The sequence below is a fragment of the Equus asinus genome, chromosome 12 (genome assembly GCF_041296235.1).
Source record: "Equus asinus isolate D_3611 breed Donkey chromosome 12, EquAss-T2T_v2, whole genome shotgun sequence".
In the NCBI taxonomy this organism is placed as follows: Eukaryota; Metazoa; Chordata; class Mammalia; order Perissodactyla; family Equidae; genus Equus; species Equus asinus.
In genome coordinates this window covers 48,393,211-48,681,568 of record NC_091801.1, presented here as the reverse complement: position 1 = coordinate 48,681,568, position 288,358 = coordinate 48,393,211, and the positions used below count along the sequence as shown (strand labels likewise).

The 288,358-nt window shown below is 39.1% G+C and overlaps 4 protein-coding genes across 8 annotated transcripts; 1 reads left to right on the top strand and 3 right to left on the bottom strand.

The window, feature by feature from the left end:
* Positions 1–69,533: 69,533 nt before the first annotated feature.
* Positions 69,534–140,612, bottom strand: LOC139039806 (basic proline-rich protein-like). The gene is made up of 4 exons (XM_070480901.1): positions 140,574–140,612; positions 133,792–134,903; positions 75,803–75,970; positions 69,534–69,818 (listed from the first exon to the last, which is right to left on the bottom strand). Exons 1-3 carry the CDS (start codon positions 140,610–140,612, stop codon positions 75,928–75,930), a joined length of 1,194 nt encoding a protein of 397 aa, XP_070337002.1. The 3' UTR covers positions 69,534–69,818; positions 75,803–75,927.
* RNF19A (ring finger protein 19A, RBR E3 ubiquitin protein ligase) lies at positions 134,243–179,191 on the top strand. Of its 3 annotated transcripts, none has more exons than XM_014867361.3 (10): positions 134,243–134,381; positions 151,483–152,250; positions 162,633–162,841; positions 167,667–167,811; positions 168,490–168,652; positions 171,678–171,792; positions 172,304–172,465; positions 174,911–175,124; positions 176,199–176,342; positions 176,995–179,191. In XM_014867361.3, the coding sequence occupies exons 2-10, from the start codon at positions 151,655–151,657 to the stop codon at positions 177,683–177,685; spliced, it is 2,439 nt and encodes an 812-aa protein (XP_014722847.1). In that variant the 5' UTR covers positions 134,243–134,381; positions 151,483–151,654; the 3' UTR covers positions 177,686–179,191. The 3 variants fall into 3 exon arrangements, with proteins under 3 accessions (XP_014722847.1, XP_070337506.1, XP_014722848.1); XM_070481405.1 differs by lacking the exon at positions 134,243–134,381 and adding an exon at positions 134,542–135,009; XM_014867362.3 differs by lacking the exon at positions 134,243–134,381 and adding an exon at positions 134,542–135,086.
* Positions 178,128–269,611, bottom strand: SPAG1 (sperm associated antigen 1). Of its 3 annotated transcripts, XM_044743895.2 has the most exons (19): positions 269,302–269,611; positions 265,950–266,091; positions 263,912–264,071; positions 258,047–258,172; positions 255,184–255,248; positions 254,558–254,667; positions 253,842–253,947; positions 251,099–251,229; positions 247,842–247,948; positions 236,768–236,927; positions 219,354–219,734; positions 218,891–218,990; positions 213,549–213,701; positions 208,788–208,954; positions 205,929–206,061; positions 203,684–203,810; positions 195,306–195,470; positions 193,874–194,245; positions 178,128–193,769 (listed from the first exon to the last, which is right to left on the bottom strand). In XM_044743895.2, the coding sequence occupies exons 2-19, from the start codon at positions 266,087–266,089 to the stop codon at positions 193,638–193,640; spliced, it is 2,835 nt and encodes a 944-aa protein (XP_044599830.2). In that variant the 5' UTR covers positions 266,090–266,091; positions 269,302–269,611; the 3' UTR covers positions 178,128–193,637. The 3 variants fall into 3 exon arrangements, with proteins under 3 accessions (XP_044599830.2, XP_070337504.1, XP_070337505.1); XM_070481403.1 differs by lacking the exon at positions 265,950–266,091 and having other exon boundaries at positions 269,302–269,609; XM_070481404.1 differs by lacking the exons at positions 254,558–254,667; positions 263,912–264,071; positions 265,950–266,091; positions 269,302–269,611.
* A 4,619-nt stretch (positions 269,612–274,230) lies between these two features.
* POLR2K (RNA polymerase II, I and III subunit K) lies at positions 274,231–276,849 on the bottom strand. Its single transcript, XM_014867375.3, has 4 exons — positions 276,701–276,849; positions 276,051–276,120; positions 275,357–275,449; positions 274,231–274,435 (listed from the first exon to the last, which is right to left on the bottom strand). The coding sequence occupies exons 2-4, from the start codon at positions 276,109–276,111 to the stop codon at positions 274,413–274,415; spliced, it is 177 nt and encodes a 58-aa protein (XP_014722861.1). The 5' UTR covers positions 276,112–276,120; positions 276,701–276,849; the 3' UTR covers positions 274,231–274,412.
* Between the last annotated feature and the right edge of the window lie 11,509 nt (positions 276,850–288,358).

Sequence of the window (288,358 nt, the reverse complement as noted above, 5' to 3'; positions counted from 1 at the left end):
TAACATTTCCTGCAGGGTTGCTAAGTATTTGGAATTGTACTGAAAACTCAACTTGAATCTAATCCTTAAAAATAGTTTTATATGTTAGGTACCATCATGCTTCTCATTTACAGATTAGTGACAAAGGCTTTAAGAGGTTATGTGACTTGCCCAAGTTTACATTACTAGGCAGTATAGAATCAGAGGATGAAGTATAACATAATGTGAAGTCAGGTCTGTCCAACTCCAAAGAGCTTCAAGTTTCAGAGGATCCTACAACTATTTCCCTTTCCAGCAAATTAGTGAAAACAGTTTCCTAACCCTTAGCACAAGTACATTGAAAAGAATAAGGTGAAATGAGAAATAATGCCTCGGGCATTTCAAATTTTAAAGGAAGAATATAATATATGGATGATAATGAGTTTCACAATTGAGAAGCATTTTTAAGACAGAGCAATGAATAATTAAACTTTATTTGTTGATGTTCTTGGCATTGCTTTAGAAAACAGATGATGATTATCTATTTTGGAGAAAACCCCAGATCTCAAGAACACACTTTGTACTATGAAATTTGAACCTTACACAATGACAGGAACAAGAGCTAAGTTGAGGAGGTAAGAAACATCCATGTTTATTTCTCTCTACTTTAAATATAAAATCATGTAATTTTATTGATAGATTAGACCTTTCTCAAAATTATCTTGTCCAACTCTTTCATTATCCTTATCTATCTCAAGATTCCTATTTATTTAAAACAGTTTATCAATGATCCAACTGTGACACTTTTAACATAATATCTATTTTCCCTATTCTTTCCTCTCTGCCCTGCTACCTGACCCATCCTAGCTAGATATTAGCCAGCTAATCTTAACAGGAAATAGAATGAGTAACTATGATCCGAAATGATTCTTTAACTCAATATTTCAAACATTTCAGATAAACCTAAATTGGGCTTCCTCCAAAACGTTAAAAATACTCAGCAAATGTCACTGGTATTGAATTAACTAGTTAATGTTAGCTGTAGTTCTGGAATTAGCAGCAATGAATATGCCACTATCATTACAAAAAAAGTATGCATCCAGCATCTTCTGGACATGGTTTTGTCAAAGTTACTATAACAAGCAAGATGCAAAGATTTAGTTTGTGCCCTTAAAGAGGAATAGAGACAGTATTTTAAGATCAGTAATCTACTTTGTATATATTTTGGTTAAAGACCCAAACTGGCATAAATTGAAATTAACCTGCTAACCTTGGATTTATCCACAAAAAGTATCTAAAGACTGAAATAGGGAAAAAACACATAATTCCTAACGCAGGCTCCAATCTGATCTGAACATAAATCCATTTAACTTTGAGTTCCTGAATACATAATGCACAGGAGCTAATAAAAACATTTGATCTGGGGCCACCCCTGAGGCCTAATGGTTAAGTTTGGCGTGCTCTGCTTCAGTGGCTGGGCCTAGGCTCCCAGACGCAGACCTACACCACTCGTCAGACACCATGCTGTGGCAGTGACCCACAGAAACTAGAGGAAGAGGGCACAGATGTTAGCTCAGGCTGAATCTTCCTCAGCAAAAAAAATAAAATAGAATAAAAAATTTGATAGAAGGATTAAGTAACCAAAGTCAGTAGTGGCTACACTGAGACTTTAACTGCAACAAACCCTCTGAGGAAAAATAGTATCTTCATAATAAAATCAATGTTGCTTTTTAAAATCATAAACAATGCAAAGCAGGACCAATGTCAACAACAATTTTACCACAAAGATATACAGGCTTATAATTTTATACAACCACAATAGCATTCTATGCCCAGTTTGGTAGGCAGGGGTGTGTTGCAGTTGGCTCTCTTTTCAGGAGTACATAGGAGATGTCCCGCACATCCTGTCCTCACCCTCCAGCATGGAGAACCCACCTCCTCAACCACCGCTCATCTCCAGACCTTTTCTCCCGTCCTTCAACTTCTCCCTCTACACCCTACAGTTCCCAAACCCTCGTTATATTTTGCCCCACAACATTTGGGGTCACCTTATTATCTCCTTCTTGTCACTCTGTAAGCTCTAGGAAGGCAAGTGACAAATGTTTTGTTAATTTTTCTAGCTACAGAGTCTAGTGTAGTAGTCATTCCATAAATGTTTAACAAATGAATAAATTATAAATTAGTCTTTTTTTTATCATGTCCAATCCCTCCAATCTGTTGTTGGTAGAATACACCTTTATGTCAATACATGATTTCTTTCCATGGTAATAACATTTTTAATGATAAGTATATTTTAAAAATGCATTGTCTTTGTTGATAGAATGATCACTGTACACATTCAGCCTCTTTGCTGAATATTAAACTGGCTTGTCAGAATAAGACTCGAACTAAAATTAAATATTTTCAATAATCTAGAGTGACCAATTCTCTGTAGTACCTAAAGAAATATACTCAATGCACAAATATTCTTTTTAACTTTTCCCAGAAGAGAATTTTAGAGGACACTGAACAATTATTCTTGCATCTGGCTGTGTGACTCAGATTTTAGGAGCGATATGACAGAGTGAGAGCAAGACTCTGGAAATCCCCCAAAATGAATACTTGTGGTCCAGCCCATGTTGAAATTCTGCAGCATGGTGTAGACCTGTTGCTAGGCGCTCCTGATGCTGAGACCAGACTCTCTGCCTCAACAGAGCTGTGCTCCAGCCCAAGTAAACAACCCCACTGCTGTAAGCAGTCAGACAGCTGTCAACAAAATATTTTCACGCAGCTCTGAAAACCTACCATTTCCAAACTTGGAGGGTACGCAGTGCTCTCCTGCTAAGAGGAATCTGCTGCTTAATGTAAGAGGAGACATACTTAAAAACTAGGAGGTCACTACTATAATAGTTCCATAATAATTTCCATAATAGTTCACATGATTCTCAGGGCCAAATGTTTAGCAAACAGGATCACCATTTTGTGCTTGAGTAGTTGTTTTTCTGTTGAGCCCAAGTGAGGAATATTAAATGCAGGTGTCCACATTTGCATATGTACCTCCCACATTGCAGTTCTGTTTGCCAGTGGCATTGGCCTGTTGGGCTGTTTCTGTTAAGCAAGGGAAATCTTTGCATTGACTAGACCTAACTGGGATGCTGTGCTCAAATTGCCTGCTTTCGACTTAGAGTCTTCCCCACGACTTGAAATCCTAACCTTATGGCAGAACCTTCTGAGGGAAAGAGAGTGAAGGGAGCAAAACCAGACCCCTTTCATACCCTTCTCTCTCTGCCAATATCCCAGTAGATAGATTTTAGGTGTAGCATTCCTTGAGATGGTGAGTTAGAGTTCCCTTAAGCTGTTTTTGAGCAATTCTCCAAGAAACCAGGAAGCTCTCATTCTTCCTATCCTATCACACACACACACATGCACACACACACACGTACATGATACATATGTATTTTCTTTGACTATGCAGTTTTTATTAATGTTTTCTCCTAAAATAAGTTAGTACTTTATGTTGCTCAGATTGTGTTAGCATTCAGTGGGTATTCTGTAGTAACTGGAGGTCAGTAAACACCTAGCAGAGTGCTATGCTGTGGTTTTAAAATGTGTCCATAAATTCTTTGACATGCCTCCCTTCAAAAGGTAAAACCTAATTCCTCTCCTCTTGAGCATGGGCCAGATTTAGTGACTTGCTTTAGGGAATAGAATGTGGCAGAAATGATGCTATATGACTCTGAGTTAATAAAAATGATAGCTTCTGTCTGGCTTACTCTTGGATTGCTTTCTTTGGTGGAAACCAACCACAGGTTCAAAGACACTTAAGTGGCCCTATGGAGAGGCCCAGGAGGAGAGGGGCTGGACCTTGTCCCAGGAGCCAGCATCAACTGAGCTTCAATTCAAGCATCAGTTGAGTGAGCTTTCTTGGAAGTGGACCTTCCAGTCTGTCAAGCCTTCAGATGACTGCAATCCCAGCTGACATCATGACTGTAATCTCTTAGGATATCTTGAACCAAAACCACCCGATCAAACTAGTCTCATATTCCTGACCCACAGAAATTGTGAGAGACAGTAAATGTAAGTTTTGAGGTAACGTGTTACACAGCAATAGATACACATTGAGACTCCTCCCTCCTGTGCCCATGACAAACAGCACCAATTGATCATGGAACTCTTGTCCCCTGAGCCTGGACACGGCTTTGCAACCCTCCACACATTGCATTAGGCAGCCACTACCATAAGAGGTTAAACCCATTTGCCAACACACGTCTAGGGGACCAACTAGAACTGTTGAACATTCAAGCTAACACTTTAGAAAGTGTCATTTTACTATTAATTGTAAATGAAGACTCATTTTAGCAACCCTTCCATTGCAATGTAGATGCTGTTTACATAGTATTTACAACTGTGAACAGGTAAAAGTGTGGTCTATGGAGATTGATCTTTTGTTTGATTCTGGTCTGTTTCCTATGGCCTTTTCAACTTATTCTACAAAAAGCAGGTATTACCCACCAGCTCAAGATTTAGTCAAAGTGGATTTTGTGTGTGTAACCCAGTTCTCCAGGCCACAGTAGTACAGAGGTAAAAACAAGGTCACTCTCATAAGTATAGCTGAGTGATGTCAGCAAAAGGGAGGAGTACATAGCTGCAAACTCTTTTTTCTCCACAGAAACACCAAAAAAACAAGCTGAAACTGTCAGAACCAACCTTGTCAGAACTCTAAAAATTGCCAAAGGTTCACAGCAACCAAGTAAATGCTGAATCAAGAAAAAAGCAACTTGGAAATAGTAAGAAAGTTTTGTGGCATTTTTACTTTCCCTTACTTCACCTCCTCCCCAATATGAAGGCAGTTTTGAAGACATAGCAGCCTATATTCCCAGTATGGGACCCTGGTCCTGGGTTCCAGAAGGAGCAGAGCAGATCTTGTTCACACATTATTGTGTGTGTCTGTCCTAACCTGTCTGGGTTACCTGAAGATGCTTGTCTCAGTTTTGTCCAACTCAGACCTCAGGCCAGAAAAGCAGTCGGCATTGCTCAGAAATGTTGCTAGGTGAACTAACAACACACAGAAGTCTGGGGCAAAAGATTATGGTCCAGATATATAATAGATTGGCTAAGGCCCAGGAGGAAAAGCTGGGTCAAATCCTTTGGGAGATTAGGACTTTAAAAGTACCTGGATATACAGGGGAATTTAAAAAGCCATGCGCATGATCAAGACAAGACTCATGCTCACAAAAGACCTAAGAAGACACTAAGCTTTCATCTTGTGCCAATCCCTAGGCTCAGAGCAAGCCTGACTAAGTGTTGGAGTGCCCCAGCAGAGAGCTAAATTTGTGAAGATCAAGAGAGGTGTTTGCTTTTTGTGTTTTTCTTTTCCAATTTTTTTGTTTTGTTTTGTTTTACATTAACTTCTGGCATTGAAGGACATTTCTGTCAAACATTAGCTAAACATAAGCAAATGGAACAGAGACTTCAGTGACCACACATGACAAGGAATAATCTTTACGAAGATATTTGGAAAGTCACTAAACAATTATAGCCTTCAACAATCAGAAAAAACACAATAACAAAAAACAGTAAATCTTAGGGAAAGGGAAGATTCTGACTTTCAGATTTATGACATTATAATATTCATATGTCCAGTTTTCAACCAAAAAATCACAAGGCATACAAAGAAACAGGAAAGTTTGACTAATTCAAAGGAACAAATTAAATGGACAGAAACTACCCCTGATGATGTGTAGATATCAGACTTACTAGACAAAGACTTTAAAACAACTGTCTTAAAAATGCTCAAAGAATTAAAGGAAAATATGGACATAGAACTAAAGGAAATCAGGAAAACAATGTATGAAAAAAATGAGACTATTGTAAAAAGGAACCAAACAGATATTCAGTAGCTGAAAAATACAATAACTGAAATGAAAAATTCACTACAAGTGTTCAACATTAGATTTGAGGATGCAGAAGAAAGAGTCAGCAAACTTGAAGGTAAGACAGTTGAAAGCATTCAGTCTGAGGAGCAGAAAGAAAAAAAATGAAAAGTGAACAGAGCCTAAGGGAATTGTGGGATACCATAAAGTGAACCAACATGTGCTTTATGGGAGTCTCAGAAGGAGAACTGAGAGAGAAAGGAGCAGAAAGAATATTTATAGATTAATGATGAAAAACTTCCCGAATCTGATTAAAGGTATAAATCTACATACCTAAGAGAAAAAGAGAGAATCCTGAAAGTAGCAGGAGAGAAGTGACTCATCATATACAAGGGATCCTGAATAAGATTAATAGTTGATTTCTCATCAGAAAACATGGAGGCCAGAAGGCAGTGAGATGATGTATTTAAATTGTTGAAAGAAAAAAAAAACTGTCAACTGAGAATTCTATATTACTGATGCCCTTCAACATTGTACTAGAAGTTCTAGCTAGAGTTACTAGGCAAAAAAAGAAATAAAAGTCATCCAAATTGGAAAGGAAGAGGTAAAACTATCTCTATTTGCAGATGACGTGATCCTATACATAGAAAATCCCAAAGAATCCACAGAAAGAAAGCTACTCTAGAGCTAATAAACAAATTTAGCGAAGTTGCAGGGTACAAAATCAACACAAAAAAGTTGGACTCTTAAAATTAAAAATTAACTTAAAGAACTACACTTAGGAGCTAAAACTGTAAAACTCAGAAGAAAACATTGGGGAAAATCTTCATGACTTACTGCCACTGAATTGTACACTGAAAAGTGGTTAAAATGGCAAATTTTATCTTATTTATTTATATACATATTTTTTTAACCACAATTTTAAAAAAATGAATTTAAAAAAAGTATAGCTGAGATAGAGGAAGGGGATTTTTGCTCTCCCTCAGCACATTCCCCTAAAGCATTGCCTATTCAGCATTTTTTAAAAGGTAACTTGTTGACATAGCAATTGTTAAGGCCACAAGGAAAACCCAATAGAGGAAAACAGGACAGGTTCACTTGCTTACCCACCAACCAACAGGGCAGGCCTCACCCACTCAGGAGACCTCGCCCCACATGGCCCAGCCCCCAGATTACACCCCAGGTGACCATTCAGAAACACTCTGAGGTCTTCAACAAATTTTTTGTAAATAGGACTCACATCCCCAGAAAAATGTCCTCCATGTGCCTAGCTAATCCCCTCAGGTACCACATGGCTGCTGTTTTCCTCCTGTCCTTTCCCCCCACAATAAAGTCTGCCCTGTAGGCTACTACATGAAGACACCACCACTAAGACATCTTCTCAGTTCTGGGTGCCCAGTTCTTTAGACTCCAGCAGACACCTCTTCGGTGGTGGGGAAGGGAAAATCCCTTTTATTCCCCTTGTGTACAGGAGGTTAAAAGGTTACAAACTAGACTGCTTAAAGCTCTCAAAGTCTGCAGAGATTTTAGGAAATGGCTTTTTGGTCTTGTTACTCCCTTCGCTAGAATTCAGGCAGGAGTCCATGGGGCCTAGGACAGGGGACCCTGGGTAGAAGGGAGGGGCATCAGTCTATGTGACAGACAGGGCTGTGCTTGATAATACCTGTCCCCTCCAGCTTTGACCGACTGCCCTTGATCTGACTTGGGAACTTCAATTCTCTTTCTTTAGCACAAATTCTATCCCAGGAGTAGCCTCAGACCCTCATGCAAATATAGCCATAGTGGGCTGCACCTCCAGTTCCCACACTTGCTTGGACATGCCTGCCTCCTAGGGGGCACTCTGCTTATTATTAATCATTAAGGTTCATGTTAGTTTTCTGTGTGCCAGGCACAGGAGTGAAAGTTTTAGACATGCTAATCTCTTTACTTCTTTTTTAATTAAAAAAAATCTGATGATGTTTATGATATCTACGTTTCAGAAAATGTACAATGTACCAAAAATTATATATAAGATCATTAAAACTTGCCCTCAATCTTGTTGCTTAATATTTCATTTAATCCTCACAACAATTGCAGTGAGGAAGATGGATTTTTTTCTATTATCCAGGCAAGAAAACCTTGGCTCAGAGGACCTTGCCCGAGGTCACAGCTAGGAAATTGATTTGCACTGGGAGAGCCCGAGCTCCTTCCCATGGACCACACTGCCTCCTCGAGCTGAGACTCGAGCTGCATAAGTTAGTGCAGGGCTTCCCGCATGCTCAGAAGTTTCTTTTACAATATTCTATACTCAGTCCTTGCTGAACTGATGATCCCTAAAAGAAGGAAGGGGACCCCAACTGTTGATAGCCACAAAAACAGCTGCTAACAACTGTGGACCTGGGGCAAGATGATTTCCTAATCTCGCTTTTTTTTGTATTGCAAAATGATTACCTCCATAGTGTTAGCCAACACCTCCATAATGTCATATAATTACCATTTCTTTTTTGCGATAAGAACATTTAAGGTCTACTCTTTCAGCAGCTTTTAAGTATACAATACAGTGTTGTTAACAAGCACTTCCTAATCCTAACTGTGAGGGTTGGACTAGTCCCTGGACCAATAGAGATGACATGTAACAGGCCTAAAGAAATGCTTGGTACTAACATATTCTTTTTTTTTTTTTTTTTATTAATGTTATGATGGATTACAAGCTTGTGAAATTTCAGTTGTACATTTTTGTTAGTCATGTTGTGGGTACACCACTTCCCCCTCCGTACCCTCCCCCCACCCCCCCCTTTTCCCTGGTAACCACCGATCAGATCTCCTTCTCAATATACTAATTTCCACCTATGAGTGGAGTCATATAGAGTTCGTCTTTCTCTGACTGACTTATTTCGCTTAACATAATGCCCTCGAGGTCCATCCACATTGTTGTGAATGGGCCAATTTCGTCTTTTTTTATGGCTGAGTAGTATTCCATTGTGTATATATACCACATCTTCTTTATCCAATCATCAGTTTCTGGGCATGTAGGCTGGTTCCACGTCTTGGCTATTGTAAATAATGCTGCGATGAACATAGGGGTGCAACGGACTCTTGAGATATCTGATATCAGGTTCTTAGGATAGATACCCAGTAATGGGATGGCTGGGTCATAGGGTATTTCTATTTTTAACTTTTTGAGAAATCTCCATACTGTTTTCCATAGTGGCTGTACCAGTTTGCATTCCCACCAACAGTGTATGAGGGTTCCTCTTTCTCCACAACCTCTCCAACATTTGTCGTTCTTGGTTTTGGATGTTTTCAAATTCTTCTTCTCTCTCTTTTTTTTTTTTTGTTTTTTTTTTGAGGAAGATTGGCCCTGAGCTAACATCTGTGGCCATCTTTCTCTATGTCATCTGTGGCCATCTTTCTCTATTTTATACGTGGGACACCTTCCACAGAATGGCTTGATAAGCAGTGTCTAGGTCCACGCCCAGGATCTGAACCGGTGAACCCTGGGCTGCCAAAGCAGAGCACCTGAACTTAACCACTGCGCCACAGGGCTGGCCCCGGTACTAACATATTCTTGAAAATTTTGGTTGCACAAATAGAAGGATGTCCCTTGCAGGTCAAACATTCCATGACTGTTCTACCTTTTGGTGTTTGAATAGCAATTATACGTGGATCACTAATATTAGGATCAAACTGAAGTGGGAAGCATCCCATCCACATGGTCAGACACCCTGAAAATTATAGGGGAACACACCACCAGGGCTATCGTTAAGGTAGGAGTGTTAGCCCTGAGAGGGACAGTGATTTTGCTTCTTCTAAATTCTGCAATCATTTTTGTTTTTGCCATTTTGGTGTCTATCTCACCAAAGTCAGTTTTAGGTTTTTTCCAACTCTACTGTACTCAAGAGGCTTGGAAGTTCTCTCTGAATCACGGGTGTGATCTTCCTGCTCTGCCAGGAAGACTCTGAATTACCTTCATGATAAATTCCTTCCCCGACTAACTTTAAATCTTCTCCAGGTACACAATGGAGTGCTAGATTTCTTCTGCTAGTGAGACGTTCTGGCTTTGGGCATATCTGGTCAAGGATATCGTAAGTTCTCTAAAGTGTACTTTTCCTCCACAATCCTCAAAGTCACCTGCAAGCATTAGGGAAGATGTTTTTCACTTAAAAGTCACCCCCAAAAGTTGACTTGCCTTCCCTGGTTCACAATGTCAACATGAGAGAAAAAAATCCAGCCCTCACAGCTTCAGGTTGAGTATATACCCAGCCCACTACTTCCGTAACAATGCAGACAGCCTCTGACTAATCCTCCACCTACAAATGATTCATGCATATGAACAAGCTCAGTGCGTCCCTGCCACCTCCGCCACTGGAGTTCACCCCAACAACTCTCTACCACAGCCAGAAGTACCAGCGCCCTGTCCCTCATCCCACTTCCACGTCCCCACACTTCTCAGGGCTCAGAGGAGCTAAAGTGTTGGAGACAGCCTCCTCAGCCCCTCTCAGCAAGAGTCACTGATGCCAAAAGGCAGTAGGGGAAAGTTTTCAGAACAAAAGTTTTGGAATCAGGCAGGCCATGGATCAAGTTCGAGTTCCTTCACTTGTTGGCTGTATTACCTTAGATACGTTCATTTATTTCTCCAGTCCTTGTCTTCTTCATTTGTCACATGGGAAGATAACTGCACTAATACCTTAGGGGAGTTGTGAAAATTGAACGACATGAGGCATAGCAAGCATTGGCACATAGAAAGTGCTTTATATGAGGTAACTGTTATTATCATTACTATCATCATTATTAATACCTAAAGACTCAGCTCCACTTAGAGGCCTTGGTAGCCTAGGCCACTGTGAATAGCCCCAGACTTGTACCCAAAGATCTGCTCCTGCTATTTCACACCTCGTCCCATTGCTCACTCTCTCCAGCAAGTTTCTGGAACATGCCATCCTCCTCCCTGCCTTGATGACATGGCACTGGTGCTTACCTATGTCTAGAATACTCTTGCTCTTCTTATCCCCTTCTTCCTTTTTGCCTGGCTGACTTCTCATTCATCGGGTCTCAGCTTGGAAGCCACTTCCCAGGGAAGCCTTGCTGAGTGCTCCCCCTCCACCACCAGACTGATTAGATTCCTTCTTAATGCTGTTAAATGCTACACCTCTTTGGAACATGGTCCACAATTATAATTATATCATTATGAATTTAACCATTGTTATGTGTCTAGACCCCTCCCACCATAAACTTTAAGTTCTGTGAGGGTAGGAATTGTGTTCATCATGATGTCCTCACCACCTAGGAAATGGCTTGGCACACAGTGTGAATGAATGAAAGAAAGAGGGAAGGATGGGAGGAAGGAAGGAGGGAAGAAAGAGGGAAGAGGGAGAGAGAGGGAAAGAAAGGAAGAAAGGAAAGAAGGAAGGAACGTAGGAAGGAAGGAAAATTGATTCTTAGCTATGTATGAACCTCGCAAATCATACCATTTGAGATCCTGGCCATACTGGCTCAGCTCACAGCACTCGGCCCCTGTATCAATTTGCCTACACAGCTTGAGACCTGTTTCTGGATCTCAGCCAGTCTTGTGGAACCTGACACCAAACCAAGCTCTTCCAGACCCCTCTTTGGGGGATTAGATGCTGCTTCCAAATCTACCAGGCAGTTCCTTAGGTCCTGCTTGAAACATACCCCAGCCACCTGCCTACTTTTGCATATTTTCTCCCACCTAGATCTCACTGTGGTGCCCTAACCCCTGGTTGGCCACCTGGCCATGATGGCTGCCTGGATCTCAGCTAAGCTTCCATGCCCTAAAGACATTAGACACACCCCTAGACCTGTGGCAGTGAAGCCCCAAGTCTCTCCAGTGCTGTGTGGCTGAAGCCCCAACAGGCCTCATGCTTCTGGTCCTGGACTCTAGGGGGAGACGCGGCTCAGGGTCACCATTAGTTCTTCTAGGATAGTCCGGGAGCCTAACTCTCAGTGTAACGTCCTGGGACCATTTCTCATCAACTTCCAGTTAATGAATCCAGTTGATATCTTCCAGTTGAATATCATAGAAACACGACTTTCCTATGAATTTTTAAAATAACTTATTTGAAAAAATATTAATTTTTCATGAAGTTTCTTACTTGCTTAGGGTCCACCTACCACAACCATGTTAAAGTAATCCATGTACCACCCCTACCCCTGCTCAACACACACATATTTCAGTCTCACTACACCTACGCTAAGCACTATGTATAACTTGGTTTCCGTGGAAAATGCATGCCCAGATCCAATCAACCGACCTAGATAACAGTTCTTGGAAGCTCAGTCTTCAGTGAGTGGAGGACTGCCTGCCTGTCCACCAGACCATAGGCCTCCCTACAGTGGAGGATGGGAGAAGTTCCACGAGGTATATAGTTCAGGTTCAACCTAAAAGTAATGAGACAGGTTTAGGTATGTGCTTCAGGAAGTTGGTCACCCTCCAGGTGGCCCTTCCATCTGTCTCCCACCATGCTGCACCATCCGCCCCCAGTGTTTGTTCACACTGATTCTCCCGAACTTCTACCCTCCCCTCTACCTGGTTAGACTTGGCTCATCTGCTAAGCCCATCTTGAAGCTTCCTGAGACTGTACCTCTCTGACTCTTAGGGCACTTAGCACACATGTTGCTGTCTCAGCTTGCTCTAGAATTGTCCCATATACGTTTCTCCCAATCACATTATAAGTTCTCAAGGGCAGTGACTGTGTCTGCTGCATCTCCACAGGGGTGAGCTCATAGTGATTCTCATAAATCCTTGATCCTGTTATGGAATTGGGACTAAAGTCCTGGCTATCTCCTACCCACTCTCTACCACCCATTCTGTAACCTCACAGGAAATGGGGAGAATGAGATAGGACCAGCCCAGAACACTCTGGTATCATATATGTCAACAAAAGATGTGGTTGTTTGTATCCACCAAAGGTTTCTGTTTGTGAGGGGGAAACCACGTGCTTTCTAGGAAGAAAGGACATCTTATTAGTTTAGCGAGCTCAGCCATTGGGTTGTGTGGGATGACTGGTAGAGAGGACAATCAGAGAGGCCAAATTACTCTGTGTAAGAGAATTTGAGGGAGATACCCAGCTGAAGGAATTTTCTATTGCAGAAGAGTCTGGAGAAAGGAGGTCTTGGAAGGAGAGCCTATGTGGCTACAAGTTTGAAAAGAAAGAGGGGGAAGACCAGAAAGATGGAGATCAAGGAGGAGACATGGAGCAGCTATTGTAAAGGAGGAAACTTTGAGGAAAGACATGTTTAAAGACAATTGTAAAGAAGTTTGTGCTGTGTGATAGTATATAACCTCCTTGTCCCCTCCCTTAGAAACCTTCAGCAAAAATCAGTATTGCTCCTTGATGTTTTCAGAATCAGATGTGTGGAATTTTCAGTTCATTTTTTCAGTAAGGCAAACGGTGTGGCAGTTTTCATGGGGGGTGTGGGGTAAACACACAGACTTCCAAGGCAGCCCTGCTTGGGGACAAATGGGTTTATTCAGGCAAGGACTAAATAGGAAAAATACAATTTGTGAAAATGAAAAACCAAAAAGTTACCCTGAGTCCCACCAAGTTAATACTATTTTTACTTATTTTTTTCAAATCCTGGTTGAACCTTTGAGAAATGTGTTCTTAACCCCGGCCCCAGGGAGAACCCTGAGACAACAGAGAATCCCCATCTTTGGCAACCTATGTTGAACTCATAGACAGCTGATTGCTGCTTCTTGTGGCTCAGTTAACAGGAAAAACAAAAAAATCCAGCCATTCTGAAGAGTGCTTTCCTGTCTCTTCTCGGGGAAGACCACGGGTGAGAAGGAGCTCCCCACCTTCATGGGAGAGCATTTGTCTGACGAGCCGCACCCTGTGGGCTGCGTAGCATGCTCACACTTATCATTTAATTCGAGAAATGGGAGCAAGCCAAGAGCAACAGCTTGTGATTTGTGGGTGTCAAACACGCCAAAGGCAGTCAGCATGTAGGCGACAGACGGGAGGGGGAGGCATTCCTTAGCTACGTGGAGGGGAAGGCTGAGGGCCTCTTCCATTTTGGAATCTGTGGCTTTTCTCTGCTGAGGAGAGCTGGATACACTGGGGTGGCCCTTAAGAAAGTCTGAGTCTGCAGGCCTCTGAGCCTGAAGGTCAGGCGTGGTTACTTTAAAAATAAACTCTTGTGACTGTAACCCTGGCTGAGTGTGTGCGTTTGCGGCATTGGACTGAAGACACTGGCCACAACTATGATTTGCATTCACCAAAAATAGTCATTTCAGCATCTAAGAGTGAGATCGGGAAGGGAGAGCCAAGTTCAATTTCTCACTCTCTTGCTGCTGCTTTTCTTCCTGGGACCAAACAGATCACCTCAGTCCTTGTGCTTTCCTCTTGCTTCAGTCACATCTGCTCAGGCTTAGTTACCTTCACTCAACAAAAATTTATTCGGGACCGTTTATGCACCAGACACTGTGCTAGACACTGGGGATTCAACAGAGAACAAAACAGACATGGCTCCTGCCCTGAGGGGCCTTCGGGTCTTATTGGGTGTGTGTTAGTTTCCTGTGGCAGCTGTAAGAAAGTACCACGAACTGGATGGCTTAAAACAACAGAAATTTATCATCTTTTAGTTCTGGATGCCAGGAGTCCAAAATCAAGTTTTTGGCAAGGCCGTGCTCCTTCCAGTGGCTCTAGAGAAGAATCTTTCCTTGCCTCTTCCTAGTTTCTGGTGGTTGCTGGCAGTCCTTGGTGTTCCTTGGCTTGTAGATGCCTTACTCCATCCTTGCCTCTGTCTTCACGTGGCCTTCTCACCTGTGTGCCTGTGTCCAAATTTACTTCTTCTTATCAAGACATGAGTCATATTGGATTTAGAGCCCACCTTAATCCAATATGGCCTCATCTTAATGAATTACATCTGTCAAGACAAGGTTTCCCAAAAAAGGCCATATTTTGAGGTTCCAGGAGGATATAAATTTGGGGGTGACAATGTTCATCCCAGTACAGGGTGTCAAATAGTAAACCAATAAACACACAAATAAAAAATATGGGGCGGGATTATGTCAGGTATTAACTTGGTTGTTTTCTGTATGTTTCCATCTTCACCTTCCCTCTCATTGGTAGACCTAGTCAATATACACCAAAGCAGAAACAATAACGAAAGGAAACAGCACTGTTGGCACCACAGGAAGATTCTTGGATGCATGCAGCTTGCAGAGTCTGTTTTTTCTCCCCGAGATAAGAGCACAGATAAGCCAAGGCCTGGAGAAAGGAGAGTGAAAAGACAGCATGGCAACAAGAACAGGGGAGGCAGGGGAAAAGGAGAGGTTGGGGGTCCAGACTGAGAGAGGAAGGGACACCTTTTGTGGGGAGGACCAGGGGAAGGGAGCAGCTGGGCTGTTCTTGAGTGTGGGCCCCTCCCACACACAGACACAGACACAGACATACACACACGCAACTCCCCACCTTGTCAAGAGTCTCAGGCACTTGCAAGTCCCTCTAAACCAAGGGGAGGAGACTTGGACACCTCTGTGGAGATGGGGCAGTAGGAGGACTTGAATAGAACCAACTGGAATTTCTGTCTGAGCTGAGGCCATGGTGGACACAGCACCCTATCTATATAATTGCAGATGATGATAGGAATCACAGAAGAAGAGAGGGTGCTACCTTTTTTTTTTTTTTTTAAAGATTTTATTTTTTTTTTTCCTTTTTCTCCCCAAAGCCCCCCGGTACATAGTTGTGTATTCTTCGTTGTGGGTTCTTCTAGTTGTGGCATGTGGGATGCTGCCTCAGCGTGGTCCGATGAGCAGTGCCATGTCCGCGCCCAGGATTCGAACCAACGAAACACTGGGCCGCCTGCAGTGGAGCGCGCGAACTCAACCACTCGGCCACGGGGCCAGCCCCGAGAGGGTGCTACTTTTGACTGAGGGCCAGAGAGAAACTCTCTAAGAAGTCACTGCTAAGATGGGACATCAGGATGGGAAGAAGTTCACAGACAGAGGAGCAGGGGTGGGGACTTTTCCGGCAGAGAGAACGGCTTGTGTGCGGGTCCTGAGGGGGGAAAGAGCCGGGTACTCTCACTCTGCTGGACGAGGCCCTGAGCTGGAGGGAAGCGAGCAAGGGAGAGAGACACTAAGTGGGGTGAAGAGGGAGACAGGGGCTGGCAGGTCGCTGTCAGGAATCTGGTGGTAAATCAACAGGACTCTGTGATGGAATGATGGTGGGTGGGGAGTGGTTTGGGGGGTCTGGGAAGAAAGAGAAGAATCAGGAATGATTCAGCAGATAGAAGTAGGAGGAGCAAGTTTCGGACAGGGGGTATGGAGCATTCGAGTGGAGACAGGTGAAGTTTGAGATCTCTTCTAGATGGTCATGTGGAAATAAATCCCAAGAAGGCAGTTGAATAGCTGAGTCTGAGCTTGGAGAGAAATCACAGTGGGAGACAGAAAAGTGGAGTTATCTCAGGAGAGTCAATGAGGGTAAATCCATCTAAGTCAGCGGTGTGGCAGAAAGGAGAGAGCATGAGTTTTATTTGTAATAAAAAGTAAACATTTTTTTTCCTAATTACAAAAGCAAAACACATTTATTACAAAAATGTTGGAAATCCAGACCAGCAATAAGAGAGAAAAAAGGGGAACATTTGCACAAAACGATGTAATGTAAACATGTCTGCGTGTCAACACATATCCTACGACAGTGTTTCATAGCCGACAGGGTTTCCAGGGTCTGAACATTTAAGTTGTTCCCGATATTCTCATGAACAACCCTGAGATGAACAACCTTGAAGTTTTTGTGTATATCCTTTTATTACTGCTACAGGGTAAACGCCTGGAAGTCAAAAGAGGTTCATGTTTTCCATAGCTTTTGCTCATTGTCACCGCCTTGACCTCCAAAATGGTTGGGTCTATTTATGAAGCTATAGGTGTGATTTGACCATGAGGAACACTCAGATGGGGCAGGTGCCCCCTCTGCCCTGACCACTACACATGGGGATGGGCAAATCCATGGGGTGGGGCATGTAGCCTCAGGGAAACACTCCAATGCCCATATGTGCATGCGGAGCTTTCAGGCACCAGAATGTTCCTGAGAGGAGTGATTCTCCAGAGTGCCAGAGTGATGTCAGGATCAGAGCTGGCCCTCTCGGGGAGCTCAGGGCCACCAGCTGAGTGGAACCTACATGACTGCGGGTGAGCCTGTGCTGCTGGTGGCAACAGGGCTAAATCAGGTGTCCAGAGTCAGAGAGAGAGATCTGGGTTTAAAACGCTGCACTTAGGTCTCTCTTCTGAGTCTCTCGGCCTCAGCTCTCTCTTATTCCAGAGTCCCCTGGGAGGCTGGGGGCCTATCCCAAGTGGGCACCAAGCAGCTTCACCCAGGTGCAGCCTGACAGACCCTCACCTGGGGCTTCTGAAACCACACTGTGGGGAGAGCCCGGGAACCTGCTTGGTGCTCAGCACGTGCAACCTGGAACCTGGAGGTAGCACACCTGGGATGTTCCCCCTTCTCACCCTGTGGTCTCTCCTCAGGCGATGGCCAACTGGATAACGCATGTTTGAAACTCCCTTCTTCCCCACTTTGCTGTCCATGTCTCTCACTCACTGGGTCTCACTCCCAGTAGAGGACTTGCATTTAAGTCTCTGTTAGGCCCTGCTTTGGGGGGAACCCATGCTAAGACAGCCACTTCTAGTCGTGTGCCCTTGAGAAAATGTCTTCATCTCTTTAATCCAAATGTTCTCATTTCCCAAATAGGGGAAAATAGGGGTGCTTCCTGTGTAGGCAGATTAATGGTGCCTCAAAGATGCCTGCATCCTAGTCCCTGGAGCCTGTGACTGTTAGGTTACATGGCAAAGGGACGCTAAAGCTGCAGATGGAATTGAGGTTGTTAATCAGCTGACCTGAAAATAGGAAGAGTAGCCCGGAAAATCCAGGTGGGCCTGACGTAATCGAAGCATCCTTAAAAATGGAAGAGAGAGGCGGAAGAGAAATGTGACTACTGATGAAAGACACAGAGAGAAGCAATGTTGCTGTCTTTAAAGATGGAGGAAGGGGCCATGAACCAAGGAATGTGGGCAGTCTCCAGAAGCCAGGCAGGGCACAGAAACGGATTCTCCCCTAGAGCCTCCAGAAGGAACACAGCCCTGCGGACACTGATTTTTAACCCAGTGGGACCTGTGTCAGCCTTCTAACCTTCAAAACTGTAAGGTAATACATTTGTGTTGTTATTATTATTTTTTTTGAGGAAGATTAGCCCTGAGCTAATTGCAGCCAATCCTCCTCTTTTTGCTGAGGAAGACTGGCTCTGAGCTAACATCCGTGCCATCTTCCTCTACTTTATATGTGGGACGCCTGCCACAGCATGGCTTGACAAGCAGTGCTTAGGTCCACACACCCTGGATCCTAACCGGCGAACACTGGGCCACCGAAGCGGGACGTGTGAACTTTGCTGTGCCACGGGGCCGGCCCCTACATTTGTGTTATTTTAAACCACTAAGTTTGTGGTAATTTGTTATAACAGCAAATAGGAAACTAATACACTTAGCTCATGGGCTCTTGTGACAGTTTTATAAGATAGTTTATGTAAAGTGCTTAGCTCAAGGCCTGGTGGAGAAGAGCTGGCTGTTATCGCTGTTATGGTTGGTGGCAAATAACCCTCGAGTGGCTGTCTGACTGATACGTTGAGCAGCTCACCGAGTCTCACCCCTGGCAATTCAGGGGTCTGGGAGTGAGGAGGAGGCCTGGAGCCTTTACGAGTCACAGTCACGCTGAGTGCAGCCTCCTGGAACCATGCCTCTGAACCCTGAATTGTAACCTTGTGGCCGCCAGAGCCTCTCATCCCTTGGCCTCTCGTACCCCTGTACTTGGCCCACCTCAGGCTGCCCCAGCCACTTGAAAAGGAGCCTGGCCTGAAACAGTAATCATGTCCTTGGGCTTGAAAATGCTTTCCTGCCAATTTGATGTTTTTGTCACTGTGAATGCCTCATATTCTGCATTTAAAACTTGAACACGCTTATTCAGGCATCGTCAGTGCGTTAGACTGTGTTCTCAAGGTGGGGTCCCTGAACCAGCAGTTTTAGCATCAGCTGGAACTTGTTAGAAATGCAGACTCTCCATTCCATCCCAGACCTCCTGAATCGGAAACTCCGGTGGGGCCAGCGTCTGTTTAACAAGGTCTCCTGGTGATCCCGGGGCGGTAAGCTTTGGGAACCGCTGCTGCGCTGCTCTGGGCACTGTACTAGATGCCAAATGCAGGGTACCACCCGCTGGGAGGAATGCACATCTCAGAGGGACAGAGGTCTAGTGTCCTGTCTATTCCTACCACCTCTGGGGTCAGTCATATGGGATATAAGGCTTATTAATTCAACAAATATTGAGTGCCTACTATATGCCAGGTGCTGAGGCGAAAAGTAGGGTACAGTGGGGAACAAGCCAGCTTGGGTCCTGACCTCATGGAGCTAACAGAGGAGAAGACATTCACCAAGTCATTACCCAGTCATACCTTACAAGGTATGATTTGCAGAGTTTTGTTTTTTTTTTTAAATCAGTGCTTCTCAAACTTTAATCTGCATCCAAGTCACCTGGGCTCTTGTTAAAATGCAGATCCTGCTTCGGAGGATCAGGGGTGAGACCGGAGAGTCTGCATTTCTAGCAAGCTCTCAGGTGGTTCTGAGACTGCTGGTCTGAGGGCCGCACGTTGAGCAGCAAAGCTTTAAACCTCTTAAGGCAATTTCATATCCGTTATCCCATTCCACCCACAGTTCCGCTGATAGGAAAAAGTGGCAGGAATTATCCTCATTTTCAGGTGAGCAAACCGAGGTCCTGAGACTTTGTCACGTCAAGGCCTTGCTCCCTAGATCCCAGGTGCTCCTCAGGCCTCTGCCGAGTTATCTAGAGCTGCTGGCAGCCGAGGCAAAGGCGGCTCCCTGATTAACTCCTGCATCCGAGTTTTATCACAGAACCGCAGGGCTCTCCCTGCACCAGTCCTAACGTCTGGGGGAGACAGCTGCCGGGTCTCCCTCCTGCCCAAGACTTTGATAAGAAAACAGACATGAATTTGCGATGCCTTTGAGTCAAAATGAGCTTGGGCCGGCACCAAATGATAAGGAAGGCGCACTCCTCAGTTGCTGGAGGGGAAAGAATAACACTGAGCTTTGCAGCCCCTCCCACTCCCCCGCTTTTAAAAATAAAGGCATCTCAATCTCCTTCCTCCAGTGAAGGGAAAATGGGGTGCAGGCTTTTCTTGGCTGGTTTCCAGTCGGGGCAGCTGGAATCTATTGGACACATTCAAACACTGTCTCCTGAGATGGGCTGGCTGGGTAAACGCTGCATTTCATTCAAGAACCACCTCCTCTTGGGCCTCCACCCAGGGCCGAGGGGGCCCCCACCAGGGCCACTCTTTACCTCTGGCTGTTTCTTGCCTACACTGAGCTTTCTTAATGTTTGGGAAGGTGTATGATTCTAAGGGGCTTAACGGATTCTTCCTTTCGGAGGCTCCACCCCACATCATACCAAACATATGAGAAAGCACCTGCGTCTCATGTATTCAAAATTTGGCCAATTTGAACAAATTTTTATTTTGGCTGTAAAAAATATAACTTCTATAGTTCTGCTTTTGAAATGATTTGCCTACAAGGAATACATCCAATTTACTATTGGCCATGATTTCTCAACAATCATTATGCAAACTAGAAAATCTTTGCAAAGTAAGAAAAGCAAGGCTTATTGTTTCTAAGCATCATGAATATTTTATGAATTCCAAATTTAACTATTCATGAAGTTTAGCATGGTATTTTTGTAGGCATTTAATCAAACCTCATTAATTTCAATTTTGCAGTTTTCTTTTCCTACTTTGAAGTTCCCTTCAATTTTTTTTAGAAGAGTCTTAAACATTTCTGTAGGCTCTTGAGGGTACTTAATGGCTGACATGGCGTGAATGAGGGAGGGCGAAGCTGGTGAGAATTTGGGCAAAGGGTGGATGCCGCCTGAGGAATCCCTTTCCAGCACTTGGCTTGGGTCCTGCATTTCCTTAGCTCCAGGGATCCAGTTTTATCCAAGAATCTGGTTGCCATGGTGCCAGGGAATCTCAAATGGTGTGGAGAAAACTAGGGAGAATCATCAAGTCTGGGCGCTTTGTTCAAACTGACTAAATTTTAATTATAGAAAGTGTGGTGAGCAAGGGGCAAGAGGAGTGCAGCCCAGTCTCGACTGAAAAGGGGCCACCGAGGGAGAGGATGTGGGACAAGGTGGCAGTGTGATGGGGTCCTGAGTGCCTGGGCAGCTCTGTGAAGGCCCTATACGTAGGTGTTGGTCCCATGGGTCTGGGTAGCAGATGACCTTTCAATCCTGGCTCAGTTTCTCCTTTATCATGTGACCCTGGGCAAATAATTTCACTTCTCTGTGCTTAGTTTCACTTGTATAATAGGATAGTAGCTACAATGGCTGCCTCCTAGGGATTAAATGAGATACTGCATGTAGCGTGTTACCATAGTGCTTGGTATATACTAGATGCTCGAATATTATTGTACTCATATATATATATATATTTGTTTATTGAATTCTAGCAAAATAATAGCTATTTTATTTCCAGTCTATTTATATTATTTCTCTTTATTATTGTGGATGGGGTCACTCTCAGTGTCTCTGCCCTCATATAGTACATGACTCTGCTCCTAAGGAAGCAGAAAATGCTTTTTTTTTCTGATGGATCCGGGGCATGTTAGGACCCTCAGATCCCCACAGCCCTTATCTGCTCACAGGTAAATCCAAGAGCAAACACTGGCTGAGGGAGTGTTTTCTAAGAGAAAAATGAAAGAAGGAAAAGAACACTCTGCATTTTAGGCCCCCCAAGAAACGTCAAGCCAGGCGACCCAGCTGTAGCAAGGGGAACGAGGTGGCGATTAAAACAGATATATTGGGTTAACGATTCTTAAACCTACAAGTCACTTGGAATCCCCTCAGAGTCCTCCACTGCGTCCTGGGAGAGGGGAGGAAGGAAAGAGGATTTTGAGGGAGGTTTTATGGGCCAGACCTGGAGGTGGCTGGCATTGCTTCCACTTCCCATTCTGTCAGCCAGACTCAGGCACACACCACCATGAGTGTGAAGGGGTCTGAAAAAGGGGTCAGCCATGTGGCCAGGAGGAAAACCAGCCAGTTGCTCCCACAAGAGGTGATTTTAATACACACCTAAGTCAAAAAAAACTGCTCTTCTAAGGACAAAAGCCCAAGAAAAATGAAGTTTCAAAAACTGAAGAAAGAGACAGAAGGAAGCAAACAAAATAATATCTGACAGTGGAAGAGAGGCTTATGGTTTACAGCATTATCACGTACACCCACTTCAGCGTGCCAGATAAGGTAGCGCAGGTCCAACTTGTCCTTCAAAGTCCTACAGCCCCCTGTCCAGGCTTCCCCTTCCCCACACAGCACACTCCGCATTGTCATGTGTCTGCAGGTCTCCTCAGTTACACTGCAGGCAAGGGCTTCAAAGTTGTGACCCCAAATCCCAAGTGCCTGCCACAGCGCTCAGCATAGAGCAGCAAGTGCCTCTTGAATGTAGTTGCATAGGAGATGGATGGAAAAGAAGAAAAGGAGAGACAGGAGTAAAATCCCAGTGGTTGAGAGTACTAATTCTGCCTTTCAGTGGCTAGGTGGCCTTGGACAAGTTCCTTAACCTCTCAGTGCCTCAGTTTCCTTGTTTGTAAAATAGGATTCATCATTGCAACCACTTCAAATGCTTGCTGTGAGGGTTCAACGAGTTAGTATATTCAAATGTGCTTAGAGCGTCTGACTCATAGTAAGTCTTGGGCAAGTATTGTTGCTATTTTTGTTAGTAAGACAATAAGAAACCCCACAACTGAAAGGAGGGAAGGGCAGAAATGTGCAATCACAACAAGAAGGGCCTGTTTGCACACAGAACAGGGGGTGAGCAGGAGTCTGTTGGAGACAAAAGTTTCCCCACGTACCATGGCTAGGAAACTTCAAAGCAGGTAAACATCAGAGGGTGACATTTAACATCTTACAGGGCAGATAGAACATCACTGTTCTAGCCCCATGCAGGCTAGGGCAGGAAATGGGTCAGCCAGAGCTGAACGGTCGACCCAGGTGACTTAAGGAGTCCCACAGTGCCAAGTAGAGGCTGGTGTTTTGAAGGGGGAATGCGGAGTATGCGTGTGGGAGAGAAAGAGATACACCAGGGGTATCTGAAGTCTACCAGATAATATTTGACACTGTCTTCTGGCGATAAGTGATTGCTTTATGGCATTAAAATTTCTATAATTCAAAAGATATATTGCAGCAGCTGCATGATAAGATTTCAGAGATTTGGAGGAGACTTGAAGGTATATTAGGGGGAAAATCCCCACATGATAAGACTAAGAGGGAGATAATGCCATGAATTCCAGCTTAGTCATTCAAGGTTTAGGTTTATTTCTCATGAAAATGGAACACAGACCACTTCTAATGACATCAAGATGTGTCTAATTTGTGGATTTCCTGGACTCTACTGGCTCTTTCTCCATTCATTGGCCCCTCTCAGAAGGTGATGAAGAGATGGAAAATATGAGATGTCAATTATGCAAATATGATAAAAATGAAGGTGGTAGTTTTAGCCTACCCTCCAGAAGAGCCTGGGTGATGTGGGCTATGGCCCAGGGAAACTCCAAGATCCCTTCAGTTGTTAAGACCCTAGGATTGGAATCCTGCCCTCTATGTGGGGATGGGCGCTGTTGGTCCCCCAGCAGGAAAGAGAGTACCACGTGCTTACTTGGCTTCCTTTGAGACCAGTCTGACCCTTTGTGAGATGTGTGATCAGAGTTGGAAGAATAGTCCATGATTAAAGAATGTTCCACAATTCTCTCCTACCTCTGGCCAATGCTTACAATTCTGTAGCCAGACAATCAACCCTTGTCTTGAGGTGTTTGAATACCATTACAGTGCAAACTTCTGGAATGTCTTCTGGTATTTACCTCTTATGATTGAAAGTTACCTTAGAGATTGAAGGATCTGAGGAGAGGGGTTGAGAATATGGTGAGGGGTGAAGTGGGCACAGGGGAATGGACACCTTGGAGAGAAATGAAAGGCAAGCCAGAGTTGCCAAACCAACCTCCTGTCTCTATTTAAATTCCTTCTAGTGCTCCACTGCCCAGAGAATGAAATCCACACCATTCCCCATGGTTTATAATTCCCTCAGATCCCACCTCATCCTTTGCCACTTCCTGTTCACTGTGTGGGAGCTCCACTGGTCTTGTTTCAGTTCCTTGAACATACCAAACTCTTCGCCACCTTTCCCCATGTCATAGCCTCTGCCTGGAAAACCCTTCCCACCGCCCGTCACAGAACTGACTCCTCAGAGGTTTACTCTTTTGTTTGAGAGAAGGGGACATTTCCACGGCCAGAAGGGATCTTGCTGCCTTGGTAACCGATGTACCCTGGCACATCTACTATAGAGTCACCATTCAAGTGATTGTTGAAAGAATAAATTTGTTTCATGGTTTGGTTGGGCAAGCCCCAGAACTTGGTTCCCGGTAGGATCAGACTTGGTGAGTGGGCTGAGTTTCTATAAAAGTCTCCCGGCCAGGTTCCAGTTTTGGTGAAACTATCTTGTGGGCACCTGTGAGCGTGCTTGCCGTTCTTGATTCGTGTCTCCAGTTACCCAGCTGTGGACCATGGGGGCCAGGCCCACAGAAGACAGACTCACCCTGCATTCACTTTGTATTTCCTTTAGCCCTAGGAACAGCAGGGTGCCACCTAGTTAGAAACCCTAAGAAACAGGACTTGTGGAGACAGTCAGAATTTCAGTGTTATAGATGATTAAATATCCTTGACTAATGCCTGTTATTATATTGAGAGTTCTAAAGTCAAGATTCTCAGCATTAAGAGTAGAATGAGAATAAGAAGGCAACTAAACTTCTCACGTAGAAAATAGTTTTCCTCTCCTGGGACCCAGAAGGAAGCACTTTCCACCATGTGAAACCTCGAGGAAGAAAAATGGAGCTGCCATCCCCAGATAGAAAATGCTAGTAACCCTTATGTAAGATGTGTTACACCCAGGTAGGAGAGAGCCTCATTACGAGAATCTAAAAAGAGTGCTGCTCAACTGTTTTTGCCTGCTCTGGGTGCCAGAATTTTTATAATTTTTAAAATATTCACATATATATATAATTGCCATTAAATTCTGTTATATATTCTTATTCTTGGACAGTCATGTGCCACATAACAATGTTTCAGTCAATGGTGGACCACATGTACAATGGTGGCCCCATACGATCAGTATCACGTAGCCTAGATGTGTATAGGCTGTACCATCTAGGTTTGTGTAAGTGCACTCTAGGCTGTTCGCACAATGACGAAATCGCCAACGATGCATTTCTCAGGACTTGTCCCTGTTAAGCAATGCATGACTGTATATATATGAGTGTATGTATTTTTATATATATATATACAACAAGAATATGAATAAGTATACAAGAATAAGAATAGACAAGGGGATTTAATAGTGATTATTTCTGAGAGGTGAGGAGTATAGGAAGATTTTGTGGTTTTTTTCTTTTTCCTTAGCTGAATTTTCTGAAGTTTCTAAAATGAATATGCTTTACTTTTGGAATAAGAAAAGAACTGAAAATTTTTTAGAAAATAACATGCTCTTGTTAAAGAGAAAAATTGCAAAATATAGTAGAGTTACAAAAAGGAAAAATTACTCAAATCAACTACTAGCCGTATTTTGTGTTTTTAAAATTTAGTCTTTTTTAAAAAGTAAGATACTTGTTTAGCATAGTTATAATCATATTATAAGTAAAACATTTTTGCCTTGCGTTTTTTAACTTGTTTCATTATAAGAACTGTCCAAATTATCAGTCTTTACAACATTATTGTAACTTGTGAATAGCATTCTAACTATTGAGATATTATACTTTGACTTTTGTTTTCTCTTTAGGGGACATATATGTTGTTCCCAATGTTTTAGTTACAAGTTGCCCTTAGCATGTCATGCCACAGCATTTAGATTTCATTCTGAAGGCAATGGAAAGTCACTGACAGATTTTAAGCAACTGAATGACATAATCAAGTTTTCATTCCAGAAGGATTTTCTGGCTGGCTCACTTTCAGGTTGAGGCTGAAGGTAAGCAACAAGGAAGCCAGGGCTGCAATGGAAACTTCCCTAGTCTCCCACGTCACAGAAATCTATACCCATAGTTCCAGTTCTTGCTTTCAGTTTACATGGGGTTGTAAAATTTTTGAGCACCATGGAAATTTAGGAGTCTAATTTTCCCATTTTACAGATGGTCAAGTAAGGCTCGGAGAACTTAAATGACTTCTCTAAGGTCACATGGAGATCTAGTGGAGAACTGGGACTAGATAAGGCTTCTGATTTCAGTCTCATGTCCTTCACTACAGAAGACTGCAGCAAATAACATGACCTAAATATCCTTCGGATGCTCAGTACTGTGCTAAGCTGAAGAGAGTTTTATAATTATGTAGAGAAGACAGGGGTCCTTGATGATGGTGGTGGTGATGATTCTTTACAAAGGACAAAATACTTCCACAACTGTGACCTCATTTAACCTTCAGAATAACTCAAAATAATAGTGCCCATGACTTACTACCAAGTTGAGCATCATGTAAGATATTTTATATACATTATTTCATTTAATTGACACCACAGTCCTATAAAATTGGTACCATTATTGTTCCCATTTTACAGATGGGAAAATTGTGGCTCAGAAGTGAAATGACTTGCTCAAGTAAATGATGAAGCTGGAATTAGACCTCTAGTCTTCTGTGAGTTTTACCAGGGTTAACCATTCAGACAAGACTTTCTTCTGGCAGGCAATTTAATCACACTATTGAAGGGCATGGCTGAAAAGAAGGGAGGCAGCCTGGCCGGCCAGGTCAGGTACATGGCTATTGAGAATGGGCTGGACATACAAGGCACAGGTGGAGCTCCACACTGCAACATTCTCTACCAACAACTGTGGCTGTAGCCACAGATCACCAGACAGGCACGGGGCTGTTTTGTCAGAGCCACGCTCATGGACCCTCTCATTAAGGATTCCATCTCCAAACTCAAAGGGTGCGAGATGTGACAGGAGCATAAGCTGCTAGAAGACAGAACTGTTTTTCAATCTTGAAATCCTCTAAAAATTGATCACTTTTCACGGGCTCCTATCAGCCTAAATCTAAACACTTATTGCTACAGGCAGACAAGGTTGTGGGCTAACAACTGCCCAGTGTAGATATACTCTAGCAAGGGGATAGCAAACACTCCTTATTGGGTTATTTCAATGTGAACTTATTTGGAACAGCTGTACCTGGTTCAGGTACATAAAAGCAGCCCGCAATTAATTTACCATCCATGATTGATTTACTGGGAAAAATGCAGGGCACCAAGAGAATAAATGTCACATTTGTTTTTATTTCTTGCCATAAACGAACCATAAGTTTAATAGTCTGACACTACTGTGCTGGAGACATTTATCCTCCTATAGCTGAGTGAGATGGAAGGAAAAGTGTTATGATTGCCAAGAGGAAAAGTAGTTTCTTCTTTAAAAAGAAAAAATAAACTCATCCTTATTCATTGATGGAGAAAACCAGGGCCCACCTAGAGCACTAGTCCATGTTTCAATCCTATCATTCTTACAAGCTGGGGTTTCTCAGTGTCGTTGGTTTTGCCTGCCATGTGGTAGCGGGTTTTCTCTTTCCCATCCCACCCCTAGAAGTCTGCATAGCTCACCTTCCCCTCTCCAATTTTTACTGGAATGTCGCCTTCTCCAAAAGGTCCTCCCTAGTTCTCTACAATCTCACAAAACCTCTACCTCTAAAATCAAAATCTCTATCTAAAACCCCTCAACACCGTCTGTTCATCCCTCCTGCTTTTTAGCTTCTTGGCAGTGGTCACTGTTCCACATACTCTGTGTCTTATTTTGTGATTATTGTCTCCCCCTCTAAAATGTAAGCTCCATGAAAGCAGGAATCTTTGTCTTTTTTATTTTCTTTTTCCTCAAATGAGCACAGTGCCTAGCCTGAATTTGGCTCTCAATCCATATTTGTTGAAGAGATGAATGAATGAATCCATTTCCTCAAGAAAGTTACTGAGAAACTGCTAAGAGGTGTGACTAAGGAGTGATGGATAAAATATCACTTATTCAGCCTCTATTATCTACCGGGCACTGCTAAGTGCTTTCTGTGTCTGACGTAGAAAACCTAAAATGCTGTTTTAAAAGATGGCTGCAAGTTGTACCCGTTGCTGGAGGGGGCGGGAGCAGAATTCATCCTAGGACGCTCTGCTGATGAAGAAAACATTCAATGGCACTTTGGCTATGCAAAAATGGAGGAAGATGGACTGAGGCTGCTCTTTTATAAATGAATAAAATCAGGACTATGACTTGCTTGGAGAGCTTTTTTGTTTTTGCGAAAGGATTTTCAGTTTTCTCTGACAAGTGTGTGAGCTGAGTGGGGGAGGAATTCTAGACTTGAAAGTGAAAGCAGATTTGAGAAGTAATTTGGTTCTGAGGGAAGAGACCCCACAATCATGGTGGCCAGCTGGTTCCCAAGGGGAGAGACCACCAATGAGGGGCTCCTTCTAATGGGGATGACTGACAGACTTACAGCGATTGAGACCTAATTTTAAATTGCTCCAGCAATATGCCCAATCCTTCAGGAAATCTGTTGCACATGACTATTTTAGTGAGTACATACCATATAGCAATGCTTGGTGTTAAAATTTGAAAATATTTTATACAGGGAAATAGCCTCTGTCCTGAAGCTGCTTCTCCCAATTCCCACCACCCCTGCCTTGAACACCCTGGCCTCAGCCCCACGAGCCCTTAACCTCCCCAGACACTAAAGACACTAAAAGATTATGATGGACACAGTAGGGATCCTTTAGGATTGACGGGCCATTCCCTGGGCCAGAGCAGTTGTTAAATAGTTTGAGCCTCACTCCTGCCTCCACACACCCCAGCTCGGATTTGGAGTGAGTGGAGAATGGAGAGGGCTGTGTCCACACTTGGGATAAAGCAGAGCCAAGAGAGAGTAGTCATATGAAAAAGAGGGAGGAGACAGCCGGGGGCAGAAAAGCGTGGGAGGTGGGGGTAAGTGACAAATGACACCCAGGGCACGCAAACACTTGCCAAATATCTTCAGAAATATCCAGAGGGGACTGGTTTCCTGCAGTCAGAGCAAAGATTCAGGCTGTTAAATTTGGATATTAGAAGAAAATAAGCTTACAGAAGTCTGGGAAACTTGAGGATACTGAGATTACATATCAGAGCGAAAGAATGGCCCTTCCCATGCTAATTCTGATAGTTTCAATTTTATGTCAAAGAACAGTCTGCGTCACCAAAGATCAGGCTGACAGAAAACAGCATAATTCCCCTTGTATGTAATCAGATGTTCAGCTGCGCGGGGGTATGCGTGCCCACGGCTGGTTCCACAATGCCATTTTCAATCTAACCCATTTCAAATCTAACCACAAGCGTGCGCACCCTGGAAAAGGATCAAGGGTACCCGCTGTGCTTATTAGACTCTGCTCAGCTCCAGCAGTCTTTTCTTTTCTCTTAATATCAGGAAAATGAGTGGGAAACGATGAGGCAGAAATACAAGCAATCATTTTCAAGAGGCCCAAGCAAGCGTCATTTGGGAGGTAGGGGCAGGGATATTGTTCTTCCACCTTCATAGCTCCACACTTTCACAGGCCCTTTGTCCTGGAGTCTCTCTCCTCCGCCTCTCTCCTCCCTTTGTCCTTCCCTGCTGGATCTTTCCTTTTCTTCTCACACTTGCATCTTTACCTTATTGATAAGGCTCGCATCCTACTCACTGATAACAGGGTTGGCCCCATGCCAGGCACTGAGGACACACTCGGCATGGGACTTGCAGACAAATGGTTCCCATCTCACTGCAAAAAAGCCTGCTTGGGCCAGGGAAGCCAGAGAACAAAAACAGCAATTCACCCTGATAGATAGGACTCGAGAGAAAGAGCTGTCAAAAAGCCTGTGAGGAAACAGCGGGTGGTCCCCTCATCCCCCTTGCCCTACAGGACGGTAACACTTTCAGGGAAACATCTCACTTGAGCCCCAGGAGGTACATCTGCCTCGTCTTGCAATACTCACTTGGGATATTCCAGAGCAAAATATCTTCTCTGCTGCTTCTGGGACCTTCTTGCCTCTCACTTTCCCCTGCCTCCACTCTGGCTGTACAGACCTCCTGTGGTTCCTGGGATATGCCAAGCACGTTTCTGCCTCAGAGCTCTGCCCCTCCTGTTCTGTCTGGAACACTCCGGATGACTATGTGACGCCCTCCCTTGCTTTCCTTAGATCCCTGGTCAAATGTCACCTTCTCAGAGATCCTCCATGATGACTGGATCAAAAATAACACACATCTCTAGTCACTCCCTCCAGCCTTACCTAGCCTTATTTTTCTTTCTAGCACTTTCCCCACCAGACATATCTGACATTTGATTTCTCTCTTTCCCCATTAGTATGTAAGATCTAGCTATGAGGCACGTGTCTGTTTTGTTTGCAGCAGAGGCCTTAGTACCCAGGAAAGAACTTGGCGCAAAGAAGATGCTCAATAAATACTGCTGAATGACTGACTGAATGGTCCCCCCAACTCGTTCACCACCAAATATTCTTTTATTACTAATTTTCCACCCAGAAATCTTAGAAATTCTTATTATATCACCGAAAGCGTGTCTGAGCTTCTCAGAAGCAGAAACTGACAGCTCTCACTAACTCGTTGTAATTCCAACCACAGGAGTCTTTAGTAGACCTTGTAGGTTCAACCCAGGTGAAAGTAAAATTTACATTAGCCTTTCCAGCCCCCCGACCCAGGGGACAGGGGCGCCCAGGCGGGCAGTTGCTGCTTCCCACTTTCAGTAATGGCCACTTCTTCCCACTAAAGGAACATCTGTCCACACACAGTGTGTGTACACACCTGTTGACAAGACTGCACAAGTACTGGCCTAAAGAATATCCTATTTGACTGTACCATGTCAAACATATTTTTCTAGCACCTCCTGGATGCTGGCAATGCAGCAATAAACAACAGAGCTGTGGAGCTTATGTTGTAGAAATTAGACAGTGAGTATTTGTCAGCTTGAATTAAAAGTGAACAAAACACCTAGCATCTTCAAAGACATGAATCCATGTTAAAAATTTTCATTCTCAGGGCCGGCCCAGTAGTATAGTGTTTAAGTTCTTGGGCTCCTCTTCAGTGGCCCAGGGTGTGTGGGTTGGATTCTGGGCATGGACCTACACACCACTCAACAAACCATGCTGTGGCAGCATCCCCCATACAAAATAGCGGAAGATTGGCACAGATGTTAGCCCAGCAACCCTCTTCCTCAAGCAAATAGAGGAAGATTGGCAACCGATGTTAGTTCAGGGCCACTCTTCCTCACCAAAAAATAATTTCATTCTCAAAGTTCTAGAAATGAGTACTCGTGGTGGTTGCACAACATTACGAATGTACTTAATGCTACCAATTGTACACTTAAAAATGGTTAATATGATAAATTTTATGTTATTTATTTTACCACACAAAAATTTTTTTTTGTTCTCTGTCCAGGGATATGCCTTAAACATGTGATTTATGGCTCATGAACCTGCACAGCTTTCACTTAAATTTCTTTGATTAGGTGGAAAAGTAGTTTACATGAAGAGTGTGGGGTAGCTCACAGAATTATTGGAGGACTGGAGAAATAGTCACAGCCATGCTGCAGAACTGTGCTGTCACCGTGGCCACCAGGCACTAATGTTATAGTTTGCAATGTTGCTACTTAGACCAGGAACTTACTTTACTGCAACTATCAGTGCCGTCAGCACCAGTAGCACCTCTGCACCAAGAACTTCACCGTTCAGCCACTGCCACTGTCAAAATCCCCTCTATCATCTGAACCAGAAAATATGTTCTAGATGGTGCTGGCATTCTTACCTTGCCCACTTTCAAAGAGAAGTTTTGTGTGGGCGTGGTGTCTGATTGGTGGATCCCAGGTCGCATGCCTGTTCTTTAGCTGCAAGGGAGCCTGGGGAAATATTCCACCTTGAAGGGCAGGGCTTATAAGGCAGGACTTTCTCCAAACACAGGAAAGGTTTTCAGTAGGTGCCATGCAGCCAGGAAATGTGACAAATTTACCCTATAGGTAGGCTCTAATTTTGCTCTTCTTTTTACCTCCTAGTCACATTTTCACTTCTCCAAATCTTCACTTACACTCTGCTCCTTCAGACCCCTAGAGAGGAGACACTAGAACAGTTTGGTGCCTCCTCCAAACCTTCCACAGATGCGCTGAGGGTCTTGGGCTCACTGTAGGCTGGAAGAGAATCAGAAGATAGAGTGACTTCTCTGAAAGCCAAACACCCAAGATGCTTAGTCTCTGGGCAAAGTTCAGGAGTTTTGGACAGGCTGTAGGATGCGGTAGATAGACAAAGGTAGAGTGAGCTGGATGACACTTCTCATCCTGGAAAAATATTGCCAACCTAGGAGGTATTCATGAACTACTTCCAATTTATGTTCATTCATCAGTACCACACTTCACTTTTTTTTTGTTTTGAGGAAGATTAGCCCTGAGCTAACATCCATGCCCATCTTCCTCTACTTTATATGTGGGATGCCTACCACAGCATGGCTTGCCAAGCGGTGCCATGTCCACACCCGGGATCCGAACCTGCAAACCCTGGACCGCTGTAGCAGAACATGCAAACTTAACTGCTGCATGACCAGGCTGGCCCCAACTTTTCACATATTTTTATTAAGAATCTTCTTGCTTAATGGGCCAAGCCCAGGTACAGGTGCTTGTGATTTAGCAGTTGACAAAACAGATAATGTACCGTCCTCATGTACATCCTAGTGAGGAAAGATTGACAATAAGGAAATAAATATATAATGCATTAGATGGTGGTAATTGCTGTAAAGAAAACCAAGCAGGGAAGGGGGTGTTTTAATGTGCTGGGGCTGCCGTAACAAAGCACCACAGACTGGGGCTTAAACAACAACATTTATCTTCTCACGTTCTGGAGACTAGAAGTCTAAGATCAAGGTGTTGGCACGGTTGATTGCTTCTGAGGCTCCTCTCTTTGGCCTGTAGATATCCATCTTCCCCATATGTCTCCACGTGGTCTTCCCTCTGTGTGTGTCTGTATCCTAATCTCCCCTTGTTATAAGGATACCAGTCATATTGGATTAGGTTCCCACTCATGTGACCTCATTTTCCCTTAATTCCCTCTTTAAAGGCCCTGCCTACAAATACAGTCACATTCCAAGGTACTAGGGTTAGGACTTCAACATAGGAACAGTTCACCCCATTACAGGGAAAGAGGGAGTGCAAGAGGATTGGATGTTGTAATTCTGTTTAACTTTTGTTTTGATAATGTTTATTTTGGGATTTATCTTAAAATCTGTATTATGAAAATTTCCAAGCATACTCAAAAGTAGAAAGTACACACAAAGCCATGTGCCAATCACCAGCTTCAACAACCAACACATTTTGCCCTATTTATTTCATCTACCTTCTCCCCCTGCTTTCTTTCTTTTTTTGGTTGTTTTCTTTGTTGCTGGATTATTTTAAAGAGATTCCAGACATTTTAAAACGTCTACATGAATCTCCCAAAAAGGATATGTTCTTATACAACTATCATGCCATCATCTCATCTACCAAAATTGGCAATATTTCCTCAGCATCATCTAATACCAGGCCACATTTAAATTTTCTCAGTTATCAATATAACTTTTACAATTGTTTGCTCAAATCAGGATCCAAACTGTCCATTCTTTGTATTTGGTGGTTACATCTCTTTAGTGTTCTTTAAATCGCTTTTCATCTAGAAGAGTCATCCCTGCATTTTTCTGTACAAGTAATTGACTTGTTGAAGAAACAAGTCAGCTTGTCTAGAGTGTCTTACATCCTAGCTGTCACTGATTCCTTTTTCATGATGCCATTTAACACGTCCCTCTGCCCACTATATTTTCTATAGACTAGAAGGTGGAATTAATGGCTGGACTGAAGTTCAATTTTTTTTCCAAGTGTACTTCATCGGTGATACTGTTTACTTCATTTTTACCTTATATCTGGAGGTACATAATGTCTAGTCGCATTTTTAGTGGTGCCAAGATTGCTCAGTGATTTTTGGCTGATAATAGCCTGAGCTCTCCGTTGTAAATTTCCTCATTAACGTCTTTTATCCTCTATTAATGACCACCACCTATTTCAGTTTTTCATTAGGGGCTGCAAAATGGTAATTTTCTATGTCGTTTCCTCATAATTCAATTCCTCCATAATTTTGATATAGAAGAACTTTCCTTCATCCACTAGGGCCATTTGGTTACTCGAAAATTTGGTTGGTACTGAAAAGGCAGGACAAATTCTTGGGATATTCTGGAACATTCCATGCAATCAATGTTTTAGTTGTTACATTTAGAATGCACTAAAGGAGCTGGATTTTGAAAGGACGTCTACATCGAATCTTTGTAATAAGCAGATAATCCTTTGGAATTCACTTAAGCCCCAAATTATCAGCTTTGAAAACTGGATATACAGAATTGGTTTGCCATAAGTGAAGTACAGAGTTTTCAAACAAGAACGCCCTGGATAAATACTGACCAGTTTACTGATGGAATGTCCAATAGACAATCTAATATAGATTATCTACACTAAGAAGATGGTTCCCCATCTTCTTTTTACCAGTAGACACTTGACCAATGACACCCAACACCTCCAAAGTGGTGACAATATAGTAGCACTAATTACGTGCCAGGTACTGTGTGAAGTGCTCCACACACATCAACACATTTAATCCTCACCACAGCTGTCTAAGATAGATAGTCTTATTGTTCCCCATTCCGCAGATGAGGAAACTGAGGTCAAGAAGATAAAAGTAGTTGCCCTAAGTCACACAGCTAGTAACCAGAGGAGCTAGGAGCTAAACTCAGGAGTGTGGCTTCAGTGTGTGTGCTGATAACCACACTACACCATGGCACAGCTGACAAACACCGATGATGATGTGTAATTCCCAGAGAGTTGGCTAGAACTAACTTTCTCGATTATTCAAAGAGCAACTTCAAATCCATTCTAATTACATTTTTTTTAAAGATTGGCCCTGAGATAACATCTGTTGCCAATCTTCCTCTTTTTTTTTTCCTTCTCCCCAAAGCCGGCCAGTACGTAGTTGTATATTCTAGTTGTAGCTACCTTCTGGTTGTGCTAGGTGGGTCGCCGCCTCAGCATGGCTTGATGAGTGGTGCTAGGTCCATGCCCAGGATCTGAACTGGTGAAACCCTGGACCGCTGAAGGAGAGGGCATGAACTTAACCACTTGGCTACGGGGTCAGCCCCTAATTACTTTTTAAAAGACGTAAATCAGTGGAAAGTAGTTACTCTTTGATCAGTGATGGACTGGTAGAGACTCTGATTTAGGGATACTCAGGAAAGATGGTTACTTCTGGCCAGCAGATGCTGTTTAATTCGAGGTGGATTTGGGAGCACCTCCTGAGTGAATAGGATTGCCTAGTTATAAGAGCTATTTATATAAGGCTGGATGCTGATCTAAGCCCTTTAAGCATACTAACTCCTCCATCTACTTAAAGGGCCTTTTCCCTACCGCAGACCCCAAGCCAAACCTATACCCGTGAGAATGCCTCCAGGAGATCCTGGAGGGTCCAGGTAGGAAAGCTGTGTTTATCCAGTTTCTTGAAGGACTTGTCAGCCCAGCTCTGCCTCATAGAAGTCAATTCCAAGGTGAACAGCCTCAAAGAACTCTTAGTGAGCTGAGGTGGCCTCCAAAAGGATGTCATTACCCCTCCCTGAAGCAATTTGCCCACTCCCTTCCCAGTCCAAGCAGGCACTCTGATTAATGCAAAGATGCTTCTGAATAGCCATCTGTATACTGCTCCATCCTCCGTAGCATTAATCAAAGACCACAAAATCCTGGAGACAAAGCTGACAGGCGTGCTTTATTCTGACTTGACAGCTTTCATGTCTGTGTCAATCTGTCTTTCCCTATTTAGGAATCATCATGGCTCGAGCCTTGCTTCTAATAATATGTAAACATCCATCAGTGACTCAAGCCAGACATTGGTTGCTACCCAAACTGCACCTTATACACGCTCTCTTGTGATACCTGAGTCATCATCCACACCAAGCCTGGGAGCTGGCTCCACCTGACAAGGCCTCCCCTCCCATGGCTTCTTGCCAGGGTTCTTTCAGCCTGATCTAATTAGCACTCTGCACCCCCACTCCATCCTCTGCTCTCCCGCCCACCAACACGGGCGGGAATTGAGAGGGAGAATTCGAGAGCTGTGAAAATGAGCAAGGCTTGGAAGACAGGAGAAACTACAAACTGGAAGCCCTTCACACCAATTTTAGAGAAGCCCCTGTTATGAGAGCAATAAAGAAATAGCAATTTATGCAATTTAGAAGCAAATGGCCCTTTCATCTGGAGTGGCTGTTTAATGCAAAACACACTTCACCACGGAGGAGGAGCGGGCTTCAGTGAGCAGCGTATGCCTTGATGCAACAGAAAAAAGGCTGCCTTGCCGAGCTGCTGCTCATAAAGCAGCTGGAGGCGGAGTGATGAAGCAGAAAATCTCCTGGTGAATGCGAGATTTCATTTTATGATTTTGTGTCTCATGAAAGTTCTCTTCCAGGGGGCCTACTCTGGGCCCAGTCACGAGAGGCAAGAAGGAATGCTGGCCAGAGCATTAGCTATTGCCTGAATGTGACGGATAAATAGGGACATTAAGAGACATTGATAGCAGCACTCAGTCACTGGGCTCATTTCCAGGGATAAGATTGGAGATTTGCTGTCACCAGAAAAAAAACACCTTTATCAATATTATGGCCAGCTTTCCTCCCATCAGCATGGTGTGGTTCTGAATCAACTAGATCATTGCCATCCGTGTGGTTCAGCAACCATGTTAGCATTAGAATCGCCACGAGCTTATTAGAAATACAGACTGTTGGGTCCCACTCAGAGCTACTGAATCAGACTCTGTATTTGAACGAGGTCCCCTGGTGATTCTCCTGCACACACTAGCTGCGGTGCAGCTCTGGGCCTCCCTCTTTGTTGTGAGGAGAGAGAGGTGTGGGAGGAGCTGAAAGAGATGAGCTTTAAGGGCTTGGGCACTTTCCCTTGTGGGTCTGCAAATAGAAGAATAGACTCAGAGAGAAAGTGGCCTGTGAGTAATACAGCAGATCTTCCTGCCTGCGGGAAACTTGCTGAAATCATGACACTTCAGCAGTGACTCACCGTCACTCTCTTCCTTCTAAGTTCTATCAGGCTCCTCCTCTCTCTGGCTGGATAAAATACCAGAGCGCACTGACCTAAGACCTTTACTTATGCAAAACTGTTTATTCTCTTCTGCCTGTTGCAAACTATCTTCACAGAGCATTCGTGGGGCCTCTGACGGCCTCAAAGTGAAGGGGCTCAGCCCTCTCCCTGGAGGAGCTCTGCCAGTTCAAGACCCTCACCACCACCCTCTTTGTGGGTATGGGCTTTATCTTCAGCCATCGGAGACTAGCAGGCAGGTTGACCCTAACCCCTGAGGCTTCCGCCAAACTTCCATAGATGGACCCCCTTTAATGTTTCCCCCACTAAATGCCAGGAGCAAAGAAAAGTTATATTACAAAATTTATTTTAAAGAAAAGCCTCCCAAGCATTTTTTTTAATCTTGCAAATATTTCAAGAATGTCTGTGCTGTCAAGACTATGAAGAATGTCTGCTCCAGCATCCATCACCATCATTAAAAAAAAATCAATCTCTGATGCAGTGATTGTGAAAAGTAGACTCTATTAAGGAGAAGGAGGGCTTTTCTTTTTGTAATAAAAACTGTCGGATGCACATGCTCTTACCTTCTTACATTAGAGCGTGCTGCTGGCATGAGTCCCTCTGCCCCCATCCCGCCTTCTCTGCCTCACAGAGGCAGTCAAGGTGGGAATGTTCATTTATTTGAGCAGAGATGTGTCAAAGTTGGATTTTTAAAAAAAACATTGCTGATGAGAAAGTTATATTAGCACTATCTTTAAGCCAGATGATAGAACAGTAAGTGTGGTCATTTTCAAGCATTAGGTATTTGACAGAAAATGGGTGCTGGTGTCCTAGTAATGATGTCCAGGACCCAGTGCTGTATCGTCAAGCACAGCACAGTCCCTGCCACATGGTAGGCATTCAGGAAATGTCTGTGGCTGACGGGGTAAAGGAGTGAGAAGCAGAGAGCAGACACCAGGCAATGCATCTCAGAGTGCCTGGCCTGCTTTTCTGTGCAGAGCAATGTAAGACACCCAATGACTCTGAATAGTAAAGATAAATTGAGGATGAAAAGGGAACAATGAAGATTAGGGGGAGAGTGAGCCATAACAACTCTCAGTTGTGCTGGTCTGTAGAACCCCACTGAGGGAAATATCCTATCCTATTGCTTGGGGGCCTGTGTTAGGTCAGGTTCCCTAGAATAGCAGAACTTGAGACAGGGATTCTTGTGCAAATGATTTACAGAGAATGCTCCCAGGACAAGGCAGGGAGAGAAGTAGGCTAGGGCAGGGGGAAACTAGCAAGGATGTGGCCTCCCCAAGAGAGCTCAGGGAGCACAAATTATTCCACTAAGTTGATCCCACCTTGAGGCAAGGGGTCATCAATAATCAGTCACTGAGTTACTGATAGGGGATGGAATAGTGTCAGAGGGTAAGGAGGAGGGGGGTGGTGACGTGAGGTATACCAGCCCTAAAGGGGATTTGAGTGGGGCACCAACAATATCTACTGCATTCCCCAAGTCCACTTCAAGGTGCAGTTAGGCCCACCTGTCTGGCCTTTATAATAAATATATAAGTCAATTTTGTGGGTACATATAATTTAGGAGAAATTTTAACACCCTTCCATCCTGACCCTACTACCTTGTTCTATTTTTTTCCCACCACACTTATCACCATCTAACATACCGTATAATTCACCTATTTTTATATTTACTAACAGGTTATTATCTGTATTATCACACATTAGGATGTAAGCTCCATGAATACAGGCATTTGTTTCTCTTTTGACTGATGTGTCCCGAGAGCAGTCCCTGACACGTTAAAAGTGCCAGGTAAACACGTGTTAATGAAAGAGTATTCTGAAAGACATATTCTCCCCAGGGTTGCTCAGGAATTTTTGAGATGATTCTTTGGATCCAAAGCAACCAAATTCTGCCCTGCACGAATAAACAGCGAACTATAACATGCTGGAGGAGGATCATAGAGCCCAGTGGTTCTCAGATTTCAGTGTGTTTAGGAACCACCTGGGGATCTTGTTAACAGTGCGATTCTTGTTCCCCATACCCAGAGGTTCTGATTCAGTAGTTCAGGAAGGGGCCTAAGAATATGGACTTTAAACAAGCATAACCATTGATTTGGGTATAGGTGACCTGAGGCACATACTTTGAGAAACACTGATAGAGTCTGAAACACTGGCTCAGACAGTTATAAATAGCTTCCCCAGACCACCCAGCTTATCAGCTGCAGAATTGGGGTTAGACCTCGCTCTTCTGACTCAGTGCAGTGTGTTTTCCACTCTCAGCCTCTCTTAATATATGTTTATAGACTTTGCACGTACATTGGTTACCATGGGAACAGAAAAGCCTGATGAAATCCTACAACTGTAGCTGGGCTTTGAGGCATTGGTTGATAACTATCTTTAGAAAAATTTGGCTTCACAATTTATTGTGGTTGGTATTGCCCCTGTGTTCCTGTAATTCTTTTAAAATTGTAAATGTGCTTTTGTGATGTGCTGACGCCATAATCATTTGACAGGAGGGAACAGTGAGAGCTAGGAACTGGGGCTCTTGCTCAAACCGATTTGGGGAGTATACTGAAAATCCATGGGGAAGTTGTATTGAAAAACTGGAATGAAATGGTACGATTTAATGTATGGAGATGGGCTCCAGGGCAGCCCAAAAGGAGTATATTAACTCCTTACCGATCTTTAACTTATGATTAGAGTCAGTAAGCTAAAAAAAAATTTGTTGCAAAGAGGAGGAGTTTCTCTAAGCCTGAATGAATGAATGAATGAATGAGGGTTGGCTTAAAGGTATTTCAATGAAGAAAATTTCATTCACCATAAATCCTCTGGTTGAGACCATTGACCATCCTTAGAAAGAATGTGCTTCGGGTGGAGATTAGATCCCAGAGGGACAACTGTGGTTGATAAGCCATCTCCCAAGAGTAATCCTTAAAGTAAGAACTGTATTACCATGTATGCCAGTTACAGTGTGCCAGGTTCTGTTTTAAGTTTTGTATGTTACCTCATTTGATCCTCATAACAATGATCTGTGGTAGGTAATATTATCCCCATTTTATTGAAGAGGAAACAGAGAAGTTAAGTAAATTGCCTGAATTCACACATTTACAAAGTATCTGAGCTAGGATTTGATCTAGGCAATTTGGGTCCAGACCCATGCTTTTAACCAACCACTCCTCTTTGATGTATCTGAAATATAACAGGCAGGACTACTGTCTCCCAGAGCATTGCCCTGAGGGTTGGGGGAGTCGGGGTGTGTTGGGGAGATGGAGAGGAAGCGCTGAAAAAGGACTTGGAAGAACAGAAATATCCAGGGTGGATTTCAGGTGGTTTACTCTGGAGTGGTAGGCCCTAAATTATTTCCCTCTCATCGCTTTGACAAAAACAGAAAGTTTACCATGCTCACTGTTGCGTTCCTCACATGGATTCTTTCTGGGAGAGGAGCTCGAAGAAGAGAAAGAGGAGCCAGTTGACTTCTGGTTTCATAGAGGAGGGAAGGCACTGGGTTGAGAAACGCCGAGAATTTCTGTCGACCTTTATCTTACATGGTGCACCCTGACCAGGATGCACCAAGCAAGGGACCCACAGAGAGGAGAACACTAGGACTGGGGAGGGGCACAGTCTAGATCCCAAACCTCCCTGGGCTGTGGCTGGAAGGCTTCAGAAGGAATTGTGTTGTCTTGGCAATAGGGACTGCAGGGAGAAGGGACAGGGTGAGAGATTGGACGGGGGGAGGAGACAACTATGGGCCAGAAACCGAAACCAGAGCTGGTGACAAAACCTTAGACCAAACCTCAAACCAGAGAACAAAGAACATTATTTTCATATATTTTGCCGTCAGATAAAGGCCCTGTGAGTAGAGGTTTTTCCAGAGTTCATCCTAAATGGAGAGAGGCTAGAGGTGGAAGGGAAAGAGGACCCCTTGAAAGACAAATGGCTCTAACTCATGTTGGTGCAGAGCTCCTCCCCAGCCCTTGATTCTCTTTCCCTCCCCCTCTCCTCCCCTCCTCCTCCTCTACTTCCTTCTCTTCTCCCCAGCTCCTCTCCCACTCCTCCCCCCACTCCTCTTGTTCTGCCACTTTCTGTCCCTCCTCTGTGCTCAGCTATTTGAAGAAGGCAAATGACAGACCAGCCGATGGCCGAGTGGTTAAGTTCGTGTGCTCCGCTTCGGCGGCCCAGGGCTTTACCAGTTCGGGTCCTGCGCATGGATGTAGCACTGCTCATCAAGCCATGCTGAGGTGGCATCCCACATAGAAGAACTAGAATGACCTACAACTAGGATATACAACTATCTACTGGGGCTTTCCAGGAGATAAAAAAAAAAAAGGAAGATTGGTAACAGGTGTTAGCTCAGGTGCAAATCTTTAAAAAATAAAAAAGAAGAAGAAGGCAAATGAGATAAAGGTATGAAGAATGGTCTGTAGACTTAACCCTTAACCCAGGAAGCATTTACATCTGAAATAAAGTGCAATTTGTTAGCCTTAAGGAATTTCTAAAGGATGACTGTGGGTCTATGGGGTACGGGGGCAGTGGTAGTGGACATGTGTAGGTACGACACCTGCTGCTGCTCCTCACTTACTTAGGAAGCCCTATGCATCCCACAGACACTAACCTCTAGACATGCACACCAAAAATGCAGTCAGGACAACGCTTCAGGGGAGGCTGACTGAGTGGGCTCTCAAGGAGGAGTAGAGTTAGCCAGGTGAAGAAGGTGCTCCAGGAATAATGCCTTATGTCTATTAAAGCTACAAGAGGAGGAGGCCACCACTGCCGATGCCGTAACACCAGCATCTCGTAGTAACCCTATCGCGTCCTGCTATGTAAGCCCTTGCTAAGTCCTGGTACTTCAGTGTGGGCTGATATTAAAGTTCACTAACGTGCCAGTAGCAGTACATCCTTGGAAGACCAGATTAATGTAGCCAAGACCCTCTCACCTCCAGCACCCTCTCCGAGCCCAGTAATGTTCAAATTCTAAAGTTACTGTGGCCTCTTAGGTACCTGCAGGCTAGCGAGGTCTGGAGATATTTGGGTTATGCAGCAAAGATATAAAATCTTTTGCCTTATTATTTTACAATTCAAACCATGTTCCCTGATCTTTTTCAGTCTGTGCATCCCTAATACCTCAGTGAAACACTGCTTGGTGGAGTCACTTCACTGCCCCTCACTTGGGTTGGTGGATAGGACCCCTCTGCTCCGTGCGCCTCAGTGCCCAGCTGGCCACACTCGACAGGTCATCATGGCAGTTCGGTGCCTTCCAGCCTCTGCTGTTTAATGGTGAGCAGGCAGCTACAGATCTACAGTGGTTGTATTTTAGGCATAAATAACATGGTTTCTTGTTTGTTTGTTTTTTTCAAGTTCTCGGTTTATTTTTGAAGAGTGAGATTGATTTTTTTTCATGCAGCATAACATTGAGGTTTGGAAAGGTTTTTGGTCTGGGAAATCCACAACTGACATGAAAGAGTTTATCAAACCTGATGGTGAGTTTTGGCTGTTGAAGGGCTAGACTTCAAAGGGGAGGGGAGACCACCTGATGCCAGGTGAGAGCCAGAGGTCCCCAGGAATCAGAGCTGGGGCAGGGGACACTCAGGAGGGCAAGAGCAGTCAAGCAAATGGGAGGCCCCCAGATTCCCAGCAACTCCCTTACAGGGCGACACAGGGTGTGACAGGGAGGGGAACGTAGGGTGGGCACAGCATTGCGAAGCAGAGTCTGCTGGTCCAGCCCCTTGACATGCTTTATCTTGCACTTGGATGACTGACCTTCCCGCCCCTCTCTTGCCTCTGTGCCCTATAACCTCGGGTACTGTAGGGGCCTGGTTTCTGTTTGCTTGCCTCATTTCTCACTTTCTAAAATGGTGTGACCTCTTATGCACAAGTTAAGAGCTAAAATCAATGGTTCAAAGGAAAATTGCTCAAACTGAGCCCGAGGTGATGTTCAGCAGGTACACACCAGTCTCGCATACCAGTTAAACAATATAACGATCATCCCTGTCAGAGCAGTGACCCTTGACCCTTGAATTACACTCCATCCAAGGGGACGCTGGCACCGTGAGAGGCCAGCTGACTAGTCCTAAAGTGTCTTCAGGACCACCCTCTTCATCCATATTATTTCAACCGTTATTTTCTTTCTCTCTCTCTCTCTTCCTCTCTCTCCCCGTTCCTTGCCTATACTATTGAATACAAAGTGAATTAAATGTGGTTTGGACGTGTCTCAACTGCATTTCACCTCAATCTTTATTCCTGTGTGTGTCTAGGTCTGGGCTTTCCTGATAGTTGCTGATCCTTGGCTCAGCTCAGGCCACTGTCTTCTTGCCACTCACCCACCCACATCAGCAATGTGAACACCAACATGTGACACCCTGTTTTGGAAACAATGCTGGTAGCAACATCCTCAGGCTTTGTTGCTCTGTAACATCTAGGCCCAGCCAGGGACTCCTGCCTCTCATTCACCAAAACAGCTAACGTTTCAGATCCTCTCATGAACCCTGTGTTTTACCATCCATCACTAATACATTTTGGTTACAAGTAGGGTTGCCAGATTTAGCAAATGAAAATACAGGACATCGAGTTAAGTATCAATTTCAGATAAACAATAAATAATTTTTTTAGTATAAGTATGTCCCATGCCATATTTGGAAAATGCTAATAATAAAAAATTGGTTTTTGTTTATTTGAATTTCAGGTTTAAGTGGATGTCCTATGTTTTATCTGGCAACCCTAGTTACAAGTCACACAACAACAGCCATAGCAAACTGGGACTTACTGACTTGGCTAACTAGGAGTTCTAGAGGTGGTGCTGGGGCCTAAATGATGTCACCAAGAATGTGACTAGCTCTTTCTCCGCTGCCCAGGTCAGCCTCTCCTAGGTTGGCTGTGTTCTCAGATAAGAGTCTGTCCTTGTGGTGACAAGACAGTTGCAGTGTTCCAGCTTCATATTCTTGACTCAGAGTTGGTAAAAAGAGAAAGGGTTTTTTTTTCAAAAGGCCCCCACAAAACTTTTAAGATCTGTTCCAATTAGGTCAGCTTAGATCATATGTCCACTGCTAACTCAATCTTTGTGGCCCAGGAAATGAGATACACTGATTGGCTCAGGCTGGGGCTGGTTGCTCACCTCCAGTTGAAGTGGCACAGCCACCCAGACCCCATGGACTGGGAGAGGGCTAAGGGGGATGGACCTAAGGGCTGCTCCTGACGAAGAGGAAATGGATACTGGGAAGGCAACCAATACATATTCTCCACTCACGTCAATTAGAGTGTGCACTGGGCAGTGCTCTTCGACTTCTGCAGTAGCTCACGAAGGCCTAGAGAGAGGGGACGTGGGGGCAAGACTAGGGCAGCGTGGAGAGCAGGCCTCTCCTTTTCAAACAACCATGCCATCAGCCTGCTGTCGTCAACGCTACCTAGAGTTGTGCAGCTTCACTCTCTTGCCCCTCTTCCAGTTTCCTAGCTGTTTCCCAATTTGCTTGTCTGAGGCAACATGTGAGACAGTCTAAGAGTGTTAAGGACTGAATGTTTGTGTCCCCCCAAAATTCACAAGTGGAAGCCCTGACCCCCATGTGGTTGTATTCGGAGATGGGCCTCTAAAGAAATAATGAAAGTTAAATGAGGTCATAAGGATGCAGCCCTAATCTGATAGGATTAGTGTCCTTTTAAGAAGAGACACCAGAGAGCTGTGCCCACCTACACCCACACCCACCCCTGGCGCGCAGCAAGAAAGCAACTGTCTACAAGCCAGGAAGAGAGCTCTCACCAGGAACTGAATTTTCTGCCACTGTGATCATGGACTTCTAGCCTCTACAACTGTGAGAAAATAAATGTCTATTTAAGCCACCCGCCTGTGGTATTTTGTTATGGCAGCCTGAGCAGACGAATACAAAGAGTATGGCTGAATCTTCGAGGTGCAACTTCATTATCACATAACACTACTGATCGAAAAGATGTTCAGGATGTCGAATGGCCTGGAGCGACATGATCTACCGATGGCTTTTCTGTGTATCTGTTTGCAAGGGCAAATGGCTTAGAATGTTGTTAATGCTTCACCTGAGTTCTATTCACATTTTAAAGGATTGCCTCAGATTTGTCAAGTATTTTTTAATGATGCAGTTTAAAGGACTGCTTCTTTTAAAAGTCAAATATGGAAGACTAGGAATTGCTACAATAAAGATTCTAAGTGCAGAACTAAATGAAGAAATGAACCACCAATAAGTGTCTTAATCAGTGTTTTTCTTTAAACAAAAAAGTTTAAAGCCTAAAGGCCTAAGAAATAAAATAGTTTATTTCTCTTTCAAGATGTAAAAGAAGTCTGGAGGGAGGTTTGTCCAGACACTGATGAGGTGTCTTTACAAAGTCATCAGGGACCTAGCCTTCTCACTGCCATTCCATTCTTGGCATATTCTACTTCATGAATCCAAGATAGCTGCTTGAGCTTCATTCATCATATCTGCATCATAGCCAACAGGGAGAAGGAAAGGGCAAAGAGCATGTTCCTGCCCTTTAAGGACATTTCCTTAAATTTGTACATGACATCTTCACTTACATCCCATTGGCCAGAACTTAATCACATGTCCACATCTATCAGCAAAGCAGCAGGGAAATGCAGACTTTATTTCAGGTGGCCTTTTGCCCAGCTGAAAATTGGGGGTTCTATTATTGTGAAAGAAAGAGAAACCAGATACTAGGGACAAATAGAAATCTTGGAGCCACAGACAACTGGTAAACTTTTCATATTATAGCAATAGTGAAAGATTGGAATGCTTTTTTTTACAAGAGAGACTTAAAAAGGCTTTGAACAAAGATACAAAACATGAACTGAATAAGTATTAAACCCTGAACAATTTATAACATTCCACATTTTCTTCCTATCTTTTTTAAAGATATCTTTCTATATAGTTGTGATCAATGTCTTGTCACTTGAGTGGTTGTAATTAAATGTTACTTCATATAAACATTGCCATATTTGGTCATAATTCACATATTTGTAGTTTTTAATATCCATTTGATATTCTATCATGATAACTGAATATAGTTTTAAAACATGGGAGAGATGATATTTGTTGATAAACAAATGTTTGTAATTGTTGAATTTGGTTGATGGTACTGGATGTTCATTATTCCCTCAACTTCTATGCATGTTTGAAAATGTCCATGATAAAAAATTTTTATGTATCATAGTTTCCTTAGAGAAGGTAAATATTTAAAGAAGAGAATAGATTCCTAAATTTTCTTTTGGAGTCAAGATACATAGAGGATAGAGGGAAGATAGTGGAGAACTCTCCTGCAACTTCTCCCATCTCCCCTCAGCTTCAACAGATTTCATTCAGAAGATTGATCTCAATCTAAAGAAGTTAATTACAAGACTTTTATTCAAGAACAGCACTGCTGTATTGTACTTTAAGAGAATTGATTTCAACAGGGGACTGCAATTTTTCATAAAGTTTTTCTTATTAGAAAAAAATCTGTAGAGAGGCGTTGTACGTGATTCATACCCCACCTGAGCATTTATCAAGAACCTGTTCTGAGCCCTTCTGGGGATACAGAGATGAGTAAGACACAGCCGGGGCCCTCAAGCAGCTCATATTCTGCTAGGAGGAACAGACACATCAATAGACAGTTATAAAATAATGTGGTTAGTGTGCTCACTGAGCTATACACAGCATGTCTTGACTACACAAAGCATATTCGCGAAAAATGGTTCATTTTGCAAATGTTGCCTCCATTGAAAGAAGCTTAATACAGAGTGGTAATATATAGTTGAATATATGCCAACTCTGACCCCACTAACAAACTACAAAGATGCTTTTAAAATGAACAGAATTTTCAAATGTTAATATATTCACATATTTTAAATGGTAATATGTCTTTACCACAAATTCCTCAATGCAATCAAAAGAAATGTGATATTTAATGAGAAAAGGCCTTTAACTAAGTCACTGAAAGATAAGTTATGTAACCTGATGCTCAAATTCACAGAAAATAATTTTTAAATAGATATGATATTCAAATTGTTAAATATGGGTTTTCAGAATAACAATTAGTACAATGGCTGGGACAGGAAACACTTGAGAATGAATGAATGAATGATAGCTAGTAAGAACACTTGGGTTCTCATCTTGGCTTTGTCACAAAGTAACCAAGTGCCTTAGCTTAGTCAAGTAACCTCCCTGGGAATTTATTTCTTAACCAGTAAAATTAAGGAGTAGAATTTATTGGGGGTTTCAGACTTTGTTTAGCCAACTCACCCTTTGTTCAAATGAAGCATTACTTGGAAGATGGTGCTAAATGGAGGTGCCTGGTGGGGAGGGGGTGTGTGTGTTATGTGTGTGCTGTGTGTCAGGGGTGCGTTCCTTGTTCGTTCTCATGTTCCTCTCCCCTGGTGATCCCAGAGTCACCTCTTCCAAAGAGTAGATGATTCTATTCTTTGGCCACAGAATACTAGTTGAGGAAATGTCAGAGAAACTTAAGCCCATCTGTGGAGAGAAAAGGTGGAAAAGTGGGACATTTTGAACTGATCATACTTGGTAGTGTGTCTGAGAAGCCGGGAAGAAAAGACAGAGCAGCTCTTTATGCTGATTCGCTTTTAGTTTAGGTTCTTAAAAGGAGAAAATATACATTAGCTTACACCCACAGTCAGGCCTTCCAGAAGAATCCAAGGGGCAATATCACCAGCACAGAGAGTTGGCTTTTCTCAGCCTTTTCTGTTTAATGCTTTCAGCCAAAACATCACGGAGGAGAACTCCAGGCTTAAGAAAGTCATGCTATTAATACTAACACAGCCCGCCCTACTGATAACAGATGTGGTTATAATGGGAGCTGAGTGAACAAAAACACATTTCCCCAACTCCAAACCTCAGGCACATTTTCCATCATCTGTAACAGACTGAAACGCTGCCTCAGAGCACATGCCTTTCTTTGCTCATTTGTGGACATTACTTTGAGCCCTTTTTGGGAAAGGAGAATCTGAGGTCTCTACTGGCGAGTATCTGAAGGAGATGGCGAGACTGCAGAGAATCCCTCTCCCTTGCTTATAGGAGCTGCTTTGGGCTAGTGCTGTGAAGGCCTGTTTGTTTATACCAAGCACCCCTGAGGTAACACCGAGTACACATTTCTCAGAGAAAGGCTCCAGAAAGCTGAGCATTGCTGAGTTGAGCCTCAACAGTCTTATGACTTATGCCTTAGCCAAAACCACCTCCATAATGCTCAGCCATGACCTCCATCTTGCATTAGTGCAAAACCACATACCATCTGGAAATAGCCTTGAGGAACTCATGCAATAAGAGACTGAACCCCAAAACTTTACCCTTCCAATGCCAAGTCACCACAATTAATCACTTTGTCAACCCTGAAAGTTTTTCTGGAAAAGGGATTGAGGAATGACTACAATAGGACTGCATACGAAGTCAGCAGAAGAGGCCTGATTTGAGCTTATGGCTTCCAATCTTGCACTTAATAAACTCCTGCAGCCACTTATTTGTACAAATTTACTTCTGTAGACCGTGGCAAGAAACCATTGTCAACAGTGTGCATTTTATAGACAAGTTCCAAACCACATGACATTTAATTTTTCTCAACAGAGCCCTCTGTGCTGAAAGGCTAACTGCGGCTCTCTGAAGAGCATTTGTAGCCTTCATTTGAGCATCTGGCAGGAAGGAATCTGATTTTCCGATGGATCAGTATTAGCTAAAATGTTTGTCATTAAATATTCCCTGGAGTTCTCTATGCTTTGTTGGGTCAGCTCTTGTCCTTTCTGGCAGTAGCCTGAAATCATTGCTACAGAGCTTGAATTACACCATAGCAGTGAAGTCACCCAGGAAAGCTCTTGTTTAGACTGGAATTAAAGCCCTTGACTCAATACTTAAGCTTTCCCTTCCCTCTGTCCAAACTCCTAAGGATGGAGCTCCACAGCTAGTGCTGTGCTGCATCTGTATCACGTCTACTAAAGATGAGCTTTAGTCACCCAGAGCAGCATCTTTTAAATATTGTGTAGTCTGGCTGCAAGGCAATGTCTATGGTGTGATCTATATTTGGTTGTAATATACATGCTAAGTCTAGAAGGAATTCCCCAATTGATAACACTGTCTTTCTCAGGATGGTGAAAATCTGGATTTTTTTTTCCTTCCTTCATCTTCTGTATTTTCTAAAACTTCTACAATAAACAGACATTACTCTTATAGTAGGGGAAAAAGTATGTGTATATGTGTGTGTGTATGTATGAGTTGAGTGTGATGTGGCTATAATGCCATAACCAGCACAGATTTTACTCTCTAGAGAATTCAGGCTCCTAAACCCAAACTGTTTATTGAATTTCCTGGAAAACATTCTTAGCCTCTATCTTCCAGTTACTCAGAAAACTTTATCAACCTCTTCGCTTCAGTTGTGGAGACAACTTAGGAAACTTTGGCAAAATTTTCAAGCGCTCTTGTTAATTAGGATGGAACTAGCAGAAAATGATAGAAGCCCAAATCAATATCTTAATCTTTTTGAATTTTAGTTTTAGGAATGCTTATGCTTAATTGATTATGAAGAGTGCTTATTATCAAAGGGATGACCATCGCTGGTGCTTTGGTATATTTCTCTTCTTCCACTGAGCTGATGTTTCAAGTTGCCCAGAACTATGTCTCTGGAATGCAAGGCCTGGGAGATTTCTTTTCCAGGACCTTGAATGTCATTCTTTCTCAGCACATTGGGGGATAAGAATGGGGCTGCACAACTTTGTCTTCCTGCCTAATTCTTTTTAACTCAAAGGAAAAACGTTATTTGTATAAAGCTGTCCAAATAACTCAGATACTGGACCTAGATTCTGGTTGTACAAAGATCAATAAGATGGTTTTGAGACAAAATATGAACAAATGATAAAAATACAACATGCAAAGTACTTTGATAGATATAAGCTGAGATTGCAGCCAAGAGTTAGCAGAAGGAAAAGCTGGGGAAATCTTCATATGGTGCTTCTGGATTCCCCCAGGTGTTGAGTTCTTAATAGTGCTGACTCCTGGAATCAGCCAGTGCAGATGTGAGCCCAGTTCTGCCATTTACTTGCTATAAGACAGGGGAAAAAAAATTGCCAAAGCTTTCTGAGTCACAGGGTACTGACCCCACCTTCCTCACAGGGTTCTAAAGAGAATGGCTTGAGGGTGAACTGTGGGTTCAGGAACAGACCCCCAGCCCTGATCTGGCATTTGCCTCTGTTGCAAACTTGGCAAGAGCAGATAATACTGCTGTTGAATGGTACAGCAGATACTGGCATGGGCATTAATAATGCCAATTTGACCCTTTCGTTAACTGGCATCATTCCACCTGGACTCCACACACTCTAGCACTCCATTTGTTCGGATGGAAGAGCGTGGGGGGGAGAATTGACATTTTTTGTCCTTCTTCTAAACATTGGACACTGTGTAAGAGACTTTCACACAGGGTCTCATGGAACTGACACAACCATCCCGTGAGGTTTGTAGATACAATAACTTTACCCCCATCCTACAGAAGAGGACACTGAGATTGCTGACAGGAAGAAGCTTGCCCTGGCCCACACAGTTAGCAATGTCCAAAAGGGGGTTGAACCGTTAGCTAATTAGCACCAAAGACTATTTTCCTTACACAGCAGTTTGAATGATCCAGAGTAGAGCCAAGAAGTAGGAAGTCCTCTAAAAGGCAGTTAAAGCACACAGCATTGACTTTATGTACTAAAGAGAGTATATTTTATTCATAGGCAATCTCCCAGGGCCTTGTTCAGAAGATTTTTTTTTTCTGCGTGAAGCAGGAGAGATACTGAATTTCTTCCAAGGTGTGAGTAAATCTCATTGACTCCCAATGGATGCTTCTCAGTAGGAACAGTTCAGTTCAGACATGCCTGTCAGACCGCTTAGAACCTATTTTGTCTTGCTCTCCCCCACACCCCACCCTACCATGTCATTAAGGGTTAGGATCTTATACAAAGAGAGGATAGTTTTTGAGCTCCAGCTCTAAGGGTACAATAGCAAAGGTTTATTCTGATTCCCAGCTCTAAAAATGAAGGAATAGGTTTGTGAACTCAAGTGTTAGGATGACTAAGCCTAGCTCAAATTTACATTTGAATGGAGAATCCCCTTGTGAGTGAAATCTCTTAATAATTTACTGGAGAGAAGTTCTTTGAAATATCACAAACGATTTAAAAGTAAAAATGTATTTGTATTTTTATTCCTAAAAGAATTTATAGGAATTCATTTCGGGTATGAGATCAATGACACAGGAAGGATTTTTCAAAATTTAAAGCTGATGCTTACTTTATCTTTACTTTCCCAGAGCCCCGTGTTGTTCTTGTTCACCTCTTAGTTTTTGGCCACAATAAGACAAGATCATGAAGCGTTCTGTTGGATCCTGCAAAGGAAATTATTTTTAAAGTGTTCTGAAGCAATAGAATCGTTCCCAATAATATCCATTAGGGCATTTCAGAGAAGATAGGTTTTGGCACTTAGAAAATCCAGTCCCATCATAATGGTGAAGAGTACAGCATACCACAATCAGCTTAAAGAAAAATACAGCTACTTCACTCACAAAGGGGTTCTCCATTCAAATGTAAACAGTGAGTTAGGACAGTCCCTGCCACATAGCCTAGAAAACCAAGACTTGGAGAGTTAAAAGACCTTGAAAAGCAGCAATTGACAGTCAATGTTTTTAAAATGTCCTCATGAGTATAAATAGGAAAGAAAAAATTTTCAAAGCCAAAGGCTCATAGGTTAAGTTTAAGTTTTAAATAATTTAGGCAGTTGGCAATGGAAATTTATTAGGCTCAAAATTAACATTAATCGGAATTTTCCATTAGAATCACATACTTTTCTACACAACACTCAAAATGCTTAGACATTGACCAGTTGTTATGAGGACTGTGTGTTTGTTATTATTTTATACCATTAAATTTCAGGCTGTGGGACTACCTTCACATAAAATTTTAGAAGTTTATAGTTGCCTGGCAAAGATTCAGCCTTGCCAAATTCTGGCATCCCTTGCTTTAGCCTCCTCCTCAGAGTAGATCTTTATTGGAATAATTTGCTGTAATGACATTTTATGGGAGAGGGGGTTGTCACAAGGTGTAACTTTGGACTCAGGCAGGGATACTCAGATGTCATGCTGTCTTTTGAGTTCCTGAATCCTTTCCTGTTTTAACACCGCTTGATTCTAATAGCTATTAAGTAGCCCTGGAATACGCGGTAGAGTTTTCTTCAGCATTTCACAAATCATGCACACAAATGCCTCATCCCCTAAACGAAAGTTCTGATAGAAGGGCAGGTACAGAAACAAACAAACAAACAAACAAATAAAGAAACACAGGGAACCAGAGGATGATGTGGGTGGAGCAGATTTTTCTGAAGAGTTGGGGGTCAGGAAAGGGAGGCCAGTTTTTTCTATGATAACGGTATTCTTTGTCTGTAAAGATGTCTCTACCAGTGACGAGTCTGAATGCCTCCAGCCACACACTCCAATCCTGTATCTTTTGTCACTAAGAGAGATGTTTTTGCAAGATGGCTACCTGAAACAGAGATGGAGGAGGGGAAGGAGAAGGTACCTGAGCAGTCTGAAGCCCCAGAACAGGAAAACAAGAGGCACACAGCTTGATCTTGGTCGTTTGACTTAACAAGATACACACTGGCCAGGATAACCACTAGTCCTTAGTGCCCCTGCTCCAGCCAAGAGACATTGTGACCTGTTATTAGGTTTATAGATAATGTGAGAGGAAGGACATGCTCCCTGAGCAAACATCTGCTCTCTGTATCCTGAAAGTGCCTGAAAACTTGAATTTTGTAGTCATATGGTCATGACTTTGGTAGTCATGAAGGTTAGAAAGAAAACTTGTACTAGAAGAGGACTGTTATAAATGGTTAAAAGCAGGTCAGATGGCATGGGTTCAAGTTCTGCTACCACTTAGGGCTGTCTAGCTTTGGGTGAGCTTCTTTAACCTCTTTGTGCCTTACTTTCCTTATCTGTAAAATGCGGATCATAGTACCACCTACCTCACAGAGTCCTTGAGAAGATTAAATAAAGTGATACGTGTAAAGCGTGAAATCCACAGGTAGCGTCATGTGTGAGTTATTATTTATTGAATACCCAATAGGTGCCAGACCCTGTGTTAGGTGTTTTTATATAATGTTTTTATTTTATCTTTTTAACAAGCTTAAAAGGCAGTTAATACCATTTCTATTTTATAGATAAAGACATTGAGGCTCAGAAAGGTTCAGAAAATTGCTCAGGTATACACAGGTAAGAGGCCTGACTGGAAAGCATCAAATCCAGGTGTGTCTGCTCCAGCATTATATCAAACACCATTGATGCCCCCAGCTCACTTCAGCTGCTATTTGATAAACACCTACATTATAGTCTAGATTATTCCATTTCTAATCAATTTTATTGATCAGAAAATTATTCCTCTCTCTATCATCATTTGTCTAACTCATCAAAATTAATAGGTAGCATTAGATAAATGTGTTTGACACCTGAAACTGAGTCACTCTGGACCTTGAGAGAAAGCTCTGTGTGTCCTGGGTTTTGGTGCAGTTGGAAGGAAAGAGAACAGCTGCTCCTTCCTTCCTTCCTTCCCTCCCTCATCAGACAGCCAGGCCAGAAAACTTGCAGCTGCCTCTCAACAAAGCGACAAAGCCCAGGGCAGCCTTCTTTCCTGAGCTGGGGAGCACGTGCTAGTTCTCTAGTATGGGCTATCCTTTGGGAGCCCCAAAGCACTCAGGAATTCAGGTACAGGGCTTTACTCACCAAGAGCACTCAAGCAGGAAGCAGGCCTTCCTGAAAGGCTGCTCTGCTCAGTTTTCTGGTTACACAAGAGAGAGAGGGAAGAAAAGGCAACAGAAAAACACTAATTAGAAAAAAAAAAAAAATCCGGTAAGGGACAGTGTTGAAATAATGCAATAATTTAAAGTTTGAGTTTATAAGCGATATTACAGTCCTGGGTGACATTTGTCCTTTTCGTCTGCCAAATGTTGGCAAAGTCTTTTGGAAGCTTCTCTAGGGTCCTTATGATTTGGCAAGGGGACTGGGGGTGGGAGAAGAGGGTGGGTATTGTGGAGCTCAGAGAGGTAATACCTAGAAGAACCGGCAGACAGAGCACTATGACACCGCCATCAGAGAGGCTTGCAAGGGCTTGGTCTCTGTAGGGCACTTGGGCTGGACATGGCCAGAGAAACAGCATAGCTCATTGGTACATCCAAAGATGAACTTGTGACCTTGACGTCATAGGAATCTGTGACCTAACCAAGGATACTAAACTGAAGTGTTACTTTAACACATCGAAACTGGTGTTTAAGATGAAAATAATGGATAGGCAGAATGGGACAACTTACTTTGTTGAAAAAGTGCTCCTAGACAATTTCTTTACACATGTGCCCTCTCTGAAGGAAATATAGTGTGTACATATTTGGACGCATAGAACTGATGGCTAATTATTCATGTTACAAAGAGTTCTTCTCTTCACAAAAATGATCTTCCTGTCTTCTCTAAAATAGCAAGTTCTTTTTTTTTTAGGTCTAAATTTTTATTGATGTTGGAGTTTTTGTTTTTGTTTTCTTTTTGAGGAAGATTAGCCCTGAGCTAACATCTGCTGCCAATCCTCCTCTTTTTGCTGAGGAAGACTGGCCCTGAGCTAACATCCGTGCCCATCTCCCTCTACTTTATACATGGGACGCCTACCACAGCACGGCCTGCCAAGCGGTGCCATGTCCACACCCAGGATCTGAACCAGCGAACCTCGGCCTGCCAAAGCAGAATGTGTGCACTTAACTGCTGCGCCACCGGGCTGGCCCCAAATGGCAAGTTCTTTTAAAAAATATGTGCTTCTTGAGCCAGCCCTGATGGCCTAGTGGTTAAAGTTCGGCGTGCCCCACTTCTGTGGCCTGGGTTCAGTTCTTGGGCATGGAACCACACCACTCATCTGTCAGTAGCCATGCTGTGGTGGCCTCCCACACAGAAGAATCAGAAGGACTTACAACTAGAATATACGATTATGCACTGAGGCTTTAGGGAGGGGAAAAAAAAAGAAAGTGGAAGATTGGCAACAGATGTTAGCTCAGGGCTAATCTTTCCCAGAAAAACAAAAAACAACATAAAAAGCAGTTTACTAAAAAAAAAAAAAAAAAGTGCTTCTTTCTAGTACACAACTACCAACACTCCTTGTTTTGCCCTAGTGATTCCCAAATAAGAATCCTACATGGCTGCATCAGAGTCATCTGTGTGTTTATTAAAAATAGATTCCTGAGCCCTTCCCCAATCCTACTGAATCAGAATCTCTGAAGATGGAAATTTGTATTTTTAACAAGTGCTCCAGGTGATTATGATGTTTAGGTAGAGTTGAAAATCAACTCTCACACAACAGATTTCTAAAATGTTGCATAATCTGAGTTTGAGATTAAAAAGAAAAAGGCAAATAGATGAGGCTGTAGAGCACCTCTTCATTGTACTTTAATTTTTAACAATTTACCTAATCATGAAATATTTGAAATATATAGAAGAGTATAAAACATCGTAAGAAACCCTTGTGAATCCACTAACTCTATTCCTCATCCATTTCATTAGCTTGCTTCCCCACAAATGATGTATTGGTAAGTCAACTCTCTGTTCTTGGTTTATTTCCATCATAGCACTTAGATGTCTTGAGATTATTTTATGAATTTGTTTGCTTTATGTGATTTTTTTAGATAAGTGCACACTTCCCACTAGATTGATATTCCAAAAGGGTAGGTAATATATCCATCTTATTCTTTCACCATTATATTCTCAGCATCTTGCACAGTACCTGGCACATAGTAGGTACTCAGTAAATATCTATTAAATGAATGAATAAGAATATGTCCATCCCAAATGATGTATTTCATTGAGGACAGGAAATAAAATAAATTCATAAAATAATAACAATAGACAGCAGAGTTTTTTAATGTTCTTAGTTGGCAAAATTCAAAAGATTCCAGAGTTTAAAAGTAGTTACAAACTATTCCTAGTTTGTTGAGTGTTTTTATCATGAAAGAGTGTTGAATTTTGTCAAAAGATTTTTCTGCCTCAATTGAGATGATTATGTGGCTTTTTCCTTCATTTTGTTGCTGTGGCATATTACATTCATCAATTTTTGTATGTTGAACCATCCTTGCATTTCAACAAACTAGGAACACAAGGAAACTACTTCAACATAAAAAGCCACATATGAAAAACTCACAGTGAAGATCATACTCATTGATGAAAGACTGAAAGTTTTCCTCTAAGATCAGGAACAAGGCAAGGATGTCCCATTTCACGACTTCTATTCAACAGAATACTGGAAGTTCTAGCCAGAGCAATTAGGCAAGATAAAGTAATAAAAGGAATCCAAATTAGGAAGGAATAAGTAAAATTATCTGTGTTTGAAAGTGATATCATTAGAAAACCCTATAGAGATTCCACAAAAAAAAGCTGTTAGAACTAATAAGTGAACTTAGCAAAGAAGCAGGATACAAAGTTAACATACCAAAATTAGTTGCATTTCTATACACAAACCATGAATAATCTGAAAAGGAAATTACAAAAATCATTCCATTTGCACCAGCATCAGAAAGATTAAAATACTTAGGAATTAACTTAACCAAGCAGGTGAAAGAGGTGTACATTAAAAACTGCAAAATATTGCTAAAAGAAATTAAGATGTAAACAAATGGAAACACATCCCATGTTCATGGATTAGAAGACTTATTGTTAAAATGTCAATACTACCTAAAGCAATCTACAGATTCAATGCAATCCCTATCAAAATCTCAATGAAGATTTTTTGCAAAAATAGAAAAATCCATCCTAAAATTCACATAGAATCTCAAGGAACCCCATATAGCCAAAACAATCTTGAAAAGGAAGAGCACATCTAGAGGACTCACACTTCCTGATTTCAAAACTTACTTCAAAGCTACAGTAATCAAAACAGTGTGGTATCAGCATAAAGACAGACATATATATCAATGGAATAGAATAGAGAGCCTAGAAATAAATCCTCATGTATATGGTCAAGTGATTTTTTTCCAAGCACACCAAGACCATTCAATGGGGAAAAGACAATCTTTTCGACAAATGGTACTAGGAAAACTAGATATCCACATGCCAAATAATGAAGTTGTATCCTTACCTTATGCGATATGCAAAAATTAAGTCAAAATGGATCAGTGACCTAAATGTAAGATCTAAAACAATAAAACTCTTAGAAGAAAACATAAGACAAAAACTTCACCACACTGGATTTGGCAATGATTTATTGGCTATGACACCAAAGGCAGAGGCAACAACAACAAAAGGAGACAAATTGGACTTCATGAAAATTAAAAATTCTGTGCATCATAAGATGGTACCAACAGATTAAAAAGGCAACCCACAGAATGGGAGAAAATATTTGCAAATCATATACCTGATAAGGTGTTAGTATCTAGAATATATAGGAGAACTTCTAAAACTCAGCAACAAAACAACAAACAGCCCAATTCAGAAACGGGCAAAGGAATTGAAGAAATATTTCTCCAAAGAAGATACCTAAATGGCCAATAAGCACGTGAAAAGGTGTTCACTAATAATTAGGGAAACACAAATCAAAACTACAATGAGATATCACCTCACATCCATTAAGATGGCTACTATGAAAAAAACACCAAAACGACAAATGTTGGTGAGAATGTGGAGAAATTAGAGCCCTCGTGCACTGTTGGTGGGAAGGTAAAATTGTATAGACAATGTGGAAAACAGTAAGGTAGTTCCTTTTAGATTTAAAAATAGAATTACCATAGGATCCAGCAATTCCACCTCTGGGTATACAACCAACATAATTAAAAACAGGGTCGTGAAAAGATATTGGTATGCCCATGTTCATAGCAGCTTTATTCACATTAGCTAAAATGTGGAAGCAACCCAAGTGTCTATCAACAGATGAATGAATACGCAAAATGTGGTATATACATACAATGGAATATTATTCAACCTTAAAAAGCAGGGAAATTCTGCAATATGCTACAGTATGGATGAACCTTGAGGACATTATGTCAAGTGAAATAATCCAGTCACAAAAATACAAATACTGTACGATTCCATTTATATGAGGAACTTAGAGTAGTCAAAATTGTAAAGACAGAAAGTATAATGGTGGCTGCCAAGGGCTGGGGCTAGGGGAGAATAGTGAGTTATTGTTTAATGAGTATAGAGTTTCAGTTTTACAAGATGAAAAGAGTTATGAGAATGGATGGTTGTGATAGTTACGTAACAGTGTGAATGTATTTAATGCCGCTGAAATGTACATTAAAAATGGTTAAGATGGTAAATTTCATGTTATGTGTATTTTACCACAATAAAAAAATTTTTAATCAATTGACTATAAATGTGAGAGTTTATTTCTGGACTCTCAGTTCTATCCCAATGATCCGTATGTCCATCCTATGCCAGTACCACGCTGTCTTGAATACTATGGCTTTTTGTAAGCTTTAAAATCAGGAGGTGTGAATCCTCCAACTTTGTTTTTCTTTTCTAAGATTGTTTCAGATTTCTGTGTCCCTTGAATTTCCATATGAATTTTAGGATCAGCTTATCAATATCTGCAAAAGGGTGGCTGGGATTTTGAACAGGGATTGCAGTGAATCTGTCGATCAATTTGGGAGTATTGAAAATACACTTTTAAGTTGGCAAATGAAAAGGGTTAGTCCCCGCCTCCTCCACCTCAAGTTCTACCACTTGAAGTCAGCGTGGCTTTGGGCCTGTCTAAACCCAACTCTTATATCTACTAAAAACAGAGAAAAAAGTGCCTACGTCACAGGTTGCCAAATAATTAAGTGAAATAATCTACATGAAAGTACTGTGAGAACTACAAAGTATTGTCAAAATTAAAGGTTTCATTAAATCTATATTTTTCCTTGTTTAAAAAATTTTTATTGAGTTAATGATAGGTTGCAATCTTGTGAAATTTCAGTTGTACATTGTTGTTTGTCAGTCATGTTGTAGGTGCACCCCTTCACCCTTTGTACCCACTCCCCACCCCACATTTCCCCTGGTAGCCACTAATCTATTCTCGTTGTCTGCATTTTTTAATTCCTCACGAGTGGAGTCATGCAGAGATTGTCCTTTTCTCTCTGGCTTATTTCACTTAACATGATACCCTCAAGGTCCATCCATGTTGTTGCAAATGGGATGATTTTGTTCTTTTTATGGCTGAGTAGTATTCCAGTGTATATATATACCACATCTTCTTTATCCACTCATCTGTTGATGGGCACTTAGGTTCCTTCCACGTACGTCTTGGCTATTGTAAATAATGCTGCAATGAGCATTGGGGTGCATGGGACTTTTGGAATTGCTGACTTCAAGCTCTTTGGATAGATACCCAGTAGTGGGATAGTTGGGTTGTATGGTAGTTCTATTTTTAATTTTTTGAGGAATCTCCATACTGTTTTCCATAGTGGCTGCACCAGTTTGCATTCCCACCAGCAGTGTATGAGGGTTCCTTTTTCTCCACAACCTCTCAACATTTGTTATTATTAGTTTCACATATTTTTGTCGTTCTAATGGGTGTAAGGTGACACCTTAGTGTAGTTTTGATTTGCATTTCCCTGATGATCAGCGATGATGAATATCTTTTCATGTGCCTATTGGCCATCTGTATATCTCCTTTGGAGAAATGTCTGTTCATGTCTCCTGCCCATTTTTTTTTTTAAAGATTTTTTTTTATTTTTTTCCTTTTTCTCCCCAAAGTCCCCTGGTACGTAGTTGTATATTCTTCGTTGTGGGTCCTTCTAGTTGTGGCATGTGGGATGCTGCCTCAGTGTGGCTTGATGAGCAGTGCCATGTCTGCGCCCAGGATTTGAACCCACGAAACACTGGGCAGCCTGCAGCAGAGTGTGTGAACCTAACCACTCGGCCATGGGGCCAGCCCCTCTCCTGCCCATTTTTTGATTGGGTTGTTTGATTTTTTGTTGTTGAGTTGTGTGAGTTCTTTGTATATTATGGATATTAAGCCTTTGTCGGATGTATGACTTGCAAATATTTTTTCCCAGTTAGTGGGTTGTTTTTTTGTTTCAATCCTGTTTTCCTTTGCCTTGAAGAAGCTCTTTAGTCTGATGAAGTCCCATTTGTTTATTCTTTCTATTGTTTCACATTTCTGAGAAGACATGGTGTCTGAAAAAGATCCTTTTAATACTGATGTCAAAGAGTGTACTGCCTACATTTTCTTCTAGAAGCCTTATGGTTTCAGGTCTCACCTTTAGGTCTTTGATCCATTTTGAGTTTATTTTGGTGAATTGTGAGAAAGAATGGTCAATTTTCATTCTTTCACATGTGGCTTTCCAGTTTTCCCAGCACCATTTGTTGAAAAGACTTTCTTTTCTCCATTGTATGCCCTCAGCTCCTTTGTCAAAGATTAGCTGCCTGTAGAAGTGTGGTTTTATTTCTGGGCTTTCAATTCTGTTCCATTGATCTGTGCACCTGTTTTTGTACCAGTACCATGCTGTTTTGATTACTGTAGCTTTGTAGTAGGTTTTGAAGTCAGGGATTGTGATGTCTCCAGCTGTGTTCTTTTTTCTCAGGATTGCTTTAGCAATTCAGGGTCTTTTGTTGCCCCATATAAATTTTAGGATTCTTTGTTCCAATTCCGTAAAGAATGTCATTGGGATTCTGATTGGGATGGCGTTGAATCTGTAGATTGCTTTAGGTAGAATGGACATTTTAACTATGTTTATTCTTCCAATCCATGTGCGTGGAATGTCTTTCCATCTCCTATGTTGTCATCCATTCCTTTCAGAAAAGCCTTGTAATTTTCATTGTATAGGTCTTTCACTTCCTTAGTTAAATTCACCCCGAGGTATTTTATTCTTTTTGTTGAGATTGTGACTGGTATTGTGTTCTTGAGTTCTTTTTCTGTTAGTTTGTTATTAGAGTATAGAAATGTTACTAATTTATGCAAATTGATTTTATACCCTGCAACTTTGCTGTAGTTGTTGATTACTTCTAAAAGTTTTCCAATGGATTCTTTGGGGTTTTCTATATATAAGATCATGTCATCTGCAAACAGCGAGAGTTTCACTTCTTCCCTCCCTATTTGGATTCCTTTTATTCCTTTTTCTTGCCTAATTGCTCTGGCCAGGACCTCCAGTACTATGTTAAATAAGAGTGGTGATAGAGGGCATCCTTGTCTTGTTCCTGTTTTCAGGGGGATGGTGCTCAGTTTTTGCCCATTGAGTATGATGCTGGCTGTGGGTTTGTCATATACGGCCTTTATTATGTTGAGGTAGTTCCCTTCTATCCCCATTTTGTTCAGAGTTTTCATTAAATCTATTTTTGTAAGAGGTCATTAATTCGTTCTTTCTTTTTTGTTTTTTAAAGATTGGCACCTGGGCTAACAACTATTGCCAATCTTCCTTTTTTTTTTTTTTTTTAAGGATTGGCACCTGGGCTAACAACTGTTGCCAATCTTTTTTCGTTTTTTTCTGCTTTATCTCCCCAAACCCCCCCTGTACACAGTTGTATATCCTAGTTGCATGTCCCTCCAGTTGTGGGATGTGGGATGCCGCCTCAATGTGGCCTGACGAGCAGTGCCATGTCCACGCCCAGGATCCAAACCCTGGGCCACCACAGCGGAGGGTGTGAACTTAACCACTCGGCCACGGAGCCAGCCCAATTCATTATTTCAGTTGAATGTTTTATGGAATTTGGAAGCTGTGCTCATAAACTGACAGGTGAACAAAAACTTAAACGTTAAAACAAATATTTATTGTCCTCTCCAAGTTAGTCATCTTGAGAGATTATACATTCATTTTGATAACGCTACATTTTCTTGAAATATTTATTTCAGTTATAATTTCACATTTCTCCTTTTTTAATTTAATAATTCTTTTACTTAATTGAGCACAAATATTTTAAAACTAATCAATACATAAAACATAAGGATCAAATTCATACATCAAGATACACATGTGCTTATATACTTGTTTAGAAAACAAGAAACTTGGTGATTAAAAAATAAGAACTAGAAATAACTGTATAATTCTTGTCTTGTAATAAGCCAAATGCTTTCCTGATCTAACCAATCTCAGTAAACTAAAGTTATTATAATTTTACATCAGCTACTCATAATTAAAATCCTATTAAAATCGAAGATTTCCTTATAACATGAATCACATTACTTTGCATCTCCTCAGTGACAGCAAAGCACTGTTTTGGACAGCCAATTTGAATTTTTGAAATGATCAGAAGTCATTGGGAGCGAAGTATGATGGTTCCATGAAGGCGGTGATCAATCTGGGTAATTCTTTTCTTTTTTCAAGACTAAAGTGTTACTATTAAGTAATAATTAATTTTTTCTTCAATTAATACATCAAAATTTGTGTGTTTAAATGAGAGTTGTCCTACAAAGAAGTCCCTAGCCTGGGCAGCTATCCATCTGTGACATGATAAACTGATTGAGAAAATAATAGGTTCTTGTTTCCCAGCTATGACTGGGAAGCACTTTTTGCTCCTCCTCCTCCCTCACCCCTCACCCCTTATCTGGAACGCAGTTTTTCAACTTTGTCACTATTGACATTTCAGGCCAGGTAATGCTTTGTTGTTAAGGCTGTTTCCTGTGCATTGTAGGATGTTTTGCAGCATCCCTGGCTGCTACCCACTAGATGCCAGTCACAACCCCCGAGTCATGATCATCAAAAACACCCCCAGTCAGTGCCAAATGTACTCTAGAAGAAGAAATCACCCTTGGTTGAGTACCACTGCTCTCGAGGGCAGTCAGGTCTTCATATCTTGGAGGTTTGGGCTTCCCTTGTGCCAAGGGATAAGTTTTAACTATCAAAAGTCTAGGCCAAGGATCTCAAATGCAAATGCTTCCAGGGGTAGGCAGATCATTTACATTAGTGAGACAAACCAGATGTAAAATATTTTTTGATGTAAATATGAGTAAAAGAAACATTTCACTTTCCTCTTCCCTGTAAGACAAGGATTAGGGCAAGTGTGATTAATAACGCCCACGAATGGTCAACCCCAGTGATGAGGAGCAATAGGGATGAATGAAGACTGTGGTGAACTGTAGAGCTCATGCGCCATCTAAATGGAGGCAGCCACTGTTTACTTCTAGCCAGTCACTGTCATGTGGGCATGTGGCCTAGCATTGCAGAGCTTTCCATTTTGGAGGGAAACCCAGAAATTAAGATTTGTATTTGTTTGTGAAATCTCCCAATTTTTCACACATTGTCAACTAATTCAAAATGTTTAAAAACTTGCATGTGAATCTTGAGCCTGCCCACTGGCCTCAGATTTGTCAATCAGAGGCACAGAATTGGATTGTCCCAATGGAAGGCGGTGGAAGCTGTGAAAGAAGGAAGGAGATGGTCTGGCTCTCAGAAACATTTGATTCCAAAGAACTGGATTCTGGAAAGGTGGGTTAAGGCCCTCCCACTTTGAGTAGCACCTGAAAGGTAGTAGGATCTCTGCCAGGGCTGTCTGCACGATGCCTGGAGACCAGGAGCTTCTGTGAAGGTCTGTGTGACCAAGGTTGGCACAGATGTTATGGATGTCATAAGCACTAGCCTTCAAATGAGCAACATGGGCTTAGCTAATGAGCATCTTGATGTTGGTGATGACCAGGATGAACTCAAGACCAGAGACTTTAGTCAGATTTCCTGCGTACCATGAGCTCAGTGTTCTAGTAATATCTCAATGCCCTCCCCCAACCTCCACCACATGACTGAGATCTCACTTCCCATGTAACCTGCTGTCATATTGTCGGTAAGTTGCTTTAAAACAGTTCAGCATAGATAGTGTGTGTTACTTTTATTCTAAAAGGGGCAGTTAGCTGGCATTTGAAGTATCTGAACCAAAATACATACTCTAAGGTAGTTTGTTAGCATGTAAAAGACTCTAATTAGATATCCACATGCACACGGGCTTTGTCTCAGAACACCAGAGGCTTGTTAATTGGCTTGTAAAATAGACGTTGGAAGGGATTGTTCATTGGAGAAATGAATAGTGAACAAAACGTGTGGACCAGCTAGAAATCTTGTATAGACACACCCGCCTCTGCATGAACAAGGTCTGAGGATCAAGTGCAGTAGTCTGTTCCTATACCCTTCAATATGGCAGCCAGTTTAGAATTTTGCACTGGTCCTGTCATGCTTTATTGGAGACTCTGAGCAGAAGGTTAGCTGACTCTCGCCACAAAATACTGTTATATCCAGCTCTGGTGAAACTTGCAAACAAGATGCTTTCAAAGGTCTTAAAAGTCAGAAATCTGGGACTTCACCAAGCCTGCAAAACATGCTTATGACTGCTTTTGTACCTGCTTGATAATGAATGTCTGTGTGTGTGGCAGAATCCAGCCTGAAACTCACATTCATTTTAAGGAGAGTATCTGATTATGGCTGTCATTACCCTAATTATTGAAGACTATGATAGCTCCCAGTAGGAACCAGTAACTGTGAATATACAAATTGTCTTAGGTCAGTTTACCATACCTGCCAACCCTGGTAGACAGGGTATGAATCTGACTTCATTTGATTTTGAAAATTAAAAAAACATAACATTTCCTTCTACAGCACCAGGGAGCAAATGTATAACTATTACATGCTTGTTCCATCAATATTGCCAATGCCAACATTTAGAGGTTCTCTTTTAGAATCACTGTTAGTGAAAGTCAGTCTTTTAATGGTCACACCTTGCATGCTGGAGACACGTCTTGTTGGAAGAGTGGGTCTGTAATCTCAGCAAAACAGGCTGAGGTTCCTGCCTAGAAGATATGGGAAAGAAGTCTCTCAGATCTTCTGTGTTTCGTGTGATTCTCCATGTTTTGCCTTGAGATATTCACTCAGCCCTTCATTTCTATTCAACCGACAGATGTAAAGCACATACAACAGGCTAGCCCTGTATTAGGCCTTGTGAGGATTAGAAATATGAATTTGATGTAAATCCTGAAACCTGACTTTATAATCTAGTGAGAAAGAAATAAATCTGCAAACATTAGTCTATAATACAAACCAGAATATGACAATTTGAAAATAGAGGATAAATATCTTGCTGAGGGAGCTCTGGCTGTGGGGATGATCAGGCTTCAGAGAGAAGGATGAGGAGAGTCTTGAAGGATGAGAAGGAATTTGATAGGGAATGAGGAGCTTGTTCCATGTGTGAGGAAAGTCCCAGAGGTAGGAAAGTCCTATCATGTACAGGGAACAGTGGGTAGAAGGAAACAGCTGGAGGCAAGACCCAAAAGAGGGTTTGGAACCAAATCTTAACCATATCTAGTTGTTTAGTTTGTACCTGGCACTAAGGAATCCTGCCACATGGGCCGGTGGGGAATGAAATCCACTCCTCCATCGGCTCACCTGCAGTGCTGAGACAACCCAGAGGAAGGGTGTCTTTTCTTTTTTTTAATTTATGATTATTATTTTTACAGAGCATGAAGTATTTTATCATGCAAGTTGGTAAAAAAAAGAAAATGATGTTGGGCATACAAAAATCCTTTGATATCCCTAAGCTAGATAAAAGTAGAGCAAACAGTATTTCTAGAACCCAATATAGTGACAGGTAGCTAAAGTCTTTAAGTGGTTTTTAGGGACATCTTTTCCAGTTCGCACAAAGACATCATATGGGCTAGCGAGCCTTACTCTTGATAGTCTTGAAGGTCACCCCAAGGAGTTTGGGCTTTGTTCTGTAGGCAATGGGAAGCCATCGAGGATTTTTGAGACGGCTTGAAGGATCTTTAAAAAGTAACGTGAATCATGGGAATAATAACAAGATGGCTATTAAGTATACTTTTTGTTGCTGCTCATTCTGCTTCAGGTATATTCTTGTGTAGTCACAAAGGCTTCTGATAGGTAAATTTTTCTAACATTTGAGTGAATGAATCACATAACAGATGAATTTTTTAAGAGCCCATGTCAGGTGCAAATCTAAAGCCTGACTTTCCAGACACTCAGCCTAGAACTCTTATCTCCCTGGATTTTATTATGTTATGCCCCTATAAGGATCAGTAATGCAATATCTGATTGAGTGGTTCGATGAAAGGGCAAAATAAAATGGAAACCACACACACACACACACACACATATAATCTAAGAGTAAAAAAATAAACTCATGTTTCTCCTTGGATTTTTTTAGACACTCTTTATTTTTCCATTTAAAACTAAAAACTCTTTAGACCTTCTAATAAATTAAGCTGAAACTGTAAAACATTGGTAGGTAGTTTACCCAAATAAGTTCAAGATTATGAGCAAAAATGTCAACCAACTTACCCCCTTGCACATTCTGACATGTTGCATTTGTCTCTATGGTAAATAATTCATCGTAGATCCAATAGTCATTAAAGGCTGTACGCCCCCAAGGAGCAGCTGTGTCCTTTGCTTTCCTGGGTACAGACCAAATTCCCACTCCAGGGAATGTAGAAAGGAGAGCAAATTTCAACTCCGGACATTTTTCTGGAGGAGGCTCTCCCCACTCCTGGTGTGCTGTTTCCCCACCTTGTTTTTCAGGATTTCAGCACAAATGAAGGCAAGACTCCTAGGTGTGAGTCCAGCTGGTAGTGCATGGGGGGGGGGGGGGAGGGGGTGGGGAGCACTAAAAGGAAATATTGGAATCATCAAAAATAAGACATGGAAAAAAACAGAGTTTCTCTAACCTACACGCATCATACGTACAGAAAAGAAAATTGAGACCCAGAGAGGTGAAGTGATTTTTCAGGTTACGGGGTTCCTGATTTCCAGCCTGCTGCTTTTTCTACCACAATACTCAGCATCACTAAATCTGTACCATTCTGTCTTGTGTGGGCTTTAGTAGAGTCATTACTTATTTTTCAGTTATCATCCTCCTATATCTGGGCACCTTTTTTTTTTTAGCACTTTTAAAAATTGACATATATGTCACATACAATTCACCAGTTTAAAGTGTATGCTTCAGTGGTTTTTAGTATATTCAGTATTTTGTGCAGCTACCACCACTTTCTAATTCCAGAACATTTCCATCACCCCAAAAAGAAACCCTGTACGTATTAGCAATTACTCTCCATTACTTGCTCCAGGCCCTGACAACCACTAATCCACTTTCTGTCTCTGTAGATTTGCCTGTTCTGGACATTTCTTATAAATGGAATCATACAATATGTGGCCTTTCGTGTCTGGCTTGTTTCACTTAGCATAATGTTTTCAAGGTTTGTCCATGGTGCAACATGTATCAGTGCTTCATTCCTTCTTATGGCTACAGATATGGGCTTTTTAAAGTGGATTCTTGACTCAGAGATAAGTAAGAGTCTTTCCCTCCGAAGATTTTTTCTTGGAGGTAGAACTTTGGCGTATCTGAGCTGGGGAGAATGCAGTCCTTTTCTAGGATGCAATTTCATTGTACACAATTCGCCATATGGACCTAATTTTCTCCCTCTCTGTACACACTCTGCTTCCTCTGTTCAGCTTGAGAGAGGCCCCATAATAGGGAGCAAGCTTTCAAACTCAGCCGGGATATTATGACCACCTTGCCCAGTCACTAGCAGTAATGTAACTCAGAGGCGCAATCAGGCAAGTGGCTGCATTGTAATTAATTCTTTTGCTTAAGTATAATAAGATATCACAGAGGAGAAATTCTGCTAGACATTCTGCTAATTGTAACTGAATGTAGCCCAGGATTACCAAGCCCATTCTTCTCAAGCACAGTTCACTTTGCAGCATACCCTGCTGCATACGTAGCTTGGAATCAGAGGTAAGCCAGACCTATTTAAGCTACAGCTAAATATAATTCACTCTCTGTTTCAGAGCTTGGGGCAGGTTGCGGGTGGGGGGAGGTGGGAGGATGGGCTGCTCTTGCTCTTTTTCAAAAGAAAGTTGCTGTACTTTCCTTAAATTGTAAAATATCCTCCAAATGTGAAGGTTCTGCATCTGGGAAAGCAGTGGTACCATTGGATCCATTCTAGATGTATTTATTATCTATCACAGTATGAAAGGGGAAGATGGCTTTATTTTTTTAAAGCTCAAATATGTTGTAACAGGTTATACTGGACATTCAGAATTTTTGGATTTTATGATTTTTTCTTTGTTACTTTCTAGAAATTCCTTCGCTAGCTGATTTTCAAAGTTCTTCCTCAAAATAGATTAAATCTTCAGGAATCAGGAAGTTTTTCCTCATCCAAGTTGATGGATAATTTAGTGTGTTTTCTTGAAGAGCTTAAGTGGGATTACATTACGGGCATCTGAACGTGTGAGATAGGGAGGAAGGAGAGGAGTAGTCGCTGCGTGACGGCAGGACACAGTGGGAAAGTTCAGCATTATCTTTCTCTAAAACATGAAGTTCTACTCATGCTTCTTATAGGAACATGGCCTGAGAAGAGCATAATGTGTAGCATTATTTGGCTTCAAGAATTCATTGTGAGGAGCTCAACGAGGCCTAACTACTGCTACAAGCCATCCGCTCGTACGGCATATGTTGTCTGGCTGACACACCAGCGTGCCCTTCCCATTCTCTCTTGCCCATCTCTGATCATTAAATGCTCACTTTCTCTACCTCTTTGGAAGCAGGGGTTCTTACGGAAAGAAGTTTATTACATACCCATCCTTTGCTTTACTAACATTTACTCTGATACTTCTACCTGAATATCCATCACGTCCCTCTTTTTCTGTCTCCTGTGTATTTCAGTGCTAGCTAAAGTCTATTGTTATTGTTCCCACAGGTTCTTTTCTTAGAAACTTAATAGAGGTTTAAGTTTTCAATTTGGCTGGGGGAAGGGGGGGAGATTTACAAAACCCACTTTGAAAGAAATATAGTCCTGAGTAGTTTCATTTTCAAAGTCTACTGTTTATCGCTCTGTTTAGATAAAAATATTTCCTGGGGCAGTTGAACCCCCTACGTGGCAGAACAGGTGATGTGGGAGAAGGGGAAAGGGAAACTGACTGTATCTGTAAGTACAAAGCTGTCTGACTATAGGCCTGTTTGTGCATGAAGACAATACTTTTAGAAACCCATAACCTTTAGCAACCTCAAATGCCAAAAGCAGAGTGTGAAATAACCAGGGTAGAAAAAACTGAGGGCTTGTTATTGATCTTTGTTACTGTAATATGCCCTTAAAATTTTACAGAAATTTGTATTTTTTAGAAGAAAAAAGAATTCTCTACTTTTAATCATTTTCAAATTAATCCCTTGAGTATGTGCTTGTGGTCCATTTAAGAGAGTCTTGGTGCTGACATATTGTTTTGTCTGTTAAGGATATTGTCCATTGTATCATGTAGTTTCCTGTTTATTAGGACCCTTGGGGAAATTTTTCTGTCTGATCACAGAACTAAGAATATTTATAGCTGAGCAATAGGGTTATTTTTATCTCATGAATATTGTAGCTGACTTAATTGTCAATGGTCTGCTGAGTTTTGTTTTATTGGGTGCATTTTTAAAAAGTTATCTAAAAAGGTGCATAAGTCTCAGAGTGTTAGTTCCTATTTGAAGAGAATGAGTTAATTGGGTCATATTCTCATGTAACGGCAAAGAACAACTGGCCAGTAATACACCCAATGCCTCCACTTGATATTTTCCAGCATTGACTCAGGCTATGCAGTGTTAACTAGCATCATATGAATTTTCAAAGCTTTATTTATTGCTATCACCAACTTTAAGGATTTTCATCGTAATGACAATAAATACAGATCAGTGGGCATTTTAATTAAGAAAACAAACAATTTCAAAAATATATAATTGCTTTAACATCACAATACATGTTTATTTTTCACTCAGATCAAGTCTAAAATGGATGTTCCTGATCAGCATATAGCTCTCCTCCAACCCAGACTCCTTCTAACTTGTGTCTCCACCATCTTCAACATGAAGCTTCCAAGATTGCCCTGCTGCTCTGCATCAAGCCTGCAGAAGAGGAAAGGTCACAGAGGGAGCAGGGGGGAGGAAGGGTTTAATGGGCTAACTCACTCATATGTCACTGGTTAAAAGTCAGCCACATGGGGGGCTGGCCCAGTGGCATAGTGGTTAAGTTTGTGCACTAGGCTTTGGCGGCCCTGGGGTTGACGGGTTTGGATCCCCGGTGCAGACCTAGCACTGCTTGTCAAGCCATGCTGTGACAGCATCCCACATAAAATAGAAGAACAGCACAGATGTTTGCTCAGTGCAAATCTTCCTCATACAAAAAAAGTCAGCCACATGGCCACACCTAACTGCAAGGGAAGCTGCAAAATAAAGTCTACTTCTGTTTCCAGGAAGAGGAGGAAACAGGTTAGATGAAGACCCAGCCAGTCTCTGCCACAGTGAATCAGGTGATGGAGTAAAAGACACAGAGACTTTATAACCTGAAGAGGGATGGAAAATTCAATTAACTCTAATCGCTTGGTGAAAAGATAGGCTGCTCCCCAAGGGAGACTGCAGAACTCTATCTGCCCAAATCATGTGTTAAAAAGTGAAAGAGGCTATGATAAAAATAGGATAAGGGTGAGATTTGAAAGACACTCTGGAGATGCAAGGCCCACTCCTCCTCTGGTGACACAGCAGGCAAAACCAATCCAACTATAAAAAGCAGCTCAGTGTGTTAATCTGTTGCTCAGAAGGAATCATCCTGGAAAAATGTCTGGTTTTATATGTCTTCCTGATAATCTGTATTGCAGTTTCAAATAACTCCAGCCTGCCTGAAAGGCCTCCCTGCTCCCTCGGCTAGTTGAAGGGTCTTTGCTTCCACAGAAAAGATGTGGAGAAAGTGTGCAGATGGTGCAGCCAGTCAAACTCATAGTGTTACTTTTGTGTTAAGTCAGGAGTAACGTTTTATAACCATTGTGATGATCAGTTTGTGTTTGTTATTTAAGAAGTTTGAAATGTTTAAGAGAATAACAAATTAGCCTTGTAATTTTGTTTTGAAATGGTAAAGTGGTACTCGATTTGTGATTTTCATTTGACAGTTGTAAAATAATCAAATATATTTGTAAATAGTGTTTGAATATTTAAGAGAAACCAATTTCCTACATGTATACATTAGTTTTATTAGATTTATAAGAGTTAATTGCAATGTAGCAAGATTTGCTTGCTGGGTTTTTAAATGTTTCCCCATCAGGCATTTGAAATGTTTCAGAAAATCAAACAGATTGCATTTGCAAGGGTGGTAGAAAAAATTTTAGGAAATTTAATTACATGTGTAAATGTGGTCAATTGTTTGAGAAAATTTAATCTTTTAAGTCTGTAAGTCAACTGAACACTAATTAAATAACAAAAAAGCAATTGTTTTCAACTTTATATAAAAAATCACTATATGTACAAACCAAGTAACTAGATTTATAGGATAAATTTGAAGACAAAAAAAACTGAGATAAAATGCTCAACTTTAACAAACTGAAGATTAATTAAGTAAAGCAGATATAAGTAGTTCCATTTTGTTCACAAATCTCTCACAGTTAAATACTTAATTGATAGAAGTAAGAAATAAGAAAGAAACAGAGTGGTAGGCATTTAATAGAAAGTAGGACCAACAACACAAACAAATTAGTTTCTTTCGAAGTGTGGTATGAGGCTAGACATTGGCCCATGATATTTTCAGAAAAAAAATCTTTAGACATCACAATATCATAATTTGGATATCAAAATAGGTATAGCAGGTTGCTATATTATATACATACTAAATTCTCACAAAGTCTACTACCTGAGCTTGGTAATGACAAAAGAAGTTAATTTCGTCTCAGTCTCCTAAGGCCTCCTAAAGATTCAGGGAATTTTCAAAGGCAATGTTGCCTTATCGATTGACTTTTGACTGTAATGAGAAGTCAGGTATGACTCTGCCCAGGTCACCACCTGACCCGAGCTTCTGTGTTGCATTTTGCTCACAGAAGGTAGTTCAGTTCAGCTGATCCTGGTTCTAGAAGGCTGAGGGGCGCAGGAGTGGGAAAGAAGCTGAGAGTTCTGGAGAACTGAAGACTAAACTGTGGCCCCCCAGGGGAAGAGCCTTGCCTTAGAAGCCCACTTCCTCACAGAGGAGCAGACAGGGGGAGCCAGTGGGATTGACAGGCAGAAGCTAAGCCATTCTAAGAATTCTGTCCAGAGCACGACAAGAAAGAGCAAGGGCAAATCCTAGCCCCAGGAAATGGGTCTAACCAGGATTCAAGATGGGCACCAGAGCCCTGTGTTGACAGAGCAACTCTGGGAGCACATAAGAGGACAAGAGAAAGTCCTTTGGGAAGTGGCTACTGCCATAATGGAAATGTTTGACCATTTGCCGTTGAGATATACAGCAGAACAGAGACTAAATATAATCAGCATCCCCACCAGCTGAGGGGCAGGAGAAGAGACAGGAAAGGCCTGGGGAGAACTGCATGCTCTTTAAGAACAGATGGAATAGACAGTTGGTGTCCTACTGCCTTAACATCTGTGGTACTAATTACCATCACCTTAACTGTGAACCAGGTGAAGAAGCAAGGCAGCAGCATACGTGAGGTTCTGAGGGGTGAAGGTGAGACCATAGTGCTGTGCAAAACCGCAGGAGGTTGGTATGGGGTGTGGAAAAGGAAGAGGCAAGAAATGGGGCTGCATTAACAGCATCCTGGGCCTCCCTCTAGATGATGGTAATGCTGCCCTAAGTTGTGACAACCAAAAATGTCTCCGGACACTGCCAAATGCCCCCTTGGAAACAAAGTTGTCTGTGGTTAAGAATCATTGCTCTGAAGGTAAGCTCTATGAAAACTGAAATTTTTTCCTTCTATATCTCTAGGACCCATAAGCAGCACTGGATAAGTATTTGTTGAATGAATAAATGCGTGAATGGATGGATGGCTTATAGATAGTAACAGCAGTGGAAAAGTAGTGATAATATGACAGTAAAATTCAGAAAACTTCCTAGATTAAACAGGTGAAAATTGATTGATATAAGAGAGATTTATCCCAGTAAAGTTAAGAAAGAAATAATGGTTATACATACAATGGAATATTATTCAACCTTAAAAAAGAAAGAAATCCTGTCACATGTAACGTCATGGATGAATCTTGAAGACATTATGCTTAGTGAAATAAACCAGTCATAGGAAAAACAAATACTCCATGATTCTACTTTTATGAGGAATCTAAAATAGTCAAACTCGTAGAAGCAGAGAGTAGAATGGTGGTTGCCAGGGGCTAGAGGAGGAGGAAAAGGGGAGTTGCTATTCAACTGGTGTAAAATTTCAATTATACAAGATGAATAAGTTCTAGAGATCTGCTGTACAACATTGTGCCTATAGATAACAATACTGTATTTATTACACACTTAAAAATTTGTTAGGAGGGTAGCTCTCATATTAAGTTTTCTTACCACAATAAAAAAAAAAGAAAGAATGATTTGTTTACACGTAAATTTTAAAAATTATTCTTCTAGTTAGTACATTGGTCTATTTCCTCATGTTAGTAATGAATATATGCTTACCATATAAATATATTTTTAATACATTTAAACATAGGTTATATTACTTCTCTGGGGTTCTTAACATTCCCTTTGGAAAACTGCTTCTGTTTAAACCACAGAGCCCATTATACTACTTAAGTGATCAGACCACTGATCACCTAGTGATAGCAACAAGAGGCAAAGGGCATAGAATGAAGGAACAGAGTACAAAACACCTTTAACATTTCCCCCAAAACACCAGGATGCAATAGCAATATCTCAGAGGAAAATCTGGTTGAATTGGTAGGGTGAGTAAGATTTTGGTGGATCTGGGAGGCGAGGTGAAGGAGTTGTTTTAAGGGAGTGAGCACTGGAGACCTATGAGTTACATGTTGAACACTGTTTCACGTTGCCAGCAATGCCCTCAGAAGATTCTTCAGGCAGTGGTGGGCAGGGCAGACAGCGGAGGGAAAGAGATGCATTTGGATGGGTTATGATGGGAAGTGAACCAAGACAGTTGGTCACTGGAGCGCAGAGCCAAAGGAATAGAGTGTGGAAATTACTGTAAAGCTATACTTCTGTTGCGTGAGGACAGAATTTTCACAAGGCTCACATTGTTGGTTTACAATTCATTGAATTTAACAATGTAATGATGATAATGGATTTATTTTCTTTTTCAAAACAACTCTGAGAGAGGGTTGTTAAGGCAGGGTCCTGAAGACCTGGACAAACCAATGCTCTCAAGGCTTTAGATAGCCTTGACCACTGAGTCAAACCCAGCGTTATCTGAAGGTGAGGTAGTTATTTGTCTCAAAGGGTAATCAGCTTTAAGATAAGATTCTAGGATAGAATCTTCATTTTATAAATTCTTTTCACTAAGATCTGGAGAATAATTACGAGCTATAAGGTAATCAGATTTAAGATAAGATTCTAGGATAGAATCTTCATTTTATAAATTCTTTTCGCTAAGATCTGGAGAATAATTTTGGGCTACTATGAAATTATAACCTCGTGGCCTTGCTTTTTTAATTTTTATGAGATTGTGGCAGAGAAAGCCAGTGAATCCTCTATATCCATTCTTTTTATCTCCCTCAGTAACAGAATCCCTGGTTTTTCAGCTGGGAATATAGATATCCAGACAACACACCTTACTTCCTAGCTTACCTTGCTAGATGTGGCCCTGTTGCTAAGTTCTGACTAATGAGATGGGGGTAGAAGTATTATGTGGAAGCTTCTGGGAATTTTCATTAAAACTCACCCAGTGTCTGCTCTTTGCCCTCTCTTTTCTTCAACCCTCCCTCCATCATGCTGCTGGGCCCCAGATGCAGCCATCCTGGGCCATGAGGAGGCAAGCCACCCCTAGGGATGGCAGAGTGGGAGCCAAAGGACCCTTGAGGACTTTGCAGAGTTGTCACACCAGCTGCCCAACTGGACCTTCACACGAGACAGAAATAATCTCGTATTTTGTGTAAGCCTTTGTTTGGGGGGTTTTCTGTTACTAATAGTCACAACTAATCCTCAGGAATTCAAAATATTAAATTCCGTTCTCTTGTCTCTCACTCACCCTATTAAAAATATTTTTTTAACTTCTCCCCTCATTCATTCTGTCTTCTCCATAATTTGTCCCATATGTAGTTGATAAATGATCTCTTAAAGTCCTGGCTGAATCATATCACCTCCCATCCCTTGCAACTTGTGTTTGAGACTCTTCAGTGTCTTCCCATTTCCCTCTAACCCTGTTATGCTTCCTCAGCCTGGTATGTAAGGCCTTTGCAATCTGCATCCATCCTACCTTTCTAGTCTTCTCTTCCGCCACTCCCTCTGCATGGCTTGGACAGCCCCTTTTCTCCCGAACTGTCTATCTTCATCTCTGCCTGTCAAAGTTCTCCATCTCTTTCAAGACTCATCTGAAATATCACCTTTCCCATGTAGATTTTCCTCCTTTCTCTCAGCAGAATGAGGTCCCTCTCTCTATGCTATATCCGTAGCACTGTGTATCTCTCCCCTGACAATTGTACTGTGTGGTGCTCTTTAATTATTCTGTCCTTATTTTATCCCCATCCAGCAAGTTTTGTGAAAACAGAAACTATGTTTATTCATCTATGTCATCTCTGCCGCCCTTTGCATAATTCTTGCTTAGGATGGATGCTTAATAGCTATTTGTGGAATTGAATGGTCAAGGCTTCTTGGCATAGAAAGAAACCAATATGATTCATTGCTGATTGGTTTGCTTTAGATTTTACTGCTCAGTCTCTCTCATCTGTTCTACTTCTCCTGAAGCAGAGCCCTTTGCTGTGGTGAAGATAATAAGATACTGTCTTGTCTTATTTAATTGTCATCTTTTATTAAATTGTAGCCCCTTGATCAGGGACTATGTTTTAAACTTATTTTCTATTTCCTTCCCCATCATCTCTCCACCCCACCTCTAATAGTTCTTAGCTCAGTGCCACACTTACTGAATTATTTAAAATACTTGTTGAAGTGATGAATGAATGAAGTCAAGTACCTCTTCCTTGACATTTTCCACATTTTCTTTTCCCAAACGTTGTTTTTTTCTTTTCCACTTCCAGAACCTGCCACTCATTCTGATGCTCTCAGCTTCCTTTTGCTCAGTTGCCCAAGCATCATTCTTCAGGGATCATTCCCAACTCTTCCAAGAGTTCCCAGATGTGCACTAACCAAAGAGAAGAAATAATACAGTCTTTCTTTAGCCTCCATTAATGAAAAAATGGTCCAGGACCAAATAGCTCCAGGTGCCAAATCCTTTTTAAAGGCTTGATTGTAATGTAGGCAGGGCTTTTAGATATCTACATGGATATGTTTAAATCAAGAACTGCTATGAGTCCAACAAGTATGATGCTATGAGGTCAACACTCCAAGACAAATAATGTTTTTATAGGCAATCAAGATCTGTTCTTGTTTGGTTTTTGTGTGAATACATCTTACTACTTTCCAAATTGGAATTAAAATAGATTAAGATCTGTTCATTTTCTGATTTCAAGATTGCCAAGTATCCCCAGGAAACATGAGGTTGGGAATGCCACCCAGGACAGTACCCCCAACAAAAGGGTCTGTAGCCAGTAGACTTCCCATGGGTACTGCCAAGTAGAATAATTCATTTTCCAAAAACCACACTGTTTTCTAACACATCTTTCTCCCTCTACTCTCCCTGGTACCTTTCTTTGATGGTGTCTTGTCTGATTAAAACATACTCAGTGAGTGAGCATCCCCATAAGTACATAGTCTCATTACTTAAACTACTTTGATAGAGCTTTTTACAGTTCAAATTTTATAGCTGATACCAGATTTACTTCTTAATTCCATTCTTCTGCCCAGCCCAACTGACAGTCCTTTGCCTCATCTATTTCGTCACTGAGGAATAAAGTTCTACTACATGGGTCTGTGGGTCATGCCCAAACATTCAGGCCAGACTACACTCCATAAGGCCTTGAGTATTCGAAGTGGTGATCCTCCCCTAGTTTCCTGCTCATATAAATTTCCCAAAACTCACTTTCCCGTTTTGGGAACACACACCTCCAGTCAGCTCCCTAATCTATTCTTCCTTCTCTTCTATTTAGACAGTTCTTAAAGACCGTTCCCAGCAGTCATTCAACCTGTATCATATCACGGTGCTGTCAGCTCTCCTTATTTCCAAAGTTTTGTTCGGTTCAACAGACCTTTATTGACAGACTGTCTCATGCCAAGTCCTGTGCTAGTCTGTGGGGATGTAAAGAAGACTAAGACATGGTTCCTGCTCTAGATAGGAGGGGCTTATAGCTTCCCCTTCTCCTTTGAAGTACTTACCCCTCGTCCAATCATTGGTCCACATGGATAGAACATTTCCTAGGAATTGTTGTGTTTTTCAGGGTTGTGGGCTACACCATGTGACCCTACTATTCAAGCAGGCAAAACACATTCAGATGAATGTCCGTCAGCGGAAGGAAAGTCTCTCCCTCACTCCTGTTTCCTTACCCCAACAATTTTGTATCACAAATGGCCTCATTTGACTTTTGCCGTATGCTGCAGGAGAGATTTGGGAGAGAAAGGACTCTCTTGTTGCTTTGAAACAAAATGAAACTTGTGTCTAGGGCACTTGAACCAATTGGTCATCTCCTATTTTTTCCCTAACAAGATTACCCAGGTATCTTGCATGAAAATCTGATAAATAAAAGAAGGTCCACCATCAGGAATAAAAGAGTGATGGAGTAGGGGATACCAGCTATCCCAAGGAAATCTAGGAAGAGAGGATGGGAAGAAAGCTATGAAAATAGAAATCTGTGAGAAGTCGTATTGATTCCTCCCCTCCCCCACCCCTCTCAGGCTTGACTCCGTATCTTTGAACTAGAGGAAGTGTCTGTAGCTCTTCTCTGGGGAAGGGGAAGTCCACCAAGGAGTCAATGTTACTATTTCTCTAGCTAGGCCGTCTGCACATGTGGTCCCTTCTCCACTGGTCACTGTCTCTAAAAGTATCATCTTTCTGGTTAATCTTCTGCCATTAGCACCCACTAGGTCCATATGTCCTCTCTCATGTTAATCTAATCTTTGGACTTTGTTATACTTTAAAAATGTCTCTCTTCTTTCTGGTTTCGAGTTACATTACAAAGCCGCCTTCTGTGAACTTAGCCTTGGGTAGTCCACGCCCGATCCCTCTTCTTGGACTTCCCTCATCAACTGCATAAGCATGTGGGTGGGAGTGAGGCATCCAGGACAGTCCCCGCAAATGAGAACCGACAGGAAAGGGGGAAAGTCGGGGACAATTACTACTGGAGACTTTTGGGATTTCTTGAAGTTTTGTTACCTCTCTTGTGTTTGTCTTTGTGTGTGTGTGTGTGACTCTATTTCCACTGAGTGGTAAAAACTCTTAAAAAGGAGATTGTACGCTGGTCTCAGAAACAGTAGAGAGTGAAATTGAGGGGAGGGATGCAGAGTCTCTATGCTACTCTGAAAGTCAGTCTAGGCCAAGAGAGGGGATCAAAGTGAGGGGTCCCTGGGACCATGGGAAGGAGAACAAGCGAGAGAAATCCCTGGGACTTGTTTTATCAATTAGAATGGAAGGGCTGAGGAAAGACCTTGCCTGGGACTGAAAAGAGAGTTTTCACCTGAAGAAAGGCCCAGTTCCCAAAACTCCTGTGGCATTGTAGCTGGTCTTTGATATTTCTGTACATTTGTAGATTAAATGAATGAGAGTCCAGGCACTCTAAACCAAGATTTTGGGGACTTTTCCTGGACGCACCACTGTGTTTCAAGTAAGAAGGTCAAGATTCAAGTACTGGCTCCTGAGACCCCTGGCTGTGTGATCATGAGTCTGTCTCTTATACTCTCTGGGTTCTTGGTTTCTTTATCTGTGAGAGAAATAATATCTGCCTGCCTACATTTCAGTCAACGGATATCTGTACAGTGCCATTATCCTCCAGGTACCAAGCTAGATGCTGGGAGCTAGCAGTGAATGAGACCCACATGGTCTCTGCTCTCTCATAGGTTACATTCTAGTTTGAAATTGGACATGAACAAGTAACTACAAGTGTGACAATGTCACAATGGAAAAGCACCTGGACTTGGGGGAACTTTGACCAGGGCACCTAAACTAGGCTTGGAAGTCAGGGGAGGCTTCCTTGAGCAAGCAGTTTTGGGTGCGATGCAAAGGATGAGTAGAAGTCAGACAGACAAAGCAGGAGGTGAGAGCTGGTCATGGCAAATGAACATCTGTGAAAAGACTGAGTTGGGGAGGACATGGCATGTTGAACCAGGAGAAGGACAGAGTGATCGGGATGCAAAGCCACATAGGGAAGGTGGAACACTGTGCTCAGCTTCATAGCCTGTAATTGATGAATTCTAAGGGAGACAAAAATGAATAATAAAGTGTTCATATTTCTTGGGCCAGGTGCCATGGTCACCACTTTACACGTATCATCTCTTTTATCTCTCCCAATAGCCACAAGGTCACATAATTATCAAATGGTAGAGCCAGGCCTCAAACTCAGGTAGCCTGCCCAAGCCCCTTCACACTATAGTGTGCTTTGTATAAAAATTCTATGCAGACTCGAAGACAATATGCCAGTGTCACCTATGGACAGGTTAGACCCAGAAGGAATTGTTTCTCCCCAAATCTCTTTTGGATATTTCTATTTTGTAGGAGGTGTTTCCCAAGGCCACAGAGAATGTGAAAAATCAGCTTCTTTTTAGAGAAACTCATGAGGAACAAATGACTCTGGGTCAGCCTGTTCCTCTCTGGTCAACATCCTGGCAGGAAACTTCCAAACATGAGAGACTTGAGAAGGAAGGAGTGTTTTCCCTTGCCTGTAATTTGGCTTCCTGTTTTGCTTTCCAAAATTTGCATAGATTTTTTTTTTAAATGCTTTTAGGAAAAGCGGTTTTTTAAAATCTTTTCCATGAGCCAAGATTTATGTTGGTGAGTGATAAACCACAGGAATTGCATAGGATCAGCTTGAGTTCTTGGGTATAAACTCTGCTACCTCCTTTCTGAAGCCTAGTCTATGCCCCTTCACCTATTCACTTAGAAATATCCACTCCTCCTTTTTTGCTCTCACTCTGGCCCCACATATTCCTGTGGCACTTTGTCAGGCTTATATGCCTGTTAGTCTACTGGACTGTCAGCTCCTTGGAGGCAGGAGATGTTTGTCTCATCTATTTATCCCAGTGCTTACATGGTGCCCAGCACATGGCAGCCACTCAATAGATGCTTGTAGAATGAATGAGCAAACAATGCTTGCTTGAAGTATATCAGCATCGGTTGAGTACCTACTTTGTGACAAGCACTATGCCAGTGGCTTAAATCTATCATTTCATTAAATTCTTACAAGCCTGCTAGGCAGTTACTCTTATTCCCCATTTTTCAGGGAAGGGAACTGGGTCTCAGGGAATTAGGTGAATCACACAGGCAGTAAACAACTGAGCCAGGAGTCAAGCGCAGGTTTCTCTCCCTTTATACCTCTTTGCCTCCTGCATAAATTGGCAGATGGAGGAAGTCAGCAGTTCAGAGGGTTTGCTGATCCTTATAGGTACTGGTCAATTTTTAAAAGCTTAGCATGGTAAGGCTTGCTTTTGGGCAGCTCCAGCAGGATGAGGTTATGTGGACAATAATTGCCTTCATTGTCTGCAATCTTTCTTGGAAGAGGCAGCATGGAGTTGGGGAAGGAAGGAGACTGTGAGTCAGCCAGGCCAGGGTTCAAATACTGGTTCTGTTGCTTACTACTATGTGACTCTGGCAAGATGTTCAACAGCTCTGTATCTGCTATAGAGAGACAATCACACCCACTGCATAGGACAGTGAAGAGTACATCAGAAATTTCAAGTAAAGTGGCTGATACATGGTGAGTGCTTTATAAAGGGGAGCTGTCTTTAATATGAAAATGCCTGTGAGGTGCTGATGTCACTGCATCAGTGGCCCCAGCTGACCCTATCTTCTAGCTTTAGCAGGCAGAAGGCGTCAGGCATAGTTCGATCCTTCTGCCTGGAACACCTTCCCCCTTATCTACCAGGATCACAGGACACCTTCCGCTGTCTCCTGTACCCTGCTATGAGGTTTATTTGGTGCTTGGTTGGTTGGTTGATATACAGAGGATCTTGGAATCTTGGCATAAGCCAGGGGTTGACAAACTAGAACCTACAGGCCAAATTTATCACTCCCTCTGTTTTCTTATGGCCCACGAAATAACAATGGGTTTTACATTTTTTAAATAGTTGAAAAAATTTTTGTAAAGAGCACTGTTTTGTGACAAATGAAAATCACATAAAATTCAAGCTCAGTGTCTATAAATAAAGTTTTATTGGAATACAGCCATCCTCATCTGTTTACATATTCTCTACAGCTGCTTTCCTGTTACAACGGCAGAGCTGAGTAGTTGCAACAAAGACTGCAAGGCCCGTAAAGCCTAAAATATTTCCTATCTGGCCCTTTACGAAAAAGTTTGCCAATCCCTGGTATAAACAAATAACAGCGGAAGATTCCTCACTTATGAATACCCAGCTGAATGCCTTCCCCCCCCTCTCCTCACCCCATCCCCAAATATAGCCTCAGGTCAGAAATTCTTTTGAATTAACAAATGGCAAATACTCCCTGAGAACTTTAGAGTGCATATCATTCCTCACACTTTGATTTTCTTTGACTTAGTCCCACCTTAGCTCAGCACAGAGGAGACAGGAGAGGTAGAAGCAGATGAGTAAGAGAAAGAAAGAGCAAAAGAAGAGAAGGAGGGAGGCAGCCAGAAGGATAAGCAAAGTCATAAATAAATTTGTCCAAAACAGGCAAATCCATAAAAAACCAGGAAAGGGAAAAGTTTACCAGAAATTCGTAAATTCCCCTGCTTTCTCTGCAATTGATGCAATCATATCACCTCTTCTTCAAGAAAGCTTAACAGTTTTGACAAGACTGCAACAAGAGGCATTAACACCGGTTAGAGAAGATCGTTAATCAAGCAACTGTTGTTGAAACAATTTGGTATTTACCCAGCTGAGGAACTGACCAGTTGACAGAGATGAATTCAAAAGTCCTGGCAAAATTTGGCTGTCCTAGCAAATGAGCTGAGGAGTCAGAACTATCTAAAAGACGCCACCGAGTCCCTTAAAAAGAAAGCAGCAGAAATTTTAGCATTAAAATCTTAAAGTTGAAAGTCTATAATAATCAACAAGGAAAGCTCTAGGAGGAGAAAGACAAGGACATTATTTTAAAAACAAAAATTAAAAAGCTAGTGTATTTATTTGATAAGCATAAATCTTGCTTTATTGATAGAAAGAAAAGCCCCAGTGATGGTAATCCCAGAGAAGATCTGGTTTAATCCTTGGTGCCTCTGGACATCATAGCAAGATTTCTGAGCATAGGCAGAAGAATTGTTAAAATACCAGAATAATCCTAACAAAGTATTTTTCCATTTTAAGACAAAGACCAGAGATGGAGACCACAGGAGCACAATGTTTGCCAAAGTCAAGTCCCATTGGGCTTTGTTTTTTCTGAGTGTGCACTTGATACAGAAGAGAGATTTCATCTAAACAGGACTCACAGAGGGATGCAAAAAGCAGAAAAATCTCATTTACTCACCTCCAAGGCACTTGCTAAAGAAGATAAAGAAGAAAAGCAAAGTAGTACAAGCAAAAAAGAATAGTAAAACACTTGCAATGCTGCCTACACTCTGGATCATTTAGCATTCGTCTGTACTCCTGGCTGTCCCTATTCAGGTGTCCTACATTCCCCAATTTGGAGGAGTTACTTCACAAGTTTATGCTGAAGGGGAGTAGAATATGCCACCCCAAAATATGTCCTTTTGGCAAATTGATCATTTAAAATTCAAGTTATTTGAGAAACAGCTGATGCAAGAAGCACACCCTGATCTTTCTTTGTCCCCCTGAAAGCAGGAAATAAATCTCTCGTGTGAATCATCCTTCCTATACTAGGAGGGTAGAAGGCATCCTTATCACCAGAGATAGGGAACTCAAGGCCTAGAAGGCTATATAAACAAACCTCATTACTTCCTCGCTAATTTACTACCCCAAGCCCAAACTTCTTTGCCTTGTCAATTCTTCATAAATTTATTGTTTCTTTGTCTAAAAGGTATAAAATCTACCTACTTTGGTCACTTATTTGAGCCTCATGTCTTTGGGTCTCCTGTGTGTATGAAATTACATTTTTTTCTCCTGTTAATCTATCTTATTTCGATTTAATTTTTAGACCAGCTGAATAACCTAGAAGGGAAGAAAGGGAAAGTTTTCTTCCCCTACAATGCAAAACTGTAAAGGGTACCCCAATGGTTCATTGACACAAATTAGATAGCAAAAGGGAAAGGGGGAAAATGATAAAGAATCATTCTAATCAATACTCATCAAGGTCATGAAAAACAAAGCTAGCTTGAGAAACTGTCACAGCCAAAAGGAGCCTAAGGAGATACAACGGCTAAATGTAACATGATATCCTCGATGGGATCCTGGAACAGAAAAAGGATATTAGGTAAAAACTAAAGAAATCTGAATAAGGTATGCACTTGGTTAATAATAATGTATTAATATTGATGGGTTAATTGTGACAAATCCACCTCACTAATATAAGTTGCTAATGCAGGGGAAACTGTGTGCAGTACTCTACGTATTAGCTTCACAACTTTGCTATAAATTTAAAATTAATCTAAGCAATAAAGCTTATTTTTCAAAAGAAGGAGTCATTCATTCAGTGAACATTCACACGTCAGGCACTGTGCCACGGGTCTCACTAGAAGCCTGGAGTTCTGGTGAGTTTGCATCCCCCAAACTTCCCGATGGTCCTACTGCAGGAAGGGCTAAGGGAGGAAACTGTCCCCATGACTTTGCAATAGCCTAAGTCAGTGTTTTCCAGAGGAAAATTTGCTGTGAGATTTAATAGGTGTTATTTAAAAAGAGAGAGAGAGAGGTCTTTGGTTAAACAAATTTCAGAAAAATTAGATTAACAAACAAATTAAATACGTTTCTTTACTACAAGACCTCTCAGAACCTTTATTTCGCTTATGCACATTGCAACTATCCAAAAAGGAGCTATAGAATGCAGCATTTCCCAAATTTATTTGGTCATGAAACTCTTTTATTGCAGAACACCTCTTGGGACTAGCTTCCTTAAGAAGATACTTCAGGAAACACTAATGTGTGCAATCTTGAAAGAGGACTAAAATAGCTGAAAATTGCTAAAGGAACGGCCTGATACAGTAGAGTCACAAGAAACACAGTGAAAATGATCTTATTAACCATTACTGATTTTTTAACTGATTGCTTCAGGGATCTCAAAAACAAGAAATTCTGCCAAACTAATTGCTGAAAAATTCTCGTTTTATGTCCCTGGCCTTAAACAAAAGCCTAATAGACTGTGTATCTTCTTAAATGTAACTGGATGAGGAAACTTAACGTTAGGCTCACTTGATGTCCTCCATCACTAAACAAAAGGCATTTGTAACTCAGCCGTTTGAAAAGTTACACAAATTTGGGTAGACAATGAATATTTGATTGAGATTAGTTAATGCAGAGACGAACAAATCCTCCCTCTCCTGGGGAACAAAGACAATTCAGTTTGCAAATAACTGCAGACACTCAAATGTATCTTGGACAGCTGGAATATTTAAAGTTCAAATATGAGGAATTACACATTTTATTCCTTTGGACATGCAACATTGTCAAGTCTAAACTGCATTTTAACTTCTCAGTTTGGGCAATTATATCTCTTTAGCTGAGGATAAAATAATAATAGGTTCAGACCATGCAGGGTTTTCTTGCAAATTTGTTTCAAAATATAGCAGATGCTAAGGGATAAGACTTGCATCTTGACAACACGGCTTTGCTATGGGATACATCAGCAGCGTTTTTATCAACCTCTGACTCAGGAATTGAAAAAATCTTGTGATGCATTTAAAGCAGCAGAAAAACAATTATTGAGGAAACGGAAGCCCTGAGACAGCAGAAGAGAGTAAGGAATCAGAATTTAGCAGAAAGAGCACAGGCTTTGGGGAAGGTAACAGATGCAGGTTTGAACCCTTGATCCCATTCTTTCAAAGCCGAGTAACCTTGGGCAAGTGACTTTTGGAACCTTGGCTTCCTCATCAGTAAAATGGGAACAATAATATCACCTTTGCAAGATTGTTGTAAGTAACAGAGACAGTGTTTGCAAAGTGGCTTTTACAGTACTAGACACTTACTATAGCCTCAGAAAATGGTTATTCTAATAAGAAAACACCATCACCAATCTTAAATAGCGAAGAGTTTAGCAAAGATACAGACAAATGCTGGAATATCAACATAAAACAACGGGAAGCCAAGTTTATAGGAAACGAAGGAAGGAAAAAATTTTAGGCCAGCTAAAAGTGAGTGCCGTATGAAAAGAACAACTTTGTTTGCATCAGCAGAATTTTTTGGAAGGCAGGCAAGACTAATAAACTTTTAGCCTTTGCATAACGGAGTACAATTACAGTGGTTCTGCTCAAGTCGAGTTTGTAAAATGGGCTTTTCTGTACTCCTCAGTCAAAGCCTTCCTAGACTAGTACCTTCCTAGACTGAAACAAGGAAACTGTTGGATCCTCAAAAATGATATAATGAAAGTGAACCAAGGAAATGTTTCCCGAAGTACATTCTGGATGTTATTCAGGGGAAAAAAATTATGGAATTACATAATTTAGAAGCTGTTGAGTTAAACAAAGCTAAACCAGTTTCTAGGCTTTAAAAACAAGTAATGTATATATATGATAAAAATTCTAACAGTAGCAAAGAGCATAAAATGAAAACTATGATTTCTTCTCAATTCACCTTCTGTCCTCCAGTTCTTCACAGAATCAAGAATTGTTATCAGTTTCTTGTGTACCTTCCAGAGCCATTGTACACACTTATAAGCTTCTTATTTAATCAAGATAAAGACAGATATAGGTAAATAGCTTACACAAGTTGTAGCACACTAAACACACTTCTGCCTCTGTTCACTTAATGTGTCTTGGGGGAAATGTCAGTTCATTTAGATGAGTAGTTCTCAACTGGGGGTGATGTCTAGACACATTTTTGATTGTCACAACTTGGGAGGGTAGTGCAAATAGCGGGTAGAGTTCAGGGATACTGCTAAACATCCTACAGGGCACAGGACAACCTCCCACAACAGAGAATTATCTAGCCCAAATGGTGTGACTTTTGAGAAACCTCGATTTAGATCTATCTCATTTTTTATGATGGCCACATACTATTTCACCATGTGAATGGATCATAATTTATAAAACTAGTGCGATATGATTGTTATTTCAAGTCTTTTACTAGGAACAAAAAACCTTAAATGAATATCCTCACGCACATGCAGAAGCATATCTATATAAATACATTCTGTAAGTGGAATGGGCGGGTCAAAGTGTGTGTGCATTTTTATCATAAATATTATCAGTTGTCCTCCAAAGACGATATAGCAATTTACATTGCTTTCAACAATGCATGCAAATTCCTGTTTCCTCATATCCTTCCCAAAACACTGTAGTAACTTAATTTTTTGTATTTGCCAATCTAATTGGTTAAAATAGAATTGTTTAAATTTGTTTTACTTATAAGTGAAGTTGAACATTTTTTCATACATTTAAAATCCATTAATTATTTTTGTAAACTATCCAATCAGTTTTATTTAATGCAGGACTTCTTGGAGCTATATTCTGGCTCTCCAAGAAATAGCATTCAGCATTTCCCAGTATTTTATCCTTATAACCTTATTTTTTTAATGGATAATTTTGAGTAAATACGGTTATTTACAACAGTCTTTGAGGATTACCGAACACAAGACGCCAGGATAAGATTAGCTTGTGAAAGGATTTTGTAAAATTTCCAGGGAATGCATAACAGTGACTTCTCAATTATTTGGTGGCATTCTTAGCAGATAGAGAAACCCCTAATCTGTGGTGAGAGCAAGATCAATCAAATTTGAGTTTTACAGACACCTGTCACTCCTCTGCCAAGTATACTGATCAGGATTCTTTTCCTTGCAGACTAAACCCAACCAACTCAAAATAGGTTAGGCAAAAAACAAAACAAAACCTTGATTTGCTCATATAGATAAACCTTGGGAAGGTCTGTGATTCAGCTGTACCTCAAGTATAAGTGGCACCACAAGCTCAAACTCTGTGAGGTTTCTCTCTCTTGCCCACTCACTTTTCCCTGTTCCTCTCTTCAGTTTTAGTCTCTCAGGTGAGCTCCTCTCTGCTCCTATCCCTGGTATTTCACTGCCACCACCTGAGAGACTGAAACACTTGCTCTCGAGCCCAGGTTCAGAAGTACCAGGGAAGAGCTGGATTATTGCCCACCCCTGAGCCAAACAGTGGTGCCAGGGTCAGTAACCATGAGGAGACTGAGCACGCATTAGTAATGGCAGTAGGGGAAGGAGCTTTGCCCAGAAAAAGAACAAAGAGAGGTTCTCCTTCACCAATACATGATATGACGTCCTCCATGTTCCCAAAAGAGACCAAGAAACATCCCTGGAGAATATAAATATCATGAACTAAGTGACGCTTGGTAAATAAATCAAAAAGAACTTAACATTCAGTGTCTTTGTGAGGCTAATACAGATTTGCCAATGTCAAAAACCACATTGGGGGCTGACCCGGAGGTGCAGAGGTTAATTAAGTTCGTACACTCTGCTTCAGCAGTCTGGGGTTCGCCGGTTTGCATCCCGGGTGCAGACCTATACGCTGCTCATCAAGCCATGGCACAGATGAGCCAGTGACAACCTTCTTCAAGCAAAAAGAGGAAGATTGGCAGCAGATGTTTGCTCAGGGCCAATCTTCCTCCAAAAACACAACACACACACAAAAACTTCCCCAGCATTAGATGCTGGAAAAAAGGCTCTGAACTGACTGGATTTAGACACATGGAGAAACAAATATCAAAAGGATTGCCAGCTGTGGTCCTGGGACAGAATATAGAGTCATGAGCCTCGAAAGATATGGAAAACCAATTCTTTTCTTCACATTCAAATGGCTAAAACAGTATCTAGTGTGAAAAACTGGACTACTCAGTATGATAGTTTGAACATTTATAAATTGTATTAGTTTTCTGTGTAAACTAGTTACCCACAAACTTTGTAGCTTAAATAATACAAATGTGTTGTTTACAGTTCTGGAGGTCAGCAGTCCAAAATGGATCACAGTGGGCTAAAATCAAGGTCTTGGCAGGGCCACATTTCCTTCTGGACGCTCTGGGGGAGAATCCGTTTCCTTGCCTTGTCCAGTTTCCAGAGGCTGCCCACTCTCTTGTGTTCTGGTCCCCTTCCTCTATCTTCAAAGCCAGAAACAGCAGGTCCAGCCTTTCTCATATCACATCACTCTCTGATTCTGTCTCCTTTTCTGCTTCCTTCTTTCACATTTAAGGACTCTTGTGATTACATTGGGCCCACATGGAGAATCCAGGATAATTTCTCTCTGTTGAGGTTGGCTGATTAGCAACCTTAATTCCATCTGCAGTCTTAAGTCCCCTTTGCCAGGTACTGTACCGTGTTCAATGGTCCCAGGGATTAGCATGTGGACGTATTTGAGGAGGCATTATTCTGCCCACCACACAAATTAAGTACTTAAAGACAGTATCCCCATTTTCTTCTGACCCATCAAAAAGACAATTGGCATTTGAAATATTGATTATCAAGTCCACCAAATGTATAAGGCAAATGTCTCAAGTTTAAATGTTTCAAATGCTCAGGGGACAGTTTACATGCCCATGGAAAGGTAAGTCTTTCTGTAGGATAATCCCTAACTTAGAGGCAAGAAATTTAATGAAAAAAAAATCAGCTTATTTTATAAACTGGCTAGTTTTTCTTTTACTTTTTATTAAGATTATGATAGTTTACAACCTTGTGAAATTTCAGTTGTACATTATTGTTAGTCATGTTGTAGGTGCACCACTTCACCCTTTGTGCCCTCCCCCCACCCCCACCTTTCCCCTGGTAACCACCAATCTGTTCTCTTTGTCCACATGTTTAACTTCCACATATGAGTGGAGTCATACAGAGATTGTCTTTCTCTATCTGGCTTATTTCACTTAACATAATACCCTCAAGGTCCATCCACATTGCTGCGAATGGGACGATTTTATCCTTTTTTATGGCTGAGTAGTATTCCATCGTATATATATATATATATATATATATATATATATATATATGCCATATCTTCTTTATCCAATCATCAGTTGATGGGCACTTAGGTTGCTTCCACGTCTTGGCTATTGTAAATAATGCTGCAAGGAACATAGGGGTGCATGGGACTTTTGGAATTGCTGATTTCAAGTTCTTTTGATAGATACCCAGTAGTGGGATGGCTGGGTCATATGGCATTTCTATTTTTAACTGGCTACTTATTTTTTAATAATTCAGGAAAATTTTCACACTTCTTAATTTCCATTGAATCCTCCCAGCAACAGTACCAATTATATACAATATAACCATAGTATCCATTGAACCCAAATAGTAAATTTTGAAATGTAAAATACCCATAACATAAAACCAGGGGACAAAACTTCTTACAAAGCATATTAAAATTAGCAAAGCATTATCCTTTTCTTAGCCAACAGGGGAAGCTTCTTCACTGCTGAGATTATTCCCTCCTCCCCTGAAGGCAAAGCTTATGCTTAAAGCTGTCCACATATGTAAAGACAATGATGAAGAGAGTTTCCTGCAGATACATCATGAAACAAGAAAAAAGGGTGAATTTTATGGTCTGTGAATTATGGTATTGAATTATATCTCAATAAAGATGTTACAAAAAAAAATAGTTCAGAGAATCATAAATGGTGGATCTGCCACAATTAAGTAAAACGAAGCCCTTCAATAATAGTTTATATTTATTGAGTGCTTATTAAGGACCAGATTTTTTCTAAATATCCTATATGTATTAACTCATTTGATGCTTACAATAACCCTATATGGTAGTACTTTTATCCCCACAGATAAAGAAACTGACTTGCCCAAGATCACACAACACTAAGTGGCAGAATTAGGATCTGAACTCAGGCCATCTAACTTTGGCTATAACAGAGCCCATATTTCTTAACCAATTCACTACTCCTTCTCTTAACCACTACACTACACTATACTGCTTTCTTCAATATATGGAGTCCATTACTAGAATACGATTATTTGCAAACCCAAGTCAAACACCAATAGATAGTCTAGGTGGAACTATGGTGCAAAAGGAACTTAATATTTCACTCTCAATAGCTGTATATTTTGGCATAACTAAACAATATAATCAAAAAGAAGCAGCCTACAGTCAAAGCCTGGTTTGACAAAATATGGGAGGTTATAAAATAGAGCAAGTCATCATAGACTAACCACTTCCTGCCTAAGTCTAATAGACATTTGTTACTCTGTTTCACGCCCTTTTAAAATGTTATCAACATGAAAAACGATGCAATGAGAGGACCATGTATTGTATATCTCATAAACATTCCCTTTAGTAGTATAAACAAAGTGATTTGACATCAAGATAAAATATAAATATCTTCAATATCCACTTTGATGTATAACTGCCATTAAAATTCCTATGTCATGTTTTTAAAAATGTACCTTTTTCTTTTGTTACTATTTCCATTAAGCTAATCTGGTGGAGAAATTTGAAGTATATAAGTGAGATTAGGGAAGATTTCAAAGACTTTTTTTTTGTCTTCACAAAATAAAAGGCAACATATATCTGTTAAACAGGACACAAAAGGATAAGGTGGTGACAGTTCATGCTTTATAATAAAGTTGAAATTTCTTTGCTCTTTTGTTTTAAACCTAAGCTCCAGGGTACTGCTTGGCTAACATTCACAAACCTAATATTTTGTGCCTTATTAGCTGTACAAAGTACCATCTTTTTAGAAAATGATGGTGCTGTTTTCTCTAAAACTTTCCGACATACAAGGACATATTCTCCTCTCTCTCACCCTGTGCTGAGGTTTTTGTAGGACACTAGGACAGGGAAGTAGAGTAAAAACTGCATCAGAAGAGCCAGGCTAATTGGCTGGAGGGGTGCCTGAATTAGACTCCCCGCTGCAAACAACAGTACTCACAGTCTCAGCCTTGAACAAGGTGTGTGCCTGTGAGCTTCTCTCAAAGACGTGGAAAAGAAGAAAATGCGGCAACTAGCTAGTGACTGATGTTTCATTGCTCTCTTCCATATCTCACTTATCCAAAACCCCAGGTTCATCTCTACCAAACTGCCTTTCTGATGCCTTCCTACATTGTTCTACACTACACCACCTCTGAGTCTTGGGCCAAGCTGCCCAAATCCCTGGAAAAATCATCCTCTTTCTACTGAACCCCACCTCTCCATCACCATCCCCAACATAGATGCACAGACACATTCTATGCCTAACTCTCCATTGAACTCACTTAATTTCAGGAAATTTCACCAACCATGTTTTATTCATTCATTTGATAATTTTATTCAACTAACAGTCACTCATTTAGAACAAAAACTATATGCCAAACACTATCAAAACAACCTTTAAATGGCTATTTCTTCTAAGCAATTTTGCAATTATCCTAGTGATTGTGTATATTTATGTAAAAGTTCTGTCTCATTCTCTATTCTGTTACTTGAAGGGGACTTGCCTGATCTTTTTACCCTTAAGCACTCTGGACTCTGGCATACAATTGGTACTCAATAAATTCTAGTTAACCTACTGAGAGACTGATGCTGCCAAAAGGAGTTATTCTAGCTACCCTTCACAGTAAGAGGGTAAATGCACTTTGTCTCTCATTTCTGAGCCACACTAATCGAGCTGACTTTTAACCCATCCTCCTCCCTCCCGCATGCTCCTCACCAAAACAAAGATGCAATATCTATCCCCAACAAGTAACCACATATCCCATCAACTTTGGCCAAAAACAGGAACGCTGAGACACAGAATCCTAGAGCTTTGCCTAAAAGACTGCTCATTAACTTTGAATTGAAATGATGTCTTAGAACACAGCAGGCAAAGAGACAGGATTTGAGTCCCAGTGCTGCCACAAATCAGCTGTGACACCTTGGGCAAGCCACAATGTCTTGGATATTTAATGTCCTCATATGTAAGATGGAAATGCTGGTACCTGCCTTCAGAAGCTTCTTGGGAGGATGAAATAAGGGAATGTAAAAGAAAGTGTTTTGAAAACTACAAAGACTTACAAAAAATATTGACAAACCTCTTCTGCTTTTCTATGGTTCACCTATTACCTTTCAAAAGGCCCCACAGCACCTTCTAAACCTAATTCCACACTGATGACTCAGATCTTTAATCTTTGCCTTTTGGCACAAGAATTTAAAATTAAACTTCGCAGCAGAAAACTACCACTGACTTTCTTCACAATCAGTTGTGCCTCAACCCGCTGCAATCTGGCTTTTGTTCTCAGAAATCTGATGAAGCCGTACCCTTAAAGGTCATCTATGAACTTCAATTGCCAAGTCTTAGAACTTTTTCCCTCACCTGTCTACCAGTCACTTGATGCTATCAATCAAGTTTTCTTTCTCCTCTTCAGAGACATAGTAGCAATACGGTTTTTCTTTCACTTCTCAGACCCACCTTTCTCAATACTCTGTCTACGGTTATTTCTCCTTCCACCTCCTAATTGCAGCAGTCTCCAATGTTCTGACCATTCTCCTCTTTGACTCCCCACTCTCCCCACATGGACTCATCCACCCTCATGACTTCAGTGACCACTTTCTAAGCAAATGACCCTTATTTATAGCTTCAGTCCTGATCTCCCTCCCTATCTGCTGGATTCTCCCAGGTGTATGGCCTGCCATCAGCTTGACCATGTCATGTCTTAAACAGAACTTATCATTTCTCCCCTAAACTGGCTCTTCTTTCTGCTTTCTCTCCCCCTTATCCCCCATATGTAGTTAATCACTCAATTTGGTAGTTCTTTCAAAATACCTTGTCTAACTCCAGTTACTTCATGGAGAGCTATAGTAATAGGTCTGCGTCTATCTTGCATTCCTTGTGGGTTTTCCTTATTGACAAAAGGAAGGAGTACAAGTTTTGACTTGTGGTCTAATTACGCACTAGCTTTTAAATTTATGAAAATTTTTTCTAAGGAACAAATTCCTCCTAAGCATTTTTTATGCATTGTGTTAGGAGGAAGGTTTGAGTTTATTATTCTCATTTGGTAGTAAAAACATACAGTAAAAGATTATATAATGTTTCTCAGATCAACAGATTTGGGATAACATGAGTTTCCCCCAAAATATTAATGGCACAGGTTTTCCAACTTTGTAAACTTCTGCCCAATCCAAATTAAGCCCTGCCTCAAAGTGAGGCTTTAGACATCAGGTCTTAAAGATAGAGTTTGTTTCAGTCCCAGGTGTTTAGGGACCTGGTACCTCCCCTACAATTCATGCCTGGCTCCTTACTCTACCCCACTCACCCTAATGTCCCTGCCTAGTGAACACGTCAACTCCAGTGAAACATTTCTTTTTTTCTGCCATGCACAACCTGCTCATTTGCTCTGCTGCATTGCTGGAAACCCTACAGGTGTCACTTCTGCCTTCTGCCCCAGTGAGAATGAGCATGCCTGTAGTTCCACACAGGAACTAGAACCTAGAGTGGCCCCAAAGAGGTTTTGGGGCTGACCTGGTGGCATAGCAGTTGAGTTTGTGGGCTCCGCTTCCGTGGTCCAGTTCGCCAGTTTGGATCCCAGGCACAGACATCTGCACCGCTTATCAAGCCATGCTGAGGCAGGCGTCCCACATGCAAAGTAGAGGAAGATGGGTGCAGATGTTAGCTCAAGGCCAGTCTTCCTCAGCAAAAAGAGGAGGATTGGCGGTGGATGTTAACTCAGGGCTAATCTTCCTCAAAAAAAAAAAAAAAAAAAAAAACGAGTACATGAGGTTTTGAGACAATGATTTTGAATCTGTCTTTTTGTCTCATGTTTTAATGGTTGCCTCTATTTTATAACCCTAAAAGGTAAATCATATGACTTCTAGCCTCTTTTTATTACTAAATAATGTGTCCAATAGATGACATAATCCTGTCTCCGTGTCCCTCATCCCTGGCACCCCATCCCTGACACTTATCCCTCAGGATGCCATTCTTTATGGGAAGTCCATATCACTTGCCTGAAATGGGATGAGGCTTTTCACAGCCATGATATTTGGTCCTGTGCACCCCTCACTTGTCTTGAAGGGGGAAGTTTGGTGCCCCGAAATCAACCCCAAAACTCTGCCATCTACTGCTCCCTTCTCTTCTTTCAGTGGCATCCTCTGTTCCCCAAGAGGATCTTCTCATGATCAATGAACAATTTCAGCCCCATAACACTTACCCCCTCTCTTTTAGAGTCTCTCATTACAGTTGCATTTTGACTAAATTTACACAACAAAATCACAGCAAAAAATGTCATGATACTCCAATTCATTTGCTCCCAGGAGCTGACTCTGGGAGATGCCTGTCTTTCTGTGATATATACTCTTGGACTATTGGTCCATCATAGTCAACACCTTTGTGTTAGTTTTTTATTACAAATTGCAGGCGTAGCTGCCAAAAGACCAACAGCAACCTTGAAACATAATTTATCAACCAGCAACAAAGGGGCTCATAGGAAGGGAAGACAGACAGGCAGGAGAAAGAAAGGCCTGTGGATAGAACTGCTCCCACTTCAAGAACAGTCTGAGTCAGAACAGACAATCACAAGACTGCTAAGTGGGGCACCAACAGGACCAATCTCCTTCCACACCAATTCACAAAGATGTTTATGCCCCAGTTCCCATTTGAAACATTTACTTATTTCTTTGGGCTTTGAGGCCTATGACCTAGTTTTCAGTTTACCTTTTCTACTGGGCCTATAGCCTCCACATTCAAGAGGGCAGAGCAATTCCATTTTATTCAACCCAGGAGTGGTCCTGAAAGAGTCAGGAACAGTTGGAAGATTTCTTCTCTCTTCCTCTCTCATCTCCTCCCCAATCCTCTTCCCACAGCCTCCAGCCCCTATTCACTTGCTTAGAATTATACCAGCAGCTTTTCACCCTTGAACATAATCAAATGGGTTTTGCACTAAATTAAAATTGAAATATCATGAGAAGAGGTATACATTCTTATCGGTCATTTGCATTTTGATAAAAGTTACTTGATGCTATCTCTTTTCCACTTTCCACAGGGCAAGTTTTAAGAAAAGAAAAAGAGCAAATGGGTCAGGGAGACTGAGGAGATATAAAGGTCATGGAAGAATCCAGAGTCCAGATGCCTATATCAAAGTCTGGCCAAAAGCAGGGTCATGGGTATTCCTATTTCCAGTTCTGCCACACCCCTTCAGTCCCGTGTGGTATCTAAAGGACAAAAAGCTTGCTGTTCCCATCACTATCTAAGAAATAAGAGGAAGAAAGAGTAAATGGACTGCAAATAGGGAGACAACGTATGCCAAAAGAGATCAAGCCAACAGTCTGGGGTGAGGTGCTATTCCTTGAGTTTGACCTTATTTTATTATTAGTCAATGACCAGTGCAAGTTCATGTCCTCAACTGGTGTTTCTTGTCAGAGTTACAGGAACCAGTTGATGCACAATAAAAACACACTGTTTCCTGAAGCAAGATGAGGAAGGAGGAAGTAACCCTGTGGCCATCAACTTGGGACCTTGAGTTTGATTTTTGATGGAGACTTGGCCAAGAGATCACTGAAGTGTGGGTGGAAAAACAACCATTTCAAGACTGCAAGCAGTTTTCAGTCTTATAAGCAAGGAGACACAAAAGGCCAGTCAGGATCAATTACATAATTTGTAGGGCCCAGTGGAAAATGAAAATGCATGACCATTGTTCATAAATTCATAAGAATTCCAAAATGGTGACAGCAGAGCATTAAAACAAGCAGCCCTTCTAAGCATGGGGCCCTGTGGAACTGCAGAAGTTGCAGGCCCATGAAGATGGCCATGGGGCCATTTAGTTATTCAAATGTGGAACAGAAACCTTCTTCTAACATGGAGATTGTTGATGCATGACTCCAAGGAGCTAAACTGCTCTGTTGAAGAATATGACTTTCATGAAGGCAGGAATTTGGGCAGTTTGATTACCACCAAATCACCAGAGCCCCAAGCAGGTGCACGATAAACATTTGTTGGGGAAAAAATGAATAAACAGGCATAAAATGATTTGTATGCAATAGACAGCTGCATCATTACAGACTTTACTTATGTTTGCTTTCAGTTTTTCTATCTACGAAATTGACCTACAAGGGCAGGTAAATTGTTGCCTGTGCTTATGGAGACATGAATATTCCTTAGGAGGCATTTACTCGAGAAAACGAAGGAGTTGTTTGCACCGAGGGTTTGAGAGAATCTGAGCACAGACAGTGCCCTGGAGTTGAGAGGACTATGTGTAGCTTCAGTTGGGAGCAGGCCCTTCATATCACTCATGAAAAGAACCCAGAGGCATTCTTTCACCTCAACTGTTGGAAGCATTAGGAGAAGTTCAACTATTGGAAGTCTTGGAAAATTAGCAGTACAGCAGTGTGCTTAAGTTCATGGGCACTGAAGTCAGACTAGCTTCATTATTATCTGCTACTTGACCTTGGGAAAGTTACTTAAACTTTCTGTGTCTCAGTTTCCTCATCTATAAAATGGAAGGATAATATAGTATTTATCTCACTGGGCTGTTTAAAGGATCAAATGAATTATATGTGTCAAGCCCTTAGAACAGTGCCTGGAACATAGAAAGTGCTCTACAAGTATTTGCTGCTTATTACAACACCCTTTGGAAGGACACCATTGTCTGTGCAATCATGAGGTCTCTTCAAGCACCTTCACAGACAGTGAACATTGGTGAAGGGAACAGGAACAGAAAAGAAGGAACAGGCTGGACACTGCCAACAAGCAGGTGTGTGAGCACTGTTGTCCCCCCATCTCCTACCTTAGCAAATTGCCAGAAATAGCCAGGGAAGAAGGATTCTTTATTTGGTGGGGGGTGCAGGTGGTGGAGCATTAGCAGGCAGCAAGCACAGGAACTTCAGAGCACCAAAGCTTTCATGTGACTTGGCTCATATATTTAGACTGGAAGCAGAGTTGTACAATGGGAGTCAACACACCCTGATGTTAAGGGTTCTGGAGTCAGACTGTCTGGATTCAAGCCCTGGCTCTACCATGGGGTCAAAGCTAATCTAATGCTGTAACTAGAACGCAGCCCTGACTGATAATCCTTCTTCTAAAAACCTAAAGTTGAACTGGAATTGGTATACTAAGTTTTTCTAAGTTCCCACATAAGACCAAATCCATGTTTGCATAACCAAAAGGACTACTAGCCCAGTTGGCACTTATGTGTGAATCAGGAAAAGTCTTCATTTCCTGAGCCCGACAAGGCTCAGGCTGGACTTTACTCCCAATTCACCCCTTTGCCAGGAACCCTTGTTCAAGGCACAACCTTAACACATATACTCAGAGCACAGCTAATCAACTTAGTTACTATTTTAGTGTGAAAAAAAAACCAACATGGAAGAAAAATGTTATTTAATTAAAAAATAACAAATTCCATGGATTTTACATAAGTTTTTGCACTATTCAAGTCCAGGGAGACTGAATCCTGGAAGTTCTGGCCAGTCTTACTCTCTTAAGAGAATTATGATCCCAGCAGAAAACAAAATATATTATTGTTCTTAGAAAGAAGTTTTAATAAATGCTTTGCGAAACAGAGGTTGGAACTGAAAAATAGTAGTTACTTTCACCAATCATATATGAGGCTTAAAAGAATAATAATAAAACCATTCTCCCTGTGAATTCTTTAAGCAAAAAATCATGAGTAATTTGAGACAGTTGTACAGTAAATTATCTCTGTGATTGTAAAATAGGAAAAAAAATAGATACATTAAAATATCTTCCACCTGTAATTTAGATACAGCTGCAAGTTATCATTAAGTCAGTAGTAAAAGATGTGAAACCCTCGCCTAATGTATTAGGCGAGTAGAAAGGATTTAAAATTTTCACAGTTACCACCAATTGTGTATATTTTCCGCCATGTGTTCTCCAGTGATGTGAAACAGTCCTGTCAAGAATGCTTCCCAAGACCAGGGATTTCTTTCCCTGGCAATGTGGAAGGATGAGTGCTGGACTGAGTTAGGATACAGGGGTTTTAGTTTGTACTCAGCCACCAACCAGCTGGATTGCCTGGAATGACCTTCTTCCCATTCTGCATCTGGCAAACTCCTACTCATGTTTTAAGACTCAGCTCAAATGCCACCTCCTCTGGGAAGCCTTCAAGGACGCCCCCAGGGAATGTCTCTGGGTCCTCATACATTTTGCTCATATCTCCTTTATACTATTTTTTGGTGTCTCATAATTTTGGCTTTCCCTACATGGTTTTCTGACTGAAAAATAACTTTATTGAAGGCAGGTAAGGTGACCTGCTATGTTTATTTCTTTGGCACTTAGCACAGTACTTGACTAAATGAATGATTAAGTGAATGAACGAGTTGTGTGACCCTAGGCAACTTACGCAATCTCTCCATTACTACATTTTCTTCGTCTGTAAAGGAAGGCATTAGTCTATATTCTCAAGTTCCCTGCGAGTTCAAATGCTCCTTGAATGCATAATATTCAGTTACAGATATTCCATCCAGGCCTTTTCCAGGGCTAGGGCAGACAGAGTTACCTCTGGGATTTTGCCATCTCCCCTTTGTACCCTCTCCACTTGTCTGATTCCCCTACACATCCTGGACATGACTCTTTTCCACAGACCCTTGCACTCAGCTACTTGTCAATAGTGTCAAGGTTAAGAGCACGGAGATTGGAGACAGACTGTCTGAGTTCAAATATGTGCTCTAGCACTTATTAGCTATATGACCTTGGGAATGTTATTTAACCTGCCAATTACCTAATTTTAAAATAGGGATGATAATAATAATAATGACATCTACCTCATAGGATGTCTGAGACAGGCTCTGCACAATCAGAAATGATGCAGGCCTTAAACAACCAGCACCGCTATACTGGACATGGGACCCCTCCCTCCCCTCGTCCTCCAGCGCTGAGTCTATTGTAACCACTGACTGCTATTTTTGAGAATGGATAAAATAAGCCTTAATAAAAGATACCCCCTAGATATTTTCAATAAGACAAGGGGGCAGCAATTCAGGTGGTTAAAGCCCAGGCCCCAGAAGGCTCTCCTCAAGACAGGCTTCCAGGCTCAGTTGATTCACTTTGGCCATGAATAATGAGATCAGCTTTGGAACTTACTCTTCTTGGTTTGTGAACAGAATATCTGTTTACTTGTTATCAGAAAGTAATATTAAATGGTTTCCAAAGATTTATATTTCTCTCATTTTATCTGCAGCTTAAGAAATTGCTATTTTTAATAATAGTACTTAGTATTAGAATACCATTTGATACTTTTTTCAGTAGATTATTTCATAAGATTCTCACAAGCCTGTAAGGTGGGTAGAGCAGGTATTATCTGTCCTATAAGAAGAGTGATCACTAGTCTATTGTATTTTGGAGCATCTAACACATAAGATTTTTGGAAATTCTTTGAAAACTTATGTAGACATTGATAAACCAGTAGTATTCTCTGGGAAGATAAGAGGATGACACAGATTTCCTTCATCAATTTCCTGGAATCTAACTGTAAATCTTGGATGATTTTATAGTCTTAGTGTAATATCTTACATTAAATGGATCTGTAGCTTAGAAATTGCTGCTGTCACAAATAGTGAATTACTACACTTACTCCAAGAATACAAGGTAAGTGAATTTTGTAATTCACAGAGCAAAGCAGAAATAGAGCCATACCAAGTACACAGATTAGGTACAAAAGGACATATGGCATCCCTCTCAAATACAAAGCTGTCAGAAGCTCTATAGACCATCTCTCTGATATGGAAACGAGCATGGTGTTTGGTCACAAATTAGAATTCCACTTGACAGAATACATGGCGCAGAATGAATAATCTTTACTCAGGCAATTCACAATTACACTCTCAATTCTCTCTCACTGTTCATTATTTAATATAGCGTTGACTTTTAAGGGAATAGTCGACAATAGTTAAAGCTGATGCCTTAAAAATGTCAGTTTGGGTATAGATATGGATCTATGGAATAGATATTAATATACAAAGCTGGATCTTCTCTCTCCAATTGTAGACAAGTATTTGTTTCCTCATAATCTTATTTTATAAGTCCAAAGGAAAAGAATTGTATCAACTCATAACTGAATGCAATTCCTGTGAAGCTATCTTATTCCTGAGAGCAAGTGAGGTAAGCGATCTTTTTTATTTTATTACATCAATCTTGATAGAGTAAGGTTTTGGAAAGATTATAGGGAGTAAGCAGATGGGAAATGGGAGAAAAGCCACATGGGTAAGGAAAATCATGAGTTTCCACCACGTAACTATAAAATATAAGGGAAAATTCTCTTGGGAATCCCATGAGTCACTTGATTCAACAACAATGATTTATTTTCCATTCAGCAAGGGTTCTAAACTTTGGGAGCACAGGGAGTTTTAATGACATATGGCTCTCAGCACCAGCTGTGACAGAGAAAAAGCACTGTTGACAGAATAATTCTGACTAAGATAATGAGATCTGTAGCTGGCTGCATCTAATAGATTCACAGGAAATTTTAGGATGGAAGTCAGCCAACAAACCCATCTCCATTTGCCCTTTCCTTTGAGTTGGCACAAACACTAGACACTTATTTATTTCTCTGAAAAATTAATTCCTTTAAAAAATTTTAATGGAGTCATTTCACATGATAGTCCAGCCTGTATTTCAAACTAGGTAAAAGCTTTAAAATAACTCCCCGTCTTGCTGGCTTGTTCTATCCCAGTCTTGTCCTCATTATGTCATCCTGGGCATATGTCACGACTATTGACGGTGGAGGGACCAATCAATAGCTGGAACAACTTGAGATGGGAGTGCAGGCGGGAAATGACCCAGAAGGAACTCTGGATCCATGTAGAGAAGGGTCTCGTCCGGCAGACTAGAACTAGGCAATAGCAAGCTAGAGACAATTTCTAATTAGGAGCGCTATAGATTGAATCTTTGTGTCCATCTTCAAATTCACATGTTAAAATCCTAACCCCAAACATGATTGTATTAGGAGGTGGAGCCTTTGGGAGGTGATTAGGTCATGTGGTCTGAGTCCTCATGGATGGGATTATTGCCCTTATAAAAGAGGCCAAGAAAGCTCCTTTGCCCCTTCTTCCATGTGAGATTACAAGGAAAAGGCAGACACCAAATCTGCTGACACTATGATCTTGGACTTCCCAGCCTCCAGAACTGGGAGAAATGAATGTTTGTTGTTTATGAGCCGTTCAGTTCACGGTATTTTTGTTATAGCAACCCAAATGGACTAAGATAGGAAACATGACATAATGAGATTCGTGCTTCAAAAAATCACTCTGGTGAAAACATGGAGGACAGATTGGAAGGGAAAGACAATGGACTTTGTGATATCACTTGGAAGGTTCTAGAAATAGGCTGATGGGAGAAATGCTGAACTCCTAAACTAAGACAGCGGCTCTGGGGACAGAGAGAAGAAAACAGATTAAACACTTAGTCATCAAGTTTGTTCATTCTCTGTCTGAAATATCTCTACCAAGTTAGTCAAATGTCCCAATAATTTCCTTTATAGCATTTTGTTTTCTTCCAATATAGGATCCAGTCCAGAATCACATATTGCATTTGGTTGTTATGTCTCTTTAGTCTCCTTTAATCTGGAAAGTTCATCAACTTTTCATTATCTTTCATGACATTGACATTTTTTTTAGAGTACAGCTCAGTTCTTTTATAGACTGTTCCTTAATTTTGGTTTGTCTGATGTTTTCTTATGATTAGACTCAGGTTATGCATTTCCAGTTGGATTACCACATAAGCAATGTCATGTCCTTCACAGGGTCACATCTGGAGGCCACATGATGTCCGCCTACTCCTCGTTGGTTATATTAATCTCGATCACCCCATCAGGATGTTGTCTAGTTTCTCCATTATATAGTTACTATTTCCCCGATTGTGACCAATGAGCAATCTGTGGGGAAATACTTTAAGACTGTATAAATATTCTGCTCTTTGGCAAACTTCCCTCCCTGGATTGAACATTTCTAATGATTCTTGTCCAGATCAATCTTTACCACGATAGTTGCACAATGCTCAATTTTCAGAACCTCCATTTTTAACTGGACACATTACTACCTACAAAAAGGGACTATACATGCCAGTCTAGTTGTGGTTTTGTGACTAAATTCTCATGTGGGCCCCAAGAACTCTCCTTAAAAGCACAGAAGTGAGGGGCAGGTACTCATTTCCCTCCCTCCTCCTTCCTACTGCCCATAATGCAAACATGATAGCTGGAGGTCTGGCAGCAAAATTAAACCACCTTGGACCTTGCAAATAAAATCCTCAAACAGAGGATGCCAGAGAAGAAAAATAGAAACCTGGGTCCCTGTTGACATCATGAAGCTTCCACACCAGCCCAGGACTACCTATGTCCAGACATCTATCTTGTTTAAGCCAATATTTTAGGGGTCTCTGTTATAGATGAACAAAATTTCTAGCTAGATACATGCATAGTAGTTGACTCCTTGAGAAAGTTTGGGCAGCCTCCTAGGAAGAAGGTGGTGTAAGAAGAGAGAAGGGCTAAGGATTAGAGACCTGAAGAACACTGAAAATTACTGGGTAGAAGAGCAGCCAGTGTATAAATCTGTGAAAAATAAAACATCAAAACAGAAGGATGCCTCCAAAATCAAGGAAAGAAAGAGATTGAAGGGAGTGTGGAATGAATAGTTCAAATATCATAAGAAGGTCAAATGAAATAAGAACCGAAGAGCTCCATTGAATTTGGCCATTAGGAAGTCTTTGGTTACCTAACAAGAGAAATTTATTTAAATGGAGGGGACAACCTGGACTGCAGCAACTCAAGGACCAAACAGAAGATTAAATACGAGCATTAAGTTCAGATGACTCTTCCGTAAAGCTTGCCAGAAGAACAAAGGAATGAGATCAGGCTATAACAACCCTCAGGCTATATATTGAGGACAGAGGCAAATAGTCTTGTTCACCTTGGTTCTCCAGCAACTAACATGCACTTGGTACATAGTAAAGAATAAATATTAGCTGAATCCCTACACAGAAAAAGTCCCTTTCCTCAGAGATCTCCCACTCAAGCAAATAAATAAATGAAGAGAGTAGGATGTGTGTTTAGGGGTGTTTTTTCAGGATAAGAGATCTTTTCCCCCAGGTTTATTATATTAGGCATACAGCTCTATGAGTTTTGACAAACATATACAGTCACGTAGCGACCACAACAAATTATAGAGTATTTCCATTACCCCCAAAATTTCCCTTGTGTCTCCTTCCTCTATCCCCAGTCCTTGACAACCACTGATCTGATTTCTGTCCCCATAAACTTTGACTTTTTCAGAATGTCGTGTAAATGGAATTGAACAGGAGTCTTTTGTGTCTGGCTTATTTCATTTAGTATAATGTTTTCGAGATTCATCTACGTCATTGCATGTATGAGTAGTTCATCCTTTTCTATTGGTGAGTAGGATTGTCCATTGTATAGCTATATCACAATTTGTTCATCTGTTTCTCAGTTGATAGATATTTGGTTACTTCCAGTTTTTGGCAATTATAAATAAAAATGTGCAAACATTTGCATACAAGTCTTTGTGTGGACATACATTTTAATTTCTCTCAGTAAATTCTTGGGAGTAGGATTGCCGGGTATAAGTTTACCTTCATAAGAAACTGGCAAATTTTTTCTAAGTAGCTATACCATTTTGCATACCAACAATGTATAAGAGTTCCTGTTGTTTTGCATCTTCCCCAGCACTTGGTATTATCAGTTTTCAAAAGTTTAGCCATTCTGATACATGCATACTGATATCTCATTTTGGTTTTAGTTTACATTTCCCATTACGTTTGCATTCTGTTAATTATGTTGAGCGTCTTTACATATGTTTAGTTGTCATTTGCACCTCTTCTTTGGTGAAATGCCTGTTCAAATCATTTGCTAATTTTATTTTTTTCCAGGTTTATTGAGATATAATTGACATATAACATTGTGTAAGTTTAAGGTGTACAACATGTTGATTTGATACACTTATACATTGCAAAATGATTACCACTATAGTGTTAGCTAACACCTCCATCACCTCACATAATTACCATTTCTTTTTTGTGGTAATAATATTTAAACTACTCCCTTAGCTACTTTCAGGAATATAATACAATATCGTTAACTATAATCACCATGCTGCACATTAGATTCCCAAAACTTATTCATCTTATAACTGGAAGTTTGTACCCTTTGATAATGCCCTCAAAGTCCATCCATGTTATCACAAATGGCGAGATTTCCATCTTTCTCATAGGTGAATAACATTGATATAATATATATATATAATATATATCACATTTTCTTTATTCTTTCATCTTTCGACAAACACTTAGGTTGTTTCCATATCTTGGCTAGTGTGAATAATGCTGCAGTGAACATGGGAGTGCAGGTATCTCTTCAAGATCCTGATTTCATTTCCCTTGGATGTATACCCAGAAGTGGGATTGCTGGGATTTTATGGTAGTTCTATTTTTAATTTTTTGAAGACTCTCCATACTGTTTTCCATAGTCACTGCACCAATTTACATTCCCACCAGCAGTGCACAAGTGTTCCCTTTCCTGCATATCCTTGCCAATGCTTGTTGTCTGTTGTCTTTTTGATAATAGCCATTCTAACAGGTATGAGATGATATCTCATTGTGGTTTTGATTTGCATTTCCATGATGATTAGTGATGTTGAGCACATTTTCATGTACCCATTGGCTATTTGTATGTCTTCTTTGGAAAAATGTCTATTGGGTTCCTCTGCCCATTTTTTAATCAGATTGCTTACTTTTTTTGCTATTGAGTTGCATGAGATTTTTATATATTTTGGATATTAACCCCTATCAGATATACGATTTGCAAATATCTTCTCCCATTTGATAGGTTTCATTTTCTTGATTGTTTCTTTGGCTGTGCAGAAGCTTTGACATTATCCCATTTTTTAATTGTTGCTTTTGTTTGTACTTTTGGTGTCATATTCAAAAAATTGTTGCCAAGACCAGTGTCAAGGAGCTTTTTCCCCTTTGTTTTCTTCTAGTAGTTTTATGGTTTTGGGTCTTATGTTTAAATCTTTAATCTATTTTGAGTTAATTTTTGTGAGTGGTGTGAGGAAGGGGTCAATTTTTGTTCTTTTGAACAGGGTTATCCAGTTTTCCCAACATCATTTATTGAATAGACTATTCTTTCCCCATCAAATATTCTTGGCTCCCTTGTCAAATATTAGTTGCTTGTATATGCATGGGTTTGTTTCTGGGCTCCTGATTCTGTTCCACTGGTCGAAGTGTCTGTTTTATGTCAGTACTGTTTTGATTAGTATAGGTTTGTAATATAGTTTGAAGTCAGAAAGTGTGATGCCTCCAGCTTTGTTCTTCTTTCTCATGATTGCTTTGACTATTTGGGGTCTTTTATGGTTCCATATAAATTTTAGCATTTTTTTCTGTTTCTGTGAAAAAATGTCATTGGAACTATGATAAAGGTTGCATTGAATCTATAGATTGCTTTCGGTAGTATAAAATTTCCTTTTTTTTTTAAGGAAGATTAGCACTGAGCTAACTGCTTCCAATCCTCCTCTTTTTTATGAGGAAGACCTGCCCTGAGCTAACATCCGTGCCCATCTTCCTCTACTTTATATGTGGGACGCCTACCACAGCATGGCTTGCCAAGCAGTGCCATGTCCACACCCAGGATCCGAACCAGCAAACCCCGGGCCGCTAAAATGGAACGTGCGCACTTAACTGCTGTACCACTGGGCTGGCCCCTGAGTAGTATAACATTTTAACAATGTTAATTCTTCCAATCCATGAACACAAGCTATCTTTCCATTTGCTTGTGTCTTCTTCGATTTCTTTCATCAAAGTCTTATAGTTTTTAGTGTACAAATCTTTTACCTCTTCAGTTAAATTTACTTCCAAGTATTTTATTATTTTGATGTTATTGTAAATGGGGTTGTTTTCTTTATTTCTTTTTCAGCTATTTCATTGTTAGTGTATAGACATGCAACTGATTTCTGTATGTTGATTTTGTATCCTGCAACTTTACTGAATTCACTGATCAGTTCTAACAGTTGTTTGGTGGGGTTTTTTTTAGGATTTTCTATATATAAGATGATATAGACATCATTGACTGCAAAGACAATTTTACTTCTTCCTTTCTGATTTGGATGTCTTTTATATCTTTTCCTTATCTGATTACTCTTGCTAGGACTTCCAATACTATGTTGAATAGAAGTGGTGAGAATGGGTACCCCTGCCTTATTTCTGATTTTAGAGGAAAAGCTTTCAGCATTTTGCCTTTGAGTATGATGTTAGCTGTGGGCTTATCATATATGACCATTATTATGTTGAGGTATGTTCATTCTATACCCAATTTGTTGAGTTTTTATCATGAAAGGATGTTGTATTTTGTTGAATGCTTTTTCTGCAACTATTAAGGTGATCATACAATTTTTATATTTCATTCTATTAATTTTGTGTATCACATTTATTGATTTGCATATGTTGAACCCTCATTCATCCCAGGGATAAATCCTATTTGATTGTGGTGTACCATCCTTAAATGTGCTCTTGAGTTTGGTTTGCTAATGTTTTGTTGAGAATTTTTTCATCTATATTCTTCAGGTTTATTCACCTGTAGTTTTCTTGTGGTCTTTTGCTAATTTAAAAATTGGGTTGTTTGCTTTCTTATTATTGAGCCGTGAAAGTATGGATGTATGGAAAGTATGGATGTATGGAAAGTATGTTCTGGATTCAAATCCTTAACAGATATATGTTTTTCAAACATTTTCTCTGAGTCTATGGTTTGTCTTTCTACTTTCTTAATAGTATCTTTTGAAACACAGAAGTTTTAAATTCTTGATATGTCTAAATTTATTAATTTTTTACTTTTATGGTTCATACTTTTGTGTCCTACCTAAGAAATCTTTGCCTAATCCAAAGTTCTATGTTTTCTTCTAAAATATTTATGGTTTTAGATTTACATTTAGGTCTATGATCCATTTTGAGTTAGGTTTTGTTTATGGAGAGGATAGGAGATTTGAACATATTTATAGTTTGAGAGAGAGATAGAAGATATGTGATATAGCAAGATTGTAAAAGAGATAGAAGGAGATTGGAAAAGGAGTTTGTGATGATGGAAACGAATTCCTTCTCCCGCTAAAACAGAAAGGAAAGAAATTAAAGCAAAACTTGCAAGTGGGGAGTAGAAAGTTAAATGGTCTCACACCTCCTGGTCTCCATTTTCTCGAAGGAAACAAGATCATCTGATAAAAGGAGGGCGACAGGACTGGGAAATAGGTTGGAGAAGAATAGCTAAGATCCGAAGTAGACGCTATGGAGAATGGGAAAGAGAGGTAACCAGTAACACATAAAAGAGAAGTTAAATGATGTTAAGAGTCTGGAAACCTTACAACTGTAGTTGCTCCAATTGCATAGTTAGGCAATTTTTCTTAGTTGTATTGCTCAACATCGACAGTGTAGGAGTGATGAAGGCCAACACAAGGAGGGACTTGGCAGAGGAAAGGGTGCTAATTCATTGAGAAACTGATGAGAAATTGGAGTTCTGTTTAGACAAAGGAAATGAGTCCAGGAGGGACTGACAGGGTGAGACAAAAAGGAAGGGCTGCAGGAACTAGAGGTCTGGATGAGGTTGAAGAGCAAACTGCAAATCCAATGATTATTCTGTGCTTTTTGTTCAGTGGGTCAAATGATATATTCTGTATATCACTTAGGATGCATTTGGTTACAAGTAAAAGCCTACCAAATAAAAATGACTTAAATAACAGAGGTATGAAGGGTTTTCCCCCATTTTGTCACATAATAAGAAGCCCAGAGGTAGGAAGTTCTGGGAATGGTTAAATAAGTGGTACAACAATATCAGGATTCTGGGGCAATATCTCTGCTATTGTCTTGATTTACCCTCACAATTGCAAAACGGCCATCAGAGCTTCAATCATCACATGTTTTCATGGCCATATTCAATGGTAAAAAGGAAGAACAGGATTTATCCCCAAATGTCTCTCTCGTAACCTGGAGGAAAATCTTTCCTACAAGTCCTCTCCCCAGTAGATTTCCCTCAGTTCCCACTGGTCAGGACTGAGTCACATGCTCATACCATCCTGCATCGAAGGCTAGAAAAGCAAGCAAGTTACAGAGTTTCCAGTTTCTATAACAGGTGATGGCTTTGCCAGTAAGGTGGAAGGGCGGTTGAGCAGTCAACTACTTTTAGAGAAGTACCTTGGTCTGACAAAAACCTACAGCCATTAAAGGGACTCCAGATACAGGTTCCTAGCCTTTAGGAGAGGCTACACCTCAGTCACCTAACGTGGATATGACTTCAATAATCTTTCAGTGGTTTCCAGGAGAAAATTTTACAAAGATGAATAAGAAAATTCCCTGCTTTGCTCATCAGAGAAAGATGGTAATATATTTGAAACTGACCTATTGCCTACCAACCCGCCCCAACCTTAAATAATCATTTTTTAGCTAAAACAAAGGATCCAAGTTCAGTACATGAAGATAATTGTAGGAGCATCATCCAATATATGACCGTGGACTGAAGTCAAGAAAGTCAAGAACACGGAAGGCCTAATGCTGAAATTATTTTTTCAGGAATACTTGAAATGCATTTGAATGTATATTAATAATAAAAACAAGAGATTAGATAGACATTTTTAAAGTAAAGGGAAAAGATAGTAGAAATTTAGCTATCCTGAAAAGGCAAATATTTTAGTAAGGCTTCAAAGGATGATTTTGTGTATTTGCATCATAATCTCCGTCAGGCTAAGTGCCTTGGACTCAGGAAGTCCTGAGTGACACCAAGCAAATTACTTTCCTTCAATGGCTTCATTCTCCTCACCTGACAAGTTGGCAAATGATTCCTTCCTGGATTGATGTAAAGATCTGTAGGAAAAATATAGGAACCACTAGTACAGCAACTGACAGACGGTAGGTACTTAATAAATGGTAGTATTTTTTTATTAGGTGGATAGTCTAAGGAATAACGACTTCTGATTATCACGGACTGCTCTTGACTGTTATCATAGTTAGCAGGAGGCCACTGCAACTGGCATTAGAGGGGAAAGTCACACCAACAGCAACAGGTCCCCAAAGGCTAGTTTAGGAGTAGTGTTTTGCAAAGCCAGGAGTCCAATGGTAATAATATTTTTGGGACACTTCCCCTTCATCATCCTCTGAAATGGTTCATCTTCTTTCCCTTTCTACTGCCATTGCCCATATTTACACTCAGACTCTTTAGCCACATCCGTGGCAAAATCTTTGAACTAATTCCTCTCTGTAATCACTTTCCTCTACATGTGGTCTCTAGTCAGATTATTTAAAAACTGATCATGTTAGTTATTTGCCTATTAAGAACCTGCAACAGTTCCCCATCACCTACAGAATGAAGTCCACCCTCCTTGCTATTTTAAAATTCACCTTTTCACAATGAGCCCCAGCCTACCTCTGCAGTCCTAATGCCTCTAAAAGTCTGTCCTACCACCACATGAAAAATGAAATGTTCCAAGAATAAATACTGTATTTATAACTTCTGGATCTTAGCTTGTACTGATTTCTTAGTCTAGAACGTCCTTTTCCTGTGTGAAATTCTAATCATCTGTCAAGGTTCCACTTAAACCCTATATCCTCCAATTAGGATGTCAAGATGGAATGAGTTGCTTTCTTCATTTCTCCTATTGTGTACTACCTTTAAGTTCTATAAAAATAACCCGTGTGTTGGCAGGTGTCCTCTGTTTCTCAGTACTTTATTATATGTGGATTATTTCTTGCTCATACTCTCCAGACCACAAGAACCATTAGAATTCTTCTGCTTGAGTCCTGAGAATCCTGCTTTAAGCACCAAATGTAACATTAACAAAGTTTAGTGAATAGTGCACACAGAGGACCTAAATTCCAATCTAATGTCTTCCCTTTGTGTAATAATAAACACAGCAATATCTTGCTCATTTTAGACTTAGTAGAGAGAAAAATCTAAATTCATGAAAAGTCTGAATTAAGAGACTTAAAAAGCTAAATCATTGTACTACTTTTGTATACCTAGAGTAACACGAACTGCTAAGCAGGGGTTTCTGAGTAAGCAGCTCTATTTGCCTACTTTAATGATAATAACACTTTGGGTAGTTAGTAGGATCTATTTACATATAAATAGCAAAGGCTTTTATCTCCTTAAAAAACATTTCTTCTTTTAAGTAGACTAACATCTTAACCTCCACAACCACACAATCACAGTCTCACTTAGGGGACTAATTTGCTCTTACTCCTTCCAAGAAAGGTTTCATTAGAGATTTACATTTTATTATAATCTTGATAATTAGGGTGACATCTCTGACAAAATTAGAGTTAGAAAGAGGTACGCTGAATTAAAATAGTATATGTGATGTCAACTGTGAGGGACAGGGTCAAACACTGTTTAAGGCTGTGGTAACCTATCGCTCAATTTATCATAAACAGTTAGGCAGTAGTTTTGTATGCAGGCCTTGGTTTAGAAATAGAAATCAAGATTATACTAAGAAGTTTATACTGAGAGTTTGTGGATTTTGAAACACTTCGATATAGCATTTGACAGATGACTCCTCTCCCCACCCACAAAATAAAACCTCTTAGGGATAAAGTTAAAGGGAGAGCGAAGTGCCACCAGAACCCACATGATTTAGAGTAAAATGACTGTAGTTTTTATCTGGTGTACATGTAAGCACACTGGACAAGTCATGTCACCTCTCTGAGCCTGTTTTCCAGCTACAAAATGATACTACCAACCTCAGAACGTTATTTTGAATTTGAATATTAAGAACAATCATGCATGAGAAAATGTTTTGAAAACTGTTTAGTATCATTCACATGCTAGCTTAAAATGGAGAAACACTCAATTTGCATGTTATTGTTTTTAAAATAAAACTGTTCTTGTCTTGGCCTGGGAGAAAAATTTCTAACACTTGGCATCTTTTGAAAAACTAATAAACTTTTCCACCCGTGATTGACTCATAATTATTTTATACTTTTGTGAAAGGACAGAAGTAGTGATTTTAGACAAATTGTCAAATCACCCCTACAGTTGTGACGACTTGTTGGTCAGGAAGGCATCTCTGTGTAGATGCAATGTGGAGCTTAAAGTGATTTTTCACTGAAACGTTAAAAATAACTCTTAGCTATGTTGCTAAAAATTAAATCTGCATTATGTTTGATTTAATGCTAACTAAAATATTAGGAAGATAATTGAGTAATAGGATCCTTAGAGATGACAGGAAAAAACTGAAGGGAAGACTTTCCTTTAATATTTTTTGTATTTGTACATGAATGAAAATCAAGATAGTGACTATTGACTAGACTAGATAATCTGATTCCAGATGGTGATAGGTAATATCATTAATTTGTCTGTTGTTAGCACGGAATGGAGAATAACAAAGAAGAGGAAAAGTAAATATGTAAAAAAAAAAAATCATCTCTCTGAGCTCAGAAATTTAGAAATTTCACTCTGGTAAAAATGCCAATCATTTCCTCCCTGCCCACATCTCCTCAGAGAGCCTGCTGCCTGCAGACTGGAAGATCATTCCTGAAGGAGTAGGGGCCCTGCACTGCTCTCTGACCAGCTAATTTGACCAGGGGCAGATCCTTGGCTCAAACTGGGTCAATCATATTGTCAGAGACACAGAGGCTGAATTGGAGGGTGTTGGCATTGAAGACGCAAGGTCTTAAAGAGCTGCCAAAATCAGCAGCATTGGAGCCCAAAGTCATGTGGAAGCCAGTGTTGTGAGGGACAAGAAACTAAAAACCTTACAGAGAAGCAGAATAACTACTCTGCAGAGAGGAAGATGAAACAGATGTGAAACAAGGACAAAGAGAGATTAGGAAACCAAGCAGCCAGAAAGAGAAAAAGAAAGAGAACGAGAGAGAGAGAAGCTGTCTGACAACACATACTTTCTTCAGTTGGGTTCCGTGTAATGTCCTAAAATAAATCTCCTTTCCTTCACTTGTGTTGGATCGAGTGTGTTTTGCGTCCTCGGAACCAAGGGATACTTTAGTAAGAGATTCACTGACTGGGCTAGAGCCCAAAGCAAAAATGTAGACAAGAAAGGCCTCTGAACAGTAAGACTGCATTTCCAAAATACTATATACTAAAACTCACATGACACTGAAGGCTTTCATTGCTTGTTTAATTTTTTATAATAGCTTTATTGAGATATAATTCACCTACTGTAACATTCACCCTTCTTTAATTGTCTGTTTACTTTTAACATTTTTTTAATTCTACCAAGCTTCCAGATCTAGTGTTCAAGTCGATGAGTAGCCTTAATAACAAAGAGAGACCGGCTAGAAGAAGCAAGCACATTACAGCAATAAGAAGTGACAGCTGACAGCCCAGCAGCAAAGGAGGAAACAGAAAAACTATAAATAGAACAACAATTCCAAAGGGGAAAAAAAGAGCAACCTGGGGCCATGAAGAGTGGTTTTTTTTAGGCTCTTTTGTTCTGAGGAACAGCTCAAGTTACATCTAATATTAAGGGAACGAGTTATAAGGAATGAAGAAAACAAGGATCTCAGCCCCACAAGGCCTCGTGGGAACCACGAAAGGCCAAATCACTAACCCTCTGGAAGAACAGGCGCTGTAGCAGAGCCAGACCTCAGGGAGACGGGAACCAGGACTCCAGCAAGAAGCCAAGGTTACCCCAGGACTTCAGCACCAGGAGTTCATGCATTGTCACCTCAGTGATCAGTTATTTATGTGACTCAGCTCTCCCCTCCAGCTGCACTTGGAAGTGTCTTTCAGTTTCTCTGCCTGCCCCTAACTGGCTTCCTCATCCTTTCTTTGGAATTGTAAACTGCCAGTTCTTGACCTATTTCAACCTGCAGACTTATTTTGTTTGGCCACCAGAGTGCCTTCACAGTGTTTAGAATTCCAGAGTCTTTGGGTGGGGTATGAACTTGGCAGTCACCCGAATGTTTACCAGGCCCCGTTCCCTTTGCTACGCCCTCTTCTCTCATTTACATAGCCTGCCTGACTGCTGAAGGTACGGAGCTTGTGACTTCTGCTCTCTCTTTCCTACCTCACAGCTCCTGCTTATCGTCGTATCTACTTCCTCATAACTTTTGCTTATTATACCCCATTGGCTCTCTCTGTATAGTCTTTTAGCTCCCACTACTAACTACTAATTCCCAGTTCTAATTCCGCAAAGGGAGAATCTGGTCCACATCACCCCTTTGTAGCTAAACTTTTCCCACTGGTTCACATTGTAGAATACTGGCCAGCCTAGAACCTGGCTGCTTAGGTCAGGTGTCCATTCCATGTCCCCAGCTCTGGTTCAGGATCTGCAAGGCCTGCATAGAACAGAGCTGTCTGGGGCTGACATCTCAGCAGTGTCTATGTGCAGTGCAGTTGTCACCTTTAGAAGAGGCTGAGGGAGAGGTGGCCACTGTAACTGTCCAGTGCCGTGGGTCGGAATGACCTAACTCTACAAACCTTAAAAAGCCTGGGAGAATCAAGTTCTATCTAGCCTCCCCAAATAATTAAAGGCTATGATGCTAAAACAGAGTCTTTCAGAAAGGTTAAATTGTGTTCAACGTCCTCTATTTAAGAAGTAGTGATATGTATAGTATACCTTGGAATAATTTCCACTGAAAATTATAAAAGTAAAAATAATGGAAGGTATTTGCTATGTACTCAGATATTTGAGAAACTTTGGATATTAAAAAAATAAATCTCAGGGCCCGCCTGGTGGCCTAGTGGTTAAGTTTGGCAGGCTCCACTTTGACAGCCTGGGTTTGGTTTCCGTGCGCAGACCTACACCACTTGTCAGTGGCCATGCTGTGGGTGGCTCACATATGAAATAGTGGAAGATTGGCAACAGATGTTAGCTCAGAGCAAATCTTCCTCAGCAAAAAATAAATAAATAAAATCTCATTTTCCTTTGAAATAGGAATTAGTCCTAGAAAGTTGTTAAAAACAGAGGCCCCAAAAGTTTTCTAATCCTGACTCTGCCACTTACCAGCTAGCAAATTCTTTAGTAATTCAGTGCCTCAATTTCCTAATCTATAAAATAGGGGTAATAATAGTACCTATCTCATAGAGTTGTCAGATTAAATGAAATAATCCAAATAAAACCCTTAGAACAGGTACCTGGTGCATAGTGAGTACTAAAAATTGTTATTATTGCAGCTGTTGTTTTGTTACTATTATATAAATAAGGAAGCTATGTACTAATGCATTAGTAGAATTTTTATAATGATTGGTAATGGTTGAGATTTTCCTCTTTGTACATATAGATTCTCTTCTCTTTGCCATTTTGTTCTAGCTCTGTCACATAAATTACATATTGCATTCCATATGAAACAAACTGCTTCAATCAGATTGCCATATAACAGCGTGTTTTGTTTGGGGGGATCTGAGCTTTTTTAACCCTAGTGCTGGTCTGCCTGTCCTTTAGCTTATCTTGGTGCCTAGACTGGAAGGCAAGGCAATTTTCAGAGCAGGCTCCAACGCAGACAGTCGTCAGTTTGCAAGTAAACATCTTCGAAAAACAACAAAGGCTATAGCTGATGCCAAAGGATCTATCTAACGACAGTCTCTTTGGAGTCTCTGACCAGTTCTAGGATGACTTCCTGCCTAGAAACAAGACAAGAATGTGCTGGAATAGGTGCACACCAAAAGCACTGGGGCCTGAAAGGAGTAGGAATCAGTTCATGAAGCCATTAGATTCACCCATGGAGCTTTAGGAAACATATCAATGCTGGTCCCATCTTAGACCAATTAAATTCTAAACCTTGGGGGTAGAGTGAGGGAAGGGAGAGGGCAAGGAGGCATATTTTTTAAAGCTCCCCAAATGCTTATACTGTGCAGCCAAAAGAACCCCACTGTTCTAGGGCTCCCTCTAATTTGCTTCTGCCACTGGCAGGGCCTCTTCAGAAGAGAGGCCTCTAGGCAAGAACAGAGGAAAAGAGAAAAGAAGATATTGCCCAAGAACCTGCTCCTCGTGGCAGCCTCCTCAGGAGTTGGCCAGGCCTTACCCTATGCTCAGCCATGTGTGGAGACTGAGTAGAAGGAGAAAAGAAGATTATGATTAGCATTGCCTGCCTTCACAGAGATTTCAGATCAGTTGGGGAGTTAATATTAGCACACAAGAAATGGTGGCAGAACCGTGAAGCATTACAGCGTAGCTGTGATTACAAGGACATGCTCTGAGAGTTCAGCCAAGGGTGAGGTGAAGGCCAACGTGGAAGAGATGGAACCTCCTGAGGATGTGTAAGCTGTGGACACAAAGGGAGCATGAGGAAGGCAGTTACAAGAACAGTGAGCAGAATGAGCAGAGTCAAAGAAAGGGCATGGGGTGGCACAAACAGTGACAAAACCACTCTAACTAGGGTTCAGGAAGTTCCTGGGGAGTAGTAGCAAATATACTTGGATGATTTAAGTAAAGTGGGGCCAAATTACAGAGGACTGGTGTACCCCCCTGAGTAATTTAAACGTCATGCAATAGGGAATAGGAAGCTGTTGTGGGGTCTGGAGTGATGACAGACAATGTTTTTGAGTAATCTAACAGAATATTAGAGAAAACCAGAGGCAGCAAAACTGGGTAATATAGATTGTTACAATAATCTCAATCTGTAAAAAAGAATCAAGGCCTACGTGACCACAGTAGAAACAGATAAAGAAAAAGAGTAAATCCTAGAAATAGGTTTACATTCCTTTTGTGTGTGCTTATTTTGATTTTGATTTTATCAGACTGTGTAATACATGCACATTAAAAAAATTTGAGAAATCACGAAAAAGTAAAAAGGAGAAAAATATGCATAATTTCTCTAAACACAAGTAATCACTGCTTTAACATATTTCTTTCCAGTTTTTCATATTTTTTATGCAGTTATGATCTCACTGTCTAAGCAATTTTGTATCCCATCTTTAGTATAATAGTGTGAGAATTTTCCCATATCATTAATAGCTTTAAGCTTTATTTTTGCTGCTGTGTGGCCTTTGTTGGTATGGGTATACTGTGACCTACTTGTAGGACAACAGCTTTTAAATTGCTTTCAATTCTTCCTCTGTTAACATGGTGCTGTATAGAAGTACACCTCTATGCATCAATCTTTGTCCATCTTGATGGTTATATCCATAGGATACATTCCTAACAAGCCATTACTGAATACAGATTTTTTAAAAATTTAAAACTCTTGCTACTTACTGAGAATTTGCTTTCCAAAAGTATTGAACTAATTTGCACTTCTGCCAACAAACTGTAGCAATGCTGCTTTCACTCTAATTACCTTTGCTAATTTGATGGAGTGAAAAACGAAATCTGATTTGTATTATTTTTATTTATGAGGTTGAATTTTCATGTGTTTAATAGCCACATATTTTCTCGCTTATGAATGGTCCGTTCATTCTCTTTTCTCATCATAGAAATAGTAAGAAAGGACAAATTTTAAGACTTAGCAATATACTGACAATGAGAAAGAGACACGATCCAAAGTTGTCATGTTCTTGGCAAAAATAAACAGGACAAGGCAAAAAAAAGACGCCGTGAACAAAATGAAAGGTTAAATAGCAATCTAGAAAAAAATTGGCAACATATACAGGAGAAAAGAGGCTAACTTCCATAAAATATAAAGAGCTTATACCAATCAATAGATCAACAACCTAATAGAAAAATGAGAAAAGGACATGAATAGTTCTGTAAAAAGAAATACAAGTGGATTTTATTTCTTTATTTTATTTTATTTTTTTAAAAACATTGGCACCTGCACTAACATCTTTTTTGGCCAATCTTTTTTTTCCTTCTTCTTCTTCTTCTTCTCCTCCTCCTCCTCCTCCTTCTTCTTCTTCTTTTCTTCTTCTCCCCAAAGCTCCCCAGCACATAGCTGTATATTCTAGTTGCAAGTCCTTCTAATTGTGGCATGTGGGATGCCACCTCAGCATGGCCTGATGAGTGATGCCATGTCCATGCCCAGGATAAAAACCGGTGAAACCCTGGGCCGCTGAAGTAGAGTGTGCGAGCTTAACCACTCAGCCATGGGGCTGGCCCTGACAAGTGGATTTTAAACACATTTATTCAACCTCACTCACAATAAAATATGCAAGTTAAAATGAAAATGAGATAGCATTTTCACTTAACAGATTTGCAAAGACCAAAATGTTTAATAATAGACTTTGTTAAAGAGGATGTTGGAAAACAGCCACTCATCCATTGTTGATAGACTGTTAATTTATGTGATCACTTTGGGGGATAATTGGACAATAGTTATCAATATGGAAAATGGACACATCCTTTGACCCAACAATTTCACTTTTAGGAATTTATCCTACAGATAATTCACAATATGTGTGAAATGGTATATAACCCAGATAATCATTGCCAATTTTTTTGTAAAAGCATAATTTTGGAAATAACCTAAGCTATATCAATAGGAGATTATTTAAGTAATATACGGTGTATCAGTATGGTTGAATATTCTGCATCCATTAAAAAGAACAGCGTGCCTTTGTCGGTAGTGATATAGCATTTCTCCAAGATATATTCTTGAGCAAAAAAGCAAGGTGCAAAGGCTGCCACTCTGTAAAAGGGGTGGGGGTGAGGAGGATCTATGTGTACACGTGCTCGTATTGCACAGTCTTGTTGTGGATTGATACACAAGACACTGATAATAACAGTTGCCTGAGGGAGGGGAGCTAAAGGGGTGGGAACAGCGGGACAGAGGTGAAAGAGAGAATTTTCTCTATCCTTTTGTTCCTTTTGAATTTTGTATCATACATCTGCAACGGGAAAATGTTACTGTTAAGAGTATGATGATGGCTTTTCTACATTGTGTGAAATCAAGGTTCAAATGGGCAGCAGCCTGGATTCTCTCTGAATTGTGATTCGGATAAAGCTGCATCAGTTAGCATTCACCCCTGGACTGTAAACCCAAGATGGTAGAGGCTGTGAACATTGACATCCCTGTTGAATCACCAGCATCTAGCCCAGATAAGAGGTGCTTAATAAATATGTCTTAGATAACTACCAGGATTCTAACCTAAAAAAAAGAAAAATGGAGAAGCCAGAGAAAGAAACAGATCAATGTGAAAGGAGGACTCAGAGACAAAAGCATTTAGGAGTGAAAAGAATGTTCCTTGCAAAAGTGTTGCAAAGGAGTCAGAAGGACTGGCTCAGAGCCAGCCTGTACCTTCCATACCAGCACTGTGTGTCTACAACAGTCAAAGAGGGCTGTGGAGAGATGAAGCTGGAAAGGTGGGCAGGGCCAAGTTGCAGTGGGCCCTAGACATCATGCAAAGGAGTAAGAAGAATGAAAGAAGTTAGAAAGAATTTGAAAGCCCAAACATATTGTTCAAACTACTTTGGCTTCAAGAAACAGAGATCAAAATCAAGGAGGGAATTTATTGGCTTGTATAACTGGTAAGTCCAGAGATTCCACAATATCATCACGATATTCTTCGTATTTCTCCACTGCCACTTTTCTGTGCTGGCTTCATTCTCTTGTAGACTCTTCCATATGCTGGCTTCCGGCAACGGTAGCTTTACAATTAACAAATAAGTGGCCCCAGCAGTTCCTAATCGTTCCAGTAAAAATCTTAGAACTGATTCTTATTGGACAATTTGGGTCACATGCCCATTCCTGAAATAATCGTTGTTCGAAATACGAGTGGGCTAGTCAAGGGTCATATGATCACCCTTAAAGGGGGAGTTAACACCACCCTAATCTTATGAACCAAGAGTGAGGGAGAGGTAGTCCCCTGAAGAAACTAGGATGCTGTTTCCAAATACAAAGATGCTGAACAGTTAAAAACAATTATAGCACTCCACTCTAAGCAAAAACAAAAGATCAAACGAAGAGTATTCCCTTCCTTAAGAATAAAAATTGGAAAGAATCTTTGGAGGGAGAAAAAGTTAAGATGCTAGAGAAGGTGACAGAGATTGTGGGAGCAAACTCTGGAAGAAATGGGAAGGGATGGTGTTCAGATGCAAACATTGGTGGTTGGGAATAATCCTGGACTCCTAGGGCTGGGCAGGATGGTGGAGGCCATCTAATCCAGCGCCCCTACTTCTCTTATGTGAGCCTCCCCTCCCCACCGCACACACACAAATTACAATCCCTAACAGGACCATTTAAACTCTACTTGAACATATTCAGTAATGGATAGTTCACAATTTCAGAAAGCATTTAATTTTATTGTCAAACGAGTTTGATTCTTTAAAATTCTGCTTTTCAAACCTAGAGGCTACTCCCTTCATCAGATGATCCTTTAAGTGCTAGAAGACACACTCCTGCCCTAGTCTTTTCTCTTTCAGCCAAGCACAATCAGTTCTTTTGACCACACATCAGGTGACATGGTTTCCAGATTTTTCTACAGCCTAACTGTCTTTCTCTGGATTCATGCTGGGTTATATGTGTCTCTCTTTAAAAGATGGTTAAATATAAGCCTCCAGATGAGGCCTGACCACTGCCGAGCTCAGTGGGACGACTGCCTGCCTTTATCTGGACACTATACTTTGCTAATGTAACTCAAGATTTCATTGGCTTTTTTTGCAACACTGTATCACAACTTACTCATTTGGAGCTTGTTACCAACAAAATCCCCAGGTCCATTTTCTCATGAATGGTTGCCAAGCTAAGCCTTTTGAAATTATGCCAGTGGTTTTGTTTTTGGTTTTGGGGGGTTTTTCTTTCTTTCTTTCTTTCTTTTTTCTTTTTTTGAGTTAAAAGAATGGAACTTCCTAATTTTTTTCTTTTAAATCTCTTCTTGTTATTTCTTTCAGACTCCATCCTGTTGCTTGCCCTGCCAATATGTGACCCAACCAGGTGGTATAAGACCTGTAGACCTTGCTGCCGAAGAAGGGAACCCTCTGGCGTTCCATTAACCCAACTGGTCTTTTGGCTTACAGATGGGCCAGCTCTCATGTCTGACTCCTGAAAATCTGGTTTGTATTCCTTGCTAATGCCTTGGTCATATGTTGCACCACTAAGTGGGCAGACTTTCTAGCTCCTAGCTTGTGCATGTGTGTCTGTGTATGTGTGTGTGTGTGTGTATTACATGATGAGCTTTGACCTATGATTTCAGTCTTGGTCAACCTTTGCCCCCACTTTAGCTTTGTGCCAGCTGTTCTGGATGAGCAGACACTGGTGCCAGCAGGCTGTTCCATCCCTCTGCTACAGCCAATGAAAGGGTAGCAGCCAGGACAGCTCCAGAGGGATTTGGAATTAGTCACATCTGGCCTGTGCTTTAGGGCAGAGTTGTCACAGCCCTAACTAACCATCGCCATGTGGCCAAAGTGTCTAAATGAGACTTTGACTCAAGGCCCAAATTCCTAGATGTCTCCCACCTCACATCTCTACTGGAACTGAAGCCCTCTGTACTTTAGCTGTGTCATCTAGGGTCCTGATTCCCTTATGACCCCTCAGCTGGTTCTGAGAAGATCCTTTTCACAGGCTATACATCTGCATCCAGAATTGAGAAGGGCCTTCCTGATGTAACATTTGCACACCCACTTGCTGTCTTAAGATGCTAATACCTAGAAGCCTTCTCCTACACATCACTCCAGGCCTTAACTAGACCCTTTGCATATAGACACACTCCAAAGTGAACTAAAATTCACCTTGTCCCTTAGACTTGATGATTCTGACTGCTGACCTCTCCTGGATAGGGGCTATCTCCTTTGCTTCAACTCATTTCCAGTATTCTCTCAGCCTCAACACTACCCTCCTATCAGCTATGAGCCTGTTTCCACATTGAAAGGTCCTAATTACTTGAGACTTTGGAAAAGTACCAATTATGATAATTAGATAAAATGTGCAACTGGGATACTGAGGGTGTGGTCAAAGGGAGCCTCTTCCCTGACCCAAAGAAGGGAGGTACATTGTGCCGGGGTAGATGCCAACTGCCTTTTCATCCTGTCTCCCGTAATACAGGCATTCAAGACCAAAGGCAGTCACCCTTAAAGAAGGACTGAGGTCTCAGACTCTCACTATAGGGTAGGACTCTTATCTCAAACATTTGAAGGGCCTACCTGTTTGCCAGGATTTGTTTTTTAGTTTTCCCACAAATCTCTGTAATAGTTCATTGTCATATTGTGTCAACAGCAATAAAGAGATGATATATTTGTGTGTCTTGCTTACATATTCGGTGTCCTTGAAGAAGAAATGCTGGCTTGAAAAGTAATGGTGAAGCAAAACCATGAGTGATGCTCTCATCACCTTCCAAACTTGTTTTGTGTGTGCCCTTTTTGTACTATTTTAAAAAGAGGAACCAGGAGCTGGCCCTGTGACTGAATGGTTGGGTTCACACGCTCTGCTTCAGCAGCCCAGGGTTTCACCAGTTCACATCCTGGACATGGACATGGCACCGCTCATCAGGCCATGCTGAGGCAGCGTCCCACATGCCACAACTAGAAGGACCCACAACTAAGAATATACAACTATGTACTGGGGGGTTTTGGGAAGAAGAAGAAAAAAAATTTTTAAGAAAAAGAGGAACCAGATGTTTTCCTAAAGGGAAATTTCTAACACCCTCTTTCTGAAAAATAAGGCACTGGAATCAAGGGACAATACACTCAGAATTTTCCAGGTTATGACCACAATAAAGTAGTGGATGACATCACCTATAGGAGAGAGGTTTTCAAGAATCAATACAGTAAATAGTGTATAATAATTAATTACTAAATCTAACGGGAAATTTTGTAAGAATTCCTAGATACTGAAACCCTCCTTACCAATCCAAAATTAGTATATCAGAAAATAAAAATAATTTTTCTTTGTATTTGTTAGCCAATTTAAGATTAAAAACTAAAAAACCAAGCCTAGATGTGTGGGACTTTTTCATAGCAAAATAGAAAGTACCTGGAAGTCAACCCAAGTAAAATCATTTAAAAAGAAGTAGTGCTGACATATCTGGTGAGGAACTGTTCATTAGAATGTTTAGACCAGATCCAAGAATGTCAATCCATTGGCTCCTATGTTGATTATTTTGGGACAGAATACAGATTTCAAAAGGCAAAAATATAAGATAGCACTCAAAGAAACTCTGCCAATTCTGAATTTGAAGATATTAGCAAATGTACTCAGCATTTCTTTCATCAAAGAAAGTAAAAATACAGCTTTGTATTTTATAAAACTGTTTAAAGTGTTTAAGATGAATATCATTTATTTCAGGATAAGAAATATTTAGAACCATAAAGAGTAAAGTCTTGAAAGAGGGAAAAAGGGAATGAATTCAAGAGCTCATGGGAAAGGAAATAAGATTGGCTCTTCCTCTGAGAGAGGAGGAAAGGCAGAGAGACTTAAAGAAGAGGTGGAGAGAGAAAACACAGAGAAAGGGAAGATTAAGTGTCGATGCTTCCCCAAAGGCTTGGATGTTTCCAGGGGAGCAGGAGGGTTGGGAAGTACCTCTGTTTCCCTCACTAGACTGTAAGATTTGTTAGGGCAGGGACTGGATCTGTTTTGTCCCCTCCTATTATACCCACTACCTAGGACAGTGCATGGCATATTGTTGATTCTCAATGAGTATTTGTTGAATAAAATGAATGGAAGAGTGTGGGCACTAAGGACTTAGAAGAGTGGGAAATTCTGGAAATAGCTATGTTAGGAATCGACAAGAAATGAATAATAAGGTTGCTATTTTGAGGTTAGGTGGTATGTATTTAAAGTGAATCAGCATTTTTCTGAAGTTCAGAAGCAAGAACAGAAAAGCAGACAGATGCGAATTGGCATGGCCAAGACTGTGGAATGAAAAAGGAGTCTAGTATGCTTGTGAGGGCAATGGAGGCCAGACTGGAAATGGGGTCAAGGATGAAAACAGACTGAAAGCAGCAATAGACTGTCAAGGTCATGAGATTACAAGTCCTTCTGAGGGCTTCAGGCAAACAGCCGTTTAAAACACCAATGTAGCATATAGCTTTGTAATAAGGCTAAGCATCCAACCCAGATTTTTACTCTAAATTCTGAGTGTTCAGACACAAACCGTGTCTGATTTGTTTTCTCTTGTAGCCCAGTTTGTTACTTAAATGAGTAAAAACTGGAGAAGAGAAAGAAGGAAATTAAAGACATGATTGACATGTGTTATGTCTATTAAAATTATGAGCTATTCTGATTTTTATGTGTGTATAAATGTATGTAAATATTTGGATGTGTGTGTATGATAAAATGCACAAATACACATTCCATCATAAAAATCCCCAGATATTTTCTGCAATATTGAGGTTAATAACAATGATTGGCAGATCTATCAGTTAGTTGAATTGTGTTCTGTCTTTTGTGCTGTTAGATGGGGCAAAGATCTGGTAGATACTGGGCTTGAAGACCCAGGGGACAGGGTGGAGATTTGGAGGTGCTGAGAGCAGAGAACTAGAACCAAATTCCTGGATATAGGCATCTTGTCTAAAGGTCAGTTACTAAAAGGAAAGGGCCTAGGGATGACAGTTTGACCAGAATCAAAGACCGTGGGACTGGTCAGGTCAAACAAAGGGACAAATTAGCAGGTACCATATAGGAAGTCAAAATCCAGAATTACTGTGTGTTTTCCTCCTTGGAAGACCCAAAATTCAAACCCTCTGCTAAGACTGTCCAGCCTTTTAATTTCTTTGCCTTCAGTATCAAATGTATTTTCTCTTCTAGGATTTTCTATTTAAAAGATGAAGCTTTTGAATTAATTTTCTTATCTCCTCTTGTTGAAATGTCTTATTCTTTTTATTTTATTTATTTCAAATTGTTTCATTCTGTTTATTCTGCAAATACATATACTCATATATTTAGGTTTAGCAGGATGGAAATTCTTCACTTGTGAAAATTCAATGCAAAGGTACATTAGGAGCCTAATTAAGAGAAAACAATGACTCACTGTGATGGAAGTGAGGTGGGAGTGGGGATTGGAAAGAGAAGAGAATGAAAGGAACTTCCACTCTCCTCCAGATTTCCTAAGTCTTCAAAATGTCATATTTCAAGGGAATCCATTGTTCATTTTAAAGGAAAACAAAAATTCTACACTCTTTTTCACATTGGGTCTCTAAATCAGTAAAATATTAAGGAGAAAAAAAAGAAATACCTCTTTGTGACTGATCATCTACTTTACTCATCCAAGTCCTTGAATTTGATTGGGTTGTGGATTTGTACTTCTGAAAATACATGTACTTCTGAAAATAGAATGTCTCAAGTATTGTTTCTAAATTCCAAAATGCTTGCTACTACATTATTCCTCTTCTATTCAACACTGAAACACAGAAAAGATAATTTAAGAGAGCTCATGTGATGTATGGAACCAACAATGTACAAAATCTGGATTGGACACCTACCTTTTATTGGTAAAAAATAAATTATAACACAACATTAGTTTATGGGAATTTATCTTTGAACAAAGCCATCTCAGAATCAAAGCATTGTGGTAATTATTAAGTTTTTCCCCTCCTGTCCTTGAAATTTACTGTTTAAAAGCTTGCTTTTATCACAGGATATAAAACCCCTAGAAACAATTTGAAATTGAATTCAAATCTCTGGCCCTGAGACTTCAGATATTTTTCTCCTTTGCTTAGTTATCCAGCTATTTTAAAATCTTATTCTCTTTGATCTTTGATAGGAATGTTGGCTTGGCACAGTCATTTTATCTCCAAACTTGTGATTTTTCTTTTGAAAACTCCTAAGTATGAATTTCAACAAGTTAACAAAGGGTCCTAAATTCTCCCTGCTAACTGTAAATATCAGTTGATGCATTCAGGTATTACATGTCATCTCTTGTCCATCTTTTCATATCACACAGACTTCCAATTAGCCATTTGGGATTCTGACCACATTTGCTAGGAAATAACTATTTAAATATGTCTTCTCCTAACACATTTCTAATGGGATTCCCCTGGCAAAGGTAGATGGGATTTTTAAGATTGGAACCATACTATAAACAGAATTGGTTTTGGTAATTGCTGATGAGTTTCCTGGCTAGCATACATGGAGCTAAAGTGACAACTCCATTGAACAGAATGGATGGCAGAAAAGAAAGGTGAAAGATGGCGCCTGCAAAAACAGGCTGTCCACTTCCAGCACGGGTTAGTTTCTACTTAGTTGCCTCTCCCTGCTGTTTTCTCCCTGCTTAAATGTTTTCTATCTTACTGTTTCAGTGCTGAGATTCTGCCAAAAATATTAAACACAATTTGAAAGGAAAAGAAAAACATAAAGATAAAACTTCCAAAAATGATATTACAGGGAGGAATAAAATTTTCTTCCTTCCTTAAAATTGTATCTTTCTATGGTACACTGTCTTCAAATAAAAGCCACTGAATCCAATATCCACTCATCTTAAAATAACATTATTGATAATAGCTAATATTTACTGAGCTATTACTAAGTGCCAGGCACAATGCTAAATGCTTTACACTTATTATTTCATCTAATTCTCACAGAAACTCTAAGGAGTTATTTTTATTATCCTCATCATAAAGATGAAGAAATAAGTGTAACGGGACCTTGATCTATGAGCCTTCATCTCCCTCTATTAATAACCTTTTACCGGAAGGGCTCTGAGAATCCAAATGCACACATGTGTTTTCTCACCCATTGAACACTAACACCTACAAGTATAATCAGAGCAGGGGGGGCCACAAAAGGGGTTATAATGTTTTTCAACCTGTAAAGAGTGTCTTCAGTAATTCTGTTGCTAGGTATATACCCTAGAGAAACTATCCCCAATGTGCAAAAAGAGACATGTATAAGAATGCTCATTTACATAGCAGTTAAAATGAATGAAGTAGATTTCCATGTATTAACATGGGTAGATCTTGAAAACAATGTTGAGAAGAAAAAAAAAAGTTGTGGAATGATACCATTCAGTACAATATCATTTATGTAAAAATTTTGTTGAGTAAAAACTATGTTTAGAACATAAAACAATAGAATATGATATTTGTGAATATGCACTTCTGTAGTAAAAGGATAAAAGTGTGAACCAGAATGGTAAACTTTCAGGATAATAGGTGCCATGGGAGGAAAGGAATGGGACTGGGGAAAGGTACAAAGTAGGCTTCTACTCTCTAATGTCTCATTTATTTTGCTTTGAAAAATAATACAAATGTGAGAAAATGTTAACGTGTTCTTTTAGGAGCTACATGGGTTTCTTACCTTATTCTCTGAAACTTTTTGTATTTTTTACAATGCTTCCATCTTAAGGAAGATAAATAGGTATATTCATGCTGGAAAAGGGCAGAAATCACTACATACAGCATGATCTCCATGATTTTAGGGTAAAATTTTTTTAAAGCAGATTTAACTAGATGCCCAAGTTATCCATAAAACAACTCAGTACACATAGAATATCTAGCTTTGAGTCTTGTAAATTTGGTGCAAACTCCAAAATAAATTAGTTGTAAAATGTATTCCTCAGTAATTTCATTAAGATGAATTTCATTCTGCGGTTTTATGTTAGCTGCAAACTGCAGGGTGCCAGCTACCCAGACTCCTGCAATATTATCAAGGCCAGCAGGAAGAACAGTTGTCTGGAGACTGGTATAAGCCACACGCTTCTGGCCAAACCCTCCTCCTCATAGGTCATCATTATAATCTGGACTGTACTTTCCCAAATCTGATTCCCTGACCATCCCCCTTCCTCTCCTTTTTTCATCTCCAACAGCACAAGATTTCGTTGTGAAGGTAAACACCCCTGAATGCTATCTAATTAGGCTATGCAGTTTCGGTAGTGAGCATTCTTCATTGCATTATTTGGTATAAGGTTCTGGGTCATAGCTAAAAATATTTCAGCTTGCAAATTAATCTAATCTTTTGTTTTCTTTTGTTTGGAATCTTTTCACTTTCTAGATAATAATGTAGTTGAAGAATGCTAAATCCAGCATTACTTAAAGTGCTATTCATTTGTTAATATTATCTTCTGTAAGTGAGGAAAGTATTCGTGTACTTTTAAAAATAATCCCTTTCAGTTATATAACTAGAAGCAGTACCAGTTTGTTTGTGGGCATGTGTTCATACACATTTTTTTATACCTGCCTTGTTTCAAAAAGGATAAAAGATGGTTTACAGATATACATAAGATAGCACCAGAAAAACTCAGTCTAAAGTTAGTGAAGAAATCGAAACAGAGGATTAAAGTTGGAAGTGAGTTAAGTATATAAAGTACATCCTGTTCAATCTTACACACAGGCCGGAAGAAAGCCACATATATGGCTCTAAGCTTTCTCATAGCCAAGGGAAACACTGTCAGTTCCACAATTAGGTATCCAGAAGACAAAAACAAATGGGGATAACAAACAAGGGAAACACAATTATACCAGGTGCTAAAACCAAAAAAATATATTTTCCAGTTATTGTCAGAAAGAGTAAATATAGCAACAAATTTCACGATGCTTTCTTATAAATCCCTTAATGTGGGCCCAAAGTATTATACCAAAGTGAATTCACTAAGGAAATCTGAGAGGAAGAAGGAGCCACGGCATGGGATTTGAGGCTGGGAGATTAGGAAGTGGGTGATCTAGGCACAATCCAGGGGTAAAGCATTGCAACTGTTGGTCTTGACATGAGGCTCATTACCAGGATGACCATATAGTTTATTGTCTAAGCCAGGGCCCTTTGAGAGTAAAAGAGGATACTATTAATAATTAAGCACCAACAACATGTATAAGCCAGGACTGCCCTCAGCAAACTGGGCCATATGGTTATTCTAAGTCCTTGCTCATCACCCACTTACATCCTGCTCCCAATGCAGCCCACCACTGTGGACCAAGTCAGCCAAACTCATCCTGTCCAACATGGAGTGAGTCTAACTGGTTCTAGTCATAGGGGACTCTTGGAGTTTCTGGCCCAGGTCACCAGCATGGGGTAGGCTTGTCCATGAGTCAGCCAAAGAGGGAAGGTAATCAAAAAGACTGGAATGAGTAACGGGTAATGGTGACCTGAGGATCCAGCCTCCAAAAGAACATGTTAAAGGAGATGTCACTGCTGGATAATGGGTGGGAGGGAGAATGAATCAGGTTGTACGTGACTGGATGGGTCCCATGAACAGGAAAGAGGTACCCTGCTTCCTAAAGGACCTAATGAGAGATCTAGTGGAAGAAAACTACTTGAAGTTGGGATATTATCATACTGGTTGAAGCACCTAATCTGTAGTTCTCAAACATGTACTAGGAATTACCTGAATAGTTTATTAAAACTAGATTCCAGGACCCAACCCCACAGACAATGATTTTGTTAGTCTGAGATGAAACCCAGCAATATAGTTTAACAAGCACTCCAGGTGATTCTGGTAATGGCGGTTCTAGCCTACACTTTGAGATAGCCTTTGGGGGAGTCTAACTTTCCCACGAAAAAGGGTACCTTGCGCCAGCTTTGGGGACAACACAGTGCTGGTTCTCCCGTGGAAGGTGGGGGATAAGAGATGGAGCAGAGCAGATAGGTGGATCAAAGCAGCTCAGTCTTCAGCCACCTGAAGGATTTTTCCATTGAGGGGCTTAGGTTCCCAATTTGGAAGAGAAAAGGCCTCTCCTCTCCAGATTCCCTATATGGTCCTAACAATTAAGAGAACCACCCAAGCAGGGACCCATGTAACCCCATTTTAAAATACTAGCTGGAATAACTCCCACTCCAGCAAGCTTCCCTTTACCCAGTAATAGCAGTTGGTGTTTACTGATAATTTTCTACATGCCAAACCTAAGCGCTGTATCTGCATTTTCTCATTTATTCCTGAGAACAACCCAAATGGAGTAGGTCCTATTTTTACCCCCATTTTATGGCTGGGTATGTTGAGCAGGGCCTCTGTGAAGCACACCCACAGGGCACTGTGCATAGTGTGGTCTAAGTCTGTGGCACCCCATGTGGTAATGCAGGGCACAACCTTCACAGCCTTAGACACTGGGCCATAGGAGTTTGGTAACTTTCCCAAGGTCCTACAGCTAGAACCTACGTTCCGAAACCTCACAGATGAAAAAAAGGAAGGAAGTGTAGAAGAAGAAATTTCTATGACCCTGCCAGGAAGGGAATTGAACTAACTTGGGAATCAATACACTTATTCACATAAGGACAGGTAAGAGTGAGAAGTCAGGAAGTAGCACATTCCAGTGAATCAATTGTGGCAACTGAAAATCTCCCAAGTTTTCCTGGATGAGGTCCCAAGACTGCCTCCCCAAGCCATATTAAATGATGGTGGAGAATAAAGCCCCAAGCTCCCATTCCTCGTTGCATTTTTTTTTTCCAGTGAAGCAACCTAAGGCCACGCTTCTTGCCTCCAGTGTCCTGTCCAGTGCTCCTATAAAACGTGGTTTCTATCACACTTTTGGCCCTCGTAGTAAAGTGATTTTCTGTGTGTCTATTTGCCCGCCAAGTTTTACAGCTTCTTGAAGGCAGAGATAATGCTTTACCATATTTGTGTCTCCCAATACCCAGGGAAAGCATGCCATGTGTGCATGGCTGGGTGTCTGTGCCTGCTTCCTTCCTTTCTCCCTTATGTGTTGGGCATTAAACTACCTGCCTTCAAAGTTTAGTGAGAAAGACCTATAAGTAATAATGAAAGGCTTTACAGAGAAAATTATAGAGGTAAGCACAAGGTTGCTGTGGAGCCAGAGAAGATTTGACTTAGTCTGTAAGGACAAGTGAAGGTTAATAAATTAAGCTGGGCAGAGAAGGAGAGGGGAGGGGGCATTCTAGACAGAGTAGAGAGCATGTAGAAAGAAAATAGATGCTTATGTGTATGAGAGAGAGAAGAGGAGAAGGAGGAGAGGAAGGGACAAAGGAGAGGGTATTTGTGGTACTGTAGCTGAGTGCGGCTGAAGAAATTTTCACTTTGACTGTGACACCAACAGAGAGGCCTGGGATAGGGGTGGGAGAAGAGTACGAACTCTGGAAGCTGACTGCCTGTGTGGTCCAATCCCAGCTCGGCCACTTCCCAGCTAGGTAACTTGGAGCAAATTACTTAACCCCTCCAGCCTCATTTCCTAATTTGTTAATGGGATAATAATAGCACCTACTTTTGGGACTTTTATGATAATTAAATGGCTTAATACTTACAAAGCACTTAGAACACTGCCTGTCATGTAATATGTATTCAATAAAGAATAGCTGTTATCGTAACCCCATTGCTCTCTTTCTCTCATTCCCCACTTTTACTCCATTCCAAGCATTCTGCCTCTAAAACAAATACCAAAACCATCTTCTTCTGTCTTCACTGTCTTTACCTTGGTCCGAAGAATCATGACTTCTTTCCCAGTTTCTTGCAGTAGCCTCCTAACTCGTCTCCCTGCTTCTAGTCTTGCTCTGCCACAATCTGACCCACAGAGCAACCAGAGTGATCCTTTTCTTTTCTTTAAAGATTGGCACCTGAGCTAACATCTGCCACCTATCTTCCTTTTTTTTTTTCTTTTCTTCTTCTTCTCCTCAAAGCCCCCCAGTACACAGTTGTATATTGTAGTTGGGAATGCTTCTGGTTGTGCTATGTGGGACGCCGCCTCAGGATGGCCTGATGAGCAGTGCCATGTCTGCAGCCAGGATGCAAACTGGCGAAACCCTGAGCTGCCAAAGCGGAGCATGCAAACTTAACCACTTGGCCGTGGGGCCGGCCCAGGAGGGATCCTTTTCAAAGGTAAATCAGACAGTATTCCACTTAAAAATTCATGTCGTCCACAACTAGAAGGACCTGCAACTAAGATATACAACTATGTATGGGGCGGGGGGGGGGGGGGGGGGGGGGGGGGGGGGGGGCGGGTTGGGGAAATAAAGCAGGAAAAAAAGAAAAAGATTGACAAAAATTCATGGTGTCGACTTCATCAGACTAAAGAGCCTTTTCAAGGCAAAGGAAAACAGGATTGAAACAAAAAAACAACCACTAACTGGGAAAAAATATTTGCAAGTCATACATCTGATAAAGTCTTAATATCCATAATACATAAAGAACTCACACAACTCAACAACAAAAAATCAAACAACCCAATCAAAAAATGGGCAGGAGACATGAACAGACATTTCTCCATAGAAGATATACGGATGGCCAATAGGCACATGAAAAGATGTTCATCATCACTGATCATGAGGGAAATGCAAATCAAAACTAAGATATCACCTTACACCCATTAGAATGACAAAAATATCTAAAACTAATAGTAACAAATGTTGGAGAGGTTGTGGAGAAAAAGGAACCCTCATGCACTGCTGGTGGGAATGCAAACTGGTGCAGCCACTATGGAAAACAGTATGGATGTTCCTCAAAAAATTAAAAACAGAACTACCACATGACCCAGCTATCCCACTACTGGGTATCTATCCAAAGAGCTTGAAGTCAGCAATTCCAAAAGTCCCATGCACCCCTATGTTCACTGCAGCATTATTTACAATAGCCAAGATGTGGAAGCAACCTAAGTGCCCATCAACAGATGATTGGATAAAGAAGATGTGGTATATATATACAATGGAATACTACTCAGCTATAAAAAAGAACAAAATCATCCCACTTGCAACAACACGGATGAACCTTGAGGGAATTATGTTAAGTGAAATAAGCCAGACAGAGAAGGACAATCTCTGTACGACTCCACTCACATGAGGAATTTAATAAAGTAGACAAAGAGAACAGATTAGTGGCTACCAGGGGAAAGGTGGGGTGGGGGGCAGGCACAAAGGGTGAAGGGGTGCACCTACAACACAACTGACAAACAATAATGTACAACTGAAATTTCACAAGATTGTAACCTATCATTAACTCAATAAAAATTTTTTTAAAAATCCATGGTGTCTTATCACATACTGTACCAACCATTTAGAATTCTCCTTATCTTGGCCTTAAGAGGGCTGAAGTAATCTACCTCCCTCCTACCTCTCTAACCCCATGTCATTCTCCCTTTTACTCCCTAGGTTTCAGCATCTAACTGCATTGAACTTGGCAAGTTTGTCTTGCTCGTTTGCACCTGCTGTTCCCTTTGTCTTCCCCATCCCTTAACTTGTTTGCTTCCTTCTCATCTAGTAGAACACAGCTCAAAGGTCAGAGGAGTAGACGTTAGTTTGAGAACCAAACTAAACCTACAGCCTCCCTGGTTTCTATATGCTACTCTGGTAAATTTATTTCCTTTTCTTTATTTCTTTGTGTTGTTTTTTCTGCCTCCCTTATCCGTGCCCACCCCAGAATATAAGCTCCATGAGAACAGATACAAGGGCTGTCTTTTTTACTGTTGTATTCCCAGTTTCTATAACAGCAAACCTCTCCCCCAATAAATTATCCACTCAATAAATATTTATTGAATTGATGTTGATTGAATTAGAAGAGAGTATGGAAAGAAGAGAGAATGCTCCCCCAAATTAAGGCACCTGTGGCTAATTATTATGCCTTTATTATTTGCATAACTATAATATTTTATATTGCATTATTATTATTTTTCAGTAATCCAATGAGAAATGATGAGGCCTTAGCAGTGGTTTTCAACTTTGGCTATGCATTGGAATCATCTGGGGAATTTTAAAAACTATTGATGCCTGGGTGCCAGCCTCAGAGATTCTGACTTAATTGGCAGATGCAACCTGGGCATCAGGATTTTAAAAGCTCCACAGGAGATTCTAATGTGCAGCCAAAGTTGAAACCCTGCCCTAAAGGCAGGAGGGGGGGATACAGAAGAGAGTGAGTGCAGGGATGTGTCCGACGTATAATAAGCAGGACTTGGTGGTTAATTATAAATTGGAAGTGACTGAAAGGAGGGTGCCTGGGAAGAATCCTAGATTTCTGGCTTGGGCTTGGGTGAATGAGAGAGGCATTTTGAGAAAAGATAAATTCTGACTTGGATAGGCTAAATTTGAGGTGCCTGTGGGGATTCAAGTGGAGATGTCCAATAGATAATTGTTTTTTAATAGATTTGTGCTGCCCTAATGAAGAAGAGAAAATCCCTCTAGATTTCAGGCAGACAAGAAAAGCAATCTCTGGAAAATGACAATTGTACAGAGTACAAAACCATTCCCACTCTGCACAGCCTCTTTACTCAAAATCCCCTTCCAAGCCAATGCCCCATCTGTTCTGAAATGTTGTTCAACATGTTGATATATTTTCAAGGATTATATTATGTATGGGTACTGTTCCATAAAGCCATTTAACTTACTATTCTTGTATTACCTGTAGGCTTAAAGTACCCCATTGATTAAGTTGCCCGAAGCCTTCAAGTAGCATTTAAAGGAATACATAACAGCTTAAAAACTTCCAATAAATGAAAATAAACACACCCATTATTACTTTCTTTATGATTCATGGTCAGATACTTAGACCTAAACTGCCTAGTTTAGCTTTTTAATTGGTAAACATTTACTAGATTACCAGATACCAAGTATGATCTGAAAGACCATGGCTCCTTGGTTTCTAATTTAAATTAGACAGACACACCTAAAACAAGGATTGATAGGGCGATATATTTAGTTAAGTAACAGATGGCGAATGGACATTCTGTCCAGCATCTATCACATTCCGTTTCTCAGTATTCCAAGGAAGAGTGACTCTAAATCTTGAACAGAAATCAACTAGAAGGGAACGGACCAGATCTGGAACGAATGCGTTTACTCAACTAAGAAATGATACAAAGTCATATGTAGGTTAAAAAATTCGAACGGGGTATGACTGGCTTAAGGGTATGAGGGGCTTGAACAGGTAACGCTGGATTAAAATAATTCAGAATTTATCAATAAGGACTGATATATGAATTCTAAATACTTAAGCGACTTGGTGAAATTAAGGGAGAAAAAAAGGGGTAGAAATGAAAAAAAGAAAGGTAACACCCTCACACAGGGTGTTAAATTGTGGGTAAGAGCTGCTCCTAGGAGCCTCTGCGCCAGACTCAGGTCTATTAAAACTAAAAGGACGAGTGGGTGGGGGCGCCGCCACTCTCCGGGAAGCACATTTCCTCGAGAAGAGTGGCAGAAACTCGCTGCAACATCCCGGCTCTGCTCTCCCCTGGGCTGCCAATCTAGCAAGTGAACCGTGAGCACACAAAGGAAGGATTAATAGCGTGCGAAATGCCAAAAGCCAGGTCCCCAAGTCCAGTATTTTCCCTTCACCTTGAGAGCAGCTTCAACCACCCCCGCTCGTCTTTGCAGGAGACACCTGCTCCACAGCTCAGCCAGCTCGGGGTGACTCTGAGGGGCAGGAAGGGCCGCAGACTGCCCCGCGCGGGGTACAGGGAGCGGGTCCGCGCTCTGGGCCACCCGGCTCGCAGGCTCGGCGCTCCTAGGCAAGCGCGGGGCGGACACGCATAAGCGAAGGAGCACGTCCCAGAGCCGCGCGCGCGGGCCCGGTGGGCGTGACGCCATGACGCACGGCACGCGGGCGGCGGGGCGGGGCAGGGCGGGCCGGGGGCGGGAGGAAGGAGTGGGAGGAGGAGGCGGGGACTGCGGGGGCTGAGGGAGGGGGAGAATGGCAATTGCGGTGCTGGTTCCCGGGAACAGCCGTCAAGACAGAAGTGCGGAGGAGGAGTTCGGGAAAGCGGCTGTCGGGACGCCTCCTCTCGGTTCCCCGCTCCCCAGCTGAGAGGCTCCTCGGCGGGTCTGAAGGACCCTCCTCCGTACTTCTCAGGCTTCTGCCGCCGCCGCGGGGAGATGGGCCTGCTCGCCCGCAGCCCTGCGCCGGCCGCGGCTCCGAGGAGTTGAAGGTACGGGCGGGCTCGGGAGGAGGGTGCGCCGGGGCAGGAGGGCAGGGGCGGCTCCCGTTTCCGACCCAGGGCGCTCTGGCACGGCCGCTGCCCTCGCGCCCCTCCCAGGGACGGAAATGGATTCGGAAATCCCAAGGGAAAGGCGCCCCCTTTCGTGCTCGGCGCGGGGCCGGGGGTCAGGCCTCGGGCTGGTTCCGCGTCCCCCGGCCGGCCCGGGCCCGGGCGTCCCCTTGGCTGCGGGGGCGGAGGCGGAGCGTGGGATCCGCCCCGAGCCCTGTCCTGGCCCCGGCGGTCTGTGGAAGGGCCGCCGACGGGCAGTGTTGTGACGCACCCAGGCGGCGCTCCCCTCGAGTACTTCCTCAGCCCCTCAAGCTGGCGACACCGAGGGCAGCCGCCTCGGGGAGGCGGCGGGGGCGGAGCGCATTCCTGATGGGTGAAATCGGCTCTAACGGGACTGATTTCCGGGCCTCGCTGCAAATTCGGAGCCGGGGCCAGCGCCCCCCACCCCTGCTGCCGGGGGCTCTAGGGAAAAGGAGGCACGCACCGGGGAAGGTTCATCGGGGGAAACTGCCACCCCCTTGAAGAGCAGAAATGAAACATAGGAAAAATGGTGCAGCCTTGGGGTAAAGTATGTGTTCACAGGATCTTCCACGATTGTCTCCCTCATGCTGAACCTTCAGGGAGTTCCCAGCTTTCACCCAGCAAGTAATACCATTGTTTCTAATTTCTAGTTTTTCCTATCATCTGGGTTCCGCTCTGCCGTTGCTCTTTTCCCCCATTTCCATTAATGGGAAGAAGGAAAAGAAGTTAGGGTTCATTAACCCCGCGACAAGGGCAGTAAATAAAAGAGAGGAGAGAGTGGTTAAGGCTATATATGGGAGAAAGAGAGGTCTTAATTTTTTCCCATTGGCCCTTGAAGGTAGAAGTATACGAACGATTCTGGTTATTATTTACTATTCAGATTGTTGCAGAGGGTTCTGTTGGGTCGACGTTGGAAAGGACAGCGTCTAAGTGGTGCTGCAATTTTCAAACCCAGGTGTTGGCTGGAAGTGCTAGTTTTAAATGTTAGTAAACAGTGGAGGCATAAAGTAATTCTTTCCCCTGACTGCTTGCCTTAAAATGTTTGTGATCTCTTCTTTTCATTCTACTTTTTTTCCTCTAAGAACATGGCTGTCTTTTATTTCTTTATTTTTTATTATTATTTTAACCAATAAGTCTGACAGTATGCCTAAATTTCATTTTCGCTTTTGCCGCTAACCATCTCAATGCGAATCTTTCCACTTCTGTTTATAATTCAAGCTATTACCGTATTTGCCTGTTTATGCTTCCTTAACACCCAAGTACCTGAACGGAATTAAAATGTAAATACTTCTCTCTATTTAGAAAATGGTGATGATCTATTGTCAACTCTTATTTTCAAATGTTCTTTCCTTGCTATGTGCAATTCCATCGTAAAGATTTAGAATTAAGTCTTGGGACTTAAACCAAATTATGCACCAGCAACAAAAAAAAAAACCCTCCTTTTTATTTGTTCAATATTTTCCTTTTTTATTACTGTATACAATTTAACTGAAGTTTAAATTTCATGTGTCCACGGAAACTATTTTAATGTGACCGCAAGGTGTTTTTCTGGGGAAAAAACTACATTTGGCGAGTAATGTTAGTGTATGTTTTCCGTATCTCTGACTTCCAGAACTAGCCTAGTAAGGTTAACTTTTAAAACTGCAACATTCTTTTAGAACTTGAAACAACCCAATTCCTAGTATCCAAATAGTAGCTACTTGAAATATTGTTTCATTTTGGGGATGCCTCAACTGATCATTAGTTTATGTAAAGAACAGTCCATTTTACTGTCGTCTAACCAGTGTTGGAATTTATTTTTAAAATTTTGGTGGTGATTTATAGAATTTTGGGTGCCTTTTTACTTGACGAAATGAAACCATATTTTTTTTCTACCTAACATATGAAAGATACTAAGGTTAGTATCTGTTTTTAAAGACACTTCAGCCTTTTAGTGGAAAATGAGTGCACGTCACAAATTTGAAATAAGGGAAGTCATAAAGTGATATTTTTGCAGTTGTGAATGTAAGACACTTGGTGTCACCTATTTAATGGGATCGAATTGACAGATGCTAGTTGTTCTTATGGAGTTGTTAGATTGAATTAAATATAAGTAATTTGAAGCAAGCTTCTTTAACATTTGAAAGACTTTCTTGTATATTATGGCCGATTTAAGATAAAATTATGATTTATCTTAAAGACTGACTTAGATTTTTCACAGAAATTCTTTGGTTTCTAGTTCTCCCAACCCTTTTTTTTTTTTTTAATCTGGAGGGTATGGGATTGAAAAATGTAGTTTTCTGATTTTTTCAAGGGGGAGAGGGCAGACAAATATGTGATAACATGTAAAAGTTGCTAGTCAAGTGCTGGGCACAGAGCAAGCTGGGGATAAATTTTGTAAGCTGGGGGTAAGTTTTGTTGCATTTTCGTCTGAATTGCGTCCTTATATTTCTTCTCTACTCAGGTTACAAAGGGAAAAATCTTAAGAGAATTATTTTTCTGATGCTGCTGACAAGTGACAATTGATTGTCAAATACAGGCTGGATTCATGCTGACTAAGCTTTATGCTATTTTATTGTTTGAGGCACATATAAAAATTAGGCCATTTTGGGCTGAAGGCCAAGGGAAAATTGAATTTCTAAATTTATATTTGCATATTGCATTGTATTTGGCAAACTAGCACTAGAAGTTTGGCCTGAAAGGACCCATAATCCTATATGGAGTACTTTAGCTTAAAGATTTTGGTTTGAGTCTTTTTTGGCAAAATGTTAATCTGATTATTTATGGAGAATAGTTAAATTTTGCTTACGTTATTATTTTCTCTAATCAGGAGTAATTATTATTTTTCTTCCTCTTTTTTTTTTAAAGTCATAGGATATCAGTTCTTTGTTAGCTGACAGAAGATGTATAACATCGAAACTCTGTATATAACCACACCTGCACAGCTAAAGATTGAGGATAGTATTCCTTTCTAAACACATCTGTGTTTCAGATGGTGGTAAAATTCAACCAAGAAAGGCGGTGAAATCATTTTGAGTATTCAAAACTTGGGTGCTTCATTTATTTCTCAATAGGTATCGTATACCAGTAATACTTTCTGTATTAAAGTGGGAAAAATTAGCACCTTTTGATAAAGTAGTTTTTGCTTGTATTGCTCTCTTCGTAGCTGTCAATAAAACCTGAACAATTATTTTGTTTATTGTAACATTTTCTTGAAAGCTATTCCATTAGCCTTAAAAGTGTTATGTATTCTTGTCTTATTGATGTTACTTAGTATTTTAGTTTAAAAAATCATTTACTACAGACATAATACTTGTTAATATGTTTTAGAAGTCCTATTTAGGAGAGTTTTCTTATGTGAAAGCCTCAGAAGGACAAAACTAATAAGAAGTTATTTTAACCCTCAGTTAAGTTTGTGCAAAATCCTGCTCGGAAATCACCTTAATTTATTTAAGCCCAAAAGAAACTTCAAAACTTCTTGGGTCCGAAAAACTAGAGTTGGCTTTTTAAAATTATGTACACTTAACAATTTCGACCTCTGTCCTTCTCTGGAGACCCTTGAAAGTATAAATAGTCCTGCTGTAATGTGAATAGCAGGCAGGTTGCCAGTTAAAGAGACACTGGTAGAGGTGAGTCATAAGGAGGGAGCAAGAAACCAGGAGAAGCTACTGGAATGTTATAGTATTAGGCTTCAGATAAATATTATGTAGCATAATAATTTAAGTATTGTATCACAAAAATAGTCTGCCATTAGTAGTAGGATCTATCGATGATTTATGTTTTGTGATTTCTAAGTCAGGTATTGACATTTCCTCCCCAAAATTGGTATTCTAAATTAAATTATTCTTATGCATTATCACAAATGAGAAAATAGTATGTGAAATGTGCAGTAGAAATGGAGGAGATAATGTAAACTTTATGATGGCAGGGATCATTCTCTTTGTTCACTCAAAGTCTCAGCATTTAGCATAAAGCCTGACAATAATAGGTGTTGAATAAGTATTTGCTAACTGAATAAATTATGTATAATGTAAGTATCTATTTCATAACTTTCTCTACAGCAGGGCCATCTAATAGAAATATAATGTCATAAATATAATTTAATATTTTCTATTAGCCACATTAAAAAAGTAAAAAGAAACAGGTGAAATTAGTTTTCGTAATGTATTTTATTTAACCCAGCATATCCAAAACATTACATTTCAATGTGTATTAATAAGTGACTTTACATTTTTTATTCATACTAAGTCTGTAATTCAGTATGTGTTTACACTGGACAGCATAGCTCTAGGGGCATTTCCTATGAAATATTTGTCCCTTTCCACGGAAATTCTTTTCTTTGTCTTTTGATAGTCTTTTTCTAACTTGTTGGTGTGTCTTTTGAGACCAAATACAGAAGCGCATATGCCATTGAACTGGAATTACTGAGTTGAATTGAAAGTCAGGACACCTGACTCCTCTTGGTTTTACAACTCCCCCAAAATGACTGTGCCTCTCTCTTTCCCTGTCTATAAAGTGAGGGAGAATATGCTACCATCTATTTCATTGGATTCGTATAAATTACATCTTTGAAACACTCTGAACTACTCAGACAAGATATCACAAAAGAGATTTTTTTCATTATTAGTAACTTGTCATAGGAAGTCTCACTATAAAAACAAAAGGAAGAAGTACGCATGAGACTACTCCATGTGGCGGTCCTGTTACCTCCTATATTAGAATCAGTTACAATGAATAAATCAATACAAAATGCTCTTGTAACATAGAGAATCAGGAGAGGTGTCTAGGTCTATTAGAACACCAGATTTTAAACCTCTGATCCATTTAAATATTGCCTGAACTAATCTGTTCTTCAGTTTTTGTTTGTATGAATAACCCACACTTCTTATATAGGTATCTTTAAATCAAAATCATGAAATAAAGTTCTTTGGGAAGAGGAGACGGGGACTGATAAGTGAGTGTGAGTGGGGAAAGTAAAACAATCATTTAGAAAAGGCTATCATCACAGGATTTGTAATGTATAGCCCAATGACTAGTTCTTTTATCCAGACCAAGGGGGGCGATGGTTACCTGGGAAGCAGTTGTACATAGCCGAATATAGCCAAATCAAATAGATGTCTCCTTATAGGCATACCCTTTAAAAGAAAAAAACTTTCCTTATGGATGAACATCCTTTGGCCTTTTGCATAAACAGAACACTTTGCTGATATCTTTGGCAAAAATTTCTGGAATCATATAGTAGGTTGAATGGTGGCCCTCAAAAAAGTTCACATCCTATTCTCTGGAACCTGTGCATGATACCGTATTTGGAAAAAAGTGTCTCTGCAGATGTAATTAAAGTAAGGATTTTGAGATGAGGGGATCATCTTGCATTATTTGAATGAGTCCAGAATCCAATTGCAAGTTGTCCTTAGAAGGGAAAAGAAGAGGGAAATTACAGGCAGACAGAAGTGAAAAAACACACAAGAGGAGGAGGTAATGTGACCATAGAGGCAGAGATTGGAGTGATGTGTCCACAAGCTTGTAGTCACCAGAAGCTGGAAGACGCAAAGAACAGATTCTCTCTTGTAGCCCCAAAAGGGAGTGTGGCCCTGCTGGATTTTGGACTTTTAGCCTCCAGAACTGTGAGAAAATAAATTTCTGTTGTCTTAAGCCGCCCACTTTGTAGTAATTTGTAGCAGCCACAGAAAACTAATACACAATCAAAAGTCTTCAGAAGCCAAAGATCTGTGCTTATCTTTGTTTTATATCATGTATTGTAAATATCAGAGACTTGACAGTCCTTCCTTTACAATTCTAATCCTTTCTTAGAAATATCAGAGAAAGTTTCTTAATACCCTCAAGTCTCAACAGGCCTAAGAAATAGATTATATCCTGTAAGATATATTGTTATTTTTCTCTTCTGTCATTCCTTCACTCCTGCTCCCAATTTGCCCCTTTTTTGCTCTTAAGATATAGTTCACATTTAGGACGGGGGGCAAATAAAATATTGATGGGGCTAGACCAATAGGTTTTGTCTTCTGAAGGTATAATTCCTAAAAGGTCCGCCTTCCACCTTTTCTATCTACTTTACTGATCCTCCTCTTCTCCCCTGTGTCTTAATGGTGGAACGACACAGGCCTCAGTCCTTACCCTTCTATTTACTCCTTTGGTGATTTCATCTGTGCTCATGATTTTACACACCATCCATATAACAACTCCTCCCAAATTTATATCTCTAGGTCGGACGGTTTTCCTGAACTCCAGGCTTGTTAAATGGGTATTTGGATATACTTTCCCACCTAAGATATAAAAGGCTTCTCAAACTTAGATGTCTGAAAATGAACTCCTGCTCTTAGCTCCTCTCTAAAACTTACTCTCTTCACAGCCTTCTCCATTTCAGTGGATAGCAGTTTCAGTCTTCCAGATAATCAGGCTCAGATCCTCTTGGAATCCATCAGGAAATCCTATCAGTTCTACCTTCAAAACATGCATCAAAACATATCTTTATCACCTCCACTGAAAAGCCTGTCATCATCTCTGTCCTAGATTATTGCGATATCCTTTAACTTTCTCCATGCTGCTACACTTACCCCCTTCTTCCCATTCTATTCTTAGCACCTGAATTCTCCTTTTAAATTATTCAGATTCTAAACTATCTCTGTCTGTTTAGAAGCCCCAGAGTTTCCACAACTCACTTAGCATAAAAGCCAAAGTCCTTACAGTGGTCTATAAAACCCCACACAACCTGGTCATCCATTCTGACCTGTCTCATATATTCTTTGCCTTGCTCATTTTCCTTTGGCCACATTCTGGCCTTTGGGCTATTCCTTAAACATACCAGGCACATTCCTGCTTTAGGGCCTTTGCAATGGCTGTTCACCCTGCCATGGTTACCTTTTCCCCAGATTTCCACATGGCTAACTCCTTTACCTCCTTCAGGTTTGTTTAAATGTCATCTTTTCCGTAAGCTCTGATCACCCTTTTAAAAATTGTAATCAGCACCACATGGATACACACTCCTGATTTCCTTTACCCTGCTTAACTTTTTTTCCACTCTCTATCAAAGAATCACAGTAAAGTGCTTAGATGAAGTATTTAGAATATTGTAAGCTTCTATGTAAAAATATGAAACAATTTTTAGTAGTTTGTTTGTAATTACTGACCTAGAATGATTTGTGGAGATAAGATAGGATTTGGGCCTTGAAAGAAGAGTGAGACTTTAGATAAGCAGAAAAGATGGAAAAGAGTATTCCACACAGAGACAAAGGCATAGGAAAAGTCATGGAGGTGAAACCATCTATGTTTTTTCGTGTATTTAACAAATAGATCAGTTGGCCAGAGTGTGATATTTATGTAGGAGAAAGGTAAGAGACTAAGTTTAGATTGTGGAAGGCTTTGAATGTCATGGAAAGTTTGAGATTTATTTATCTGTGGGAAGTGAGTGGAGATTTGTAAGCAGACCTTAGCAAAAAGGCTAATGTGATCATTCAGAAACCAGTAATTAATGAAGGCTTAGACTGGGAAGTAAGGCAGTAAAAAAGTACTGAGACTGGGGCTGGCCCCGTGGCCGAGTGGTTAAGTTCGCGCGCTCCACTGCAGGCGGTCCAGTGTTTCATTGGTTCCAATCCTGGGCGCGGACATGGCACTGCTCATCAAACCACGCTGAGGCAGCGTCCCACGTGCCACAACTAGAAGGACCCACAACGAAGAATATACAACTATGTACCAGGGGGCTTTGGGGAGAAAAAGGAAAAAAATAAAATCTTTAAAAAAAGTAAAAATAAAAAAAAGAAAGGACTGAGACTTTGGCTGTGCCACATTAGCTGTGTGGATAAATCAAATAATACATAGACCAGTGCTGTTCAGTAGAATTTTCTGCAGTGATGCAACTGTTCTAGACCTGTACGGCCCAGTATGGTAGCCACTTAAGGCTATAGAGCATTTGAAATGTGACTAGTGCAACTGAGGAAATGAAATTTAAATTTTTTAATTTTTAATTAATTTAAACTTAAAAAGCCTTATGTGGCTAGTCATGATCTATTGGACTGAGTAACTTTAGACTACAATTTTCTCACTTATAAAATGTAGAGGTTAGATTAGAATACTAGTGTCATTAGAAGGTTAGGTTCTGTGGGGCCAGCCCTGTGGCTGAGTGGTTAAGTTCGCGTGCTGTGCTGTGGCGGCCCAGGGTTTCCCTGGTTCGGATCCTGAGCGCAGACATGGCACCACTCATCAAGCTATGCTGAGGCGGCATCCCACATGCCACAACTAGAAGGACCCATAACTGAGAATATACAACTGTGTACGCGGGGGCTTTGGGGAGAAAAAGGAAATAAATAAAAATCTTAAAAAAAAAAAAAAGAAAGAAAGGTTCCACAGCCAAATAAAGTTGGTGCTATATTTTGAGAAGAGCAAATGGGTATTTGTTTGAGCAGATGCACCTGTGCATGACCAGCATTTGTGAAATAGTTCCACGTTTGTAGCCTTTTCACTCTTTGTATCTCCATGACAGACCAACAGACAGATGGGTAAAAAATATTTAAGGCAGTAATTGCCAAAAAATTCAGTTACTCAATTTAAATCAAATCCAAGAAGTTTAGTGAACCCCAACCAGAATAAATACAAGGAAAATCACATCTAGGCACATCTTAATCAAACTGCTGAACATCAAAGATAGAGAAAGCCATTAAGATTTATATTTTTTCTTTATTCCTCACCTTCTCCCAAACTCTCAACATAAGCATATGTTGCTGAAGAAGTTTAATAGCCTGTTAGGCTTTTGTAATATAGAATACATCATCTAAAATAGAAAGTCTTGTTTCTTTATCTTCTTTCTTGATTCTTTTACTTGAATATAAGATAGCACAGGCTTCACTAGTGACCAAAATTAGTGATCAATAGAAACTCTGCTGGGAATCTCTGTACCTATTCCCTCCTCACTTAAAAAACAAAAGCAAAAAAAATGACTTTTTACTTAGTCCCCTTTCTATTCTCTTCGACAGTGCTAGTAAATACTGTTGTATACTAATTGTATTACATTCATGTTTTAGAGGTGCTGAACTTCTGTGTGTCAGACATCAAAAAAAGAAAATTAGAAGCTGTGGGTACTCTTTGCTCTTATACTTAGTATTTAAACCATCAACACAAAATTATTGGATTTTCTCCATATTTTAACCTTTTTGAGAAGTAGCAGAAGAAGCCTACTTTTAGCTGAATAACAGAAGCAAAAACAGATATTCCAGAGTATAATGGGATTTTCTTCTGGGAAGTAATTTCTTTATTGTCTATAAACTTTTTTGCCCAGCCTTCTGTATTTCTAAAACACCCTCTCATGAGTCTTAAATCATTTAGGCACGTGGGTGGCTATTAGATGCTACTAAAGTGTTTATGGTTAGGAGGTGTTTATTGGTAGAATATTTTAAATCTGTAATTCTTGACTGTATAGTGTCAAGATACTTAATGTCTTTTATTTATCCTGTAGCACTTGTAGGATAAAGGTTCTTGTCTTTTCAGTTTAAAAAGCTAGATGTAGTAAGGTTGTATTACTTAATAAAGGTCACACAGCAATAGCAACCCCAAAGCAAAGATGTGAATCTTCAGTTCCTCACTGCCACTTAATGTGTGTTCTGTGTCATAATTTATTGAGCCAGTGTTTATTAGGCACTTGCTATAAGTTACATATTGTGTTAGGTACTGGGGATACAAAGCTTGTCTTAGATTTCATTTCACCTAACATTTAGTTCTAGTATAGAGCCAGGTTTTGTTAGGTACCTTTAGCACATGTCAATTTCACTTTATTCTCATAACATCTATTTGAAGTGAGTGGTATAATCCGTATTTTATAGTGGGGTTCACAGACTCAAGGAGGTACCTTATCTAGGAGATTTTATAACTAAAAGTGGCTGACCAGGTCTTGACTCCCAAATTCTCTTTTTTATACATTCAGTACTAGGTGTTTTTTATTTGCCTTGTTTTCTGCCCCAGAGGAGGTTGACCTCTAAAGACTGCCTGACTTGGGCTCCCTTGTTCATTTCTTGTCGGATTTAGCCAGCGTGGGGCACTGGCAGTCCGTTGGAGAGCCAGAGGAAAGAGAAGCTGGATATTTATTCTTCCAGCTGCTATTGGGCAGCTCCCCTCCAGTAACTGCTTCCTCCCTGCCCCTTCATTCCAGTGGGTGCCAGTGGCTTCCTGAGTATTTTGCTGTCTCTGTTGTTTCATTTAACCCTGCCCACACCTTTGTAAATTTGCCCTTCAGTTATCTTTTCCAGAATGCTTTGGTTTTTTGCCAGGACCCTGACTGATACATACAGCTTTTCTTAAAATATGGGCTATTACTTGTATGGATTTGAGCTTTCTGACTGTTATCTAACCTGTGTTTATGAGTGTTTAGAATCTGGAACACATTTTCATTTAAAATGATATGGTAATTGTTGGTTAGATGCTTCAACTGGAATGCTCAACTTCTATAATTTTTACAAGTATAAAAAATAGCATGGTGCCAAATTAACGTATTTTATGATGAGTCAACATGAAGTTATCAGCTCTTTTACTAAATCTTTGGTCTTCAAAGCTTTGACACATGTGACATTTATTCTGGGCCATTCCTATTTCTTAGTTCTTAACATATTCCTCAAGACATAAAAAAAAAAGGAACAATCAAGAGATCTTGACTTTAAAAGGATATAAACACTGTGATCTAGAGAATGTTAGGTAAGCAGGGTCATGTCTTCGTCCTTCTCTGTACTAATCTTAGGTGCTACTCTTCAGTTGAAGTACATAAAAAGATCAGGATTGAGTCTCCTTTGCCAGCAATAATACTAATTCTCCAACCAGTTTCTTGAGGGCGTGAAAATTTGTAGCAGCAGTTGACAGAGTCTTGCTTGCTTGTTGGAGTTGTGCTAGACTGGGAAAGAGGGAAAAGGGAGAGACATTTCTCATAGCTTAATTAGCAGATGACTGGAATTCCTTGTGAAGTTGGTGTTAGAGAAGTGTGTCTTTTATGATTTTAGATACTTGGTTGAAAATACATAATTTGGGGTCTACTTGTATTCTCTTCTTTTTCTCTGTTTCAGTAACTAAACTATTCTAGCAACTTTAATTACAGATCCATACTTTTATTTGGAGAGGGGGAGGTATTCCCACTAAGCCAATAGCCATAACATGATGGAGGCCAATCTCAGTTGTCTTTTTCCGTTCACTGCTTTTCTTCATGTTATCAATGCATTATAGTTTGACAAATCCTTGTGATAGTAAATCAATTTAAAGGGCTTCCAAGATTGGGGATTATTGGGAGTTGGGGATATTTCAAATTATGTCATTAAGTACATTTACTGCCTCTCATCATCTGTTCTTGCTCTGAAATGGTATGAATTATATAATTATATATATAATTATACCATGTAAACATCTAGGTTTTTATATATAATATATCCTGAATTTGATCCAGTAAACCTCATATTTGTCTTTGTAGACCTAGTATAAACTAATTGGATTTTTTAAAAAACAGAGCATGTATATGCCTAGGAGGTATGACAATGAAATAAGAAGACTGATATTTTCTTGTGGTTATGGAATGGTATCATCACTTTGTGTCATTTTAAGAAATATTCATTTGTATTTGTTGATGATGTTTGTCTTCATAACACCATCTTGGCTCTGGGTTGTATTAAACAAATCACAAATATTCAAGTTCTACCTTTAAAACCTTATTAAAAAGTTGAAGGTAATCAGGAAAGAAGAACAAAGTGAAATTTTATCTGAATTTTAAAAGTTGAGTACCATTTGCTTAGGAGGAGAGAAAAGGGAGTGGCATTTCAGACAGAGGGAATGGCTTCAGTGAAGCATGGAGTTGAGAGATAGTTAAGACCAGCCCTAGGTGATGTGCAAGATATAATTGTGTTTTATTTTCTGAAATAATTTTTGATATCCTGATAGTGACTAGAGAAGTTATTTCATGAAAGCAACTGCAGACAGATGATGGTACTGAGGCTGAGATACCAGAAGACCTAAATTTGACCCGTAACCCTATCATATACTAATCGTGCAGTATTTACCCTCTCTGAACTTCAGTTTTCTCATCTATCCAATAAGGATAATATCCATTTCCTAGGGCAATGAGGTTTAAATCAAGACACAGATAAAAAGCGCTTTTACAATTCTAATGTGTAGTGTTATTATTATATACAACATATTTTTCCCTTCTTTTTCCAAGCAGTAACCCCACTGTTAGTTTTAAAACTCAAATAATATCTTTGTCTTAATGTTGTGTTCATTTCTGAGGCAGAACATGGCATAATAATACTTAGAGATTCATGCAGTTGATAGTGTACTTTAAAAAGTTGAGTTCAAAAAGAAGAGTACTATATTAAATGATGCAAATATTAGATTTTTATTTTTCACTGGAGAATGGAATCAACTTTTTCCAAAAATAAGTGAAGTTCCTGTATCACTGAATTTTTTTTTAATTTCACACATTTTGTTATCTGTTCAAATTGGCAGAATTTGTGTAATACTTTTTCTTTTTAGTGGTTTGGGGTAGTCTTAGAAATCCAGGTTAGTTTACTAATTTCTAAATGTTTATGCAAATAAACAGTTTGATTAAAAACTCTTTGTGATGGGTAACCCATATAATCTTGATTTCATATATCAGTAAAATAATTAGGTTTAGTTCTTTACTTAATATTCTGAGTCTGGTTTCCCATCTGCAAAGGTAGAATAGTGAAAAAATGGCTAAAACTTGTAAATTGTAAATCACTGAGAAGAGAAGAAAGGGGATGGATATGCCTATACTTCTGGGATGGTAGGATGAAATCATGACTCCATCTTCTGAATCTGCTGTTGGGCCTCATGTGCTCAAAGACTCCCTCTAAATTTGGTGAAAATTGACTCAGCTGTGTTCAAACAATGTAGTAACAAACAGAAATTTAATGTATATAGATTTATAATTATTAGTTTTGTGATATATGTTTCTTCCTCAGACATATGACATTGCGGATAGAGGCCATGTCTGTCTTGTTCATGGTGATAACCTCAGGGTTTAGCACATACTGGGCTAGATTTCCACTCTGAAATTAGGCCAAAATCCCCTTGATTGAGGCATTCCTAATACTCTTCAGTCGCATGTTTCCACTTTCATGGATTTTTTTTTTTATTGTGGTCATAATAGCTTATAACACAGTGAGATTTCAGTTATACATTATGGTTTGTCATACACCATATCAGTATGCCCCTTCACCCCTTGTGCCCACCCTCCAACGTCCCTTCCCCGGTAACCAGTAATTTATTCTCTTTGTCCTTAAATTTGTTTATATTCCACATATACGTGAAATCATATGGTGTTTGTCTTTCTCTGTCTGGCTTATTTAGCTTAACATTATGCCCTCAAGGTTCATCCATGTGGTTGCAAATGGGATGGTTTCATCTTTTTTTGTAGCTGAGTAGTATCCCATTGTATATATACACCACATCTTCTTTATGTAATCATCTGTCGATGGGCACTTAGGTTGCTTCCACATCTTGGCATTCATAGGTTATTTCTGAAGAAAGATAGTCATTAACTTATGTGGATTTTTTTATAAGTCTCTCTTATCATCTCTATACCATAGATTGTTAATGGGTACCTTACTATAATCCTATAGGCTGAAAATGGCTATTAACTGAGGGGTTTTTTTAATGGAACTTTTATTTTTAGTACCTGAAGTTATGGAAAACAAGGAGCCATGTTTTGGAGGCCAAGCCTATAGACTTTAGTTTTTAAGTGAGGATGTTTAGCAAAGTCTCTAGTGTTGGTGGTTCTTAACCAGAGTGTGCAACTAAATTATTGAGAAACATTTTCAAAATATATGAGCTCAGGACCCCATCCTCATTTTGATTGGGTAGCTCTGGGGCAGAATATGTTTTTTGTGGTTGTTTGTGGGGTTCAATTAGGTGTTTATTTTTTTAACTCTAAGTAATAGATGTTTGTGATACAATACTATGCAGAAGGTAGAAAGTGAATACTAAAGATTGTACTCTCCAAGGTAGTAACCATTGTTAATGGTTTTTAACATTTTCCCAGAAATTGTGTATGTTTATGTAAGCCTGTGTGGGTATGTTTTTTCCATAAATATGTTCGTACTGTATGTACTATTTTGCAATTATTATTGTTCACTCAGCGTTGTATAGAGAGATCTTTCCAGTTCATTACACATAAATTGTGGTTGGTTCGTTTATTTTTGCCAGTCCCCTATTGAACACTTAAGTTATTTCCAGATTTCGTATGGGGTTTTTTTGGTCTTGTTTTGTTTTGTTTGCTTCTATCAACTAGGCTGCAGTGAATTTCCTTGCACAATGTGTCTTTGCACACTTGTGTCCTTACATTATCTGAAGGATAAGTTTTACATGTAGGATTGCTGATCAAAGAATATTTCCATCTTGAAGTTTAATAGATAATGCTAAATTAGTTAGTAAAAATTGTGCTGATTTGCACTCCTCCGAACAGTAGGTGAGAAGCTTCTTTCAGTACACACTCACTAACCCTGTTCAATCTTAATCAATTTAACGTGCACAAAGATGTTATCTAATGTATGAATTTTCATTTCTTTAGTTGTGAGTGTTGTCAAACACTGTTTCCTATCTTCCTAATTTTTGTAATTCTTTTTTTCCCAACGTACTGCTTGTATATTTGCTCATTTTGCCATTAGGTTGTACATCTTTTTCTTATCAATGTGTAAAAGCTGTTTGTATGGTCAGGAAATTTTTTCATTGTTATACATGTGTTTCTAGTTTATAGTATTTTTTACCATACAGAAATATTAAATTTTTAGTATTCAAATTTGTGTATTTTCCTTTGAGGCATATTTGTGTATTTTCACAATATTTTAGAAAGGCTTCCTAAGTAGGATGACCATATGTTCCAGTATGTGCCTGTTATCTTAGTTCAAATATTAATAGCACCTCCACTCACTCTTATAGGTTCTCATTTGGATAATAAACTATATGGCTCTCAAATTTCTAAAAGTGTGCATTTTTTTAAAAAAAATTCCCAGGTGATACTGATTAAGTACCACTGGTTTAATATTTTAAGTGATAAATTCTTAGGACAAGATCCTCAAGATACATTCCCTTTACAGTTCTGTTCTGTGATACATATATTGAACACTGGAGTGCAGAAAGCATTTTGAGATACAAGAGAAAATAAAAACATAAAGAAGAAAATCTGCAGAAAATTTTGGTAAAACCTACTATTATGCTCTATATTTTCTTCAGAAGGGAGAATGCTGCAAATAATGGGAAAATATAAACTGATGGACATGAATAAAGTTTGCCTAAGTGAAATGTTTTTCTAGATTTTGTGTTGGGAAATCAATATGGCTTTCTCTGGGATATGTGTTGATATCAACTCAGGAAGCCTTTTTTTTTTTTTTTTTTGACTTTTAATTGTGGTATAACAGTCATCAGAAAAATGCATTAATTCTGAATTCGGAGGTCAATGATTTATCACAAAGTGAACATACCTTTGTAACCACTATGCCGATCAAAGTTCCCTTTGTGCCTCTCTCTGAAAGGTAGCTACAATCATGACTTCTAACATCATAGATTAGTTCTGCTTGTTTTTGACCTTTATTTAAATGGAATTATACGGTACACATTCTTTTGTGTGAGATTCCTTCTTGTTGTGTGTATAGCAGTATTGTGCTCATTTTCATTGCTTTCCAGTATCCTAGAGGGTGAATATACCACAATTTATTTATCCATTCTACTATTGATAGAAATGTGGGTTGTGCCCAGTTTTTTAGCTTATTCTAATTAATGCTGCTATGAATGTTGTTATGTATATCTTTTGATGTGTGTGTGTGCATTCCTTTCTTTTTCACACTCATTTCTAGGAGTATAATTGGGTAATGGAATATCTCTCTTCAAATTTGATACTCTTAAACAGTTTTCCAAAGAAGTTGTGCCATTTTACACTTCCACCAGCAGTCCACATCTTTGCTGACAGTTGGAAATGTCAGTCTGAATTTTAACCATTCTGTTGGGTGTGTAGTGGTCTCCCAGTGTGGCTTTAATGTGTATTTCCCTGATGACAAATGATGTTGAGCACTTTTTCATATCCTTTTTTGAAATGCCTAAGTCCTTTGCCCATTTTCCTATTGGATTGTCTGCTGTGTCATATTGATTTGTAAGTGTTCTTTCCATACTCCGGATACTGGTCCTTTATTAGTTATATGTGGCAAATGTCTTCCACTCCCTTGATACTATCTGTTGATGTTATTGTAATCCAGTTTATCAGTCTTTTATGATAAGTACTTTTGTATATTCTGTTTAAGAGTTCTTTTCATTGAAATACTCTCTTCTATTGACTCCTAGAAGCTTTATGATTTTACTTTTTGTATTTAGGTCCATGAACCATCTGCTTGGGGTATGCACCTTTTCTCTTCTCAGATGGTAACCAGTAAAACAGTCCTATGTTGTTTTGGTTTTGAAAAGGCTGTTCTTAGTGCTCAGCAGTGTCACCTTTGACATAAATCAAGTATCCGTATATATGTGGGACTTTTTTTCTGGACTGTTTTTGGTTCGATTGGTCTTTGTATCCATCCTTGTGATGTACCACATTGTCTTCTTAATTACTGTAACTTTACAGTAAGTCATTATATCTGGCAGTGTAAGAGAACCTCCCCCCCACACACTTTGTTCTTCAACATTGTGTAAGCTATGCTTAGCCCTTTGTATATGCGTGTACTTTTTATTGTCAATTTTAAAAAAAACTCCTAAAAGCAGTGGGGAATCATTGAAGTCTGAGTGATAATGATCAAAAGTTTTGTATGATATTTTAACAATGATAAAGTCAGCTCAAATCTAGAATCTTTTGTTGAATTAAAGAATGTCCTTGTTGTTATTTCAGTGTTGATTTTATATTCTCTTGTAGTCTACTCAATAAATTGGCCTTATTTAAAAAAATTAAAACCTGATGATTAAAGAACATACTTGTTTGATGTTTCATAGTGAGTTTGTAAATTTATGAAAAAACAAGCAGACTAAGAATACAATTAAATGATCTTGGTGTTTTGTTTTGTTTCAGAACATCTATGATAACAGTCTTCTGTAAACTGAACTTTTTCAAGAATTCTCTGAAGGAACCAAGTAGGATTTTCTTACATCATGACTTAATCTGAACGCAACAACAAGAAATAAGTTTTCTCTCTAAATATAATGAAGGGTTGTGTGTAAACACAGACCCTGACTCAATTCTGATGAACATTTTAGACATGAGTTTGCATCGGCAAATGGGTTCAGATCGAGATCTTCAGTCTTCTGCTTCATCTGTGAGCTTGCCTTCAGTCAAAAAGGCACCGAAAAAAAGAAGAATTTCAATAGGCTCTCTGTTTCGGAGGAAAAAGGATAACAAACGTAAATCAAGGGAGCTAAATGGCGGGGTGGATGGAATTGCGAGTATTGAAAGTATACATTCTGAAATGTGTACTGATAAGAACTCCATTTTCTCCACAAATACCTCCTCTGACAATGGATTAACTTCCATCAGCAAACAAATTGGAGACTTTATAGAGTGCCCTTTGTGCCTTTTGCGGCATTCTAAAGACAGATTTCCTGAGATAATGACTTGTCATCATAGATCTTGCGTGGATTGCTTACGACAATATCTAAGGATAGAAATTTCTGAAAGTAGAGTTAATATCAGTTGCCCAGAATGTACTGAACGGTTTAATCCCCATGATATTCGCTTGATATTAAGTGATGATGTTTTGATGGAAAAATATGAAGAATTTATGCTTAGACGGTGGCTCGTTGCAGATCCTGATTGTAGGTGGTGTCCAGCTCCGGACTGTGGGTAAGAAGATTTTTGTCTAATTTTTCTTGAGTTAATTTTTTTTCTCTGTGGATAAAATAATAGTTTGCTGACCATTACTCAAAAGAAAAATCTTGACATGCCAGTTAATTGATTCATTCAATAGATAAACATACATTGAGTGCATAACATATGTCAGGTGCAATAGTGGATGTTAAAGGCAGGAATCTTACTTTACTCATTTTTATATTATCTCTGCATCACATATTCACTTAAGAGCATTTTCAGAAGAAAGGGATAAGATAGTAGAGTACAGGATCTAGTTGTGGGCAAAATTGATTTTCCCCATACATTTGGGGAATTTTTATTTTGGTATAACAGATGAAATGATCAGGGGTTTTGCTTGTTTGTTTTTGGTGGGGAGGTCATTTGTATAAACTTAAATGACTCTTTTTGAAGGGTATCTTAATCTGTGCCACAGTATGATGTAGTCATGCTGGTATAGATAACAAGTATTTACTAGTCTCAAGATCTAGAGGTTATGTAGTACTTCACATGCCTCAACTTTTTGAATTACAAATACCATTTTCCCAACACTTAAAATAATTTTGCATATATATTTGATTATCATGTTAACAGCAACCCCTGTTTAAAAAGAATTACTATGTACGGTTGTCACAACCAGGAATAAACAGTCAATATGCTCTTCAAGAATAACGAAAGCCATAAATACTGGATGTGATTTAGCATACCATTAGTAAACCAGAAATTATCTATAAGTAAGAGTTTGGGAAACCCAGAATTTCCAAGTTTATGTGGATACAATCAGAGACAAGGTTTGAATGTGAGTCTGTCACATGACAATTTCAGGACTCATCATCCAAATCAAATCTGTTTTTAACAGCCTGTCTAGTAGCAAATTTTTAGATTGCATCTAGCCTATATTCTATAATTTTAAATGAGAAAAGTTAGTAATATGTTTCCAGCCTGTGCAAATCTCAACCAGTTTTCCGAGGTGTCACTGGCACTTAACTATCCACCAAGGATTTCTGTGTAATATAAAGCATTAAAAATATTACCTAATTTTTAAACATTTTATGAATTCCTTAGTTGTTTGAAGGACTCAGAGATACTATTCAGTATCAAATTTGAACTATGCTCTCCTATACTACATGGAGCTTGAACTATAACATAAGAAAATAATAGGTTAAAGATAACTGTCTAAACTGGGCCAAGGTTGGCTGTGCTTGCAGGTGTATGGCAGAAGCAAACACTGGTACCCATGAAGGGCTAAATTCTTAAGAAAAAGATAGGAAGAAAATAGGGATAGTGAACAATGCCTTTAAATAACTTGAGCAGGAGACAGTATCCTGTCAGAAGAACAGCTTGGATCTGATTGTAGCACTCTTGATCCCATGGACCTCTGTACAACATGTTCACTGTTGCAGGTGTGCACATTCATTAGAGTAGATTTCAAGTTGGATAGCAATTTTTAGGTTAAAAAAAACTTTTTGCAAGTCATTATAGCAAATTCTCCTGTAGAGAGAGTTCATCTAGTGAGGAATATGCCTCTGTATTGCTTCTTATCTGGAGAAAGAGTGTGATTTTCTAACTGTCTTTCACAGAACCCTAGGGTAAGAGATATTTCATGAGTTCCTTTTAAGTGTTTAATAGTTTTAAAAGAAAAAATCTGAAAATAATGGAACAAATTAAAGAGAGGTTTAAGTGGCAGGACTTCTGGCCAGGAGAGGTTGAGGCAATAAATCCAGGGGCACAAGCTTTCTAGTCACTAAATAGGAGTATTCTCTTGTGCTGAGTGGATTGATCATGTCATCATAGTAGACAATATCAACACTATCAACCTAATGGAACACTATATTTGGGGCTGACATAGATTCTAGTTTATATAAGAACTTGATTTGGGGTGAAGCATGCCAAACCAACTGGGAAAATATAGCTTATTCAACATATAGAATTGTGAAAATTAGATATTTGAGGGGGGAAAAATTAGATTGTCACCACACATAACACATCAAAACAAAATCAAAGCAGGTTACAGAGGTAAGTTATATAAATAAAAGGAAACAATTAAACTAAAAGAAAATACAGGTGAATGATTAGCTTACCTACTGCCATATTATTTATTAAAATTTAATGCACAATCACCCTATAACTTAGAAGAACCACTCCTGATTGAATACCTTAGAGAAACTCTTATGTGCCAGGAGACATCTAGTTAGGAGACATGTTTAAGATTGTTCACAGCAGCAAACAAACAAGAAAAAAACAAATGTTCATTAACAGTAAAATGAATAAACATTTAGTTTCATGCTTACCTCTTGAGAGGAAGATGAAGGGATGTGAATTTTGAGGAGCAATCAAGGAACTTCTAAAGCCACTGATAAAAAAGGTAACCTTAGATTCTGACTCACCCAGGATAGTCCCAGTTGATGCTTATTGTACTGGTGTAATTTTTAATAGCATCACCTTTTTTTCTCAAGTGTTCCAGTTTAGGTTGTGAATTATATGGTCACCCTACTGATCCTGTTCTTATTTTATGGTAGATACAGGGGTATTCGTTTTATTGTTCTGTATAAATCCTTTCATATATATGGAATTTCTCAGTAAAATTTTAAGGTTTTTCATAAACTCAGACTTTGGGATATTTCTGCACAGTTTCTTCTCATTGAAACTTCATTGTTAGAAAGTAAAATGGCTTAGTATTCTGAATATTTTGGGGAGGATAAATGTTAACTCAAGTATAAAATACACAATAATAGAAACAGCTACTTTAATAGATTCTGTTATTTTGAAAACAACCACTCAACTGTTAGAAGTTTAACAAAGAATTGGTCTTGATTAATTTGGCTATAAATTAATTTTTGGTTTTGGTGGTTGTCAGTAGTCTTACTACAAAGGACAAAGAAAACACGTCATGGAGATTACTCTTATTTATGTATTCTCGTTTATATTTGATTTATGCTGGCTCTCTAGATTGTTAAGAGCATATTTTATATACTTGATTATGTTATAGGTTTTATGGTTGTGTTATGTAGAAAACATCACCAAGTAACATAAAACTTATGTGTATACTTTGAAAACAGAATACTACATAAGCCCTCATTAAAAGTTACAGTTTTACTTACTATGAGCATGTACAGACCTGATTTTTAATCTCTATCCTATCATATTGTTATAAGGATTAAGATAGATCTTTGATGTTGCTACTTGCATAATTCCTAGCACACAGGAAGCTTTTAGTAGCTCTTACTTATCATTCCTCATCTCCATTTCTGGTTTTGTTTTTATTTTTTTAGCACAGTCATTCAAATATTTAATGCACCTATGTGCCAGGTACTGAAGATTTAATAATGAGCAAAAGATGAAAATCCCTTCCCTCTGGAACTTATTAAAATCTTTGGCTCCAAAGAGGGACATGTTTTATTTAAACTCCATTTATTTTTTAAATCTGGCATAAGGAATGTGGTAAACATCTGCTTGGCAGTTATTCATAGAAATGCTTAGCCAACAGTATGGTACCTTAGGCATGTATATAGTATTTAACCCCTTTCATTGTACAACACACTTGAAAGGCTTTTTTCCAGAAATGCTAGATGTGAAATTATGAATTTTTACTTTTGCTCTTGGTATTTATCAATATGGCTGTTCTTTGCGTCTGACATCAGTTTTACTTAAACATGTAATTTAACACAGTTTGAGAAATACTGCCTTAGCTTAGAGTAGAAAGAAAACCTGACCTGGTTTCTGTTTGAGATCTCTTAGGATTTCTGACCTAATATTCTTTCCACTCTTCTGAGAGCCAGGGCAGATTAAACTTGTTTAAAGGACAGCGTTTCTAAAAACTCTTCTTGAGAAGGGGCCTAGGAGGCCAAACCTGTTTGCTGTGATTTAACCAGGGTAAAGTTAGCCAGATCTCTTCTAGAATATGGCAGTCTACACGGATTCAGAGAAGAATCTGGCCTTGGCTGGGGAGAAGAATTGAGGTGAAGGATGTGTAGGAGGGGAAGCATAGAATGTGTCTTGGATAAAAATATCTGATTGCCTTCTGCCTCGGAGGCCTAGTTTGTACATTGTCTAGGCAGATAGCAAAAAGTTGGCATTTTAGTTCTGTCATTACTTGTTTCAGTTAGCTAAGACCATCCTTTTACAAGTACCCATTATCCCTGCCATCTCATGTGAGTACTTCTGACTTTGCTGGGAATCTTTGAATATACAGGAACATTTATTATATTAGAATATAATTGATGATTTAATGTCTGTGAGCCCCTCAAGGGCAAAAAAAGTATTTTTTTTTCTTTGTAACTGTAGGTCAACCACATGCTCAATAAGTATTGTTGAATGAACTGATCTGACTGTGTGCTGCTAACATAACTCATATAACTTAGGAACAGTTAATAAACCATTTTAAAGTAATGTGATCAACTGTAATCAGGTTTGTGTAGCTTCAAGCTGATACGCTGACATTTAAATGGCTCCAAATAATAACTTATTCTGGTGGAGGATACTATTCATAATGGATTAAAAAAATGGGGCTGGCCGTAGACTTAGGGGCTAAAGAATATGTATTTTTTGAATTCCAGTTAATATCCATATGACTCTCATTCCCCTCCTACGAAGAAGAGTTTTAGCCATAACTTGGCCATCTTTTCACATGCTGGAAATGCTTTTTAGGCTGATGTTTTAGAAATTTTATATAAAGGAGAGATCCAACTTTGATTTTCTCTGGAGGAAACAGTACATGTGACTTCGAAAACAGCAGGTTTTGTGTATGAGGAGCCATAATGAATAAACTATGTTTCAGGGGAAGTTGTAATTTATAACTAGTGATAAATATTACTATGTGTTAGAATAGACATTCATGAAAGTATTCTAAGAATACCTTTAGTTAAGAGTTTGCTCTTTTTAATTTATTCTTCCTAACCATAAAATTAATTTAGGTGTATTTTAACACCAAATAATTCAGTATATACTACTGCTACACCAAACATTGTTAATTGATACTAAGATTTTTAGTAGAGTTTTAGGGAATCAATAAAAATAACATTCTTCCCCTCACACCCTCATTAAGAACCAGGTTGATATATAAGACACAGGAGATATTTCAGCTTTCTCTTACTAATTAGTCGACTAAAGAATGTAGCTTTAGAAATTGCAGCCAAAAGAGCTTGCTAACACTCCACCCCTAAATTAGACGGACATCTCCAAATAGTCTGGGCAGTTCTCTACAACTGTAGGCCTCTCCTGCAACATGTAGTGGAAAGCAGATCAGAATGCTTCCTCTGTAGGAAAACAGATCCTGAAAGAGGGAACCAGGAAATGAGCCTCACTTTGCTAGGTCTTCTCCCAATTATATTAATCAAGTAAGTCACTCCTTTTCCACTGAACTGGTAGTTACTTCTTGCAAGTGGAAATATGAGCCTGTTGGTTTTGATATAGAACTTGACTTTTCCCCTTAACTGAGTCAAATAATTTTGATATTTCTGATTATATTTCCTTTGTTCTTTAAAGGTTGTGTTAAAACTTTGTGCTTTTGAAAAAAGTTTTCTTGGACTCCTGGATAACCTTTCTTCATTCTTTTTTCTCATCTTTTAATTAAAATTCTTATTTTTATGTCTTTCTTAGGATTGCATTTCATGTTAAGTATAGTTTGCTCTTCTTACTGTTCTTCATAAGGAATTTGCTCAAGGCAGAATGTACTATCCCTATTTCCTCAGTGTTACTGATAGGGTAATTTGTGGAACTCTGGTACTCTGAAACTCTCCAGGAAATAGATGTCGTGGTCAAATCATTCAAGAAGTAGTGTTTGCTATCTACTGAATGTTGGTATGTTAAAAATTCTTTTAGCAAATCCTATAGTAAAAAAACAAACAAAAAAGCAGTCTAATTTTGCTTAGCATTTTTCTAACTTGAGCATTGAATACTTTCTTAGTGTGGATCACCTGTTAATAACCCAGTGAACAGAAAACATTCCTGGAAAGACTGCCCTATTTCAGTCCCTTTATATCTTCTTCACTTTCTTCCTATTCTTCCACTCCTGCTAAGTAGGAATGTTTAAGCATTTCAAGTAGCTAGAGACTTTCAGCTGAAGAACAGAGATGGAAAGTAGGACTTAAGTTAAATGATGGATCATAGAAGGAAATGGAGTTCTTCCAAACCAAGTTTGGGTCTGAATATGCCAGAGATGTTTAGTTAACCAGTATTATTGTTCTCTCTCTGACATTCTGCTAAGCCTGGTTTTATTCCAAATAACACGTAATGCACCAGAGACTCCTGAAATTTTTCTTTCAAGCAAGTATTTTGTATTTAGGTTTACCATTTGCTTCCATTATAATTTGAGAACTGTTTTCCAATGGAAAATAAGTTTGGCTCCCACCCAATGAAAATCACCTTCAAGAGGCCTAACATTCCGTTTTCAAAATATGTGAATGCTAGGTACATTTAATTCCTTGATATGTTATAGAATGTGCTTAACAGTTATTATTAGGGCTGAATGTGTATGAACACAGAACACTTACATAGTAAACACTTAATCATTGTTAGCATAAGAAAAAACTACTAGACTAACTTTTACAGTCATCAAAATATATATTCATGAAAATATTTGGTTAGTATTATTAAAGATAATCTTGTTTTTCTTTGGAATTTTCACAGATTGAATAGACTTGAACGTTTAGTTCTGGGATAGGACATCTTAGCTTTTCCATTAAGAAAACGCAGAGAAGTAGCATAAAACAAGTTTCATGTACTTTATCTCTAACATTTGAGTACATGTGATGTGCCATGAACTAATTCTCTTTCCCTTTCTCCCTACTTTCCCTCACCTCTTTCTCTCTCCACACACACACACGTATTGTCTTATTTAAATGTCACAACTCTTTTTATTATATCCTAATTTTTGAGATGCATCAAAACCTACATTTTCACCAAATGCCAAGTGGCCAGATGTTGAATCAATATTCCTCCAAGGCCAAAGTCAAATATTACCAATCATGGTGTGATGAACTTCTGGGTTAGAAAAATAAATGTAAAATTTCATTTTAAAACATTATTGTTTTAATTAACAGTCACATATTAAATGTTTGACATCATAATGCAGGAATGATAATTACTATACATGTCAGCTGTTAATTTGCTCCTGATAATTCTGCGTATTTTAAAAATTCTAAATAGATAATAGATATTCACTGTCTATAAGGATCATTTCCAACAAGCTTAAGTCTTTAGACTTAAAACTATAAAGAATTTTCATCTTAAAGCAGTTTATGAAGCTGTTTTGAAGTTTGATTATTGAGAAGAAACTGTTTTTTGCATCCTCAGTTTTCTTGCCATACCCCTTCATGTTTTTATGGCTTTTGTGCCAGATTTTGGAACTTCACTGCCATGAAATTTTGAAATGGCAAAGTTAACATTCTGCTTTTAATTGTTCTTGTCAAGATATTATGCATTCCCTACTAGAACTATCTCTTAAAAGACTCATAGCCTAAATCGTTAATTAAAAATTGTCAGTTCTTAAAAGTTTTGTTTAGTGATATAGTAGTGTATTGAACAACCTTCTGCAAAGGTTAGAATTATGATATAACCTAATTTCTATTAATCTACCTAATATTTTTATAAATATTTATTTGCTCATAAAGGATATATTCCTCCTAAATTTATCTAGTTAAAACACTCTCAATGTTCGTATTATCAGTAAATCTGTTTCCCTATGTAATTATTTGCAAGTTCTTAAGTTTGTATCTAAATTTGACTTTTACAGTCAACACTAATAATTATTGCATTTTATTCTTGCAACACAATGTGTATGTTTATAGTTTAGTTGTCCAGTAAAATTTCACCATATAAAGCAATAAGATTTTTACTCTAAGTTATGCCTGGAATGCCTACCTATGTTTATTTTAAAATGGATGTTCAGATATTAATATGACATACGTTATGTTAATGTAGAAATGATGGTAACTTGTATGATCACATGTTCATATCAAGCACAAGTGCAGAGTACTCACAATGTCATTAAAGCTGTCATATGCTTATTTGGCTTTCTAAAGATCAAGGAGGCCAAAGCTGAAGCTGATTGTGGCTAAATAACTGAGGCCAAACCAAACTTCAGAGGATCCCTGTTTTATGTTTGGGAAAACTTAGTTGTAGGGAGATTATGTAACTTACATAAAACTATACAGCTAATAAGTGGTAGAAGTGGAATTTGGCCCAGGTAGCCTAAACTTTTCTTCTTCCTTTATAAATTGTGACTGATTTGAAAAATAGTTGGTTTTAGTGTTGTCCCCTGCATGCACACAGGTTTCCCCATTGTGTCCCTCCTTTTCCCTCCTTCTTTCAAGAAAAGGTAGGATAGAGAAGAGGTTTAGAAGAGAATGCAATTTCCTTTTCATTGACTATTTTAAAGACTGCTTTAGATTATAACTTGATAGAAAATATAGTGTAGAATCTTTGAAAGTTTTTTTCTTTTTATTGAGACTACAATGAATAAACTCTCAGGGAAATGAAACCTTGCTAAATTATCCTGTGTTGATTTAAATTACCTTTAATTCAATCATGTTTGAACATATTTATGATAGACAATGATAATTGGAGAATTGGTCTATCAGAAATAAAAGGGAATTTAAGATGTGAAATTTAAGTTTTAAGGGTGAGATACTAAGGGAGCAACAGGGCCAAAAAATGGAGGAACTTCCTGACTCTTAAAATTTTGCATAATTTAATAGATTATCTTGAAGTTTAATAAAAATGTCAGTTATGATTATTATTTAAAATTTTATTTTAATAATAGCCAGTAACAAGAGGAGCCCTGAAAACTCCCCTAAATTTCTAAGCAAAAGGAAATGTTTGATATTTCCTATACATAGGTAAGACTTGTTTGTTTCTCTTTCAAAGAGAACCAAAAAGCTCTAGACATTTTGTGTTTGAAAGTTTTATTGAGATAATTGTAGATTTGTGTGTAGCTGTAAGAAATAATTCAGAGAAATCCTGTGTGTCCTTCAAACACTTTGCCCCAGTGGTACCATTCTGCAAAGCTATAAAACAATATCACAACCAGGATATTGGTGTTAATACAATCTACTGATCTTATTCAAATTTCCCCAGTTTTACTTATACTTATTTGTGTGTGTGTGTGTGTGTGTCTTTAGTTATATACTATTTTATACTTGTAGGTTCATGTGTCCACCACCACAGTCAAGGTACTGTACAACAAAGATCTCTTATGTTCCTCTTTTATAAATACAGCCACCTCTCTCCTGCCCTGTCCCCTCCCCACCCCATCCCTAACCCCTGGCAACCACTAATCTGTTTTCCATTTCTAAAATTCTGTTTCAAAAATGTTATCTAAATGGAATCATACACCATGTAACTTTTCAAGATTGACTTTTTTCACTCAGCATAATTCCCCAGAGATTCATCCAAGTTGTTAAGTGTATCAATAGTTCCTTTTTGTTGTTGAGTAGTATTCTGTGGTATATAATGCCACCATAGTTTGTCTAACCATTCACTTGTCGAAGGACATCTGGGCTGTTTCCAGTTTTTGGCTATTGCAAATAAGCTGCTGTAAACATTTGTGTACAGGTTTTTGTGTGAACATAAGTTTTCATTTCTCTGGGATAAATGCCCAAGAGTGCACAGAATTTATTTTCACGGGGAAATTTTTAAAGTGCCAAAAATATTAACTCAGAGAATAAGTTATTAGGGCTAGTCACAAATCTGCTGTTCTCAATCTTTTATCTGAAGTAAAGAAACAAACTTCCTAATTGAAAAATTCAAGTTTGTGTACTTTTTGGTAGGAGATTGGCCCCAAAGACTACTTTTACCATGCGTCTTAGAAACAAAAATATGAGAATTTATGTATAAATAGAAGATAATCACAGTTTATAATGGCAGAGTTTGCCATTAACTGACAGGTATAATTGATCCGTATAGTCATTATATTTTTAGATGGATAATTTTTTAAATCTTTCTGATTTTGAAAGTAACAAGTAATTATAAAAATCAGAAGTGTATGAATATATAAAGAAGAAAATTAAAACTCTAATACCAGAAAAACTACTGTTAAGACTTTTGGTGTGTTTCTTTCTAGTCTTTTCTATGTGCATACAATACTGATTTAATAGCATTTTTATAAAACTGGGATTAAGCTATATATATAGTTTGGTATCCTAGTTAAAAGTTAAAAATTGAACTTAAAAGATTTTTAAACCATTTATATGTCTTCATTTCTGAACCGTTCATTTTTTCCCCATTTTTATATTGGTAAGATAGTGTTAGAGTTTATGGCCCTTTGCTCATGCATAAATAGAGAACTTTCAGGAATAGCATTTAAGATGGATAATTTTTTTACTTAGTGATTATCTCTTGTTTTACATCACATTTTAAGTCGTTTTTCTTGTTCTTTCAAGATATGCTGTGATAGCATTTGGATGTGCTAGCTGTCCAAAATTAACTTGTGGGCGAGAAGGCTGTGGAACAGAGTTTTGCTACCACTGTAAACAGATTTGGCATCCTAATCAGACCTGTGATGCTGCTCGACAAGAGAGAGCCCAGAGTTTACGTCTGAGGACTATACGTTCTTCATCCATTAGTTATAGTCAAGAGTCTGGAGCAGCAGGTATTTATGTCGAACTTTTTCTAATAAAATATTTGACAAAGAACACTAGTTATTTTAATAAAAATACAGTATTTAGTTCCTGTTATCACTTGTTCACCCTTCAGTTTTCAAAAGTGTTTTACATGTTAGTATTTCTGTCCCAGAAGCACTCATTCTTTCCTGTGGAAGAAAGTGGTATTGAGATTGGAAAGATTTTCTTTAAAAAAAAAAAGGAAAAAGGAAGTGTCATGATGATTTATATAACTGACTACTGAAGATGGTCCAAAACTGTTGTTTATAAAGATGTTTTATGTACAACTTAGCAAATATTTTTAGTAAAGTATTAATTTTGAATATATAACCTTTAGGTTGTTTCTAATTGTGTAAATATCACAAGGTTACAGATTTAAAACAGTACAGTCGGCCTTCCATATCCTAGTAGATTCCATATCTGCAGATACCGAGGGCCAACTAAGGGACTTGAGCATCATAGATTTTGGTATCCAAGCATACCTCAGGAAGACTGTATTTATTTTTGGAATCCTTTTCATTTACATGTTTTGTGAAACATATTTTTTATTTACAGATGTCTCATCCAATTCCAGGATCAAGGGTTCAAAATCATATCTTAGTAGGGACACTAACAACTTTGTGTCCTTTGACACAAACTAAGAACTTTGGCTAGAAATTTAAAAATTAACCTGAGGATCTATACATGAGCAATGTATGTATCTCATAAATGTCAAAATTAAAAAAAAAAATTTCTGAACATCTTAATGTTCTTTGAATAAAAGTTCCAAAAGTTAATATTTCACATTCATAGAATTTTCATTATTTATTGGGATTGCAATGAATTTTGGAAAAATATTCATTCACTTTCTCATTGATTGTAAAAGGGAAAAACTCAGAAAATACAGAAACTTATCAAGAAAATAATTCACATTCCTACCAGCAGCGTATTGAGATAGTCATGTACTTTATGCTACTAGAAAAAAAATCTTATTCAGCATTTAAAGTTGAATTTAAAATTAAGCACTTAAAATTAAATAAACTTTAAATTCAACTTTTAATGCTTTATATAATGTGCATGGATTTTCATGCTTGTTTGCTGATTGACTTCTGTTTCCTGAAAATTTGGGGTGAAACTCAAATATATTAATAATAATTTTTAGGTATGAGTCCAGAAGCAGTTCAGAGAGGACTTGAATATACCTAAACTGTCCCCTGTGGAGTCAGCTGTAGTTGTTGAGTGGCCCAGATGGAAGTGATGTCCCTCTTCTCTAAGTAGGGGATGGGCACACAGGACATAGACATGTAGAGTAAGAGAATGGACTCTGCAGTCAGACTCTCTGGATTCGAATCTCGGCTTCTCCACTTATTCTCTGTGTGACCATGAGCAAGTTACTTGCCTCATCTGTAAAATGAAGATACTTAGAATACTTATGTCCATAAAGTTGAAACATTTCTGGCTCAGAGTAAGTGTTCTGGCTGTATGAGGTAGTGAAACTTAGAGAAATCAGTCACCTGCTAGAGATTTACATATGTTTGGACCATCATTATAAAAAATGATTAAGAGATGACTTTTGTTACTAATTTTAAAATTATGATTTAGTTATCCAAATAAATGTTGGTCTTCCTCACAGGAGTCACTGTGAGAGATTGTATGTTTATTTCAGCAGTGCTCCCCTGGAATGCCTTATTGGTCATAACCTTTAGATCCTGATACATTCCCTTAATGTCAGTTTGATTTCTGGGATGACCAAAAACTCCTTTGGAGTTAAGTCTAACAACTAGAGTATCATACCAATCACTGGTATGGAGTGGATCCAAAGTAGGAGGTGACTATATGATCATGAGAGTGATTTGTTTTTATATTATATAAAGCACTTTGAAAGTAATTATGAAAGAAAAACTTCCCAAATGATTTGAGCCAAATAGTAGCATTGTTGGAATAAATATAGCCTCCCAAGGTGATTTTTAAAAAGTAACTTTATTTGGAATTTTTCCATGTTTGTTTAAAAATCTTATAGTTCAAAAATTTTACATGCGTTTTTACCTACAGTGCTCCAAAAATCAAAGCTCTCAGAACAAATGTTTATGTGATAGTTTCTTTTGATGTAATCTATAAAAAATTAAAACTTCAACTTGGGTTCTCACTGACTTGTGGGGAAAAAAGAGGAAAGGAAACTACCATCTAAAATGTTTTTATTAATTCCTATTCCAGATATCTTGGTATTTTTTGTCTCCCATTATCATAATACATTGAAAAATTGGCTGTGCTTTTAATAATAATAGCTTGGTGTAATAATAATTAGTTGGCTATTTCTTATAACTACTAGGGAATTTATGTACTTGGAGTTACATTTTAAATCAACTGCATATTTTTAATTTTTATCATATTTTCCCCCTTTATAAAAATATGCTTAATTGGCTCCCAACTCCTACCCCTAACTGCTAATAATACCAGCCCAAGAGATAACCACTGTTAACATTTTATTGTAAGTCCTTACAGGTAATATGGTAGAGGTAGGGGAGTTTTAAAACAAATTTTGAGAACATAGTATTTTGTAACCTATTGTTTTTTCTTAATGTAACAATGGCCCGTATTTTAACAGTAAATAGAGATGCAGTAGTCAAAAAAGACAAACTTTTGCCAAACACTTTAAATAGAAATGGGAAACCTTTTCTTTAATATAAAGGAGCTGTAGATTAATAGATGCTTGGGAATGGGGCATCAATTGACTGTCTAATCAGTAAAACAATTTTATTTAGGATTTTTGCATTTTGAGAATATTTTGAGAGAAATATATAATGTGCATAGTAAATTTTTTTTCTAATTTGTTGTTTTAAGAGACAAAGCAGACAAAACAGTCTTTTGTAGATAAATAAGTATACAGAGACTGAAAACGTGGGGACAGATATAAAAAAGAGACATATCAAAAATACATCGCTAATAGTGTTAATTCTCTAACATGTACTGTTGGCATATTAAAAGCCTAGTTTGTGTTTTTAGAACCATAAGAATAAATGGGGATGTCATCTTTTCAGTTTGTTCTGAAGATTGCATGTATCAGAGCAAAAGCCTGATTCTCTTTACTCCTGTCTCTAATTGAGATACTTACTACTTCAGTATACTCTGGAATGAGGAAGTTTATCAATTAATATGTCACTTAAACAGATACTATTAGCATTTCTTTAATTTGATGTAGTAGAAGTTATATCAGCTATAAAAGCCAGCTTTTTTCATTTATGCCCTAATGTTAAAAAATTTTTAATGCAGACTTTATGTTCTTTGGATCATTTTTAAATCATGACTTATGGGTATTTTTAATTTTTATATTCTAGTAATTGCCATTTGTCTTGGTTTGGCTGCATTAGAGTTATCAGTTTGCTCAAAATTGCTTGAATCGTTAAAACACTAATTGTGAGCATTGACCAATTCTTAAGTTAAAAAACAGCTTTGTCCCTAAAAGAAGCACTAAGGAAACCTGAATTCACTGATAAAGCACATGTAACATTTGACCTCAAAGTTTGTAGAAAGGAAGACAGAATATAGCTTAGTGCTTATCATCTAAGAAATTGGAACAAATACTTGAATTCAGTGGCTAACACTACATATCATTTTTTGTGTCTGTGTGTATTTAGAAAATATTGCTGGCTATTAGTAATAGTAAAATTATTACTGATTTCTGTTTAAATAGATGTCCAAGTCAACAATAGTTGTATAATTTGAGATAACTCTTATTCTGTGTCAGTGATTCCTAAAGTTATGTACCACTTGATTTTAACTTGGCACCTTTGTGCATTGTAACCATTACTATTCAAGAAGCATTCAACAATAGCATCTGAATAAATGAATAAAAAGGACAAAGATAAATTAAAAACAGTTATGAGCATAATCAATAAATGGTTGCTTTAGTTCTGAAACTATTTTTTGTTATTTGAGTGTTTATAACCATATAACCCTACCTTAACCTCTTACCTCCTCCTTTTTGTTCTGGGTACTGATTCTTTGCAAGGCCTATTTTCTATGAACTAAAATGCAAGGAAAAGGCTACTTTTCTAAAGATGTATGTATTGGTTTTTTTAATTTGTTTTGTTTTGTTTTGTTGAGGAAGATTAGCCCTGAGCTAACATCTGTTGCCAGTCTTCCTCTTTTTTTTTTGTATGTGAGCTGCCACCACAGCATGGCCACTGACAGACAAGTGGTGTAGGTCCACGCCTGGGAACCAAACCCAGGCTGCTGAAGAGGAGCATGCCAAACTTAACCATTAGGCCACCAGAGCTGGCCTTGTATTGTTATTTTTATATGCTTATAGTTGATGTTACTTTGAAGAGAAGGTAAACTGATAGTCCTTTGTATATAGTGCTTCAGATTAATATCAAATTGTCACTTCCTATTAGTGTTCATTCACTAAAGGAATAGTATATAGAATATCTACGTTTTAATTAAGTGGAGATGGTTAGGAAAGTTCTAGAACATGAAGTGGCACTCAGAGAAGGCAGCTATGGGGTAGGGACAAAAACAAACCTTACATAGTTCACAATTTATCTATGACTGTCCTTGGTTCTCCTTTCTCTTTTTATTATTTTGTTATTCTTTGTTCTCATTGTTCTGCTTCTGTGTTTGAAAAATGTTTACAATTTGAAAATTTAATGTAAAATGTTTCTTTTCTCAGAAGAGAAGAAAAAATGCTTTATATGGTAAAAATAGCAGGCTAAAGCTATCAGTTAACAAATATACATGTTAAGATTTTTTGGCAGTGCTACAATTGATTATCTACTAGAAATTGTAATTTTTAGACCAGTTTTACATACTGAACAGGTCTCTCTGTTTTCCTAATAGCTGATGATATAAAGCCATGTCCACGTTGTGCTGCTTATATAATAAAGATGAATGATGGGAGCTGTAATCACATGACATGTGCTGTCTGTGGTTGTGAGTTTTGCTGGTTGTGTATGAAAGAAATCTCAGATTTACATTATCTAAGGTAAGCTTATAGAAGCACCTATTTATATCTAAATGTAATTTTATATCGTAAGACCACAGTGGACTTTTTTTGGGAAAAAGTATTATCCTAAGCATTTTTAAACTTGGGGTTTATAAGATACTTAAAGGGATCTGTTTTATTCTAGTAACATAAATTTAAAAGGAACCAAATTATTGTGCTAGTCATTTGGGATTAATAACTAGTCAAAATTTGGAAATGGAGATTTCTTTTTTTGTTAAACTAGAAAGCTAGTATTTAAGACCCATGTAATTATGCTAGGCCATAAATATTTACATTAATTTTCTCATATATAAATTTCCTCATTTAGGCCACAAAGTGAACTCATGATTTAATCAGATAATTGTATGCCTAAAGCAGGGATAAAATAAGCACTTTTTGCATTAATTCACTCTTCAAAAACTAACCTAAGGTTTTGAGGCTAATGGAGGACTAGAGATAAATATTTAACCCGAATCCCAGTTATCAGTATCCTTTTAATATAATTTATGGTGGTTCCTACCTTGATTTTTGGCTTTTAATGAACTCAGAATTCAAAGAGTAAAAAAATAACTCATTCCTAAGTATGAGAAGTCTTCTTTTATAGTCATTGCTTTAATGTGATGTAATTTGTTATGATGTTTTGCAGCAGTTACTTTACATTATAATTTTTTCCATTAGTCCATCAGGATGTACTTTTTGGGGGAAGAAACCCTGGAGCCGAAAGAAGAAAATATTGTGGCAGCTGGGAACACTTGTTGGTGCTCCTGTAGGAATTGCTTTAATAGCTGGGATCGCTATCCCTGCAATGATTATTGGCATTCCTGTCTATGTGGGCCGTAAGGTAAAATGCATAATTCCTTGTTAGTTCATATCTTATCTTTAGGTTTCAGATTGATGATTCTTGCTTTGTTTTTGTCTTTTTTTAATTTATTTGTTTTGAAAGACAAATGTCATTTTTAGTATCTTCAGTATAAAACAATTACTATTTTTTTCATAAGAAATTTTCAGTGTTTGGTAAGCTGAACTTACCAAAAAGTATAAAAAGTAGACTTGCTTTAAAATTATCTGACTGAGAACTTTAGGACATTTGCCTTATAAACCAACTTTAAGTATAAAGTATTGAAGGATACGCATCTGACATTTTTCTCATGGGTATATCCTTGTAAAATCAGATCTACAAAAAGTTAACAGCTAAATAACACATGCCTTCAGGCAAAGAATAATTAGCCAGTTCCTGAATTATTTCCAACTTTAGTTCAAAGCACTTTTTTTCCGTCAGATTATTGCTCTTAGTAAATACACTATTTTGTAGATTATAACAATCTTGTGAAAGTCCAAATACCAATACTTACCACTGGCCAATGAGTGATGAATTATACTTCATTAGCTAAGCAAATAATTCTTTTTTGAAAGATTAAAGGGATAATTTATGAAGTGGCTAGGAAGTCGGCTGCTATCTAAATTAATAGAATGTCAGAATTGAGAAGTAACTTTAGAAATTATCTAATCCTAATCTTGTACCCAAGCAGGAAAAAGTGTAGGGATTCTTTAAAAAGGGAGCTCTAATGTTTGTTGAGCCCTGACTGTGTGGTAGGTGTTTTATGTACTTTGACTCATCTTAACCTCATAGCAACTTATGTGTTGGAATATTGAGGTTTAGGAAAGTTTGTGTAATTTATTTTCAGTTACACAGAAGCAGAACTGGGATTTAGACCTAGATGTACAAATTCTTTGTATAAGATCCCTGATAAATTTCAGTCTAGCCATTTGGGTACTTCATTGATGAGGAAACCACCAACTCATGAGGCAGCCCATTCTGTTGCCAGGTAGCTGTAATTGCTAGAAAATTCTTATGTTGAATCAGAATCTGTTTCCCTTTAAATTGTTTTATTTAGTTCTAGTTCTGACTTTTGGAACCAAACTCAAAACAAGGCTGATCCTCATCCTAATAACAGCAAAATTTTTTTATATTCAACACATATTACTTTTATAATCAGAAAAATAACAATACATCCTGTTTTTTAAAAATTGACATTTGAACCAAGGACAAACATAGATATTTATGAGCCAAATGTTCATTTTGGAAGGTTTTAAGTAACTAAACTTAAAGTCCCAAATGTAATATGTGATTATAATAATTTTTCATGTAGTTATCCAAAGCAAGGTTTTGCTCAAAACAAAACTGTTTAGTCAGATACTTAGAAGGAGAAGGGAAGGAGAGACTGTTGTATTGCACACACCTACAAATAATTTATAGAGAGATTATTTACCTCATTGTTCAAGTCTTAGGTGCAGTTACAAGTTTCCTTTTTTCAAACATATACCCAAAGGGTTGTAATTGCAAATTGATGAGTTATTTTTCCATTGAAACAGTGTTCTCTGTGGTGTGTAGGCACATACATTAGCCCAGGAAAACCTGCTAAGTTGATAAAATACCTAAAAGCTGAACCTTTATTTACAGTAACAAATAGAAAAGGTGGCACAAAGCAGTAAAACAGAAAAAATTAAGTTGGACTAGAAATAGTGGAATGATACCATCACTGTAATTAAACGTTGGTGCTTGAGGATGCAAAATTTTCTAGAAGACTCCTTTCTTCTGGCCTGCCTTTGCCAGTCTAATTTACCAGCTTTTAGGTTTGGCTTTTCTGTACTCCATTGCAAAGTTTTCCAGGCATGGGAGTGGGGAGGAGCAGGAATTAGCTACAACACTGAAGAATAATGAAAGGTACCTTGGGAAGGTCTGCCATCTCTGCCTGCATCTCTGCATACTATTTAAGGAAGTATAGAGGCCCATTCCCTGGGAACATGTAGTCAATGCTGGGAAACAGGAGTTTGACTAGGAAATATAAATGTTCCTTGCCCCAGGAATGTTCACCCACCTCCGCACCCCAGCCTTTTCACTGTTTAATATATCACTCAAGACTCATTGTATTTTACAGCCTGTAAAATAACCACATAATAATAACGGGTTATTTTATTAAGCCTCATCTGTAATGTTGTACAAGTATTTTATTTTAGATGACCTGTACACTTTTGAGGCTGTTTTGAATTTCTCTTGAAACAGAGGAGAAAATGTACTTTGTAAGCTTTAGCCCTTGCAAACCATGAGAACAAAGATACTGAGCTATTTCCCAAAGTTCATATAGTATCTCCCAAACCACTTCCATGGTGATGCTAAAGTCTGTTTATTAACACCTGTACTGTACAAAGATGCTAAGTAGATCTAACTCCTGTCCTCTGGCAGCATAATTTACTTTCTTTTTTTCTCTCTCTATCCCTTGCTTCGAGCTATAAATGAGAGCCTAGCATTCTGAGTCATTTGATAATATTTTTCTTCATAAAAAAGAATCTGAGGAAAAAATTGATTCTCTTTAATGATGTTTGCTATTATTAGTACTGCTTTTTAAGGTCAATTTTAAAAAAAGATTGTGGGGAGCAAATTTTTATTTAGAAAGAAACCTGGGGAATGCTAAATTTCTTAGAAGTAATCCTGTTAGTCAAGCATCCACCTCATAACTATGTTGAAAATAATATTCTTAATTCCTTCTTCTTTGCTCGAAACATGATTATACTATTCTTGAATAAGATTATAAACACTACTTTTACTTAAGACTGTTTAAAAGTAAACACAAAGTAGAATCTATTAAATCGCTGTCTTATGTAAGCAAATTATTAATAAGCAAATTATGTGTAAGAATATGGTTTAAGAACAATAATACATTTACCTTGAATTAGAGCACTTAACTATGAATTTGTAAGAGAAATCTCTTTATATTTCTAGCAAATATAGGTCTATTTCATTTGAATTAAATATGTAATGTATTTTCTTTTTAATTCCCCACCCCCATTTTTACTTTTAATTCAAGATTCACAATCGATACGAAGGCAAGGACGTTTCAAAGCACAAACGGAATTTGGCCATAGCAGGTGGTGTAACATTGTCTGTAATTGTATCTCCAGTTGTAGCTGCAGTAACTGTAGGTAAGAAAATGCTTAAAAATACTAATTACCTCAAATTTTATAGAATTAAAGTTTTGTGGAAGAATTTTAGAAAACAAAGCATTATATTGTTGAAGATAAGAGAGTTACTTTCTTATTTATTTAAGAACAACTTAAGCTGAGCCTGCAGAAAGCCTCTCATTCAGTAACTGTAATTGGTTAAAAATAGTATAGACTCAAGAGCCTAGCCTTAGGATACTTGGTAAATTATTATTGGCTGATAACCCTTTCCCCCCCAAATACAGTTTTAGCCCTGCTACTTAAAAAGAAAAGGGTTTACATCTGTTTTTTTTCCCCTCATGTGTATCACCCGGAAGGCTAGAACCTTTGAATTTGCTTGTGTCTATTGACAGCTGGATAAATCCACTTTTGGCAAGGGTTGTAAGAACCCTAGCACTTTTCTCCTGTACACCTTCTCTCAGAAAGATTTTGCAAAACTCATCTTTCTGTGATTTATTTTTTGTTTGTAATGACTAATTTAATTCCTCTTTAGGTATTGGTGTTCCTATTATGTTAGCTTATGTCTATGGCGTTGTTCCAATTTCTCTCTGTCGAAGTGGAGGTTGTGGAGTCTCAGCAGGCAATGGTAAAGGAGTCAGGATTGAATTTGATGATGAAAATGATATAAATGTTGGTGGAACTAACACAGCTGTGGGTAAGTCTTTAAGCAAAGGAAAAAAATGTGCTTACTGATAGTTTAAGTAGTGGGGAGGCTGCAGAAGACATACCCATCAGAATTTCCATTGCCCACCTTTTACTAGGCCTAGTAGTGTTCATCCAGAAGCACATCAGCGAAATGAACTGCTGAGGAAAGGTGACTGGATGAAAGAGGGTGGAATAGCTCTAGGTACCTGACCTTCAATGGAAATATAATGCCTCAGAAATTCTAGACTTTTAATCTTAAATTTTGCCTAAAACATCACAAATCAGTAAGAAAAGGAAATGAAGAAAAATACAGTTCATAAAAGAATAGAGATGGCAAATGAGTAGAAAATGTCTTCAAGCAAATGTTATTCAAAGAAATATGGATTAGAAAAATAACTGGAGATGAAAAGGCCCTCATAGACTCCCAGTAGGAGTATAAGTTAATAAACCTTTAAAAATCTGCATGTTCTATTTTCTGGCAATTCTTGTTTTAGAAATTTGTCTTAGGGAAATAATCAGGCAGATGTGCAAAGATGATGTTCACTTCTTACCTCCCTTTCTCTCTTGAACTCACTGCAGTCAGATTTTGGTCCCTACCTCTCCAGAATTTTATCTTTACCACCCCACCAAAGTTGAGTCACCAGTGAGCTCCGTGTTACGAAATAGAGTGGTCTGTTCTTGGTTTTCATCTTAATATAACAGTACCCCTGACGTGGTAGACCATGCCTTCCTTCTTGAAACATTTTCTTTAGTTGTCTTCTGGAAAACCACTTCTCATCTCATCATATCTCCTGGCCACTCCTTCTCAGTCTTCTTTGCTGGTTCATTTTCCTCTTCTAACCTCTAAATTTTGGAGTTTCCCAGGGCTCAGTTCTCAGACTTCTTTATCTATACTCACTCCCTAGGTAATCTCATCTATTAAATAATATATAGACTGACTGCTCTTAAGTTTATATCTAGGCTAGAACTCTCCTTTGAACTTCACATTTGTACATCTAACCCTTCTTTTTAAATAGCTCTTGAATGTCTAACAAAAATTTCAAGCTTAACTTGTCTATAACCAAACTCTTGACTGTAAAACCTGTTGTTCTCTCAGTCATCCTCACTTCTTTAAGTAGTCTCTCCATTCTTGCTGTTGCTTGGGCCAAAAACCCTCACTTAGGATGCTCCCCCTTTCCCTTCTTACCCTACATCTGATCCATCAGCAGATTCTACTGCTTCCTTCTATATGTAGCCATAATCCAACCATTTCTCACCCTCTCCACTGCTATTCCATTAGTCCAAACTACTGTCCTTTCTTGGACAATTGTAATAGCCTCTTAACTGATCTATCAGCTTTTCAGCTGCCACTCACTATTCCATAGTGATACTTGTAAAACGTAACTCAGATCATGTCTCTCTTATGCTCAAAACTCTGCCAGTGCTTCTAACTGTATTGAGGGGGAAAAAATCCAAAGTCTTTATCATGATCCCTAAGGCCCACTTGATCTGTCCCGGACTTCATCTCTAAACTCATCTCTTGTGACTCTCCTATTTTATACCACTCCTCCTTGATGTTTTCAAGGATGCCAAGCACACTTCAACTTCTAGGCTTTTAAACTTGCAATTCCCTCTGCCTGAAATACTCTTCCCCCAGATGATTTCATGGTTCACTCTTTCACTTCCTTTGAGTCTCTACAAGTATTACCTTATCAAAGAGCTTCTTCTCTGATCACACTATATAAAATGCACAGGTATGCACACATGTACTCCTCATCACTCTCACTGCCTTTTATTCACTCCCCTTTAGGCTACTTTATTTTTTCTCATAGCATTTATCACCATATAATTTTATCTGTTGCTCTCCACAACTAGAATGTAAGCTTCTTGAGGGCAAGATGTTGGTCTCTTTGATTCACTATGTCCCCAGTGCTTAGAACACTGTTTGGTATATAATAGGAACTCAAATATTGGAGCAAATAAATGAATCCATCAATGTAAAGCTTGTGAAAAGTACTGTAAAATTTGAATATAGTGGTATTAGATTTTGTTATAGCTTGTAGACAATTGGAACTGTGGAATATATCTAGAAATCAACTTTTGGCCCGTTCTTATTGACCTAGAGAATAATTCATTCTTTAAATGACAGCCTTATTGAAAACTGTCACACAATTTTCCTCCAAGGTCAGTTAAATTTTTCAACCATCAAGTTCTTTATAGAATTTCTAAATCTTCTAGATTCTTTTTTTTTAATTGTAGTGACCATTTAAAACTGAGGGTCGGTTCTTAATCCAACTTTACTCTCTAAGATATTTCTCTTTACTCTTATCTGATGGTTATGGGTCCCTGGCTCCAGGCATCTTTTTTATTCTGTGTATTTTTTATACTTTATGTGATAAAATGTCCTATCTGAAATTTAAGAAGAGGGAAGTTAATAATCATACTTATTTAATTTCTTTGAAATCTTTGCATTTAGATACAACTTCAGTAGCAGAAGCAAGACACAACCCTAGCATAGGGGAGGGAAGTGTTGGTGGTCTGACTGGCAGTTTGAGTGCAAGTGGAAGCCACATGGATCGAATAGGAGCCATTCGAGACAACCTGAGTGAAACAGCCAGCACCATGGCACTGGCTGGAGCCAGTATAACGGGGAGTTTGTCAGGAAGTGCCATGGTAAACTGTTTTAACAGGTAAGGAAAATGTGATTTGTTTTGTTTTGTTTTTGCCTTCCATTAACTACAAATTATTAATTAGATGAGAATTTTGAACACAAAGCATCACAATATACCCATCATGCAGTAGACACTAAGTCTAAGGCATGATGTTCTGCCAGCTTTTCCACTGCACTTGTCAGATTTTACATTCTGAGTCAATGCTGGAGCTGCTTCGGTGGACACAGTAAAGGCAGGACTTAAGCCTGAACCGTATCTCTGGAGGCAGCAACAGCTAGATGTTAGGAAATGAGACATTGGCTGAGTTCTGGGAGAGCAACTGGAGTCACGATATCTGGGAATGCATGAACTGAGGTCAGGAGAGTCTGCCTGCGTTCTTTTATGTATTAATAGTTATTTCATTCTCACCAAGTCTTACCAACAACCATATAGATAAATAGGAATTAAAGCATTTTTATCTTCCCTTGTTTCCTCTTTAATTCACTCTTCTTTGCTTCTCTTAGCTTTGTTGCTGTTGTTTTTTCTTCAAAGTAGGGGAGAGTAAATGAATTAAAAGATAAAATCGGTCATATTTATTTTTAGGTAGTTTACTTTTAAACACAAACTCTTAAGTTATAGTAGTGTATATATTATTATGTCTTTTAAAGAGTCAGATGTTAAATTTATAGAACCATTTTTACCATATAGACGCCCAGGATTTTTTGATTCACTGATCTTTCATGTAGAATAATTTTTTAATGTATTTGGATTTTGTGTTTTGCACTGAAACAAGGCATGCAAAGTGCTACATCCTGAGTGAGAATAGTGGAGCATATTTAAGTTAAAATCATTTATGTCCTTTCTGTGTTATTCTGTTACTACTTTACCTGGCAGACAGCTAATTTTTCCCATTTTATTTGGATGGCTGATACTGTTCAGTGCTGCAGCAGAATTTGAATAATCCAATAAAAGGAAACTGAAAACAATAATGTTTGTAGTTGTTTGTAAAATAGCTTCTTGTTACTAGGGTTCCTAATTGAATTATTAAAGATACATACTGTGGTAGTGCTGATATGTATAATAACAGCTTTTTTTTGATACCCCCTCTTTAAGGTTGGAAGTCCAAGCAGATGTACAGAAAGAACGGTACAGTCTAAGTGGAGAATCTGGCACCGTCAGCTTGGGAACAGTTAGTGATAATGCCAGCACCAAAGCAATGGCAGGATCCATTCTGAATTCCTACATCCCGTTGGACAAGTAAGGAAAAAATTGTTATAAAGTCAGAAGTATTTTTAAAATTAATTTTAGAAGAATTATCCCTATTATTAGGCAAAATTATCATGAATAATGGTCACCAATTACTAAGTTCTCTGGAAGAGAAAATGGTGAGTTGTCCAGAATAGGAAAATCCATAGAGACAGAAAGTAGATTAGTAGTTGCCAGGGACTGGGGAGAAGGAAGAATGGGAACTGACTGCTAAGGGGTATGAGTTTCTTTTGGGGATGATGAAATGTTCTGGCGTTAGGTAGTGATGATGGTTGCACAACTCTGGGAATGTACTAAAAACTACTGAATTGTGCACTTTTAAATACATGAATTTTATGATATGTAAGTTATATCTCAATAAAGCTGTTCTAAAAAATGGAGAAGGTTGGTACCTAAAATAACATAAGCAACAAATGTAGCTGCTTTTTAAAAACATTTTTAAAATTTGTTTGATTATTATAAAGACAATCCTCTTATTCCCAGCAGTTTTTTTTAGTAAAATGTATCCTGGTTAATTTGTTTGGATAGCTTTTATATAGTCTTTGAATTTTTCACACAGAAACCCCTCCTCCTTTGCTGTCATGTGAATAAAAGTAAAAAGGACGTCAGAAATGTATTTATATTTGTTACTTTTATGTTCCAGAGAAGGTAACAGTATGGAGGTACAAGTAGATATTGAATCGAAACCATCCAAATTCAGACACAACAGTGGAAGCAGTAGTGTGGACGATGGCAGTGCCACCCGAAGTCATACTGGTGGTGCATCCACTGGTTTGCCAGAAGGTAAATCCAGTGCCACCAAGTGGTCCAAAGAAGCAACAGCAGGAAAAAAATCAAAAAGTGGTAAATTGAGAAAAAAGAGTAACATGAAGATAAATGAGACCAGAGAGGACATGGATGCACAGTTGTTAGAACAACAAAGCACGAACTCAAGTGAATTTGAGGCTCCATCCCTCAGTGACAGTATGCCATCTGTAGCAGATTCCCACTCTAGTCATTTTTCTGAATTTAGTTGTTCTGACCTAGAAAGCATGAAAACTTCTTGTAGTCATGGTTCCAATGATTATCATGCCCGCTTTGCTACTGTAAACATTCTTCCTGAGGTAGAAAACGACCGTCTGGAAAATTCCCCACATCAGTGTAGCATTTCTGTGCTTACCAAAACTGCTTCATGTTCAGAAGTTCCACAGCTGAATCATATTGCTGAAGAACATGGTAACAAAGGAATAAAACCCAATGTTGATTTATATTTTGGTGAAGCACTAAAAGAAACAAATAACAACCACTCACATCAGACAACGGAATTAAAAGTTGCAATTCAGACTGAAATTTAGACCTATAAATGCTGCAAAATAATTACCACTCAACAGCCTTGTTTGGAGCTGGTGGAACTACATGTGACTCCTTTGTTTCAAGTTACCAGCAAATGCCAGGTTATGTAATCATTATGCAGATACATTTTCTATGTTCAGCAAAGCATTGTGTTTCATGTGGATCTTAATTACCAAACTATGAAATGAAGGCTTTAAAAGTGCATTATTATAAGGACAATAATTCTTAAGAGAAGTATGTTTTGTATGTTTGCCATAAAACATTGCTTGAAGCACACACTTGTGTATTTAGATAGAAATTTGGCTTAATTTATAATCAATATAAAATACTAATGCAGTTCTACAGCATTCTTATAAAGAAAACTTGATGCTTAGGGATAAGTGGTTAGTGACATTTTATTGAAACCACTAAGGGATACTGTTTAAAGAACCTTGCAGGTTACTCTCAGTATATGATACTCTTTGTAACATTTCTATTCATAAGTGGGCATATTCATTTTTTTGTTCATATGCAATGTGGATACATAAAGCTTAATGCAGCCCATTTGCTACCATTTGGATACTTAGAGACTTTGAGCAAGATTATGGCAGTTTTTGCACAACTTTGAAATAGAAATATCTGGTACTCTATAAATCTTATATATTGTTGATGCCAACTTAGAAGAAAAGTAAAGGTAGGTAATTAAGTATACTGACAGCACCAAATAAGATACATAAAACTGCAAAATAAAATTCTATTAGTTTATAAGTATTATAAAAAATTCAGCTTTCACTAAGGGGAAGTTTCCACCCATTGATTCTTGGTGCCTTTAGAATAGACTGGATTTTAAGGGCCTAGTTGTTTGAGAATTTTGCTGTATTGTTTTCCATGATGTCCTCTCTAGCCACCTTGGTTTATGTAGAAAAATACAGGATAGATAAACATAAATATGATTAATAATGACAATGCTGAAAAAGTATTAGCCTACCAAAGACACACTCAGGCTTTAGTGAATAACTTTACATAACCTCACTTTATAAACACATGCATATCTTCTCCAATCATGAAATCAAATCATGGCGCAGAGTTTGTACCAAGTACTGAAGGAGGAGTCCACGTGTGGCTGGCTTTATTTTCTTTTGCTTTTGTTTATGGAAGATGTTCAGCTGACATAAACAGAAGTTGGCCAAAATACTGCCTGTACTGTTAACTTCCTGTATAATTCACTTAAATAAAACAGGTTAACCTCAGTGATAGCAGTTAAAATGTTCCATCTCATGTGTTTCTTTTAAGTATTACCAGTATGGTGCTACTGAGCGTTTTCTTTTGATAAAAAGAAAAATGCCATGGGCTGCAGTCTTTTTCCATCACTTTTTCTCACCAGCTCCATTAATATGCTTATAACACTAGTGCCAGTTATTTTATTTGATAATGCCTATTATGATATTTGTATATTTGTTTGCATTCCAATTTTGTTCAAGAATGAGTGTGTAAACTGCATACATGAAATAAATGTAAATACTAATGTATCACTGCCTTATGGTTTGTGCACAGATTTTTATATGAACAGGAATATTCATTTGTCATGGGGTAGTTTTTCATAAATATTGCAAGCCATTAAGATAATTCTGCATTCTGGTCTCAGCCAGCAGGGAAGCATTTGCTGAACTTCTCAACAAAGAATGTTAGAAACTGTCCTTTCTTCATGTCTAATACCTGCCTGTCCTCCAGAAAGAAGCTGCTTTATTCATCAACATTATTTTTTAAAGTAAATTGGTTGGAAAGTAAACATATTTATAATTGTGAAGAAATAAGTATTATAAATTGTTATCTTAACAGAAAAGTAAAAAGATCTTAAAAGACTATTTTATGGGATTCTACTCTGGCAACATTAGCTTATGGAAATAGAGCCATTAAATTCAAGCTAATAATTGTAATTAAAAGCTTTCTGTTCTCTTAGCCTCTATAAAAGCATAGATGGTTTTTCTGTTTTCTTGTTACATAGTTAATACTTCATGAAAATCTGTATGACTATGTTGACTGCCTTCTTGACATTTTTTAGAAGACTGAAGATTAAGTGGAAAGGTGAATGATTTTAGGAGGAGTACAGCAATACTGATGCCATGAGGAAGCCAGTGTATTCAGTTAACCCCATCCCTTTTCTGGTTGTACCCCCAACCAGAACTGCCTCAGTCTCATTTTAAAATGGTCTAAACCTTTCAGCTGGCTTCAGAAGGTCCTTCATTTCCCAGGGTTCTTTCAAACTTGAATTAATTTGGAACCAAGCCAGATTCCCCTGGAACTCAACTTTGGGCTACCCTAGAATAAGAGAATACTCCAGGGTTCAAGACAGGCCTTAACTCACCAAAATCCTTTTAAAACCCTTTGCACTTTGCTTTCTTTAAAGGCCTATGGGAAAAATTACATGGTAATGAGAGAGAAGAATACAAAGTTTATAGTAGTATACCCTACTGTTTACTATGTAGACCACCACTTTAACTGGGTTCTCTTAAATGTACAAATTCCCAACTTCAGAGTACTGAATTAGTTAGCTTTTTATATTAAATTCACACAATCCATTACTCTTAACCTATTTTCACTGGGAACTGAGTTAATTTGTAAATATGTAAGACTTTCCATAGCATATCATCTAAATATAAACTTTGATCACCACAGGATAAACTATATGATGAAAACCATCAGAGCTATTAATTCCTATGTGATGTGAACAAAATACCTAAACCACTCCTTAGATCATTTTGCCTTTCTATCCAGAGCCATCAAGATTCTCGGGGCTACGTTTTGGTGGGGTTTTTTGCTGAGGAAGATTCCCCCTGAGCTAACATCCGTGACAGTCTTCTTCTATTTTTTAGTATGTGGGCTGCCCCACAGCTTGGCCACTAACAGGTATAGGTCCGCACCCAGGACCAAACCTGGGCCGCCAAAGTGGAGGGTGCTGAACTTAACCACTAGGTCAATGAGGTTGGCCCTCAGCTACATTTTGTATGGCTACTTTTAATGAGTTTGTTGTTTCATTTATTTCCCTTATTAAAGTTTGGGATATCACTGCTGAAAGCTAGTATTTATATACTGGTTGGTTTTGAATGCCCAAAATAGTGTTCATTACACTTCACATGCCAGTCAGAATTTTTGTGATTTCTGCCAGCTTATTTTTTTGTTTAACACAGTAACAAGGTAGATCTGGAGATACAGCGTTGTACCAAATAAACAGACACACTGGCTGCAGCGAGCTCATATTATAGTTGGGAGAGAGACGTAAATAATAAACATATATACAGAGCTTAGAATAATGTCATGATGGGTGCTATGAAAAATACAGGATGGGAAATAAACTAGAGGTATTGGATAGTGCTTTTTAAACAGGGCAAACCAGAGAGATCTCTTTTTAGATGATATTTGTGCAAAGATCTAAAGGAAGTGATGGAGGAACTATGTAGACATACTTAATGGATGAGCATTCCAGAAAGAGATCTCCCAGGTGGATTAATGGACAATTTAGATATCAAACTTGGAGATTTGTCTGATATCTAGTAAGGCAAGTCTGCCACCATTTTTTTTTTTAGAGAGTATCTTGACTGTTCTTGACACTTTACATTTCCATAAACATTTAAAAATAACCTTGTTGAGTTCCACCAATTTTGATTGGTATTTCATTGAATCTATAATTATCAGAGGTCTTTCACATCTTTCATTAATTTTTTTTTTTATGGGAAAGATTTGCCCTGAGCTAACATCTATTGCCAATCTTCTTTTTTTCCCCCCTCTCCTCAAAGCCCCAGTACATAGTTGTATATTCTAGTTGTAGGTCCTTCTGGTTCTTCTATGTGAGCCTCTGCCACAGCGTGGTCACTGACAGCTGAGTGATGTGGTTCTGTGCCTGGGAACTGAACCTGGCCTACTAAAGTGGAGCATGCTGAACTTTAACCACTAGGCCATCAGGGCTGGCTCGTCTTTTGTTAAATTTTATTCCCAGGTACTTGATATTTTTTAGATGTCATTTTCTGTTTGTTACTAATAGTACATAGGAATACAGCTGGTTTTGTGTAATGATTTTTTGAAGTGTCAGACACTTTCTACATACTTTTAAAATATTAACTTATTTACTCCTCAGAACAACTCTGTGAAGGGGTATTCATTATCCCCTTTTTACAGATGAGGAAACTGAAGTACGCAGTTAAGTACTTTGCCCAGAGTTGCATAGCCGATAAGTGGCAAACTGTTTTGTTTCTTCCTCTTCAATCTTTATATCAGATTTTTTTTTTTTCTAGCCCATTGGCACTGGTTAGGACTACAAGTGTTTACTGCTGAATAGCAGTGGTTATGGGCACATTGTTGACTTGTTGATAATCTCAAAGGGAAACCTTTCAACATTTCAACCATTAATTATGATATTTGCTACAGGTGTATTTGTAGATACCCTTTATCAAATTTATTAAATTCTCTTCTAACTCTAAGTTTGCCAAGAGTTTTTACCTTGGGCGATCTGTTGAATTTTATTGGCTGCTATTTGGCAAGGGGTGGAGGGGGCATCTATCATATAATTGTGATTTATTCCTTTAATATGGCAAATTTGATTTTTCAAATGTTAAACTAACCTCTTGCGATAAACTTCAGTATCAGAGTAAGATTGGAATTATGTCTTCCTTCAATGTTTGGTAGAAATTGTCGTCAAGGCTGAGAGCACCAGGTTTTCTTGGTTAGTAAGCAATTCATTTTCATCCATATAATATGAGCAGTAAGGAATGGCAAGTTCTTTCCTCTCTAAGAGTTTACTAAACCTAGAATGTGTAGATTTTGCTGCCTCTCTGGTGACAACATAGTCCTGCTTTTATTATTATTTTTTTTCCCAGCCTTTTGCCTAATGGCATTGGAGCACCTATTTCTGATCTTTTTGTCCTGCATTAAGGAGGTAAAACTTAGATATTTCATAATACCATGTATACCAGGTGCCTCCAAATTCTAAATTCAGGATACAGAGAAAACAGAAATCTTGAAAAGAAAAAACTGTAGGCTTTTGAGGGCAAAGACTTTGTCTTTCCTTTTCTTTTTCCTATAAGTATCTACTTAATAAGTACTTTATATATGAAGAGGGAATTGAGGATAAACTTGCTTTGATGAGACAGAATACCTGAGCAAAGAGAATGAGAATGTTTGTGGACTTAGGCCTCAGAGTTGGTGACCAGTCAGTTTATTCCATTCTACACTAGAGTAAGTTGTTTGAAACAAGACAGTGGCAGAAAAGGCACTTTTAACAAGGTTTTACACTAAATATGTTAGTTTATAAATATTCTGGGATGTATGACGGCTACTGGAACATAATTTTTCAGGGTGGGTGTAACCAAGACATTTTAATTTTGCTTTTGGGGGGGGGCCTTTTGTTTGTTTAAGGAAAATGTAATACTTTCAGCTAGATAAATCATTTTTGCTTTAGAGGTAACGTGCAAACTGATGTTTTAGAGACAGTTGCTATTGAGAGTTTAAACATGCACAAAAGAATTCATTTCCCTTTCCCCTCCTTTTTCCTTTCCCTTTTTTTCTTTGCTCCCTTCTTTCTTTTCTCTGCCTTTCTTTTCACATTACCTTTCCCCATCACTAATACAAATGACCAAGTATGTATGATACTATAGTTTTCTTCATGTTCATATCATCATACACAATGCATATATGCATTAATTTTCTTTTCTTTTCTTTTCTTTTTGAGGAAGATTAGCCCTGAGCTAACATCTGCCGCCAATCCTCCTCTTTTTGCTGAGGGATACTGGCCCTGAGCTACCATCTGTGCCCATCTTCCTCTACTTTATACGTAGGCGCCTGCCACAGCATGGCTTACAAGCAGTGTGTAGGTCTGCACCCAGGATCCAAAACAGCAAACCCCAGGCCGCCACTGAAGCGGAACATGTGAACTTAACTGCTGAGCCACGAGGCCAGCCCAGCATTGATTATTTTCTTGATTTTCTCAATATCTTATAGAAATCAGCCCAAGTCAACTGGTATAGCTCCAATTCATTCTTTTTAATGGCTGCATATTGATGGGCGTTCACTTTGTGTCTTTTTTTTTCTCACTACAAAACACTGCAAGAAACATCCTCATATATAAGTCCTTATTTTCTGCTAGTTTTAATTATGGGAGATAGATTCATGGAAATCAAATGGCTAGGTTGAAAAGTATATGTATTTTAATTTTAACAAGGTTATGAGATTGCCTTCCCAAAAAGGCTGTCATGATTTACAATTTCACTAACAATACATGAGTCTACTTTCCCCTGCGTTCCACCAACAATAGATACTAGAGTTTTATAGTTTTTGCAAGACTGTTTGGGATAAAGTAATATCTATTACCTGATTTTACGTGTGCCTACCACTAGTTAATTTGTACATCTTTTTGTGTGTTTTCTTTTTGATGGGAGGAGGGGAATGGTGGTAGTTGATTTGCTGTTCTGTAAATTGACTATTATATCCTTTGCCTATTTTCTTTTGGGTGGTTTTCTCCTTGGCAATTTAAAAGAGATCTTTATTATAGCTATTATATATTAGAGCTATTATAATAGCTATATCATAATATATAAAGTTGACTTTATTGCTGTGCATTTTATTTTATTCTTAAATTTTATTTGGAATATCTTTAGATTTACAGAAAAGTTGCAAAGATAGTGCAGAGGTTTCCCATACACTCTTTACCCATGTATTATTGTTTTTGCCATATGAAAGCTCTATTGTCAAATATGTCTAATTCTGCATTTCAGATCTTCTAGTCATGGTTAAGGTCTCCCTTGCTCCTAGATTTCTTGTGATATTTTTATTTAATTTTTTACATTTGCTTTAATCTGTCTTGAATTTGTTTAGTATAATATAGAGGTCCAATCTTATTTTCTTCCAGATGGAAAGCTATTTGTGATGACACTGTTTGTTAAATAATCTGTCCTTTTCCCACAGCTCCGAATACTACCTTTATACTGGAATTTCTAGATTGCTACCAAAAAGCCTGCTGGGATTTTGATGGTGATTGCTTTCGTCAATTTGGGGAAAATTGAAATCTTAACAATATTGAGTCTTCTGATCCATGAATATGGTGTATCTACCCATTTATTGGGTTTAACTTCTCTCAACAGTGCTTTGTAGTTTTCGGTGTACAGATCTTTTTTAAAATCTCAATTTCGGATTCATTTCCAGTATATAGAAATACAATTAATTTTTGTAGATTGATCTTGAATCCTAGAAACTTATGTCACTTTTATTAATTCGAATAGCTTTTTAGTAGATTCTATAGGATTTTTCTACATAGACAATCATATCTGCAAATAAAGTCAGTTTTACTTCTCCCTTTGCAATCTCGATGCCTTTAGTAACTTCTTTGTGTGTGTGTGGGGGGCCTTATTGTACTGGCTTCAACCTTCAATAACTACAGTGTTGAATAGGAATGGTAAAAGTAGACAACTTTACCTTGTTTCCAGTCATAGATTGGAAGTATTTAATCTTTCACTCATCCTCAGCTTTATTCCTTCTGGTAAATTCTTGACAAGCTTAGAGGGGTAGCCTTTTTGGACTGATTGGAGGACTCTGCCTCTAAGTAAGTTATTGTCTGCATTGGTGAGTTGCTTTATTTTTCCTCAATTTTTAAAATTGAGATATGGTTCACATATCACAAAATTCACCCTTTTTAAAGTGTGTAATTCAGTAGTTTTTAATATATTCACAAGGTTTTGCAACCATCATCACATTCTAATTCCAGAACATTGTTATCACTCCAAAAAGAAACCTTGTACCCATTAGCAGTTCCCATCCCCCCCTCCTATCAGCCCCTGGAAATCACTAATCTATTTTCTATCTGCATAGATTTGTCCATTCGAGACATTTTATATGAATGGCCTTTTGTGTCTGGCTTCTTTCACTTTACAACATTTCCTAGGTTCCTCTATGGAGTAGCATATATCAGTACTTCATTCCGTTTTACGGCTGAGTAATATTTTATTATATATGGATATACCACATTTTTGTTTATTCATTCATCAGTTAGTTGATGGACATTTCGGTTGTTTCCACCTTTCTGGCTCTTATAAATGATGCTGCTATGAACATTTGTGTTTAAGTGTTTATGTGAACATGTGTTTTAAGTTTTCTTGGGTGTGATACTAGGAATAGAATTGTTGGGTCATATGGTAACACTGTTTAACTTTTTTGAAGAACTGCCAAACTGTTTTCTAAAGCAGCAGCTGTACCGTTTACTCCACCAACAATATATGTGGTTTCTAATTTCTCCACATCCTTGCCAACATTTGTTATTGTCTGGGTTTTTTGTTTTGATGAGGAAGATTGTCCCTGAGCTAACATTTGTGCCAGTCTTCCTCTATTTTGTATGTGGGTCACCGCCACAGCATGGCTTGATGAGTGGTATGTAGGTCTGAGCCTGGGATCCAAACCCACAAAACCTGGGCCACCCAAGCAGAGCATGCGAACTTAACCACTATGCCACTGGGCCAGCCCCATTGTCTGTCTTTTTTATTAAAACGATCCTCGTGAAATCTTTGCCCTTGTTTTAGCACAAATATGAATTAAGATTGAAATTTTGTTTGTTGAACTAGTCCTCCCAACCCACTGCTTAATTATAGCAAATACTTGGTCCTATTTGAGTGGAAAACTGACATAAAAAAGGTCAAATGGCAGCTCGTAAGATTAAATTTTCAGCTATTTTTGGATTTGACTTAGGTCACTATGATAACGCTAAGGATAAATAGAAAACCAAGTCAGTTTGGTTTGTAAGTATCCTGTCTGGTTTCTGCTTGCTACACAGTGAAGCATGCTGCAGTGGCAGAGTTTTAAGCTAAATTTGTAATGCATTGAGATACTGGACATTCTACAGTAAAGTAGTTCCATCATACTGAGCTCTTCCTTCTCATCTACTCAACTCTATTTGAAAACCTTAGATTTTACCTCTTCCTGAAAACGTTCTTGATTAACTGAGCTTGGCTGTTTTAATTACTTTGACACTTGAACATTTCACTGATGCTTTTTTTTCCCCATTAGAGTCTCTTGGACTTAGTTTTATTTTCTGTTTCTTCCAACTTAGTCATAAGCTCATTAAAAGCAGGAGCTATCTTTTTTATTTGTCCCCTACAATACTTTATTCAGAGGATCATAAATACTTAGTTAAGTTTACAATGTTTATGAAACTCAGATATTAGTTATTGTACACTCGGCTTCCAGGACAGTGGGTGGTATGTTCCAACTTGCCTAAGAATCACAGAGATATTTTCAAAGTCAGATTCCCAACCCCTTGGACTCTAAGATTCTCAAGTGATTCTGATGCAAATATTCCAAGAACTACTGTTTAAGAAATAGAGTGTCATTATAAACTTCTCAACAGTAGGAACTTCTCTAATCTGAATGTTCAAAACCAGAGCACCTTTTTGGGAAATGTCCTCTAGATTTTTTATGCAACATTTACTAAGCACCCACCAGCCTATGCCAGACTCTGAATGTACGACTGTTTGTGCTGGCTCACCCTCAGAACAGTGACAGGTTGGAAAAGAAGGATACGTGCTATTACAAATAGATTCTCTGTGCAGCTCAACCTGTGGCGTAATCTCTTGGCTGTTGTAACATGACTAATTTCTAGGAGATGGCACCAGATGTCCAAGGCCAACCATGTCTCTGGCTATACTATTTCTATTGGAGGGGTCTTAAATGGGTATCTTATCTGTGAAGGTGTCCATAGTATTTGAAAAGAGCTTTCTTATCCTAACAACATAAATGAGATTAGTATACTTATGGGAAGAAAGCAATTTACACATAGAAGGAAAGATAAGGTACTTATTAACTACCATCGGACATTTTACATGATCTACGTAATGCTACAATCCTGAATGGTAAGATCTCTCTCCTCATTTTGCAGATGAGGAACCTAAAGTCTTCAAGGTTTTACAGCCCCTGAGTATCAGAGTTGGGATTTAATTCCAGGTTTATCTGATGCCAAAATCTATGCTCTAAAGCAGTTTCCTGATAAAAAGAGAGGAGGCAGCTGTAAGAGTCTCTTATACTCTGTCTCCTGCTTGTTTTTCATTTACCTTTCTACCATCAGCCTTCAACCATCTCTTTTATTTGATTTTTGGCAAAAGGCATCAAAACCTGTAACCTTGACAAAATTCATTATATTCTGGAGACAGAGATTTCTGCTAACAGACATCCCTCGAGTAGAGAATTGAGAGATGCAGGATTCTATGACTTCTACATCAGTCTTGAGGGGTCTTTTTGGTCTGAGTGGTGCCAACTGGCTAGTAGGGGAGTAAAACAAAGTCCAAATGGACAGACTTTGCTCCATCCTGTTCCTGGATAGCAAAACCCATAATATATTAGAAAACAAGTGTAAGAAAATATCTTCATTTTGTTTTGTTTTTTGAGGAAGATTAACCCTGAGCTAACACCTGCTGCCAATCCTCCTCTTTTTGCTGAGGAAGGCTGGCCCTGAGCTAACATCTGTGCCCGTCTTCCTCTACTTTATATGTGGGACACCTGCCACAGCATGCCTTGACAAGCAGTGTGTAGATCCGCACCTGGGGTCTGAACTGGCGAACCCTGGGCCACTGAAGCAGAACGTGTGAACTTAACTGCTGCGCCACCGGGCTGGCCCCAAGAAAATATCTTTGAAATCACTTTAACATAATGTTCTGCTACATCTCACAATTAATCTCTTTGCACACAACATAGCATCAACCATTTTGGCCTTCCCCCTGCGAAGGCCTCTAGTGAAGAGTACACCGTTTCTAACAGTGAGGCACCACAAGTTGATCACATGAAGTGAGTTTTCACCAAGATGCATAAGAAGTGGAAATGAAAAGGTTAAACTTACAGTTGCATGTCTTTGAAGCTTTCCTGACAAACATCAAATTCTCAATATTTGACACCACTTTCTGGCGTCAGCTTGTAGAGCCTTTGCATTTTGAGACCTCGTTGATGACGGAGGTACTCTGAATTTGCCTAGATAAATTATTGCTCATTCTGAGCAATTCACCAATAGAATAGCCAGTTTAGATTCAGTGCTGTAGCTGCCCTAAGGCTTTGCTTCTTCACCTTCCAATTTCACCTCCTTTGCCCACAAATGTCAGCAAAAGGGCAAAACCAAGACAGTCACAGTTTCTCAGCATTTCACATTACACAATATTCTCTTGTGTTATTTGGGTTTTGATATAAATAAAGGGATTAGATTTAGATGAAACGATCTCTAAAAAACCTCTTCAGACTACAATGTAACTCAATTCTATGACTAAGAAAAGGCTTCTGTGTTTGATCAAGGTTGTTAAGAGCAGTTTCAATAGTGATGGGAGGTAGAAGTCAAATTTTTTTTTTTTAAAGATTGGCACCTGAGCTAACTGTTGCCAATCTTTTTTTTTCCCCTGCTTTTCATCCCCCCAGTACATAGTTGCATATTTTCGTTGTGGGTCTTCTAGTTGTGGCATGTGAGATGCCTCCTCAGCGGCGCCTGATGAGCGGTGCCATGTCCGCACCCAAGATCCGAATAGGCAAAAACCCTGGGCCGCTGAAGTGGAGCGTGCGAACTTAACCACTTGGCCACAGGGCCAGCCTCCAAATTTCTTTTAAGAAAGGAAATTTGGGAGGTCAGAAAGATGGAGGAAGTTATCTATTTTTAAAAATACAGTTATATGTTACTTGACAGGGCTGCGTTCTGAGAAATGCGTTGTTAGGCAATTTTGTCATTGTGTAAATGTCATAGAGTGCACTTACACAAACCTAGATGGTATAGCCTGCTACACACCTAGGCTATATGGTTCTGATCTTATGGGACCACCACTGTATATACCGTCTGTCGTTAACTGAAACATTATTACGCAGCACACAACTGTGTGATGGTGTAGGAAAGGATGGAAGCTTAGAGGGACTTTTCTTTAGGTGGGGAAGAGTTGAGTTGGTTTGAAGGCTGAGAGGAAGGCAGCCACAGAAAAGGACATATTACAGATGCAAAAAAGGTGTTAATCTAAAGTCCTTGAAAAGGGGATTGGATCATGTATCGGCATTAGAAAGGAGAGGGAAGACTACTTTCTGAGAAAAGAGTGGGGAAAATTTGGTGCTAAGTCAAACGGAAGGGAAGCTGATTGGAGCAGGCATATGGGATGGCCTCAGTTATTTCAGTTAAGTTTAAGAGGCTGAAGGCAACCAGGGGTGGTGGACATAGGATCATGTGGTAACAACTGCAGAGACTGGACATTAATCGATGGTCCATAGTTAGGAGATGTGGAACCCTAGATTCAGGTTCTACACACAGGGAGCTTTCATATTGTCCATGAACCAGTATATAGCTTAAAAGGTATTTTCATATTATTTCACAACAAACAATGTCAGCCTCGATGATATTTACTAATCATTTAAAAATACGTAAACTTAAGCCCAGTGATTGTGATTTGCTTGAGTGTTATACACCTAGTAAGTATTGTCACATACGGTTTTAATTTAGAGCCTTTGGGTTTTTTCCCTTCTTTTCTGTTTTAATATTTTGTCTTTCACTCTTATGTCTAGAAATATGCTTATAAGGTCCCTAAGGCATGAGTTTAAGCTTTCATGATAAATCACCCTCACTCTATATAAAATTACTCTGAGATTTTTCTACTTCCAGATGCATGATTTACAGCAACCCATTAGAGAAAACAAATGCTAACATTCTACTGAAATACTTTAATATATGTACCGCAAAATATAAAGTTAGTAATGCTTCTCATTCATCAAATGAAGATTTATTGAATCTCTTTTGTGCCAGGCATTTTGCTGAGCAATATGGGGAACAGAACTAGACGTTTTCTGTCTTAGACAAGTCAACTCAAAACACCAAAACGATGCTTAGAGCTATGGTAGAGCTACGCAGATGGCAATATGAGAAAAGAAAGATCATTTAACTCAGCCAAGGCAGGTAAGGAAAATCCTCTGGGAGGTGACATTTGAACTGGACTTAAAGGATGACTCAGAATTAGCCTTGTTTTTTGGAGGGAAGAGGGGAGAGCATTTGGAACAGGGAAACGTCCTGTGCAAAACCAGTCAATGTTGGGTGTGCTGTATTTGGTTAATGAAACAGTGCACCTGGGTGAAATAATGGATGCAGAGTTTGAGAGACCAAGAAAAGTCTAGGATGAATCTGAAGTTTCTGTCTTAGGCCAGTGTATGAATGCTGCTAACTTCCCACAAGATACGAAGTAAGTGAAGTTTGAGTTTGAGGGAACTGAGTTCAGTTTGGGGCGTATTACATTTGAAGTGTCTGTGAGACATCCATGTGGAGATGAACGGTTTGAAGTTGTTTTTACAGGTCGGGAGCTCAAGAAAGATTTAAGGGCTTAAGGCAGAAGAGATACAGAGACAGATTGTGAGAGGTTAAGTCTGGATATAATTACAAACAATCCAAAATCTCAGTGACTTTACAGAAAAAAAGTGTCTCTTGTTCACGCTATTCGTCCAATGAAGATCGGCAGGACTGTGCTTCAGACCGACACTCACAGAACCAGGCTGATGAAGGTGTCATCATCCTGTAACCCGCTAACTGGAACCTGAGACCTTCTCAGTCACTCTAGCAAGGGAAAGACCGTGGAGGCCTCTGCGCCAGCTCTTGAATACTTTGGCCCAAAAGTAACACATCACTTCTACCTCTACCCTGTTGGTGGAACTGGTCACGTGGCCCTAACCAATCACAAAGAGGCTGAAAATACAGCCTTATGTGTGCCCAGAAGGGCAAGAAAACCAGGTATTGGTTAAGACTAGTAATGCCTGACTCACAAAGGAAACTGTATAATTAAAACTCTGATATTTCTACCATTTTATATGCAGCATACAGCTTTCCATTCTATCCAACTATCATTTCTTCAGGTTTATCACACAAATTTTGTACTCCACTCACGTTAAGATTACATGCAGTTCCCTGAACATGCCCAGTTATTTCACACTTGGATTCAACATGCAGCTTCAACATGCATCTTCATGCCTTTGCATCTCCTGTTTCCTCTGTCTGCTATGTCCTTTTCTCTCAAGCTACAAAATTACTTCCTTGAAACCTTCCCTAATGCTCTCAAGGGCAGGACTGGGCATTCCTCTTGCTCTGTGTAATCACTAGAAATCTTGTGGCAGAATTCTTAACCTCTTACGTCCTTTCTTCTTAAAACTCACCAGGCTCGCTGCTGGAAACACTTCTTTTGTTTTCCAGAAGGTGGTGCTAAAGCTCCAGTTCATGGTTTCTCCTTTGCCCACAGACACGAGTCTGTTTTTCTCAGAACACTCCGACGTTTTCTCGCTGCCACCGCACTCAGGGTCACGCACAAGGATCCGGGCACAAGAATGGGAGGAGGTGTGCGTGTAGCACTGGGGGCGTTAGGGGTGCCCTTGACCCGGTGGGGAGATCCTTGAGTGGGGTACTCCCAGGACTTCCTGTGCAAGTCCTGAAGCTGTCAGCAGGAACCACTTTCCTTTAATGCCCTTTGATATTCTCATCTGCTTCCTTCACTTTCCCTGCCCTCCCCTCAGTCATGGAGGTCCCACTTCAGCACTCTGGGTGCTGCTGGAGAAATGGGTTTCTTCAGCCACAGCCCAGAGGACTGAGATGGCCTGGCACTCACTCACCGCTTTCCACCTCCTCTGAGGGAGAGGTTGCTGATGCCGGACAGCTCAGCGCCGTCCAGCTAGGTGCTGGGTATGTAACCGTTAACAAAAGAGAACGTTTCCTTTTTATGTCTCTACTGTGAAGTTACTAACACTCTATCATTTACCTTTACAAAAATTTAATAACATTAAAAAGAAGAAAACTTTGCTTGAAGACTAAATACCCATTACAGTAGATTTTTCATTTGTGAATAAAGGAAAGAACAGTTTAAAAGAAAAATGGCACAGTTTGAAAGGTACCATTTACCCACAATGATTTTTAGAATAGTTTATAATTCAAAAAGATTACATAATATTCATCTTTCATCCTCACTTCTAAAGAACAAGAAAATGGTCCAGAAAAAGAACTGACTAAAGACTACAGAAATAAATGACAGTACACTGATAGAGACCTGAATGTTGTATTGTAAGAAATACCTTTACTTTGACCCAGTTAACAAAGGAGCGCTCAATGCGATAAGAGGTCTTCACTTTCCCTTTTACATTAAGGGAATAAATATGGTCATGCTTAAAGGGAAAAAAAGATTGGGGCAGGGGAAGAAGACATTTAAATGTTTGAGAAAAATGTGGAGGTGACAATTCAAGTAGAAACACAGGCTTGGTTTGCTATTATATAATGGTTGTTTTGTTATTGCTTATATAAGCAATATATAAGAGAAAGTAGTTTTTTAAAATCTAGTAAAAACTGGTAGAAGTTTTTGGTAATTTTTGTTAATTATTAGGCAATGCTTCCATATTAGAAAAAATACGTTCCTCTTATAGTTCTAAAGTAATAATCACAATTTAATAATCATTTCATATGACAGACTTATATTGCATTTCATCTTAGTGGAATATAATCCGCAAGTAGTATAAAATGGGATTTATATATATCTTGGCAGGAAATAAAGGTGATATAATAATCACTCTTACTGATCTCCACTTTTAAAAATGAATTTTAAAGAAACACATTTCTATCAAACTTAAGAGGACTCCATAATCCAAAAAAATGTAATTTAACTCAAGTTTTTAACGAGTTATTAAAAGAAAATGTATAATATAAATTAAAATGCATTTTAACAAGTTCCAAATATACTTATTATTAAATATAAAGATGTTAGTGCTGGTACATAAGAAAATATTTACAACTAATAAAAAGGAGATTGTAGAATATACATGTTCTATGTATAAAAATAAGTAAAATATTTTATAGTCCAGACCAAGGGATCTTTTCTAAGCCAGGTTTTATCCATGCTACTCTATTACAATACCATTTCATTAACATTACTGGGACAGATACATGCATGGAAGAAATCTAACAATAATCTTGATTTAAAGCTCATACTGCCTTTTTAGGGCTTGTACGTCTTCTAAAGTAAAATGTTTATTTGGCCTGTCTGAGAGGTTATCAAAGAGCTGTTCAATTTGCTCCTTTTGGCCTTTGCTAATTAGTGTCAACATCATCTGAAAGAAAGAGAAAAACTATATTAGCATAAAAAATTTTCATTTTAAATTTATAGAAACCCTAAAAAAAAATATCAATGTTAATACGATATTTTGCCACTTACCTTAAACCTTTCTGCTTTACTCAGATATAAAAGATGCTGATACACCAGTGAGGGATTTTCATCAATAAGATTATTTTTCAGAGCCTGAATGAGGAGGAGGAATGTATCCCCTTCAAGTTTGTTACTCAACAACACTGGCAAATCTTTTGGTTCAGTGATGGCTAAAAGGTGTGCACAAGCTTCTTTATCTTTCCTACTACTGATGGCGTTTATAACCTGACCAAATTCATAGGCATTGTTAGGCTTGATGATTGACAGTTTTTCATAGTATTCTGGTGGCCCATTGCTTGTGTCCCCCTTCTCAGAAGCAAGGCAGTCAGTGGAGACCTCCTCTGAGGTCCTCTCAGGCTCTTCTTCATGGCCTTCATTCACCTTCATGAGGAAAAAAATTATACTGTGACACAACAGCCACCACACACATCCCAAGTTACATTTATTAAAATGGGAACCAACTGAAAAACACAAGTAGGTTGTATTTTAGTCAAGTTCTAAGTGAAAAATGTGTAATTTGTAATAAGTCATAAAATCTACTTTTTTCAGGAAGAGAAGTTTTAAGATAAGTATCCATAGTTTTAAAAAATGTTTTGACATTGAAAATGTGACAAAATTTTTAAATAATTTTCCATGAATAAAGCTGCTGTATAAAAGACGACCTAGAACAACTTTATTTCTTTTTCATGATAAATTTTACATTTACTTATTTCTTTACATTTAACAGAGAAGTGAACTTCCATTTTTCAGTTCCCTAAAAATAGTTTTTTCTTCCCTTCTTAGGGGGAAAAAACTTCCTAGCTTCTCTCACATATTAGCCTCTTACTTTTAGTGGAAATGTAAGACGATAAATGGGATGATATAAGCATTCACAGGAGTTCACGAGCTGACATTCTTTACCAAAGGCAAAGCAAAAAGCCAGCACAAGACACTGAGTTATCTGAAATCACAAAGGCAGGTTTGATTCTTGGATTCCAAGATCTCTGATGAAGCCAGTCTCATTTCAGAGTGCTAAAAAGGTCTGAACCAATCTGGAAAATCTCTATGGGTTCTGGTTTGCAAGGCCACTGAAACTGGGTCAGTCCTGTCAGGATTCTCCAGGCCTACCCTGAAGAAAAGCTCAATGGCCATAGGCTCCCAGAGCAATCTGGAATGGGAGCAATACAAACCACAGGCCAGAAGGGGAGGTGGGGGGCAAAGAAAAAAAGAACCTCAGTAATGCAGACTCCCAATATTGCCCACGGACCCAAGTTGGGAAATAGAATGGCTGATTACCACAGCAAAGGAAAACTTTCGTCTTTAAAATTGGTTAAAATTTTTCATTGATTATCAGAAAAATAACACAAAATGAAAAAATGTTTAAAGAACTCAGAGGAATATGACCTTAGAATCCAATATAAGATCCTCAAGAGTAATTTCAAAGATAATCAATTACAAATACCTCTTGAATCTCAATTTTCCTTCTCTCCTTTTCTTTGCTGAATGACACTGTATTATCCTTAATAGTCAGGAATCTGGTCACCTCTTCCAGCTCTGCCTTTGCCTCAACAATACTTGAGTCTAACAGGATAACTTTATTGAGATCGTTTAAACTCTTCTGATAATTCTGAAAGTAGAAAGGCAGAGAAAGTAATTTCCATAAATAAAAGGAGAAGGGGCGCAGATCAGCCCAAGTGGGAGTGAGAACGCTCAGCTGAGTGGTGCAGTGTGTGTACAGTGGGTTCCCATTAGCACCACGATGATCGAGTGAGGCCCCTGCGGTAACTCTTAGGCTAAAATATTAGAACTCATAACACAGCAAACATCCCCTACAGAAGAAAGGGGACAGAATCTGGAGTTAGAAGACTCAAGTTCGATTCTGTTTCACCACAATCTTCACAGTCCCTAACACATGGTAGGCATCTGTTGTCTGCTAAATGAATGAAAGAAAGAATGAACATTCTCATATTTGCACCTACTAGCAGTGAAACTTGAACAAGATCCCATTTAACCTGAGCGTCAGTTTTCTCATCTTTAAAAAAATGATAAGAGCTTCTCTACTCTAGTTTTTACAAGGCTGTACCAAGTAATAAATGAATTAATAAAATCATATATGAGTGGTTTAAACCTATAAAAGGGTATACAAATGTTAGTTGTTACCATAATATCTTGTTCCATAAAACCCTTCAAAGTTGTATACTGTAATACCCTAGAGTCAACGTTCATTCTTCCATAGAGTCAGTCAGTACACCGGGGAGGTTGAGGGGGAAGAAAAGGAATCTAAGCTTAACAAAACACAGCACAGAACTGGTAGCAGAAACAGATGCCACAAAATCACAGTCTGTTGTGACGGGCCATATTCTAGAACTAAAGACTAGATCCAGGTTTTGATTAAACCAAAATTAATTCTGTGAGGAGGCGAAAAATTCCCAAGATGTGTAACCTCTCTAGGTATTCGTGACATTCAATGACAGCATGCACTGGAGGCTGAGGCACAGGTAAGCTAAGCTAGTGGTTATGTGACATTCCTGGGGGACTAGCTATAACGCCACATCCCTTCCCTCTCCACCCAGCAACACACAAGAGTAAGAATGATGTGTTTAAACCTTAAATCTGCTCTAATTTATAAAAAAAGGTAAATTATTTACAAACTATAGAACATTATGTACTATTAGTAACAAATCTCCACATACCACTGTGTCAGAACAGCACAGCTGGAACCTGCTACAGAAAAACAAATGACAGTGTCTCCTATTCCAAGTGTCCCAGGCAGGGAACCACACTGAAAGGAAGTGAGGCAGCAGGGCAAGGTGGGGTAGTAGGAACAGCTAACTCTTACCCTTCTCAGTATTTTGCAAGTATTATTACTTTACTCTCAAATAGCACACTAAATACTACCTTTTATTGTCCCATTAAAGATAAGGAAACTGAGGCATAGAGAGAGAATCTTTGGGATGATCAAGGCAGCAATGACCAGAAGGCGAATGGTGATAAGAGTCGTGGAGCTCAAATAAGAGGCCTGAAAATAGGAATTTGTGAGCTACAGCCTTGGAAATGGAAGTTCAACACAGGAGTTGATATGATTTTTTCTTCCATTCAAGAAAAGTCTGTGCCTAAAGAGCAATCTGTGTGGTTGGAGGAGACCTAAGAAAACAGGAAATACACTTCAATGAGTGTTAAAACAGAGGCAGGTAAGTGGGAAGAGAAGGCGGGACAGCAGGAAGGGCGGGGACAGCATCAAGCAGGAAGGCAGTGCAAGAGGAGGGGCCAGCCTGCTGGATCAGAGAGTGGTCAGGCAAGGTCCACTCACTTGACTGATGCCACTGGACACATCGCTGTACTGAGACCTGAACACACCGTGCGAGAAGGACAGCGATGGCCCCCACCTTTGTGAAGGGAAACTGTAAGAAAACAAGTAAACAAATGAATGAGAGAGTGTGGACTGTCATTAATGCAATTAAGAAGACCAAGGGTTGAGATGGATACTAAGGAGGGGAAAGGAGTCTCCTTTTGATACAGATGTCAAACAACACAAGATGAAGAGAAACCAGCCATGCAGTGTGGAGGGAAGAGCAGAGCTTATACAAAGAGCAAAGGGGGCTTTGGAAAAAAGGAAGACATTAAAAGTTGCTGATGACCTTATCAGGCCTCAAAAAAAAAAAGACAAATATAATTACATGTGTTTGTGATAATGTTTACTATTAACAGATGTGCTTAAACTATAATAACAATTATTTTATAAGATATTATTCTTTGATATTTTTGGCCTTGTGGCATCCCTGGGTGGCTGTAAATTCCTTACGGCAGGCACATGTCTTATTCACCTCTTTGCTCCAAAAGCCTAGCACCTAAGTCGGACTCAATAAAAGGAACAAATTGTAAGTAAAAGCAAAATGTTCAGTTATCTTTCCTTGTAAAGAACAGCTGCACATTAAGGAAAGTCCTGTTATTTTTCAAAACTGGCACACAGAAAAACAAGATTAAAACCAGTTAGAAAACAAACAAAAGATCTAGGAAAGCAGACTGTTCAGCTGAGAGTTCCAGGCGGGCCCCTGCTCACCGCGAGCCCCTGTGCACTTCCTCCTGACAGAGGGAGCGGATCCGGGCGTGAGTTCTGACACACTGCATGAGCAGCTGTAGCCTCTGAAGATTCTGAAATTAAATTCACTTGGCACACAATTCAAACCACAGGATACATAAATCAAGCTGTAAGAAGCCAAACCAGAAAGACAAGCTGCCAGCCTCATAATCTAGTGGGATAGGATTACTCAAATTTGGGATGATTTTTCTGCATCATAATACAATGTCTAGAATTCATTCCAAGGAAGTATAAAATTCTGGTCTTTCATTATGTACACCTTCTGACTTTCAGTCAGGTAAACAAGTTCAAACAGTCAGGCAGCCAGTATAATGTCAACTGGCTCTAAGAGTCTGGCCATACATAAACTCGAGTCATGCATGTCTACCCTTCTGTATCCAAAACCATTAAGCTCAAAAAGTGTAAGTAAAGTTTGAAGAAACCTGTTTTAATTCATGGTGCCACACACCATCTAGGAAATCTTTACGTGAGGTTTACAAATGAGTGTGTTGCTAACCAATAAAAAGAGGCAGGGGCAGGTTGCACCAGCACTGTGAATACAGTGCAGCTGGGGAGCTCCCGGGTGGATGAACGCATTCACACACCAGGAGGGTGGTGCACTCTAGTTCTATGCAGACACAACTCCTGCACTCGAGCCCCTTCTGCACCTTGACCTATCACCCTCTTCATCTGACAATTCAACAAACTGGGACAGGAGAGAGGGAGGGTGGGCAGCAGCATGGCTCCACGGACCTGGGGATCATATCTCAGCATCTGTACAGGTGTGGCTCTACTGCAACCTCAGGAGATCTAGGATCTAGAAAAGCCTGATCACTCAATGCACACAGATCATACTCATTTAGATCCTATGCAAAAACATCACTGCCCTCTCCCAACAAAACCTAGGTTTTCCAAAATATATTTTTAGATATTTCCCTGCCAGTGATGGGCATCATTAAAAGAACTATCTCAAACTCGGTAAGGTCAAAAGCAAACTATCCCTCTCCCCACTCAAACCTCTCCCTCCTGTTCACCCTCCATTATCACACTTCACCACTCAGTTACCCAAACCACAAACCTGGGAGGTAGCCCCTTTGTTTCTTCCCCCACATATTTTACTGCTCAGTATGTCCTGTCAACTTTACCCTCAAACAACCTTCAATTAATCCCTCACCTTCTGTTATGGGCTGAATTGTGTCCCCCTGAAAACGCGTATGATGCACTCCTAACACATAGTATTTCAGAAGTAACCATGTTTGGAGCTAGTCTTTAAAGGGGTAATCAAGTCAAAATGTGGGTGGGCCCTAATCCAATATGACTAGTGTCCTCATAAAAAGAGGATATTTGGACACACAAGTACAGAGGGAAGATGAAGTGAAGACACAGGGAGAAGACAGTCATCCTCAAGCCAAGGAGACGGGCCCAGAACACATTTCCTCACAGGCCTCAGAAGGAAGCTGCCAACACCTTAATCTCAGGCGTCTAGCCTTCAGAACCATGAGAAAATAAATTTCTGTTGTTTAAGCCCTCATGTGTGCTACTGCTACAGCAGTCCCAGCAAACTAATACACCTTCCCTCTTCCCTCTGTCACTACCTTCTCTCAGGCATCTGCTTCTCACCTTAGCGGCCTCTCACCAATCTCCCTACTCCACGCTGGACCTTCCTCTCTGATCCACCTTCTACATTGTTCCCAAATCTGATCCATCATGCCACCCTTTACCACCCTTTGTGGGCTCCCATCACCTTCAGGATCAAGCCTAGCCTCCACAGCATGGCCTCCCAGGCCATCTCTCTCTATCCCCATTGCCATCCACACCTGGCCTCCAGCTGTACCAGTTCATGAACAAGTCCATAAAAAATGTGCACAAGAATGTCATAGCAGCTTTATTCATAACAACCCCAAACTGGAAACACCTAAATGTCATTAATTGGTGAATATGTAAAACGAATTGTGGTATATTCATACAACTCAGCAATGAGAAGGAATAATTCCTGATATTCACACAATATGGATGAATCAGATGCTATGCTGAGCAAAAGAAGCCAAAGAGTAGAGTACATTCTATATGATGATATTTACGTTGATGTCAAAAAGAAGCAAAATTAATCTATAGTGACAGAAATTAGATGACTGATTGCCTGGGGCTGGGGTAGAAAGAGGGAGATTAAGGGCAATAGACATTGGGGAACTTTCTGGAGAGATGAAAATGTTCTTTATCTTGATTGGGGTGGTGACTACATGGGGATATACATTATTCAATAGTTAATGACCAAATTAAGAAAACAATCCCATTCACAATTGCATCAAAAAGAATAAAACACCAGGCCGGCCCCATGGCCAAGTGGTTAAAGTTCCATGCACTTCACTTTGGTGGCTCACAGTTTGCAGGTTTGGATCCGGGGTGCAGACCTACTCCACTCATCAGCCATGCTGTGGTGGCAACCCACATACAAAGTAGAGGAAGACTGGCACAGATGTTAGCTCAGGGCTAGTCTTTCTCAAGCAAAAAAAAGGAGGCTTGGCAATGGATGTTAGCTCAGGCCAAATCTTCCTCACACACACACACACACACACAAAGAATAAAATACCTTGGATTAATTTAACCAAGGAGGTGAAAGATCTGTACACTGAAAGTTACAAGACACTGAAGAAAGAAACTGAAGAAGACATAAATGAATGGAAAGATGTTCCATGTTCACGGATGGGAAGAATTAACACCATTAAAACATCCATACTACCCAAAGCAATCTACAGATTCAATGCAATCCCTATCAAAATTTCAATGGTATTTTTCACAGAAATAGAACAAACAATCCTAAAATTGGTATGGAACCACAAAACACCCTGAATAGCCAAAGCAATCTTGAAAAAGAAGAACAAAGCTGGAGGCATCACACTTCATGATTTCAAACTACATTACAAAGCTACAGTAATCAAAATAGTACAGTACTGTTATAAAACAGATACACAGATCAATGAAACAGAATAGAGCCAAGAAATAAACCAACACATTTATGGTCATCTATTTTATGACAAAGAAGCCAAAAATTCTCAATGAGGGAAAGATAGTCTTTTCAATAAATGGTGTTGCAAAAACTGAACAGCCAAATGCAAAAGAATGAAACTGGACCACTATCTAACACCATATACAAAAATCAACTCAAAATCAATTAAAGACTTGAACAAAAGACTTGAAACCATATAACTTCTAGATGAAAACATAGGCAGTAAGCTCCTTGACCTTGGTCTTAGTGATGAATTTTTGCATTTGACACCAAAAGCAAAGGCAACAAAACCAAAAATAAACAAGTGTACATCAAACTAAAAATTTTCTGCACAGCAAAGGCAATCATCAAAAAAATGAAAAGGCAACCTGCTGAATGGGAGAAAATATTTTCAACTCATGTATCTGATAAGGGGTTACTATCCAAAATATGTAAAGAAGTCATACAACTCAATAGCAAAAAACACAAACAACCCAATTAAAAAATGGGCAGAGGAACTGAACAGACATTTTTCCAAAGAAGACAGACGGATGGCCAACAGATACATGAAAAGATGCTCAACATCACTAATCATCAGGGAAATGGAAATCAAAACCACAATGAGATACCACCACACCCGTTAGAACGGCTATCATCAAAAAGACAAAAGATAAGCGTTGGTGAGAATGTGGAGAAAAGGGAACTGTTGTGCACTGTTGGTGGGAATGTAAATTGGTGCAGCCAGTATGGAAAGCAATATGGAGATTCCTCAAAAAATTAAAACTAGAACTACCATATAATCCAGCAATTTCACTTCTGGGTATTTATCTGAAGGAAACAAAACCACTAACTCAAAAAGGTATATGCACCCTCATGTTTATTGAAGCATTATTTACAATAGTCAAGACATGGAAACAACCTAAGTGTCCACTGATGAATGAATGGACAAAGAAAATGTGGTCTACATATATACAATGGAATGTTATTCAGTCATAAACAAAGAAGGAAATCCTGCCATTTGTGACAACATGGATAAGACCTTGAGGGTATTATGCTAAGTGAAATAAGTCAGACAGAGAAAGACAACTACCATATGATCTCACTTATATGTGGAATCTAAAAAATAAAAAACTAAACTCAGATACAGAGAACAGATGAGTGGTTGCCAGAGGTGAGGTGGGGGGTGCAAGATGGGGAAATGGGTCAAGGGGATTAAAAGGTACAAACTTCCAGTTATAAAATAAATAAGTCATGATGATGTAATGTACAGCATGGTGATTATAGTTAACAATACTGTACTGTATTACTTGAAAGTTGCTAAGAGTAGATCTTAAAAGTTCTCATCACAAGAAAAAAATTTGTTAACTATGTGTGGTGATAGATGTTAACTAGATATACTGTGGTGACCATTTTGCAATATATACTTATATCAAATCATTATGTTGTACACATGAAACTAATACAATGTTATATGTCAATTATATCTCAATAAAAAAAATCTTTGAAGAGAAAAAACAGTCAATGACCTGCACACTTACAATGTGTGAGTTTCACTGTATTAGAACTTAATCAAATTGATTTTTTATGTGTGCATAAGGAAGACTAGTCCTGAGCTAACATCTGTTGCCAATCTTCCTCTTTTTTTGCTTGAGGAAGTTTGTCACTGAGCTAACATCTGTGCCAATCTTCCTCTATTTCGTATATGGGATGCTGCCCCAGCATGGCTTGATGAGCAGTGCATAGCTCCACGCCTTGGATCTGAATCCACAAACCCTGGCCCGCTGAAGTTGAGCGGCGCGAACTTAAACACTACACTACCACGCTGGCCCTCAAATTGATTTTTAAAAAATATCGTTTCAGGAAATGCCATTTCCCAGTATGTTCTGATTTTTCCTTGTGATGTTATTTTCTACAAAAGTAGAAACTCAAGTTTTCCACGCAGAAGAATTAGCATAAAGAAAAGTGCACTTATATGATACTTTCTTTGAAAATAATAGCGTAATTTTCTTAGAGAAGAATGTCATTCTATAGTCTCACACTGACCACCAGCCAGTTTAAGGACCAAATCACCATAAGCTTCCCAATCTCTGATATGTCTCTACCAACTTTCATTGGGTAACCCTGTTTTCCATTCTGATGCTTCCCCCCACCCCATCCACAACCCCAGTCCTTTGCTGGAGGAATCCAGTGACACTGCTGGTGGCCTTCAATAACTAAGCAACACACCTTCCTGTCCCTTAAAGTGGGCCTATTTTAAATAACAACACTCCTGAGAAAATCAGGCAATCATCATTTTTGAGCCGAAAGGAATCTTAGAAATTATCTAGCTCCACATTATAGTTAGGGGAAATATAAGGCCTATTCTAAAGTTTAGGACTGATTAGTATGGAACTAGGATTAAATTCCAGGATAATCTCATTCCCATTCCATGATCCTCAGATTTTTTTTTTTTTTTTTTTGAGGAAGATTAGCCCTAAGCTGGTATCTGCTGCCAATCCTCCTCTTTTTGCTGAGGAAGACTGGCCCTGAGCTAACATCTGTGCCCGTCTTCCTCTACTTTATATGTGGGATGCCTGCCACAGCATGGCTTGACAAGTGGAGCATAGGTCCACACCTGGGATCCAAACCAGCGAACCATGGGCTGCTGAAGCAGAATGTGCAAACGTAACCGCTGTGCCACGGGCTGGGCCCCCTATGATCCCAAGATTTATGTTCATGAAAACCACATGATTTGTTCAGAGCTGAAACTTACATATTAAAATGACCATTTCCTCACCTTGAGTCCTTTATGAGCAAGGGCTCGTCTATAGCACGCTTTCACATTCCTGTTGTCTATTTGGAGCGCCTGATCACAGTCCTGCTTTGCCTCTTCAAACTGGCCCAGCTTCAAGTAACAGAGAGCTCTGGTGTAATGTAATGGAACTCAGTATTACAAAAGGTAAGGACAACACATCTGAAAATCTAGACAGCTAATAAAAATCAGAATATAGCTCAACATGTGTTTTTATACCACACTTGTTCAGTTGAAACCTAACATTTTACAACGATTATGGGATTATGGCATTTTCTTGTAATACATGTAGTTATGGCACTGGGGATACAACCACAAACAAAATACAGTCCCAGCCCTCAAGGAGGCTGCAGTCTAGTAGAAGAGACAGACAAAACAAGCAACACAAGGGGCCAGCCCAGTGGCAAAGTGGTTAAGTTCACACACTCCACTTCGGTGGGCTGGGGTTCCCAGGTTCGGATCCCAGGCACAGACCTAGCACTGCTCGTCAGGCCACACTGTGGCAGCGTCCCACATAAAACAGAGGAAGACTGGCACAGACGTTAGCTCAGCGACAATCTTCCTCAAACACACAAAAAAGCAACACAATAAAATCTGTCCAGGATGCTCTAGGAGCACACAGCTGAGAATCTCATCAGATCTGGTGGGGCAGAGGTCGGAGGAGGAGACTTCTTGGAAGAAGTGACATTTAAGTTGAAGCTCAGAGTACGAAATGAGAATTATCCAACGGGAAGGCATTAAGCTGAGAGTTAAGATGTAGACGGGATGGGAGAGTGGAGGCCAAGGGAACAGCATGTACAAAGTCCTACAGTGAGAGAGAACACGGTACTCTTGATGGACTAAGAAAAGTGCTGGAGCACAGGGATGAGACTGGAAGAGTGGGCAGGTCAGATTGTGAAGGGCCTTGTAAATCATGGCAAGGAGGCCCAGCTTTATCCTGAGCATAAAGGAAGTCCTCTGCTGGGTCTTTGAACAGGGCCTGACATGTTCACATTTAAGAACGATCACTCTAGCTACAACTTGGAGATGAGACAGGAGGGAACAGACTGTGCAGGGACACCGTGGAGGGTGCTGCAGATATCCAGGAAAAATCGGTGGTGGCCCAGAGCAGGGGCTGACAGTGAAGGTGGAGAGAAAGGCTCACGCTGAAGAAGAACTCAGAAGGTAGGAGCTCAGAGCCTGCTGACGGACAGGGGAGGGAGGCAGCAGTCAGGGATGATAACCCATCGTGAGTGCAGAAGGGAGGGCCGTGCTCAGGTGTGGAGTTCAGAGACAGAAGTTTAAGGCATACAAGTGAAAGGTGGTAAATGGAGCCGGAGAGAGGATGAAATGGCCCAGAGAGCATACAGAGCAGAAAAGGGATCTAAACCTTTAGCATCTGGCGAATACCAGGAAAAGAAAAGCCTGCAGAGGGAGAAGAGGAAACCCAGGCCAGTGAGCTGTTGGCACTGCAGCCAAGGTCGGGGGAGGGCTCCAGGGAGATCGGAGCGGACATTAATGCCCAATGCCACGGAGGCTGAACCAGAGAAGGGTGGAAAAACACCTGCTGGATTTAGTGACAAAATTTTTGGCAAAAAGGTTGCCCAAAGAAGAAAACATGTACAAAAACAAAGTGGTGAGAGGTTAAGTTAAAAAGACTTCATCTGAAACAGCTGGGAAAACTTGCGCTGTGAGTCCGTGCTCTTTAGGAACTGTACCTTACTCTTCCTTGCCACCCCAGACTCTACCCACTCCCTAAAAATCCCCAAATCACCACCTTCCAGATAACTGTCTTTTACCATAATGTGGTAAATGTGGTAATCTGAGCGGCACTCTAGAACAATCTGCCCTCCCCTACTGCACACTAAAAGATGCTGGTCCCGTCCCTCAACACTTCAAGAGAAAAAAGGCACTGAAAACTCTTGTTTGAAAGGCAACTGATTCCCGCTCCAACCACGGAGGACACTGCTCACGAGTGGCTGGCTGCAGTGGGGCCAGACGGCCGGCCGGGAAGTGTGAGAGCAGCACCAGCCAAGGCACGCCCGGCACTGGGCACATCAGACCCCGGCCCACCACACTCAGGTTTTCAACCTCTTCGGAACTCCTATGGCCGCTCTTTGAAAAACACTCACCTAGGACAATTTGCTATATAAATTCTCAGAACCCTAGAAAAGAACTTTGGCAATTAATTCATCTATATTTTTTAATCAAAAATATTAACATAAGAAATACATAGTTACAAAGAACTTGCCTGTTTGTATAAATGGCACATTCCTTGTTGTTAATCTTTAAACATTCACTGTATTTGCTAAGGGCATCTTCATAGTTTTTGTCCTTTACATATTGATTTCCTTCTTCTTTAAGAGTTTTAAACATTTTTTCATCTATGGGACCCAAAAAAGAAAAAAGAGGAAGTATTCATATAAGTAACTCTACAAAACCTTAAGTACATCTGTAAATAAACCTACTATTGCAAATTAATTTGACCATGCAGAGCCAAAGTCTAAATGGAACAAACCTTTGTACACAAATTAAAAAGATAAATTGGCTATAAGTAAAAAATGATTATATAATTATGACAATGTTTTTTCAAACTAGAAGATAAAATACAAGTCATGCTATCATTCTGGCATGCCTTCTTTTCTCTGCTGGAGATACAAATATCTACAGTGGTTTGGGTTAATAACTATTCCATGAATGAAGAACAAACACACCTGTTAAAGCCTGAAGTAGACATCTGTACAGCACCCCAAATTTCCTTGGAGAATCACACCTCCTCCACTCTCAGTTCTTGTGGTGTAGGTAAAGCGAACCCCACTCTAGCCCTGCCATTTGGGGTATCTTTGTTATTAATCAGCACATTATATTCCCTTGGCCACAATAATCTAATTGTTCCTGGAGGGGCCTACAAGAGCCAATGTGCTACAATAAGATTTTGTGGCAGCTTCTGGTAAGATAAGTCTTGCTCTTTCCCATGGAATATGAGGGTGACAAAAGGAGCTACTGCGTCACCCTGTGGTACAAGGGAAGAGTTCTAAGAATGGGGCCAACAGAGCAGGAGAGAAGCCAAGATGGACAGTTAAGGAAGAATCTCTGATCCTGAATCCAGCCATCCCTGCAGCTACTCCACCCGTGGACTTTTCCACAATAGAAACCATTAAACAACCTTTTTATTGTTTAAGCCACTAAGGGCTGGGTTTTCTGTTGCCATTCTATTACCATTACCTATCATCTTGCAGTTATCATGGCTGAGTCCCAGCTCGGGATCCATTTCCCCCTTCTTAAGGGTACCTCGATATTCATTCAGCCCATGTGTTCAGGCGAAGGTGACCCCACTGATCAGGGCATGGCACTTCTTCATCATGGAGATTGGCTCAGGAATGGGCACATGACCCATTAGAATAATGAGAATAAGTATCAACAGAATTCAAGGCAACAGAATAACAGGAGAACAAAGCTAGGGCTTCAGGGCAACATATTTCCTCATTCTTAACGCCACCAAAAGCTGTGATGTCTCCCTCTGGACATTGATAGGTGCAGATATGCAACTTGACACTGCTGTGCTTCTACTCTTTCTGGCCAGAGCTTGAGCTGATGAGCCGTGATTTCAGAGCCTGCCTGGGGCCTTGCAGTCACATGAGCCAAAACCATTCCTCACAGTTGAAGTCAACAGAATTTCTGTGACCTGTAATCAAAGTGTCCTAACACATACAAAGTGTTAAAATTTAAAGTTCTGAATCTATGCAATAACTTTACCCTACAGAGTAACTTGATATAAAATAAAAATCCATAACTTAAAATTTAAAATATACCTTTAAATTCTGCGATTTAAAAACCTTGATAGATGTACTGAATTTATAGTATAAACTTGAAAGGTAAACAATAATCTTATTTGTCCCTCTGCACAAATGGCATGAAACAGTAATTTCTAATCTTTTATTTCAAATCACAGAATATTTTTGCCTAATGTTTCATGTTTCAAAAGATCTCACACCAATAGGGCCAAATGACTCTCCCTATACATCCTGTTATATAGAAGCCCTAAACTAGAATATTACATAGGATTTTTTTCCCTCAATTTGCTGAAAAACTTTCCTCAAGCTTTTCTTCTCCCAATGTTTTTAAACCTTTGCTTTCCATTCTTACTAATAACTAGTATACAAAAATGAACAAAAAGAGCTGATTATACTTGTGCTTAGGATTTGCTATCATATATCTATAGTATGGTTAGTAGATACACTCTGTTAATAATAAATAACTACCCTTTATTGAGCAAATGCTTTGTGCCAGGCCCTATTAATAACAGACCCGAGAAAACTAGAGATCTCCATGATTTGCCTAGGACTGCTAAATCATCTAGAAGTGTTGGCAGATGTTCCCCGCATCTTTCTAGGCAATGCAGAGGATGAGGGTGCAACACTAGCCACTGGAATATCACGGCTCAGGAACCTCAGGGTGCCAGCAAGATGAAGCTCAATCTAGGGACACACATGGAGTTCTCAAACAGGCAGGAGAAATGGGGCCTCAGCTGCCTTTAAAGCAGAAAGCAAGAGTGAAGTCACATTTACTAAATACTCTGCATGAAGTAAGGAGGGAGGCACTGTGGGAACGCAGATCTGTTAACAACCATGACATAAGATGGAAGGAAGTACCTGCTAGATATTTATGTTGTAGAGTTTTATTTTGTTTTATTATTTCAAACACATCAATATTACTTCGCTAGCCTTGCCACAGACATGGTGTAGTAGAGAACTATATGCTACTTAATTCTTTTTCTTCTTAATAGTAATGCTAATTTAACCTTTATTAAGGGGCTACTATAAGCTTACACAGTCAGCACATGTGCTAATATTTTATGTGTATATCTCTATCTGTTCCTCAGAACAACTCCATGAGATAGTTGTTCATATTTCCCCCTTTCACATACACTAGGACACTGGAGGTGTGAGGCAACTTTTAAGACTCTGTAGTTAGAAAGAGGAAGAACAAGGTCTTAACTTAAACCCAGGTCTGATACTTGAGTTTATGCTCTTATCCTTCTGCTTTACTGTGAAAATATCCACACGGCTCAAGATAACCCTCAGAAGAAATGAGTGTAGGCTTCCTCTACCTGTGACACATGGTTGGTGATGGTTGCTGGAGTCTCCCTCTTGGTCTGGGGATGTCTCTGCGGCAGGCCGCCAAGCTCGCAATTGCGCAGAAGCGGGCACAGCAGGAATGGGTGACAGCTTCTCCCGCCAGCTTGGTCCGTCCAGATCTATTAAAATTCTTGTTATTCTAAAAAGAAAATGAATTTTCACTTATTGATCATGCAGTTTACCCTTTTATAATATGAAGGTCACATCAAGAGTAAGACTTAGGGGGCTGGCTCAGTGGTGTAGTGGTTAAGTTCATGCGCTACGCTTTGGTGGCCTGAGGTTCGTGGCTTTGGATGCTGGGTGTGGACCTACACACCACTCATCAGGCATGCTGTGGCGTGACCCACATACAAAGTAGAGGAAGACTGGCACAGATTTTAGCTCAGGGACAATCCTCCTCAAGCAAAAAGAGGAAGATTGACAACACACGTTAGCTCAGGACCAATCTTCCTCACAAAAAAAAAAGAGGAAGACTTAAAAATGCTCAGCCTTTGTGTATTTCCCTGAGGAATACACAATCTTGGGCTATTTGCTGTCCACATAAACTGTCTTCAAACAAACTTTTAAAAGTTAGCAAAAACTATGTAACTTTAGATCCTTTCTGTATCAAAGCAAAAAATTAGAGGACATTTGGTTTAAAAAGCATTTTTAATGTATATGCAATAAATTTTTGTGGGTGTGTGAGGAAGATTGACCCTGAGCTAACATCTGTTGCCAATCTCCCTCTCTGCACTTGAGGAAGGCTATTGCTTAGCTAACATCTGTGCTAATCTTCTTCTATTTTGTTGTAGGATGTTGCCACAGCACGGCATGAGGCCTGGTGTGTAGGTCCGCACCCCAGATCCGCAATCATGAACCCTAGGCTGCTGAAGAGGAACATTCAAACTTCACCACCACAGCACTGGCCCTGCAATAAAATTTTAATTTTTGAAAAAGAGAAATATAAAACTAAAATTTAGGAGGCCTAGAGGAAATGTCCCACACAACATTTCATACAGTTACTAAAGTGATAATGTACTACTCTTGAGAATCATCAGAAGTACTTTAGAATTTCTATGTCCAAACCGTACAATAAGACAGGTGTACATGACGAGCTGCTAACTGATGAGGGCCTAGCTTTCACATGGAATACTGCGTTTTCCTCAAACACTTCCATGTAGTTAAGATACTGCTACCTTGTGTGTTTTTTCATCTCTAAAATTCCACTTATTTGTTTTCATGTGCATACAGATGAAGGAACAGGATACTGCGTCTACTACGAGGGCTCCTGCATCTATGATATTTACTAACAGCCGTCATAACATTCACATTAAGGCCCCCGATTATGACTTTCTCACCATTTTAAACATACAAAAATATCATACTTAGATTTAAAACCAAAATTGAATTACGTCTTTGGGATGAATCCAGTTTAAAAAGGATGATCCCCAAGACGAGAAGGTTTACTGTAATTAGTAGAATTCATTCGAGTTAGTTAACTCAGTAGTACTTTTTGTGTGAAAATTTTTATATTCATATAGAGTCAAATATAATACACATACTTTCCCTACAGTTTCTTAAACTGAAATTTCAATAGTGATCTTTAGTTATGATAACCAAATCTCACATATTTTAGTATAAAAAATAAATTTGAAAAATAATGTATGACCACCCACAACTGTAGAAGAAAAGAAGCTTTAGAAAAAAGAATTTTCAAGCAAAACTTGTATTACCAGCAGAGAGGAAGGAAGAAGCAGCTGAAAAGAGATGATGTGTTGCCAGGGAGTAAATAAGTATATGCAGGGAAACTTAACATATAAGATTCCTGGAGAGGAAGAGAGGAATATGGTTAATGGAAGACAGAAACAAAATAAGCACAGAGGTTTACGTTAAAGAAAAAAAAGCTGCTGTTTCTTAGATAGAAAAGCAAGAAAAAATATGGGATTCATGAAAAAGAATAGTGAAATTTCAAAAATGGATATTTTATGTAACAATATGTATGGCAAAACCAGACAAAACCTCCTCATCTTCTTATAAAACAATACATCAGCAAGAACCATTCAATTAAAAACAGAATGAGTCTTAAAAGTCAATTTGCATAAAAGAAGCTTCTTGGGTACACTATAAAAAGTATAATACAATCCTCAAAAAGCTAAACATAGAATTAGCATATGACCCAGCAATTCCACCCCTAGGTATACACCAAAAGGAAGTGAAAACAGGTGTGCAAACAAAAACCTGTACAGGAATGTTCACAGCAGGACTATTCACAATAGCCAAAGGAGGAAATGACCCAAATGTCTATCAATAGATGAATGGATAAACAAAATGTGGTGCATCCAGACAGAGGAATATTATTCAGCCACAAAGAGAAATGAAGCACTCACACGCTACACCATGGGTGAACCTTGAACACATTAGGCTAAGTCAAAGAAGCCAAACACAAACTGTCCATACTCTGTGATCCATTTATATAAACCACCCAGAACAGGTAAATCACAGACAGAAAGCAGATCAGCAGTTGCCAGGAGCTGGAAGAAGGGAGAATGAGCAGGGACTGCTTAACGGGCACAGAATTTCCTTCGGAAGTGATGAAATGTTTTGGAACTAGCTAGAGGTGGTGGTTGCACAATATTGTGACTGTACTAAGGCCATTAAATTGTACACTCTTAAAATAGTTACTTTTATGTTATGTGAATTTTACTTCAATTTTTTAAAAAAAGTATAATTGCAGAGGGTTCAGAAATGTTAGTAATATTTCTCCCTTCAGACCACTCAAGTTTATCACTATGAACTAGATGTCCTAAAATATTTTTACAACAGGCCCCTCTTCTCTGTCAGACAGTTCAGGGGTTTTCACGAGAACCCCCAACTCTGTGAGAAGATCCTACTTTCCCCAGCTATCTCAGAGACTACCAGACAGAGGGGCAAATTAAAAGCAGAGCCCCAAAGCCCAGGAGTGAACTTTGCTCTCTCTGCCGGAGAATGCATTCATCTAACACATTCTTACTAAGATTATCTATTGTACAAGGTACCACGACCACAAAAATGGATAAAACACAATTCCTGACCTCAAGGAACTCCTAGTAGAATGAGAGAAAAGGGATTTTACAAAAAGAGGGAAGGAGAATTTACAAACAATATGGCGGCTGGGTAATAAAGGAAGGCACAGTGTTCTGGGGGCATGTATGGTCCGGGGAGATGGTGGATTAGGGAAAGTCGTTTCCTAGAGGAAGCAAGTCCTCTCCTAGAGGAGGAGAAGGAATTAACCAGACAAAAAGGGGGAAAGGGCCTTCAGGCACATATGAGGCAGCAGATGACAAGCAGCGAGGCGGCTATGCAGCACGACAGCTCTCAGGTGACACTGCCTGACCTTACAAGCTCAAGACGAAGGAGCCTGCAAACGTCCAAGGTTCGATCTAGTCCCACTCTAGATCTAATAACCAATATATATCTCTTTCTTCCAGTCAGGCTGGGGTCAGACAGGTTCTGTGTGACCAGAGTGGAAGCTCCAGGGAATGGCTGTCAGCTCCACGTACAGATCTTTCCAACAGTTTTCTCCCAAGCACAGTGGGACCACATGGGGAGGTAAGGCATGATTTAAAAAAAATGAATTAACACAAAACATGCCATTCTCATTTTCTACACTTTTGCTCAAGGTCTCCTCATGTTCTATCACTGCCTTTCAAAGACCACCTCAAGTGCTCTCTCTCCAACAACTGCAGCCCACGAGACAAAGGTGGCCTACTCTCTCTGTGCTCCCCTACCTTACTAACAAACTCTTACGCTTGGGGATAATCTGTCTCATGTTAAGTTTTTTTCCTAGCTATATTCTAGTTTGCTTAAAGACAGAGACTATGCCATTTTTTCCCTTGTTGTCTTTTTGGGGGAGTGGGGCATGGTACACTAGACCAACACAGGGTGCCGTGTCACACACAAATACTGAAAAAGTTATACTTTGGACAAATGGGATCAGAAAATATTATACATAACTAGAAATGTTATCCAACTAGTAATTCTCAAATTTCACCTGAAAGTAATTTATGAAGTCTGGAAACTCTTACCTTCCCACTCTCACTCAGGGGGTAAATAGGTCATAATATAAATTAGATCCAAATTCTTTGCTATTTCACCATTATAAATTAATACTCATCCTAGATGAGTATCTTTTTAAGGGGCATATGACACAAATATCTAGCAGGCTCATCAAGACATCCATTCTCCTGAGAAGAAACAACAGATATGTTTCCAAAGACAGATGTGGAGCCAATGAACATGTGTAAATCCTGTAGGAGAAGAAGATTCAACAGGCAGTTTTCACTACATTTTTGGATCTTGTCCTAGAATTACTATTGATTTATGACATCTCTGAAAACACCTTCCTAACTCCACAGATATTTACAAATAGTAAAGTTAAATTCTGTGCATTTTGAGCAGCACAAAAGAGCTATACCCTGTGCTATAAAAAAAAAGAAAAGAAGAAGAACATTCACTAAACAGTAATAAATGGACCAGGAAACAAATATAAAAGTGCTAGAGGACAACTCAAAATGTATTACGGGATAGTCAGAAATTAAGTTAGAGAGAGAGAAGCATTTGGTTTTGATGGAGTGAAAGAAGGCAATCATTCATTTAAAGTTAATAACTGAGAACACGTCTACACTTTGACATCCTTCCTGAAGGAGGGGAAGAAAAAACATCTAATTCGATTATAAAACAACCAGACCTCAGGTAACTGCCTCAGATTAGCTTACCTGTTAATACTGTCATTTGCTAGCTGGATTCCGCAGTCTATTTGCAACACTGTTTTATAATCCACATAAGCTTTCCGATACTGCTCTAAAGTTTCAAAGGCCATTGCTCGTCGAAGAAGAGGCTTGATAGAGAATGGATGAAGTTCCAGAGCCCTAAAGAAGACGAAAACATTACATGTCATTTGTTTTGAAAATTAGTCTTTAACTTATACTAACTGAATTTATACTATAGCACTGGACTCTCAAACGCACACATATCTGATATTTCATCTTGGGGACCTGGCAACACACCAGAAAGGCAAACCCAGAGTAGCAGAGCAATCAAATCTGCAGCTCCTTCCTTTCTTTTAAACTGGTACCAAAGCCCTCTGGCATTTACTATTCCCTCACTGAACCAGAGCCCCTGGCAGCAGGCAGGGTGCCTCACCCTCCCCAATGCCCTAACGGAGCCCACCATGGCGCCAGGCGCAGAGCAGGCTTTCAAGAGATTCCTGTTATTGACAGATTAAAAGGAAAATTTTTATTTGCACCTATATATTTATATTTAACAGCCAGCCCGGGTGGTCTAGTGGTTAAGATTCAGTGCTCTCACCTCAGTGGCCTGGGTTCGTTTGCCAGTCAGGGAACTACACCACCAGTCTGTTGGTTGTCATGCTCTGGTGGCTGCATGTTGCTGTGATGCTGAAAGCTATGCCACCAGTATAGCAAATACCAGCAGGGTCACCCAGAGTGGACAGGTTTCAGTGGAGCTTCCAGACTAAGACAGACTAGGAGGAAGGACCTGGCCACCCATTTCTGAAAAAAATTGGCGAGGAAAACTCTATGACTAGCAGCAGACATCCACCTGATACAGCACCGGAAGGTGAGAGGATGGTGCAAGAAGACCCGGCAGGGTTCCGCTCTGCTGTACACAGGGTCGCTAGGAGTTGGAATTGACCCAATGGCACTAGCAACAATGTATATAATAGAGCACTTTAGCACAGAACCATACAAACTTACGGCACATTTTGAAAATCAGCTCTCTAAAACTTAATACAGTTTATCATGGTTTACTTGCTGCCAAAGGTCTTCAAAAACAGACCACAGGGAATCAAGAAAGCACACAATGATTTCTTGTAAGTCATGAATTTTCATCTTGCACTGTTTAGTTTATGAAGTATTTCCAGCACCACTAGAGGTATTTCAAGGTTATCTTGGTTTTGTCTGAAGTAACTGTTTAAAGCTACTTCACTACTTAATGTTCTTCACTGTATTCTGAAATAAAGCACACAATCGGAAGATCATATTTACGAATGACAACTACTGTGTTTAGTTTTAACAAAATTAACTGAAACTGTAAAGAAGGACTCTGTGCAGAGATGCTATGAAGAGCCTACCTCTCTGTAAGCCACTAATGGATCTGCACCAGACTCTCCACCTTGGGGATCACAGGTTTGCTCTTCTGGTTAACTCAGCTGCAAGCAGTTTACATATCAGATATTTAACTTGCTTCAGGAAAAGCAAGAGGGAGGGCTGCTTTACCTTTTTTTCCAATAGTCTTAGAGATCTGCTATCTATTCGTGTCTACAGTGTGATCCGGCAAGGAGGAAGCTCTGAGAACATTTGCTACGTGCTAGTCACTGCAGACTTTCTCATCTAATCTCACAATGAGCCTGCAAGGTAAATATTAATTTGTTCATTTTGCAGGTGAAGAAATGGAGAGATGCATGGAGCAATCTGCCCACGTCAGTTCTTTCTAATTTAAGCTTCAGGAAGGCAAGGACCTTGCCTACCCTGAGCACCACTACATTCCCAGTGCCTAGATCAACACTGGGGCCTCGAGAGGCCCTCAGCAAGCACCTCCCAAAGGAACATTCAGAGGTTCAGGCACGCTTTCTACCACAAACACACAAAAGACACTCCAAATTAGGGACCTCGGACTCCTTCACAATCCCCCACGTTTTACAGATACTCAACTGCACACGTGGGTGTGCTCCTGAAATCTGAAGTTGTTCTAGAAACGTTATTAAACCTAGTAAGCTTTGCCTTTCTAATAATAAAATAAGTAAAATAAAAATAACCAATTTTGCTCTGGCTAGGTGATAGGATTACGGGTAATTTTAATGGCCTCCTTTTTGCTGTAGTGGGTTTAAAATTTTTTCTATAATAGCTATGTGTTACTTTTGTACCAGTAAAGGTTATTTAAAAAATAAAATTAAAATCAAGTAAAAACAAACTCTAGAAAACAGATCTCTAGGCAAGAGGATCTATCACTTGTACCACTGCCTTCAATCTAGCTTAGTTTAATGCTTAGGGGATATTAACGACGTGAATAGAAATTAGAAATTAGAAATGTACAAATAAGTCACAGCCACATGACTATCCCCATTTCACCAGACATCCAATGCCTAAGGCACTATTTATCCACTTAAGATAGACCTGAGGTAGGCATGGAATCTAAAACTGAGTGAGACGGTGTGTTTAATTTTTCGCATTCCCCAGCCTAGTATATGCAAGGCTTTTTCTCTTTAACCACAATCCTGAAAATGAATATGAGCTTATAAATGGAAATTCCACTAAGGAGGAAAAAAAAAGCATTCATTCATAAAAACAAGCAAACACACAGAACTTTTAAACCAGAACTTACAAAAGTTTGACTATTCAAGTTAACACAGTTAAGACCCGAGAGAGTCTTCTAATTCCACAATGTGAGAGAGCAGCAAAGATGAGCAAAAGCAGAGAATTACTAGGCAACGTTCATTAGTATCAAGTCTGCCAAAAGATCCTCAATAGAAAGTCACCGAAAGGTTTTTGCTGTGGTATACTTAACCCAAAAAGGTACTCTGACAGATGGGAAAACTGAAGAGTCTTTGAGCTGAGAAACAATTACCAGAATAAGAAGCAATTTCTAGAATAACGGTTTTAAACTTTTGCTTGGGCATCATAACGCTGTTTCATGTTTCACCCAGAAGCCTAGAAACATGGAGACACTGTGGTAAGGACAGGGGCAGGGCTGGGAGACCCTGAGCCCCTCAGACACTCTTTACACTCCCAGCAGCGATCTCCTGACACATCCCAGGAAAACACCTCAGAGGAGTGCCCCACCGTAGGCCCTAGGAATTTAGACACTAAAAATCAAATACTTTTTCCCAAAAACGCATAAAAAGTTATTTTCATAAGTAAATCCATGAAGGTTATTTCACAGGTTCCCATCTCCCCCTTATTTAAAATTTTGCCCCCATGAGTTTTCCTTTTTCAATGTTTGACTCTTGTTAACATTCAGAACACATGAATAAAGGCTCATGGAACACAAAACAACTCTCCAAGGAACAAAGATGATGAAGTGAAAAACTAAAAAACAGGCTTCCTTTAAAATGTATGCAATCTTTTTGAGGTGAAGAGAAAATACAGTCATATTTCTGCTAATAAATGATGCCTAGTTCACAGAGATTTAAACACATGCATATTTCAACATGTTCACAAAAGCAAATCATGGTTTCTCCGGCAATAAAATGAGACTGAGAATCACTGCTTCGGAGTAAAATCACCCCATGCCCCTTATGCTAGGACTCATATGCCAGGGACCAAATAAGACATCTGAGTAGGCTGGTCTCGAGGGAGGTCAGCAGGGACCAGCAGAGCCAGATTCCTCGGCCTAGAACACAGCTGTCATCTAAGCACACCTTACCGAAACCACTGCCCACTCCTCCCCCACAGACCATCCCCTGCTCTCCCCAGGATAAACCTCCATTCTAGCTTCCCTGGACACCAAGCTAGAGTCCCATCTTTGACTGCACAACACACTTTAGCAAGAAAATGCCTGCCACCCTAAACAATCTCACTTAAGGACAAATTGAGTCCACTGTTTTGAGTAGCCCTAACCGTAGGGGTCCCAAGTTTTAACCAAGGAGTTCTGAACTTGCTCACTGTAGGAAGACCTAAGACAAGTCTGAAGGGTAATGTATTAGCAACAGACACTTGAGCTGAAAGGTTCTTGGCTGCAAATGACAACATGACTGACATTCTGCAAATTCACATGGTCTTATTTGTTAGCTATGGGCAGTGGAAAATGTTTAACAACCAGCTCTCCTGGGAAAAAAGCCCAGATTTGTGGCATTTGCCAATTTTCATGATGAACTCGAACCACTGCAGATCTCAAGCTACCAACTTGACTTCAACTGGCTCACAAAAATCCTGAAAATGTAACAAGTAGCTAGTGTGAGCTAGTACAACAGTGGATAGGATCTAAAGACGGACCAAAGGGAATATAAGTATTATTCATTTTAAATTTGAATATGAAAAATTCGCAAAAAATCCAAGCACCTCAGGGCCTTCTTTTTAAAGTGTACACACAGATAGTAGGAAGTGTTTACCCATATCAATATACTGACACCACCAATGAAAAAAAAAAATAAATTGTTCACCTTATAATCAAAGGTTTCACATAAGTTACTGTCCAAACCAGGGCTTCTGAGTCTGAAAGAGGGTGATTTTAATAATTATACCACACAACAGGAGTAAACCAAGACTGTGAATGTCAAACTAGGACATACAACTTATCTTTTTAGATGCACTAATAGAAGCTTCTTTCTAAACAGCTCCTGAAGCAGGCTTATTACTTAATGGTTAAAGAACACAATACTTTTTATTCATGTAAATATATTCCTCCATCTCAGCATGTAACTTGTTGAGTACCATGGCTGACTGTCGTGCTTGAGGGATGCAAAGCTGGGTAAAACATGGTTCCTGACCTCGCAGAGCTTAAAATCCAATGTAGTGAATGACACAAGTACCTACAGGTGTGACTGTGACAGTGCAAGTGTTACAGACCTGCTAATGACCAGGGGGCCTGAGGTGACCAGGAAGATAGAGGAGAGGGCAGCTGAGCAGGGATTTCAGAAGCAAAGTTCTGCAGAGGGCATTACAGACAGCGGACCAAATGGGAGCAGAAAGCTTTTGGGGGCAATGTGGTGACAGAGGAGTTTATAATTATCGAGCCCCTGAACTGCAGTTTGAAACAGTCTGAACAAAATAATGCTTCAGGAAAAGTTGTTCTGATGCCGCTGTGGATGGGAGGAGGCAGACAGACTAGGCAGAAGGCTTCTCCAGAGTCAAGGATTGATGCGAAGAGCATGCATTAAGGTGGTAGCCGCAGAAATGAAAAATGTTTGCACAATCTTCTGTACCTGTCTTCATATGTGAAGGAGAAGAATTTACGATTTTTATGTATTAATCAATTCACATACCTTAGAACTGCCTTAAGAAATGAGACTTTTAGGCAGAAAATTCAGGATATTAAATACTGCACTCATCACAATGAAATGCTAACAGTCCCTTCTCAAACCTGAACACAGGCAGTTTACCTGTCACAATCTTGAATGCAGCCACTGCAGTTTCCTTCTTTTAGGTAACACGCTGCTCTATTTGAATATAAGACACTTAGATCATCTGCACTTCCACTTCCTAAAATCACATTGAATTAAATACAGTTAAAATCCATTAGCAAAATCACAGTGCATCAGAATTAGAAGACAAATGAGGTCTCCAGGGGCAGTGCAGTCCTACAGACTGCTGATAACAGAGCTCCAAGGAGCTGGCTGTGGCCGCACTGCCCGGAGGGAAAGCCCATATGGGACAGATGCAAACCTGCCCCGCCCGGGCACATGCTACACATTCCAAGGGACTGCTCACGGAGGTCAGGTCACACATCGCCCTCGCTCACCAGGAAGGAATGTACAGACGCAAATGGCTGTCATTCAGGAGGTGCCTGCGCTCCCCAGCGGAGGCCCTTTTGAGCCCGGGGCCCCCGAGGCGCAGCTCACCCACCTGCAGGCTCCAGCTGCGCGATCGCCGCCGAGTACCGGAGGGCCGCCTCGGCGAACTGCCCGCTCTGGAACAGCTCGTTGCCCTGGCTCTTCAGGCCGGCAGGGCCGACCGGGGCGGCGGGAGCGGGTGGCGGCACTCCGGGGCCGGGGCCGGAGGCGGAGGGCGCGTCGGCCGCGGCGGGGTCCCCGGCGTCCCGCCCGCTGCCCGGGGGCCCGTTGGCGCCACCCGCCGGCACCCGCCCCCGTCGGCCCCGCTTGTCCGCGCCGGCCCCTGGCGCCCGGCCCCGCCCCGGCGCGCCCCTCTCCGGCCGCTTGCTGCCCTCGCTTTTGCCGGTCAGCTTCTTCTGGATATTGCCCATGGCTCCCGCCGGCTCGGCGGCCTCTGTGGGAAGTGGATGCGGGAAGTGAGGGTTTGCATCATCAGGAGAAACTACCGCGGATGCCGCGGGGGTGCCCGGCGCGGAGGCGCGCTCGCCGGGGAGGCCGGGCTGGCACCGCCCCTCGGGGCCGCCCCTCCAGGCGCGCGTGCGCCCTGAGGGTGTACCGCGGCGGCAGCGCGCTCCCGAGCCCGCGGCTGCCTCAGCTCCGGACAGAAGCCGACCTCGAACCTAACTCTTTAAACGCTGAAGAACTTGTGACGTGAACACTGGCATTTCAAAATCATTCCCTTCATCAAAGCATTATGTGCCGAGGCAGATCTTACAAAATAGGTACTTTTCCTCTATTTACTATTCATGATTGAATGAATGGAGTTACTAAAACTTGAATACAATAATTGCACCCAAGGTTAGGGTACCGTTTCCTTATTTTAAAGGATTGGGAGAAAAAGATCATTTGAAAGAAAAATAAAGTCCAAGTGATTTTTAAGTCATTTTAAAGTGAATTTAGCAAAAAAGTCACATAAAACAAGCACCTAATTTTTGAGCTTAAAGTGACCCTTAAAAAGACTATTCCTTTGATCTTGATTCAAAGATTTCATGTATTAAACCTTTAATAATTGATTATCGAATCTATTTTAAAACATAAAAATGATGCATAAATATTTCATTGATGGGTGTCTTATCAATATTTAAAACAAAGCAATTCATCATTTCAAAGCACTGTTACAAAGTACTTAAATACTACAGAGACTTCTAAGCTTTTTTTAGCAATCTAATCTGATTCTTAATGGGTATTTTTTCCATTCTGTTTCATGAATGGTAAAGCCAGGATGTGAAGCACAGAGAGGGAGGGAACAGAAAACCTCAAATACTTAAATGAAAATCAGTGGATAGTCACCATAAGGCAAGCCCTAAGTATAAAAACACTATTTAGTAAATACAGTTTCCTATACAGTGGAATAACATCCAATTTTCTATCACTAACCAAAAGGGGCTTAATTATTAAAGCAATTAAAAGATCTTGTTATAGCAGTAAGTTCCCAGATTGGACCAGTAGGATTCCTGGAGCAAGGTGGCAGTCCTCCTCATCTGGTATCTGCTACTCAAGTCCCCACCCAGTAGAAAAATGCATGGAGCATAAGTCAGCGTCAGCAGAAACAATGGACAACTTAGTATTATTGTCCATTCCCTTGTGCGTCATCCCTCCATGTCTGACCAATACTATTACTAAATAGTATTGTTTTTTTAGAACTTAATATGGGTCAAGACATTTACATATATTATCATTTTCTATTATCATTAATCTTTATACCAAGTATTATCATATCCAATTTACAAATGAGGCAACAGAGACACAAGGAAGAAGCTAAGAAATTCGCTCAAGCAGAGAGCTAGAAACCAGCATAACTGGGATTCCAGTGAAATGAACTGAATGCAAAGCCGCACCTCTTTCCTTAAGATTGAAATGTCTCTGGACAACTCTGCCAATCTCTGCAAAGAAAGGTAAGCAGAGGCCAGAACATGAAAGACCTGTGAGTCCTGTTGGGTACTGCACTACCTGTGGGACATTCCAGAGGAGTTGTTCAGGAGGTGGCTCCAAATGTAGATCAGAAGAGTGGCATTATCTAGAGACACTGACTTAGGAGTTGCTGGCATATAAAGGATCATCAAGGTTTGGATGTGGATGGGGTCACTCACATCTTCCAAAGGATCCCTGAGAAATACTAACACTTAAATAATGATCATAGGAAGAATCTCCTGTGGAGATGAAGGAGTATGTAGAAATAGATTCTGCCTCAGAAACCAAGAAGAAAGAGTATTTCATTCAGGGAGAAAGGAGTCAACATTAACAAATATCAAAAGAGGGAATGGTCAACAGTGTCAACTGCCTAAGGACTAAAGGGAACCATTAGATCTAAAGACCACAAGGACTTCAGTAGCCTTGGGTGGGGTAGTTTGGGTAGTTGGTGGATACAAAAATCCTCAACAAAATACTAGCAAACTGAATCCAACAGCGTATTAAAAGGATTATACATCACGACTAAGTGGGATTTATCTCAAGAATGGAAGAGTAGTTCAACAGCAGAAAATCTGTCTATACAACACACCACATTAATAGAACAAGGGAGAAAACCACATGATCAAATCTGACACTGAAAAGGCATTTGACAAAATCCAACACCCTTTCATGATAAAAACACTAGGATAAGAATTAGGAACAGGGGCCAGCTCCATGGCCGAGTGATTAAGTTCATGCACTCCACTTTGGTGGCCCATGGTTTTGCCAGTTTGGATCTTGGGCACAGACCTAGCACTGCTCATCAAGCCATGCTGAGGTGGCATCCCACACAGCAGAACTAGAAGGACCCACAGCTAAAATATACAACTATGTACTGGGAAGCTTTGGGGAGAAGAAGGAAAAATAAAATAAAATAAAAAATAAATGTTTTTTAAAAACCCCAGGAACAGAAGTGAAATTTCTCAACCTGATAAAGTAGATTTACAAAAAACTCACAGCGAACATAAAAATCAGGAACAAGACAAGTATGCCGTTTTCCCCACAGCTACTCAGTATTGTACTGGAAGTTGTAGCCTGATCAGTTAGACAAGAAAACAAAATAAAAGGCATCCATACTGGAAAGGAAGAAGTAAAACTATCTCTCTTGGTAGATGAAATTATTATATAGAAAGAGATACATTCTTTGGGATTATAAATATAATATATAAAATATTATAATATATAACATAATATATATAATCCCAAAGAATTGTATATATATATGTGTGTATATATGTTCCCAAAGAATACACACACACACACACAAACCTCTAATAGAGTTAATAAGCAAATTCAGCAAAGTTTCAGGGTACAAGATGAACACACAAAATCAGTTGTTTTTATACACTAGCAACAAACAATCCAAGAGGAAATTACAAAACAATTACATTTACAATAGCATCCAAAGGAATAAAATATTTAGGAATAAATTTAACCAAGGAAGTGAAAGACTTGTATACTGAAAACTACAAAAGATTGCTGAAAGAAATTAAATAAATGGAAATATATCTCTTGATCATGGATAGGAAGACAATGTTAAGATATCAATACTACCCAAAACAATCTACAGATTCAACATAATCCCTGTGAAAATTCCACAGCCTTGTTTGCAGAAATGGAAAAGCTGATCCTCAAATTCATATGGAATAGCAAGAGGCCCAGTATAGCCAAAAGAATCTTGAAAAAGAAGAACAAAATCCAAAGGACTCACACTTCTGATTGCCAAACATACTAAAAGCTACAGTAATCTAACACTGTTGTCCTGACATAAGGACAGACTATAGACCAATGGAATAGAATTGAGAGTCCAGAAATAAACCCTTACATTGGGTTTATTGCCAGTTGTTTTTTGACAAGGGTGCCAAGTCCATTCAATGGGGAAAGAATAGTCTCTTTAAGGAATGGTGTTGGGACAACTGGATTTCCACATGCTCATTAAAAAAAAAGCTAAGTCAGACTCCTTCCTCCTTCAATCAAAATAAATCAATGACCTGGATGTAAAAGCTAAAACCATAAAACTCTTAGAAAAAAACATAGGGGTAAATCTACATGACCTTGGATTTGACAATCAATTTTTCCATATGACACCAAAGGCATAAGCAACAAAAGAAAAAATAGATAAATTGGACTTTGTCAAAATTAAAAAATTTTGTGCATCAAAGGACATTATCAAGAAAGTAAAAAGACAACCCACAAAATGGGAGAAATTATGTGCAAATTGTATATCTGATAAGGGTCTAGTATCTAGAATATATAAAGAACATTTACAATGCAACAATAAAAAGATAAATAACCTAATTTTAAAATGGGCAAAGAACTTGAATAAACATTTCTCCAAAGAAGATATACAAATGACTAATACACACATGAAAAGATGGTCAACATAAGTTATTAGGGAAATGCAAATCAAAACCCTAAGGAATTACCACTTGACACCCACTAGGATGGCTATAATCAAAAAGACAAACCATAACAAGTGTTTGCAAGAATGTGGAGAAATTGGAATCCTCATATATCGCTGGTGGAACTACAAAAAGGTGTATCCACTTTGGAAAACAGTCTGGCATTTTCTCAAGAAGTTAAATGTAGTTACCATATAACCCAGCATTCCACTCCTAGGTAAATACCCAAGAAAATAAAAAACATGTTCACACACACACATGCACACACACAAAACTTGCATGTGAATATTCATAGCAGCATTATTCATAATAGCCAAAAAGTGGAAACAAGCCAAACATTTACCAACTGATGAATGGATAAAGAAAATGTGGTATTAGCCATGCAATGGAATATTATTTGTCCGTAAAAAGGAATGAAGTACTAATACATGATGCAACATGGATAAACTTGAAACACTATGCTAAGTGAAAGAAGCCAGACACAAAGGGCCACATATTGTATGATTCCATTTATATGAGATATTCAGAACAGGCAAATCTATAGAGACAGAAAGTAGATTAGTGGTTGCCAGGGGAAGGGGAGATGGGAGTGACTGCTAATGGGTACGGAATTTCTTTTGTGATGATAAAAATGTTCTGGAATTAGACAGGGATGATGGTTGCACAATCTTGTGAATATACTAAAATCCACTGAATCTGAAAAGGATGAATTTTATGATATATGAATTATATCTAAATTTTTAAAAAAGAGTGCTTATTTCATCTTACCCTTGACAACAAATCATACTTTCTTTTTTTTCTACCTTGGCCAATTTGATGGGAGAAAACAATAATCTATATTTAATTTTCATTTTTTCATTAGCAATACAAAATTTATTGATTATTTAGTTTCTTCATGAGTGATTTATTCGTTCATATGCTTTGTTCATGTTGGTACTGGGCTCTTTAACGTCTTCTTATTGTTTCATAAAAGCTCTTCATATTATAAGGTTATCGACTTGACATTTTTCCTAGTTTGTCATTTGCCTTTTTATTTTTTTATGGCATCTGACTTATACAGGTATTTCATTTTTACATAATCATTCACCTTTCTGTTTATGAGTTTGTCTGTTGTTTTAACTCTTTGAAATCCCCACCCTTCCACCCTCCTGATCCTGCCAATTCTAGGAAAAGAGAAATATTTTTCTATATTTTATTCTTCTTTTTGTGAGTGACTGTTTCTTTTCTTATATTTCATTTTCAGGTGGGGAATAAGCAACAGTACTACAAGGGAGCTAGACAGTTCTTTCCCTCTGATTACTGCTCACAGACTCTGCAGGGAGACAATAAATACCAAAGTCTCTGACAGCTACAGTTGTGTGAGGACAGCTACTTCTAAATGGGGAGTTTCTGAGAAAGCCATGGACTCAAATCCCCAGATCTAATCAGCCTGGCAAATAGGCAGGTATTTCTTCATACTAGTCCTGAGAAGGACAGGTGAGAAAGCTCTTTTTACAAGTTATCTCACAATAGAACTGGGCAAAGGTGAGCATAAGATAGTTCTGTTGGTTTTACTTCATTTTAAAAGGACTACTTCTGAGCATCCAGCAATTTATTCTACCTAATCTTGATTGGCTTTCCTGATAAAAAGGAACTAAGTGTCTTAAAATGTACATTCTTCCTATCAAGATATTTTTGTTTTCTGAATCTTAAGTATTTTTATATAGTCCCTAATCTACAAAATTATTGGGGGGCAGGAATGACAGGATCAGAAATGGTTCTCCTAAAGCTCTGGCTGCCTGCAGAGCAGAAAAGGAATATTGCTTCTCTATGGGACTCACCTAAGGGATAACCACCTAACTCAGAGAGAAACATCTTATCAACCTGTTAAATGATATTACACTATCACAATCCTGACTCAGATTTCTAATCACAGAAGTAGTATTACTGATTTTTTAATGATTAACCCTTTCCTGAAGGTTTATCTCTATTTGTAAGGAGGGCCTTTTAGTATCTTCCCCCCACCCAGCTTTATTGAGATATAATTGATAAACAACATTGTGTAACTTTAAGGTATACGATGTGATGATTTGATACATATATATATATTGCAAAATTATTACCACAATAAGGTTACTTAACGCATCCATCACCTCATATAACTACTTTTTTTTTGTAGTGAGAACATTAAAGATCTACTCTCTTAGCAACTTTCAAGTATATATTGCAATATTGTTAACTGTAGTCACAATGCTGTATATTAGATCCCCAGAACTTATCTTACAACTCGAAGTTTGTACCCTTTATTCAATCAACTTCCCCCCAATACCCTCCTCCCCTAGTCCCTGGCAACCACCATTCAACTCTCTATGAGTTTGTCTTTTTTTAGATTCCACACATAAGTGAGATCATATAGTATTTGTCTTTCTCTGACTTATTTCACTTAGCATAATACCCTCAAGATCCATCCATGCTGTCACAAATGGCAGGATTTCCTTTTTTTATGGATGAATAACATTCCATTGTGTGTGTCTATGTATAAGCATGTGTGTATCAGATTTTCTTTATCCATTCATCTGCTGTTGAACACTTAGGTTCTTTCCATGTCTTGGCTATTGGGAATAATGCTGCAATGAACATAGGAGTGCAGATATCTCTTTGAGATACTGCTTTCATTTCTTTTGGATATATGCTCAAAAGTGGGATGGCTGGACTGTGATAGTTCTATTTTTAATTTTTGCGGAACCTCCATACTGTTTTCCATAGCAGCTGTACAATTTACATTTTACATTTTTGAAATGTACATTTTACATTTATATTCACAATTTACATTTCCACCAACAGCGCACAAGCGTTCCCTTTTCTCCACATCTTCACCAATATTTGTTATCTCTTGTCTTTTTGATAAGAGCCATTCTAACAGGCATGAGATGGTATCTCATTGTGGTCTTGATTTTCAGTTCCCTGATGATTAGTGATGTTGAGCACATTTTCATGTATCTGTTGGTCATTTGAATGTCTTCTTTGGAAGTGTCTATTAGGTTCCTCTGCCTATTTTTTAATAAAAAAGGCTTGCATTAGTCTTTAACTCACTTGTTCCTCACCATAGTTTCAGCTTCTGATAAGAGTTCTTGGTACAACGTCAGGGAGCACAAGAATGGACAAACACCAGATTATATCTGTTTCTTTGACAGTGTAGCCTGGCGATGTTCAGCCTGGGTTTTACAGAACCTATACTTTCTTAGTTGGCATCCAGTAACCGCTTTTAAGAGATAGACTTTGGAATCACACCAATTTGGGGCCATATCCTAACCATATGACTTACAACCTGGTAAATCTGGCAAATAATTTAACCTTTCTAAGTTTCCAATCCCTAATCTATAAAAGTATGAATAGTTATAGCTTCCTTGAGGATTAAATAAAATAATCTATGTAAAGCACTTTCTTTCTTTCTTTCTTTTTTTTTTTGAGGAAGATTAGCCCTGAGCTAACTGCTGCCAATCCTCCTCTTTTTGCTGAGGAAGACTGGCCTTGAGCTAACATCCGTGTCCATCTTCCTCTACTTTATATGTGGGATGCCTACCACAGCATGGCTTGCCAAGCAGTGCCATGTCTGCACCCAGGATCCGAACCAGCGAACCCCATGCCGCCAAAGCGGAACGTGCGCAGTTAACCACTTACCACCAGGCCGGCCCCTGTAAAGCACTTTCATAGTTCTTCAAATGTGCTAATCTTTCAAAAAAATAATAATGAGAAGAGCAGTTCTTGTCAAGATAAACACACTCCACCGTGTCTCCCACTGAATAGACTAAAAACCTGGGACGGAATTCACAAAGCAGCTATATGAGGAGACTGAAAAGTAAATGGTAGCAGGCTGACTGGGGAAGGGAACTAGAACTTGAAAGATCACTAAACTAGCAGTGAGCTTCTCATTTTTCTTTCCTCTGATATCTCCTAGCCTGGATCAAAGGCAGTCCAAAACCCAGAACTGCGCACTGAGTGTGCACAGAAAAAGCTGCAGAAGAAATCCTCTATTACTTATCTAAAGCAAAAAGACAGTTGACCTCTATGGAAGAGAGAGTTGGGGAAATCCCCTGTTTCTTGTTTGTTTGTTTTGTTTTTTCATTCTCTCCAATCCCAGCTTCCCGGCAATCCTGCAGCAGTTGCCATGGCAGTAGCAGCCAAGTAGATAACTAAAATTTTGAGGGAGAGGGACTCATCTCTGGCCAGAGAAACTGTGGTCCCAAAAATGTCCCCATTGCTTTTTTCTCTCTCTGTCCTCTTGTTGCCCAGTCCCAGAGACACACAGTCCTGAGAAGTGTGCAGTAGAATGGAGAAATTAAAAGCCTGGCTTTCTAGCCAGAGGAACAGGAAGGAAAATGGTGGGAGCCAGAAAGAGTACAGAAGAATCACAGACACAAGGGAACTCAAGAAAACAAACGCATAAAATTGTGTACAAACTGGCCTTACCCTCTAGGTGATCCATATCATAAATCTGATCCTAAACATCATATTAAAAATTTTGAGAAGTGAATTACAGGGGAAGACCATTGCCCAGACCCTAGCTGGTCATGGGGTGGTGCACAAGTGGGACAGGTACAAATAGCACTGTAGAGGTTTTGAAACTAAACTGACATTAGTACCATAGTCCACAGAAGTCAGGTAGGAAAACTTTTACCCAAACATAACCAGATTGATTAACTGATTTTGTATAAAGTACAAAACTATTTAACAAATGAGGAAGAAAGAAAATCTTAACATTTGGCAAAGGAAAAGACAAGTAACTCCAAACCCTAGGTAACAAGGATATTGTGAATTCTCAAAGACTTTACAGTGGCTGTAATAACCATGCTCCAAGAAATAAAGGCAAATACTCTTGAAAGGAAAAGAAAGATTAAACAGCTTTGCAGAGAAATAGAAGATTAAAAAAAAGAGAACCAAATGGAAATTTTATAATGAAAAAACTACAATAACCAAAATAAAAAATTCACTGAATGGGTGCAATAGTTGAATTGAGATGACAGAGGAAAAAGTCAGTGAACCTGAATATAGATCAATAGAAATTTTTCAATCTTAACAACAAAAAGAAGAAAAAAACTGACAAAAAAATGAACAAAACCTCAAGGACTTGTGGGACAATACGAAATAGTCTAACAATTGTGTCATAACAGTCCCAATAGGAGAGGAGAAATAATGTTTCCCAGAAAAAAATTTGAAGAAATTATGGCTGACAACTTCCCAAATGTGGCAGTGACATTAACTTATAGATTCAAGAAGCTCAGCATACCCCAAAAGGATGAATTCAAAGAAACCTACATCGAGACACACCATAATCAAACTGCTAAAAAATAAAAACATAGAAAAAGTCTTGAAAGCAGCCAGAGAAAAACAATGCATCATACATAGGGGAACAACAATTTGAATGGCAATGAATTTCTCATCAGAACATGGAGGATAGAAGGCAGCAGAAGAAAATGTTTAAAATGCTGAAAGAAAGAACTGTCAATCCAGAATTCTATATCCAGCAAAAATATCCTTAAGAAATTTAGGTAAAATAAAGGCATCCTCAATGAAGGAAAACTAAGAGAATTCATCTCTAGCAGAACTTCTTTAAAAGAAATGCTAAAGGACGTACTTTGGATGTAAAGGAAATGATACCAGAAAGAAACTTGGGACATCAGGAATGAAGGAAAAACAGAAATGACAAATATCTGAGTAAACAAAATAGACTGTTTTTCTCTTCATAAATTCTTCAAAATATGTAGAAAGATTGAAGGCAAAAATCATAACATTGTCTGATGAGGTTTTCAATGAATGTAAATATAACACATATGATAACTACAACATAAAGGTGGAAGGTAAAAGGACTGATTTGGTGGTAAGGGTTTTACATTTCACTTGAAGTGGTAAAATATTAATTCTAAGTAGAATATGGCAAAGTAAGTATGTATCTATAAATCATTATTGGGACCACTAAAAGAATGTGCAAAGAAATACAACAAAATAATAAATAAATTAAAATAAAAAACTAAACATTATTCAAATAATCTAAAAGAAAATATGAAAGAAGAAACAGTGGAACAAAAAACAGAGGGAAGAAACAGAAAAATAAGAAATACAATGTTAGACCTAATACAAACGTATCAATATTTAATTAAGTGTATATGGTGTACACATACCAAATATAAGACAGAGTAGTATAAGAATGGACTAAAAATAAGACCCAACTATATGCTGTCTAAAAGAAACCCATTTTAAGGATTCAGGTAGGTTAAAAGTGAAAGGATGGGAAAATATATATAATGCAAATATGAATCCAAAGAGAGCTGAAATGGCTACAGTAATGTCAGACAAAGTAGACTTAAAAACAAGTAAAATTACCAAAGATAGATGAACATTATATAATGATAAAAGGATCAATTGACCAATAAATCAGAGCAATCCTAAATGTGTATGTTCCTAACAACAGAGCTTCAAGACACATGACACAAAAACTGACAGAACTAAAAGGAGAAATGGACAAATCCACAGATCTACAATACTCCTCCTTAATGAGGAATATAACAAATAAAATCAGCAGGGATTAAGAAGAACTCAGTAGCACCATCAAACAACTGGATTTAATTGCTATTTATAGAACACTCCAACAAAAAAACAGCAAAATACATATTCTTTTCAAGTGCACACGGAATATTCATCAAGAAAGAACATAGCCTGTGACATAAGACAAGCCTTAACAAATTTAAAAGTAATGACATAACACAAAGTACATTCTCTGATCTTACTGGAAGTAAACGTAAAATCAAGAATAAAAAGATTACCGGTAAATCTCAAAAATTTGGAAATTAAATATGCCTTAGGGATCAAAGAGAGATCTTGAGGGAAATTAGAAAATATTTTTAACTGAATCTCAATGAAAATAAAACGTAAAATGTGTGGAATGTAGATAAAGCCTTGCTTAGAAGAAAACATAGCATCAAATGCTTATGTTAGGGGAAAGAAGTTTCAAATCAACATTCTAAGCCTCTATCTTTTTTCTTTTTTTTTTTTTTTTTTTGAGGAAGATTAGTCCTGAGCTAACATCCACCATGAATCCTCTTCGTTTTTTGCTGAGGAAGATTAGCCCTGAGCTAACACCTGTGCCCATCTTCCTCTACTTTATATGTGGGATGCCTGTGACAGCATGGCTTGACAAGCAGGGCATAGGTCCACACCTGGGATCCAAACCAGAGAACCTCAGGCTGCCAAAGCAGAGTGCGCAAACTTAACTGCTACACACCAGGCCGGCCCTAAGTCTCTATCTTGAGAAACTATCTTAGAAAAAGAGGAGTAAAATAAGCCCAATACAAGCAGAAGGAAGGAAATGATAGGAGAAATCAAGGAAACTGGCAAAGAAAAAAAAGGAGAGAAAAATCAATGAGACAAAAGGTGGTGTTTTGAAAAGATCAATAATATTGAAAACCTTTAGCCACACTGGCAAACCAAAAAAGAGAGAAAACACAAATTACCAATATCAAGAAGAGGGGATATCACTACAGATCAACCAGACATTAAAACTGTAATAAGGGATTCCTATAAACAACTCTATGCCCATAAATTCAACAACTTGGATGAAATGGACCAATTTCTTGAAACTACAAATCTATCAGGATTCACCCAAGAAAAAAACAGATAACCTAAATAGTTGTATATCTATTAAAGAAATTGAATTTGCAATTTAAAACTTTTCACAAAAGAAACTCCAGGCCTAGATGGTTTCACTGGCAAATTCTACCAAATATTTAAAAATTCTACCATCAATTCTACACAACCTCTTTTAGAAAATAGAAGTGATGGAAACATATCCCAACTCCCAACTTTTATGAGGCCATCATTGCTCTGATACAACAAAATTAAAAGAGAAATTAAAAGCCTGGCTTTTAACCAGACAAGCACGGTACAAAAAAAGAATAACTATAGTCCAATATCTCTCGTGAATGTAGATGCAAAAATCCTCAAGAAGATATTAGCAAATAAAATCCAGCAATAGGGGCTTGCCCAGTGGCACAGTGGTTAAGTGCGCACATTCCACTCCAGTGGCCCGGGGTTCGCCGGTTTGGATCCCAGGTGCGGACTTGGCACCGCTTGTCAAGCCATGCTGTGGCAGGCATCCCACATATAAAGTAGAGGAAGATAGGCACAGATGTTGGCTCAGGGCCAGTCTTCCTCAGCAAAAAGAGGAGGATTGGCAGCAGATGTTAGCTCAGGGCTAATCTTCCTCAAAAAAAAAAAAATCCAGCAATATATGAAAAGATTAATACAATGATGATTGATGGGTTTATCCCAAGAATTCAAGGCTGGCTCAACATCTGAAAATCTATAAACATAATCCAATATATCAACAGACTAAAGAAGAAAAACCACATGATCAAATCAATTGACAGAAAAAGTAGTTGAAAAAATTCAACACCAATTCAAGACAAAAAGTCTCAATCATCTAGAAACAGAAGATTACCTCATTAATTGGATAAAGGCCATCTATCATAAACTCACAGTTAATATCAAACTTGATGGTGGAAGACTGAATGCTTGTCCTCTAAGATTGAGAACAAGGCATGCATGTCTACTCTCCCCACTCTTGTTCAACACCATAATCCTTAGCCAGTGCAATAAAGCAAGGAAAAGAAAGAAAAGATGTACAGATTGGAAATGAAAAAATAAAACTGTCCTTATTTGCAGACAACATAATTGTCTATGAAAAAAATTCCAAAGAATCTTTGAAAAGAATCCTGGCACTAATCAGTGAGTTAGCATAATTGCAAGATCCAAGTCAACATATTTTTAAAAATCAATCATATTTCTATATTCTAGCAATGTACAAATGAATTTTAAATCTTCTGAAATTAAAAAAAGTATTATTTACAATAGCTCCCCCCAAACTGAAATACTTAAGTATAAATCTGTCAAAGTATGTGCAGTATCTGTATGCCATAAACTTCAAAACACTAATAAAATAAAATTAAAAAGACCTAAATAGGGGCCGGCTCTGTGGCCGAGTGGTTAAGTTCTCGCACTCCGCTGCAGCGGCCCAGGGTTCGGATCCTGGGCGCTGACATGGCACCGCTCGTCAGGCCACGTTGAGATGGCGTCCCACATCCCACAACTAGAAGGACATGCAACTAAGATATACAACTGTGTACAGGGGAGGGGTTGGGGAGATAAAGCAGAAAAAAAAAAAAAAGACCTAAATAAATGAAGAGACATACCATGTTCACGGATTGGAAAACTCAATATAATTACAACATCATATCTCCCCTAAACTGATCTATATATTCAATACAATTCCAATCAAATTCCCAGCATGACTTTTTCTAGATATAGAAAAACTGACTGACCTACTTCATATTTGCTATCTTATTGTACTCTTGTACATATTACAGTGATAGAGGAAAATTCCTTGTATTTTGCAGTGAGTAGAAATGTAAATTTTAGTAACATAACAAAGAGACTTGTGGTAAAATATTCATCAAATATATGTGATTTTTTTATGTAATAAAGAAATATACCTGAATGTTAAGAGAAATGGGAGGAATGCAGACCACGAAAAATAAAATATAATTGAAAAAAACCTGATTTTAAAACTAGGTGGAAAGGCAAAGGAAATAGAACAGCCAAACAATTTTGAAAAAGAAAAATAAAGCTGAAGGAATCACACTACCTGATTTTAAGACTACTATAAAACTATATTACTCAAGACAGTGTGGTGTTGACAAATGGATAGACACATAGGTCACCAGAAAAGAACTGGGTCCAGAATTAGATTCTACTGGCCTCACAAATATGGCCAATTGATTTTTCACAAAGGTGCAAAGGCAGTTCAAAAGAGTAAGGATAGTTTTCAATAAATGGTTTTGGAACAGTCGGATATCCATATGCAAATAAATGAAACTCCATCTAATCCTCAAACTTCATACAAATATTAACTCAGCATGCCAAAAGAAATAAGTCAGACAGAGAAAGACAAACATTGTATGATCTCATTTATATGTGGAATCTAACAAGTAATAAACTGAGATCATAGATACAGAAAAAAGATTGGTGGTTGCCAGAGGTGGTGAGTGGGGTGGGGGGGCGATGGGTGAAGAGGGTCAAAAGGTACAAAATTCCAGTTACAAAATAAATAAGTCATGAGGACATAATGTACAGCAAGGTGACTGTAGTTAATAATACTGTACTGTATATTTCAAAGGTGCTAAGAGAGTAAATATTAAAAGTTTTTATCACAAGAAAACAAAATTTTTAAACTATGTACAGCGATAGATGTTAACTAAACATATTATGGTGATCATTTTGCAATATATACAAATATCAAATCATCATGTTGTACACCTGAAACTAACACAATGTTATATGTCAACTATATCTCAATAAAAACATTAACTCAGGGGGCTGGCCCCGTGGCCGAGTGGTTAAGTTCGCGCGCTCCGCTGCAGGCGGCCCAGTGTTTCGTCGGTTCGAATCCTGGGCGCGGACATGGCACTGCTCGTCAGACCACGCTGAGGCAGCGTCCCACATGCCACAACTAGAGGAACCCACAACGAAGAATACACAACTATGTACCGGGGGGCTTTGGGGAGAAAAAGGAAAAAATAAAATCTTTAAAACAAACAAACAAACAAAAAAAAACATTAACTCAGAATGGATATGTAAGTGTAAAACATAAAACTATGAAACTTTTAAAAGAAAATACAAGAGAAAATCTTCATGATTTTGGATTAAGCAAAGTGTTCTTAGATATAACACCCAAAGCACAGTCCATTACAAACTTTCGATAAATTGGACTCTAACTAAATTAAAACCCTTTTTTTCTGTGAAAGCTACTGTTTAAAGACTGAAAAAACAAGCTACAAACAGGGGAAGAAATATTTGCAGACCTCATGTCTACCGAAAGACTTGTATCAAGAATATAAAAAGAACTCTCAAAACTCAACAAGAAGAAAACAATTACCCAATTTAAAAAAAACTGGTGGAATAATTTGAACAGGTACTTTGCCAAAAATGATATGGGCATGGCAAATTAGCACATGAAAAGATGTTCAACATCATAGCCATTAGTAAAATGCAAATTAAAACCATAATGAGAAACCACTATACACCTAACAAAATGGCTAAAAAATTTTTTAAAATAAACCTGATAATACCAAATGCTGACAAGAACACAAAGCAACTGGAACTCTAATATGTTGCTAATGGGAATGCAAAATGGAATGCCATAGTGGAAAAACAGTTTGGAAATTTTTTATACAGTTGAACACACACTTCCCATATGACCCAGCAATCCCACTCTTATGTATTTACCCTAGGGAAATGAAAACATATGCTCACCCAAAAACCTGAGCATGAATGCTAACAGTAGCTCTATTTGTAAATACCAAACACTGGAAACCCAAATGTCCTTTAAAAAGTGAAATGAAAAACAAACGGCAGTATATCCCTAGAATGGAACACTACTAGTCAATAAAAAGGAATGAACCAAAGATACATGCAACCACGTGAATGAATCTCAGTGACATTACGCTAAGTGAAGGAAGCTAGTCTCAAAAGGTTACATACTCTCTGATTCCGTTTATACAGCATTCTGGAAAAGGCAAAACTGTAGAAACAGAGAACACATCAGTGGTTGCCAAGGGTTGGGATGAGGGAAGGGTGTGGCTCAAAGGAGAACAAAAAGGAGTTTTTTGGTGTGATGGAATAGTTATGTATCCTGATTGTGGTGGTGAGTACATGAAATTATACAAATGTTTGAACTGTATAGCAAATAAGTCCATTTTTGCTATGTGTAAATTTTTTAAATAATAATTTAAAAATAGTAGCAATTGATATAGTTTGTACTATACCTTGTTCAAGATTTTAAATGATTTCCATTAATTGTAAGCCACTTGGCTAATTATCTTAAGCTAAATATAAACCCTAAGAAGAATATTTGTTGCCAGAACTTACTGGTTGAAAATTTGCTGGTGAACCTCAATCCTTGGAAAAGTGTTTACCTTAATTTCTCCCTTTTTTATCCTTCTGATGCTTTCTTCCTTTCCCATCTCTCTGGTGCTCTTGCCCTCTGTCTCCTCTTCTCTTGCCCCCACTTCTTTTCTACCCCTTTGTCTTTATCCTAGCTTAACTGATCATATTTTAACCTGAGGTATATATTTTACATTATATTTTTTGTCATTAAAAAATGAAAACTTATACTTCTTTTTCTTTATTTTTTTAAGTTGAATGAACAGAACATTTTACATTTCTCTCTCAAAATTAAATATTCTGTCAAATTACTTAAAGTTGACTTTTACCTGTGAATAATTTTCAAAACTGGTATTTTCCCCTTGGTCGCTCAGGAGCTCTCAAGAAGGGGGAAAAGATTTCCCCCCGTGATCGAGAGAGTAGGCAGATCTTTCCTCTTAAAGCTGATGTAACTTTCATTCTTTCATATTATGAAGATTAAGCTTTATCCAGATGCTTTTTAAAAAATATATCAAAAGTGAAATTGCATATTTAAAACAACTTTTTTGAGAGACACACATAGCATTTTCCAACATTGCTTTCATTTTAGGCATATATCTTCTTTGAAGCCAATATATTTGTAACCAAGGAGATATATACAAAATACTCATCTAAGAGAAAGATTTAAGGCTAACTTAAAACGTTGATGTCACGTAGACACAGCTATTTGCATTTAAAGGTGATAATCAGGAATTAAATTGAGCACTAGAAAAAGGTGTCAGGTTAAGAAGAAAAATTGGGTTTGGGAGATTAAGAAGATGAACTATGTTAACTAGACTTATTGTGGTGATCATTTCACAATATATACAAATATTAAATCATTACGCTGTACAACTGAAAATAATATAATGTGTATGTCCATAATACCTCAATAAAAAAGAAAAGAAAAGAAAAAGATGAGCTGTATTAAGAAAAAGATTAAGGAAAAGCTTGCTTGTCAATTTACAAGGCATAGCTAGAAACAGTTTGATAGACAGAATTTCTAGACAAACAGAAAATTTGAGCCAGCTCATCATATAAAAAGGTAGCTTTCTGCATAACCAAAAGAGAAAAGATATTTTACTTTTATCTCCACTGCCATCTTCAGGTTTTTTCCCACTGTCCTTTCCATCTTCATCTTCCGAGTTTTCCACCTCCTGAATAAACATCCTTCTCCCCTTTGCTTGAGTCTTAGATGCAGGTTCAGAATCTTTCAGATCTCGTTCAACCTCTGACAAGGTTTTCTGCAACATAAACGCCATAAACATCATTAAAGAAAATGTTCTTCTTTAATAAAAAAAAATAACCATTCATTCAGGTGAGAATATGAAGATAGTATTAAAAAGTGAATAAAGATAACTTAGATAAGGTTTTTATGGTGATCTTTTTCTTTTTCAAACAAGTTCATTGCTTTGTCTGATTATAATCATATATGTCTACTGTAAAAAACTTAAAACATAACAAGTATAAACAGGAAAGAAAAAACTCATCTGAATTCCTGCTGCTCAGATAACACTATTGAAATTCTGAGGATCATTTTCCTCTGTTCTTATATGTCAAATTGTCTCTGTGTCTTATGTGTCAAAATTGCCTTTAGTGGAGTCAGAGCTGCCTTTCCAGAGAAACTGCTTGCTGTCTTGAACCTTGGACTGGGCCAAACCTTTGCACTGGGCCAAAATGGCAATTGTTTTATAAGCAGTTGTTTGGGAGAAAGCAGGAGAAAGGACATCTTGATCACAAAGACTGAGGATTATGGACTTTCTGAAGATAGAATGGATAGTCAATCAATATTTAGCCAAGACTAGCTCTCTGCCTCCAACTCCAATTAAAATGCTTTATAACATAATCTCCTTTCTTTGCCTTTAAAAGCCCCTGACTTTTCTTCCCTAGCAGGACACTATTTGGGTTTCTACTTGAATCTGTGCTACCCAAATTGCAGTTCTTGAGCCTCTAAATAAACTTTTTGCTTCTCTTGTAGTTTATGCCTCTTATTCCTGGACATATGCATGTACACCCTCATAGATGTATAATTTTATACAAATTAAATCATACTACACATGACTTTTTTAGAGTAATGTTGAAAGTTCTTTAATATTTCATGCCAACTGGAATGAAAAATATGTATATCAGAACATTCCCCGCCCCATTCTTTTTTTTTTTTTTTAAGATTTTATTTTATTTTCCTTTTTCTCCCCAAAGCCCCCCGGTACATAGTTGTATATTCTTTGTTGTGGGTCCTTCTAGTTGTGGCATGTGGGACGCTGCCTCAGCGTGGTTTGATGAGCAGTGCCATGTCCGCACCCAGGATTCGAACCAATGAAACACTGGGCCGCCTGCAGCGGAGCGCGCAAACTTAACCACTTGGCCACGGGGACACCCCTCCCCGCCCCATTCTTAACAGCTTACTGAGGTATGCATAATTGACAAACTGCATGTACTTAAAATGCACAAGTTGATAGATTTTGACATAATAATAAACATATCCATCATTCCCAAAAGTTTTTTCCTGTCTTTTTGTAATAACTTCCATTCGCTCCTCCCTGCAACCACTGTCCTTTCTGTCATAATAGGTTAGTTTGCATTTTCTAGGATTCTACATAAATAGAATCATACTGTATGTACTCTTTTTTTGTTCTGGCTTCTTTCTCTCATCATAATTATTTTGAAATTCACGCATGTTGTTGTGTTTATCTATTATAGTTCATTCCTTTTGATTGCTAAGTCGCATTCTACTGTACGAATATAACATAATTTGTTTATCCATTTACCTGCTGAAGGACATTTTAAGATGTTTTAAATTTTTCGTGATTACAAATAAAACCATTATGAACATTTATGCATAATCTTTGTGTGGACATACGCTTGCATTTTTCTAGGGTAATACCTAGGAATCAGATGGTTGGATCATAAGGTAGGTATGTGATTTTATGTTTAACTTTTTTTTTTTTAATTTTCGGATGTACATCATAATATATTTTGAATTCTGTGTGGATTACATCATGTTCACCACCCGAAAACTAATTATAGTCCATCACCTCACATGTGAGCCTCATCACCCCTTATGCCCTCTCCCCTCACCCCTCCCCCTCTGGTAACCACCAATCCAATCTCCAATGCTATGGGTTTGTTTTTATCTTCTACTTCTGAGTGAGATCATATGGAATTTGACTTTCTCCCTCTGACTTACTTCACTCAGCATAATATCCTCAAGGTCCATCCATGTTGTCACAAATGGCCGGATTTCATCATTTCTTATGGCTGAGTAGTAGTTCATCGTGTATCAATACCACATCTTCTTTATCCATTTGTCCCTTCATGGGCACCTAGGTTGCTTCCATGTCTTGGCTATTGTATATAATGCTGCAATGAACATAGGGGTGCAAGGATCTTTATGCCTTTGTGTTTTCAAGTTCTTTGGATAAATACCCAGCAGTGGAATAACAGGAGATCTATTGGTAGATCTATTCTTAATTTTCTGAGGATACTCCATACTGCTTTCCATAGTGGTTGCACCAGTTTGCACTCCCACCAGCAGTGAACAAGTGTTCCCTTCTCTCCACATCCTCTCCAACATTTGTTGTTTCCTGTTTTGTTAATTATAGCCATATACCTGATTGTAGTTTTGATTTGCATTTCCCTGATAGCTAATGATGTTGAACATCTTTTCATACGCCTGTTCGCCATCTGTATATCTTCTTTGGAGAAATGTCTGTTCAGATTTTTTGCCCATTTTTTAATTGGATTGTTGGTTCTTTTGTTGTTGAGCTGTACGAGTTCTTTGTATATTTTTGATATTAACCCCTTATCTGATATATGGTTTGCAAATATCTTCTCCCAATTGTTAGGTTGTCTTTTTGTTTTGTTGATGGTTTCCTTTGCTGTGCAGAAGTTTTTTAGTTTGATGTAGTCTCATTTGTTCATTTTTTCTTTTGTTTCCCTTGCCCGGTCAGACATGGGACTTGAAAATATGCTGCTAAGACTGATGTCAAAGAGCGTACTGCCTATGTTTTCTTCGAGAAGTTTCATGGTTTCAGGTATTACATTCAAGTCTTTAATCCATTTTGAGTTGATTTTTGTGCATGGTGTAAGGGAATGGTCTACTTTCATTCTTCTGCATGTGGCTTTCCAGTTTTCCCAACACCATTGATTGAAGAGACTCTTCTTTCTCCATCGTATGCTCTTGGCTCCCTTGTCAAATATTAGCTGTCCATAATACGTGTGGGTTTACTTCTGGGCTCTCAATTCTGTTCGATTGATCTGTGTGTATGTTTTTGTGCCAGTACCATGCTGTTTTGCTTACTATGGCTTTGTAGTATATTTTGAAATCAGGGAGTGTGATACCTCCAGCTTTGTTCTTTTTTCTCAGGAATCCTTTGGCTACTCGGAGTCTTTTGTTATTTCATATAAATTTTAGGATTCTTTGTTCTATTTCTGCGAAAAATGTTCTTGGAACTTTGATAGGGATGGCATTGAATCTATAGATTGCTTTAGGAAGTATAGAAATTTTAACAATGCTAATTCTTCCAATCCAAGAGCACAGAATATCTTTCCATTTCTTTGTGTCTTCTTCAATTTCTTTCAACAATGTTTTATAGTTTTTGGTGTATAGATCTTTCACCTCTTTGGTTAAGTTTATTCCTAGGTATTTTATTCTTTTTGTTGCAATTGTAAACGGGATTGTATTCTTAATTTCTCTTTCTGCTACTTTGTTGTTAGTGTATAGAAACACAACCGATTTTTGTATGTTGATTTTGTATCCAGTGACTTGACTGTATTTCTTTATTGTTGCTAAAAGTTTTTTAGTGGATTCTTTAGGGTTTTCTAGATATAAAATCATATCATCTGCCAATTGTGACAGTTTCACTTCTTCTTTTCCAATGTGGATCCCTTTCATTTCTTTTTCTTGCCTGATTGCTCTTGCTAGGACTTCCAATACTATGTTAAATAAGAGTGGTGACAGTGGGCATCCTTGTCTGGTTCCTGTTCTTAGAGGGATAGCTTTCAGTTTTTCTCCATTGAGGATGATATTTGCTGTGGGTTTGTCAGATATGGCCTTTATTATGTTGAGGTATTTTCCTTCTATACCCATTTTATTTAGAGTTTTTATCATAAATGGATGCTGTATCTCGTCAAATGCTTTCTCTGCATCTATTGAGATGATCATGTGATTTTTATTCTTCATTTTGTTAACGTGGTGTATCAAGTTGATAGATTTGCAGATGTTGAACTATCCCTGCATCCCTGGAATGAAACCCACTTGATCATGATGTATGACATTTTTAATGTATTGTTGTATTCGATTTGCTAGTATTTTGTTGAAGATTTTTGCATTGATGTTCACCAGTGATATTGGCCTGTAATTTTCTTTTTTTGTGTTGTCCTTGTCTGGTTTTGGTATCAAGATAATGTTGGCTTCGTAGAATGAGTTAGGAAGCCTCCCCCTCCTCTTCAACTTTTGGAAGAGTTTGAGAAGGATAGGTATTAAGTCTTCTCTGAATGTTTGGTAGACTTCACCAGGGAAGCCATCTGGTCCTGGACTTTTATTTTTTGGGAGGTTTTGATTGCTGTTTCGATCTCCTTACTGGTGATTGGTCTATTCAAATTTTCTACTTCTTCTTGGTCCAGTTTTGGAAGGTTCTATGTTTCTAAGAATTTATCCATTTCTTCTAGATTATCCAATTTGTTGGCGTATAGCTTTTCATAGTATTCTCTTATTATCTTTTGTATTTCTGAGGTGTCCGTTGTAATCTCTCCTCTTTCATTTCTGATTTTATTTATTTGAGACTTCTCTCTTTTTTTCTTGGTGAGTCTAGCTAAGGGTTTGTCAATTTTGTTTATCTTTTCAAAGAACCAGCTCTTGGTTTCATTAATTTTTTTCTATTTTTTTTAGTCTTTATTTCTGCTCTGATTTTTATTATTTCCTTCCTTCTGCTGATTTTGGGCTTTGTTTGTTGTTGTTTTTCTAGTACCTTTAGATGCACTTTTAGATTGTCTATTTGGAATTCTTCTTCTTTGTTGAGGTAGGCCTGCATTGCTATAAACTTCCCTCTTAGAACCACTTTTGCTGTATCCCATAGATTTTGGCATGTCATGTTTTCATTTTCATTTGTCTCCAGGAATTTTTTGATTTCTTCATTGACCCAATCGTTGTTCAGTAGCATTTGTTTAATCTCCACATTTTTGTGGCTTTTCTGGTTTTCTTCCTGTAGTTGATTTCCAGTTTCATACCTTTGTGGTCAGAAAAGATGCATGGTATTATTTCAACCTTCTCAAATTTATTGAGACTTGTTTGTGGCCTAATATGTGATCAATCCTGGAGAATGTTTCATGGGCATTTGAAAAGAATGTGTATTCTGTGGTTTTTGGATGGAATGTTCTGTATATATCTACTAAGTCCATCTGGTCTAATGTGTCCTTTAAGGCCAGTGTTTCCTTACTGATCTTCTGTTTGGGTGATCTATCCATTGGTGTAAGTAGAGTGTTAAAGTCCCCTACTATGATTGTGTTACTGTCTATTTCTCCTTTTATGTCTGTTAATAATTGCTTTATATAATTAGGTGCTCCTATTTGGGGTGTATAGATATTAACAAGTGTTATATTTTCTTGTTGGACTGTTCCCTTTATCATTATGTAATGCCCGTCTTTGTCTCTTGTTACAGTTTTGGTTTTAAAGTCTATTTTGTCTGATATACGTATTGCCACTCCCGCTTTCTTTTCTTTGCCATTTGCATGGAATATCTTTTTCCATCCTTTCACTTTCAGTTTGTGAGTGTCTGTAGGTCTGAAGTGTGTCTCTTGTATGCAGCATATACATGGGTCTCGTTTTTTTAATCCAATTGGCCACCCTATGGCATTTGATTGGAGCATTTAGTCCATTGACATTTAAAGTAGCTATTGATAAGTATGTATTTATGGCCATTTTGTCACTTTTTTTTTCCTGGGTGTTTTAGTAGTTCTTCTCTGTTCCTTTCTTTTTCTCTTGCTGTCTTCCCTTGTAGTTTGATGACTATCTTTAGTAAAATGTTTGATTTCTTTTCTCTTACTTTTTTTCTTGCTTGTTATAGGTTTCTGATTTGTGATTACCATGAGGCTCCTATTTAATATACCAGGCATATAACAGTCTATATTGAGTTGATAGACTGTTTAGCGTGAGCTCTTTCTAAAAGCTCTACTTTTTCACTCTCCTCCTCCCACATTATATATTTTTCAAATCATATATAGTCTCTTGTTTAGTGTGTGTCTATCCATTACCCTTTTATCTTTGAAATAGGTGATTTTAGTACACTTGTCTTTCAACCTTCATATTATCTTCACAGGTAGCTGATCTGCTGCCTTTACTATATTTTTACCTTACAAGTGATTTTATTGCCTGGTTTTTTGTTGTTGTTGTTTTGTTTTGTTGATAATTTTTTTTTATCTCTATTTGTGGTCATTGCTTTCCCACTTAAATAAGTCCCTGCAGCATTTCTTGCAGAACTGGTTTCTTTGTGATAAACTCCTATAATTTTTGCTTGTCTGGGAAGCTCTTTATCTCTTCTTCCATTCTGAATGACAACTCTAATGGATAGAGTATTCTTGGCTGTAGGTTTTTTCCTTTTAGCACTTTAAATATGTCATGCCATTCTCTTCTCGCCTGTAGGGTCTCAGCTGAGAAGTCTGCTGATAGCCTGATGGGCTTCCCTTTATACGTCACTTGTGGCCTTTCTCTTGCTGCTTTTAGGATTTTCTCTCTGTCTTTAATTTTGGACATTTTGATTATAATATGTCTTGGTGTGGGCCTCTTTGGGCTTATCTTCTTTGGAGCTCTCTGTGCTTCCTGAACTTGGATGTCTGTTTCCTTCCTCAGGTTAGGAAAATTTTCCTCTATTATTTCTACAGATAAATTTTCTGCCCCTTTGTCACTCTCCTCTCCTTCTGGGACACCTCTAATCCAAATGTTAGCATGCTTGATATTGTCCCAGAGTTCCCTTAGACTGTTCTTATTCTAATTCTTTTTTCTCTTTTCTGTTCTGCTTGCATGATTTCCTTTAGTCTTTTGTCTAGCTCACTGATGCATTCTTCTGCTTCCTCTACTCTGCTATTGAGTCCCTCTAGTGAATTTCTCATTTCAAGTATTGTATTCTTCATTTCTGATTGTTTTTTTTTAATATCTTCCAGCTTTTTGCTGATGTGCTCACTGTGTTCATCCATTCTTCTCCGCGTATCTGTGAGCATCCTCATGATATTTTGTTTGAACTCTTTGTTGAGTAGGTTGCTAGCTTCTGTTTCATTTAGTCCTTTTTCTGGGGTTTTGTACTGTTCCCTTGCTTGGAAAGTATTCCTTTGCCTCCTCCTTATGCCTCTTTCTTTGTGCTTATTTCTATGTATTAGGTGAGTCGGCTATGTCTCCTGATCTTGGAGAAGTGGCCTTATGTATGAGATGCTTTATGAGGCCCAGCAGTGTGCTTCCCTCTCATCACCAGTCTATAAGAACCAGGAGTGACCTCTTTGTGGGCTACTTGTGTCCTTCTGCTGTGGCAGGGTTGTTCCCACTGCGGGTACCCAGGGAGTCTAATCTTCCCTTCCCTGGCCAGCTGTTTGTAAATCCGGTTTGGGGAGTCTCAGCACTGTTGGCTACCAAGTCTATCAGCACACTCCTATTGCAGTTGCCCTCTTAATTGGCTTGGTACCCAGTGTAGCTGGTTGCTAGGCTCAGGAGGTACAGTTGTGATAGGCCTAAGGCCTACAAGGCTGTTGCCAGTTCTCTTAGGAGTGCAGCTGAGTGGGGCTGGCCCTTGGCATGGGGCACTCAATTGTTTCAGGCTTTGGAAGGTGGGGCTGATCCTTTTTATGGCTATTTGTGAAGCACAGGTCTTCTGTGCTGATAAGCCTCACCCCCCCACAGGACCATAAACACCATCAACACAGTCCTGGTCTGTGCACACTTCTCAACCCCCTGGAGCGTACCCTGATGCCACACTGCAGAGGCCCCCACCTCTCCACCAATGCCCCCCCCCCAACAGTTCACCTGGTCCTCTCACAGGCCCTGCCCCACAGAGGCAGACACCCTTGCCTGCCTGTAGAGGATCAAGGCACCCAGTCAATGCAGGCTGAAAAGTAGCCTGGGGGCTTACTGGGGCCAGTCCTTAGGGCAGGTTGCCTTCCCTGGCTGAACTGGATTAAATCTGTTCTCTAGTGGGTGTGGCAGACCCCTGGGCTAACAGGCCAAGGGATGAACCTCAATGGCCCCCACCGGGGTCCTGTCAGCATGCCTGGGCCAGCTCAGAACAATGGCCCCCACAAATGTCTCAGTCTCTGGAGAGGTCCCTCCTCTCACCAAGATGCCCCCAGATCCCACCAGGTGAGTCTCGTTTTATGAAAGGACTGTCAGCCTTCTCTCTGGTGATTTTAGGTTGTTGCAGTGAGTGAGTTTGTGTGTGGGCCCTTTAAGACCTGGGTCTTTTCGGCTTTAGGCTGATAGCTTTTCTGGGGGTATCCTCCCTGCAGTTAATAGCCAGCAAAGCCAGACAGTAAGAACCCCCGTCTCAGGTGGGCTGAGTCTGAAGGATGCTTATAGCCATATCGGCCCCACTCCGGATCTCACTCCTCCAGGGAGGGCTGCGTACCTTAGGGGGCTCCCACCTGGCCAGCTGAGAAGCTCCACTGCTCCGAAAGGTGACTTTTTTCCTTTCCAGAAGGAATTTCTGCCTCTTCTGCCTTCATCAGGACTGTCCCTTGTAGTGGGGGTTCTTTTTATCCAGTTTTCAATCCAGGATAATTGTTCCAAAAATTATTGTAACCTGGTTGTGTTCGTGGGAGGAGACGAGTTCAACATCTGCTCACACTGCCATCTTGACAAGATCTTACGTTTAACTTTTTAAGAAACCGTCAACCTATTTTCCAAAGTGGTGGTATAATTTTATATTCCCAGGAGTTACAGTTCCTCCACATCCCTGTCAACACTTCGTATGGTCAATCTTTTAAATTTTAGCTATTCTAACAGGTTTGTGGTGGTATCTCTTGTGGCCTTAATTTATATTTCTCTAGAAACTAATGATATTGAGCATCTTTTCATGCACTTATTTCCCATTCTTTTGGTGAAGTATCTGATCAAATATTTTGCTTATTTTTTATTTGCCTGTTTCCTTATTATTGAGTTTTAAAAATTCTTTATATATTCTTGATACAAGTCCTTTATTGGATACACGATTTGCAAATATTATCTCCTAGTCTGTGGTTTTTTCATTTTATTCTTCGGATAGTATCTTTCAAAGAGCAAAAGTTTTCAATTTTGAAGAAGTTTAATTTATCAACTTTGTCTTTTATGGATTGTGCCACATGTCCTTACCTAAGGAATATTTGTCTAATCCAAGTTCATAAAGATTTTATTCTATATTTTCTTCTAGAACTTTTGTATTTCAGGTTTACGTTAAGGTATATGATCCATTTTGAGTTAATCTTTGCATATGGTTAAGACCAAAATGCATTTGGTTAAGGCCCAAAGTTAATACGTAATCATGAAATGTGTTGGGTAATGAAATTAAAGATAGTTTTCCTTGTTTCAAATTTTTTCTTTTAGAATATTGTTACATTAACTTTTCAATAAATAGACCATTGTAAAAAGGAAATACTATGAGGAAAAGATGTGTTCCTAAGCCGAGCCCTAAACCTAATCCCCTGAAATGCTGACTTGACTAATGCAGCTGAGACACTAGCAACATTAGCTGCCACTCAGAGGGAGTGAGACAGATAACCCAACAGGTATATGTGGAAACGGTGAAAACTTATTGTCGGAAGTAGTTCTCCATGGGTTTCTCACATTTCTGAATATACTGTGAGCAGAGGCAGTAAACAACCTTTGTTGTGGACTGTCTTTTTAAGGATGTTTGCACTGAGAACAGCCTTGGAAAACAGAGATAGTACCCTACAGAGAAGAAAGCAGGTTTGTTTGCTTTCCAGTAAAACAAAGATAATGTTTCCCTCCAGAACAGAATTTTGGGCAGATTTGCTTGTATCCTATTATAAAAGATGGAGGTTTTCTAAATTTGGGATTCTTCAACTGTGACACAAACCCACTGAGTGTGCAGCATCTATCTGGGCCACTCTGCACCACTACCATGGGATTCGGGGGCCAGGGGAACTGACATGAACTTGAAGCTTATTGGCTTGCCAGGCTGTGAGTAACAAAGTCCTTTGTGTCTATCCCAGGAGTCTTTTATTCTATATTTTCTTCTTCTGCTAGGTCACTTTGTTAATCTGCAAGTAGGGTAAAATCTCAGACCCTTCACAGTTCTTGACACTTACCTCTACTCTTTAGGCCTTAATACAGACCCCCCTAAGTGCATAACTGAGTCAGTCTACTTAGTTAGGCAGCACATGCTGTCAGTGATGCTACACTTGCCATGCACTCTTCTATGGCCATGGAGCTCGTGCCTAACCCTACCTAGGAAACTTGTATACCACTCCGCATAATAAAGTGATATTAGCTCAGAGAAGAGGATTGCCTACAACACTGCAAGAAAGAGAAAATTAGTATTAGTCCCTCTTGTATAATGTCACTTATATGTGGAATCTAAAAAAGCTAAACTCATAAAAACAAAGTAGAATGGTGGTTACCAGGGGCTAGGGGTTAGGGTCACTGAGGAGATGTTGCTTAAGGGTACAAACTTGCAACTAGCAGGTAAATAAGTCCTGGAGATCTACTGCATAGTGATTATAGTCAACTAATCAGCATATAGCGATTATAGTCAACAATATTGTATTATAAGCTTCAAAGTTTCTAAGTGACTTGATCTTAATTGTTCTTACCATAAAAAAAGAAATGAGAATTATGTGATGTGGCAGAGATGTAAGCTAATGCCATGGTGGTAATTATACTGCAATATATAAATGGATCAAATCAACATGTTGTACACCTTAAACTTACACAATGTTTTATGCCAATTATAAATAAATAAATATTTGTCCTTCAGAAGTAGGTTTATAGTTTTGGGCAATTTAAGAGTCTGCCTTCTTCCACTTCAAATAGATGTTAACATTTCAGGACATCTGAGATAAACCTACTTTTTAAAGCTGGGACCTAATCCGCAAGATCATTTATCCAGCAAGACTAATATTTTAACATAAATACAGAAATAACAAACTATAGAATTAGTTTAAGAGTCACTTTATGTTCTTACTTTGGCCAACTCATTATCAGGTTCAACAGCTAGTACTTTCCTCAAATCTTCTCCAGCCTCCTGCAGCTTGTTTTGATGTTTATATGTAGTGGCACGCCGCAGAAGAGCTGAAAAGTTACCAAAATAAAAGTTACAGTTTTTAACATATGGCATCATAGTTAGAGCATATTTTTCAAGAGGAAGAATATACGTAGCACAGAACAGGTTAGGATGCGACTGTGCAAAGTTTAACTACACCTGTTTTCATATTGTTGCACGTAGAGAAAATGACACTGAGGCAAACAGAAGAGGCTGCATCAGGCAACTGTCCCCTCCAACAACCTGGCCCCTTGGCAGCCCCAGGCCCTGACAGCTCCTCCAAGGGCTTAGAGACTCCATACCTCAACCCTTCAGAGCCACCAGGCTGTGCTACAATACTGGGAAGATTTTCACTAAACAATAACATTTGTCTCCTTATAATCATCACTAGTTTTATTTTATCACTTTATGAAAACTTAGAAAACCCTTTATTCAAAGTTAGCATATTACGGCATTTGGCTCAGAACATGGGTCATTACTGAAATCTATAGCAATCTCCAAAATGATTAGAAGGAGGTATTTCACATAGGGAACTGAGAGAATCCTGACTGTTAAGTCAGCTAGGTTTAGAAATTGAGCACTTTGGCAATTTGCATCAGATTTTTTCGTAGGTTTCAATGTATAATTTGATAATTATTTTGTACTGAAAATGAATGCCTTTCTAGTCTCATCATTATCCATTATATAATGAGAGAACTTGGTGTAATAAGTCATTATTTCAAAAATAATTACACTTGGAAATCTGAAAAGTGAGAAATTTATATCTACTATGTTTTAATATGCTATTTAAAACATAAATTTAACCAATTTGATTTTAGTCTTAGAATGAGCCATGAAAATCCAAAGGATAAATCATTTTGTCATAAATTTAATCAAAACTGTAACACTATAAGTACAAGTTTAGCTCTTACTACTACTACTCAGATTTCAGAAGGGAATGTCCATAAAGAAATATTCATGATATAACAATTATCATTTTTTTAAACTTTTTATTTTGGAAATAATTTTAGATTTATAGAAGAGTTGCAAAAATAATACAGAGAGTCTCATATACCTTCACTCAGAGTTCCCTAATGCTAACATCCTTCATAACTATGGTATTTTGTCAAAACTAAGAAATTAACATTGGTACATTTACTATTAACTAAGCTACAGGCTTTCTTTGGATTTCACCAATTTTTCCACTAATGTCCTTTGTCTGTTCCAGGACGTAATCCAAATACCACAATGCATTTAGAACAATTATGTGGGGCCGGCCCCTTGGCCAAGTGGTTAAATTCGCAACCTCTGCTTCGGCAGCCCAGGGTTTCGGGGGTTCAGATCCTGGGCGGAAATGATACTGCTCACCAGGCCATGCTAAGGCGGCATCCCACATAGCTCAACCAGAAGGCCCTACAATTATAGTATACAACTATGTACTGGGGGGTCTTCAGGAGAAGAAGAAGGAAAGAAAAGACAGCAACAGATGTTAGCTCAGGGGCCAATCTAAAAAAAAAAATAGAATAAAGAGCTCTTTCTACTTTAGGAAAAAAACCAATTATCTTTTGAGTAAAAAATAAAATTTTGAAGAGGAAGTTATTTATTCACTTAAGCAAACATACTAATGTTTTATGGCCATACTCATTACTAGATTTGGCTCTCTCAAGTTTGTTTTTTAAATAGGAAAGATTCTAGCACTTAAGAAATTACTCAAACAGGGAAAGAATGAAAATATAAGGCCATTCTAGTGGCAGAAGAGTAGCACAGTGGTTGAATGTGGGCTCTGGAGTCTGTTGTCCTGGGTTGAGTTCTGGCTCTGCCATTTCCTAGTTATGTGACCTTGGGTGAGTTGTTTAATCTTTTTATGCCTCAGTTTCCTCTTTTGTAAAATGAGTGTACTAATAACAGTATCTGCACCTCTACTGAGCTGTTGTGAAAATTAACAGAGTTAATACATGTAAAGCGCTTGGCATAGAGCCTGGCACAGTGGTGGTGTGGGCCCATCAGGAAATCATAAAATTTTACCAGGCACCTGCCTAAAGCGGGGAGCACACTCATACTCTACAATAGAGACAAAATACAGGCACAAGAGGACTTTACTGGTGAAAGGAGGGCAATCCATGGCAATGACAGTCAGGGCTGATGCACCAAGATACCCCCTCAGCACACCTATGGTTTCTGCTTATCCATGTTTGTAGGCACAAAAGGGTACAACACATGTGAAAAAAAAATTAAGAGTTTATATTTATTTGAATCCATAAATGTTTAAAGAAATTGAATGAGTCTATTATAATTTATGCTGCTCCCTCTTGGAAAGATTCTTTCTTGATAACAGAAAAGTAGTCTGACTTGCACACTTCAGGCTTGGACCACGGCAAGGTGGCACAGTCACAGAGACAGGGAATCAGGACACAGTACAGGTTTTGGTGGAAAGATGCAGTCAGTTTGGACATGTTTAATCTAAAATGTCTATGGACATCCAGGTGACAATGCCCACAAAGCAGCTGGTAGAAGATTCTAGAGCCTGGGTGTGGGCTCATTATATTATATTAATAACTATCAGAAAATCTACATTAAATTATACTTAAATATTTTTTGGATAAAAAGACACAGTTCAATAAGCCAGTAACAAAAAGATAAATACTGTCTGATTCCACTTATATGAGGTACCTAGAACAGTAAAATCATAGAGACAGAAAGTAGAATGGTGGTTGCTAGAGACTGGGCAAAGGGGAGAATAGAGAGTTGTTATTTAATGGGTACAGAGTTTCAGTTTTGCAAGATAAAAAAAGTTCTGGAGATGGACGGTAGTGATGACTGCACAACAATATGAATATATTTAATACCACTGAACTGTACATTTAAAAATGATTAAGATGGTAAATTTCATGTTATATGTATTTTACCACAATAAAAAAATTTAAAGGAAAAACAAAGCACATTCAAATGCAAGTTTGAGATATTTCTCTAAAAACACCTATACCTTTTATTCAATCTTCTTGGATTATTAGCTACTTGAGTGCAAATAATCAGGAACTTAAATTCCAAGTTAAACTGGAAATTAAAAGTAACTTTATGAAGGTAATGATTCACATAGAGAAATTCGACGTTATTTGAAATGTAAATGTAATGAGTGTCTTCACAAATGGTCTTTAACAGATCCTGCCATAAATTTAAAAGCATTCTATGACATGTTTTACCCTTTAAATTTCCAGGTTCTAACTCCAAGACCTTTTCACAATCCTGAAAAGCGCTGTTCCAGTTCTGTAGTTTGATTTCTGCTTGAGCGCGGTTATTATAGGCCACTATGGTGGGAAGCACTGATATGCTCCTATAAAAGAGACATTTATTGGCAACAAGCAGACCAGAGGCAAACATAAGATAGAGAAACTCAACTAAAGTTGTAAATAAAACAATTATAGCCTGTGTTACGGGTGGAATTGTGTCCCTCAAAATTCGTATGTTGAAGTCCTAACCCCTAGTACCTCAGAATGTGACTGTATTTGAATATAGTCTTTAAAGAGATGTTTAAGTTAAATCAGGTCGTGAGGGTGGGCCCTAATCCAATATGACTGGTGTCCTTATAAGAACAGGAGATTGGAACACAGGCAAGCACAGAGGAAAGACCACTTGAAAATACAGAAAGATAGCCACACAAGCCAAGGAGAGGGGCCTGAGAAGAAACCAACCCTGCCAACACCTTGATCTCAGACTTCTAGCCTCCAGAACCGTGAGAAAACAAACTTCTGTTGTTTAAACCACTCAGTCTGTAGCACGTTGTTACGGACGCCCAGGAAAACTAAAACTGCCTGCACCATCAAAAGTATTAAAATACAATTCCATAAACGTAATAAATCAATATTTAGACAGATGCTTAAACATCCAGTGAAGAGGTTTACAGTTGACTCTGCCTTTAGAGGAGCCATGGTATTTAAACACCCATAGATCTTCTTAAAAATCAGTTTAGTTAACATCAAATATCAAATACATTTTTTTGACTCCTTGGGGACGATTTCCTAGTACAAAAAAATGGAGCAACTGACCACACTAATATCCTTTATTAAGTTGTTATTGTGTTAACAGACACAAATAAATTGTAATCTAAAAGTAGATTTAACTCTAAGGAAGTGATCATAATTTAATCAAGGAATTTAATTGAAGGAAACAGAGAATAGTAGTAATTGAGGAATACAGATTTTAAGAGAGCAAATTTCACTACATTTAGTGTATGGATGCAAAATAATTAAGGAAAAGAAGAACTTAACTAAGTTCTTTCAGTTCTACCTTGCTGTTTCTTAAAAAGTTGATTTGGAATGCAGTGAAATAATGCATTCCTAGAGATAGGAAAAATAATGGTATCAGTGCATTGAATTTTGTAAATCCAGAAGAAGATGAAATGGAAAAGTCACAAAAAGTGTCAATTTACTAAGATCATTAAAGATGAATATAAAGAAATTACATGGTTGGGTAGAGACTAAACGTGGAAAATGCATGTAAGAAGAAATAACACAAGTACCTGACAATACTTCCCACATGCCAGGCACTCAACGCTAAACTCATTTAATCCTCATTACAATTTGGAGGAGGTATTACTGCTCTTCCCATTCTACAGAGGAGAAAATGGATGCAACAGAAAGGTTAAGTAACATGCCCAAGGCCACAAGCTAGTAAATGGTTGAGTCAGGATTCAAACAGGCTGCCTTTCAGCATGCTTTAATCCTCACAGCTGCTCTGAGGTAGGCACTGTAATAGCCTCATCACATTAAGAAAGCTGAGTTGAGAGAGATGAAGAATCTGTTCCAGGTCAGAAAGTCTGAGTTCCCTTAACCATTATGCTATGCTGCTTTAATTCTTCACCTCTATCATTTCTTGAAAGAAGACAAGAAAAATTTTGTTCCCTGTGATAGACAAGAGATTCTTTACTGGTAGAAATCTACAAGAAGAGAGAGAAGGATATCAGAGCTGACATCCACCTGCCTGAATAGGGGAATCTGTACTGAATGAATGATACATTGATATCCTCTTTACCTTGTATGTTCACTTAAATAGTTGAGGTAAACTTCTTTAGAGATGCAAACAACATTGAAAAAAATTGGTGGAAGGAAGATTGTACAGACTTTAGTTCTAAAATTAGTGGTTCTATAAGCACAGTTTGTCTATAATAATATTTTAGGAAATTAGTCTACTTTTCATATACTGTAAGAGCTTCAAAAGTTCATACAAGTACTTACTGAACATCTACCATGAACCAGGTACTTTGCTGGGCCTTGGAGATACAATGGTATAAAAAATCTAACAGGTAGGCTCTGCTCTTACAGAGCTTACAGTCTAGTTAGCATCAGATCACACAAACTTAAACTGTAACTCCAACAAATACTATAAAGAAGAAATAAGATTGCTAGAAGAGCCTATAAATTGGAGGTGGGGGGTATGGAATGGGTGGAGATTTAACCTGGTCTGGGAAGTAAAGGAAGACTTGTCCAAAGAAGTGAGGCAAGGGCTGAGATCTGAAGGATAAATTAGAGTTAACTAGATAATGAGAAGAGGGAAGAGTATCCTAGACAGAGGACCCAGCATATGCAAAGGTCCTGGGGTGGAAGGTAGCACCATGTACTAAGATTAGATCCAGGCAATCTGACCACAGAACTTGAGTTCTTAACCTCTATGCTATATGGACTTTCTGTCAAGTTCTATCCTATTTTCTCTGTAAAATAGGAAAGTCGGGACCTTTGTCAAAAGTGGGAGTTGGTGGGAGCTTAGAGGTCTCAGAAAAGTATTGAAAAAACAAGGCAGACACAAGTGAATTTATGATAAACCACAAGTACAATATCTTGAGTGATTCTGACACAGACTTTTTAGCTTATTTATATCATTTCAACAATTAAATTTAAACATTATCATTTTTTTAAATGTTAAGTTAAACCACAGCAAAAATCTGCTCACCTAGTATAATACATCACAGCTTCTTCATAATCTCCTGAGTTGAAAGCTTCATTTCCTTTTTCCTTTTCACGGGTAGCAAGAAAATCCTTCTCCTTCTCAGTTAGACCTAGAAATAAATGTTACCTGCTGTAAGTAAACATATAATTTTAAGAATTTTTTAAAAATTAAATTCCAAGAATGATTATTTTAACAGAAGCAGAAAACTGTAAAATAAATAAAAGAAAATAAAAGGTTTTCCAAGTTTAAGAATGTTTCTTTTTTTTAATCATTCATAATTTTTGAAGGTTTAGGTTTTTTGATTGGTTTTGTTTCACTTTAAAGGTGCTATATGCCTATGGACTTCAAAAGAAAACAAAGTGTTCCAGTTTTTTGTTTTGAGGGAACAATTTTTAAAAATTTGAGGGATTTGGAGGAAAAAGAGGATTTGAGAAAAGGAATAGGAAATAAATGAATTACAGTAAAAAAATAGGTTTAAATTTTTAAGTCTTGCTAAATTTAAGCAGTATAACTGTTACTTATATAAAATTAAGTAGTTAAAGGACAGAACTGAATTTGTTAGAGGTGGTCAACTCTAGGAGAAAATCCATAAACTTTTAATGGAAATCTGCAACACTTAAAGAAAATGTCTTTTCTTTGAATGTCTTCCCATTTGAAAGCTTCTATTATAATTCAAAAATTTCAAGACTACTAAATTATTCTTATTTTTCCCCAATTACCTGCTGTGTCTATTCTTGTCTCAATTTTAGACAAATGTGACTTGTTGTTTACTACAGTTTTTCCTTTGTAATCCTCATCAATTTTTGAACACTCCTTTTCCACGTCAAATCTTAAATGAAAGAATAATAAAAACTGAAAAAAGTACAATACAAGTAAGAAAATAAAATTTATTATTGACATTCTTGTATTTGTATCACTGTGCCTTTAGAGACATATTCCAAAAACGCATAATAGGTTTGTATTACAAGTTATCTGTATTCTTTCTTAGAAACCATGCAATTTATCAAAGACTTAAATATTAATTAGACCTAAACCGTTTAGAACTTTGTAATTAAAATTATGACAAATTTCTCTCAATTTAAAATATTTGTTCTTTTTTATTTTGGATGGGTATAAAAATTACATTAGTTATTTTAGGTTGCTCTTATAAACAAAAGGGTACAGTTGATTTTTATTTAATGAAAAATCAAGATCGAAAGTACTTAGACTGGATACTCCTAGTACTCTACTGAAGTAACTTGGTACTCGATATGTTCAGGTTTATAATAATTAAGAAGTTATTACAGTATTTTATGTTAGAGAATTATTCATTGACAAATTTTATATAAAGAAATATAAAACATACTTATCCCACTCTGCATAATCTCTTGGAATTTTCTTTTTTGCTGGCCTACTTTTGGAATATATTTCCTGAAAGAATAAAATCATATTTTATGAGACATATAAGATTAGCAGGTTTTACTATAAATGCAATGTAAACTATTGGATTAAGATATATGAATTGAATGGATAAGAAACATAGGTACTTGAAGTTATGACAACTCCAGTATTATAATTATTAACATAATAATACACAGCAGGTTAAAAAAGGATTTTAAATTTGTAGTTAATTCTGGGAGCAATTTACAGGTCTTTAAGTACATACACAAAACTTAAAAATTCCCATGTATGAAATATGATTATTTGTGATTTTCTTAAAATAAAGTACTAAACTCATTCATTCTTTTAAAACTTAGGCACTGAAGAAATAAGAATAACTACTTTGCTGTATTAGCGCTGTTTTGTTTGCAATGGCAGACACCGAACTTGGACTAATTCTACTAAAAAAAAATAAATTATTGGCTTATGTAACCAAACTGATGAAAGTGCAAGGGTGTTGCCAGACAAAGGATTCACATGCCCTCTCTCTCCAGCTCTCCGGCTCTCCCACTGTCCCTAGTCACTGCTTCTCAACGCCCACTGACTTTGTTTCCCCTGCTGGGTACTTGCTTTTTCCATGTGGTAGGAAACATGGCCACAAGCAGTCTGGGATTATAACCTCACAGGCCTCCCAATCAGAAGGGAAAAGAAGAGGTACTCTTCTTTCCATCTTTAGTTATGATATCCCAGGGAAGAACTCTGATTGGCTAGCTTGGGTCATGCACCTGTCCCTGATCAAGCACTAGCTTGGTGCTATTAAGTGGCCCAACCTAGGTCACATGCCCACTGCAAGCACCAGAAGGGAATGGGAGGAAAGCAAACAATAGACATTATGCTCACAAACAGTTTCTCAAATAGTTTCTTAAAAGTTAGTCATAACCTGAAACCATTTTGAATGGGTTGTTTAACCATGCACAATTTTGTAACATAGTGCATTGGTCATTTGGAGCTATGTGGATCTTCCAAATATTCGTACATTTCATTATACAATTAAAAATAATATCTGTTAATATCTTCTTAGAGCTCATGATAAAAGTCTTCAACTACCCCCGTTAAGGGGAAATTTTGTTACAAGCAGGTATTCAAGAGCCACAAAAAAATATGAAATAGTCTAAATTGCACTTGAAAGCACAGATTTTATCACTCGTTGTTGGTAGTTTTCCTTAAAGTGACAAGCCCACTTTGTTCATTTTCAACACAGTCTGCCAAAAGTCCAGGTTTGAATAACCATAGTTTGTCTGTCAGTCACTCTTTCAATTAAAAAATTGTTCCAGAAAAAAGCAGCTACTTAAGCTGGCGACTCAATCGCACAAGTGCTTTTCTTGAGATAACCTTCATATTTCACCGCACAGCAAAGTGCTTTCCGTATACTTCTCATTTTGTTAAACAGAATATTAAAAAGATGTGTCCTCAAGATTCAAGATTTAACAAAATAAGTTTTACTGTTTCATCACAGACATTTTTAAGTCAAATTGGAATTTTTTACTCTGTGTGTAGTAGTGGAGAAAACAACGATTACTAATACAGTGTGGCACCACTGCCTTGATTTGTGCTAAGGCACCAGAAGTTTTACCCTCAGTGCAAATGTCAACACAGTGAAAAAGACAAAGCATTATCATTATTTTTTAAAATAGCACTGACTTTCTGGACCCCCTAGAAAGATCTCTGGGACAACCTGGGTCCATGGCCATACTCTGAGAACCACTATATCACTAGTCTGCCTACTCAATGTACTATACGCTCTTTGAGGGCAGAAACCAATTATTGATTGTTATATTTTCAGGGCACGACTTAGCACATAATGGGTATTCAATAAATACAAATTCATTGATTACAGACAGTGGCATCCTTACCATATTACTGTGTACCTCAGCTACCTGAGTAATTCCTAACAGGGAGTAAAAAGATCCAGGAAGGTAAATTATCAAAGAGCAGAGTAATGAAGGGCTATGGATGTTTTTTAAATAAAAATGAGGATTCAAAGAAGAGATGAGAATAACAAGAATGATTTAACCCAGAATAAGAGACAAGTAGCCATCCTTTCTGAAATGACAGGAATAAAAGAAAAAAAGTAGGGCAGAGGGAATAGAATGTGTGATCCACGTGAAAGCCCAGAGACTCCCAATGCCCAGGAGACAAGGGCTAGACCTCAATATCAGGGTCAGGTGGATGCCTAGAAGCTCCGTTTCAACTTGAAGTTAAGTAAAATGGAGCTGGAACTCCAACAGGCCCCTTCTTTATAGAACCCATGGGTTAAAAAAGGAGAGGTCTACATGACAAAACAGGGATCAGCTACAGAGAAACAATCATAAAGGGCTGAGGAAAAGGGAAAAAAACATGCATTAAACAGAGGTGTGTCATCTATAACTGCTTGAAAGTATCTGTTGAATGCTTTAAATTCATAGTTAATTACGTAATAAACTATTTCCTCTTTACCTCTACTGGATGTATAAAATTATTCCCTGAAATTCTCACACACTGATTTGGATCTTAAGTGTTCACCAACACTGGTCAGAGTAGAAGAGACAAAATAACAAAAGAAAAAATGAGGAAAGGTAGTAAACCCAAGACGCAAATCTTCCAAGTAAAATGCTGTTTCATTTTCATCTCCAAGTGAGGAAATACAGTGTACTCAAGAAGGTAACAGCACATAGTCAGCTGAAAAAAATCTCTAACTCTCCAAGAGCACATCAGACTGTGGCTACTCTGATTAAACTGCGTTAACTCCCTAATAAACAACAGCCGCCACCTCCTCCCCGGCCACCCATAACCCCCACCCAACAGCCTACCTTACTAACGTGAAGATGGCTGTTTGAACCACGAACTGGAGGCAAATTACCTTCCATTGCTGGAGATGTTTCAATTTCAGGAAAATGCATCTGATTTTCTTCTTTTTTAATTTCTAATACCCAACTCTGAGAAGAAGGGAGAAAAAAGAAAGTAAACACACAGTTTGAAATAATTAACCAGGCATTAGAAAAGACTACACATCATCGTAATTCCCTATGGGTCAATTTTTTAGGTGACAATTTGGTCATGCCATTCTATCTGGAATGCCCTTCCTTCTATTTTTTTTTAAATTGTGGTAAAATACACATAACAAAGTGTATCATTTTAACCACTTTTAAGTGTACAGGTCAGTATGTATATTCATATGTTGTTGTCCTTCCAACTTTTATTTATCTTGCAAGATCTTACTCCTCATCCCTTCCAGCAAGCTTTCGCTGAACTTCTCAGTGGGGCTAGAAGTGCTCCTCCTCCGTGTATTAGCATGAAGATTTAAAATCACCTATTTACTGTTCATGTTGCTCAACATACTGTAAGTTCCCTGAGGGCGAGCCTATGTCTTAATCTCACCTTTGTGATTCAAGAACCTAAAACAGTGTCTGGCATATAAGAGTTCACAGTAATGTTTATTACACTGAATTGTCACAGGTTCCAGGAAAAAACTGAGTAAGAGATTTCTTTCCTATCTGTGAAATTCCATTATTTATTATTCAGCGAATCTATAGTGAGGGTCTAATATTTGTCAGACACTCTTAGAAAAGGCACTGGGATACAGCAATAAACTGTATTATCTGTCCTATCTGTATAGGAAGCAGGGAGGATGAAAAGGAGGCAAACAGGGGAAACAGGAGGAGAGAAAGAAAAACATAAGGGAAGAAAGGTAAAAGAGAAGAGGAGGAGTTATAGAGGAAGAAAGGGAGTAGAGAGAAGGGTAACAAGGAAGAAGAGGCAAGGAGAGGATGAAAGAAAGAGAGATGAGAAGGAGACTAACTCAAGAAGTGACTGGGAAAGGAGATACAATGGGGGAAAAAGCAGGCTCTGCAGCTAGAACTGAAAATAAAGCTGAAGAATTCTGGATATAAACTGCCACCTTAACTTGTAGACTAATTACCAGACTTCCACATGCAAGTCAATAAAATGGTAAAATGAGAAAGCTCAAAGTTTCAAAAAATTCAGTATTCTGAGTTAGAGAATACAAATACCTCAAAGTTGTTTTCAAGTGTATTATTCACCCCAGTAAAATATCCTGAATAAAATAAAATAAAATACAACGAACTGTTTCTCTAGAGTCTGTTTAAAAACACTTTCTTTCTTTTTTTTCTTCTTCTCCCCAAAGCCCCCTGGTACATAGTTGTATATTCTAGTTCTTCTAGTTCTGCTATGTGGGATGTCACCTCAGCATGGCTTGATGAGCGGTGCTAGGTCCCCACCCAGGATCCAAACCGGTGAAACCCCAGGCTGCCGAAGTAGAGCACACGAACTTAACCACTCAGCCATGGGATTGGCCCCTAAAAACATTCTTTCTTTCTTTTTTTTGTTTGAGGAAGATTAGCCCTGGGCTAACATCTGCCGCTAATCTTCCTCTTTTTGCTGAGGAAGACTGGCCCTGACTAATATCCATGCCCATCTTTCTCTATTTTATGTGGGATGCCCGCCACAGAAAGACTTGACAAGCGGCGCATAGGTCCGCACCCGGGATCCAAACCAGCAAACCCTGGGTCACCGAAGCAGAATGTGCAAACTTAAACTTCTGTGCCACCGGGCTGGCCCCAAAAACATTATTTCTTAAGCAAAACGAAACAACAAAGGAACTTTGAGAAAATACAGGTAAATTTATAACTGGTAGAGAGAAAGCTTTCCCAAGTATAAAAGCAAGAGAAGATCCTGAAAGATAAAATCAAGAGGCATGATTATATAAAATTTTTTTAAATGAATAAACATGAAAAACACTATATACAAAATTTTAAAGGCAAATAACAAACTGAAGAAAAATTTAGACTATATAGGATAGAACTCTTACAAATAAATAAGAGACATATCAATAGAAAAATTAATAAAGGGACATCTCCTCTTGGCCCTGATGGAGTAACAGGAACTGGATTTACCCTCCTGCCTAAACTCTAGAAAACTGGATAAAATATATGCAACAATGGTTTTCAGACACTAGGCAACAGGTAGCACAGGACGATGACCCTTGAAAGAAGAGAAACAAATGAGGTAAGTCTTGCATTTGCCCCAAGTTACTACCTGGAATTTCCAGGCTACAGTGTAGGGAAAGGAAACCCAAACAGCCATGTGGTCCCACTGACTTCAGAAGAACAGAGTTCAGGCTTCAGGGAGGCCAAGACTGCAAAGATTTGGGGTGCAAAACATCCAAGAGGAAAGAGACAGAGCTCTAAAGATAACCTGAATAGATCTATACCTGTTAAAGAAATTGAATTCACAGTTAAAACCTTTCCTATAAAGAAAACTTGAGGCCCAGATGACATTAACGGTCAATTCCAGAAAACATTTAAGGAAGACATAATACCAATTATACACAAATTTTCTAGAAAACAGAAGAGGAGAGAACACTTCCCAACTCATTCTATCAGGCCAGCATTACCCTGCCATGAAAACCAGACAATGACATTACAAGAGAACTACAGACTAATCTCTCTCATGATCAGAGACACAAAAATCCTTCATAGAATTTTAGCAAATTAAATCCAGCGATATATAAAAAAGATACAGCATGACCAAGTAGGGTTTATCCTGGAATGCAAAGTTGGTATAACATCAAAAACAGTATACATAATTTACCTACTTAACAGACTACACAGAAAATCTTATATTTTTCTTTTTTTCTTTTTTTTATTGAGTTATTGATAGGTTACAATCTTGTGAAATTTCAGTTGTACATTAATGTTTGTCAGTCATATTGTAGGTGCACCATTTCACCCTTTGTGTCCACCCCCCACCCCACCTTTCCCCTGGTATCCACTATATATTTTTCTTAATAAGTGCAAGAAAAGCATTTCATAAAATTTGACACCCATTCACGATAAAAATTCTCATCAAACAAGGAATAGAAGGGACCTTACTCAACCTGATAAAGGGCCATCTACATACAATCTAAAGCTACCATTATACTTAATGGCGAAAGGCCGAATGATTTCCCCCTAATATTGGGAATAAGATAAGGATATGTACTCTCACCACTTCTGTTCAACATTGTACTAGAGGTCCAAGCCCGCGCAATAAGGTAAGTAAAAGAAATAAAAAGCAGCTAGACTGGAAAAGAAGTTAATCTTTTGTTATTCACAGATGGCACAATCTTGCATATAGAAAATCCACAGAATCAACAAAAAAGCTACAAGAACTAATTTGTAATTTTAACAAGATCACAGGACACAAAGTCAATATAAAAAATCGATTAAATAACTATAAACTTGCAATGTACAAATTACTATTAAAATTCCACTGCTAAGAGGTGTCTCGATTAGTCAAACTTATAGAAACAGAAAGTAGAATGGTGGTTGCCAGGGCTGATGGGAGAGGGAAATGGAGAATTATTTAATGGGTACAGAGTTTCGGTTCTGCAAGATGAAAAAGTTCTAGAGATTGGTTGCACAACAACGTGAAGATACTTAACACTAATGAACTGTACACTTAAAAATGGTTAAGATGGTAAATTTTACATGATATGTATTTTACCAGACCAAAAAACCCCCAGAAAATTATATAATTAGAATGACTTAGAATGAAGGAAAAAACTGAAATTAAAAGACATTAACTTTTACAACAGCACGAAATATACGAAATACTTAGGAATAAATTTAGCAAAAAATACGCAAGAACTATACACTGAAAACTACAAGACACTGCCACAAAAAATTAAAGAAGACTTAAATGAACAGAGAAATATATGATGTTCATGGATCAGAAATTCCAATATTGTTTAGATGTCAGTTCTTCCAAAATCGATCCACAAATTCAACACAATCCCAATGCGAATACAAGCAAGTTATTTTGCAGAAATTGGTAAGCAAAGGACCTAGAATAGCTAAAACAACCTCGAAAAAGAAGAAGAAAGTTGGAGGACTCACAGTCTCTGATTTCAAGACTTTCTGGAATCAAGACAATGAGGTACTGGAGAAAAGACAGACGTTTTAGGTTAATGACACAGAATGGAGAGAGTCCAGAAATAGATCCACACATACACAGGTCAATTGATTTTTGATGATGGTATTGAGAAGTTCAAAGTAGAAACGATAATCTTTCATTAAACAGTGTTTGAACACTTGGATATCCGTACTGTGTGTGTATGCAAAAATTAAAACAGATTATAGAACTAAATTTAAGAATTAAAACTATAAACTTTCTAGAAGAATCATAGGATAAAACTTAGGAATCTTGGATTAGACAAAGATTTCTTAAAAAGGACAAAAAAGAATAAACTATAAAAGAAAAATTGATTTCATCAAAATGAAAAACTTTTGTTCTTTCAAAGACACTGTTAAAAAAATGAAAAGGCAAGCCACAGAATATCAGAAAATATTTGCAAAAGATGTATTTAATGAAAGACATGTATTTTAAAACTCAGTAAGAACACAAACAACCCAATTTTCTTAAATGGGCAAAGGATTTTGGAGATTCTTCACAAAAGAAGATATATGGATGGCAAATAAGCACAAGAAAAGACACTGGACATCATTAGTCATGAGAGAAATGGAAATTAAAACCACAATGAGATACCACTACAAACCTAACAGAATAACTAAAATTAACAAAACTGACAATACTAAGTGCTAACCAGGATGCAGGGCAACTGGAACTTTTATCCATTACTGGCAGGATTGCCACTGTGGAAAACATTTTGGCATTTGTTCATCAACTAGTAAGTGGACGTACAATCTGTGAGATATCTATACGATTTAATACTACTCAGCAATGAAAGGAAATGAACTATGGACATGCAATAAGATAGATAAATATAAAAAGCATTATGCTAAGTGAAAGAAGCCAGACACAAAAGGCAACATATTGTATGATTACATGAAAGTCTACTAAAGGCAAATCTAGAATGATATAAAGCAGTTCAGTGGTTGCCAGGAGCCAGGGTGTGGGGTCAGCATTGACTGCAAAGGGGCACAAGGAAACTTTTAAGGGTAACAGAAATGTTCTATAGCATACACATTTGTCAAAACTCAGCAAAATGTATACCATAAAACTGCTAATTTTTATTGAATGCCAATTCAATAAAGCTTATTAAAAGAAATCAGTAAACAGGCCATTAACAAAAGAAGAAATTCAAGTGACAGATAGATGAAAAAATTTAACTTTGCTAGTAATCAAACAATAAACTATTATCATTGTCTCAATTATTTAATTGATTAAAAAATGTAAAAAATGACTACAGTATCCAGTGAAGAGTACCTGAAATGGGCATTCTTACACACTGCTGGTAGAAGAGAACAAAGATATGACTTTTCTGAGAACATGGAAATGTTTTAAAAGCCTTAACAATATTCAGATCCTTTGATCAAGCAATTTGAATTCTAATAATTTATCCTGAGGAAATAACAAGGGTGATACAAAAAAATTATAAACATGTTTATATAGCACTATTTATAGGAGCTGATTGAATTATGTTTCTTTCATAGGACAGAATATTATTCAGTCATTTAAAATACACACGTGTGTGTGTGTGCACTCACAAACACACACATTCACAATATTCTCCTGGGTGTAAGAAGCAAGCAATACTACTTAAGTAATCACACTAAAACCCCTTTACTGACAAAAAAGAAGCCTAGGATCTTGGATAAGTGAAGTAGACGTATATACAACATGACAATGTCACAAAAACTGGTGTTATTCGATACCTTTATATCACCGTTAATTTTTTCCCATTCTTCTGCTGTAAAACTGGATGCTGTGGCTGCAGGCTTATCTTTCCTCAAAGCTCTACTTTCAGGCGCCAAGCCTCTAAGGCGCTTTTCACAAAATTCGGTAAGTTCAGGATAATATCCTTCCTCACCAGACCTTTAAAAAAATTCAGAATTTTAGAGTTAGCACTTTATTTAGAGGTCATCTGGACCAGTGTTCTGCAAGCTGGGTTCCGTGGAGCCCAGGGTTTTCGCAGAGATTTCAGGGACTGCCCGGCACAAGGATGGAGGCTGGGCTGCTGGTTTCCCACTCACCATCCCCAACCAGCACAACCTCCATTTTTACCTGTTAATCTATGAAGTGATGCAATGAAGGAACAAAAGGAGCTCTGAAGACACCAATTTTCATTACACACTTTAAAAGTTGAACAAACAACATTTTCTCTCCTCTTTAACACACACGTTCATTTTGTACATACGGTAATTTTAAACTTATAACTGGAAATTCAATATTAGAGACAGGCAGAAAGTGAGACTTGGCACTTCCTTTCTAAGGAGGAATTCACAGCTCAATTTTTTTCCCAAAGGGATAGGAAGAAAATGGCAGAGGAACAGTTTAGAACAATACGTCTCTAAATTCAACTGCTCAAGGAACAGAATTCCGTCCTTAGAGACTTAGATGGACACATTTGTTCTTTTTTAATTTGTTTTTTTGAGGAAAATCAATCTTCTCCCCCCTCTTATAAATGTTTAGTTTTAAATTTTTAGAAAAATAGAAATAAATACCATTTTCAAATTAAATTTTAAAAAATAACTCTAAGTCAATGCAATATAATCTAACTAGGCTTTTGAGAGAACTTCTTAGAACCAACAGTATCACTATGGCTTTCAAACTTTTCCATCCTGTACACTTCTCATTTTCTTTATCAGTCCTTGACCAAATAGAAACGAAAATGTTCTTATACTCCTGAGAAAAATAAAAGGGAAAACAATATGATATGCTGCTTAGCTTTCCATTTTAGAAATGATAAAGTTATTACATCAACTCTGGCTGGGGACAAGCAGGGATACGTAGGGAGGACAGGAGGTTGAAGGTGATGAGAGAGAAAAAGGAAAGGACACAGTGACAAGGACAAGGGTCAGAGGGAAGAAAAGAAGAACTACCACTGAGCAGAAGGAATACTACTGATGTCCTGAAAAGGAGCAGTCTGTGCTTCTGCAATGTTAGGCTACTCACCAAATGAAAACTCCTCAGGAAATCCAAAATGGGTGGCACAGGGTGGTATGCGACAGGGCGGTGTTTCCTGTTGTGAGTTCCCTAGACCACTTGCATGTCAATCAGGCAGTGTGCTTGTTAAAAACACATGTTCCTGGGCTCCACTCCAGATTTCCTAAACTGGAATCTCCGGGTATGGGGCCCTCAAATTTGTATTTTTAACAACCATAAGTTTTAGGGATTAATAAGAATATTAGATTATAAAAAAAATTCTTTAAATTGCATATGCTTTACCCTAATGTATATTAGAGTTTGCCAATCATGGTCACGGGGCTCTCACCCGGAGAAGGCCCTGATTTCCTGCCTTCTGGTCCTACCTCCTGGCCTTCCCACCATCCTCCGTGTGACCAGCTCCCAGTGAGTCACCCACATTTTCTGCCAGATGGTATAAAGTGGGAGAGTGTCAAAAACTTTATCAGCGTAAGCTGTTGAGCTAATCTTACCTCCTAATGGCTGCTTTACCTTTTCCCAATAAAGCTACTTTCTTTTCCTAGAAAATGTGGAGGAAGCAAGAAAAATGCCCTCTTGGATACTAATTAGCCTAAGTCTCATGCTGGAAGTAGACCTAGCCAGAGCCCTCCCAACTAACCACAGAATCAAAAGCACTATTTTGGAACCTAACATGGACAAAAACCAACAATCTCAATATTTGAAAATTTGCTCCAAATGTGCTATTTGTAATGTAGCTTTGACTTTTAGAAGTCAACAACATAATTAACACCGGCATACTGAAACATGAGATGATTTTTAAATGCTTACCTAAGCACACAAAGAATTTTTTCCAAGTGTTTAACATCTGAACATTTTTCAATATACTTGAAATCCAAATGTTCAACAGGAATTTTAAATGTTTTTGTTGTTCCAAAGCCCCACAATGACGGATAATCTTTGGCAGTCATGGCTGAAATGTAGTACAGGAAAACAGTTATTAATCTAATATAGATATATAGTAATACTCAATTTGGATAGTCTAGGCACTTCTGTAATATTTATTTTTCATTTTGATAGAAAATATGAGGGAGTGTTTCTTCCAAGGAGGAAGGCTACTTTCAAATTATCTCTCCTTGATAACAACAGTTAACATTCATAGAGCTAAATTACTATGTACCATACACGGATTATGTTACTTAATCTTCACTAAAGCAAGGATGGAATACAATGACAAAGTAGGTTTTGATGCCGTAGAGGAGGGAAAAAAACTTTTCCTCTACCCATTTAGGTTCAGTATCTGAGGCCTGTGAATTAAACTGGCAAAAGACAGCCTAACAAGAGAAAAGGTTTATGTTATATGCACACGGGAGCTTCACAGAAAAGTGAAAACCCAAAGAAACTGTTAGGCTGGGAATCTACATATCATTTTAACAGAGGGTGATAAATTGTAAAGTGATGAGACAAAGGAAAATGGGTTTTGGTTTCTAGGAGAAGGTAAATATATGGGAAAAACTAATGGAAGATAAGGGTTATTTGTGTAAGATTTGTTTATGCAGACTCAGCTCGGTGCTGACTGTCCATCTACTGTGATAAGGGTGGTTCTCCTCCTATTGCGGGAGAGGGGAGGAGGGGACACCTTCATAAGTGGAAATTCATGCCCTGCTTTTAGGCAGAAAGGGAGAGGGCAGAGAGTTCTTCTTGTGTCTGCTGTTTCTTAATTGCCTTCAGCTCAAAATAATCCTTATGCCAAATGGCCTATTTGGAGGTGGCATATTCAGATTCCCTTTAGTGCTCAAACTGCTTTTTAAGATATCTTTTAATGTTGATTTGAACGACCTTCATCTACTTTAGTTGTTAAGTTAACATCTCAATCATCCTTTGTGATTCAGCACAAACATAAATCACACCTTTCTGCAACTCTCCTTAGCATCACCCTCTTCCCATTCCCTGCCTCCTACTCCCATCAACGAACAGCTCCCAGATCTGTGTTCCAACAGCATTTTGTACATACCTCTCTCATAGCATATAGCACATACTCTAATTATGTTTCTTTGTCTTCTCTTCTGGATTGTGAGAGATCTTACTTTATTCATCTTCATATATTCAGGACTAACACAATAAGTAGTACCTTATACCCCTTAAGAAACACCTGCTGAATTGGGAATAAGGCAGCCTTGGACAGTTTTACTCTAATGATACTGATACACTGCTAATAATGATGATGATAATCACAGCAACAAATACATAACTCTTCATGTGTGCTGGGCGCCACTGTCAGTACTTTACATATATTACCTCATTTAACCCTTCAACTACTCTATCAGGTAGGTTTTATTTTAAGTAGAGAGCTTACGGCTTATGTTAAATGTTAAAACAGTTAACATTTACAGAGCTAAATTACTATGTGCCATGAATTATCTCACCCTTCAAAACCACTCTCATGAAGGATATTAATAATTACTCCCACTTTACAGATGAGGAAGTTGATATTTCAAGTATGTAAACCACTCAAGTTCATATAGCTATTAAGTAGTGAACTGAGGATTTGAATCTCAGTAGGTGACTAACAGAGCCCACATACTTAACTATCATATCCGTGTTTTTGAAACTGCAGGTGGCAACCCAAGAAATCAATTAAGTGAGTTGCAATCAGCAGTTTTATAATGAGATAGAACAACAAATCAGACCACCTGACACATACAATTAAAGCAAACATTTTTTGTAAAAATTGTTTTTTACAAAAAATGTTGACATAAAAATTATAAATATGTGTGTACATAAATACACACGTTGCAAAGAAAAATATATTTCTTATTTTAAGTCATTGTCAAAGTTTTTTTTAAAAAACACTGCCCTAAAATACATTGGGTGATAAATTTTAAAACAAGAAGTAGCAGTGAGTCTAATTCAGCATGCCTGCCCTCTGGGAGTGTGGTCTTATACCAGACCTCTGCAGAAAAAGAGGACGTTCTGACAGCTTCTCGTCCATATTCCTGCAGGCTTTGACTTGAGTATAGGATATGGATGACAGTCTGTCAGCTTTGTGATGAGACCCAGATGAGAAATGGAAGTGTGGCTTTCACACTATACCGGCAGGCCCAGTATGATGAATGTTTCCCATCACAAGGATAGCTTTAAGGGTGGAAGTTACAGGAAAGCAAGATGAAGATCTTTTAAATTATTGATGCTGCCCAGAATAGAATGGGTTGCCTTAGGAGAATTTTTCCGAAGAGCTAGAGGATCTTTGATGGGAGAGATTTAAGCATCTAATGGGATTAAAATAGACTACCTCGAATTGAATGTATCTTGCAACCCCTGAGATTTTATGATTTGAACAAAATATAGTGACAAAGATTTGAAATGGTAGATCTCCTGGTAATCAAATGAATTTAATTCTAAACACTGTTTAACATTTCTCTGAGAATCCTTTTTGAAAACACCATTTTTTTTTTTTTTTTTGGTAGGATACACATTCTCAAGTTCCAAAAAACAAGTTATACTTTATTTGGTCTCTTTAGAACTCTTCCACATCTGTTTGTAATTTCTTTGTCTCTGATTAGGAAAACCTTTGGTCCTAGTTGGATTTTATTTCTTCTCTATCATCCTAATCCACACCCATTTCCCACATTTCCTAATAAGTTTATCAGTAATGCCTCCAGGGCAAACTACGATGGATTAGTAACAAAAACCTGTGTGTTGCCACCTAAGAAGTTTCTTTCCAGCATCCACAAGCCAAGCGCCCCCTGCAGCCAGAGACCGACAGGACATGGCATCCTCCAGCCGTAGCAACGGTTTCTATGTACAGCGCTGCCCGAGAGGGCGGCGGGGTCAGGTACTGGCCGGGATCCAGGAGCTCTACAGCAAACCCTCAACGGTCAGGGGGCACGTCAGGACCCTACGAAACTGCTCCCCACTCCCGGGCTTTGGTCACCAGGACTAGTCGCTGCCAGCGGACCCCAGGAATCCCTGGTGTTGCGACTCCACCCCAACATCAGCCACAGTCGGCCGCGAGAAACAAAAGGGCCCCCGTTTGCCTCCCACGACCAAGAAGGTCGTCCACCCCACAAGACGCTCCCTGCCACTCGAGTTCGACGGTGCACTTGCTCTGCCTTTCACCCCGGCTCCGAGGGAAGGCCTCCGATGGGAAGATGTAATTTGTTTCTGGCCAGCATGTACTCACCCGGTTCAGGCTCCGCGCTGTGAGGACGCCCGCCGCCAACCACTTCACCAGGGAGGGGCGTGGCCCCGCCAGAGCGCCCAAGGGCGTGCGACTGACCGCCGGGGGCGGGGATTAGGCCTTTGCGACCTGATTGGCTAGTCCTGGACTTGCCATCCCGCTGATTGGCCTTACAGGCCTTGCAGACGCCGGGACAGAGGACCCTTCACCAAGAAATAAGAGTTGAAGTGTGTGGTCCCCTTCCTCTGCTTTGCGTTTCAGTTCGTTTTAGGTTGAGTTAAAACGCCGTTACTGTTCTGGATTGTTGTACTACCTGCAAAGTAAATTGATAACTACTTCTACTTAATTATAAACACAAATTAAACCTTCAGGATATCTACACTGCAACGTAGATTTACTTAACCCTTTCCTTTTACACAAAAGAGTAAATGAAGGGCAAGATTCCCTCTTCTTTTTCACGCTTTCAACATTTTCTGAGTACCGGTTATGAGTCAGACGCTGTACTGGGCGCTGGGATACAAAACAGAGTAAGACATAATACAATTCCGATGAATAAAACAGTAGAGCTCATTTGTGAGGAAACGTATTTCAGTTTTATAATTTTCAAACTAGTTAAAATCGCCTAATAAAATGCTTGGCACATAATAGGAGTTCAATAAATGTATTTCTCTTCCCCCTTTGCACTTAAAATTACAGACCTACAGTCTATTAGCAGGTACTAATAGTGATAAAAATTCTAATGCTCAAAATACGACTAATTATATTATTTCTATTGCCAGTGCTAGAAATTGTTAAATTTGCATGTTTATAGACACAGATTCAAATTCTCATCCTATGCTTTACTGTATTGTCATGGGGAATGGCATCACCCTCAGCCATGGAGTCACTTCACACCTCATTCCAGCCAGCAAACTTTGTTCAAAATTATGTGCTAAGTCTAAAACACTCAGCTTACTGTAACTTCACATCATTTTACTTCCAGCATAGGAAGAAATCCTTTAAATATTGAGGGAAATGGCTGTAATTCCACATGCCCTGTATTTTTTTATTTTCGCTCACATTTAATGTTTTCTTCTGGTTATAATTATGTACATGAACATTTACACTTAATAAGCAGGATAAGATGCAAATTGAAGGAAATAGACTATGGAGACAAAAATTATCACTATCATCTTCTTAGAGATAAGACATTGCATCCAAAAAACAAGAGGAGATTCTCTCTCTATACATATTTGTGTCTGTGTGTGTGAGTGTATGTGTGTGTGTATATATATATATACACACACACACATACATACAAAGAAAACCTAAACTCTTAGAAATTAAAAATATTATACCAGAAAAGAAAAACCCAATAGATGGACTAGAAAGTAATCTTTTACAAAGCAGAGAAAGAAACGAAAACAAAAGAAAAGATGGGAAAGTTAGGTCAACAAAGTGTAATATTAGATTTTAAAAACAGATTTAGAGGAAAGAGAAAATTGAGGATAGGAAGTTATTAAGTAATTCAAGAAAATTTCCCAGAATTGAAGAACTTGTGTTTCTATATTGAAAGTCCCACCAAGTGACCAAAACAGTGGAAGAAAATAGACCCACACCATGGCACACTGCAAAAATTTCAGTACACTGCCAAATAAAATTCTAAGTTTCCAGATAGAAATAGGTCACATACAAAGGATTAGAAATAAGAATGGTTTTGGACTTCTCAACAATAATACTAGAAGTTAAAAGACAACAAAGCAATCCTTCAAAATTCTGATGCTGGTGAAGAACGCCAGACATTTCAGGCAGATAAAAGCATGGGGAAAGGCACAGCAAAGCAAGAAATGAGGCCTGTTACCTGCTTCAGGAACTGCAAACATCTCCTTAGAATCAAAGGATTAAGTGTGAGGTGGGTTGAACTGGTGACAGCAGTAGGAAAGGAGTCAGATTATCAAGGACCAAACATACTATTCCCAATAGTTTTGACTTTATCAAAATGGCCAGCCACTGAGGCTTTTCAGCAGGACAGTGCCATGAAATCTGTATTTTAGAAAGATCTGAAGAATATGGAGGTCAGCAAGGCTGATAGCTGGGAGACTAATCCTAAGGCCAATACAATCATCTGTGCAGAAATTGGTAATACTTAAAGTAATGGTGATAATAATATTTAACATTAGGCTAAGAGAGTTTTATGGATTATTTCATTTTACAACAAACCTTTGAAGTAGGTGCTATTATTTCATGCCTATTTACAAGTGAGGAAATGAACCCTGGTAAAGTCACACTGCCAGCCAACAAGGGACACTGTGGGTATTTGGGCCCAAAGCCTTTTGCCAAAGTTCATACTGTTTACTGAGCTCTTAAGTACTAACCAATCCATCAATAAGTCCTATTAGCTCAACTTCAAAACCTATCTGACAACCAGCAACCTCTCACTCCCTCCACAGCTACTACCCTGGCCCAGATACCATTATTGCTTGCCTGAACTATTACAGGTGACCCCTAACTGGCCTCTCCACTGTCACTTGTCCCTACATCCTCCATTCTCACAGGACAGCTAGAGTAATCTTTTAAGTCTTAACCTATGTCACTCTCCTGCTTACTCCCATCACAAGGCTCTAAGTGAGCTGGCCTCTGCCTGCTTCGAAGTTTGAGTCACATGGGCTTCATTCTGAAGTGGGAAGAAGGCAAGCTGACTTTCCACCCCTGAGCCTTTACAATGGCTGTTTGCTCTATTTCAGGAATGCTCCTTCGCCTTGTTTTCCTATGGCTGGTTCCCTCCCACCCTTCAGCCCTCTATTCAAATAACTACTCTCTCTTGACTAATTTGCTACACAGAACTTATTCTAGGAGGGGTGTGGATGTGCATGTAATTTGTATTTGTGAGGAGGCAACTTTTTACATCTTCTGTTTACACTTTCTCACCTTATGATATTTTATTCTTCCTTAGGACTGGTGATTTCTGATTTCATCTATCTTTGCATTTTTCATAACTTCAGTCTCTGAAGATAGTTCCAGAGTCTCGAACTGTACTGACCATCACTAATTCCTCCACTTTGACAATGAAGCTGAACTTACAAGAAAAGAACTGGCCAGTCATTGAGTAGCAGGGCTGGATTTGAACCAATTGCCGTGCTTTTCTCAGGGACATGCATGTACATAATCATTGGTAAGCAGTTTAATAGGGGACAACTTACATGTTAATTTCAAGCTCAGATTTACTGATTTTTATATTTATAGAGCACTATTCAAAAGAATCTTTTTAAAGATTTTTCCTTTTTCTCCCCAAAACCCCCCAGTACATAGTTGTGTATTTTTAGTTGTGGGTCCTTCTAGCTGTGGCATGTGGGACGCCGCCTCAGCATGGCCTGATGAGCGGTGCCATGTCCGCCCCCAGGATCCAAACCAGCGAAACCCTGGGCTGCCAAAGCAGAGCATATGAACCCAACCACTCGGCTACAGGGCTGGCCCCCCAAAAGAATCTTTTTAAAGCAATTTTCTATGTATTTTCTTTTTTTTTCTTAAAACTCTCCAGGTAGGCAAAAGGTAAAATTACTTCCATTTTACAGACGAAGGGGACACAAATAGGTAAATGACTAACTGAAACAGTGGTCTTGAGTTCCAGTGGTAATGCTTTTTCCATTAAACCACTGTCTAGTTAACCAAATAACAATATTCAATTAAACTACAGATATGCAAAGGACCTAGGATGAAATTAGAACAGTTAAGAGCAACAACCTTATCCGGTGAGTTGGGGTCTATTTAGGGGGCTGTCATAAAGAGCTATCATATTTACTGAGACTCTTTTGTCCAAAAAGGACAAGGTCAAGAAGGGATGTGGCAAAATTATGAAATTATGAAAGCCATAGCTAAAGGAAGGCCTGGACCAAGAAGCACTCTTTAAAAATCTGAGCATGGTAGTACTCTGTATAGCACGTAATAAATCTATAGAACTTAGTATTTGAGGATGGTCTAGAAATACAGGTGTTTTTTTAAAAATGGCAATTTTTTTTTTTTTCCGAGGAAGATTAGCCCTGAACTAACATCCACCACCAATCCTCCTCTTTTTGCTGAGGAAGATTGGCCTTGAGCTAACATCTGTGCCCATCTTCCTCTGTTTTTTAATATGAGGACGCCTGCCACAGCATGGCTTGATAAGCGGTGCACAGATCCATGCCCGGGATCCAAATCAGCAAACCCCAGGCCAACAGAGCTGAGCATGCAAACTTAACCCCTACGCCACCAGGCCAGACCCTGAATAGTTAATTTTTTGGAATGTCAGAGACACATAGCTATTAATAAAGTTGGACTATGTCTAATCTTCAAAATGAGTGTTAGGGAGGCCAAGATGACATTCTGTAACAATAGAATCCTGGAACAAACGGAGTATCTCAGTATCTACACCCCTAAGATAAAGGCAAAAGTTTTAAACATGTATCTAATAATTCAGTGTAAACCAATCCCTATGCTTTTTATATCCTGAAAGCAGAATGTTTTACCTTAATGAATGATTACATTTAGGAACTGCACCTGACTTAATGGGCTGCTTCATCCACTTTACTTGGGGTTGATTTTGCCTTACAGAAGCAACCATTAAAGTTCCTTTTCTCTTGCCCAAAATTTAAAAAATAGTCAAGCATTATATATATTATATACAGAAAGGCCTACACCAAGTAACAAATGAAAAATACAACTCAAAATGATGTATGCACACTGACAGTAAGTGCATTGCTACACTCTATACAAAATGATGCTGAAAACTCTACAAACAGTTGATGATGCAAAATAGTGGTTTCCAAAGAATGTACTTAATCAGACCTCTAGAGGGCCCTAGAAAACTTCGTTTTTAACAAGGGCCCCAGATAATTCTAGGTTTCGGTTTCGGAAAGCACTTTTAACTTTCATTGTGTGTGAGATTACATATACAATAAAATTAAACTATAAATCACGGTAATTGAACAAAAGCAATTTATTTATATAAACTATTAACAGATACTAAATACAATATGGTTTTTAAAATGAAATCATGTGTATATAGATGTATTCATAAAGATAAGCACACTAATCAAAAGATATACAGCAACATTAACAAATCCAAATACAAACAAACATATTCTTCTAAATTCCACGTTTCATCGAGCATCAAAAACCACCACTGTATCAAACTGAGTTAAGGACAAAAAAACTATTTAAAAACTATATAAAAGATTTAACACTTCCAAGTCATTTTCCCTTTGCAATAAGCTAGTTTGTTATTTAATCTAAAATGCACAAAAGAATGGAATTCACTATTTACTATGATAATTGGAAATGAACTAAAAAAAACTATTTCAATTTTTATTAGTCCCCTTTCCATGGTACAAAAGACCAATGAACCAAAAAACACTGATGCAATGTTAAAGGTGATAACTTACTGATTTAAAAAATATTGTTAGTTAAGTAAAAGAGAAAACAAAACAGGACCAGAACCTGTGGGCCTGGTGATCAGTCAGAAGCACACACATGATGTCAAGTTTGCTGGCATGTGCCCCCCTGGCTGGAAAGACAGGCCTTGCCCAGGACCCATGGACAGAGAAAAACAAACCAGAGATGGAAACCGATCTCCACAGGCAAGCTAGCAGAAGCTTGAACCTTTTTCTCACTAATAAAGGGAAGCACTGTTCATAAAAAAAAAAACAAAAAAACAAAAAAATATTGTTAGTTACCACAACAATTTACTATCTGTCTTTTGGCTAATTTGTAAGCCTCACTTTTTCCATTAGGTAGCATACATACACAATCTTTTTATTTCTCCTTGTGTAATTTAGTTTGTCCATAAACTCAAACTCAAGAATGAATACTTAATTAAATACAGAATCCCTGAAAAACAGACCTATGAGAACCAAAATCAAGTAATATTTAGTATATGCCTATACATTGGCAGATTGGTCCATGAAAATACTAATCATGCCCTTTTTTTGGGTAAGTCATCCAAAAGTTATTACCATTTTACCAGAAATTAATCTTTGACTTCAGCCCAAGCATTATTCTTCACTTCCTCCTACCTTATATTTAGAAAGCATAGTTAAAAGGATACATCTTTTGGTCCTTTTCTTATACATTATTCTGTATCCACATTCTCTGCATCTGATTGGATCTCTGGATTTTATTTCATTTTCTGTGTGACATTCTAGAAAAGAAAACATGTTTATTCAATGTCTAAAAGGTAAATATTACAGAGAAGCAAATTCTATTAACCATATTTTTGGGGCCAGTCCCTGGCTGAGTGGTTGGGTTCACACGCTCCCCTTCAGGGCCCAGGGTTTCCCTGGTTCAGATCCTGGGCGTGGACATGGCACTGCTCGTCAAGCCATGCTGGGACAGTGACCCACATAGCACAACCAGAAAGATCTGCAACTAGAATATACAGCTATGTGTTGGGGGCCTTTGAGGAGAAGAAGAAGAAAAAAAAAAGATTGGCAAGAGATGTTAGCACAGGTGCCACTCTTAGTAAAATTATATTAACCATATTTTTCACCCAAAACACTAAAATATACTCAGTCTCCAGGGAATGTCGCTATTACCAATATATTAAGGGGGAAAGAAAAAAGAGTTGTGGGCAATGCTCTTATTCAGGAGAGAAATCTTAATGAGTGGATTCGTTTTTGGGTGCTAAAGTGTTCTGCTTTATAACTTTAAAGATGAGTGACTCCTTTAAGCCAAAGATAAATGTAGTAATTTCAAACAAACTGAAGTAAAATACTCTTACTTTATGTAAGTGCTACTCTTACCTCCACAGATGTATATCATTGGCTGCTGCTTTGGGGGTTGAACGTCCTTCTGGGTGTCCATTGTTAGTCCCTGAAATCACAGATTCAAATACTGAATATCTCAAAGGGGCTCCTCACAAATCCAACCAGGCCTCATCATTCTCAGGGAAAGCTAAAAAGATCCTAATTCCTAATAGGTACTTTTTCAAACCCTGTGAGTAGGTACAAAGGACGAAACAAAAAACCAATATCTTGCGCAATTATCCCCCAAAATGGACACAATAATACTTCATACGTGTTATTTCATTTATATTAGTTATTTCATTATAATTTTTACAATTCTAGGAGGTATTACTCTTCCTTTACAGAGGAAGAAACAGACGCTTAGCGAAGTTAATTTGCACAGGATTATTCAGCTATTTAGAGGCAGAAGGATTCACATCAATTTTAGCAAGAGATGGCCAAAAAATTATATCCCTCAACAGGGGAACCTGCGAACCAAAGATAAAGAAAGAATAATGAAATAACCCCCAACAGTGAAACAGCTAAACGGAAAGAAACCAGGCAAAGGTCTAACAGCACTGACCCTACCCTCACCCTCTCCTAACTCTAAGGGCAGACCGGACCTTTTTAAGCCCGAGTCTCGTTCCACTTTTGGCCCAAATACCTACCCCCAAATCCCAACCAGCCAATTCTCTACCCACGCAGCACGGAAAGACTGCTCGCTCTACCTTCCCAGATTACAGCTCGTCGCTGCGTCGCAGCCAACTTCCGGCGTGAGCATATGACGTGACTGGAGTCTCCGCCCCTTTCGCTCCAGGCGTGGCCGACGACCCGGATTGAACAGAGGAGGTGAAGTCGGGCGCTTTGCGTGTTAGGCTCAGGGGATCAAAGAGCTTGTTTCTCTCTCAGCTGTTTTCAGTTTTCGGGAAAGCAAAGCATTTTAACAGTTCCTCAAATCAAAGGAAGTTTGTTGTTCTGATTGAGGAAGTTGATTGTAAGTAACACTTTTCCAGGAGGGCAGAGGGTTAGAAGAGAAACCGAAATAAGTGCCCGTGGACACCTAGGCTAACTGAAGGTGGAAGAATCAACTCCACGGCTGATTTTCACGTAGAAAAACACTTCTCAGATTATGTTTTTCAAATCTTTCGATACCTGTACTGGGGCAGTGGAGCAGACGCCCCTTATCCTTTGCATAATTTCGTTTTGATTTTTGACCCTTTCTGTCCTAGGCTCCTGTCAGCTCTCTCACCCACTCCTTTCCCTCATTTTGAAGCAAAGGTGGGCGCTAGGGGAGGTGCATCAAGTACTGCCACCAACAGCTAAGGGATTTTCGTAGCGGTAGCTGTGCACTGACTCTCCTTCCGTCACATGTATTCCTCCCTAGAAGAACAAAGCGACCTGCCCAGTAAGGTAGCGTTCTTTCTAAGATCAAAATTTCAGTGAGATTACTATCAGTTGGTTTCACAACGTTTACGTTCGTTTATTCTTTCACAGTAGATATTTTACTTACATCAGAAGGAGGGAGAAGAAAATGAAGTTACTAAAATTTAGAAAATAGCCAGTTGTTAGTAACTATTATAGTTAATCGGAGAAGCCGACTTCTTTCTTCCCAACATGCACTACATCTTCGGTTTCTTATTAAGCAGGCTATACAGCTTTCCTCTCTTCCATCCAGCAACTTGAGAACTTTGAACTTCACCTTTCACTTCCAGAAGGAGTTCCAACTGATTGCACCTCCACAGACCGGCTTGAGAGATTTAACTTGATCTTCCCAGTCTTCCTAGCTGCCAAGTTTTTTTTTCTTTTTCTCCCCAAAGCCCCCCAGTACATAGTTGTATATTCTTTGTTGTGGGTCCTTCTAGTTGTGGCATGTGGGACGCTGCCTCAGCGTGGTTTGATGAGCAGTGCCATGTCCGCGCCCAGGATTCGAACCAACGAAACACTGGGCCGCCTGCAGCGGAGCGCACGAACTTAACCACTCGGCCACGGAGCCAGCCCCCAAAGCTGCCAATTTTTAAATTTCCAGGGACACATAGCAGAGTTTCCTGCTTCTTAGTCCACAGACAGGCTAACATAAAGCATAAATATTTTGACCATCAGCTCTCTTACAATGTACTTCTCTCAACCAAAGAGGAGAGGTAATCCAATAGAACAGTCCAAATAAGCTTCCCTACAAGAAGTATTAGATAATACCACTGTTATCATAAGAGAAATATGATGTAGTGCTCCAGAAAGTGTAACTTTAATCATTGCAAGCTGTCCTGGATTCTGACTTCCAGTTGAGGTATCAAGATGATTCTGGTGCATAAGACAGTCTATGGAGATCAGAATGGATCGACACATGTAGAATACAAATGGGTCCTGGGACCCTACAGAGGGGTAGGGTAATGACAACTGGTAGCAAGGAGATCCAGAATTTCAACAAGAGTTCGTGTTGATGCTAGTTCCCAGTCCAACACCCTCTTTCCTATCAGCAGGAACCAGTAATTGTAGTATCACTATGCAGCATGGTCAGCAGAAGCTATTATCAATGGTAACAACTAACTTTTCTTGAGCACTTACTATATGCCAGATATCATTGCATTGCCCTCGCCTAATGAGAGTTTTTGTCTTGCCATCTCAGATGCTAGTGCTTTTAACTCCTTATTATATGGTTATGGAGATGCAAGTTGCTATTTTTCCCCTGTTATCTTTGTTTTCCTTTTTCCTTGATCAGATTCATTAAAGTATATCTGCATAGCTTGAATGTCACGGTGTTGGAAAAGTATTCCATTATATTTTACTGGATATTCCCAAAAAGAAGCATTAGATCTTGTGGGAAATAGATGGGTTTTATAATTCTGAGGTCAGTAATGGGATGACACCCAATTTAGAAGGGAAGCAAAAAGGCCAAAGACTGTGGTGGGTAAAGAATAGGAAAATATATCTCACTGGCTTGAATTTGGGGAATTGGAGTAAAGCTAGGACAAGCTACATGTAACTAGGTGTCTCTTTTGCCCTTTTTGGGGGGAATGTAAAAATTATTCTTATTTGAATGATAGAAGGGAGTTATGCTCTTTTACTCTTCAGTCATAATAAAATATCTAAAGGAAAATAAATTAGCTGGAGAAAAGAAAAGGACAATGTTTAAATGGTGTTTGGGGTTGTGTAGATTTTATTTAACCACAGGCAAAATTCCTGCCCTGTTTACATTATGGTGGAATGGGGAGAGGACATTAAATAAAATAGCTAAATATATTATATGGTATTTTATAAGGTGATAAGTTACACAGAGAAAATTCGGCAGAGGACGAGGATTGCAAATACTAGGCAGTGAAGGGAAAAATGGCTGTAATAGAGATTTGTTTGAAGAACTAGAGAGGGCACTATTCACTCTACCTGAGTGTGTGGAGGAGATATCAGAGAAGAGCAGTCTTGGAGAACATGTGATTCACCAATTCCTCGCCTTAAGTCCTACAGGTAACACAAACTTAACAACCTCATACTAAATTCATCTTATTTTCCCCAAACTTCTACTCTTCACTCCCTTACCTCCTGCCGCCACGCTGTTGATTCTGCCAATTGAATATGTTGAGTCCAGGTTCTTCCCCACTCCTGCTATTTTCCAGAGTAATGCAGTAGCTTCCTAAGTGGTCTCCTTGCAGACACCCTCATCTCTCTTCCTTCTGGCCTCCATTCTGCCACCAGAATGGTCTTTCTAAAATGCTCTGCATTGGCTAAAGGATAAACTTTGGACCCCTTCTTTTAAAAATAATTTTTTATTGCAGTAACACTAGATTGTAACATTATGTAACTTTCAGGTGTACATCATAATATATTTAGAATTCTATGTAGATTACATCATGTTCACCACCCAAAGACTAATTATAATCCGTCACCTCACATGTGTGCCTAGTGACTCCTTTCTCTCTCCTCCTTCCCCTGTTCCCCTCTGGTAACCACCAATGCAACCTCTGTTTCTATGTGTTTGTTTGTTGTTTTTTATCTTCTACTTATGAGTGAGATCATATGGTATTTGACTTTCTCCCTCTGACTTATTTCACTTAGCATAATACCCTCAAGGTCCATCCTTGTTGTCACAAATGGCTGGATTTCATCATTTCTTATGGCTGAGCAGTATTCCATTGTATATATATACCACAGCTTCTTTATCCATTCATCCCTTGATGGGCACCTAGGGTGCTTTCAAGTCTTGGCTATTGTGAGTAATGCTGTGATGAACATAGGGGTGCATGCATCTTTATGCATTTGTGTTTTTCAAGTTCTTTGGATAAATACCCAGCAGTGGAATAGCAGGAGATCTATTGGTAGATCTATTCTTAATTTTCTGAGGATACTCCGTTCTGCTTTCCACAATGGCTGCACAAGTTTGCACTCCCACCAGCAGTATACAAGGGTTCCCTTCTCTCCACATCCTCTCCAATACTTGTTTCCTGTCTTGTTAGTTATAGCCATTCTGACCAGAGTGAGGTGATATCTCATTGTAGTTTTGATTTGCATTTCCCTGATAGTTAATGATGTTGAACATCTTTTCGTGTGGCTGTTGGCCCTCTGTATATCTTCTGTGGAGAAATCTCTATTAGGATCTTTTGCCCATTTTTTAATTGGACTGTTTTTTGTTGTTGTTGTTGAGATGTATTAGTTCTTTGTATATTTTGGATATCAATCCTTTATTTGATATATGGTTTACAAATATCTTCTCCCAGTTGTTAGGTTATCTTTTGGTTTTGTTGCTGATTTCCTTTGCTGTGCAGAAGGTTTTTAGTTTGATGTAATCCCATTTGTTCATTTTTTCTTCTGTTTCCCTTGCCCGGTCGGACATGGGACTTGAAAATATGCTGCTAAGACCAAGGCCAAAGAGCATACTGCCTATGTTTTCTTCGAGAAGTTTCATGGTTTCAGGTATTACATTCAAGTCTTTAATCCATTTTGAGTCGATTTTTCTACATGGTGTAAGATAATGGTCTACTTTCATTCTTTTGCATGTGACTGTCCAGTTTTCCCAAAACCACTTATTGAAGAGACTCTCTCTTGTCAGTTGTATGCTCTTGGCTCCCTTGTCGAAAATTAGCTGTCCATAAATGTGTGGATTTATTTCTGAGCTCTCGATTCTGTTCCGTTGATCTGTGTGTCTGTTTTTGTGCCAGTACCATGCTGTTTTGGTTACTGTCGTTTTGGAGTATATTTTGAAACCAGGGAGTGTGATACCTCCAGCTTTGTTCTTTTTCCTGAGGATTCCTTTGGCTATTCAGGAGCTTTTGTTATTCCATATAAATTGTAGGATTCTTTGTTCTTTTTCCGTGAAAAATGTGTTGGAACTTTGATGGGGATTGCATTGAATCTATAGATTACTTTAGGAAGTAGGGACATTTTAACTATGTTAGTTCTTCTAACCCAAGAGCACAGAATATCTTTCCATTTCTTTGTGTCTTCTTCGATTTCTTTCAACAATGTTTCATAGTTATTGGTGTACAGATCTTTCACCTCTTTGGTTAAGTTTATTCCTAGGTATTTTATTCTTTTTGTTGCAATTGTAAACGGGATTGTATTCTTAATTTCTCTTTCTGCTACTTTGTTGTTAGTATATAGAAGTGCAACTGATTTTTATATGTTGATTTTGTATCTTGCAACTTGACTGTATTCATTTATTATTTCTAAAAGTTTTTTAGTGGATTCTTTAGGGTTTTCTATATATAAAATCATGTCGTCTGCAAAGAGTGACAGTTTCACTTCTTCTTTTCCAATGTGGATCCCTTTTATTTCATTTTCTTGCCTTATTTCTCTTGCTAGGACTTCCAATACTATGTTAAATAAGAGTGGTGACAGTGGGCATCCTTGTCTGGTTCCTGTTCTTAGAGGGATAGCTTTCAGTTTTTCTCCATTGAGGATGATATTTGCTGTGGGTTTGTCAGATATGGCCTTTATTATGTTGAGGTATTTTCCTTCTATACCCATTTTATTTAGAGTTTTTATCATAAATGGATGCTGTATCTAGTCAAATACTTTCTCTGCATCTATTGAGATGATCATGTGATTTTTATTATTCATTTCATTAATGTGGTATATCAAGTTGATAGATTTGCAGATGTTGAACCATCCCTGCATCCCTGGAGTAAAACCTGCTTGATCATGATGTATGATATTTTTAATGTATTGTTGTATTCGATTTGCTAGTATTTTGTTTAGGATTTTTGCATCAATGTTCGTCAGTGATATTGGCCTGTAATTTTCTTTTTTTGTGTTGTCCTTGTCTGGTTTTAGTATCAGGATATCAGGATAATGTTGGCTTCGTAGAATGAGTTAGGAAACCTCACCTCCTCTTCAATTTTTTGGAAGAGTTTGAGAAGGATAGGTATTAAGTCTTCTTTGAATGTTTGGTAGAATTCACCAGGGAATCCATCTGGTCCTGGACTTTTATTTTTTGGGAGGTTTTTGATTACTGTTTCAATCTCCCTACTGGTGATTGGTGTATTCATATTCTCTACTTCTTCTTGATCCAGTTTTGGAAGGTTGTATGATTCTAAGAATTTATCCATTTCTTCTAGATTATCCAATTTGTTGGTGTATTGCTTTTCATAGTATTTTCTTATAATCTTTTGTATTTCTGAGGTGTCCATTGTAATTTCTCCTCTTTCATTTCTGATTTTATTTATTCTCTCTTTTTTTCTTGGTGAATCTAGCTAAAGGTTTGTTGATTTTGTTTATCTTCTTAAAGAACCAGCTCTTGGCTTCATTAATTTTTTCTATTTTTTTTTTAGTCACTATTTCACTTATTTCCACTCTGATTTTTCTTATTTCCTTCCTTCTGCTGATTTGGGGCTTTGTTCCTCTTTTTCCAGTTCCTTTAGGTGCACTGTTAGATTGTGTATTTGGGATTTTTCTCGTTTGTTGAGGTAGGCCTGAATTGCTATAAACTTCCCTCTTAGAACCGCTTTTGCTGTATCCCATAGATTTTGGCATGTTGTATTTTCATTTTCATTTGTCTCCAGGTAATTTTTTATTTCTCCTTTGATTTCTTCATTGATCCAGTTGTTGTTCAGTAGCATTTTGTTTAATCTCCACATATTTGTTGCTTTTCTGATTTTCTTCCTATGATCGATTTCTAGTTTCATACCTTTGTGGTCAGAAAATATGCTTGGTATTATTTTGATCTTCTTAAATTTATTAAGACTTGCCTTGTGTCCCAGTATGTGATCAATCTTGGAGAATATTACGTGTGCATTTGAAAAGAATGTGTATTCTGTGGTTTTTGGATGGAATGTTCTATATATATCTACTAAGTCCATCTGTCTACTGTGTTGTTTAAGGCCAATGTTTCCTTATTGATCTTCTGTTTGGATGATCTATCCATTGGCGTAAGTGGAGTGTTAAAGTCCCCTACTATGATTGTGTTACTGTCTATTTCTCCTTTTATGTCTGCTAATAATCGCTTTATATATTTAGGTGCTTCTATGTTGGGTGCATAGATATTTACAAGTGTTATATCCTCTTGTTGGATTGTTCCCTTTATCATTACATAGTCCTCTTCTTTGTCTCATTACAGTTTTTGTTTCAAAGTCTATTTTCTCTGATATAAGTATTGCTACCTCAGCTTTCTTTTCTTTGCCCTTTGCTTGGAGTGTCTTTTTCCATCCTTTCACTTTCAGTTTGTGAGCATCTTTAGGTCTGAAGTATGTCTCTTGCAAGCAGCATATATATGGGTCTTGTTTTTTTTTAATCCAATTAGCCACGCTTTGCCTTGTGATTGGAGCATTAAGTCCATTGACATTTAAAGTAGCTATTGATAAATATCTATTTATTGCCATTTTGTTACTTTTTTTCTGGGTGTTTTAGTAGTTCTTCTCTGTTCCTTTATTCTTCTCTTGCTCTCTTCCCTTGTGGGTTGATGGCTTTCTTTAGTAATATGTTTGATTTCTTCCCTCTTATTTGTTTATTTATTATAGGTTTCTGGTTTGTGATTGCCATGAGGTTCCTATATACTATTCTATGCATATAGCAATGTATATTAAGTCGATGGTCACTTTAGTTTGAGCTCTTTCTAAAAGCTCTACTCTTTTACTCCCCTTCTCCCACATTTTATGTTTTTGAAATCATATCTATTTTCTTGATTTGTGTGTGTCTATCTATTATCCTTTTATCATTGAAATAGGTAATTTTAGTACTTTTGTCTTTTAACCTTCATATTATCTTCATAGGTCGTTGATCTGCCACCTTTACTATATTTTTGCCTTTACCAGTGATTTTATTGCGTGGTTTTCTGTGGGGTTTTATGGATAATTTTCTTATCCCTATTTGTGGTCTTCTCTTTCCCACTTAAATAAGTCCTTTCAGCATTTCTTGTAGAACTGGTTTCTTGGTGAAAAACTCCTTTAATTTTTGCTTGTCTGGGAAGCTCTTTATCTATCCTTCTGTCCTGAGTGATAATCTTGCTGGGTACAGTATTCTTGGCTGTAGGTTTTTTTCCTTTTAGCACTTTAAATATATCATGCCACTCTCTTCTAGACTGTAGGGTTTCAGCTGAGAAGTTCACCAACAGCCTATGGGCTTTCCCCTGTATGTCACTTGTTGCCTTTCTCTCACCACTTTTAGGATTCTCTCTTTATCTTTAATTTTGTACATTTTAATTATAATGTGTCTTGGTGTGTGCCTCTTAGAGTTTACCTTGTCCGGTGCACTCTGTGCTTCCTGTACCTGAATGTCTGTTTCCTTCCTTAGGTTAGGAAAATTTTCAGCTATTATTTCTTCAAATATATTCTCTGCCCCTTGTCTCTCTCTTCTCCTTCTGGGATACCTATAATACAAATGTTAGTGTACTTGATATTATCCCAGAGTTCCCTTAGACTGTTCTCATTCTGTCTAATTCTTTTTTCTTTTATCTGTTCAGCTTGGGTGATTTCCTCTAGTCCTTCTTCTAGCTCATTGATCCATTCTTCTGTCTCATCTACCCTGCTATTGAATCCCTCTAGTAAAATTTTCATTTCCAGTATTGTATTCTTCATTTCTGATTGGTTCTTTTTTATATTTTCCAATTCTTTATTGACATTCTCACTATGTTCATCCAGTCTTCTCCCAATATCAGTGAGCATCCTTACAAGTTTTTGTTTGAACTCTTTGTCAGGTAGATTGCTTATTTCTGTTTCATTTAGTTCTTTTTCTAGGGTTTTGTCCTGTTCCCTTGCTTGGTATGTATTCCTTTGCCTCCTCACTATGCCTCTTTCTCTGTGCTTATGTCTATGTACTAGGTGAGTTAGCTATGTCTCCTGATCTTGGAGAAGTGGTCTTATGTAAGAGATGCCTTTTGAGGCCAAGTAGTGTGCTTCCTTCTCGTCACCAGTCCAAATGATCCAGGAGTGACCCCTGTGTGGGCTACTTGTGTCCTTCTGCTGTGGCAGGGTTGCTCTTACTGCAGGTGCCCACGGAGTCTATTCTTTCCCTCCTTGGCCGGCTGTTACTAAATCGGGTTTGGGGAGCCCCAACACCATTGTCTACAAGGTCTAATAGCACACTCTTGTTGCAGTTTTCCTATTAATTGGGTGGGTACCCAGTGAAGCTGGTTGCTAGGCTCAGGGGATTACTGTTGCGGTAGGCCTCAGGCCTGCAAGGCTGTTGTCAGCTCTCTTAGTATTGCAGCTGAGTGGAGCTGGCCCCAGGCATGGAGCACCCAATTGCTTCAGGCTGTGGAAGGCGGGGCCAATCCTCTTTGTGGCTGTTGTGAAGCACAGGTCTTCTGCCACTGAAGAGCCCCACTCACCACAGGTCCACACACACCATCAACACAGTCCTGGTCTGTGCACACTTCCTGACCCCCTGGAGTGTACCCTGTCACCCAACTGCAGAGGTCCCCACCTCTCCACCAACGCCCCCCACAGTTCACCTGGTCCTCACACAGGCCCTTTCCCACAGAGGCAGACACCCTGGCCTGCCTGTAGAGGATCAAGGCACCCAGTCTATGCAGGTCAACAAGTAGCCTGAGGGCTTGCTGTTGGGTGGGGCCAGTTCCTAGGGCAGGCTGCCTCCCCTGGCTAAACTGCATAAAATCTGCCCTCTAGTGGGTCTGGCAGACCCCTTGGGCTAACAGGCCAGGGGAAGAACTTCAATGGTGTCTGCCAGCATCTGTGTCAGCACACCTGTAGTAGATCACAACAGTGGCTGCCAACAATGTCTCAGTCTCTGGAGATGTCTCACCTCTCACTGAGATGCACCCAGAGCCTACCAGGTGAGTCTCTTTTCACCAAAGGTCTGTGCAGCCGCCTTTCTGGTGATTTTGGGTTGCTCTCTGAGACAGGTGAATTTGTACATAGGCCCTTTAAGAGCTGGGGTTTTTTTGGCTTTTTCTCGATAGCATCTTCTGGGAGTATTCCCCATTGTAGTTAATAGCCAGCAAAGCCAGATAGTAGAACCCTCGTCTCAGTTGTGCTGAGCCTGAAGGATGCTTATAGCAGTGACGGGCCCCTGCTAAGGTCCCTACTTCTCCAGGGAGGGCTGCCTACCTTAGGGTGCCTCCCTCCCCACCAGCTGTGAAGCTCCACAGTTCATGAAGGTGGCTTTTTTTCTCTCCAGAGGAATTTATGCCTATTCTGCCTCAGTCAGGACTGTCCCTTGTTGTGGGGGTTCTTTTTATCCAGTTTGCTCTCCAGGGTAATTTTTCCAAGAATAGTTGTAACCTGGTTGTGTTTGTGGGAGGAGGTGAGTTCGGAGTCTGCCTGTTTTGCCATCTTGATGAGATCCCCTAACTTCAGACTCTTAACCTGCATCCAAAACTCTCCATGATTTGGCTTCTTCCCTTTCTCAAGAATTTTCTTTGCCTGTTCCTCAAACAAGTCTTAGTTTCCAGCCACAACCAATAATTTACAGTTTCTCTAATGTGCCCAACTGTTTCAATTTCCCTGCTCTTGCACATTGTGTGTGGAGTTGGAATCACCTGTTATCTGCCTTTTAAATTGCAATTTGTCCTTCAAAACCCACCTCTCCTTATGGTCTTTATGAAGTTAACTCTGCCTCCCTCTTCTCCTGCAGGGTTAGTAGATCCGTCTTTCTTTTGCGCTACTACCATTCCTCTGTTATACAACTGAGCCCCTTAAGGGCAGTAACTGTGCCTAACTCATGTTGTATTCCCTGTTCCCAGCTCAGTAGTTGGCACATAGTCAGAGCTTAATAATTGTTAGTGAGTTTGACTTCGGATATATGGCATTTAGGATGAATAAAGGGCATCCAGATGGAGAAATGTTCAGTCAGAGGAGAGGGGTGGTGGCAGCTGTTACTGGCTTAAAAGTAATGGCTGAAGCTCTGAATGAGAATTATGAAAGCACAGAAGGTAAAGTAAGAAAAATGCTGAGGTAGGACGCCTCATTTAGGGACTACGCACCGGAAAAGAAGTCAGAAAAAGGAGACCAGGCAGAAGCTGCCAAGAGCAGAGGATGGAGACTGGCATATACTAGGTGCCCTGTAAATAAAATATCCCTTTTTAGATGCCTAAAAAACAAGCATAATCCCATCTAAAGATACTGTAACCAAGTTGTCATACCTTTCAAACCTTATCCTGTGTATATCTATACTTCTAACCTAAAAGGAGTCATTCGATTTGTAACCTGCTTTTTACACTTGATTATCTCGGGAAACATTTTCAAGTGAATATTCTCCTACACTATTTTTAATGGCGCCCCACTGTAGGACCTATCGGCCTTTCTATATGATGTTCTCCAAAGTGAGAATGGGGAGAGGAAGAGCCTATCACGTTAGGAGGCCCTCGCTGTGCTCTGGGACGGGTGGAAAGGTGAGAAAGAGAGGACTAGACCTCGGCGGGCCAAAGCGAGGGCCGGGGGCTTGCAGGTCGCGGGGCGGCCGGCGGGGGGCGCCGCGGGGCGGGAGGAAGGACGGCGCGGGGTGCGGCGGCGCGTAGCGGTTACTCAGGGCGGGCAGTTCAAACCGAAGGAGGAAGTGCGGCGGCCCCACGCGAACGCGGCGTGGGGGTTGCCATAGCCGGGCATCCCTGGGGGCGAGGCTGGGGCTCTTCCCCGGCGCGCCCGGCGGCTGCTGCCTCTCTCCCCTTCCGCCAGTCGGCCTCGGCGCCCCGCCTGGCCCGCCAGCGCCGTCGGTGCGGCCGCGCCGCGGTCTCCAGGTGGGCGGGAGCGGGGGCCCCAGGTGTGGGCCGGCCCCGCGCCCACTTTCTTCCCAGGTGCTGGGACTGGAGAGGCGCCTGGAGCCGTTCGCTTCTCCGCTCGCTCCGCTCCGGCTGACCCCCCTCCAGCCCTCGGCCTGTCGGCGGCTCTCTGGGCCCGGGGCCCTGGCGGCCGAGCTGAGCCGAGCCTGCCCCGGCGGCCTGGCCT

Bases quoted from the DNA above. Each gene is read 5' to 3' on its own strand.
- LOC139039806 (XM_070480901.1), bottom strand. From the start codon at position 140,612: ATGAGCACAGATGAAATCACCAAAGGAGTAAATAGAAGG. The intron at 134,904-140,573 runs GTAAGGACTGAG...CCTTTTCCCTAG, and splicing joins CCAAAGGAGTAAATAGAAGG to AGCCCCCGGCAGCAGGGGTG. The intron at 75,971-133,791 runs GTGAAGGGAAAA...CTCTTTGGTTAG, and splicing joins TGGTTGAAGCTGCTCTCAAG to TGCACATCTGGGAACTCTTG.
- RNF19A (XM_014867361.3), top strand. From the start codon at position 151,655: ATGAACATTTTAGACATGAGTTTGCATCGGCAAATGGGTTCAGATCGA. The intron at 168,653-171,677 runs GTAAAATGCATA...TTTTAATTCAAG, and splicing joins CTGTCTATGTGGGCCGTAAG to ATTCACAATCGATACGAAGG. The intron at 175,125-176,198 runs GTAAGGAAAATG...CCCCTCTTTAAG, and splicing joins ATGGTAAACTGTTTTAACAG to GTTGGAAGTCCAAGCAGATG.
- SPAG1 (XM_044743895.2), bottom strand. From the start codon at position 266,089: ATGACTGCCAAAGATTATCCGTCATTGTGGGGCTTTGGAACAACAAAA. The intron at 203,811-205,928 runs GCAAGTTCTTTG...ACATTACACCAG, and splicing joins TGTGCCATTTATACAAACAG to AGCTCTCTGTTACTTGAAGC. The intron at 194,246-195,305 runs GTATTTGTAATT...TTCCTCATGAAG, and splicing joins GGAAAATTGAGATTCAAGAG to GTGAATGAAGGCCATGAAGA.
- POLR2K (XM_014867375.3), bottom strand. From the start codon at position 276,111: ATGGACACCCAGAAGGACGTTCAACCCCCAAAGCAGCAGCCAATGATA. The intron at 275,450-276,050 runs GTAAGAGTAGCA...TTTCTTTTCTAG, and splicing joins AATGATATACATCTGTGGAG to AATGTCACACAGAAAATGAA. The intron at 274,436-275,356 runs GTATCCTTTTAA...AGTTTGATACAG, and splicing joins TAAGAAAAGGACCAAAAGAT to TGGTGGTTTTTGATGCTCGA.